Source organism: Triturus cristatus, chromosome 5_1, assembly GCF_964204655.1.
Source record: "Triturus cristatus chromosome 5_1, aTriCri1.1, whole genome shotgun sequence".
In the NCBI taxonomy this organism is placed as follows: Eukaryota; Metazoa; Chordata; class Amphibia; order Caudata; family Salamandridae; genus Triturus; species Triturus cristatus.
In genome coordinates this window covers 105,894,424-106,182,781 of record NC_140587.1, presented here as the reverse complement: position 1 = coordinate 106,182,781, position 288,358 = coordinate 105,894,424, and the positions used below count along the sequence as shown (strand labels likewise).

General features: G+C 46.0%; 1 protein-coding gene across 1 annotated transcript; it reads right to left on the bottom strand.

The window, feature by feature from the left end:
- Nucleotides 1–145,185: 145,185 nt before the first annotated feature.
- On the bottom strand, nt 145,186–279,759 carry LOC146830329 (fucolectin-like). The gene is made up of 4 exons (XM_085603712.1): nt 279,734–279,759; nt 232,154–232,227; nt 202,015–202,297; nt 145,186–145,342 (listed from the first exon to the last, which is right to left on the bottom strand). The coding sequence occupies exons 1-4, from the start codon at nt 279,757–279,759 to the stop codon at nt 145,186–145,188; spliced, it is 540 nt and encodes a 179-aa protein (XP_085459838.1).
- Nucleotides 279,760–288,358: the final 8,599 nt, after the last annotated feature.

Genomic DNA, 288,358 nt, shown 5'->3' with positions numbered 1-288,358 from the left:
TTGCTCCTCCAAAAGGGTCTCTTCCTCCTCCTCCTGCCATTTTCAATTTTCATAGTTGTAATCTCCAAAATTCCAAAACACTTGCAAAATTGGCTTTGGTCCTTATTGAGTATGACAGTTGCCAACCACACCCAAAATTAGAAGAAAGAGGGTGGGATCTAGCAAACTTAAGGATGACAGGATTTTTAATCAAATCTCAATTTTTGTGTCACATGGGGTCTGCGACTCCTACACGGTGCCACCACATACCCAATGCAATTCTGCAACTTCTTTCAACTTTACATTTCAACAATATTTGGTTGTATCTCATAATATTTTATTTACTAATATAACTATACCTCTTAATTTAAAAAAAATGAATAATACTTAGAAAAAAAATCAATTTGCGTCCCGTACGTGTATCCAGAAGATCTACGCGGATGTCCCGCAATTCCTGATATTACTTTTAAAAAGCGTTTTCATAACTTTCTTTTATTAATTTACAAGTTTATTTACTATCTTAAAACTGTAACCTTTTTAAAAAATATTTTTATTTTGCATCTTGCAGAGATAAATACAGTACACAGCAAGAAGAAAAAGAGAACATCGTTAAACAGTAGATGAAGAGCATTGTGAAAGATCACATCCTTGAATCCAGTCAGCATTGATACAGATACAAATATTTGCGGCACTGGTATCAGTAAACTTTGTTTGCCGAGTAGTATTGACTTACGGAATATGTCTAGAGGAGCTTGATGGGTTACTCTGCTTCATCTTATTTCTGGCGCCATTGGCCATGCTCAGGGTTCTACCCCCTCGCCCTCCATTTCCAGTCCATACTATCTCAACCATGGGCCACAGATCATAATGAATTTCTTCAGGAACCATTTTGCCTGGCATGTAACCCTTTCTGCACAGGTCCATTTCCTTCCTCCATTCTGTCAATGTGGGGAGAACCGGGGCTCACCAATGTCTTGCAATGTCTCTCTTGGTTATGATCAGCCCCAGATTACATAGTAGGAGTTTGTGAGGGAGATATCCACCTCAGAGGAATGTATTTGGGATCTATTGGTATCTGTGCCTCCCATATCTTACCCAGTTCTTGTATTATTTGGGACTAGTACAGTTTTATGCGATTGCATTCCCATAATGTATGTATGTATGTCCCTTGCTCCACCTTACAGTGGAGGCATTCTTTTGTTGCAGCTTTCCCAATTTTATGTAAGCGCGCCCTATCAAAGTATGTACCGTGTGGAATCTGAGTTGTATCAGCCTCAATCATGGTTTTATGGCTACTTCCCATGGGGGCTTTAATGCTGCCTCCCTATCTATCCCCTCCAGCTCACCCGTGGTGGCCACCCATTTCATTCAGAGAGATTTTAGGTTATCTAGCATATTGTTGATAAGTGTTTTCTATTTCCCTGAGACTGCTTTGTCTGTAATTTCTCCCTGTAATAATCTGCCCTCTAACTGCCCAAATTCTGGGAGTTCTGATATGCCCAGCTTCTCTGCTCTCCAGGCATGTTGTAGTTTTCCATAATTGTATCTTTGAGTGTCCTTCAGCTTATATTTGTGCTGGAGTGAACTAAAATGGATCAGGGTGCCCTTCTCTTTTATGTCTCCCAATCTGGATATCCCTATTGTATCCCAAGTTTGGATGCCTTTTAAGTTGCCTGTTTCTGGTAGGAGTGTTCCCTTACATAACAGGGTCTCACTTGTGTGTTTCTTATCCCATTTCATTTGGCATTACGCCATTTTCCATGCTTCTATTGACCTTTGGGTTGCTGGGAGTAGCTGCTGCATTCCTTTGCCCCCATATATCTAGTGAAGGTATATGTGACGGTAGAATTGAAGGCTCTCAAGGGTATATGTTGGATGTTCTCTTGGCAGGTGTCCCCATTCTTTTAAGACTATCAGGTGTGCTGCTCAATAGTATGATCTGACGTCTGGGAGCACTATCCCCCATTGTATTGACTACGTTGAAGTGTCTATATGCTTATTCATGGGTACCCCCCATTCCAGAGGAGTATGAGCATCTCTGTGTCTATCGTCTTAAAAATCTCTTCAGGAATTGTGTGATATGTATTTTGGAGGACATAGAGCAGCTTGGGAAGCGTAATCTTCTTACACATAGCCACTGTGCCTAGTAATTTCAAGGGGAGATTTCTCCACCTTTGCACATCTTCATGAGATACCGTCAGCATCTTTTAAATGTTGTTGTTGAGACTCATTGGTATGCTATTAGATATATACGGGCAAAAATATCTGGACCCTTCTTTATTTACCTGTAGTTGACTGGAGAGACCTTGCACATCCAGACTCCCTCCGACTGGATATAAGTTCGGTTTTTTCCATTTTATGTAGTAGCGGGCGTGCCACTCATAATCCTCGAATACCTGCAGTACAATGGGAATTTACACTTTTGGGTTAGTGACATATAGGAGGATATCATCCATGTAGAGTGAAATACACTCATCTTTCAACTGTTCTAGGTTGACGCTGAACCCCCTAATGTCTGGGTGATTCCTGATCAAGCATGCTAGTGACTCTAGCACCATGGCAACTAGTAGGGGGGATAGAGGGCATCCCTGCCTAGTGCCTCGGCTCACTGGGAAATCTGTTGATGTTACTCCTTTTATCCAATCGCATGCCCTCAGGTTTGTGTATAAGAAGTCTATTCAGGCTATAAGGGTTGGGCTGAACCCAAATTTCTGTAGCACTTGGCGCATGAAGATAGGAATATGTGGGGGTCAGCTTTGTTTTGTACTGTGTCTAGCCAGTTGGCTAACCTGCCCCGGATAAATCTCATGTCCCTTTTGGGCATAAATCCAGTCTGGTCACAGTGGATTAGGGATGTAACCACTGGCAGTAGCCTTGTTGCTGGGATCGTGGCCAATATTTTTGTTTCAACATTCAGTAGTGATATCGGCTGATAAGACACACACTCTAGTGCTGGTTTCCCTGGTTTATGGATTGCCACTATTGTGGTGCTATGGAGATCTAATGGAAGGGTATCATCTGTCCTGGCTGCCAGGTACATTTTTGGAAGATGTGGTCCCAACAGGGCCGCATTCATTTTGAAAAATTCTGTAGGTGATCCGTTGGGGCCAAAGCCTTTCTTCCAGAGATATTTCATTTTCGAGGGTTGCTTTGCCTTCTGTGGATAAGGTGGGGGTAGTAACTGCGCTAAGATAATCCCTAATTTGGGGGTCTGCTGACAATGGTCTAACTTTGCAAAATTCTGCATAGTATTGTGCAAAGACCTCTGCTATGTCTTGGGCTATCGTATATGTAACCCCATCTCTCTGTTTGGCTGCTATCCACCTTGGTTCTCTTTCTTTTCTACCTAATCATGCGAGTAGTCTTCCTGCTCTATCACCCGATTCGTAGAGGCATTGGTGCAGTGCTATGAATTGGGACTGGGCTTCTTATTGGGCTACTGCATAGTATTCTTTTTGGGTAATGGCGATCTGGCATGTAATGTGTGGATCGTTGTCCGGGTCTAGATGTCCCTCAAGTTCTAGGAGCTTGCATTCTAGTGCTTCTATCTCTTGGGACTCTCGTTTCCTCTTGTGTGCTAAGGTGTTTTGTGCCTTGTCTCAGAGTACTGTTTTGTATGCCTCCCACAGAACCACCGCTGAGGACACTGTACCTTCATTTTCAAGAAAATTGTGGGCCCGATTCACAGAACTAACTTAAGACAAAATCCTAAACTTACTACCATTTTGGTATTCACAGAAGGCACTTACTCATTTTGGTATTCACAGAAGGCACTTACTCATTTCGGTATTCACAGAAGTTAGGAGTCCTAACTTTAGGACTCCTAAATGCATTCTGAGAATACCGAAAGTCTTAAAATTAGGATTTTTCTCAGTTTAGTAGTAGTATAGTTAGTACTCCTAACTTTAGGACTCCTAAATGCCTTCTGTGAATACCGAAAGTCTTAAAATAAGGATTTTTCGCAATTTAGTAGTCCTAAAGTTAGGACTCTTAACTTTAGGACTCCTAAATGCCTTCTGTGTCTCCCGAAAGCCTTAAAATTAGGATTTTTCTCAGTTTAGGAGTAGTAAAGTTAGGAGTCCTAACTTTAGGACTCCTAAACTGAGAAAAATCCTAATTTTAAGACTTTCGGTATTCACAGAAGGCATTTAGGAGTCCTAAAGTTAGGACTCCTAACTTTACTACTACTAAACTGCGAAAAATCCTAATTTTCTCACGCTCTACCGTCCTATCTCGTAGCTTCCACGTGTTCAGTCTCCATCCAGATCGCTGTATAGGGGCGAGTGATCAGGGAGCCCCCGCCAAGTACTCCACCTTCATAACCATCCCTATCTCTCCTGCTGGGGCAAAAAGGTGGTCCAGTCTAGAGAACACCCTGTGAGCGCCTGAGAAAAGGGAGTGCGTGTTTTTCAGTGGGGTGGTGTTTACGCCACAGGTCGACCAGACCTAGTGTGTTTAAAAACCCTGCTAGATGCATTTTCTTCTGCTGTCCTGTTGTATATGTGTGGTGTATGAGTGGGTCCACCACTTCGTTGAAGTCTCCTCTGATTATATGCTTTGAGGGTGCCGACTCTCATAGAATCCCCGCCACTTTATCTAGCGTGCACTTTTGCAGTCTAGAAGATGCGTACAAACTGACCAGTGCGAGTTCCCTCTGCCCCCACCTCCGCTGTATTGCAGCAAATGTGCCATCTGGGTCTACCCACATTTTAACCGTACGAAGGGGGGAATCTTTTTAATTAGTATGGCCACCCCTCAAGATCCGGATGTGTACCCAGTGTGTACCGCGGTGGTGTAGGCTCCCCTCCCCAAGAATGTACATTGTGTACCCCAGAGGTATGTCTCCTAGAGCAGGATTATGTCAGGTTTTAATCTCTTAATATAATTGGCCACCGATCCCCTTGTGATCTTATTTCCAAGAGAATTGACATTCCATGTCCATGTTATAATCCCAGCCATAATGTTGCATTGTATATATCGGACATCGTTCATGCATCTTCCTGCCCTTACTGCCACATTTCTCTTGTCTGTTTTGTGGTGGTGAATATCCCCTCTCAGTTGAACTTAGCAACTCCAAACCCAACCTTTATCCCCCTCCCTACTCTCTCTCTTTACCCACACTCATGGCCCCAACCGTCAATGTGAGAATTGCAGCGTAGGTTAAGCTTGAGAGGTCTGTGACCCTCCCTCCTATAGCTTCAGTACCCGGAAGTTACCCCCCCACCCGTCCCTAAGCATAGTAGAAAAAGAATAAAAATAAAGAAAGTTATTCCCACTCTAACTTAGGCACCCTACTGGTGCAACGTGTAGATGTTTGAGGGCACTTAGTGCCGTCTTACTGTCCTTCGGCTTCCGACAAGTCCTTCTTCTTTATGCCACCTTGCCTCCTTCCTGTACTTGTTGTTGTGGTGGTTCTTGAACTGCTGCATCTGTTCCTAGTTCCTCCATATTGGAGATCTTTTGGAGAAGTGGATGGTCGCTATTCGTGTCTACGGATTGCTCCTGGTTGGACGGGTCTGAGGTGGTATCTACTTGGATCTTGGATTTCCTCTTTCTGCCCTTCCTTATCTGCTTGTCCTCCTCGATCTCCGTGGAGTGGGTCTCCGTGCCTCGGTGCCACCTGTGTACTGTTTGACCTGTTAGTTCCCAATTTCTCTTCTCTATTTTCCGCCACATTTCGGTGTTTCGTAGCTGGTCCCGATGTTGCATCCCCAGATCGTCCTGGTTATGTCTCAGGGTTGGGCATTCCTCTATCCTCCTCTATGCCTCTTCCAGCGTCTGGAAGAAGAGTGATTTGTCCATATATATGACCTTCAATTTAGCTTGGAAAAGCAGCATGTATTGAATATGTAATAGCATCATTTTTGCCTAGACGGAGTCAAAGGTCCATCTTTGCTTCTGAACTTTCCTTGAGTAGTACGGGAAGACCATTATCTTGGAATTGTTATGTCTGACCTCTCCTCTGATCCTCATCTCCCTCAATATCAAATCTCGGTCTTGGAAGTTCAAGAAGCACGCTATTAGCAGCCTTGGGGGAGCTCTCACTGGTGACGTACAGCCCGGCATCCTATGTGCTCTCTCAATAACAAAGCATGAGGAGACCTGAGCTGCTGGGAGGGAGTCTTTCAGCCACTGGATGAGGAAAAGTCCTGCATCTTTTACCTCTACACCTTCTGGAAATCCTACAATGCGAAGGTTATTCCTGCGTGCCCTGTTTTCAGCATTGTCTACCCTCCATACAACGTCTTTCATGGATGTAGCGAGACACATGACTTCTTTGCAGAGTGTGTGGAATGTGTCCTCTACTTCTGAGATATGCTGTTACGCCTGCGTTACCCTCTCCGACACATTTCGCAGGTCTTGTCGCAGCAGAGTACAAATCTCCACTCCAAAGTTTCTCTGGAGGACTGTATTGCTTATAGGAAGATCGTGTTATCCGGCTGGAGAGACGTTTTGCCTTCTGCCCCCTGAAGTGGGCCGACGATCTACGTGTATTGGCTCATTCTTCCCTGTCTCGATGGTTTAGGCTCCTTTTCCTTTACCTTTGAGTGTAGGCTGTACACTTGGGCAAGTGTAGCAGGTTTTTCCTCCCCCACTCCGGTATATTGCCTTAGGGTCAGTTGTTCGGTGTATGGATGCTTGTTCCTCCCCCCCGCCGGCTGGACTGTGGAGCCTTGCATTTAGGATCACCAGTGTAGGGAGAACGGGGGTCTCCCTTTGAGTAGCCTCTAATGGGGATGATGCAAGCAATGGGTACCTTGACTTTCCCCTACTTCACCCCACCTTCTTCCACTTCCTGGTATTTCAGTCCATTTGTACCTACACTCTGAAGTTATGCAGGGGGTGTGCAGCGGACCAACCACTGTGTGACTTTCTTCCACCTCTGTTTATCAAGGGTCTTTCTATCTAGGCGATTCCTCAAGGGGTTCTTCCAGTCCCAGCCTGGTTGCTGCCTTGGTCCTGGGGTACACAGGGTTCCTGTGGCCTCCCACAACTCTCCCCCCTCACAGCCTTGCTTAACACTTACTGGTTTGTCCCCCTCTTCCTTGTATTGCTGTAAACTGGGTGGGGGCCAGTGTGTGGGCCACTGTGTCCTGTGGCTCCGGGCCAGCGTGGTAGCTGTCTATGGTACACAGGGTTTGGTCTCTAGGGTTGCCACTCTCTCTTATGGCCCAAGTGGTGGTGCCCTAGTCCAGGCCGCCCCCAACCATTCCAGGGGCTGTAGTAGTTCTCCTGTCTCAGTGCTGTGGCAATCGCCTCTGCTGGTTACCTGGTGAGGAGTCTTCTGGGGTCGCACAAGGAGCGGGCGTACGGTTGACTCCAGAGGGCATCATTTGTTCACCTCTCTGCATGTGGGATATTCTCCGTTAGGTCATTGTCCTGTGCCACAGGGGCCCACTGCATCCTTCTTCCCTTACTTCTCAGGGGATGGGTTCTTTGTTCAGGCCACACCACTCAGCTTCACAGCCCAGCCCACACTTTGAACTCCAGTTCAAGCCCTCCTCAGCTGGGCTGTGTCTCGCGATCTCGTTGTTCTTGCCTCTGGTAGTGCAGCGATGCAGATGGGGCCACTCCACAGCAGTCTGGAAGAGAATTCCGCCCAGTGGTCTCTAGGGGCTGCACAGAACTTGGTCACCTCTGATCATGTCATCTAGCACGGAGGTCAGCAGCAATTTCCACCCGCCGCCATTACGGTGATTGTGGCGCTCACTTTGACCGTACTTCGTTCCGTTTCTCTGAGGAGCCCCTGATTACCCATCTCGAGAGCCGGTGTGTTTCCTCCTTTCTAGGGGAGTTGGATTCTCACTTGGATGGCAAAGGAAAGGCAGGATTTCAGGTATGATTTTGTGGCTTCTCGGCCATGTTGATGGCCATGCTCCCCTAAACTGAAACCTTGAAGTTAAGATTATTATTGCCTATATAAATGTATTAATATTAAAAATGAAAAAGAAAGAGTCGCATCTGGATCGGATCCGGATAGTGATTTCGCATTTACATTTTTGAAAGAGCAAATTTAATATAATGTAAGCTAAAATAATAAAGTAATAATCAATTTAACCCCTTCCATGCTCATGACGGAATGGTTCCGTCATGAGCACAAGTGTAAGTGTGCTCATAACGGAACCATTTTGTTATGAGCACATTTGCAAAAAATTCCTCTGCTGTAAACAGCAGAGTGATTTCACTTTTTTTTTTTACCTTGGGAGGTGGGGAAGAGCTTCCCCAAACTCCCAAAGCATGGTTTTGATTTTCCGTGTAATGAAGATCGCGTGCATGGCGCTCTGTCATCATTACAGCAAAAACAAAACTAAAACTTAGCTTCAGTTTCAAAGCTTTAGCGCTTATGGGGCTATCTCAGGCCAGAGCACCGAAACACATGGGAGAGGTATCTTTTGAATGGGTAGAATCTCCCCTTTTTAATGGTACCCTTCCCTAGTGGATCCCTGCTTGGATCCAACAACTAGCACCAGGGAGGGTAGAGTGGCCCCTTGGGCAAGGGCCTATGAACCCCCCATACATTTTTGCCACAGACAGTCTTCCTGCACCCCCCAGGGGCATATGAGGGCAGTACCCCCCCAATCTGCCCCCCGGGGGAAAAAGCATCCTAAACGCAAGGCATTATCTTTTTTATAGGACAGGGGTGGGGGCTGCCCAGAATGGGCATCCCAATGCCCCCACCTACCCCCCCAAAGAAGCCAAAAGACTTTCTGCCCCCAACAGGAGGTAGATGGGGGCAATAGCCCCTGATCTGGGCAGAAAGCCCACTAGGCGCCAGGGATTTTTTTTTATGCAAAGGTGTGGGGACTGGCCAGAATGGGCATGCCAATGCTCCAACCAAAGAAAATGCTAATCTTTCTGCCCAACCTGGGAGGCAGATGGGGCAAAAGCCCCTTGTCTGCCCCCCGGGGGGCCAGAAAGCCCACTAGGCACCAGGATTTCCCCCCCCAAAAAAATGACCGCAGTCTTTCGGCCCCCCCGGGAGGCAGGTGGGGGCAGTAGCCCTATGTCTGCCCCCTCGGGGCACGTAGAGCCCACTAGGCACCTGGGCTAAAAAAAAAATCAAACTTCTGGGAGGGAACTGCCTAGAATGGGTATGCCAATGTCCCCACCCCCCCCAAACAAAGATGCCACAGTCTTTCTGCCCCCCCAGGAGGCAGATGGGAGCAGTAGATGGCTGCCAAGTCCAGGACCAAAAACTAATATGACTCCCCTTGAAAAACCAGATTGTGTTGTGATAGATAGGGGGCATTCCGGGGGAGTTCAGGGAGGTATGGCTTGCGTGGATCCCCAAATGTTTTCCTACCCTAATTCCCCTGCAAACCTTAAATTTAGCTAAAAAAATCAAATTTTCCTCATATTTCTGGCTGGAATCGCTGCGCCGGCACAAATGTCTTACCATTCAGGGGCCGATTCCAATCCTGGAAAAAGCCTGTACGAATCGTTGTACGGAGCGTTTTCCCCGTACGACTCGTACCTGGTAAACTTTCCGTACAAACTAGGAAGTACGATTCGTACAGAAGGCCTATTTCCGTACGTTTCGTACAAAAGCCCGTGCGGGTCCCAAAAACCTATGATTCTGATCCAGAACAGCTTGTACGTGATGTCCGGGCGTATTCAGGCAGCGGTTTCCAGCCCAGCAAGTACGAATCGTCCCCACGTCACTCCGTACGGCTCTTTTTTTACGGGAGCCAAACATAGCCGGAAAAGCAGAGTCCTACGCGAACCGCTACACAACGGAGCCCCGGTACGTGACGTACACACCATGAACCCCGTCGTACGTGTCATCCCGGTCCTCTTGGCCTACGACCTGGTGCACCGCACCCAACGCACACGCCGCAAAAGGTGAGAACAACACCCAGGAGCCAGGGTGGGGGTGAGGGGCAGGAAACATACCCCATACTCAAATCCAAACCTATAATATGGAGGCCATACATTACCACGAGGGTCCCACATGTACCCCTACGGCACATTAGAATAGTGATACGGACCGTACACACGCAATGAATGCGTGGGTACGGTGCGTACCACATGTACCCCTACGGCACAGTAGAACTGTGATTCGGACCGTATACACGTACACTCGCAATGATTGCGTGAGTACGGTGCGTTCCACATGTACCCCTACGGCACAGTAGAACTGTGATACGGACCATACACACGCAATGAATGCGTGGGTACGGTGCGTACCACACGTACCCCTACGGCACAGTAGAACTGTGATACGGACCGCACACACGCAATGAATGCGTGGGTATGGTGCATACCACACGTACCCCTAAGGCACAGTAGAACAGTGATACGGACCGTACACACGCAATGAATGCGTGGGTACGGTGCGTACCACATGTACCCCTACAGCACTGTAGAACTGTGATATGGACCGTACACACGCAATGAAAGCGTGGGTACGGTGCATATCACACGTACCCCTACAGCACATTAGAACAGTGATACGGACCCTACACACGCAATGAATGCGTGGGTACGGTGCGTACCACACGTACCCCATTACGGCAGCAGTACATTTGGGATACGAGGCGTACACACGCCAGGAATGCGGGCTTACGGACTGGCCCTGCATGTTACCTTCATATTGGTGTGTGTGTAGGTCCAGGCCAGCAGTGTACTGCTCCAAGGGGGTGCGTGGGTGGGTGCAGAGGACTCCCAGCAGTGTCCAGACATATGAGGGGTGGGTGCATATGACTAACAGCAGTGGCCTGCAATGTGAGGGCTGGGTGCATATGACTCCCAGCAGTGGACAGAGATATCGGGATGGGTGCAGAGGACTCCCAGCAGTGTCCAGACATATGAGGAGTGGGTGCATATGACTACCAGCAGTGGACAGATATATGAGGGCTGGGTGCATATGACTCCCAGCAGTGGACAGAGATATGGGGGTGGGTGCAGAGGACTCCCAGCAGTGGACAGATATATGAGGGGTGGGTGCAGAGGACTCCCAGCAGTGTCCAGACATATGAGGGGTGGGTGCAGAGGACTCCCAGCAGTGTCCCGATGTTGGACAGGCCACACAGAGGGCTTGCTCCCTCCCCGCACGACAGGGCCCGGACTCCGGCCCACCTGGCATATCCCCGCAACAAGCACCTGTACTCCGTCTCCCGACGGACCCTCTGCCCTCGGACCCCTACTCATCACGGGGTCCAGCCACACCGGCTTTCCCGGCCGGGTCAAGCCGCCATCTTGGGCCCTGCACCACGCGGCCGCATGGCCTCCCCTCGACCCTAACCCCGGGCCTGGCCGGCCCCGACATCCCGGCACCACCATCCACCCAGGAGGTGAGCGGACCACTTGGCAGGTCAATGGGAGAACGAAGTGTCAAGGGCTCTCCCCCGCCAGGTGCCGATCGCCCCCAGCTCCCCCAGGCACTGGCTCCACCCCCTGCTGGGTGTCTGGACACCTTCATCCCGGACCCTCCGACCTCCAAGTGCGAGGGTCCGGACATCAAAGGGCACCAGCCCTATAACTGAGGCTGCTCCGGAGCAGGAAGGCAGTTGTATCCTGGAGTCGAGAGACACCGAGTGAACTCAACCCTGACGGTCTACTGGCGCTGCCGTAGCCCGCTCTTGTGAACCATCGTCCTGCCTGCTGGCGCTGCCGCGGCCTTCTGCAACCTTCATCTTCCTGGGACCTGCTGGCGCTGCCGCGGCCCGTTGTAACGACCATCCTCACCGGGACCTGCTGGCGCTGCCGCGGCCTTCTGCAACCGTCATCTTCCTGGGACCTGCTGGCGCTGCCGCGGCCCGTTGTAACGACCATCCTCGCCGGGACCTGCTGGCGCTGCCGCGGACCGTATATCTTCCGGGGACCTGCTGGCGCTGCCGCGGCCCGTTGTATCGACCATCCACACCGGGACCTGCTGGCGCTGCCGCGGCCCATACCACCTAACCACCAAGCTCGAGGATTGTGAGCTCAACATCATCTCATCCGAACTACCTGATTGGTAAATAGACTGTCCCGCTACCCCCTTCCCTACCTTGCGAGACTCTAATCGAGGGGACCCCTGAGTCCAGACCTCCTTGTACCATTTAACCGTACCTTAAACAAGTGCTTATAAAGAACACTGAACCTTATCCGTGTGTGATATCTGTCTGTGGGGGGGAAGTTACTTGTCTGTACGATCGCTGGAGACGGCTCTCCCCGGAGACCTCTCCTCCTGACCCCGGCCGACCCTCCCGGTCCATCTACCTTTTCTAACATTGGTGGCCAGCGGCGCGATCCGAATCAACGCGTAATCGTACAGAGAGTAGCTCACCCCACGACAAAGCACGATGTCGACCAAAGATAGCAGCTCCACCGAGAAGTTCCAAATGGAGAAATTGGAAGAATACAACCACCGCGAACTGAGACAATTTTGCATAGAACTTGGCATTGCTACCACCGGCCTGAGTACCAAGGATGATCTAAAGCGCGCTCTTGAGTCATGGACAGAAACTGGGGTCGCAGGACCCTCCGACCAAAGCAGCGTCACACCAGACCAAAACAGCATCACACCAGAGGGGAACGCCACGGCTCCCGAGGAGCGGGGAACGGGCCTCTCACAGGAGGAGATACGAGAAAGAGACAGAGTCAGATTACACGAATTAGAGATGGCACGACTCAAGATGGATGGGGAACTTAAGTTAGCTGAACAGAAGATCAACCTCGAGCATATGCGGCTTCGAGAGGAACGAGAAGAAAAGCAGAGACAAAGAGAGCTGGAAGAGAAAAAAATAACGCTCGAGCACGAGCGCCGACTGGCGGAAATAGAACTGCGCAAACAGAATAAGGAACTGGGGGTGCCTGAGCGACCACCCACCCCGGGGCCTATTGAGAAAAAAGTTCACATCCCCAAGGATGTGGTCCGCGAGTATGTCCGAGAAGACGACATACAACAGTGGTTTAAAGCCTATGAGATCGCAATGACCTCCCACCGGATCGACCGGAGTGATTGGGGAGCCGGACTTTGGGGGAGATTCATCAACGAGGGTCGCGATGCCCTGCTGCAGCTCCCCGATCACCAAATGTCGTCCTACGACCACATGAAGGCTGCCCTCCTCACCCGCTACGGCCTCACGCCCGAGATGTACCGCCAGACTTTCAGAGATTGCACCCGGATCCCAGGTACAACTTGGGTGGAATACGTGAACTATTTCAGCCGGGCCTTCGAGGGTTGGATCAAGGGAAATCAGGTCACCACCTACGAACAACTCTTCAACCTTATGGTATGGGAGCACCTGTCAAACAACTGTTTCGTCGAGCTCAGGCAGCACCTACTCGACAGTAAGCTGACTGACCCCCGGCAACTCGCCGCCGAAGCTGACCGGTGGGAAAGCACCCGAGTGGGCCGGAAAGGGCCACACGACCAGAACAGAAGCAACCAAGGCCAGCACCGTCCTCGGGGAGGAGGAGGGGGCCAGGGGCGAGGGAGAGACGCCTTACCAGCAACACCCGTGGCCAGCACCCCACCTCCGGCCGGCCGGGGCAACCCCCCGTTGCGGCCTGGGTACCGAGCCAACGTCACGTGCCACCGGTGCCAGCGACTAGGCCACTACGCCAACGATCCGAACTGCCCGCTAAACCAACCACCCAAGCCCCGCCAGGTAGCTGCCGCTGCCCTGGGGGAAGAGCAATCATCGGAGGGACCCGAGGAGTATGAGCCGGACCAGCAAGGGTGGGAACCGGCCGCCATGGTCCTGGCATGCTTAGGGGGAAGGGACATGGTTCCGCGGGCTCCCCTACCCGCCAACACCAGAAAATACGGTCAGTGGGTGACCATTAATGGACAGAGAGCCGAGGCCTTGCGTGACACCGGCGCCAGCGTGACGGCCGTCCGCTGTCACCTGGTGAAGCCCGAGCAGATCCTGCCGAACATTCTCTGCCCCGTCCGCTCGGCAGATAACTCTGAGAGCATGTGTAAGATGGCCTGCGTCCCGTTTGAATGGGGAGGGGTCTCCGGCCTACTGAAGGTGACGGTCCGGGACGATGCCCCCGTGGACTGCCTCCTGGGGAATGACCTCGAGAGTTCCCCGTGGGCCACCGTCGAGAGAAGAGAGCACTTGGGGATGCTGGGCCTCCCGGACTGGGCCTGCATAACCACCCGATCCATGGCCGCCCGTGCCGCCCCCCGATCAGAAGAAACCGAATGGCCAGCACCTCCGCCCCCGGTTGCCCCCGTAGAGGACAACGGCGAGTCCGACCTCCCGGACCCAACTACCGAAGAAGACGCGCAGCACCAGGACCTTCCGGATCTGGCTCAGTGGCGGCAAGAAGGGGGACCCACCCAAGAACAGTTCCGCCAGGAACAAAAGACCTGTCCCTCCCTCGAGGGACTCCGCCAACAAGCCAGCACCCAAACCGCCGGGGACACCACCGGAACCCACTGGGTCTACTGGGACAACGACCTGCTCTACAGCGAGCAAAGAATCGCCGAGCTGGGGGCCGGTCGAGTTCTGGTGGTACCGCTCCGCTTCCGAGACTTTCTGCTCAACCTAGCCCACGATGTCCCCCTGGCTGGACACCTGGGCCAGGACAAAACGTACAGTCGCCTGGTGACCCACTTTTTTTGGCCGAAAATGAGGAATGACGTCCTGAACCACTGCCGATCGTGCCCCACATGCCAAGCCAGCGGGAAGAGTGGCCGGAAGCTGAAGGCCCCTCTACAACCCTTCCCGGTGGTCACCACCCCGTTCGAGAGGGTGGGGATAGACATTGTGGGACCTCTGGACCCCCGCACGGCACAAGGACACAGGTTCATCTTGGTACTAGTGGACCATGCCACCCGCTACCCCGAGGCGGTGCCTCTACGGACAGTGACCGCTCCAGTGGTTGGCCGGGCCCTGATGGGGATCTTCTCCCGGGTAGGCTTCCCCCGAGAAGTCGTCAGCGACCGAGGCACGAATTTCATATCAAAATACATGAAGTCCCTCTGGCAACAATGCGGGGTCACCTACAGATTCACGACCCCCTATCACCCCCAAGGGAACGGACTAGTGGAGCGTTTTAACCGCACTCTCAAAGGGATGATTGGGGGATTGGAAGAACCTCTCCGTCGCCAGTGGGATGTACTGCTCCCGTGCCTCCTCTTCGCCTACCGGGAAGTTCCCCAGAAGTCCCTGGGTTTTAGCCCCTTTGAACTCCTATACGGACACCCTGTGCGAGGGCCCCTCAGCCTAGTCAAGGAAGGTTGGGAGATGGCCCCCCTAACGACCCCTCCAGACGTCTTCAAATACATCCTGGCCTTACGAAACCAGACCCGGCGCTTCAGGGAGATGGCCAAGACGAACCTCGAGGCCAGCCAGGAGGACATGAAGAGGTGGTATGATCACAATGCCTCCTCCGTTGAATTCGAGCCTGGGCAGCAAGTATGGGTGATGTCCCCCACCGAACCATGTGCCCTGCAAGATAAGTGGACGGGGCCCTTCAAAGTGGTCGAGCGCAAAAGCCCCGTCACTTACCTCATCGACATGGGGTCCTCCCGGAACCCCCTTCGGGTCCTCCACACCAACCGGCTCAAACCGCACTTTGTGCGCTCCGAACTAAGCCTCTTGATGGCTACAGACAGTGGCACAGAAGAAGACTCCGAGCCCCTCCCGGATCTCCTGAAGACTCAGGAGAAGGACGGCTCCGTGGACGGGGTCCGGCTCTCTGACGCCCTCACTTCGGAGCAACGCCAGGACTGCCGGAACCTCCTGCTGCAGTTCGCTGCCCTGTTCTCCCTCACCCCCGGGGTAACCCCCTGGTGTTTGCACGAATTAGACACCGGGGACAGTCCCCCTGTCCGGCACCGGGCCTACCGCGTACCAGATCGGGTACGGGCCTGCATACAGGAGGAAGTGGCCAAGATGCTCACGATCGGGGTCATCGAGCCCTCGGACAGTCCCTGGGCCAGTCCGGTCGTATTAGTTCCCAAGGCCGCTGCCCCCGGCACCGCACCTGAACTGAGATTCTGCGTCGACTACCGGGGCTTGAACGCTGTCACCCGGACCGACGCTCATCCCATCCCCCGAGCAGACGAGCTGATCGACCGGCTGGGGGCCGCCCGCTACCTTAGTATCTTCGACCTAACGGCGGGCTACTGGCAGATCGGCCTCACACCCAGGGCTCAGGAACGGTCAGCCTTCTCTACCCCCGATGGCCACTATCAATTTAAGGTCATGCCCTTTGGCATGAAGAATGCCCCCGCCACGTTCCAACGCCTTGTGAACCAGGTCTTGGCAGGGCTTGAAGAATTCAGCGCTGCCTACCTGGACGATATCGCTGTATACAGCCGCCACTGGTCCGACCACCTCCATCACCTCCAAGAGGTCCTACAAGCCCTCCAGCGGGCCGGCCTCACCATTAAGGCCGGCAAGTGCCAGATTGGCCAAGGGTCGGTGACCTACCTTGGGCACCAAGTGGGGAGCGGGCTGGTGGCCCCACTACAACTTAAGATTGCTGCCATCCAGTCCTGGCAGCCCCCCGTCACCCAGACCGAGGTCCGAGCCTTCTTGGGGCTCACCGGCTACTACCGGCGGTTCGTGAAGGACTACGGCAGCATCGTGGGGCCCCTCACGGGTCTCACATCCAAGAACCAGCCGAAGCGGGTCAACTGGACTCCTGATTGTCAAGCGGCCTTCGAGGAGCTGAAGGCCGCCCTGTGCACCGCCCCGGTGCTCCAGGCCCCCGATTACAGTCGGGAATTCGTGGTGCAGACCGACGCCTCCGACCACGGCATCGGAGCCGTCCTCTCTCAATTGAACCCCGAAGGTCATGACCAGCCGGTGGCCTTCATCAGCCGACGTCTCCTGGCCCGAGAACAGCGGTGGAGCACCATCGAGAGGGAGGCATTTGCAGTAGTGTGGGCCCTCAAAAAGCTCCGACCCTATCTCTTCGGTACCCACTTCCGGGTACAAACCGACCATCGACCCCTGCAATGGCTGATGCAGATGCGGGGGGAGAACCCAAAACTCTTGCGCTGGTCCATTTCCCTGCAGGGAATGGACTTCACCGTGGAGCACCGACCAGGCCAAGACCACGCCAACGCAGATGGCCTGTCCCGCTTTTTCCGCCTCGACGAAGAGAGTCCCCAAGGAGATGGGTGACTCTCCCCGCCTTCAGCTGGGGGGGACGCATGTTGGACAGGCCACACAGAGGGCTTGCTCCCTCCCCGCACGACAGGGCCCGGACTCCGGCCCACCTGGCATATCCCCGCAACAAGCACCTGTACTCCGTCTCCCGACGGACCCTCTGCCCTCGGACCCCTACTCATCACGGGGTCCAGCCACACCGGCTTTCCCGGCCGGGTCAAGCCGCCATCTTGGGCCCTGCACCACGCGGCCGCATGGCCTCCCCTCGACCCTAACCCCGGGCCTGGCCGGCCCCGACATCCCGGCACCACCATCCACCCAGGAGGTGAGCGGACCACTTGGCAGGTCAATGGGAGAACGAAGTGTCAAGGGCTCTCCCCCGCCAGGTGCCGATCGCCCCCAGCTCCCCCAGGCACTGGCTCCACCCCCTGCTGGGTGTCTGGACACCTTCATCCCGGACCCTCCGACCTCCAAGTGCGAGGGTCCGGACATCAAAGGGCACCAGCCCTATAACTGAGGCAGCTCCGGAGCAGGAAGGCAGTTGTATCCTGGAGTCGAGAGACACCGAGTGAACTCAACCCTGACGGTCTACTGGCGCTGCCGTAGCCCGCTCTTGTGAACCATCGTCCTGCCTGCTGGCGCTGCCGCGGCCTTCTGCAACCTTCATCTTCCTGGGACCTGCTGGCGCTGCCGCGGCCCGTTGTAACGACCATCCTCACCGGGACCTGCTGGCGCTGCCGCGGCCTTCTGCAACCGTCATCTTCCTGGGACCTGCTGGCGCTGCCGCGGCCCGTTGTAACGACCATCCTCGCCGGGACCTGCTGGCGCTGCCGCGGACCGTATATCTTCCGGGGACCTGCTGGCGCTGCCGCGGCCCGTTGTATCGACCATCCACACCGGGACCTGCTGGCGCTGCCGCGGCCCATACCACCTAACCACCAAGCTCGAGGATTGTGAGCTCAACATCATCTCATCCGAACTACCTGATTGGTAAATAGACTGTCCCGCTACCCCCTTCCCTACCTTGCGAGACTCTAATCGAGGGGACCCCTGAGTCCAGACCTCCTTGTACCATTTAACCGTACCTTAAACAAGTGCTTATAAAGAACACTGAACCTTATCCGTGTGTGATATCTGTCTGTGGGGGGGAAGTTACTTGTCTGTACGATCGCTGGAGACGGCTCTCCCCGGCGACCTCTCCTCCTGACCCCGGCCGACCCTCCCGGTCCATCTACCTTTTCTAACACCCGACATATGAGGGGTGGGTGCATATGACTACCAGCAGTGTCCAGACATATGAGGGCTGGGTGCATATGACTCCCAGCAGTGGACAGAGATATGGGGGTGGATGCAGAGGACTCCCAGCAGTGGACAGAGATCTGGGGGTGGGTGCAGAGGACTCCCAGCAGTGGACAGATATATGAGGGGTGGGTGCAGAGGACTCCCAGCAGTGTCCAGACATATGAGGGGTGGGTGCATATGACTACCAGCAGTGGCCTGCAATATGAGGGCTGGGTGCATATGACTCTCAGCAGTGGACAGAGATATGGGCGGTGGGTGCAGAGGACTCCCAGCAGTGTCCTGACATATGAGGGGTGGGTGCATATGATTACCAGCAGTGGCCTGCAATATGAGGGCTGGGTGTATATGACTCCCAGCAGTGGACAGAGATATAGGGATGGGTGCAGAGGACTCCCAGCAGTGTCCAGACATATGAGGGGTGGGTGCATATGACTCCCAGCAGTGGACAGAGATATGGGGGTGGGTGCATATGACTCCCAGCAGTGGACAGATATATGAGGGGTGGGTGCAGAGGACTCCCAGCAGTGGACAGACATATGGGGGGTGTACATCTTTATAAGATGACCACACCTACATGTTGGTATGGACGCATCCCTAACTTTGGACTATGATGATAGTGCTATTACAACACATCACTGACAGCAGTGTCCCACTCCCAGGAGGATGGATGTCTTTCACACACTGCATGACACGCCACATGTGGTTGTGAGGACATATAACACATGTATACCCACCCATGGCAGATGCAGCACAATACACATCCTGATTTCATGACAACGGACTGTATAGTCATGTAACTGCATACAAAACTAAGATAGCCAAAGGGAACACACACTGTCACGCACATCCCAGGAATGATAGGAATGTTCAGGTGCTGGTCCAGCCACCAAGATTTTGTCTCTCATGGAAGGAATAGGGTTGAATTCCACTAGATACAATGCCCACAATTGTGAGTCAGGTGCCCAAATACCCTGCATGACAAGTACTATTTATGTGGTAGGCCGTGATTACACACATGCATAGTGCTGAAAAGGGGCAATTTGTCCCTGAAGGCATTCCTATATACCCAAAACACAAGTACAGTGACTAGCAAGGATGGCACAGACGATTCAGCAGGAGACATCGGTGAGCAGGCATGGCCATTGTTGAAGGGATCCGTCACCAACAAAGGAAATGTTGACACAGGTCAGCACAACAATTGTGCAACTGTTTGCAGGGAAGATGTCAGGTGCCACAGAGGAAGCAACACTCCTTGGGACAATGTCTCCAGACAAAATGAACACACACTACCAATGATTCTTTGCAGAGACATTGTGATGGCACACAGATACCATGGTCCACCTCATGACCATCATACAAAAACATTTCTCAGAACCCTAACACATTACCAGAACACCAACTCCAGGAGCCTCATCACCAACATCAAGTACCTGAAATGCAATAGTATTGAAAGTAAAAGAAAAGGCTTTAATCAGCACATAAACAAAAAGCAAAAATAGACTATTTACAAAGGCCAATGGCCAGTCCATTTCTCAAGTCCAAGGGGGGACGTAGGGGACTGCGTCCACCCCTACCTTGCCTGCACAAAGTAACCTCAAGGTTTGTCGACCGGGGGGGCATCATCAGTGGCAGTACCAGGCACCGCAGGGACAGGAGGGGGATGGGTAGGTGTGGTGGTGCAGGGGTGGACGTCTCCACCACAGGGGGTGGGGCAGCGCCAAAGTTGGAGGTGAGCTCGGCACTGCACACTGGTGCTAGGACGTCCATCCTAACCCCTGCACCTGAAGATCCCCCAGGGCCAACGGAGGGTGTGGTGGCCGAGGGATGGGGTGCAGCGCTCTTGGGGGAGGGGGTGGACATGGTGGGAGACTCAACTCCCATGCCCGGGGACTTCCTCGCCCGCTTGTGGGGTGGTGGCTCAGTGGGTGCGAGGTCCAGCTCACCCATAAAGATGTCCTTGGGTGAGAGTTTGGCAGGGGAGCCAAGGGTAGTGGTTTTGGAGGAACAGGGTTGTGAGGACTGCGATTGTATGTCATCTGCCCCCAGACCCTGTGGGTGTGCCTACATCCCCCTGAGTGTGCGTGCCAGGAGGTGTGCGCTTTGCCTTACTTGGGGGTGCTGCCTGTGTCTGGTGGGGTGTGTGCCTGTGACTGTCTGGGTGTGCGTTGGGCAGGCATGGGAGAGGCCAGTGTGGATGGGTCCAGGGTAGGGGGGACAGAGCGCTGCAGGAGAGTAACTGCTGCCATCAGGGAAGAGTCCATGGACTGAAGAATCCTGCGTTGGTCAGACATTGTTGCTGACATGCCCTCCACAAACGACACCATCTATGTGAGCAGTTTAGTGTGTTCATGAAGGACATACAGCACCGATGCCTGCCCAACCTGCAACTGCCGCAGTATGTCCACAGACTCTTCACTGAGGGCAGCAGGGGTGACAGGGGCAGGGGGTGCGATGCCTGGGCCGAAGGAGACATGGTGGGACTCTGCACGGACAGAAGGGACGGGAGCAACTGGGAGGGCGGAGATGGTAACGGAGGAGGCGGGGACAGATGTGGGGATGCTGCCAGTTGGTGTTGCAGCCTCCTCAAGGATGTCAGCCTCGAACCCGTCGGCGTCGTAGCTGCTCTCACCTCCAAACAGGTCCTCCGACTGACTCCCCTCGCCCTCTGTGCCATTGGCTCCTACTGACTCCACAGCACTGGTGGCACTGTCGCTGGGTCCCTCCTCCAGGTCCATGCAGGTGTCTCCCTCGGTTGCGGATGATGATGCTGTGGGCAAGGAGAAGAAACCGAAATGCATCAGTCACCTGTATACATCTGACACTTGAGCACAAAAACAATTGGTCACAGTGCATATCAGGCAATGCATCATGAGTAACAGCTAGATTACTCCGCACATATGTAAGCCCTGTACTGCCCAGTTGGTAGACCCACTATGCCACTTGGACACCATGAAAAAAAGAACACACCAGGCCACAACTTGAATGAGAAATACACTGAGAAGCTAGTGTCTGTGAACCGGTGAGCACAGCAATACAATGAAGTCATGCCACCTCTTGTTTACCCTGAAAGAAACAGTAGTGGTGCACCCAAGGTAAACTAACACACCTCAATACTCAAGGTGTCACCACACTCAGAGACCTGTAAGTACTTTGGAACACTAAACGAAAAAATGTTGTTACCTTGGGACTCACAATACTTTACACAATCGACATGTTTTGAATGTGGCAATTCGCCATTTCATGTGCCTGCATGAAATATGCCGCACAAGGCAGTGCACACAAAAGTACATTTGCACTGTCATTGAAGAAGCTGGCACCTTTTCTAAGAAGCCACTGTTAAAAATAAATGGTGTTGCAGAAAGTACATATACATGGGCCCACGGAGGTCTTGATGTCTTGAGACTCATTAGTTTGTATCCCCAACCACAAGGAGTCTCACAAAATCAAGACCACTGTCGGAACATGTATATGGAGAATCTGCAACACAATTTAATTCTAACAGTGGCTTCTTTGAAAAGGTGCCAGCGTGTTCCATGTAAGTGGAAATGTCGTTTGGTGTGCACTTCCTTGGGAGACTTCTATCATGCAGGCACATCAGTGTTCTTAACAGAAATCATCAAATTACCACATTTAAAACATGAAGAACTGTTGACAAGTGCTGTGAGTGCCAAGGTACTATTTTTTTAGAGTAACAACTTGAATTATGTCAGTTGTCACATGGCCATCCGTCACCTGATTACACAGTTGGCTACACATATGACCTACTGCCTGTCATCTGGAGTGGCACCCATGTCCACACCCAGGACAATGCATAAGCTAATGGGCCTGCAATTGGGTTGTAAAAAAGCCTAGCTGTACTGTGGGGGACACCCTAATGGTAAGCCAGAGTGTACACACAGATGTCAGCACACAAAGTCCAAACTGCGTTGCATCTGAACCCCACACAGGTACCAAAAATGTATGAGCAGGATTCATGTTTTTAAAAAGCTGACACAGGCTGCAAAGCACGAACATTAAGCACTGGCCAGCATCACAGGGGCACTGCATGGTGAATCTATGTACAGCCAATTCTCACACACAGGTCAGACCTGGCAAGGACAAATCAGGGTTGCCCATGTAGGCCTCTCCCGCACCCCCCCCATACCTGAGTGAATGTGATTGATACAGATCAAGAAGTGACACCTCTTATTCAGGGTTACAAAAACTGTGCAGCAAACATTGAAACATTTACACACCATCACCTCGTGGGGCTGGCAACACATATTTGTGATAAACAACCATCAACAGATTGTTGTGAATAGCCACACAGGCACTGTCCAGTGTGAGTATGCACAAGCAAAATGGTGTATCCCTGTCCAGTGGACACATGTAGCACACATTTAAAAAATACAAACTAGGCCAGGGAACAATGCCACAGAGGCAGACCCCTGCTGAACCCACAGAGTATGTGCTCAGTGTTGGATGACACACATGATTAGGAGGCCAGGGTGTCTCAGGGGACTGTAGTGGGCACACTGCTCCGTGTTCCTGGAATGAGCTGACTGTACCATGATCAACCGTCATGGCACTATGCATATCTCCCACTCATGCACATCATGTCTGAGGCCACAACATTGGTCATGCATGGTGCAAGGTTGTTTATTTGAAACCTCACACTCCTATGTTGAGAATCATCATCATTGGCAAAAAATATGGACCCCCAACATAGTGAACAGGTCATGGCACAGGCAAGGTACCAACACAAGTCACATACCACCCTCCCACATGATGCAGAAAGCAATGTGCACTTTGATCTTCTGGCAGCCTAGATGACCATGTGCAAATGTGATTACACACAGACCAGGGGACACATGTCAAGGAGGGGAAGGGATGAAAAAGAGCACCAGGTGACATTGGGGAACAGTAAATGCACTGCACATATAAACTCTGGGAGTGTATCCAGGCTACAGAGCACTTCCAAAAGCGGGTGGCACATAACACAACATACAGCCATGTACCTACCCCCTCCTTGCTGCAGTCTCTCCTGTAACTGCCTATCGAGGTCAGGGAAGACCACCGCCAGGACACGTCTCATGTGGGGGGTCAGGCATCGGTGGCCGCCGTGGGGGCGAGGAGTGTTGAGCCCCAGCTGGACCCAGCACCCGATGTCCTGCCACCTCTTGTGGACCTGTGGCAGCTGCCGACAATGCTCCCCCTCAGATCTCACGGCCCTGACGATGTCGTTCCAGATCACCCCCTTCTCGTAGGCAGTTACCTGTCAGGATGACAAAGTGACAAAACATCAATACACCTGCTCCATGTCCCAGAGACACACATTTGAACATCTTTGAAATGTTGAACAGGGCATAGGATGCTGACAGGAATTGCTTCATTCATAATAAGAAATTGGCCTGTGTGCAAGCCCCAATGAACTACATGGCATTGAAAGTCAACAGGTGCATGAGGGGTGCGACACACTCACTGATCATGCCACACACTGTGCAGCACATGCAACAGCAGGCTGATGGCCAGCACGTGCCAAGCAGTCACATGTCCCACTCCACTGACGCACCCTCAGCAGACTAGACAGACACACCCAAGCACAGATCACTCGCCTGTCATTGACAACAGCGGATACAACCCTCACTCTGCACATGTGCCACTTGCCAGTGAGGTGTCACAGGTGTCATGATAGCTCTGCAAGTCATACACACAGCACGGCTTACTTGTCACATCAGATGGGTTGATCTGTTTCCTCCTCCATGCAGCTGTGGTGCAATACTTCACATAGACACTCACCCACATGTAAAGGAACATTCACACACATCAATGTCCATGAGGTCGTACACATCATTTGGACACTCTCACCACAGGTCCACTCAACTCATACACATCTGTGGGTACAGTCACCTGTCACACCGGGGTGACCACTGAATCACCTCAGGACAATAGGAAAAAAAGCCACCAAGGATTTGCCAGGCTGAATGTGTCATGCACTATGCAGTGAAAGTCACAGTAAGCACAATGCAAGTGAGGAGTGCACACAGGAACTACATCATGCTCTGCATGAGGGACATCAGCATGTCCCCCCCATGGGACCCACTCTAAACAACATTGCATGTCTGTCCCACCTGGACACAATATTGACACTCACACAACAGGTACATAGGCAATGGTAGTGGACTCTGCACTCACCTGCTCCCCTGGTCTCCCACACAGCTTGGTGTACTGTGGGAGGAGGCAGTCCAGCAAGGCCTCATTCTCCTCCTGGCTGAATGGCTGGGCCTCTCCACAGTACGTGACATGATCCAGAGGAAGCAGAGACAGCAGCAGTGTGGTCGACTGGAAAGTTGTGCAGGCAAGTGCCCTCTCATGGGTTCTGGCTGCCTTATATCTGTCTTGCTGAGGGGCATTCATTTTGAGGAGTACATAGTGATTGGTCAGACTCATTAGCATCGCACGTTTACTCCAATCCCTTTAAACATACACCAATGACAGCATTCGCATCGTTCAAATTTTGAGCATCATGTCAAGTCAACAACCATTTTGAAACATTGTATTTTGTGGCCAACTGACTGGTCCAGGACACCTGATCGACACTTTTCAACTGAAAACTCTGTCTCCATGACAACCAGCATGCATTTAGGGCCTAAGACTTGCCCCTTATGTGTCCCCTATGTAATTTTGAAATCCACACACAGGTACGGTGCGTTTCACACGTACCTATACGGCACCAGTACAATGGTGAAACAAAGCATACACACGCAATGATTGCATGTGTACAGTGCGTTTCACACGTACCCCTACAACACCAGTACAATGGTGAAACGAAGGGTACACACGCAATGATTGCGCGTGTACAGTGCGTTTCACACGTACGGGTATGCACTGCTTCACACGTACGGGTATGCACTAGTTGTACAGTGCGTTTCACACGTACGGGTATGCACTACTTCACACGTATGGGTACGCACTAGTTGTACAGTGCGTTTCACACGTACAGGTACGCTCCAGTTGTACAATGCGTTTCGCACGTACGGGAACACACTACTTCACACGTACGGGTACGCATTAGTTGTACAGTGCATTTCACACGTACAGGTACGCTCCAGTTGTACAGTGCATTTCACACATACGGGTACGCCAATAGTTGTACGGTGCTTCTCAAACGTACACCTATGCCAATAGTTGTACGGTGCGTTACAAACGTACATGTACGCACTAGTTGATAGGTGCGTTTCACACGTACGGGTACGCAAATAGTTGTACGGTGCTTCTCAAACGTACATGTACGCACTAGTTGAACGGTGCATTTCACACGTACACCTATGCCAATAGTTGTACGGTGCGTTTCACACGTACGGGTACGCCAATAGTTGTACGGGGCTTCTCAAACGTACATGTACACACTAGTTGAAAGGTGCGTTACAAACGTACATGTACGCACTAGTTGAAAGGTGCATTTCACACGTAAGGGTACGTCAATAGTTGTACGGTGCGTCTCAAATGCACATTTACGCACTAGTTGAACGGTGCGTTTCACAAGTTCACCTACGCCAATAGTTGTACGGTGCATTTCACACGTACACCTATGCCAATAGTTGTACGGTGCTTCTCAAACGTACATGTACGCACAAGTTGAAAGGTGCGTTTCAAACGTACATGTATGCGCTAGTTGAAAGGTGCGTTTCACACGTACACCTATGCCAATAGTTGTACGGTGCTTCTCAAACGTACACCTAGGCCAATAGTTGTACAGTGCGTTTCACACGTACACCTACGCCAATAGTTGTACGGTGCGTTTCACACGTACACCTACGCCAATAGTTGTACAGTGCTTCTCAAACGTACATGTACGCACTAGTTGAACGGTGCGTTTCACACGTACACCTACACCAATAGTTGTACGGTGCGTTTCACACGTACACCTACGCCAATAGTTGTACGGTGCTTCTCAAACATACATGTACGCACTAGTTGAAAGGTGCGTTTCAAACGTACATGTACGCACTAGTTGAAAGGTGCGTTTCACACGTACGGGTATGCCAATTGTTGTACGGTGCTTCTCAAACGTACATGTACGCACTAGTTGAAAGGTGCGTTACAAACGTACATGTACACACTAGTTGAAAGGTGCGTTTCATACGTACGGGTACGCCAATAGTTGTAAGGTGCTTCTCAAACGTACATGTACGCACTATTTGAATGGTGCATTTCCCACGTACATCTACCGCAATAATTGTACGGTGCGTTTCACATGTACACCTACGCCAATAGTTGTACGGTGCGTTTCACACGTACACCTACGCCCATATTTGTACGGTGCTTCTCAAACATACATGTGCGCACTAGTTGAAAGGTGCGTTTCAAACGTACATGTACGCACTAGTTGAAAGGTGCATTTCACACGTACGGGTACGCCAATAGTTGTACGGTGCTTCTCAAACGTACATGTATGCACTAGTTGAAAGGTGCGTTACAAACGTACATGTACGCACTAGTTGAAAGGTGCGTTTCAAACGTACATGTACGCACTTGTTGAAAGGTGCGTTTCACATGTACACCTACACCAATAGTTGTACGGTGCTTCTCAATCGTACACCTACGCCAATAGTTGTACGGTGCGTTTCACACGCTTACAATAGTAATCCAGGCGTACACATGCCAGGAATGGAGGGCTACGAGTCGCACAAGGATGTCCATCAAGTACTTGTCATTGCATACTTACATGTGCAGGCCCTAGGTGTGGCAGACAGTGATATTGCACAGGTCATCTCATCTAGTTGCACAATTGATGTGTGATGACCTGTGGACACATGTCATGTGTGATGGGGCACTATGTGGCACACATCACCTTGACACTTGCCACATGTGTATCTGTAGTCCAACTGTGTCATGCACAGCAGCAGTGGGATGGCACAGTCAACAACACCCGCAACTGTCTCCTGATGCCAGGGACAGGGACACTCTATCAACTGACATGTCACGATCAGCGTGCCACTTTGTGACTATGTCAGGTGTGTGTCATGTGTTCCCATGAGCTTGCTGTCAGTGTTCCGTCAACTGCATCTGCTGTTGGTGCATCCAACATGGGTCTGTGTGGAGATGGGCATGGCACACATCTACACACACCATGCCACATGTGTATTCCCATGGCTGTAGGATCTGTGTGCATCGGGCATCATATTTTCCCAGGCATACATGTCTGCGTTGTCTCAATGGCTGTGTTTTTCTGTTGTCACGTGTACCCCTTCATCGCAATGTGTTTGATATGTACATTTGACATTCCATGTGACCTGTGCGTGTGCCTTGCAGTCATCTGTCTGGATGAGATGACATCCTTCCAATGCAGCTATGTGGTTGTCTGTCACTCCGGTGATATCTCTGGCTGTTCACTCAGACTGGCCCCCAGCTCATTTCAGGGCATGTCATGTAGACTTGACAATAAACAGGTGTATCTGGCTTTTTTTAGTCGTGCCAGCAAGCTGGCATATGTGTCCTGGAAGTATTGCACACACCCGACTCCATGTTACCTGATGTGTATTAGCAGTGTAGCATGTGCTATGTTCATTGATGTTGCCCGACTCTCGATCTTCATTCTTCCAAACAATATTTTGCAGGGCACTGCCTGTCCCAAGACCAATGCCAGACTTGGGTGCCATGAGGGAACGTGCCTGCATTCGCCGTTACAGATTCACTCGCCAGTTGATTGAGGACTTGACAAACAAGCTGGCACCACACCTCCAACCGCGACACAGGTATTCTACTGCGCTGACCCCCAAGTTGAAGGTGATGGCAGCCCTAAATTTTTTTGCCACAGGTACGTTTCAATTTACCATAGCTGATGTTGCTGGGATGTCACAGACAATGTTCAGCCGTGTCCTGCGTGATATTTTGGCAGCCATGTTGGAGCACCTTGATGAATTTATCAAATTTCCTACTCCTGAGGAGTTGACAGATGTGAAGGGTGATTTCTATGCCCTGGAAGGGATGCCCCATGTAATTGGGTCCATTGATGGGACACATGTGGCTTTGGTACCACCACAGGCACAGGAGCAAGCCTATCTCAACAGAAAACATTACCACTCGATAAATGCCCTTGTGGTGTGTCTTGCTAACATGCTGGTTTCCTATGTCTGTGCACGTTTTCCAGGATCAGCACACGATGCCTACATCATGAGGCGTAGCAGGGTGCCACAAATGATGCTGCGGCTGCACAACGAACGAGCATGTCTTGTTGGTGGGGATACTCTGTTTGTCCTGTGTGTTGCGGTATCTTTGTCTCTTACGGCATCTCCTGACCCACTTATTTACATGATGTTTCCATGTAGGGGATTCTGGCTATCCCAACATGCCATGGCTGCTGACACCTCTCCGCAACCCAAGAACAGCTGCAGATCACCGGTACAACAATGCACACGGGCAGACCAGGCGAGTGATTGAGAGGACGTTTGGACTCCTGAAGAGCCGATTCCGGTGCCTTGACAAAACAGGCGGGTCCCTCCCATATGCACCAGAGAAGGTCTGCCAAATCTTCCTTGTGTGCTGCATGCTGCACAACATGGCAGTTGAGAAGGCAGTGCCACTCATCCTGGATCCGGATGAGCAGGAACATCCACCCGTGGAGGATCAAGGGCTTGGTCACGAGGCTAGTGATGAGGAGGAGGAGGATGATATCCGGAGTCACCTCATACGCAACTTCTTCTCATAATTGTTATAATTGGAAATCTCTGGTTGGCACAGGTATGCACTTGCGACAAGCAGGGACTCTTACTTCTAAATCAGAGTAAGGGGATCACCCTTTTAAATAACCCCTGCTCACCCTTTAGGTAGTGTGGCGCAAGCAGTAAAGACTATTCTCAGGGCGTCATGGGTTAAGCATTTGTGAACACATACAGTAATACAATGACACACCACAAATGGACACCAGTCAAGGTTATATCAAAAATAGGTTTCTTTATATAAGGCTTAGCACAAGACCAGAATAACGATTAAAATGACCACAGTATTATTTTAAAGTTCAACGTTCTTGTAAAAAGGCTTAAAATACAAAAATAGGCTTCTTTTACTCAATTCTGTGTCTTTTCAGGTTTTGTACGGTTCGTACCTGGGTGTGCGGCTCGTCCGCATAAAAAACAAGGAAAGTACGAGTCAAACAATCGGTGCAGACTCCGGGGTCCATGACGCGCACGCTGTGGTGCAAACAGAACAAAGTTCCTTAAGTTCGTGGGGTCCGCGACGGACAGTGCGGGACAAGTTGATGGGTCCGGGTCGTAGTTCGGCAGCGTATTCAGATGCTGGTCGGATCGCGGCGTCGGGACTCGGCGTTGGTACGGGACCTTCAGGGATACGTGCGGATGGCCCGGATCAGCTTGCAGAGTCCGTGGCGTTCGGCGTTCGAGCCGTACCTTCGGTGCGGATAGGCGGTGACACTTCTCAGCGCCGTACAGCGTATGGGGAGGATCAGCGTACTGCGGCTTCTCGGCTCTGAGTACGGCACGGTGCAGTACGTTAGCAGCCTACGGACCGTACCTGCGGGACAATGGAGCTTGGGTCCGGCGTACAGGGTTCGGCAGCCAGTGTTGCGCGTCTCGAATCGGCGGGGAAGGTAAGGTGCAATACAGCCGGGAGGGATACGGCACGTACTAACGCTTTTGGATCAGCGTAGACGCACGTTGCCGGGCGGCAAAGACACGGCTTCGCGGCGGATGGGGTACGAGGCGTACTGGGGCCAAATCCAGCGGGAAACAAGCACAAATCGTCCAGGCAACTCAATTTTGGAAGGCAGATGAGTCCAATGGTCCTGGGACTCAGTTCAGGGGGCAAGCTCTTCTTCCAAGCCCTTGGAGATAGTTGAAAAACAAAGTGCAAAGTCTCTTTCAGTCTTTTCCTCTCCTTTCTCAGCAAGGCACCAACTGCAGGCCAATCCCCCAGGTCAGGGAAAGTTACTCCTCCTTCAGCTTCTTCCAGGTCCTTCTGGTCAGGCAGAGTTTCTTCGTGGTTCAATCAGGATCTGATTTCTTAGGAGCAGGGCTCCTACATTTATACCAAGTTTCTTTTGTCTTTACAGGCCAGGGGGGCATTGCATAATCCCAGTCCAGTTTGTTTTCAGTGAGGAGCACTTTGTTGTTGGGACTCTGGCTTCTTCTTTCAGCAGGCAGGGCAGAGACATCAGACGCTCCCCAGGGGGTGGAGCCAGCACAAAAATACGTTGAGGCACAGGCAAAAATGGAAGGGTGACCCACGCCAATGGTGCCAGGTCTAACACGTGTCCCCTCCAGCTGAAATGTGGGGAGAACTACCCTACCCCAGGGAATTCTCATCACTAAGGCGGAAAAATCTGGAAAGACCATCAGCGTTGGCGTGGTCTGTACCGGGGCGATGTTCCACCGTGAAATCCATCCCCTGTAAGGAAATGGACCACCTCAACAACTTAGGATTCTCACCCCTCATCTGCATCAACCATCTGAGGGGCCTGTGGTCTGTTTGAACCCGGAAGTGAGACCCAAACAAGTAGGGTCTTAGCTTCTTCAATGCCCAGACCACAGCAAATGCTTCTCGCTCAATCGCACTTCACTTTTGTTCCCAGGGAAGTAACCTCCTACTTTTGAAGGCTACAGGTTGGTCCCAGCCCTCCTCAGTCATCTGTGAGAGAACAGCCCCTACACCATGCTCTGATGCATCTGTCTGCACAAGGAATTCTTTGGAGAAGTCAGGAGCCAAGAGCACGGGTACCGTGCACATGGCAGTTTTCAGGGTGTCAAAGGCCTTCTGACAGGTGTCAGTGCATATCACTTTTCTGGGCTGCTTCTTCGAAGTCAGCTCTGTCAAGGGGGCAACAATGCTGCCATACCCCTTGACAAACCTCCTGTAGTACCCTGTGAGTCCAAAAAACGCTCTCACCTCGGTCTGGGTCCTTGGGGGCTCCCAAGCCAGGATGGTTTCAATCTTGGGTTGGTGGGGCGCCACCTGGCCGCTCCCCACTTGGTGTCCCAAGTACACCACTGATCCCTGCCCGATCTGACACTTGCTTGCCTTGATCGTGAGGCCTGCCTTGCGCAGTGCCATCAACACTTCCCAGAGATGTCACAGGTGTTCTTTCCATGTGCCACTGAACACTGCGATGTCATCCAGGTAGGCGGCGCTGAACTCAGTCAGCCCAGCCAACACCTGGTTGACCAACCTCTGGAAGGTGGCAGGGGCATTCTTCATCCCAAATGGCATAACCCGGAACTGGAAATGCCCATCTGGTGTAGAGAATGCGGACCTCTCCTTGCCCCCATCAGTCAAGGCGATCTGCCAGTACCCAGATGTTAAATCAAACGTGCTGAGGTACCGTGCAGCCCCTAACCAATCGATGAGCTCGTCAGCTCTGGGGATGGGGTGCGCGTCAGTCTTCGTGACTGAGTTGAGTCCTCTGTAGTCCACACAGAACCGGAGTTCGGGTGTGGCACCCGGCGAGGCAGCCTTTGGGACCAAGACCACTGGGCTGGCCCAAGGACTGCTGGAGGACTCAACCACCCCTAGAGCAAGCATCTTTGAGACCTCCTCTTTGATGCAGGCTCTGACCCTGTCAGTTACCCTGTAAGCTTTGTACTTCACAGGTAAGCTGTCTACTGTATCCACATCATGGACGCACCAATCTGTGATACCAGGAACCAGGGAGAACAGGTCAGGAAACTGCCCCAGCAGCTGGCGGCAGTCATCCTGTTGCTCAGGAGTCAGGGTGGGTGAGAGGTTAACTCCATCCACTGACCCGTCTTGCTCTGAGGCTACCAGGAGGTCAGGAAGAGGCTCAGACTCCTCCTCCGTCCCATCATCTGTGGCCAAGAGCATGCCCACTTCGGACCTCTCCAAGTGGAGCTTCAGTCGATTGACATGTAGGACCCTTAAGGGGTTCCTAGGAGACTGCACGTCCACCAAGTAGGTGACAGAACTCTTGCGCTCCACAATCTCAAAGGGTCCTGTCCACTTGTCCTGGAGTGCACAGGGCTCCACAGGGGCCAGGACCCATACCTTTTGACCAGGTTGAAGCTCAACCAGAGTGGCATTCTGGTCGTACCACCGCTTCATTTCCTCCTGGCTGGCTTCCAGGTTTGCCTCAGCAAGTTGTCTGAAACGCCTAGTCTGGTTCCGAAAGGCCAGCATGTAACTGTATACATTCTGGGGAGGTTTCCTGGGAGATTGCTCCCAGCCTTCCTTGACCAGACTAAGAGGTCCTCCTACTGGGTGGCCATACAGAAGCTCAAAGGGACTGAACCCCAGAGACTTCTGTGGCACCTCACGGTACGCGAAGAGAAGGCATGGTAAGAGGACGTCCCACTTACGCCTCATGGGCTCCTCAAGGCCCATAATCATGCCCTTTAGGGTTCGGTTGAATCTCTCAACCGACCCGTTTCCTTGGGGATGGTAAGGGGTGGTGAACTTGTATGTCACACCACACTCTTGCCAAAGGGATTTCATATATTTCGATATGAAATTGGTCCCCCTGTCAGACACCACCTCTAGAGGGAATCCTACTCGTGAGAAAATTCCCATCAGTGCCCGTCCCACCACGGGGGCCGTCACTGTCCTTAGAGGGATGGCTTCAGGGTACCGGGTGGCATGGTCCACCAAGACCAAGATAAACCTGTGACCCATGGCTGTCTTGGGGTCCAGTGGCCCCACAATGTCAATCGCCACTCGCTGGAATGTGGTACTGACCACAGGGAAAGGTTGGAGTGGAGCTCTCACCTTACTTCCACTCTTACCACTTGCCTGGCAAGTCTGGCATGTCCTGTGGTGAGTGTCAGAACTCCTGCGCATTTGAGGCCAATAAAAGTGGCTGACAAGCCTTTCGAAGGTCTTGTCCTGCCCCAAATGCCCTGCTAACGTAACGTCGTGAGCCAGCCCCAGTAGGAAGGCTCTGAACTTCTGGGGTACCACCAGCGCACGGGCTGACCCAGGTTCAGCAACCTTAGGCTCTGAGTACAGGAGGTCGTTCTCCCAGTAGATCAAGTGAGCACCGGACTGATCACCATTGGCCTGGGCTGCAGCCTGCTGCCGCATACCCACTAGAGAGGGGCACTCCTTCTGCTCCCTGCAGAATTCCTCCCTGGTGGGGCCTCCTTCTTGCTGCCAATGGTCAGCTCAGGCAGGCCCCCCAGTTCGGCTATCTGTTCCCTGGTAGGCTCCAGGGCATCCCCCTCAAGGTCTGCTTCCTCCTGGGCCGTGGGAACTTCAGGAGCCGGTTTCCCGAGCCTCCTGCGCCCTCTCCCTAAGGCCAGTTCCTGGGCCTCACCTTCAGGCTCCAGGGTCCCTTCAACACCCCTACTGGCTGCCATTGACCGGGTGGTCACGCACGCCCAATCAGGTAAACCCACTATCCGCAGGTGAGTTGTCTTCTCCACCTTTTCCCAAGGGGAGCTCTCCAAATCATTTCCTAGGAGACAATCAACAGGCATGGCAGTTCTCACAGCGACTTGCAGAGTACCAGAGACCCCCCCCCACTCAAAGGGAACTTGAGCCATTGGACAATGACTCTCTGTGTTGTCAGCGTTGACAACACGGCAGAATGCGTGTGGGACCACCTGCTCTTGAGATACCAGGTGTTGCTTGACAGCAGTCACACTGGCTCCTGTATCTCTAAGAGCCCCCACCCTCTTGCCATTTATGGTCACCCACTGCCCATACTTTTGAGTATTGGGGGGCAGTTGGGCCTCAGCGACCATCTCACTGTCTCCTAATGAGACTAGGGTCATCTGTACGGGAACCCCCTCCCCTTGGACATCTACCTCCCTCCCAAAGGCTACACTAGCCACCTGCTTGGGGGGTGGAGCACCAGAGGGTGCTGGTTTACCATACATTGGGCACTTGGGATCCATGGAATAGTGCCCCAGGTTGTTACACTTGTAACATCTGCGGGGCCCTCATTGAAGAGGGTTACCTGTCGGGGCCCCGGTCTGCTTCGGGGGTGGGGGTGGCTGAGAACCTTTCCCTTGGAATTACTTTGGGGCCCTCTGTAGAACTCCCTCTGTTTAGCCTTGCCCCCCCACTCTTCTGCTGGGGACCCTGACCACCTTTGGCGGGGCCTCCCACGGGACCCTTGTGGACCCTGGTGCTGATCCAGCGGTCCGCCTCCTCAGCAAGCTTCCTAGGGTTAGTCAGCTTGCTATCCCTCAGGTGCTGGCGTAGCTCAGGAAAACAATTATCAGACAAGTGCTCCCATGCAATTAAATCAAACAGCCCTTGGTAATCATTCACTTTGCTACCCTTCACCCAACCATCTAGCGCTCTGGAAAAAAAAGTCACACATTCTACATAAGTGGTACCAGGTTTCTTGGTGCAATCCCTAAACCTCTGCCTGTACAATTCAGGAGTTAACCCATACCTTGTCATCAGAGCTTCCTTCATGTGTGGATAGGATGTGTTGACATCAGAGGGGAGCTCCAGCAGTGTGTCCCGCACCTCACTCAGGAACTTTGCCCACAACCCCGCTACCCAATCTTTCTCAGGGACCCGGTGGGAGGACATGGCTACTTCATAGGCCCTGAACCACTGCCCAATATCATCCTGTTTATAATACTCTTTCACTACATCTTTAGGAATGTGCACCCTTGACTCTGTTAAATTGCTGCCACCTAGAGGGAGAGCGGTCTAAACTCTTGGCCTTGAGATCCAACTCCCTCATTTTTACCTCATGCTCCATGGCCAGCCTTTGTCTTTCCATTTCCATTGGAAGTTTTGCCATCTCCACTTCATGTGCTCTTGCAGCAATCCTGTCGGCCATCTCCTCTGGCGACAGGCCTCTGCCAGGCTCAGAAGCACCTTCTGGGGGCATCACCTCCAGCGCATTCTCTGGGAACTTTGATTCGTACCAGGCCCTCAGCGCCTTTGTGTACTGCTCCTTGTTTCTCAATCCAGTTTGGTTGATTCTGTACTTGGAGAGGTATCCTTTTAAGACTTCACCTGTGCACATCATCAGTGCCTCCTGCTCCCAATCTATATCATCCATTGACTGAGCTAGGCATGGTTTCTTAAAGTGGAGGTTCTTCAGCAAAACAAAAATCAATACTGTGTGGCTGCGTTATCGGTCTGAACTCACTACGTGGCGTTCACTCAATCACTGTACATGAATCACAAATGCAAATTCAAATCCTCACCGCTGACCACCAATGTTAGAATTGGGAATCTCTGATTGGCACAGGTATGCACTTGCGACAAGCAGGGACTCTTACTTCTAAGTCAGAGTAAGGGGATCACCCTTTTAAATAACCCCTGCTCACCCTTTAGGTAGTGTGGCGCAAGCAGTCAAGACTATTCTCAGGGCGTCATAGGTTCAGCATTTGTGAACACATACAGTAATACAATGACACACCACAAATGGACACCAGTCAAGGTTATATCAAAAATAGGTTTCTTTATATAAGGCTTAGCACAAGACCAGAATTACGATTAAAATGACCACAGTATTATTTTAAAGTTCAATGTTCTTGTAAAAAGGCTTAAAATACAAAAATAGGCTTCTTTTACTCAATTCTGCGTCTTTTCAGGCTTTGTATGGTTCGTACCTGGGTGTGCGGCTCGTCCGCATAAAAAACAAGGAAAGTACGAGTCAAACAATCGGTGCGGACTCTGGGGTCCGTGACGCGCATGCTGCGGTGCGAACAGAACAAAGTACCTTAAGTTCGTGGGGTCCGCGACGGACTGTGCGGGACAAGTTGATGGGTCCGGGTCGTAGTTCGGCAGCGTATTCAGATGCTGGTCGGGTCGCGGCGTCGGGACGCGGCGTTGGTACGGGACCTTCAGGGATACATGCGGATGGGCCGGATCAGCTTGCAGAGTCCGTGGTGTTCGGCGTTTGAGCCGTACCTTCGGTGCGGATAGGCGGCACACTTCTCGGCACCGTACAGCGTACGGGGAGGATCAGCGTACTGCGGCTTCTCGGCTCTGAGTACGGCACGGTGCAGTACGTTAGCAGTGTACGGACCGTACCTGCGGGACGATGGAGCTTGGGTCCGGCGTACAGGGTTCGGCAGCCAGTGTTGTACGTCTCGAATCGGCGGGGAAGGTTAGGTGCAATGCGGCCGGGAGGGATACGGCGCGTACTAACGCTTTTGGATCAGCGTAGACGCACGGTGCCGGGCGGCAAAGACACGGCTTCGCGGCGGATGGGGTACGAGGCGTACTGGGGCCAAATCCAGAGGGAAACAAGCACAGATCGTCCAGGCAACTCAATTTTGGAAGGCAGATGAGTCCAATGGTCCTGGGACTCAGTTCAGGGGGCAAGCTCTTCTTCCAAGCCCTTGGAGATAGTTGAAAAACAAAGTGCAAAGTCTCTTTCAGTCTTTTCCTCTCCTTTCTCAGCAAGGCACCAACTGCAGGCCAATCCCCCAGGTCAGGGAAAGTTACTCCTCCTTCAGCTTCTTCAAGGTCCTTCTGGTCAGGCAGAGTTTCATTGTGGTTCAATCAGGATCTGATTTCTTAGGAGCAGGGCTCCTACATTTATACCAAGTTTCTTTTGTCTTTACAGGCCAGGGGGGCCTTTGCATAATCCCAGTCCAGTTCTTTTCAGTGAGGAGCACTTTGTTGTTGGGACTCTGGCTTCTTCTTTCAGCAGGCAGGGCAGAGACATCAGACGCTCCCCAGGGGGTGGAGCCAGCACAAAAATACATTGAGGCACAGACAAAAATGGAAGGGTGACCCACGCCAATGGTGCCAGGTCTAACAATAATGGTGAGTCACTGGGTATGAGTGTGCAAGCTTGTAGCATTGAGTGGCATGTGTTGCCATGTGTGTGTCCAGCTGACTGAATGCAAGGTGACTTTGATGTGTGTTCAGATGTGTCACTCGAGTGATGATGTCATGCCACACAGTTTAGCGGAGAGACTTTCTTTGAAATTTGCATGTGTGCAACATTGTTCATGTTTCGCAAATGTCCATGTGTGCGGCGAGAATTGTCTCAGGTGACTTCTTGTGTGTCTGTCATTCCCAGGTTTTTGCGCCTGTTGTCTGCTCGTGTCATCGTTGTCCTCCTGCTATTCCTCATGAGGATTGCAACGTGTGCTGATTCAGCGTTCCATGCACGGACATGTGGAAATGTCCGTTTGGGTAAGGATTGCAGCAAGGCTTTTTGGTGTTGGTACGGGTTGGGAATGTGTAGGCCTGCTTCTGTGCATGTTGTGATACCATGCATACATGTCTTCTCACCACGGAGCATATCACATGTAGAATCACTCCCATGACATGTAAGTCACCCTTCTTGACAGTCATCTGTAGTGGAGTGTGGCGTCTGATGAAAGCATCAATGTGTGTATACCTTGCCTCTGAAACATTGCGGATGCTACGGGTGGACATAGTGTGGGACATCACAACAACAGGCTCTATGGGGAATTGCAGCCTCTCCGTGTGCAGCAGGATGTGTTTGGTTCATCCCCTTAACTTGTGGGCCAGTTCATTGGGATTTACATCATCCGTGTTGTGAAAGGGGGGTCCAGCGTATGTCCCACATGTTATGTCAACTGACCTGTGAGTCTGTTCATATGGATGAATTTCCCTTTGTGTGTGTTTTTAGAATAAAGGTGTTCAGCACAATCCAAAGTGCCTCATCTCTGTCAGTGCAGCTCTCTTGCCAGTTTGCATGCGTCATCTATGGCATAATTGTCAAAGATTGAGCATATGAGTGTATGTGTACTTAGGAAACATGCATGCAGTTCTTCATGGCTGATAATATCTATTGTGCATGAAGTACCTGGTTGTTTATGCATTTGTGCAGGTTGCTCCACACAACGGGACGTCAACGCCTGCTGACGGTGTGTCTCCTGTGCGCAGCTCCGCATTTTGTAGCCTGATCCTGTGTCCGTGATTTCTGGGGATTGTTCATACATTTTCTCGGAGTGACCCATGAGTAACCTGACACTCCTTCCTTTACATACACCTGTTGCACTGGGCCTTTCTGACCTCCTTGTCTTTGTGTGCTTCTTTTTGCCTAATTTCTCACCCCTTCCACCTGCTGCTGCCTCACCTGCCGCACCGCCCCACCGAGTGCCCAGATTCTGCAACCCACACGCCTCCAAAATGCTCCTCCCTTCCCCCTACACCCATTCTAAATGCAGCCAGCAGTGTTTCTGTGCCACTGTTGCGCCAATGCCATGCCAAAGGCAGGACCGTCTGCACCTGCAATGTGCACAGTGCACGACCCTCTGGTCTTTGCATGACCCACGTCACACAACAGGCTCATGCTGCAGCCACCCTCCATGCAATGTCCTCCAGACAATCAACCGCCTGCAATCAGGCAACCCCTAAGCACACACACGACACCTTTGCATGCTGAGTGTGCAACACCAACTGCCTACACAGCGCTGCCCAGCCTACCAGACCCTGTCAGAACAACCAGGTCATGTGCCTCCAACTCCACACCCGCTCCGTCCACCAGCACGCCATTGGACTCTGTTACCTCCTCAACACAACAGCCACACACATCACCTTCATGACAGTAACCTGGACAAAAGCCTCCTCAGCACACAACTTCTTCATTGCCATCTCAGACGGATACAAGATCACCCGCAGGGACGGCACCAACAATTCCGGAGGATGAATTGCAATTTATTCCCAAGTACACCCTCAGAGTCACAAATCCGGTTTAGCACCAACCCCCTGGCAACCCTCAGAGTAACACTCATCTACAGATCTCCAGGCCTACATCCACAATTCCGCTAAGCCATGAACACGTACATCTGCACGCACGCCCTCACCTCCACAGGCTACATGTGGGTGGGGGCCAGTAACTTCTTGCTGGAGGAGCACCACGCCATCATCCATCATTGGTCCATCAACATTTGCATCCACGTCTCCGACAAGCAACACACTGCCCCACACCCCACTACCGATCCCCCAAAGATGCTTGATGTAAGTCACCACAGACAAGCTGTGTGGGACACTCAAAACAACAACACCGCCACACCCTGCAACCTCACACACTGGATCAGCAACTGATCCAACAATCTTGCCACATTGACAGACTTTCCTGTGAAGCACAACAACAGTTAAGCCACCTGGGACAAGGCAGACCTACTGGACTCATACAGATCTAGCCAGACTCATGTGCACACCTTGCAACACAAAGAACCATCAGTTACCTTACAGCCCTGGAAAACGCCACACACAGCCATCACCATATCATCAGCAAGGACAAGTGGAGATCCTTAAGATAGGGCCGAGGCACCAAAACAGACGACATCAAGGTGCTCATCAGCATTGTGAGTGAACTGACAGCAGTTCTCCATCCAAAAGACACCCCACCCTTGCAAGGCAGATCACATCCCTTGCAACTTTCTACCACTGCAAGCTCATGGCCATACATGACAGCCTTGGCACACAGAGGCAGACAGCACTATTATGCGCAGGACAAACCCCACTCAGGTTCTGGACTCCCGTCAGCAGCAAATACACCACCTGGCTCATGTGCAACATCCACTCTGGCTCTCCATCAGGCCCCTTCCCACACAACATCTCAACCACATCATTCCCCATCCTTGAAGCCCATGTCCAGCGCGTTATGAATGTCTCCTTTGAGTTAGCCACATTCCATGGGAGCTGGAGGCATGCAGAGACCCAGGCCCTTGTTAAACAATGGACGGCTGTCCCGCAGGATCTCCTGGGACATCACCCTGCTTCCCTACCCAGCAAATGTAATCAGGAAGACACTCAATGAGCAACTGACAAACTTCCTCCATGCAAACAGCTCCAGGCAACCGGCACCAGACCATCTTCCACAGTATTCACACCACTGCAACCATCATCTTTGCCAACACCAATGACAACTTTGCCCTGCTCAACAATGGTGAGCCCATCCCCCTTGACCTCTCAACGGCATTCTACACCATGTGCTACCACACTGTCAGCTCACACATCTCCAACACTGGTATCCAGAGGAGGGCCCAGGATTAAATCTACAAGTAGCTCACCAGCAAGGCCCAGGGAGTCGGCCTCCACCCTGCAGCATGTAGTACACTGGGGTCATCTGGCCCATGCCCCAGGGCTCTTCTCTCAGGGTGATGATCTTCAATGTCTCCATGACCCCCCTCTCCACCATCACATGCGCACACGACCTCATCATCATCTCGTATGCCATTGACACCCAGCTGCTCCTCAAACTCACCAAAGACCCAGCCATTGCCAGGTCCAAAATTCAAGAAGGCATGAGATCCGTTGACGAATGGCTGTACATCAGCCACCTGAGGCTTGACTCGGACAGGACTGAGGTCATCATCTGAGGATTGTCCCCTTATGGCTGGGTCAACTCCTTGTGTCCCACTGGTCTGTGCACGGCACCAGCACCCAGTGGCCACGCACGCAAGCTGGTGTTCATCATGGACCCATCGCTCACAATTACCATGCAACTCACCACCATCTGTACCTCATGCTGCTCATGTGGGGGGTCAGGCGTCGGTGGCCGCCGTGGGGGCGAGGAGTGTCGAGCCCCAGCTGGACCCGGGCGTTCCTCCGGGTCCAGCACCGGATGTCCTGTCACCTCTTGTGGACCTGTGGCAGCTGTCGACGACGCTCCCCCTCAGATCTCACGACCCTGACGATGTCGTTTCAGATCACTCCCTTCTCGTAGGCAGTTACCTGTCAGGATGACAAAGTGACACAACATCAATACACCTGCTCCATGTCCCAGAGACACACATTTGAACATCTTTGAAATGTTGAACAGGGCATAGGATGCTGACGGGAATTGCTTCATTCACAATAAGAAATTGGCCTGTGTGCAAGCCCCAATGCACTACATGGCATTGAAAGTCAACAGGTGCATGAGGGGTACGACACACTCACTGATCATGCCACACACTGTGCAGCACATGCAACAGCAGGCTGATGGCCAGCGCGTGCCAAGCAGTCACATGTCCCACTCCACTGACGCACCCTCAGCAGACTAGACAGACACACCCAAGCACAGATCACTCGCCTGTCATTGACAACAGCGGATACAACCCTCACTCTGCACATGTGCCAATTGCCAGTGGGGTGTCACAGGTGTCATGATAGCTCTGCAAGTCAGACACACAGCACGGCTTACTTGTCACATCAGATGGGTTGATCTGTTGCCTCCTCCATGCAGCTGTGGTGCAACACTTCACATAGACACTCACCCACATGTAAAGGAACATTCACACACATCAATGTCCATGAGGTTGTACACATCATTTGGACACTCTCACCACAGGTCCACTCAACTCATACACATCTGTGGGTACAGTCACCTGTCACACCGGGGAGACCACTGATTAACCTCAGGACAATAGGAAAAAAAGCCACCAAGGATTTGACAGGCTGAATGTGTCATGCATTATGCAGTGAATGTCACAGTAAGCACAATGCAAGTGAGGAGTGCACACAGGAACTACATCATGCTCTGCATGAGAGACATCAGCATGTCCCCCCCATGGGACCCACTCTAAACAACATTGCATGTCTGTCCCACCTGGACACAATATTGACAGTCACACAACAGGTGCATAGGCAAAGGTAGTGGACTCTGCACTCACCTGCTCCCCTGGTCTCCCACACAGCTTGGTGTACTGTGGGAGGAGGAAGTCCAGCAAGGCCTCATTCTCCTCCTGGCTGAATGGCTGGGCCCTCTCCACAGTACGTGACATGGTCCAGAGGAAGCAGAGACAGCAGCAGTGTGGTCGACTGGAAAGTTGTGCAGGCAAGTGCCCTCTCATGGGTTCTGGCTGCCTTATATCTGTCTTGCTGAGGGGCATTCATTTTGAGGAGTACATAGTGATTGGTCAGACTCATTAGCATTGTACGTTTACTCCAATCCCTTTAAACATACACCAATGACAGCATTCACATCGTTCAAATTTTGAGCATCATGTCAAGTCAACAACCACTTTGCAACATTGTATTTTGTGGCCAACTGACTGGTCCAGGACACCTGATCGACACTTTTCAACTGAAAACTCTGTCTCCATGACAACCAGCATGCATTTAGGGCCTAAGACTTGCCCCTTATGTGTCCCCTATGTAATTTTGAAATCCACACACAGATACGGTGCGTTTCACACGTACCTATACGGCACCAGTACAATGGTGAAACGAAGCGTACACACGCAATGATTGCGTGTGTACAGTGCGTTTCACACGTACAGGTACGCACTACTTCACACGTACGGGTATGCACTAGTTGTACAGTGCGTTTCACACGTACGGGTATGCACTACTTCACACGTACGGGTACGCATTATTTGTACAGTGTGTTTCACACGTACAGGTACGCTCCAGTTGTACAGTGCGTTTCACACGTACGGGAACGCACTACTTCACACGTACTGGTACGCACTAGTTGTACAGTGCGTTTCACACATACAGGTACGCTCCAGTTGTACAGTGCATTTCACACATACGGGTACGCCAATAGTTGCACGGTTCTTCTCAAACGTACACCTATGCCAATAGTTGCACGGTGCTTCTCAAATGTACATGTACGCACTAGTTGAACGGTGCTTTTCACACGTACACCTATGCCAATAGTTGTACGGTGTGTTTCACACATACGGGTACGCCAATAGTTGTACGGGGCTTCTCAAACGTACATGTACACACTAGTTGAAAGGTGCGTTACAAACGTACATGTACGCACTAGTTGAAAGGTGCGTTTCACACGTACGGGTACGCCAATAGTTGTACGGTGCGTCTCAAACGTACATTTACGCACTAGTTAAATGGAGCGTTTCAACCGGTTCACCTACGCCAATAGTTGTACGGTGCATTTCACACGTACACCTACGCCAATAGTTGTATGGTGCTTCTCAAACGTACATGTACGCACAAGTTGAAAGGTGAATTTCAAACGTACATGTACGCGCTAGTTGAAAGGTGCGTTTCACACGTACACCTATGCCAATAGTTGTACGGTGCTTCTCAAACGTACACCTAGGCCAATAGTTCTACAGTGCGATTCACACGTACACCTACGCCAATAGTTGTACGGTGCGTTTCACACGTACACCTACGCCAATAGTTGTACGGTGCTTCTCAAACGTACATGTACGCACAAGTTGAAAGGTGAATTTCAAACGTACATGTACGCGCTAGTTGAAAGGTGTGTTTCACACGTACACCTATGCCAATAGTTGAACAGTGCGTTTCACACGTACATCTACGCCAATAGTTGTACGGTGCGTTTCACACGTACACCTACGCCAATAGTTGTACGGTGCTTCTCAAACGTACATGTACGCACTAGTTGAAAGGCGCGTTTCAAACGTACATGTACGCAATAGTTGAAAGGTGCGTTTCACACGTACGGGTACGCCAATTGTTGTACGGTGCTTCTCAAACGTACATGTACGCACTAGTTGAAAGGTGCGTTACAAACGTACATGTACGCACTAGTTGAAAGGTGCATTTCATACGTACGGGTACGCCAATAGTTGTACGGTGCTTCTCAAACGTACATGTACGCACTATTTGAACGGTGCGTTTCACATGTACATCTACGGTAATATTTGTACGGTGCGTTTCACATGTACACCTACGCCAATAGTTGTACGGTGCGTTTCACACGTACACCTACGCCCATATTTGTACGGTGCTTCTCAAACATACATGTACGCACTAGTTGAAAGGTCTGTTTCAAACGTACATGTACGCACTAGTTGATAGGTGCATTTCACACGTACGGGTACGCCAATAGTTGTACGGTGCTTCTCAAACGTACATATATGCACTAGTTGAAAGGTGCGTTACAAACGTACATGTACGCACTAGTTGAAAGGCGCGTTTCAAACGTACATGTACGCACTAGTTGAAAGGTGCGTTTCACACGTACACCTTCACCAATAATTGTACGGTGCTTCTCAAACGTACACCTACGCCTATAGTTGTACGGTGCGTTTCACATGCTTACAATAGTAATACAGGCGTACACATGCCAGGAATGGAGGGCTACGAGTTGCACAAGGATGTCCATCAAGTACTTGTCATTGCATACTTACATGTGCAGGCCCTAGGTGTGGCAGACAGTGATATTGCACAGGTCATCTCATCTAGTTGCACAATTGATGTGTGATGACCTGTGGACACATGTCATGTGTGATGGGGCACAATGTGGCACACATCACCTTGACACTTGCCACATGTGTGTCTGTAGTCCAACTGTGTCATGCACAGCAGCAGTGGGATGGCACAGTCAACAACACCCGCAACTGTCTCCTGATGCCAGGGACAGGGACACTCTATCAACTGACATGTCACGATCAGCGTGCCCCTTTGTGACTATGTCAGGTGTGTGTCATGTGTTCCCATGAGCTTGCTGTCAGTGTTCCGTCAACTGCATCTGCTGTTGGTGCATCCAACATGGGTCTGTGTGGAGATGGGTATGGCACACATCTACACACACCATGCCACATGTGTATTCCCATGGCTGTAGGATCTGTGTGCATCGGGCATCATATTTTCCCAGGCATACATGTCTGCGTTGTCTCAATGGCTCTATTTTTCTGTTGTCACGTGTACCCCTTTATCGCAATGTGTTTGATATGTACATTTGACATTCCATGTGACCTGTGCGTGTGCCTTGCAGTCAGCTGTCTGGATGAGATGACATCCTTCCAATGCAGCTATGTGGTTGTCTGTCACTCCGGTGATATCTCTGGCTGTTCACTCAGACTGGCCCCCAGCTCATTTCAGGGCATGTCATGTAGACTTGACAATAAACAGGTGTATCTGGCTTTTTGTAGGAGTGCCAGCAGGCTGGCATATGTGTCCTGGAAGTATTGCACACACCCGACTCCATAGTTACCTGATGTGTATTAGCAGTGTAGCATGTGCTATGTTCATTGATGTTGCCCGACTCACGATCTTCATTCTTCCAAACAAGGTTTTGCAAGGCACTGCCTGTCCCAAGACCAATGCCAGACTTGGATGCCATGAGGGAACGTGCCTGCATTCGCCGTTACAGATTCACTCGCCAGTTGATTGAGGACTTGACAAACAAGCTGGCACCATACCTCCAACCGCGACACAGGTATCCTACTGCGCTGACCCCCAAGATGAAGGTGATGGCAGCCCTACATTTTTTTGCCACAGGTACATTTCAATTTACCATAGCTGATGTTGCTGGGATGTCACAGACAATGTTCAGCCGTGTCCTGCGTGATGTTTTGGCAGCCATGTTGGAGCACCTTGATGAATTCATCAAATTTCCTACTCCTGAGGAGTTGACAGATGTGAAGGGTGATTTCTATGCCCTGGTAGGGATGCCCCATGTAATTGGGTCCATTGATGGGACACATGTGGCTTTGGTACCACCACAGGCACAGGAGCAAGCCTATCTCAATAGAAAACATTACCACTCAATAAATGCCCTTGTGGTGTGTCTTGCTAACATGCTGGTTTCCCATGTCTGTGCACATTTTCCAGGATTAGCACACGATGCCTACATCATGAGGCGTAGCAGGGGTGCCACAAATGATGCTGCGGCTGCACAATGAATGAGTATGTCTTGTTGGTGTGTATACTCTGTTTGTCCTGTGTGTTGCGGTATCTTTGTCTCTTACGGCATCTCCTGACACACTTATTTACATGATGTTTCCATGTAGGGGATTCTGGCTATCCCAACATGCCATCGCTGCTGACACCTCTCCACAATCCAAGAACAGCTGCAGATCACCGGTACAACAATGCACACGGGCAGACCAGGCGAGTGATTGAGAGGACGTTTGGACTCCTGAAGAGCCGATTCCGGTGCCTTGACAAAACAGGCGGGTCCCTCCCATATGCACCGGAGAAGGTCTGCCAAATCTTCCTTGTGTGCTGCATCCTGCACAACATGGCAGTTGAGAAGGCAGTGCCACTAATCCTGGATCCGGATGAGCAGGAACATCCACCCATGGAGGATCAAGGGCTTGGTCACAAGGCTAGTGATGAGGAGGAGGAGGATGATATCAGGAGTCAGCTCATACGCAACTTCTTCTCATAATGGTGAGTCACTGGGTATGAGTGTGCATGCTTGTAGCATTGAGTGGCATGTGTTGCCATGTGTGTGTCCAGCTGACTGAATGCAAGGTGACTTTGATGTGTGTTCAGATGTGTCACTCGATTGATGATGTAATGCCACACAGTTTAGCGGAGAGACTTTCTTTGAAATTTGCATGTGTGCAACATTGTTCATGTTTCGTAAATGTCCATGTGTGCGGCGAGAATTGTCTCAGGTGACTTTTTGTGTGTCTGTCATTCCCAGGTTTTTGCGCCTGTTGTCTGCTCGTGTCATCGTTGTCCTCCTGCTATTCCTCATGAGGATTGCAACGTGTGCTGATTCAGCGTTCCATGCACGGACATGTGGAAATGTCCGTTTGGGTAAGGATTGCAGCAAGGCTTTTTGGTGTTGGTACGGGTTGGGAATGTGTGGGCCTGCTTCTGTGCATGTTGTGGTACAATGCATACATGTCTTCTCACCATGGAGCATATCACATGTAGAATCACTCCCATGACATGTAAGTCACCCTTCTTGACAGTCATCTGTAGTGGAGTGTGGCGTCTGATGAAGGCATCAATGTGTGTATACCATGCCTCTGAAACATTGCGGATGCTACGGGTAGACATAGTGTGGGACATCACAACAACAGGCTCTATGGGGAATTGCAGCCTCTCCGTGTGCAGCAGGATGTGTTTGGCTCATCCCCTTAACTTGTGTGCCAGTTCATTGGGATTTACATCATCCGTGTTGTGAAAGGGGGGTCCAGCGTATGTCCCACATGTTATGTCAACTGACCTGTGAGTATGTTCATATGGATGAATTTCCCTTTGTGTGTTTTTGTAGAATAAAGGTGTTCAGCACAATCCAAAGTGCCTCATCTCTGTCAGTGCAGCTCTCTTGCCAGTTTGCATGCGTCATCTATGGCATAATTGTCAAGGATTGAGCATATGAGTGTATGTGTACTTAGGAAACATGCATGCAGTTCTTCATGGCTGATAATATATATTGTGCATGAAGTACCTGGTTGTGTATGCATTTGTGCAGGTTGCTCCACACAACGGGACGTCAACGCCTGCTGACGGTGTGTCTCCTGTGCGCAGCTCCGCATTTTGTAGCCTGATCCTGTGTCCGTGATTTCTGGGGATTGTTCATACATTTTCTCGGAGTGACCCATGAGTAACCTGACACTCCTTCCTTTACCTACACCTGTTGCACTGGGCCTTTCCGACCTCCTTGTCTTTGTGTGCTACTTTTTGCCTAATTTCTCACCCCTTCCACCTGCTGCTGCCTCACCTGCGGCACCACCCCACCGAGTGCCCAGATTCTGCAACCCACACGCCTCCAAAACGCTCCTCCCTTCCCCCTCCACCCATTCTAAATGCAGCCAGCAGTTTTTCTGTGCCACTGTTGCGCCAACGCCATGCCAAAGGCAGGACCATCTGCACCTGCAACGTGCACAGTGCACGACCCTCTGGTCTTTGCATGACCCACGTCACACAACAGGCTCATGCTGCAGCCACCCTCCATGCAATGTCCTCCAGACAATCAACCGCCTGCTATCAGGCAACCCCTAAGCACACACACAACACCTTTGCATGCTGAGTGTGCAACACCAACTGCCTACACAGTGCTGCCCAGCCTACCAGACCCTGTTAGAACAACCAGGTCATGTGCCTCCAACTCCACACCCGCTCCATCCACCAGCACGCCATTGGTCTCTGTTACCTCCTCAACACAACAGCCACACACATCACCTTCATGACAGTGACCTGGACAAAAGCCTCCTCAGCACACAACTTCTTCATTGCCATCTCAGACGGATACAAGATCACCCGCAGGGACGGCACCAACAATCCCTGAGGATGAATTGCAATTTATTCCCAAGTACACCCTCAGAGTCACAAATCCGGTTTAGCACCAACCCCCTGGCAACCCTCAGAGTAACACTCATCTACAGATCTACAGGCCTACATCCACAATTCCGCTAAGCCATCAACACGTACATCTGCATGCACGCCCTCACCTCCACAGGCTACATGTGGCTGGTGGGCCAGTAACTTCTTGCTGGAGGAGAACCACGCCACCATCCATCATTGGTCCATCAACATTTGCATCCACGTCTCCGACAAGCAACACACTGCCCCACACCCCGCTACCGATCCCCCAAAGATGCTTGATGTAAGTCACCACAGACAAGCTGTGTGGGACACTCAAAACAACACCACCGCCACACCCTGCAACCTCACACACTGGATCAGCAACTGATCCAACAATCTTGCCACATTGACAGACTTTCCTGTGAAGCACAACAACAGTTAAGCCACCTGGGATAAGGCAGACCTACTGGACTCATACAGATCTAGCCGGACTCTTGTGCACACCTTGCAACACAAAGAACCATCAGTTACCTTACAGCCCTGGAAAACGCCACACACAGCCATCACTATATCATCAGCAAGGACATTGACACCCAGCTGCTCCTCAAACTCACCAAAGACCCAGCCATTGCCAGGTCCAAAATTCAAGAAGGCATGAGATCCGTTGACGAATGGCTGTACATCAGCCACCTGAGGCTTGACTTGGACAGGACTGAGGTCATCATCTGAGGATTGTCCCCTTACGGCTGGGTCAACTCCTTGTGTCCCACTGGTCTCTGCAAGGCACCAGCACCCAGTGGTCACGCACGCAAGCTGGTGTTCATCATGGACCAATCGCTCACAATTACCATGCAAGTCACCACCATCTGTACCTCATGCTGCAACACCCTCCGCATGCTGCAAATGATCCAAAGATAGATCCACTCCAAGGCAAGACAGACCGTCCCCAAGGTCCACGACACCAGCCGGCTCAAATACAGCACCGGCCTCTATGGAGAACAACAGCAAAACTGCAGGAGAACTTGTCCACATCCAGGGTGCATCCGTACACCTCATCTTCAACATCCCCCGCCCCAGCCACATCACCGTCCACCTGAGATAGCTACAATGGCTCACTGTCTGCTGCAGGATCACCTTCAGACTCCTCAACCACACTCAGGAGGCAATCCACAACCCCAGACCCAAAACAAACCGTGGGCGTCTGTCATCCAACACCCCGTTTGCACAACTCCATGCAGCCCACCTTGCCCTGGCCAACATTCATCACATCCACATAAAAACTGCATGCAGGAGATAGTTCTCCCACCTTGCCAAACAGACCTGGGACTCCCTCCCCGGGCACATCAACATGACCCATGACCTCTACACCTTCATGATACTCTTCCAAATTGGTTTGTCTGAGCAGTATTGCAAGCCCCCCCTCAGCAACTTGAGGCCATCACGGGTGAGTATTGGGCTCCATGTCTGTATTTGGTGATACATTGTGACCCATGTGTGTCCTCGACCGGACTCAGATCCAAGTGTATGGATGGCTGGAGTTAGTTCCACACTCAGGCATACTTTGACATATCCCCACACGTATGTTGTGGACTCATGCTAAGGGACTGCAACATAAACTTTCAAGTATTATTTTTTTAATTATAGCTCTGGGGCGTGATTTGTGCACAGAAAAAGGTGCAATGCAGGGACCATAGAATCCAAAGTTCACAGGGGGAGATGGGATCCTTGGAATTTGAAGTCAGCAGAGTCCAGACCACTGTGTTTGGCATCATTGGTCAGACTGTGACCAGCAGGTCCATGTGGCAGATGATGTCAGTCAATGAGGTGATGCTGTCGCACATGAAGGCCAGGTGCCAGGCCAGGTGACCTGGGAGATGTGGTTGGTCTGCTGCCTCTCACGGTCTTTTCCGTGGACGACCCACCTTTCTCGGGGGACCCTCAGATGCAGGCCATGACGATGCTTGGGATGCTCCGCCGGAGGAATCCTCCTCCTCCTCCCTCCCCGTGGCTGGTGGTGGTCTTCGCCTGGTGGCACAGGAAGGGTTGCCCATGTTGTCGTTAATCCAACGGAGTGAATGGCTTATGTCCCTTTGCACCTCAACGAGTCTTGCCTCCATCCGACCTTGGTGTTCTTGTTGACTGGCGTGTTGCTCAGCCTGCTGGTTCTTGATCTCTGTGAGGGTCACCACTACCTGGCTGAACTCCCTGGTGTCATGCCGGTATGCATCCATGATGTTGTGTATGTGTGACATACCGGTCCCTTCAGCAGGCTGGTCAGGTTCTCGCCTCCACTTGCCTCCACTCCCACCACCCCTCCCCAAACGAGCCTGGCCTGCCGTTGTGGGCACATCTGGTCTACGGGACCACTGAGGGATGGCAGTGGCGGTGTTGTCTGACTCCTCCTGGGTGCCCGCCGCACCTTGTACCTCCTGGTCAGACTGGCTCAGTTGTTCACTGCGGGCAGGGCTCCTCAGTGTCTCCTGGGATGTGGCAGGAATGGGGGTGGTGGTTGGCACAGATGTTCCTGAACCAAGTGCTGCAGGGGCTTGGACACCAGATGGTCCAGGTCGGTTGGGGTCATTCGCGGAGTGTTGAGAGGCGTCGCTGCCGGTGGGATCAGGTTCCTCCCGAGCCTGGGACTGTGATTCTTCACCCCCATTGTTGGGGGAGATTCATCACGTTGCCCTGTGTGTGAGAGACAGACAATGTTAATGCTGTTTCATGCAACATCCATGTTTCATACACATTCAAGTTGGCACTGTTCCTCCAGGTAGTTGTATGTGCCTAGCATTCTCCTCAGTGTTCACTTGTGGATGGGTATGTTGCGGGGGACAGATTGATATGTTCTCCTGAGTCTTTGACATGTAGATTTTTGGCTTGGATGCTTCTTCGGCAATGTATTGGTCTTGTTGTGTTACATGTCCATTGTGACAGTGGGTAAATTCATTGCCTGTCCCGGGGGTGTCTGCTTGTGTGAGGGGTGTGTGTGACAGGGCCTGCTTGTGTGTGTAGTGTGATTTTGCCCTGGGGCTCCCAGTTGATGTAGCTGTCCCCCCATGGAGCATGCTGCCATGACAGTGAGTGTGAGTTCCTGTCCTAGATATCTGACCTTGTTGTCTTGGTGTTTGTGTTTGCACTGGTCACAGGAGGGCCTTGTGCTGCCTACACCCGGGCTGAGTGTGAGCTATCTTGTCAGTACTTTCCCAACCCCTGTGCATTGCGCATGGTACATGGGTATGTACCTGGGCTATATGGGATGAGGGCAATTGTGTCTGATTTGGAGTTCAACAATGTGTTTTGTGCCACCCACCCTCCCAGCATACTGGACATCCATTCTTGGGTTGGTGCTTCGTGTAGCATGGGACATAGCATGGCCTTGCTTTCTCAATGGGGCATACACATGTTAGTGGCATTAGCGTTATTTTTGACTGTGGTTCTGGCCGGTGAGGGCTTGGGGGTAGTTGCGTGCATTTGGTGTAGTTGGGGTGTGGATGCCATTACCCCCATGTTACCTAAGTTGTTTGTGTACTCACCAGGCTCTGTAACTCCTTGAAGTCCATGTACTCCCACCGGCGGAAGCAGGGCTATCACCTTCTCCTCCCAGGGATGGAAATGTACTGGTCTGTGGGGCCCACCACCTCCAGTGATGTTGCTCTGGGCGTAGTCATCATTCATTTTGCGCTTTACTGCCCTCCGCAGATCGTACCACCTGGCTTGGCATTCAGTCCTGGTCCTTCTGATGGGTGCAACAGAATTCACCCTATCGACGATCCTCTGCCACAGGCGTGATTTTTTGGCTATGCTGGTCTGTCTGACCAATGTTCCAAACAGCTGTGGCTCGACTCTGATGACTTCATTGACAAGGATCTCCAGCTCCTCCCTTGTGAACTTTGGATTCTTGTCTGTGGGCATGGTGTCGGGTGAGGGTGTGGATGGTTGTGGGTGTATGGGTTTGAATGTGACGGTGTGGGTCTGAATGTAAAGAGGGGGTATGTGTGAAGGAGGTTGTGTGAAGGTGTATATGTTAAGGTGGATGGGTGCAGTTGCTGGTGTGTGCTCTCTAGCTGCAGTGAGTCTGTTGCAAAGGCTCATGGTTTGTGTGTGTGGGCCCTTTTTATTGGTCTATTTGTGGGTGGGCCTCAGTTTGAATTTTTGGTGGGTGTGTTATAAGGGGTGGTTGTGAGTTTGCCCCTCTGTTTGCCTGTTTGGGTGTGACCAGGTGACAGGGCCTGCTTGTGTGTGTAGTGTGATTTTGCCCTGGGGCTCCCAGTTGAATTAGCTGTCCCCCCATGGAGCATGCTGCCATGACAGTGAGTGTGAGTTCCTGTCCTAGATATCTGACCTTGTTGTCTTGGTGTTTGTGTTTGCACTGGTCACAGGAGGGCCTTGTGCTGCCTACACCCGGGCCGAGTGTGAGCTATCTTGTCAGTACTTTCCCAACCCCTGTGCATTGCGCATGGTGCATGGGTATGTACCTGGGCTATATGGGATGAGGGCAATTGTGTCTGATTTGGAGTTCAACAATGTGTTTTGTGCCACCCACCCTCCCAGCAAACTGGACATCCATTCTTGGGTTGGTGCTTCGTGTAGCATGGGACATTGCATGGCCTTGCTTTCTCAATGGGGCATACACATGTTAGTGGCATTAGTGTTATTTTTGACTGTGGTTCTGGCCGGTGACGGCTTGGGGGTAGTTGCGTGCATTTGGTGTAGTTGGGGTGTGGATGCTATTACCCCCATGTTACCTAAGTTGTTTGTGTACTCACCATGCTCTGTAACTCCTTGAAGTCCATGTACTCCCACCGGCTGAAGCAGGGCCATCACCTTCTCCTCCCACGAATGGAAATGTACTGGTCTGCTGGGCCCACCACCTCCAGTGATGTTGCTCTGGGCGTAGTCATCATTCATTTTGCGCTTTAAAGCCCTCTGCAGATCGTACCACCTGGCTTGGCATTCAGTCCTGGTCCTTCTGGTGGGTGCAACAGAATTCACCCTATCGACGATCCTCTGCCACAGGCGTGATTTTTTGGCTATGCTGGTCTGTCTGACCAATGTTCCAAACAGCTGTGGCTCGACTCTGATGACTTCATTGACAAGGATCTCCAGCTCCTCCCTTGTGAACTTTGGATTCTTGTCTGTGGGTATGGTGTGGGGTGAGGGTGTGGATGGTTGTGGGTGTGTGGGTTTGAATGTGACGGTGTGGGTCTGAAATTCTGAATGTGAAGAGGGGGTATGTGTGAAGGAGGTTGTGTGAAGGTGTATATGTTAAGGTGGATGGGTGCAGTTGTTGGTGTGTGCTCTCGAGCTGCAGTGAGTCTGTTGCAAAGGCTCATGGTTTGTGTGTGTGGGCCCTTTTTATTGGTCTATTTGTGGGTGGGCCTCAGTTTGAATTTTTGGTGGGTGTGTTATAAGGGGTGGTTGTGAGTTTGCTCCTCTGTTTGCCTGTTTGGATGTGACCAGGTCAGTCATTTCCATTTCTTGTGCAGTGTAGACGTGTTTTGTGGTGTTGTGCGAGTCGAATAGACCCTCCTTGTGCTGTTTTTCAGTGTCCATAGTTCAGTACGGTACAGGGGTACGAGTCGTACAGACACACACCCCCATGCGTTGTGTATGTACGGTGCGTACACGAACATTGCTATGTATGGTGCGTACACCGCCATTGTGTATGTACCGTGCGTACACCGCCATTGCGTATGTATGGTGCGTACACCGCCATTGCGTATGTACGGTGCGTAGACCGACATTGCTATGTACGATGTGTACACAGACATTGCTATGTACGGTGCGTACACCACCATTGCGTATGGACGGTGCGTACACCGACATTTCTATGTACGGTGCGTACACAGACATTGCATATGTATGGTGCGTACACCGCCATTGCGTATGTACGGTGCGTATGCCGACATTGCTATGTACGGTGCGTACACCGACATTGCGTATGTACGGTGCATACTACAACATTGGTGTGTACAACAACATTGGTGCGTACAACAACATTGCATATGTACAAGTCATTCCCCGTGTATGGGACGTTTTCCGTACAAATCGTATATCGGAAAGCCGGTCCGGATCGTACTTGTACGGTCGGACTGTATTTTTAGGAAAAGTGTTCGGGTCCGTCTCGTACAACTTTTCCCAATACGATTCGTACGGATCAGGCCGATCCGTATGTATTTTTCCCGTACGAATCGTACTTCACGGGTTGGACGTGACTTGTGCAATTCGTACGGAAAAAATTACGGATACGAGTCGTACGGAAAAAAAAAATACAGGATCGGGATCGACCCCTCAGTGTTCCACCTATCTGGGTTTGAAAGGCTTCCCCCGATGGCCACCGAGTGAAGGACCAAAAATGCAGATGCCCCCCTTGCAAAACCAGGACATTTTCTGATAGAAAGTCGGCATCTACGTTTTTGGTCCCGGGGTCAGCAGCAGAATCATGGTGATTCGTCAAGCAGGGGCCGAGAAAAATGGGGCATCCCAAAATGCGCTTTCTCAATGTTTAGTCCATAGGAAACTTTAGACCAAGCTACAGCCTGAATTGCTGAACAGAATTACACCAAATTTAGAACAAAAGGTAGCTCTTCAGAAAGAGTTCTTTCTAAATGGTGTCAATCCGTTCAGTAGTTTCGTAGAAATACTTACATTAAAAAAAATCAATATCCGGTGGCCACGGTGGAAACGCAAACCCTTTTTTTTCAAAAACGTTCAGTGGGATTCGTGTAGGGTCCATGGGCTTTGCTAATAATGCGTGGGGGAACGTGGCCCCCCTGCAGCCCCGGGACCACTACCTCCCCGGAGCTTCTTGAAAAAATGCATAGGGCCTCTTCCCCCCATGCTGCCCCAGGGACCGCCACCTCCCATTGGGCTTGGATTTATTATGGGCAGTAGGTCTCGCAGGCCTCCCAAGACCCGGGGACCGCCTCGTCCCCGGGACTACTTGTAAATAATAAGTGTGGGCGGGCTCCAGCCTCCCCACACTGCCCCGGGGACCACCAACTCCCTGGTACACACTTCATTTAAATATGGAGGTCCGTTGTGGACCCGCAGCCCTGGGGACCACCACCTCCCCAGGGCTACATATTAGTTGGGAGGGGGCCACGCAGTCCCCTCCAGGAGCTCTCCTTGGCTCTATGGAACTGCCACCCCCCAGAGCCGGCTCCAGCAATGTCTTGGGTGCCCAGCCCTGGGACATTGCAGTTTGCAATGGCAGGGCAGGAGCACTGCCCCTGCCCTTCCATTGGCAACTTCTGCTTAGCTTCATAGAAGTGAGAGCAGAAAAACTGCTCTCACTTCCATGAAGCGAAGCACATTTGCTTTTGGACAAAGGGAGCTGCATGTTTGCAGCTCCCTTTGTCAAAAAGCAATGTCGGCTTCTGCAGAAGATGGGGATCTGGCAGGGACCTTGGGGGCATTTGGGCTCTCCCCGCAGTCCCAAATGTAAGGCCATGCCCCGGGGTTGGGGTCCCCAGGTCCAAAAATTATTTGCGATGGGGGCCACTCTGTTCCCCTCCCATTTTTAATTATGTATTTTAAAAAAGACAATGCTGGCCCCAGGGAATGGGGTCCCCGTGGCCATAATTGGCCTGAGGAGGCTGGCCTCTCCCATGCTAACCCTTTAAAAAAAGAAATGGCCAGGCCCCGGGGGATGGGGTCCTGGGATTGATATTGGATAATGGTACTGGGGGCATTAATTATTTCTTTTACTCTTGTCGCGGTTCTCAGCGCGGACCCCCAGTGTAACGTCGTGGTGGATTTGCAGATCCACCTCAAATAAATGATATAATAGTATTTAATTCAGAGAGTAGTGTTGCATTTGTGAACTTTTGTTATAGAGTGAGTCCGATTTAAGTTAATAATTATATTACACTTGATAGAGTAAGTAAAAATATAAAATAATTACATTGAAAAATAAAGTTGAAAAGTGTATTGTGTTGTAGTAAATTGAATTTTTGCCTTTGTTTTGTGGATTCACGACCGGTTCGCGAATCCAGAAAATATTTATTAAAAATATGCATGTTAAAAAAAAGATTCACTATTGAGTTATAGGGGGGCTCCAAAAAGAGCCCTTGTTTTCATTATGAATTTGTTGTAGCTACATGTAAGTGTGGATGCACAGCTTAAGGTTGTTGAGGAAGACTGTTCCCTTGATCTGTGAAGTCTACTAGATCACTTCTGTATGTCATCCATATACAGAAGGTAGATTGTTGTTATATATGGAGCCAATGGTCTCTGAGGTAAGCAGAAACAGCTTTATTGACATTCTTTCTAGTATTCTTAATCTGTGTACAGAATTGATTTGACCACTTCCATTTTTGTCTTTGGCATATATTGGAGTATACAAAGACAGTTTGAGGCAAAAGCAACTTTAATTGTGCAAAGGTATCCTTCATGAGCATTTCCAGTCCTACTCTAGTCAATGTGCCTAGGTCATTGCCACCACAGTGCACAATCATGAGGGGGTTGGAGATGCAAAAAGGTTTTAAGCAAGGGCATCAATTGGTGCCACTTTAATCCTCTCTGTGCAATCCATTTAACATCCACATTTTGCAAAGCTAGGTCTTTGTCAATATCTCGGTGTTCAGCATCATGTTTGCCCCAGAAAACATAGCTGTGCCCTACAATGCATACTGTAAACATCTTGAAGGGATATCTGGAAGTAATGAAAAGATGTATGTAGCTGAGGTAGTCAGTTGGCAGAATGAGAGGTATCTAAAATGGTGGAGAAGCTGCTGTTTTTGATGCATGTCACTTTCCTGAAGAAGCATGTTTATTATTGGTTATTGAAAATATTTTGAAAGGTACAGTAAATAAGATATGGTAATATTGTGCAAAAGTCAACCACACCTGCTATTTGTATTTGTAAGCTATTGTGCTGAACTTGAAAATATGGTGAACTTATGACCTGCCAGTACAGTTGAATGTTGCAGATACTGTTACTATGGAAAATGGGATACGCAGAATAGGTGAAGGGTTGAAAGTAAACTGTGGATTTAAAATGTTAACTTATATATAAGTGATATGCTATTAAATTATGTTTTTTCTAAATCAGTAGTATGTGTAGAAGTACTCTGTTTAAAAAAAAAATACTAGTACTATTAGAAATAGGTTTTTGAACTCCCATATGGATTTGCTTATCCATCGCGATGCTACACTGTGATACCACGGTGGAGTAGCGACTCCAGAAATCTACAGAACTAATTTGGGCACTTTTAGAAGATAGTTAGAAAGGGTTACTATGTCTAACCAATAGAAATGTGTTTCACAATTTGAAATGATAGCAAAAGCAATTTGATGTGTTATTTACATTTATTTGTGTGCAGAAAGAGAGGGAAAGTTTGCCATTACTGGTTTACCTTGTTGAGAGTGGTGCATTACATTTATTGTGGGCAAAATAAAATCTTTTATGAGTTTTCTGATATTCCATATTCTCCAATACTATTTGAAAGGTGAGTTACAAATTGGTGAGGTGTATTCTGTATTATGTAGTAATGCTTTAGTCTTTGTAGTGATATTTTTATGTTTGAAAATCTATATTTTCAAACATTTGAAATTATTTGAGAACTGTAATGTTTGAAATATGTTATGAAATGTAGAGATGTGTATTGTAGTTTGTTTTATTGTACTTAAATGATGATTAAAATAGATTGTGCATAGTAATATGTGCACATTGGTAGATGGATTTGCGATTATGGTAGTTTATATGAGTGTGCAGAAATGTACAATTGAAGTATGCCACATAATTCTAGGTGTTGCTTGCAAATTGTGCAGTCTGTCAAGTTTTAAGGTGTGCATGGACTTGTGACTGAGGTATGTCTCTACTTGCACATGTATTCTTCTATATCTTACACATTTGAAGATGCAAGACGTATAAAAGACAGGTGTTGCTGCTTTGTATTTGGCTAGACCCAACACTGTGAGTAGTACTAGAATGGTGAAGCTGCAGCACAAAAGACATGTTGACATGATGGATTAGTGATTAGGCTACTTTGTATAAGTCTGTAGAGAGATATACTTGAAATATGCCGCATCATTTTTGGTGTGTACTTGAAATGGGAAGTGCGTTCTGTGAAGTTTTCATGTCTGGATAGTATTTTGATTCTTTACATATAAAACAGAGGTATATTCTTTTCTATATGGTGTCACTAGCAAAATGTACAGACACATGCATGCATGCTTTCAGGACTGTGGTGAGACTTACAACAGAGACATGTGAAGGGTTGCTGCTTTGTACTTGGCTAGGCTCAACACCCTGAGTGGTAGTAGAATGGTGAATCAGCAGCACAAAAGTGGGGTTTAAGACATGTTGGTAGAGTAGTGTATGGAAAGGTACACTTGAATTACACTGCATCATTTTCTGTGTCTTCTTTGAAATGGGGAGTGCAGTCTCCGAAGTTTTAAGGTCTGGATGGTCTTGAGACTGTGGTATATGTTTACTTACACATGTATTCTGATACGTGTTATCCATCTAAAGATGGTAGACGTGTAAAACACAGGTATACATCTATTTGCATGTTTCTTTTATATATGATGGCACTAGCAAACGGTACAGAGACATGCATACATGCTTTCAGGAATATAGTGAGAGTTACAAGAGAGAAATGTGAATGGTTGCTGCGTTGTATTTGGTTAGGCCCAACATTCTGAGTTGTAGTAGAATGGTGAAGCTGCAGCATAAAAGTGAGGTTTAAGACGTTGGCTGAGGGATTAGTGATTAGGCTCATTTGTATGAGGCTGTGTAAAGGTTCACTTCAAATGCACCGCATCATTTTTGCGGTCTGCTTGAAATGGTAAGTGCATTCTCTGAAGTTAATAGGTCTGCATGGTCTTGTGACTGAGGTATTTCTTGGCTTGCGCATGTATTCTTACACGCATTATGCATCTGATGATGCTAGATGTATAAAACACATGTATACGTCTATGTGTGTGTTTGTTTTACATATGATGACACTAGGAAAAGGTGCAGACTCATACATGCATGCTATGAGGAATATGGTGCGACTTACTACACAGATATGCAAGGGATTACTGCTTTATATTTGGCTAGGCCCAAAACTCTGAGCAGTATTAGTACAATGGTGAAGATGGAGCAGAAAAGTTAAGTTTAAGACATGTTGGCTGAGGCATCAGTGATTAGGCTACTTTGTATGAGTATGTATAAAGGTACACTTCAAATGCACCGCTTATTTTCGGTGTCTGCTTGAAATGGGAATTGCATTCTGTGTGGTTTTATGGTCTGCATAGTCTTGTGACTGGCGTATGTCTCTACTTAAACATGTATTCTCACACGTATTATGCATCTGAAGATTGTAGATGTATAAAACACGGTAACTGGACACAACATTGAAAATAAAATATAGAATGGACATAATATCAAGAAAAAAATATAGAATGGACAAAATATTGAATAGACATAATAAGTGGTTAATAATACCGAAAGGAAGGTAAGTAATATCGACTGTCAAAATACATATCATAAGCATTAAAATATATTGAATTTTTAATAATATCTATTTTTGTAAAGTGTTTTTGTATGTTGGTATATGTTTTAAAAGTGTATTTTAGTTTTTGTAATGTATTTTTAATTTTTTTAAATTAATGATTTTTATGTTATTTAATTATTGCTTAATTTAATTCCTTAGCGGGTTGTGGGTTTATAGGGGAATAGGGTCGGAAGTAATTTAATTGTAATTAAGTAAATATTTATTTTTATTTATTGGTATTGATAATTAATTTATTATTAATTAATTATTAATTGGTAATTGATTTTTATAAATTGCTAATTAATTTTTATTAATTGATTAATTGATAATTATGTTAATTGTATTAATTTATTATTCATAGCAAGTTGTGGGTTTATAGGGGAATAGGGTGGGAAGTAATTTAATTGTAATTAATTAATTATTAAAAATACGTTTGTGTATTGATAATTAATTTACTGCCAATTAATTAATTGGTATTTTTTATTATTTATTGATTTTTGGTATTGAAAAGTAATTGTTTGGTAATTAATTATTATTAAGTAATTGATTTTTAATAAATAATATTTATTGGTATTTATAATTAATTAATTATTAAATATTTTGTACTTGGTAATTGATTTGAATTAATGTTTTATTGGTATTGATAATTAGTTTATTTTTATTAAAATATGAATTCATTACTTTCCCTACTGTTGCACTCACTGGAGTGGGAATAGTAATTTTTACCCCTACGCTATCCAACGCTTTCCCTACTGTTGCATTCTCTGGAGTGGGAATAGTAATTTTTACCCCTACGCTATCCAACGCTTTCCCTACTGTTGCACTCTCTGGAGTGGGAATAGTAATTTTTACCCCTACGCTATCCAACGCTTTCCCTACTGTTGCACTCTCTGGAGTGGGAATAGTAATTTTTACCCCTACGCTATCCAACGCTTCCTCTACAGTTGCTCTCTCTGGAGTGGGAATAGTAATTTTTAGACTCCCGCTATCCAATGCTTTCCTTACAGTTGCACTCTGTGGAGTGGAAATAGTAATTTTTACCCCTACGCTAGCCAACAATTTCCCTACTGTTGCACTCTCTGGAGTGGGAATAGTAATTTTTACCCTCCCGCTATCCAACGGTTTCCCTACTGTTGCACTCTCTGGAGTGGGAATAGTAATTTTTACCCTCCCGCTATCCAATGTTTTCCCTACTGTTGCACTCACTGGAGTCGGAAAAGTAATTTTTACCCTCCCGCTATCCAACGGTTTCACTACTGTTGCATTCTCTGGAGTGTGAATAGTAATTTTCACCCCTACGCTATCTAACGCTTTCCCTACTGTTGCACTCTCTGGAGTGGGAATAGTAATTTTTACCCCTACGCTATCTAACGCTTTCCCTACTGTTGCATCCACTGGAGTGGAATAGTAATTTTTACCCTCCCGCTATCCAACACTTTCCCTACTGTTGCACTTACTGGAGTGGTAATAGTAAATTTTACCCTCCTACTATCCTACGCTAAAAACATTGAATATGTTTTATTAATATTACGTAAATATATATATGTTTTAAAAAATAAAAAAGTATATATATGTTTTTTACTTACATAAATTATTTATTAATTTTAAAGTTATTTAAGTATTTTTAAGTATGTTTTAGTTAATTATATTTATTATTTCATTAATTTTACATTACTTTAAAGACATTTAAAAATTCGATATTTGACTTATTTACAACAATATTTTGGATTCGATATTTTTGTACTTACCTGTTTGTATATAGGTATTCGATATTTTGGTATTCTACATTTTTTCCTCTATATTTTGGCAGGTCGATATTTTGGCATTCTATATTCTGTAAGTGATCCATAAAACACAGGTATACGTCTATTTGTATGTTTGTTTTATATATGATGACACTAGGAAAAGGTGCAGACATGCTTGCATGCTTTCTGAAATATGGTGAGATTGCTGCTTTATATTTGGCTAGACCCAACAATGCAACTAGTAGTAGAACGGTGAAACTTCAGCAGAAAAGTGAGGTTTAAAACATGTTGGCAGAGGGATTAGTGATTTAGCTACTTTGTATGAGTCTGTGGAAAGGTACAGTTGAAATACACCACATACTTGTCTGTGTCTGTTTGAAAATGGAAGTGCAGTCTCTGATGTTGTAAGGTCTGCATGGTCTTGTGATAGAGGTATGTATCTACTTGCACATGCATTCTGATATGTGTTATCCAGCTGAAGATCCTAGACTTATAAAACACAGGTATACATCTACTTGTATGTTTGTCTTACATATGATGAAACTAGGAAAAGGTGCAGACACATTCATGCATGCTATGAGGAATAAGGTGTAACTTACAACACAGATATGCAAAGGATTGCTGCTTTATATTTGGCTAGGCCCACCACTCTGAGTAGTACCAGAAGTACAATGGTGAAGTTGCAGCAGAAAAGTTAAGGTTAAAACGTTTAAAGGTACACTTCAAATGCACCGCATAATTTTCGGTGTCTGCCTGAAATGGGAAGTGCATTCTGTGAAGTTTTAAAGCCTGCAAAGTCTTGTTACTGATGTATGTCTCTACTTATACATGCATTCTCACATGTATTATGCATCTGACGATTGTAGATGTATAAAACATAGTTATATGTCTATTTGTATGTCTGTTTTACATATTACTAAGTACCATTCGCTATACCAACGCTAACGTAATAATATGGCATGCCAGTCTCTTGAAGCTAGTGAGTACACTGCTCTTAACCAACATGGCTGCCATAGTCCATATTTGTTATTTTTACCATACTCTGTTAATATGGTGGATAAGTTTCGCTGAGCAGGTCCGCTTTTAGTTTCGAATAGCACAGGTGTTACAACTTACATGGCTATAAAAACGGGCGATATTCAAGTGCTTGGCTTACAAACTTCCAGCACATCTTCAATTGTTGCTGGCCTGCCTGCCTGCTAATGGTATGTTTGACTAAATGGAGGCTCTGATAACAATGTATTCCTTTTAAGTTAGTTTATTTAAATATCGCTGAATCTAATTGTGTTTCTTTGTATTGCAGTTATCATCTGCATTATTTTCATTGCACTAAGGTACTACTTTATTTTTGGTCTATATTAAAGTTTTATTGGACATGAGGTCATAATGTGCTCTTAGCTTGTCTGTTACGAGGCATGTCTCGATCAAACAGGGACTTCGCTTATGCGCTTTGGCCATTATAATCAAGCTGGCTTGCTTGTTACAAATGGCGCTCTCACCTATTTGTCAAGTACCTATTTGTTTCTCTTTTTTCTGCTTGTCAATGTCCCGCAGGCTTTACGATTGGTTTAATAACAAAGTGCCGTTTCAAATAATTTATACAGCAAGTCTTGACTAAGTATGTATTCTAATATGTGTTATCCATCTGAAGATGCTATGCCTATAAAACACGGGTATACATCTATTTTTATGTTCTTTTTTATATAGGATGGCACTAGTAAAAGGTACAGTGACATGCATAAATGCTTTCAGGAATATAGTGAGACTTACAAGAGAAAAACATATATGGTTGCTGCTTTGTATTTGGTTTGTATTTGGAAACGTGTGTTTCCTTATTATAGATTTGATAATCTGTAAAGTATAATATTCTAAATATTTATGTGTTATGGAGACATTTGAAATGTAATTAAAAGTATTTGTTTATTTAAACTTTGCTTTTTTTCAGATATTTACATTTAGGTGCCGATTCCGATGCGTCCAAAAAAATTACCGTCCGACTCGCATCCGTATTTTTTTTACGTACGAATTGTAACAGTCCCGTACAAACGGCGAAGTAAGATTCGTATGTGAAAAATCCATACGAATGACTTCGGGAAAAGTCTACGAGACGTCCCCGGACATTTTTACATACAAATTGTAAAAGTGAAGTCCGAGCGCGCAAGTACGATCCGTACCGGCCGTCCAAAGACACAAGCGCATGGGAAAGGCTCCGTACGGATACGAGTCGTACAGCCCTCCCTTCCCCCCACATGTCTGCCTTGTACCCCCCCATGTCCGCACTGTACCCCAGCCCCATACGTGTACGCACCATACCCCACCACCGTACCCCAGCCCCGTACCCCAGCCCCGTACATGTACGCACCGTACCCCACCACCGTACCCCAGCCGCGTACTTGGACGCACCGTACCCCAGCCACGTACTTGGACGCACCGTACCCCACCACCGTACCCCAGCATCCCGTATGTACGAACCGTACAACAACATTGCATATGTGAGCATTGTACAACAACATCACGTTTGTACGCACGTTACATACGCTAAAACGACTCGTACAGAACCAGGACACTTCAAAACAGCACAAGGAGGGTCAATTTGAATCGCACAACACCACAAAACACATCTACAGTGCTAAAAACATCTAAAAGACTGACCTGGCACATCCAAGCAGGCAAACAGAGGCCCAAACTCACAACCACCTTTTATAACACACCCACCAAAATTTCAAACCCAGCTACACCCACAAATGGACCAATAAAAAGGGCCCACACTCACAAACCATGAGCCTTTGCAACAGACTCACTGCTGACAGACACCACACACAAACAACAGCACCCATACACCTTAACTTACACACCATCACACAACCTCCTTCACACATACCCCCTCTACACATTCACACACACACCTACACATTCACACCCACACACCCACAACCATCCACACCCACACCCCACACCATGCCCACAGACAAGAATCCAAAGTTCACAAGGGAGGAGCTGGACATCCTTGTCAACGAAGTCATCAGAGTCGAGCCACAGCTCTTTGGAACATTGGTCAGAGCAAAGCAGAAAAATCACACCTGTGACAGAGGATCGTCGATTGGGTGAATGCTGTTGCGCCCATCAGAAGGACCAGGAATGAATGCCAAGCCAGGTGGTACGATCTGCATAGGGCAGTCAAGCGCAAAATGAACGAGGACTACGCTCAGAGTAACATCACAGGAGGTGGGCTGCCCCGCAGACCGGTACATTACCATCCCTGGGAGGAGAAGGTGATGGCCCTGCTTCCGCCGGTGGGAGTACACGGAGTCGAAGGAGTTGCCAAGCCTGGTGAGTACACAAACAACTTACGTGACATGGGGGTAATGGCATCCACACCCCAACTACAACAAATGCACACACCTACCCCCAAGCCCTCACCGGACACAACCACACTCAAAAACAACGCTCATGCCACTAACATGTGTATGCCCCATTCACAAAGCAAGGCCATGCCATGTCCCAGCCTACACAAACAACAAACCCAAGACTGGATGTCCGGGATGCTGGGAGGGTGGGGATCACTAAACATATTGTACAACTCAGAAACAGACACCATTGCCCTCAGCCCATATGGCCCAGGTACATACCCATGCACCATGTGCAATGCACAGGAACTGGCAAAGTACTGACAAGGTAACTGACACTTGGCCCTGCTGTAGGCAGCACAAGGCCCTCTTGTGACAACTGCAAAATCTAACACAAACACAACCAGCTCAGATATCTAGGACAGGAACTCACACTCACTGACATGGCAGCATGCTCCATGGGGGGACAGATACATCACCTGGGAGACCCACTGCCAAATCACACTACACCCACCAGCAGGCACCGTCAATCAATCAACAATCAATCAGGGTATGTGTAAGGCGTGCTACTTACCTGTGAGGGTCTCAAGGTGCTGAGGGGGGGGTTCCACTACTGCTCGAAGAGCCAGGTCATGAGGAGTCATCTGAAGGCAAGTAGGTCTTGGGTCAGTCGTAGATGGGTTGGGAGGGTGTTCCAGGTCTTGGCGGCGAGGTAGGAGAAGGATCTCCCGCAGGCGTTCGTACGTTGGATGTGGGGGATAGCTGCGAGGGCGAGGCTGCCAGAGCGGAGCTGGCGGGTGGGGGTGTAGAAGCTGAGTCTGATGTTCAGGTAGGCTTGTCCGGCGTTGTGGAGTGCCTTGTGTGAGTGGGTGAGGAGCTTGAAGGTGATCCTCTTGTCGATGGGGAGCCAGTGCAGGTCACTCAGGAGGGGGGTGATGTGGCTGTGGCGGGTGGCGTTGTCGATCAGTTGTGCGGAGGCTTTTTGGAAGCGTTGTATCCGCCGTTGGTGTTTGGATGGTAGTCCTGCATAGAGTGCATTGCCGTAGTCCAGTCAGCTGCTGACGAGGCCCTGTGTCACATACAACTACCTTGAGGAACTGTGGCAAATAGAATATGTGTGAAACATGGATGTCGCATTAAACAGCATTAACATTGTCTCTCTCTCACACACAGGGCAACGTCATGGATCTCCCCCCAATAATGGGGAGAAGAACCACAGTCTCAGGCCCGGGAGGAACCTGATCCCACTGGCAGCGACACCTCACAACACTCCGTGGATGACCCAAACCCACCTGGCCCCTCTGGTGTCCAAGCCCCTGCAGCACCTGCTTCAGGTACATCTGTGCCAACCACCACCACCATTCCTGCCACATCCCAGGAGACACCCAGGAGCCCTGCCCACACTGAACAACTGAGCCAGTCTGACCTGGAGGGACAAGGTTCGCCGGGCACCCAGGAGGAGGCAGCCAACACCGACACTGCCATCCCTCAGGGGTCCCGTAGACCCGATGTGCCCACAACAGCAGGCAAGGCCCGTGTGGGCAGGGGTGGTGGGAGTGGAGGCAGGCGAGGCGAGAACCTGACCAGCCAGCTGAAGGGACCGGTATGTCACACGTCCGCAAACATCATGGAGGCATACCGGCGTGACACCAGGGCCATCAGCCAGGTAGTGGCGACCCTCACAGACATTAAGAATCAGCAGGCCAAGCAACACGCCAGTCAACAACAACACCAAGGATGGATCGAGGCAAGACTGGCTGAGCTTGTGGCGGTGCAAAGGGACATAAGCCATTCACTCTGTCGGATCGCCGACAACATGAGCAACCCTCCCTGTGACACCAGGTGCAGACCAGCACCAGCCACAGGGAGGGAGGAGGATGAGGAGGATTCGTCCGACGGAGCGTCCCAAACATCGTCAAGGCCTGCATCTGAGGGTCCCCGGAGGAAGGTGGGTCGTCCACGGAAAAGACCGTGAGAGGCAGCGGACCATCCACATCTCCCAGGTCACCTGGCCTGGCGCCTGGCCTTCATGCGCAACAGCAGCATTCACTGACATTCTCTGCCACATGGACTTGCTGGTCACAGTCTGACCAATGATGACCAACACTGTGGTCTGGACTCTGATGACTTCAAATGCCAAGGGTAGCATCTCCCCCTGTGAACTTTGGATTCTATGCTCCCGGTAGAGCACCTCATGCTATCTACCAAAACACGCACCCCACCGAGAATAAAACTATCATTTTGTCATGAGATGTTGCCGTCATTTTGCATTTGTCCACAACATACGTGTGTGTTAATGTCAAACTATGCCTGAGTGTTGAACTAACTCCAGCCATCCATACCCTGGGATCTGAGTCCGGTACAGGACACACATGGGTAACAATGTATCATCCAATACAGCCTGGGAGCCCAAGACTCACCCGTGATGGCCTCAAGCTGCTGAGGGGGGGCTTGAAGTACTGTGCGCACACACCAATCAGGAAGACGATGATGAAGGCCTACAGGTCATGGCTCATGTGGAGGTTCCCGGGGAGTGAGTCCCAGGTATGTTTGTCCAGGTGGGAGAACCATCTCCTTCATGCTGGATTGTTGTGGATGTGAAGAATGGTGGCTAGGCCAAGTTTGGATGCATTGAGTTGTGCCACCGGGGTCTTGGATGACAGACGTACAAGGTTGGTATTGGTCTCTGGGGTTGATGACTGCCTCCTGAGTGTGTGTGAGGAGTGTGAAGGTCATCCTGCAGCACACAGTGATCCCTTGCAGCTATCTCAGGTGGACGGTGATGTTGATGGGGTGCGGGATGATGAAGCTGAGTTGTGCAGATGCACCCTGGATGTGGACAAGTTTCCCGTGAGTTAGGATGTACTTGCTCCGTAGAGGGTGGGGCAGTAGTTGACACCGCTGGTGTCGTGGACCTGGGGGATGGTCTGTCTTTCCTTGGAGTGGATCTATCAGAGGATCATGTGCATCATGCAGAGGGTGCTGCAGCATGAGGTACAGATGATGGTGATTTGCATGGCAAATGTGAGTGACAAATCCATGATGCACAACATCTTGTGTGCGTGGCCACTGGGTGCTTGTGTAGGGCCCATGCGGGTGGGAAACACAAGGAGTTGAGCCAGCTGTAAGGGGACAATCCTCCGATGCTTACCTCAGTCATGTACAAGTCCAGCCTCAGGTGGCTGATGTTCAGCCATTCATCCACGGACCTCATGCCTTCTTGAATGTTGGAACTGGCAATTGCTGGGTCTTTGGTGAGGGTGAAGAGCACCTAGGTGTCAATGGCATACGACATGATGATGAGGTTGTGTGCGCATGTGATGTTGGAGAGGGGGGTCCTGGACACATTGAAGATTGACACGCTGAGAGATGAGCCCTGGGCCATGTGCCAGATGACGCCACTATACCACATGCTGAAGGCCTGAGTCTCACTCCCATGGCCTTGCTGGTGTACGGAGCCGGTGTGGAGCAGGAGGGACATGATCTGGTTGGTGTGACAGGGCCTGGAAGGAGAGGCAGCGCTGTGTAGGCAGTTGGAGTTGCACACTCAGCATGCAAAGGTGTCATGTGTGCGCTTAGGGTATGGCTGAGAGCAGGCGGTTGAGTTTCGGATAGACATTGCTTGGAGGGTGGCTACAACCTCAGACTGTAGTGTGATGTGGGTCATGCAAGGACATGAGGGTCGTGCAATGTGCACGTTGCATGTGCTGACGGTCCTGCCTTTGGCACCGCGTGTACCCAACAGTGGCACAGACATGGTGATGACAGCCAAATGGATGGCTGGAGGTAGGCAGGGAGAAGCATCTTTGAGGTGTGTGTGTTGCCACATCCCACCACTTTGTGGGCCCTTGCTGCAGGGGCCGCAGCAGCAGGTGGCATGTCCTTGAAACTATGCCAAACGTAGCACACAAAGACAAGGATGTCAGAAAGGACAAATGCAACAGGCGTAAGTAAAGGAAGGAGTGTCCGGTTACCCATGGAACACCCAGAGAAAATGGATGCACAATCACCAAAGATGACTGACACAGGATCAGGAAACAGAAGGCCGAGCAGCGCACAGGAGACACACCCTCAGCAGGTGTTGACGGCCCGTCGTGGGGACCAACATGCCCAAATACATACACAACCATGGACTTCATGCACAATAGAGATTCTGACCCATGAAGACCTGCATGCATGTAGCCAAACTACACATAGACTCATATGCACAATCTTTGACAACTATGCCAGAGATGCCGCATGCAAAGTGGCAAGAGACCTGCATTGACAGAGATGAGGCACCTTGGAGGGTGAGGAACCCCTTTATTACTCAGGCTCACACTAAGGGAAAAGCATCAATATGAACAGACACACAGGTCATTTGGCTGAACATGTGGGACCTACACTGGACACCCCCTTCACATCACAGATGTAGTAAATCCTAATGGCCTGGCACACAAGTTAAGGGGATGAGCCAAACACCCCCTTCTGCACACGGAGAGGCTGCAATTCCCCATTGAGCCTGTTATGGGGATGTCCCACACCATGTCCACCCATAGCATCCCGTATGTTTCTGAGGGAAGTTATACACACATTGATGCCTTCATCAGAATCCACTAACCATTAGAGATGACTGTCACGAAGGTAGACTATCAATTCATGGGAGTCATGCTACATGTCATGTGCCCCATGGTGAGTCGACATGTATGCATGGTAACCCAACATGCACAGGAGCAGTCCCCACACATTCCAAACACCTAACAACCCCAAAATGCCTTGCTGCAATCCTCACCCAAAATGACTTTTCCACATGTCCGTGCATGGAACGCTGATTCAGCACACGTTGCAATACTCATGAGGAATAGCAGGAGGCCAATGATGAAACGACCAGACAACATGCGCAAGAACCTGTGGATAACAGACACACAAGCAGTCAGCTAAAAGATTGTTATCCGCATACATGGTCATTTACTCTACAGGAATAATGTTGTCACCATGCGATTATAAAAATTAGGGTCACATCTAAAATGATTGGAATGACATCATCACTCGAGTGACACATCAGAACACACATCATACAGCCTCATGCATCAAGCCAAAATCCAGTCGGTAAAATACCGATTCCTTATTAGCTCCCGGTAGCGAGTCCCAAATCCCCAATCCCAATGCATCAACCCAAAACGTGAGCAAATAACGAATCGCTAAATAAATATCCGCTAACATACCGAATCGGTAATACCAAAAATGCTAAGTTACCGAATCGCTAAATACCGAATTAGCAGTTACCGAAATCACTATTAGCACCTGGAAAGTGCCAATAGCAAATAACGAATCGCACCCCAATGCAACAAAACTCGCTAATAACGAAAATGCCTAAAATCGCTATTTTGCCAGAGCTAAATAAGGGGAATCAAAACCTGGAGGTAAAGTTACAAAAAAAAAAAAAAAAATGCAAAATATTTTCCTACATGTGCAAATGATTGAGGCAATCACTAATCCCTTAAAGGTGGCCCAGGAGACCCTGTTGGCTCCCACAAAATGGCTGCCCTCTACGTGCTTGCTAAGAGGATGCGGATCAATGCAGCAGGACAGCGCAGGAGAAGGGTCCAGGAGCGAGTTTTCAGACTGCGCATAACCTTGCTCGGGCAGAATGAGGACGAGGTGTACCAGAAGTATCGCCTCAATCGCGCTATGATCATGCGCCTGATTGCAGACCTGGAACCATTGCTGCAGCACCAGACACACCGGACAAATGCAATCCCTGCGCACGTTCAGGTCCTATGCAGCCTGCACCTACTGGCCTCAGGGAGTTTCCAGGGTGTAATTGCGGTGGCCGGAGGTGTTTCGCAAAGCGCACTGTCACGCTTCTTCAGGAAATTCCTAGATGCCATGCTGACAATGCTCCACACACACATCAGCTTCCCCACAACCCCACAGCAGTTGGACCGCACCAAACAGGCTTTCTACCAGGTGGCACAATTCCCACATGTGATTGGATGCATCGACTGCACGCATATCCCCATTTGCCCTCCAGCTGCAAATGAGTACATATTCCGGAACCGCAAGTCATACCACTCGATCAACGTGCAGGTTGTGTGCGATGCCAAGAACATCATAACGGACCTAGTGGCACATTTCCCGGGGAGCACACACAACTCATACATCTTCCGCAACAGTGGAATGCACAGGCGACTCATCAACGGAGAATTTGGAGAGGGACTCCTGCTAGGTACGTAGAAATACGCTTCCCCACACATGTATGTACATCACCAATGCTAAGTCTATGCTTCTATCCTCTAGGTGACAGTGCCTACTCCCTGCGGGAATACTTACTCACCCCATACTTAAATCCAGCAACCCCGCAGGAACATCGCTACAACGCTGCACACATCAGCACGAGGAATGTGATAGAGAGGACTTTTGGGATTCTCAAGAGCCGCTTCCGTATCCTCCACAAGACTGGCGGCGCCATGTTATACCAACCAGAAACATGCTGTCGGATAATTGCTGTATGTGCAATGCTGCACAACATTGCCACCAGAAGGGGGATACCAATAGAGGTGGACAGGGATGACGACCACCGGGCTGACCAACCACCCGCCCAACGACGACAGGCACACATCCCAAACACAGCAGAGGGCCATAGGAGGCGGACATATATTATGCAACATAATTTTTGAAACATGGGGAAATGAGACATTACAAGTTGGTTTGGGGTGCAACTGTTTAATGCACAGTAGCACTGAGGATTGTGCAACAAAACTAGCAATGTAAATCATGCTCCAATTGCATCATTGTAAATAAAAGGTGCCTTAAAGTCACGCCTGTGCATACACAGTGATTGGATGGCCATGGTTGCCCCACCATGGTCCTGCATGCATGTCCAACTGTCTAGTGGCGCTTCCCACGTACCCCAAGCCTCCGCTCAGGTGTATCCAATGCCTCACCACGGCCTGTCCCCGCGGAGGCACGCGAACTGCGGCGCCTGGTGCTGGCCTCTGCCAGTGACACGCTGCTGACACTGGAGGCAGCCTCACTTGTGTCATCCCCTCCCAATGCAGCAGCACTGCATGTGCTGCTCTGAAGGTGTTCCACAGCAGTGGTGATGTGTCCTAGTGACTTTGCGACATCCCCGCAGAAGTGCCCAAGGTCCACCTGCAGGGCGACTGAGCGGCGTGCCAACACAGCGGTGCTGTTGCTGTGCCGTGTGATGGCCTTGGTAGCGGCGGAGGTACGCAACATTTGCTGCCGGTGACTCCTCTTATGGCACTCATGGCCCTCCCTCGTGGCACGGGTGAGCTCATGTACCTCCTCCCTGAGCTGAGCATTGCCCTCTGCAACCGCTGTGGTCATGTCCCTGACCGCCTTGCTCATGTCCGTGACTGCTGCAGTCATGGCGCGCATCTCCCTAGCAAGGTGCACAATATTGCAGCTAATGTTAGCCACATGTCGCCCCTGCATGCGCTGTGTACGCAGCATCCTCTCCTCAATTGCAGAGGTTGTTGGGACATCCTGTTCGGCTGAGGAGACAGAACTGCGACGAGCCCTGTGCCGCCGTGCGCGTCTAGCACCTCCAGGTGGTGCATCAGGTGGTGTGTATGTGCTCTGCCTGGGTGCCAATTGCGAGGTGGTTGTTCCCATCTCCTGCAAGGGCGCAACTTGGGACCTGCGCCTCTGCGCTATTGAGGCTGTAGTAGCTGCAGCCTGTTTGGCTGGTGCCGTTGCTTGTGGCGCTGGTGGAGGTGCCGTAGCTAGTGGCGCTGGTGGAGGTGGTGCTGTTGGGGTGGCAGGTGTTGGCGATGCATGCGCGTCCTGCGCTGTCTCCTGGTCTGACTCGACGGGTGTTTCCGATATGACCAGCTGGCTGCTGTCGTCCGAATCCCCAGGTGATGCATCTGTGTGTGAAACAGTGCATGGTTAGTGGGATAATTACAACTACAAGTGTTGTACACATTAATCTCCCTCTGTGGTCCACTACATGAACAGTCTCCATCCATGTTCAACTGATGTGGTGTATGGTCATTGGATTTACGCCTGTACATGCACACTGGGCTGACTAGACTACAACTCCCAAGATGCACTGGTGTCATGTGTTAAGCTGTCTGTGCCAGAGCTGCAGGTACACTGAGATCGGGCTGGGGGCATGGAAATGGATTTACGCAATGCTGGGTGTGGGCACATGCATGCATCTTACCTTGGGCACTTGTGGCTGCGCCGGACGTGTCCATCTGGGTCACCCCCACGACGGCTTCCCGCTCTATCGTCCCTTCCACAAGGTCCTCCAGGGCTGTGTCGGCTGGTGCTGTGGATGCTCCGCCTCCAGTCCTGCTCGCCTCCCGGAGCCTCTCCGCAATCCTCTCTTTGGCACGCTTCCGCAGGTCGTACCACCTTTTTTTGAGGTCGTCGATGCTGCGGGTCATGACGCCAACAACATTCACCCTCTCACGGATGTGCAGCCATATGCGCCGCTTCTCCTGCTCAGGCACCTTGAGGGACAGCTTGCCAAAGAGGCGGTCGTGTTTGCTGGAGACTCCCTCGATTAGGTACTCCAGCTCCCTGTCTGAAAATTTACGCTTTCGTTTGCGTGCAGACTCTGCGCTGGATGGCACTTCCTGCGCCATGATGTTTGTGGCTTTGGATTTGCAGAGTCGGTGTGGCCTCACTCTGCACAGGCAGTCCTCCTTCCCAGCTCCTGTCTGCTCCTCTGTCGAGGCAATGTGGGTGGGGCAGCAGTATTTCCTGGTTGGTGATGTCATCTGCACGTTCCCGGAGCGACGCGGCAAATTGCGATTTCGCTAATACCGATTCGGTAATAGCTAACTCGGTATTACCGAACTCGCTATTAGCTAATTCGGTATTACCGAACTCGCTATTTGCTAGGGAGAGTTTGCGTGCCCCGCTATGTAGGAATCGGTAAATTTAGCGATTTTTAAGGAATCGCTAAATTTTACCGAATCTGTTGATGCATGCCATTTACCGATTCCTTAATGGCGATTCCTTAATTTTCGCTATTAAGGAATCGGTATTCGTTTGGTTGATGCATAGGCCCCTAAGTCACTTAGCATACAGTCAGCTGGACACACACATTGCAACAGATGCCACACAAGGCTCCAAGCGTGCACACTCAGACCCAGTGACTCACTATTATGAGAAGAAGTTGCGTATGAGCTGACTCCGGATATCCTCCTCCTCCTCTTCACTTGCCTCGTGACCAAGCCCTTCATCCTCCACGGGTGGATGTTCCTGCTCATGCTGCTCCAGGATGAGTGGCACTGCCTTCTCCACTGCCATGTTGTGCAGCATGCAGCACACGAGGGAGATTTTGCAGACCTTCACCGGTGCATATGGGAGGGACCCGCCTGTCTTGTGAAGGCACCGGAATCGGCTCTTCAGGAGGCCAAACATCCTCTCAATCATTCGCCCGTGTGCATTGTTGTAACGGTGATCTGCAGCTGATCTTGGGTTGCGGAGAGGCGTCGTTAGCCATGGCATGTTGGGATATTCAGAGTCCCCTACATGGAAACATAATGTAAAAAAGTGGGTCAGGAGATGCCGTAAGATACAAAGATACAGCAAAACACAGGACAAACAGAGTATACCCACCAACAAGACATGCTCGTTCGTTGTGCAACCGCAGCATCATTTCTGGCACCCTGCTACGCCTCATGATGTAGGCATCGTGTGCTGACCCTGGAAAACGTGCACAGACATGGGAAATCAGCATGTTAGCAAGACACACTACAAGGGCATTTATAGAGTGGTAATGTTCACGGTTGCGATAGGCGACCTCCTGTGCCTGTGGTGGTACAAAAGCCACATGTGTCCCATCAATGGACCCAATGACATGGGGCATCCCTCCCAGGGCATAGAAATCACCCTTGACACTTGTCAACTCCTCAGGAGTCTGAAAATGGATGAATTCATCCAGGTGCTCCAACATGGCTGCCAAAACATCATGGAGGACACGGCTGAACATCGTCTGGGACATGCCACCAACATCAGCTATGGTGAATTGAAATGTACCTCTGGCAAAAAAATGTAGGCTGCCTCACCTTCATCTTGGGGATCAGCGCAGTAGGATAACTGTGTCGCGGTTGGAGGTGCGGTGCAAGTCTGTTTGTCAGGTCCTCAATCAACTGTTGGGTGAATCTGTAACGGCGTATGCAGTCACGTTCCCTCATGGCACCCAAGTCTGGCATTGGTCTGGGGACAGGCGGTGCCCTGCAGAAATTGGGAATAAATAACGAAGAGTGAGAACATAACAACATCAATGTCAATGAACTGAGCACATGCTCAACTGCTAATACACATCTGCTAAATACAGAGTCTGGTCTGTGCAATACATCCAGGACACGTATGCCAGCCAGGTGATACTCCTATGAAAAGCCAGCTACACCCGTTGATTGGCAAGTGTACATGACAATCCCTGAAACGAGCTGTGGGCCAGTGTCAGTGAATAGCCAGAGAAATCACAAGAGTGACATACATCCACATTTCTGCATTTTAAGGATGTCATCTCATACAGACAGCTGACGGCAAGCTAGACGCACAGATCACATGGAAGGTCAAATGTACAGATCACACACATTGCGATGAAGGGGTACACGTGAAAACAGAAAACACAGACATTGAGACAATGCAGATATGTCCTCATGTCAAAATATCAAGTTCAATGCATACAGACATACGTTATGTGGAAATCCACATGTGGCATGGTGTGCGTAGATGTGTGCCATGCCCATCTAGACACAGACACATGTTGGATGCAGGAACAGCAGATGCAGTGGACGGGACACCAACAGCAAGCTTATGGGAACACATGACACACACATGACATAGTCACATCGGTGCACGCTGGTCGTCAAATGTAAGTTGTCAGTGTCCCTGTCCCTGGCAGGGGACAGTTGCGGGTGGTGGTGACTGTGCCATACCAGTGATGCTGTGCGTGACACGTTTGTACTACATGCACACTTGTGCAAAGTGTGAAGGGGAAGTGTGCCACATAGTGCCCCATCACACATGACATGTGTACACAGGTCATCACACATCAATTGTGCAAATACATGAGGAGACATGTGCAATATCACTGCGTGACACACCTAGGCCCTGCACATGTAGGACAGCAATGACAATGACTTGATGTACATCCTTCTGCGGGTCTGAGACCTCCAGTCCTTTCGTGTGGGCATCCTATCAACAGTGTAAGCGTGTGAAACGCACCGTACACACGCTCTGAGGGCATGTGTACGGTCTGTATCACTAGAGTTGTGTGCCTGTAGGAGCACTCGTGGTACGGACCGTACACACGTACGTGTACTACCAGTGCCTACACGTATGTGTACTACCAGTGCCTACACGTACATGTACTACCATTGCGGACACGTACGTGTACGCACTGGGAGTACACGTACCCGTACTACCATTGCAGACACGTACGTGTAGGCACTGTGAGTACACGTATGTGTAGGCACTGGTAGTACACGTACCAGTACATGTACTACCATTGCGGACACATACGTGTAGGCACTGGGAGTACACGTACCCGTACGTGTACTACCATTATGGACACGTACGTGTAGGCACTGGGAGTACACGTACCCGTACGTGTACTACCATTGCGGATACGTACGTGTAGGCACTGGGAGTACACGTACGTGTAGGCACTGGTAGTACACGTACCCGTACATGTACTACCAGTGCCTACACGTACGTGTACTCAAAGTGCCTACACGTACGTGTAGGCACAGGTAGTACACGTATGGGTACGTGTACTACCATTGCAGACACGTACGTGTAGGCACTGGGAGTACATGTACGTGTAGGCACTGGTAGTACACGTACCCGTACATGTACTACCAGTGCCTACACGTATGTGTACTACCAGTGCCTACACGTACGTGTACTCACAGTGCCTACACATAAGTGTAGGCACTGGTAGTACACGTACGGGTACGTGTACTACCATTGCGGACACATACGTGTAGGCACTGGTAGTACACGTACCCATACATGTACTACCATTGCAGACACGTACGTGTAGGCACTGGTAGTACACCTACGTGTATGCACTGGGAGTACACGTACGTGTATGTGTACTACCATTGTGGACACGTATGTGTAGGCACTGTGAGTACACGTATGTGTAGGCACTGGGAGTACACGTACGGGTACGCGTACTACCATTGCGGACACGTACGTGTAGGCACTGTGAGTACACGTACGTGTAGGCACTGGTAGTACACGTACCCGTACGTGTACTACCATTGCGGACACGTACGTGTAGGCACTGGGAGTACACGTACCCAGGCACGTACGTGTACTCACAGGGCCTACACGTACATGTAGGCACTGGTAGTACACGTATGGGTACGTGTACTACCATTGCAGACACATACGTGTAGGCACTGGTAGTAAACGTACCCGTACGTGTACTACCATTGCGGACACGGACGTGTAGGCACTGTTAGTACACGTATGTGTAGGCACTGGGAGTACACGTACGGGTACGTGTACTACCATTGCGGACACGTACGTGTAGGCACTGTGTGTACACGTACATGTAGGCACTGGGAGTACACGTACGGGTACGTGTACTACCATTGCGGACACGTAAGTGTAGGCACTGTGAGTACACGTATATGTAGGCACTGGGAGTACACGTACGGGTCCGTGTACTACCATTGCGGACACGTACGTGTAGGCACTGTGAGTACACGTATGTGTAGGCACTGGTAGTACATGTACCCGTACGTGTACTACCATTGCGGACACTTACGTGTAGGCACTGGGAGTACACGTACCCGTACGTGTACTACCATTGCGGACACTTACGTGTAGGCACTGTGAGTACACGTACGTGTAGGCACTGGTAGTACACATACCCGTACGTGTACTACCAGTGCCTAAACGTACGTGTACTACCAGTGCGTACACGTACGTGTACTCACAGTGCCTACACGTACGTGTAGGCACTGTGAGTACATGTACGTGTAGGCACTGTGAGTACACGTACGTGTAGGCACAGGTAGTACACATACCCGTACGTGTACTACCATTGCGGACACGTACGTGTAGGCACTGGGAGAACATGTACCCAGGCACGTACGTGTACTCACAGGGCCTACACGTACATGTAGGCACTGGTAGTACACGTATGGGTATGTGTACTACCATTGCAGACACATACGTGTAGGCACTGGTAGTACACGTACCCGTACGTGTACTACCATTGCGGACACGTACGTGTAGGCACTGTGAGTACACGTACATGTAGGCACTGGGAGTACACGTACGGGTATGTGTACTACCATTGCGGACACGTAAGTGTAGGCACTGTGAGTACACGTATGTGTAGGCACTGGGAGTACACGTACGGGTATGTGTACTACCATTGCGGACACGTACGTGTAGGCACTGTGAGTACACGTACGTGTAGGCACTGGGAGTACACGTACGTGTAGGCACTGGGAGTACATGTACCCGTACGTGTACTACCATTGCGGACACGTACGTGTAGGCACTGGGAGTACACGTACCCGTACGTGTACTACCATTGCGGACACTTACGTGTAGGCACTGTGAGTACACGTACATGTAGGCACTGGTAGTACACGTACCCGTACGTGTACTACCAGTGCCTAAACGTACGTGTACTACCAGTGCGTACACGTACGTGTACTCACAGTGCCTACACGTACGTGTAGGCACTGTGAGTACATGTCAGTGTAGGCACTGTGAGTACACGTATGTGTAGGCACTGGTAGTACACGTACCCGTACGTGTACTACCATTGCGGACACGTACGTGTAGGCACTGGGAGTACACGTACCCAGGCACGTACATGTACTCACAGGGCCTACACGTACATGTAGGCACTGGTAGTACACGTATGGGTACGTGTACTACCATTGCAGACACATACGTGTAGGCACTGGTAGTACATGTACCCGTACGTGTACTACCATTGCGGACACGGACGTGTAGGCACTGTTAGTACACGTATGTGTAGGCACTGGGAGTACACGTACGGGTACGTGTACTACCATTGCGGACACGTACGTGTAGGCACTGTGAGTACACATACATGTAGGCACTGGGAGTACACGTACGGGTACGTGTACTACCATTGCGGACACGTAAGTGTAGGCACTGTGAGTACACATATGTGTAGGCACTGGGAGTACACGTACGGGTACGTGTACTACCATTGCGGACACGTACGTGTAGGCACTGTGAGTACACGTACGTGTAGGCACTGGGAGTACATGTACCCGTACGTGTACTACCATTGCGGACACGTACGTGTAGGCACTGGGAGTACACGTACCCGTACGTGTACTACCATTGCGGACACTTACGTGTAGGCACTGTGAGTACATGTACGTGTAGGCACTGGTAGTACACGTACCCGTACGTGTACTACCAGTGCCTAAACGTACGTGTACTACCAGTGCGTACACGTACGTGTACTCACAGTGCCTACGCGTACGTGTAGGCACTGGGAGTACATGTACGAGTACGTGTACTACCATTGCGGACACATACATGTAGGCACTGGTAGTACACGTACCCGTACGTGTACTACCATTGCGGACACGTACGTGTAGGCACTGGTAGTACATGTACGTGTAGGCACTGGGAGTACACGTACGGGTACGTGTACTACCATTGTGGACACGTACGTGTAGGCACTGTGAGTACACGTACGTGTAGGCACTGGGAGTACACGTACGGGTACGTGTACTACCATTGCGGACACGTACGTGTAGGCACTGTGAGTACACGTATGTGTAGGCACTGGGAGTACACGTACGGGTACGTGTACTACCATTGCGGACACGTACATGTAGGCACTGTGAGTACACGTACGTGTAGGCACTGGGAGTACACGTACCCATACGTGTACTACCATTGCGGACACGTACGTGTACTACCAGTGCCTACACGTACGTGTCAAAGGCACTGTGCAACTGGTACCATAGGGGTACGTGTGAAACACACCGTACCTGTGTGTGGATTTGAAAATTACATAGGGGACACATAAGGGACAAGTATTAGGCACTAAATGCATGCTGGTTGTCATGGATACAGAGTTTTCTGTTCAAATTTTCCATCAGGTGGCCTGGAAAAAAGTCAGTTGGCCACAAAATACATTGTTTCCAAGTGGTTGTTGACTTGACATGATTCTGAAATTTTGAACGATGCAAATGCTGTCACTGGTGTATGTGGAAAGGGATTGGAGTAAACATAAGATGCGAATGAATCTGACCAATCACTATGTACTCCTCCATATGAATGCCCCTCAGCAAGACAGATATAAGTCAGGCAGAACCCATAAGAAGGCACTTGCCTGCACAAGTTTGCTGTCGACAACACTGCTGCTGTCTGTGCTTCCTCTGGCACCATGTCAAGGTCTGTGGAGAGGGCCCAGCCATTCACCCAGGAGGAGAATGAGGCATTGCTGGATGTCATCCTCCCACAGTACCCCAGCCTGTATGGGAGACCAGGGGAGCAGGTGAGTGCTGACTCCACTAGCTTCGACTGTGCACCTTTTTTGTGACTGTCACTTCTGGCATTGTGTCCAGGTGTGACAGACATGCAATGTTGTTTAGAGTGGGTCCCAGGGGGGGGGGGTGGCTTATGTCTCTCATGCAGAGCATGATGTAGTTCATGTGTGCACTCCTCACTTGCATTGTGCTTACTATGACATTCACTGCATAGTGCATGACACATTTAGCCTGGCTAATCCTTTGTGGCATTTTTTGTCTATTGTCCTGAGGTGATTCAGTGGTCCCCCTGGTGTGACAGGTGACTGTTCCCACAGATGTGTCTGAGTTGAGTGGAGCTGTGGTGAGAGTGTCCAAGTGATGTGTACGCCCCCTGGACATTGATGTGTGTGAATGTTCCTTGTCATGTTGGTGAGTGTCTATGTGAAGTGTTGCACCACAGCTGCATGGAGGAGGCAACAGCTCTACCCATCTGATGTGAGAAGTAAGCCGTGCTGTATGTCTGACTTGCTGAGCTAGCCCCACATCAGTCACCCCCCACAGGCAAGTGGCACATGTGCAGAGTGAGGTTTGTATCCTCTTTTGCCAATGGCATGTGATTGATCTGTGCCTGTGTGTGTCTGTGTACTCTGCTGAGGTTCCATCAGTGGCCTGGGGCATGTAACTGCTTGGAGGTGCTGTCCATCAGCCTGGTGTCTCTTGTGATGCACAGTGTACGCCATGTTCATGGAGTGTGTCGCACCCCTCATGCCACCTGTGTACTTTACATGCCATGTAGTGCATTGGGGCTTCCACAGAGGCCTATGTCCATATGACTAAGATGCAATTCCTTGGCAGCATCCTATGCCCTGTTCAACATTTCAAAGATGTTCAAATGTGTGTCTCTCTGACATGGAGCAGGTGTAATGATGTTGTCTCACTTTGTCATCCTCACAGGTAACTGCCTACACCAAGGGGGAGATCTGGAAGCAGGCTGTCAGGGCCGTGAGATCGGTGGAGGGTCGCAGTCGGCGCCTAGCACAAGTGAGAAAACGGTGGCAGGACAATTGGTGCTGGACCTGGAGGATCGCCCGATCCTGCTGAAGGACTCACCTCCATGCTCCCACGGCGGGCACCGACGCCTGACCCACCAGATGAAGCGTGTCCTGGCGGTGGTCTTCCCAGACATGGATAGGCGGTTACAGGCAGCAGCAGGAAGGGGGTAGGTACATGTGTGTTTGTTGTGTGTCACAAGCTTTTGGAAGTGCTCAGTCGCCTGGATACACTGCCAGGGTTTATATGTGCAGTGCATATCCTTTTCCCCCAAGTCAACCGGTGCTGTTCTTCCTCTCTTCCCTTCCTTGACATGTGTTCCCTGGTCTGTGTGTAAACACTATTGCACATGGTAATCTAGGCTGCCAGTTAATCCACGTGCACATTGCTTTCTGCATCATGTGTGGGGGTGGTCTGTGACATGTGTTGGTACCTTGCCTGTGCCCTGTCCTGTTCAGTCATTTGTGGGTCCATATTTGTTGGCACTGATGCTGAGTCTCAACATAGGAGTGTGAGGATTCAAATGACCAGACTTGCAGCATGCATGACCGATGTTGTGGCCTCAGACATGATGTGCATGAGTGGGAGATATGCATAGTGCCAGGACGGTTGCTCATGTTACAGTCAGATCATTCCAGGACCATGGAGCAGTATGCCCACTACAGTCCCCTGAGACACCCTTGCCTCTGATTCATGTGTGTCATCCAATACTGTGCCCATTCTCTGTGTGTTCAGCATAGGTTGGCCTCTGTGGCATTGTTCCCTGGCCTCATTTGTATTAATGTAAAGTGTGCTACATGTGTCCACTGGACAGGGTGACCCCATTTGGCTTGTGCATCCTCACACTGGGCAGTGCCTGTGTGTCTATGTACAACTATCTGTTGGTGTCACAAATATGTGTTGGCAGCCTCACGAGGTGATGTGGAGTACATTTGTGATTTCTTGATGCACATTTTAGTAAACCCAGATTAAGAGGTGTAACTTCTTGATCTGACTCAATCACATTGTGTCAGGTATGGGGGGTTTGTGCGGGCAAGGCCTACATGTCCAGACCTTATGTCTCCTTGCCAGGTCTGACCTGTGTGTGATAATTGTCTGGACAGACACTCAACATGCAGTGACCCAGTCATGTTGTGCAGGGTTTAATTTTAGTGCTTTGCTGCATGTGTCAAAAGTTTAAATACATGATTCCTGCTCATCCATTTTTGGCACCAGTGTGTGGTCCAGATGCTATGTAGTTTGTTCTTTGTGTGGTTACATCTGTGTGGACATTCTTGCTTGCCATGAGTGTGTCTCCTCAGTGCAGGTGCTCCTTATTCCGACACAATTGCAGGTCCATTATCTTATGCATTGTCCTGTGTTTGGACATGTGTGCCACTCCACATGACAGACAGTGGGTCAGATGTGTTGCCAACTATGTCATCATGGTACGGATGGCCATGTGACAGGTGGCATGATTCAAGTTGTTAGTCAAGTAGTCTTGTACCCTGGCACTCACTACACTTGTCAACATGTCTTCATGTTTTCAATGCTTGACTTTGATGTTTTGTTGTGTAGGACAATAATGTGCCTGCATGACAGATGTCTCCCACGGAAGTGCACAAGAAATCACCTTTACACTTTCAGGGGACACGCTGGCACATATTAAAGAAAGGCACAGTTCGAATAACACTTTTTTAAAGGTAATACATATCCATGTTCCCACAGTGTGGTGGCATTTGGGTAAGTCCTTGGTTGTTGCTGATACCAACTTACGAGTGTCAAGTCATCCAGACCGCCATGGGGCCATGTATATGTACTTACTGAAACCCCATTTCTTTCTAACAGTGGCTTGTTTGAATAAGGCTGGCAGCTCATACAATGACTGTGTAAATGTAGTTTTGTGTGCACCTACTTGTGTAACTTCTTGTATACAGGCACATGTGTGTTCTGTTCACAAAGTGGCACATTCACACATTCTAAACATGTATATTGTGTAAAGCGTTGTGATACCCAAGGGATCACAATGTATTTCATTTGGGTTTCCAAAGTACTCTCAGGTCTCTGATTGTGGGGACACCTTCAGCATTGCGGTCTGTTATTTAGCCTTGGGTGCACCAATACTGTTTCGTTCACAGTAAACAAGAGGTGGCATGCCTTCATAGTATTGCTGTGCTCAACTGTTCCCAGACACTAGCTTCTCAGTATAATTCAATATCAAGTCATTTGCTGTTGAGTCCTAATTTTCCTTGTTTCCAAGTGGCATGGTGGGTCAACCAACTGGGGAGTACAGGGCTTACATATGTGAGGAGTAATGTAGATGTTACTCATGATGCTTTTCCTGATATGCACTGTGACTTATTTTGTTTGGACTCATGTGTCAGATGTATACAGGTGACTGATTATTTTCTGTATCTTCACCTTGCCCACAGCATCATCGGAGGACACCGAGGGAGACACCTGCACAGACCTTGAGGAGGGATCCAGCACCGGAGCCACCACTGCTGGCGAGTCTGCAGGAGCAAGTGGCATGGAGGGCAAGGGGAGTCAGGCGGAGGACCTGTCTGGTGGTGACACCGACTACGACGCTGACGGGTCTGAGGCTGAACTCCTCGAGGGGGCGGAGGCTGCTACAACACCTGGCAGCAGCACAACATCTGTCACCGCCTCCTCCATTCCCATCACCGCCCTCCCAGTTTCTCCGGTCCCTTCTGTCCGTGCAGGGCACCACCGTGTCTCCTTCGTGCCAGGCACCGCACCCCCTGCCCCTGTCCCCCCTGCTGCCCTCACTGCAGAGTCTGTGGACATTCAGCGGCAGTTGCAGGTTGGCCAGACATCGATGCTGAATGTCCTTCATGGCCACACCAGACTGCTGACACAGATGGTGTCGCTCATGGAGGGCATGTCAGCAGCGATGTCTGACCAACGGATGTTGCTGAGGTCCATGGACTCTTCACTGATGGCAGCAGTGAGTCTCCTGCAGTGCTTCGTCCCCCCCTACCCATGCACCATCCACACTTCCCACTCCCATGCCTGTCCCATGCACACCCAGACATTCCCAAGCACGTACCCCACCAGACACAGGCAACACACAAACACATAAGGGCAGGCACACACCTCCTGGTACGCACACTGAGGGGGATAAAGGCACACCCACTGGGTCTGGGGCACACAGGCATACATGCAGCCACAGTCCGAGTCCGCATGCATCACTACCCAGTCCCTCCAAAGGCACTCCCCTTGGCTCCCCTGCCACACAGTCAGACAAGCAGAGCTACTTGGCTGTGCTGGGCCTCAGCCCCACTGGCTAACCAGCCCGCAAACGGGCAAGGCACTCCCCGGTTAGGGGAGTTGACCCCCCCGTCCACCCCCTCCCCCAGTAGCGCTGCACCCCATCCCTCCGACCCCCCCTCCTTTGTGCCTGTGGTTTATTCCGGTGCAGGGGATACTCTGGACGACCTGGCAGAAGTGTGCAGCGCCGAGCTCACCTCCACCTTTGGCGCTGCCCCACCCCCTGTGGTGGAGGCGTCCAGCCCTGCACCCACCACACCTACCCTTCCACCTCCTGTCCCTGCGGTGCCTTCTCCTTCCTCACATGATGCCCCCCCCAGTCGACGAACCTGAGGGTTCTAATGTGCAGGCAAGCTAGGGGAGACACGTGCCCATGTGTTCCCCCAAGGACTTATATTCTGGACTGGCCATTGGCCTTTGTATATAGTGTTGTTGATACAATTTTTATCTTATGATGATTAAAGCATTTTCTTTTAACTTTGCACACTATTGCATTTCAGGTATTGATGTTGGTGCTGATGCTCCAGGAGTTGGGGTTGTGGTAATGTGTTATGTTTCGGGCTAAGGTTCGAGTCTGATGGTCAGGAGGTGGCCCATGGGATCTGAGTGCCATCACAAGGTCTCTGCAAAGGATCTTTGGTTGTGTGTGTTATTTGTTTTTTGAGACATTGTACCAAGGTGTGTTCCTTCCTCCGTGGCACCTGACATCTTCCCTGCAGAGAGTTGCACAATTGTTGTGCTGACCTGTGTATACATTCCCTTTGTTGGTGACGGATCCCTTCAACTATGGCCATGCCTGCTCAGCAATGTTTCCGGCTGCATCGTCTGTGCCATCCTTGCTAGTCACTGTACTTGTGTATTGAGTATGTTGCGATGCCTTCAGGGAGTAATTCTCCCTTTTCCGCACTATGCATGTGTGTAATCCCAGCCTAGCACACATATAGAACTTGTTCTGCAGGGTATTTGGGCATTGTGGGCATTGTATCTGTGGGAACTCCACCCTATTCCTTCCATGAGAGACAACATCTTGGTGGCTGTCCCAGCACCTGTACATTCCTATCAGTCCTGGGATGTGCGTGACAGTGTGTGTTCCCTTTGGCTCTCTTAGTTTAGTAGGCATTGACATGACTATACAGTCTTGTGGCATGATCTCTGTGTGTGTATTGTGCAGCATCCACCAGGCGTGGGTATGCATGTGTCATTTGTCCTCACACCCAAATGTGGTGTGTCATGCAGTGGGGGAAAGACATCCATCCTCATGGGAGTGGGACACTGCTGTCAGTGATGTGTTGTTATGGCACTTTCGACATAGTCGAAAATTAGGGATACGTACATTCACCCATGGAGTTGTGGTCATCTGATAATAATGTACACACCCCATGTCTCTGTCCACTGCTGGTATTCCTCTGCACCCACCCCTCACATGTCTCTGTCCACTGCTGGGAGTGATAGGCACCCACCTCTCACATGTCTCTGTCCACTGATGGGAGTACTCTGCATCCACCCCCATGTCTCTGTCCACTGCTGGGAGTCCTCTGCACCCACCCCCATGTCTCTGTCCACTGCTGGGAGTCCTCTGCACCCACCCCTCACATGTCTCTGTCCACTGCTGGGAGTGATAGGTACCCACCCCTCACATGTCTCTGTCCACTGCTGGGAGTGATAGGCACCCACCCCTCACATGTCTCTGTCCACTGCTGGTAGTGATAGGCACCCACCCCTCACATGTCTCTGTCCACTGCTGGGAGTGATAGGCACCCACCCCTCACATGTCTCTGTCCACTGCTGGGAGTGATAGGCACCCCCCTCACATGTCTCTGTCCACTGCTGGTATTCCTCTGCACCCACCCCTCACATGTCTCTGTCCACTGCTGGGAGTGATAGGCACCCCTCCCCTCACATGTCTCTGTCCACTGCTGGGAGTACTCTGCACCCACCCCTCACATGTCTCTGTCCACTGCTGGAAGTGATAGGCATCCACCCGTCACATGTCTTTGTCCACTGCTGGTATTCCTCTGCACCCACCCCTCACATGTCTCTGTCCACTGCTGGGAGTGATAGGCACCCACCCCTCACATGTCTCTGTCCACTGCTGGGAGTGATAGGAACCCACACCTCACATGTCTTTGTCCACTGCTGGGAATCCTAGGCAGCCACCCACCCACCCACTCGCACCCTTGATGCAGTACACTGCTGTCCTGGCCATACACCCCCCCAATGTACTGGTTATATGCTGCACCAGGCCCTAAACCAACATTCGTGACGTGTGTATGCCTTGTCTCACAAATATACTGGTGCCCTAGGGGTACGGGTGATGCGGTCCGTACCCCCGCATTCATCGGTTGGGTACGGTCCGTACCACGTGTACACCTACATCACCACTGCAATGGTGGTACGGACCGTACACACGCTTTGAGGGCGTGGGTATGGTCCGTACCACGCGTACCCCTACATCACCACTACAATGGTGGTACAGACCGTACCCATGCTCTGAGGGTGGGTACGGTCCGTACCACCATTGTAGTGGTGAGGTAGGGGTACGCATGGTACGGACCGTATCCACGCTATGAGGGCGTGGGTACGGTCCGTACCACCATTGTAGTGGTGATGTAGGGGTACGTGTGGTACAGACCGTACCCACGCTATGAGGGCGTGAGTACGGTCCATACCACGCGTACCCCTACATCACCACTACAATGGTGGTACGGACTGTACCCACGCTCTGAGGGTGGGTACGATCCGTACCACCATTGTAGTGGTGATGTAGGGGTACGTGTGGTATGGACCGTACCCACGCTCTGAGGGCGTGGGTACGGTCCGTACCACCATTGTAGTGGTGATTTAGGGGTACGCGTGGTATGGACCGTACCCACGCTATGAGGGTGTGGGTACAGTCCATACCACGCGTACCCCTACATCACCACTGCAATGGTGGTACGGACCGTACCCACGCTCTGAGCGTGTGGGTACGGTCCGTACCACGCGTACCCCTACATCACCACTGCAATGGTGGTACAGACCGTACCCATGCTCTGAGGGCGTGGGTACGGTCCGTACCACGTGTACCCCTACATCACCACTGCAATGGTGGTACGGACCGTACCCATGCTCTGAGGGCGTGGGTACAGTCCGTACCACGCGTACCCCTACATCACCACTGCAATGGTGGTACGGACCGTACCCATGCTCTGAGGGCGTGGGTACGGTCCGTACCACGCGTACCCCTACATCACCACTACAATGGTGGTACGAACCGTACCCATGCCCTCAGAGCATGGGTACGGTCCGTCCCACCATTGTAGTGGTGACGGGTACGCGTAGACGTCCACTTCCGTTGTGGCGTTACGCAGGGATTGGTGGACACGCCCCCCGAAGTGACCAGACCCTGGAGGTGATGTATGTACAGGATATATTTTTAGTAAATTGGGTAGGGGTTATGTTTCCTGCCCCTCACCCCCCCCCCCCTTTGCCCCTGGGTGTTCTTCTGACCTTCTGCGGCGTGCGCGGCGGTTTCGGTGCACCAGGTCGTAGGCTAGGAGGGCCGGGATGACACATAGAATGGGGTCCATGGCTGACCGTCGCGTACCGGTACTCCTTCTTCGCGTCGTCCTCAATTTCCAGGGAGTTTTTGGCTGCCGTAAAATATTAGCCGTGCGGAGTGACGTAGGCACGAATCGTACTTGCTGGTCCGTAAAACGCTGCCTGACTCCGTCCGGACATCACATACGCGATGTCCCGGATCGGAATTGTGGGTATTTTTTCGCTGCACGTAGTTTTTTACGATTTGTACGGAAATGGTATTTCTGTACAAATCGTACTTGCTGCTTTGTAAGGAGGATTTCCTGGGTACGAGTCGTATGGAGAATACGCTCCGTACAACCATTATTACCCGGGTTTTACAGGATCGGAATCGGCCCCTTAATAGTAAGAAAGATTGCGTATGTCAAGAAAGATCAAAAGAGAAGACAAGAACAAAATACTATTTAAAGCAAAGGGAAAAGCAGAAATTATATACAGTGCAAAATGTTACATTGAAGAAAAAGACTTCTGGTAAGACAACTAAAGAGTTTGTTAAAAGACTTTTAAAGAATGTAACGAATTTTCAAAATGTGGAAAAGAGAAAGGAAAGTTCAACAACAAATCAGTAGGAAGCGAAAAAAGGACATATTAATATAAAATCATGTTATGGGAAATCAATCCATATTGAAAGAAGGCTGAAAGAATATAAAGACATAAGGAAGAGAATGTATAGAAGTAGAGTACTACAAAATTTATTGAAAGACTGTAAAAAAGAGATCAGTAGTTTATCAGAAAAATCAGCAAATTGAAAGTGTAGTAGGAAAAGCTTTTGGAATAAAAAGACAATTATTTATATTAATATTGAAGAGAATGAAAACATTGGATAAAACAATGTTGTTTATGAAAGGGAAGAGCAAAAGAAAAAAACTAGTTAATAAAAGTAACTTTACTTGTGTAAACTTTTCACTGGTGAATGGAAGCATACTTTTAGTACTGAGACTTTCTTTAATGGAGAAAGTAGTTTTCAACAAAACACATTATATCATGCAGTTGATACTAGTGGTCGATGCTATGAGATGAAAGATGGTTGTCCCATTGTTAAAGAAAAGATGGTTCCTAGGAATGTAGAAGAAGTAATAGCTGAAGAAGTTCAAGAGAGGGGTACACAAGCTCCAGTGTATAATTGGGATTTGAGAAGCAATTGTAATATTCGACAGGAATCTATTGACATATTAAGAATATTTATACAAGGATATGTCCACAAAAGTCCTAAACAGAAAGTTAAGATGTTACAAGGACTAGATCCATGTAAAGTAATAAAATGTACTAACTTGCAGGGTCATTCTCCAGCTAGTCTTCCAAGAAAAGTGTGTCAAAGTACTTTCCATCATTTAAGATTGTTAGCAGTACACCACTCAGAAAAGCAGAAGTTGGTAAGGAGACTCTACTATGTAAAAAGTCCTGCATTATCTTTAAGTGAAATGAACCCAGCTCTTTTGCATGGCTCAATATCAGATGGAAAAAAAGTTTTGTGATGATATACAGTTTTGTTTATTTGGTTCACATGAGGAGTGTAGAGAAAGTGAGAGTTTGTAGGTGTTGAAGAACAGGTCGAAGATATTAGTACTGACAAGTTTGCAGAAGAAATTACAATGTTTAAGATAGTTTCATCTGAAAAACCAAACTATGGGGTCCATTACGATGGCGGGCGGACACCATCACGGATAACGGGACCGACCACCAGAGGTGCGGCAGTCCCGCCATGCCCATTAGGATACAACCGCAACCCTGGTGGTCGTATCTCGCATATTTGACATTGTGGCGGCGGTGCTGTAAGCAGCACCAACCACAGTGTTAAATGTGCATGTTGTGCATTGCATGCACAACATGACAGGCACCGCGCTGTGCAGCCCACCACCCCAGTAACCCCGTAACGGGCCTCCACGGTGAATTGCTACATGCCTTTCCATGGCGCAGTCTCCGCCATGGAGAGGCATTCGTCCGCAGCCATCATAATATGGATAGAGGTGCCTGCAAGGCACCGTCACTATATTGTGTCCCTTTTCCGCCCGGCCGGCAATCCTACCAGCGGAAAAGCGGCGGATGGTTTTTCCGTCCGCCGCAGTGCCCCTTGCCATACTAATATGACGGGAGGTGAAGCAGGGACATTTGGCGGGTGGATCGCCACCGCCAGGACGGAGGTGACGATCCGCCTGTTATACTAATGACCCCCTATGTTTGTATTTCTTGTTGACATACTCACTATAGAAGTTAAACTAGGAATATTGATCTATATTCAAAAAGTGAAAAGGAAAACAGTGATATGTGGAAGAAATTTGGTGCTTATTTGATGGCAGTAGGTCGGTTTCAGTTGGCTACTGATCAATGTATTAGTCAATATTGCTACAACAAATTAGAAGAGAACAAATGCCAGCTAGAGCTATACATAACAACTTTGAGGCCGATCCGGGTCGGAAAGCACTCTGACCGAGCCGGATCCGGAGTATTTTCTGACTGAGCCGGAGTCCTGCAGTCCGACCGAGTGAGTACGATGCGGCCGTATGCTGCTGGACTCGGTTCAGTCGGACTCCCATAGAAGTCAATGGGAGCCGGTCGCACGACGAGTACATGGGCTCCCATTGACTGAATGGGTACGTCGCGGACAAGTGCGCCCCCTAGAGTGGGTACACGTCAGTGCCATCCGCACCGTACATGCCTGTTGTGTTCGAGTCGTAGGGCTGCGGGTGACAAGGGGTCCAACGCGGACCCCCAAAGGCAACCAACCAGACGATTTGCGAGTTGGACACTCCAGCTCGCACAGACTGTCTGACAGGTGCATCGTACTGGCTCAGTCGTGAATCGCATCCATTGCACGCCACGGTTAGCTTACGACCGAGACGTATGGAGCGGTTCCGACCCGGAAACGACTCGGTCGGTAATTTTCATGTAGCTCGCATCGTACTTGCTCACTCGTACAGCTGTACTAGTCAGCCGGAAAACACACGTACGGCTCATAGTTTTCAGTCCGGATCGCGTTCGGTGCCCTTCCGACCCGGATCGGAATCGGCCCCTTAGAGTTGGTAGCTATTCCCCTGGAACTGGCAGATTTAAATGCATATGAGTCAATTCTTATTCAATCTGTTCACCCATTTCAGGCTATAGTTCGCATGGAGTCTAAAACAGGTAAGTTGCCTGTAACAGATTTACAAAGAGGTCTGAAAGGAAGAGTTGTGTACTTACCATTAGATTTAAAAATATTGAAACTGTTGGCATTGACAGGGAGGAAAGCGAGCATGTAGATATTCAACTTAATAGTGTACCAATAAAAAGTCAAAAAATATGGCAAGAGTTTGTAGATGTTAACAAACTTCAAAAGGCTTCATTATATCTGGTACATAATCATTTTTATTATAAGAATATAAATGCTGATGAACAGGAAATATGTTGAAGAGATTTATGAACATTACAGAATACATCCTTTACATTCAAAAGAAGTGATAGGAACCAGTATTGAATTATTTCAAATGAAGAGAGCAAAGAGAACTCCCATGAGTGCATGGTAAAAAAGTTTGGAGGCGCATTGTTTTCCACAGCTGTTTCTTCACTGGAGAAGGTGGACAATATGATGAATGGGCAGTACGGATTCCAGCTTCAGAATACCACTCGACAAGATTGTACTCAGAAGATCCAAGATTCGATAGTGTATTCCGTATATATTTCATCTTTTGTTTGAAAGTGATTTGTCAGCTCTTTCATATGCAGTGAGCCACATAATAAAAACAGGAGTTCATCTTCCACATGTTTCTGCTAAGTAATTCATGGACAAAGTTCAACAAAGAGATGAACAGTTAGAATCTCAGTTAATTAATTTGATGGCGTGTCAACGTGGTACCAATGAGCATTGGTATCATCGTCACAGAGAACCTAAATGTATGTTAAGAAACTTAGGTACCCCTAAAAATGCACAATTTTCCCAACTTATCTACAAAGGTTAAATGATGAGATTGAACAAGAAACTGCTGTTGCAGCTGAAATAGCTAGAGTTAGTTCTCAAGATAGTCAAAGTTCTGCTCCACTAAGTCAAGATCCACTAGGAGAACCAATTATTGAAAATGAATCAGCAATAGCCATGAATGAAGTAGAAACTGCAATACAACAAGTACAACAGGATATTATCCAGTTGGAGAAGTTAGAAGAGCAACTAAATATTGAACAAAAAGAAATATATCAACAAATGACACAACAGATACAACATTGTTTTCTGCACAAAAAAAGAATGTCAATGTTCATCTTTTAAACCTCTTCTAATGTACATCAGTGGTCAAGCTGGAACAGGAAAACGTTTCTTAATTAATGTTTTGACCAGTTAACTACACAAAACTACAGAATCACATGTATCTTGTGTTGTAACAGCTTCAACATTAATGTAGTTACTTTATATGGATTACGTATGCTACCAGTTGAACATGATAATACATTGGAATATCAGAAGCTATCTGGAGAAGCTTGTTATGAAGTGTATGAAGAAAATGAAACTTTTAATCATTGATGAGGTGAGCATGGTCTCAAACTCAATGCTTGCCTTTGTACACTTGAGAATGCAACAGATTCTAAAAACAGATTACGATGTTCTGTTTGGAGGAAAATATGTAATTGTATTTGGAGACCTACTACAACTTACTCCAGTAAAAGGACAACATGTTTTTAAAATATGTGTCTATAAAGACACTAGGAACTCTTTTGGAAGTATTGGAAATGTGAACATTTGGTCACATTTTGAATCTAAAGAACTTATTACGAATATGCGACAAGCAAGTGATGAACATTATGGGAATATTCTTCAAGATATACGAATTGGTATAAAAGGAACTTACAGCACAGCGGCTGAATATAATGTACAGTAAGCTTGAAGAAAAGACGTCTATAGTTTGCCGAATACCTACACTGCAAGACTGCTCTACATTTAATCAAGAAGTTATAAAACTGGAAAAACAACAAATAGTGGAAATAGAAGCTATTGATAAAATTGAGCACCAAGGACTACAGGCTAAATTGGATTCTTTGGAAAAGCATGTATGTAAAACCGCAGGCTTAGGAAAGACTTCACATGTATGTATAAACTGTCAGGTAATTTTACAGCATATTTTGAATGTAGAAGAAGGTTTAGTAAATGGAGCAATGGGAAAAGCTGTTGATTTTGTTAGGTTTCAGAACAGCGATGGAATAGAACTTTTTAAGATACAATTTGTTTAGATTAAAGAGGTAAAATAGATTAGGTGTTGTGTTGTATGTTTTTTGCCTGTAAAAGACGTGTACGTTTGCAAAAAACAGTTACCTCTGGCTTTAGCATCTGCAGTAACTATTCATAAATCTCAAGGTTTAAGTATAGACAGTGTTTTGGTAAATATTGGAAGTACAGTGTTCAAAGAGGGAATGGCATATGATGCATTGTCTTGAGTAAAAACATTATCTGGTTTGTTAATTGATTGATTTTGATAAGAAAAAGGTTAGTGCTGACGCATATTGTGTAAGCAAATACAATTGTTTACGAAGACTTTATACTACTGAGTTAGGTGAATATCCCATATATGAGAAACTTGTAGTGTGTCCAAAATGGAAATATGTCAAACATTCAACTGAGGTTCAAAAAAAGAAAACAATTGAAGAGAAACATGAAGGTGTAAGGAAAAAGAAAATTGAAACTGTCGATAACATTGTAAGATACCAGTTGGAAAATAGTTTCAGTTTTTCACTGAAAAAAACACCAGTTTCAAGGACGTTAGAGTTATAAATTAGCATTGAAAAAAACATAGAAATTCACTGAAAAAAACACAGGTTTCGTGGACGTTATAGTTAGGCTGACATTTCACTTGTACAAAACAAGAGTAATTCTGCCTTTATAGTTAGCTGAACTAACTATAACTCATGCACCTGCAATGCACTGCTGATGACGTCACATATTTCATCACTCATGATCTGGTCAGTGACATCACTGATGACATCACTGATGACATGTCAAATGACATCACTGATGACGTTATCCATTGACTGAGTGTTTCTAAAAAGTTTAAGAATGTTATATATATGCACAAAGGTGTATTTGAACAATGAGTGGGTGTATGAGTGTCTGAATAGATGATTTAGTGGGTGTGTGACTGACTGTATGAGTGAGTGATTAAATGTGTATTAATAAATGCATGGGTACATGACTAATCTCTGTGAATGTCTGTATGTGTAAGTGGCTACATGAGTTAGTGAGTAGCTACATGAGTGTCTATATAGGTTAATGATTGTTTGTCTCAGTACCTGTATGGGTGCCTGAGTGTCTTTGTGGGTGAGTGTCTGTGGGTGTTGTGTGACTCCCTGCATGGATGTGTGATTCACTGGGTGTATGGGTTCATGAGTGCATCTGCGAGGGACTGTATGGGTGGGTGAATATACTTATGGCTGTGTTGGTGAGTGAATGGATGTCTCAGTGGTATATGTGTGAGTAACTACATATGTGAAAGGCAGTATATGTGAGTGTTGGAGTATAAAAGTGACTATATGTGAGAGTGAGTGATTGTGAGAATGGGTGCATGGGTGAGTGTGTGCTTGTGTCACTGGTTGTATAAGAGAGTAAGTATGTGTTAGTATCTGTTTGAATAAGTCAGGTGGTGTGTGTATAACTGTAAAGGTGAGTAAATGGCTGTGTGATTGACTCTTTGGGTGACTCACTAGGTGTGTAAGTAACTCTATGGGTGAGTGGTGGTATGTGAGTGTCTGTATGGGTATATGAGTGCATAGATCAGTTGCTGTATTGATGAGTGACTGCGTGTATGAGTGAATGTATTGGTGAGTGAGTGGATATGTGTGTACACATATGATCGCACCTTTAAGAAAATGCAAAAAAGAAAAAAAGAACCAAGCCTTCAGAGCCTTGGTTCTGAACAGAACTCATGGCACAGAAGCAATATTGTCACTGACAAAGAAGGAAATGGCAACTCCATTATGATTCCAGTGACAGAAAGACCTATTGCCAATCACTCACCACCTATAAAACTCTTATCCTTGCAGAGAAAACCCGATTTTACACCAACGCCATAGAAAACGCTGAAGACTCAACCAATGAACTATTCACAATGGTAAACAATCTTTCACACCCTTCCTTAAACACTAGAACTAATGCCAGCCCACAACATCTCTAGTAACCACTCAGTGAGACAGGCACCACCTTTTAATGCCGGGCCAGATCACCAAGCGACAGCATACACAGCATTTCAAGATAATATCTCAGAGATCTCACCCACCCTTTCTTCCTTCTCGTCTCTAATGTTCCTCAAGTTATGAACCTTCTGCACCAAACTAAATCAGTTTCCCCTCTTGATCCCTGTCTTCCCAGGCTTTTCCACCTGAATACCAATATCACAGCGCCTCACCTTCTGACTATCTTCAACTTAATTTTTAAGTTGAGCAGTTTGCCCTCCCATTGGAAGCTGGCATCGGTGTTCCATTTATTGAAAAAAGCAAACCTAGATAACACTAATCTCACCAACTACAGGCCCATATCAAGACTACGTTTTGCAGCAAAATTGTAGAAAAGGCTATTAATTCGGAAATCAACTCTTTCATAGAGACTCATGGACATCTTGACCCTACTCAGTTCAGCTTCAGAAGCCATCATAGCACCAAACTCACCTTGATCACTGCTTCAGAGCAGGTCAGACAAGTAGTACATGCCAGAGGCAATGCCACCATGGTGCTTTAGATCTATCCGCGGCTTTCAACACATTAATTAATTCCATTCTACTCAATTGACATGCCTTGAACGGAATTCAGGATCGAGCATTACTACTGTTGGAATCTTTTCTCTTTGAAAGAGAACAATTTGTGGCACTGGAGGACTTCAAATCACCTTCCTTTTCTCTTCCTTGTGGAGTCCCCCAGAGCTCCTCACTGAGCCCTACGCTTTCCAATGTATATCAGGCAGCCCTGGATAAACTGTTTACATCGTTTGGTTTCTCTGTGGTGTTATACGCTGACAACACACAAATCATGATATCAATGGCTAGTAACTCTTCCAATACCCTCACACGTTTCCACAAATGCCTGCTTGAATTTGGGAATTGGATGGCCTCAAACTGTGTGTAACTCAATTCTAATAAAACAGAGGTCCTTCTTTTTTGAAGTAATACCTCTTTTTGGGCACCTTTATGGTGGCCTCAAGCACTAGGTGATCTCCCTACACTGATAACCAAGGTAAAGAACTTGGGAGTTACCTTAGACCACCTCCTTTTGGTTGAGGGCCATGTTAACACCATAACCTTGGCTTCCTTTTTCATGCTTAAGCTGCTAAAAAAGATTTTCCCATTCATCCTGCAATGATTAAAAAAATAGTAATGTCTGCATTGGTCCTATATAGGGTCGTTTATTACAATACCCTCTTTATTAGTATCAGAAGACAATGCCTGACCAAATTACAGATTGTGCAAAATGCCATGGCCCGTCTACTCCTAGGCTTTCCCAAACAAAAATCTGCTTCACTCACACTAAAACATCTTCACTGGTTACCAACCAACAAGCGCATAATTTTCAAGTCTTTGTGCATTACCTTCAAAACCCATCAACAGCTTCGGCCTGGAGTTCCTCAGGTGGCGTTTCAAATTGTGTGATTCGACTAGACCACTTTGGTCCGCCTCAGCTAACTATTTGGTAGTACCTATATACAGAAGGGCTGGCTAGGGCAGCAGAAATTTCCTGGTTGGCACAATCAAACTCTGGAATGTCCTTCCTATTGAACTGAAACATGAAACTAACTTATGGATCTTTGAGATGGCACTCAAAACTTGGCTTTTTAATCAATAAATCTTTTTGCAGCATCAGTTTCTTCACTAAGCCAGCGCATCGACAGCCCTGAGTAAAAGCCACGCTTTATAAATTTAATTTACATATCATAGAACATGAGAAAGAAGACGAAAATAAAGTGGCATCTTGTAAGGAGGGCAGCAGTTGCATGAAAAGAAAGGCAGCTGTGCACTGGTGTGGAGGACATAATTTTCCGTATCCCTGGATGTTTGTATCAACAACTGTGAATTTGTTTTTATACCTGCTTGAAGAACTCAAGCGGCAGCATTACTACTTTTTTTACACTGCCATTTTCTTATTGAGTGTTGTACAATGCCCATAATGCCCAACTGTTCAAGTACAAAAAGAACAAGTAAGCATAGTCTATTGTGAAGTTGGCACAACAAAGTGAGAACTGCAGGTTTAGGGAAGTCAACCTTTTCTACCCTAACTTGTTGTACCTCTTATTCAAGGTCTTCCTGCATTCTTCCAACAAAAAGAGACAAGCATGTTAGTGTCCAACTACAGTTTTGTTTTTAACTCCATTACATGGTCCAACTCATCAGAGGGCAAAACTCTGTTCTACTGTAATAGAAATTTGCACTTAAAATACGTTGGATACTTGCTCACAATTTTGCATTAAACATGTATAATACGTGGCCTGAATTGTGATTGAACATAATGTCATGTATTTGTGGGTTTTCTTTTTTTATTTAAAATGACAATAAAAAATGATAACAATTTTTTTAACTTCTATAAGCTTTCCTGAGTTTCTGATTTCTTTCACAATGTTGTAACATATTCGGAGGAGACGTAAGGCCACCCTTCAATAACATAGCAAGTACTGCTGTGGTAAACTCACATGGAACACTGTGCAGATGAGTTAAGAGTACTTAGTGCAGAACTTGGCACATTAACAACTAAGCAGAGGGGCAGATTACATTATAAAGTGATATAACATATCAGCCAGGGAAACTTAATTGTTGAATTTAGCACTTCTAATTTATTTGATATTGGTATTTCTTACAATAAGTATGTATCATTGTACATGTATGTCTAAAAGTGACTTCAAGTAGAGTTTCAAGAAGAGTATGTATGTAATAAACTGCATAGGTAATTTCAAATATAGTGTCTAGAAGTGGGATTTCCTTTTTGAAAATTAAAAACACAATGACCCCTTGCCATGGGACTTTTTCCAATGGCATGAAAATCATTTTACAGTGCAGATGGACAAATGTCCAAACCTCTGATGACTTACTCCGTTGGGCTATCATAGATGTGTGTCGGCGACATTGACAGAGTGGTCTCCCCAGTTGTCACACTGAAATTCTGCCTGATTCAAAATTAGATGTGTTGACTTTCAGTTTGACAGATAGGGCACCGTATTGCTATTGCACCGAAGTACCCTCCCACCAAACTATAAATCGTCCCTAAGACAATATGCCAGCCGGAGGCAGTAAACCCAGGAGACTGTAACCACCCCACAGCCCACTCAGTTTTACTTGAGTGAGGTGAATTTTAGTGAGCAAGCATTTAACTTACTTTTGTTTCCTTGTAACACCTTCAGTGTGGGAGGCGCCTGGCCCCGTGTTTCTGTTGTTTCATACTTTTAACCCCTGGTTTTATTTACTTGCAGTACCTACTTTGCAGGGAGTTGCCTGGCTCCCCTCCTCTTCACCCCTATTTTCTCTGCCATACCGCTCTTGTTAGAGCTCCGACTTCTGGGGACTTGCTCTCCTAAAGTCCGGGAGATGCCTGCTCTATGCTGGCTTGCCCCGTGCTTCCCCTTCCAATAGGCCGGATTCTGAACGCCTCCTCTGGTGAGACTACTTGAACATAGCCGATGCGCAGGCGCGCCGCTGGCGCACCAAAGGAAAGCCCATCTGCGCCAGTCTGTGCCCATCCGCAGCTGTCCAGGGCCAGGGGGCCATGCCCTCTGCCCATTTCAACAGCTAAAGGAAGCAATTTTCATCTAATACACTCAAGTACCTGGCCCCGATGCAAAAGGCCTGACTGGGTTCCACTGCAGCGTCTCAATTGCTTCAAGTAGGATAAACGACATTAGACAAAGTGTGAGCCCAAACTCCCAGACCATATCCTTTAAAAGCATGATGCTAAACTGTCGCTCACTCCCAAAATAAAAAATAGAAATCTGTAGTATACTTAGCAAACAAGCCCCGGATGCACTCTTTCTATCTGAAACTTGGCTAAATGAATACTCTGGACCTGACATTCTCGATGACTTGCCACCTGGATATGGTATTGTGAGATGTGACCACCTAGGGCAAAGAGGGGGAGGCATTGCAATTATTTTCAAACGTATCTGGAAATGCACCCTAAACAAGATTGATCTTCTTGATAGTGAAGCGGCGCAGTTCTCAATAAACCTGTCCAACAATCAATCTCTAGTAGGCCTTTTGGTGTATCGCCCTCCAAGGTCAGTGAATAATTTCATCTCCAGGTTTATGGAATGTTCTACTCAACTGGCTGTGCAGCATAAAAAACTGTTTATACTTGGGGATCTAAATCTTCATCTAGAGTCAGAGGACTGTTTGATAGCCCTATCTCTAATCAGAGATCCAGAAACCCTTTAATTATCTAATTGAGTGGTGGGACCCATGCATGAGAAGGGACACCATTTTTGGTCCCCTTCTCTCTCCCGCTCAATAGACCCATGGCTACTCCCTCTACCCCTCCTGTCCCAATGAGGAATTGGACCAAAGTGACACCGAATAAATTTATGGCTGTTTTGTCTGACACGAAACCTAATATTGAACAAGAAGATCAGTTGTTGGATGCAACACTAAAGTATGAGGCATGGTTGATTAAAACCATTGGTATTATGGTGCCTCTGTCTTCTAGACACAATGTTAGATCTACTCCCTCTGCATCTTGGTATAATGAACATCTTGCCTCTTTAAAAGAAAACAACGTAAATACCTTGAACGCGAAAGGAGGAAGGATTATAGTACCTCCAGCCGTGCCCGGCTAAAAGATGCCTTAAAAGCATATCATAAGCGTATGAGAGCAGAACGCAAGGATGAATTCCCCTTACTTAACTCACTTACAGCCTCAGAACGTATTCCAGCATTACTCCGTCTGGATAATTTTGTAATATCATTGCGGAATTGTTTCCTTGATTCTGTAATAAAGGAAGACAACAAAATGATTAGAGAACAGCCAGGTGACATGACTGAACTCGCTATTACTTCTATATCAGAAGTGAGCTCAATTTTCTTATCCATTAAATCGGGCTCTCCTTTAGACCCAGACCCACCTCGAATTCTGCAGCTAGGAATAACAGCGATCATCCCCCTCTTATGAGATCTTCTTAGGCTATCTATCATGTTGATTTCAGTGCCTAGATCATGGAAGCACACCATGGTAATACTTATTAGGAAAAATCTCTCCTTGGAGCCTTCCATCTTGGAAAACCTTAGACCCATTTCTGTCCTTCCGTTTGGAGCAAAAATAATAGAGAAACATGTAAATAATTGTCTGACTGACCAGTTTCCTGGAATCTAAAGAGTTACTGGACCCTACGCAATCTGGCTTTAGGGCAATGTACTCCACAGAGTCTGCACTCCTCCTATCGGAAGAAACACTTAGACAGAATGGAGACATGAGCCAAACTCCTGTCCTGATACTACTTGACCTTAGTGCAGCCATTGACATGGTGTCTCATGTCATACAAATTCAAAAGCTTCAGGATTTCGGGATCAGTGGCAATGCCCTTAAATGGTTCAGATCCTTACTTCAGGATCGGTCATTTCAAGTAACTCTTAAATCATGTGTCCCTCAGCACTCTGTTTTGAGCCCCTCTTTGTTTAATGTTTACAGGAGTTCTCTGGCGTACATTATTAAAAGACACAATATTCAAGTGGTGTCATATGCCTTTTTATTGGATGTTGCCTCAGAGATGGCTGAAAATTAAATCTCAGCAAAACTGAGATTCTGCTGGTAGGCAGAACCCCCTCAATATAGACATCAGGTTTGTGGCCCGTAAACCTGAGTGAACCGCCAGTCCTTAAACAAAAGTCAAGAATCTGGGAGTGGTATTTGACTCAAAACGTTCTTTTGAAGATCAAATCAGGAAAACAGTGGGAAAGTGTTTTGGCACCCTGAAGACAAATTTTTGACCTAATTTCCACTAAATTGCAGAAAACCTTAGTGTTAGATTTGGAGGTCTCTGGTTGGCACAGGTGGGAACTTGTGACAAACAGGGACCCTCTCCTCTAGTCAGGATAAGGGGATCACCCTTTCCAATAACCCCTGCTCACCCTTTAGGTAGTGTGGCGCAAGCAGACAAGGCTAATCTCTGGGCGTCATAGGCTAAGCATTTGTAATATATATACAGTAATCAGAATGACCCCACCACAAATGGACACCAGGCTGTGTTTTGTAACAAAATACGTAAACTTTATGTAAAAATATAACTTCTTAGGCAGGCTTAAGTAAAAGATCATAAATAACGTGTTATCTTTTGATGCACACAATACCTTTCTTATGCGGGGATGTGTGTCTTCTCTACACAGGGTCTCTAGATCATGGACAATGTTTTTAAATGCCCCTAACTTGTTTTGGGCACAAATAGGCGTCTCCTCTCCTTTAAGGGCAAAAGCGGCTCTTGGTCTTTGAGGGCAGAAAGCGGCTCTTCCTCGTTCAGGGCAAAAAGTGTCTCTTGGTCTTTGAGGGCAGAAAGCGGTTCTTCCTCGTTCAGGGCAAAAAGCGGCTCTTCTGCGCTCGTGCGCGTTGTCCCGACTGTGCGGGACGTGGCGGGATTCAAGGGCAGCCAAAGGAGGGACTCTGCCACAAGCGGACTCTCGGGTCCGGCGCTCACAGGGCAGAGGTCCGATCTCCCCAGAGGCGGCAATGCGGCACGGGGCGGCCTGTACTCAATGTACAGCGTGGCTCCCCTTGTGCGGCGCGGCCTCGGGGACAAGGTGCGAAGTAGTACACTTCAGGCATATGGCGCGTGCCTCGCTGGATGCCCGTCTGAGCGGGGAGATACTTCCTTACTACATAAGTGCGACGTCAGGGAGAGGGTACGCTTCAACGTGCGAGGCGTCTTTGGGGCGATGCGTGGGTCTTTGCAGGTCTCTCCCCCCAGTGGGGATATGGCGGGCAGAACAGTGCGCCCTTCAAAGGAGGGCGAAGCGGGTGTGGGCAGCCCAGCGACACAGTGTGGACACGGCTCGTTGTCAGAGCGGGTCACACGGGGCGGGCAGGCACATTAGATTTAAAAGAATGTGTAAATTCTCTGCAATAGAGCTGATCTTTCAAAAAAGTCATAAACTTAGTGGCAGGAAGATGAGAACCTTCAACCGTAAATTGAGAGGCTTAGACAATAACCAGTGGGCCACCAGTTACTTGCTATTTAATTTTGTGAAAGCATAGGTATGACATTCAGTTTCACATGTCACAGCAATGCAGTTCCATAGCTGAGTGTAACATCATTGACAGGAACAGGGAGCTTTGAGTGTCAAAAGAGAGAGTCAAAGGATGTTTTGATATATTGGGCCGGCGCATTTTGATAAAATGCCTAACTTTGGAGACAAGAAGATTAGAACCTTTAACCATCGCATTGCGTGACTAGGACCTTAATCAGTAGGCCACCAGTGACTCCGCTGAAGTTGGTGAACACATTAACTATAAATTCAATCTCACACGTTATAGCCCTGATGTTCATAGCAGACTATAGCATCATTGACAACACAGGAGGAGATGGGTGTGCAAAGATAGAGGGACAAGCTGTAGTGCTATTTTTCGCATGACCTATGTATTTTAAAAAAAACATTTCAAGTGTAACGTGAAACTTTTTGCATGTAACTGAACACTGAAATTCTTTGCAATGGAGCTGAGCTTCAAGAAAAAGGATGTCAATAGAGAAAGGAAGATTAGAACCTTTCATCTTCCCAGTAGGAGGCTAAAACATTACCCATTAGGCCACCAGAGACTCTTGTGAGGTTGATAAAAACATACTTATGACATTTGATCTCATGTTAAATAGCTATGAGGTTCCATAATGGACTACAACATCATTGATAAGACAGCGGGAGTTTTGCTATCTTTGGCCTGCATATTTATTTTTAAAAAGCTTATAAGCACAACCTTAAAATAAAGATTTAAAAGAACTTTGAATTTTTTTGCAATGCAAATGACATTTAATTAAAAGGCGTAAGCTAAACAAGCGCGCGGCAATCTGAGAGCTATTGGCGTTGTTAAAGTTAATGTCTTTTAGCCATGTTGACTAGAAGCACGGCTGCTGTTCAACATGGCTGAAAGTCATGGAAAAAGCGATATGATGCAGCCAGTGATGGCTGCCTCATAGCGCTACCGTTTCACGGCTCTACTCTTCAATTTGAGAGTAGCTGTGAAGCAAAGAACAACTATCAGTTTGAGTCAATGTGTAATGTGCTTCATAGGCGTCTGTACTGCTTGTAGTGAGCATGTCTGTGGTGGGTGTGTGCTTCCGTTTGTGTCATGTACAGACAGCCATACTGTAATGTGTCCTCGTTGCCAATGTTTAGCGTGCCTGACTGTGTAAGTTGGAGGGAGGGCAGAGGGCTCAGTCTCTATTGCTGAGGTGCCGCTGGGCACATCCACAGAATGAGGGGAGCCTGTACAAACCACCCAGACCAGATGGGTAGAGCTCAAAGTGGGCGTGTGAACAGCTGCACGCACAGGATCAAAGCTGACGATGAAGCAGTAAATACTCTGTTGTATGGTTCTAGTTTAGTGTAAAGTACATAAATGCCCATTGGGGTTACTATGCTAAATAGCGCGCAACGCGGGAAGCTTTAGTAGTGATGCGCTCGCGTAAAAAAGAGAAAAAACCACATGAAAAAGTTAAAGTGATTGGCTGCGCATGTGCACGCTCGTGTGAACGCAAGCGCAAGGCCACCAGGCAGCACTTTGAAAACCCCATACTAAATGTCTCGGAGCAACGCATGCGCTGGCTCAGCGAGACCTAAACAACAAGGTGATGGATGGAATGCTTGAATTAATCTCAGCCACTGGCAATCCCTTGGGCCCCATTACAATCCATTGTTTTTTGTCCACCATGCCCCTTCAGTCTTGACCCTGCTCCTCATGGGAACAGTCCAGCCCAAACTGGCAGGCCTGGTCCTCCCTGAACCGTAACACAAGTAACACGGTCTCGCCCTCGTTGTTGGCTCTTAAGACGGGTGTAGCTTGGTTCCGATGGCACAGTGAGCCTGGAACCCACATCTGGGTATACCCACCGCACTTGAAGCGTCAAATGCAAAAACAACACAGTGATGGATGGTATGCTTGAATTAATCTCAGCCACTAGCAATCACTCGGGCCGCATCGCATTCCATCTTTTTTCGCCCATTATGCTACCTCAGTGGCTGAAATTAATTGAAACCTTCCATCCATCACTTTTTGTATACTTTAGTGTGGCAACAATATCAGCAAGTGGGGCTGCTGTCTCAGTATCATTTCCTGGTGGGCTACGGCTCCAGCACTAAGTAGGACTGCCCGTTTGAGACACCTCACAAGCAAAGCGAAGTCTTTAATACTAGTCGGCTGCAAAGTGTGTCACATTAATATTACTCAATTGTAGGGCTGCAGCTCTAACGCTGCTTGACAGCAGGGCTACCATCTCAATATTACTGCCTTACAGGGTCGTCACTTAGCTATTACTTTCAAAAACATAATAATAATAAATATAGGTACCACTGCATTTGCTAAGTTAATTAGATGTATTTTTGCCACAATGATCCTCTTGCAGTACCGCTGTTTCAGAACTTTTACATTACAACTGTAAAAATACGTAATGGCTGTGATGGTGCGGTAGTGATAGCCGCTGGCAGCGCTGCTGCTTTACTGTACTTTATGGCAATACTGCTATGGTAGTTGCACCAGCTGGAAGTATTAGTGATGTTTCAGTGAGTAGTTGCCAGCACTCCTGCTTGTTACTCTATTACTGCTGCTGTTGTAATTCAATGGTGTGACGAAAGTGCTTCTTTCAGCTTTGTGTGAGTGTCTATCTTTCAATCCCAACTGAGACCTGTCACTTTAATACTTCCTGGTGGAAGTGCTGCAATAGTACTATTCTCCAGTGCTTCTGCTGCTTCACTGTTTTCCTGGCAGTGCTGGCACTTTCATGTTAACTACTACTCTCCAGCAGCAGTGCTCTTTTTACTCAACCGTCGAAAATGTGTGTTTCTTACTGTGTTCTGTGAATGTGTTTTCACGGTGTACTTACTGGGGGCTTAGGGCATGTACATTTCCACCATGGGGGTATTTGTGAAGGAGTGGCCCGAGTTCACAACAACTAGCTGTTGAGCTAAGGACAGGGCCATTCCTGGTAGGAGGTGGGTTACGGAGCTACTTATTCTTGGCTACTTGGGACTGTCACTTCCGGGAAACCTTGGGCATCGGATAGTCATTTCTAGGATCCCCAACCTCTGCCTGTCAGGTGTCCGGAGCCTGAGTCAGGCTGGAAGACCAATGTCCGCCGCACCCACTCACTGACATCCTGATCGAAGGGGTTGGATCCGAAGAGCGGCATGGTGCCGGTCCGCGATCCCACTGGTCCTGGCACCGCTGTCCGCCCTCAGGCCTCTCTAAGCACCTCTTTGGATTTAGGTTAGAGGGGCAACTAGGAAGCACCACGGACGTCGGAACAAGAGACTCACGTGACCGTACATCAACGCACCTGCGCAGTTCCAGCCTCAAACCCCGCCCTCCTGTGACTGAGGCTAAGAGAGGCATTACGAGACCTTAGATTCTGATTGGCTAAGTGTGACGTACGGCAGTGCAGTGAGTGGATAGATGGGGGAAAAAAAGTGTTATGGAAGAAGAGTCCAGATCGTCACCAGATGAGTGTTTATCGTACTGGTGCACTGGCTGGAGAAGCTGTACGTGTTCGCGAAACTGTTACGCATACTGTCCAGGACTGATGGGCCTTATCCCGGGGGTGAATGAACCTTGATATTGCGTTGGAAGCAGAGGTCGAACTGTATTATACTAACAAAGAATTGTGATCCTGTGGTTAATGGGGGCAAGAGCAGTTAGTAGGGGTGTTTATAATTGGGGGCACTGAGCACACATGCTATGAAAATAACGGACACATGCTTACAGGGGCGTACTAGAGTAGGGTTACCAGACGCCCCGGAGGGTCCCGGTTTTGGAGGAGTGTCCCGGTGTCCTGACACTTTCCCGCAAATTAAATAAGCGCTGGCCGCGAGACGTGATATGTGGTGGGGGAGAAGCTGGAGTTGTGTGCGCGCGTGCGTCATCACGATTGCGATCGCTCTGAAAGTGAAAGTGATCGCGATGACGCACGAGTTTTCAAAGTGCTGCTGGATTTAGGTTAGCGGTTCACGCGTGCACGGTCGTGTGAACGCAAGTGCTAGGCCAGCCAGCAGCACTTTGAAAACTCACATACAAAATGTCTCTCCGACCCAGCGCATGTGCTGGGCTCAGCGAGACCTAAAGATCCCCAACCTGACTTTTCTCTGAGCTAACTAAACTAACCATAGCACAAAAAGAGGCCTACTTCAAGCTTCATAGATGGTTGTCACCCGCATACCTTTATGTGCAACAGAACCATGTTCAGCAAAGTAACAGAAACAGCTGTTCTCATTCACATCTGCAAGCTAACAGATAAACCACATTAATGCTAGATGTGCCTTCCCCACAGTGTTCAGTAAGGATAGATGATTACAGCTCTTCTTGCAGGGATTCTGCACAAACACAGAACTATGCACAGGATTATGGGACCTTGGTGTATAGGGACTGGGTCTTCCTTCCACCTTAGTACCCACGAGCCCTGGACCGACTAGCTGTAGTGTCTCACTTGCTCTCCTACTCACTCGCTTGTACTCGTGCTTTTGTCCACAATAAGATCTGACAGAGTTTAAAATATTTATTTTAACTAATATGCCACAACATATACGTATACATGCCACAACAAGCAGGAACATACATAATACAAATACAGTCAGCATAGCAGCTAGTCCATAAATCATGAAGGGAGATGCCATCATACATGGAGTCTAACCTCCCTCTTCCTGCTAAGAAGAAGTATTATTATATATTAGAAGATCTTTGGGCTTTGTCAGCAGACCTCATAAGTCAGCCTATAGATGGTAGATCTACATTTTAGGTGATGTCCAGCTCTCCTCACTGGAAAGATCCCTCTCCAAGTGTGTCTCACCTAATTTGTGTACCCCACTAAAAAACCGAAGTATGTTGTTCAAACAACAGCTGCATCAGTATGTTTTGTCTAAGGGCTAACAAGGTGCATTGTTGTTCGACCTTGCACATAATGTTCATTCAAAATCCCAGGAACATGCAGAGAGCAAACACAGCGATGAGTTCTCATGTGAAAGCAGCCATAGAAAATATTGCAAAAAATAAAGACATGTAGTAATGTGCGCAAAGCAGCACTCAGGCTGCAACGTGCTCATGCTAACTTAGTAAAAACCACAATGTCCCTATGGGCCATTTGACACTCTGAATGACCCTCAGCATTGAGTCACTGGTATAAAGCTCATTTCTATCACATAACACTCCTTTTTAGTTTATACATTCTCTTTGAACATTGTTAAATATTTACAAAATAAATGAGAAGTAGAAATCCATTATAACCTTTCACTTACTTGCAGTCTTTGAAGCCTTGATTATTTTTTAAAACAATAAATGAGAAGTCATAGTAAAAACTTCCAGGAAGCCTTGTTCCTTATTTAAAAATAGCCACTGAAAAGGCAGTTCAAAACCATACGGAAAAAACATGAATGTATACTCAAATAGACAGAATTATCATGCTGTAATGAATAACACTATTATACATGTTCATTTATATTTGAACCTTATACTTAAAAAGTAACAAACATAATTCAAAGGGGGCCTATTTAGAAGAGAAAACATATTGTGATTATAATATCCTTGGAAAGATAATGAAATGTGTGCTATAAATCTAGCTGTTTAAATGTATGAATATATGTTCAACAACAAATGAAAAGAATAAGAGATTATTAATAATTATCTATTTTCCTGATTATTGTGGCTGGGAGCAAAAGGAATACAAAGACTGATCAAAAGGGGTATAGAAAAGTACAAAGATAATTAAAAATGTTTTATCTGAAAAAAATGAATAGTCTCCAACTAACTCCTTCAAATTCATCTTACTCAGAAACAAGGATGAGTACCCTGTAACACCGATAGAAGAAAATAAGCGTTGTCATTTTTTGACTTTCGTACAATTTGTTCTAGTTGTAAATGATGATGAAGTTGTCACAAGTCTCTCAAAAAATTATAGAATTGAGACGATAGGTTACAATGGTGTCATTGTTGATGGTGTAGATTAAGTTGTATCATTCTGCAAAACAACACGTTTCTGCTGATATTAAAGATGAAGTTGTTGCATTTGGAATAACAACATTCATTGATGCTGTTGGTGGTCGGAAGCTTACAAGAATCAGCATAGGTGAGGATGACCTTGGAGGATTGTCACCTATAGCCTCTCGAATGATAGGTAAATATATTGCTATATTGTAGTGCAATACACTTGATGGTCCCTCCTTGGCACAATATTTGTCAAAGATCAAGGGCCATTATTGGCGGTTGTCCCATTGGAATGTCCAAATAAACTGTCTCCAACAGGATTATGCACTAGGAAGCAGTTCTCACTTGGGTAGCCTGAGAAATGACAAAGTGCTTCACAGCTTCACAGCATTATTCTTTAGTCAGATAGAATACATTTGTCTCCATGTTTGGAAACACATTCAAAAACAACGAAGTGAAGAAGGAATAAACTCATCCAAAAATATTCCCAAAAACAGCGAGTAGGTGAGATCAGCTGGTTCTAAAGGTATGGTCTATGCCTGCTGTATTTGCGGGATGGAAGATGGCGTGCACCAAATCCGCAAAATATGCTGGGAACTGAGCCTGCAGAAGCTGTTGAATTTCATATGCAACCAGGCTGTGTCCAACTGAAATGTTTCTGCTACAGAGATTGAAGGCAACTGTTTCTATATCAGAACTGCAACTAGTTTTATTTATCAAAACGCACATTTATTATGTGTTAAAGTATTAAAGGAACACTTTAAAACAGTTTATTTTGGGAAAAATAGAATGTACCGCAACAAAAGTGTACTTTTGCTGAACTGCTAATACATAGATGAAATCCAAGGTCAACCCATAGCAACTTTAATGTGTTCTGATGAAATTTAAACCATTTCCTAGGAGTGTATGTTAACAAATAATGAATGAAGTAGGTGCTGCAAGTAATTTGCAAGAAAGGCCAGATGTCAAAAAGTTACAAGCACTGTGCAAAGTAATAGAATATCGAAGGATCGTATATCCTAGGAGGTTGGTGCATGCATATATAATAATGAATTCCAGGATTGTTATTTGTCCAGCAACATACCTCGTAGGGGAATTTCTATAGGTGTTTGAAGCACGGTATTGTGTATGTTTCCATACCAACCAAGGATGTGTGTTTTTAACATTCATAGAGATGAAAAGCAGTAATCGGCAGGAGCCACATAAGATGCAGATCTTCTGCTACAGACAACAAAGTGCTCTCTATTTCTTCTTTTGATGAATGATTTTCGAATGTCTCTATCTTAGAGATTGTTATCTGTGGTGAGTTCAAATTGTAAGGGCTAAACACATCTGATTCATGTATAAGCGACAATGGCAAACTATACATTTTCAAAGTTTGTAATGCATAATTTAATTGGATTATTACCTACATCAAAGGCTGAACATGTTGTAAAAAATTATAATCTTCATTCAAAAGATTGAGAGCAGAAATCTATATTTCTTTCTGCAGCTTATCTTTTATAGTACGCCTAAGGCTGTATTATCCATTGTGTCTTGAAGTCTCAATGGGCATTTGTACCAACTTTGTGTGCAAAGGTATTGCAGAAGGGACCAGAGATGCTTCCGCTGCTGTAATACTGATAGCGCTGGCATACATATAGAACCAGTGCTATCATGATAGGGCGTTCCCTAATTTGCACTGGGGCCTGGCCCCGTGCACATGAGGGAATCACTTTGCATTTGCGTACTTGCCATATTATGGATGCAGACACAGAAGCTTTTAGGAGGTGCATTGAAAGTGTGCCACAAAGAGGTGGTGCACTGTCAGTGACCCCTTAAGGGCAGCCCTCTGGTGAAAGGGTGTCCCATAGTCCTGAAGACGGGCACAGTACCTACTGCACCTGCCTGCATGGGGTTCTCTCTCCCGTCATGCTGCCTGCACTGTGAATCATGGAGCAGCTTTAAAGCAGCCACTCAATATTTCACTTGAATGTACTGCCCCATGACAGCGCAAGTTTGCGACTGCCCTGGGGGCAGCGGACTCTTTGTAATACTGTTTGCGTCAGGCACACCTTTTGAAAGGGGAAAGTGTGCCCTCTTCATATTATGGGCTCTGATCTTTTTTTTTATTGCTGCATATATTTAAAGGATAATTAAATCCTTTATTTTTTTACAATATGTGGCTCCAGGAACAAATTTGGGGTGGGCATAACTTGCAGTGTTATTACTTTTAATTACCCCAAAAAGTTTCACAATTATGCATAATTTGCATAATTGTGTGAAAAGCGTAATCCAGCATTTAGTGCTATTTTCTTAGTGCAAAATGCAACCTTACATCGAAATTGGGCAAAGGATACATTTTGTACCACTAAATGCTACAAGACACAAACAGCAGTAACCAGCAGCCTTTCGCTTTCTCTTAGTTCGTTGTTCCAGTGCTCCTGCCATGGATATTTATGCCACAAATTACTCTTAATTACCCAAGCTGGAGTAAGAGAGTAAATATGGTAATTCTGATTTGAAAAATAATGTCTAATCACTGATATTTCTCAAATTACTCTGGACTAGTTAAAATGATGTCCAGGCCTAGAGAAATCACAAAACTCCATCTCCTTGCTGATCTTTGAAAGGACATCTATTACTGCGTTCATACTGGAATAAAAAACACATCTTTGGCATAACTTGCCACAGTTGTCTGCTATAACTGGATCTGGTCTCTTTCCTAATGGATCTGCATCTTTCAATAGAAAGCTGTGAACATACATATCGGTATCTATCGGTCACATGGCTATTCCAATGAAATTAAACATAGTTAAATTTTAAGTTCCTTTGTGTACTATTTTTCTGTAATTTCACATGACTATGTGGAAGCAATTTAGGTGAATTGTCCACATCTCCCACATCTCAGAAAGATGATCTTATTGTTCTGTGGGAGAAGGAGAATGCAATGCACTTCTAGAACCACAAGAAATGGCACTTTTATGTCAGGGATGTAGTTACCATGTGCGAAGAGTAAAATAATAATTAACAGTATAATCCACATTTGTATGAGCAGAACTCCGGTAACAGCCCATCTATATGACTATTGTGGAAACATGAATCTGCCATGGAACATACAGCAAGCCAGAAGCATTTACTGACTGAAGGGATGATTATTTCTCTCACTTCTGAGTGAGTGTGTGAGTCCCTCCTGAGGCGGAAGCCGTGAGGTTGTTGTGCGCTGTGACTCTGTGACCATTTTATATACTTTATTGCCTCTATTTTTGCCGCATTTTAAATAAAGGGCTTGATTTCTTTGCACATTGCACATCGTTTTAATCTGCTCATAATTTCAAAATCCACGTGGTATCCTACCTAAGTTGTTTTTCCCCGCACTGCCTTGCTCCCTGAGCCTACCTCGGTCCGTTTTGGGGCTGGGAGGCTCTCCCTCGAATCGGCAGAAGCGCGGCGGCCATTTTGGGTAGGGGAAGCGTCCAGTCACCAGCATAAAAGGCACTCCCCTCGCAAGGTTTCGCCCTTTCTGAGTGAGTGTGTGAGTCCCTCCTGAGGCGGAAGCCGGGAGGTTGTTGTGCGCTGTGACTCTGTGACCATTTTATATACTTTATGGCTTCTATTTTCACCGCATTTTAAATAAAGCGCTTGATTTCTTTGCACATTGCACATCATTTTAATCTGCTCATAATTTCAAACTCGACGTGGTATCCTACCTAAGTTGTTTTTCCCCGCACTGCCTTGCTCCCTGAGCCTACCTCGGTCGATTTTGGGGCTGGGAGCCTCTCCCTCTAATCGGCAGAAGCGCGGCGGCCATTTTGGGTAGGGGAAGCGTCCAGTCACCAGCATAAAAGGCACTCCCCTCGCAAGGTTTCCCCCTTTCTGAGTGAGTGTGTGAGTCCCTCTTGAGGCAGAAGCCGGGAGGTTGTTGTGCGCTGTGACTCTGTGACCATTTTATATACTTTATTGCCTCTATTTTTGCCGCATTTTAAATAAAGCGCTTGATTTCTTTGCACATTGCACATCATTTTAATCTGCACATAATTTCAAACTCGACGTGGTATCCTACCTAAGTTGTTTTTCCCCGCACTGCCTTGCTCCCTGAGCCTACCTCGGTCGATTTTGGGGCTGGGAGGCTCTCCCTCGAATCGGCAGAAGCGCGGCGGCCATTTTGGGTAGGGGAAGCGTCCAGTCACCAGCATAAAAGGCAACGGTCATGTCTCCGCGCAGCGTACACGGTCAGCGGACGCGCCAGATCTGCGCCGGAGTCGTGCCAGAGTCCTGCCCGTCTGCGCCCGTCTGCGCCCATCCGCGATCAGGACGCGGCCGAGGCCAGGTACTCTGTGGAAACCCCACCATCTTGCTTCAAAACATATAGTAAGGAGTCTCTTTTTTCGATACAACACAAATGCTGTGTGCTCTCACTGTTTCTCTTCAAAGGGGCTTAGCCCTATATCCAGAGTTGGGCTTACCTTGCAATATGCTGAATGACACATTGGTCCTGTGCCCCTTTGATCAGCCGCCGTCTCAGGCCCCCAAAGACACCAGCAATTTCTCTATTAAGGCTGGCCTAATTAATTATCGCTCCCTGCCTAAACATTCTCTCGATATCGCCCAGTCTCTGATGGACAATAACTGGGATTTACTTTTTCTTACGGAAACATGGCTGGAGGATGAATCTAATCCGTCTTTATGCCTGGCCATTCCCCCGGAATATAATATCCTATGCGCCAATAGAGCGGGTCGCAATCGGGGAGGTGGGGTAGCTATTATTTATAGATCCCAATGGACGATCTCTTCCTTCCCTTACACACAAATTGAACTGATTAAAGCCCTTCCCTTCTGTATTAAATTAGCTGAACACACCACACTGACAGGGCTACTGGTCTATCGCCCTCCTAAATCTAAGGCTTCCTACTTGGCTACATTTTTGGACTATGTCCTTCAGGCTAGCCTACGCTATGCCAATTTTACCTTACTAGGAGACCTACATTTACACGCAGAGGACTCTTCTGACAAGCTTTGCCTTAACTTTCTTTCTACTTTAAAAGATGCTGGATTAAGCCAATTGGTTTCTCAACCTACGCACAAAGCTGGTCATACTCTTGATCTTGTTTGCTCGAATTTCTCAAACATCCTGATTGAGGGTCCCTATCCGGTGATTTGGTCGGACCACTTTTTTATCCCTTTTGCTATTCATTTTTGCCAGCATGTGAGACCTAGAATTCCCCCTAAGGCGGTAGGACGTAATTGGAGTAAGATCTCCCCTGACAGTGTTGCCCTACATCTTGTAAATACCACTCCCAAAGACGCCCCTGATTTAGATTCACGCCTGACTAACCTCAACTGCTGGGTCACCTCTGCTATTGACTCGCTCGCTCCTATGCGACCAATTAAAACCTTTCGAGCAGCTCCCTCCGCCCCATGGTACTCCGACGAGCTTCGGAAATATAAATCTTCTTGTAAGCTGTTGGAGCGCCGGTGGAGGTCATCCTATTCTATTGACACAAAACTTAAATATAAACTGGCCCTCAAAAAATACCGTAGGAAAATAATTGAGCATAAAAAACGTTACCTGGAGGAGAAAATTAATAGAGCGCATGGCTCGGCCAGGGAAATTTTTAACACAGTGAAGACTTTCACAGATCCCTTGGCTCTTAAACAGTGTCTTCCAGTCTCTCAGGCCCTTAGCTCCCGCCTCTCTGACTTCTTTGAAGACAAGATCGCGAAGATCTATGACACCTTCCCCAAGAATAATGATCTAGGGAGTGATACGCCTTTACCTGACCGCATCGAGTCTTCTTCCACCTTTTCAGACTTTGAGGCAATCTCACTGGAACACTCACTGATGGAACTGTCTAGATGCCGCTCCGGCTCACCACTTGACCCTTGGCCATCCAAGCAATATAAATTATTGGCCTCTTTTCTTAATCCCTTCCTCAACTACATCTGGAATGACTCGCTCAAAACCGGAATTTTCCCGGAGTCTTGGAAACATGCCCAACTGGTCCCGATTTTAAAGAAAGCTAATACAGATCCTAATGAGCCGGTGAACTATCGACCCATTTCTCTGCTCCCAGCCCCTGCCAAGGTCCTTGTTAACCCCCCCAGGAATATCACTCTGCTTTCACTCAGAAGCGCCGGGACACCCCGTTGGGGTAGCTGCGCGCTATATAAAATACACAAAATAAAATAAACAAAAACTTCAAAACCTAAATCAGAGTTATTTTTGTATAGCACAATTTCTTGTAGTAGTATAATTTCACTTGATGTTGGATCTGTTGGTGGGATATAAGAAGCTGCAGTTACAGAGGTTGCAATTGTTGATGTTGCAGCATCATGTTTAGTTGTTGAAATTAGCAATTGTATTGTATCATTTAAGTCATCCTTTGAGGTTGTTGACAATTCATGCAAAGCTGGAGACACAACAGCCTTGTCACTTCCCAGAACGGGATTTAAGATGTCAATCAATCAGCGATCGTTCCTGATAGAATAGGGAGAGGATGCATTGATCTACTCTAGAGGGACCTTGCTGTCGATGGAGGTCTGCTGAACAGAATAGGCTACATTATGCCTTTTGATGCAATCAATCAACACTTTCCTGTTTTTCTTTGCATTAGAAAGAGGAAGAGATCCCAAGATCTGGAACAGGCTATTTGTGCTATGGTCCAAAGACTTGTTTGCCAGGGCTTTTTCCTGAGCTACCTCTCCCACCTCGGCGATCCATCCACCAGTAACTTTACCAACATTTTAAAAAGTCACAATTTTTTTAAGATAGTCTATTTCATGTTAGTATTTTGAACAGTCTGTCAGATGCCACCTTTCTACTCTGCCATTTTTAAAGGGAAATCAGAATCAGGCACACACACTGATACCACAAAGAATACTGTGTATGGGGTGTGACCACCTAATACTCCACTAGGCAAATTATGTTGTGCTTTCTCAACTCCATACAACTATGCAACCATGTAAATTCTATATCCAATAAACTTGTGGGCACTGATTGTTAGAGTGTAGTTTTAGTTACCTCAAACAAAGCGTTCCATTTTGCCGGAGGAGGTGCAAATATTTAGTCGTACTCCTAGGTCAGACATAGCATGCATCATAGCTTTAGTGGTAAATGCTGGACCATTGTCTGAAAGATAGGTATTGTAAGAAAATACTTTATTAGATGCACAGAAAATGAGTGTTTCACAAGTAATACGTCCACAACTTTGGGCCTTAATAAGATCTTGGCAAATGTGATAGATATCCTCTCCGCCAAATTACCAGTGTCATAGGATATAATGCACTTGTAAAACGGCTGATGGGAAATTCGGCACGTTTGTGATGGAGTTGCCTATCTGACGAGTTCTACATCAGGCCCTTTCCCTTTACTGTGAACCAAGTACCTCATTGTAGCGCTTGACTGTCTTAGGATAGTGCTGAAGAGCAGTCCAAGGACTACTCAGTGGCAGCGGTGTGGGCGACCTCCCCAAGCTCACTTTTGCACAACAATAACACCAATCAAATCATTGGCCAGTCATTTCTTTTTTTTTTTTAAAGGCAAACATATTTTTATTACACATACACTACTAAATACTGCAAATTATTTACAAATGTATACAATTGGGTGGATGGGAATAACAATGGTGATGCCCTCACAACATGTAACTACCATAGTGGGTCCTGAACCCTATTGCCACAGTACCCCTACTTATACTAAATGCAAAATCAAAATAAAAGAGGGTGTCATTATCAATAATGGAGGCCTACCACATTAGAAAAAGCAGAAAACATGTTGAAGTCCATCATTGCAACACCCCTGTAATCAACAGGGGAACTATTCGATAATGTAAATTATAATGTAAAACATTGCATTACCAACCATCAACATTGTCAATAAAGCAATGTTATCAAAAACCTGCCCGAGAGTCTTCTTTCTATTTACATATGCTGCCAATGCAGCCAACCGACTGACACTCCAGACCCTCTCTTTATTAGAAAAGGCTCAAGAAGAGCTTTTAAGCCATGCACACACCACCTGGGTGCATAAATATAAACCCCTGGGAGTCTTAGGGCAACGTTTGGGGGAAGGTTCTGGGACCTGCTGTACTTCCTGCAGGTCACCACAACACCTTAAAGCCACTGGTCATATAAGAAATATACAATTTTGAGCCTTACATAGCAGCTTATTGTCACAAATGCTCCGCTCCTGGCCACATCTGCTGAGAGGGCAGAAAAAGATCCTGAATAAAGGTTGCTGGCATGGTTGGAAGAGCGCTTCAAGTTCTAGTTGACATGTGCATCTTCCGTGTTATCATTTCACTTACCTGTTTCAGAGTCGCTGTACGTCACATCCTAAGGTTCCTCCACCAGATGATGAACGCTGGCTTCTCAATCTATGTTTTCGCCGTATTACGTTTGTACATATCCTATGGGAAGAAGTTTCTCCACTACAGGAATCCTGCATGAAAGAAGGAAACACAAACATGTCATGTAAAGAACCCAAGTCTAATACAAAAGGCGGTAATGCTAAGCTGCACAATATTTATGTAATTGGTGTTTTTACTTATCTGATTGATTTGTCCATGACGTACTGGAGATCTCATTTTCTTCTATACCTCTGCTGAAAAGTTATTAAGAAAAATCATCAAGGATTAGTTATCTCTTGAAGTTAAGGAACTAATACTTATTTACTAGCCTTGCACATTTTTGTGTCTATGCCTGATTTTGTTTTCTAGGATTCACTTCCTATTAAAAATGCATTTTATTTTTTGTTTTTTTCAGATATTTGAATATCTGATTTGGGGCTTTTTTACTTCCTATTTTTCATAATTATAGGTCAGTTTATATAAAAATTTCCTTTTCTATATATGTACATTGATATGATTGCATAACATCTAATTGTCCTCTTTTACTTGCTTAGTTTGCAACCTTATCTGCATCTAACAGCATTATATCCTGAGTGGAAGTTGGGAAATTAACAGGTAGTTAAACCTGCTATGTAAGAACAACATTATAACATAATTACAATCAATTATATCTAAACCATATAAATAAACTAATACAGATACTCTTTTTTATATGCAGAAAACACATAGAAAGTTTATGAAGCCCACCCGTCCTCCCTGAGTTTGCCTTGAACTGGAATTTTCTCTTCCCTTGTTTTCCCCTCTACCCACATTTCACCCTTTTTCGCTTTGACATTGTTGTACATTGTGGTGGGCGAGGGAGGTTAGGACCTTACGTCAGGACTTGCATCTCATCCCTGCGGAAAATTCAAGTGAGAGTTACCGAACGTGAGGACCAGGTTTACTTTCCGCCCGGGTGAAATGGAAGTGCACCAAACAACATTATCAGACTTAGCATACATGACAGGAATCATTCAAAAGGAAATGCGGGACCTTACTCTTAGGGCAGATACATTACAGCAAGGCTCTATTCCTACTACAGCAGCAGGGGTCCCCACAGGGGCAACTGGTCTTATGTTCTCTCCTGCTCCTTCATCCTCCAGTGCCAATCAACCTGTGTTTCATGTAACCACTCCTTCTGCTACACCATTAGCCCCTTCTGAACGGTGTTTGGGAGATCCGTATAAATCTGCTACATTCATAAAACATTGCCAATTGCATTTCATGTGCAAAGCTTCATGCTCCACTACCAACAAGCAAATGTGACTTTGTTTTGTCATATCTGGGTGGAACTGCCGCATCTTGGTCCATTCCATTTGTTGCATGTAATGAACCTTTGTTGTATAATTACGCGAGCTTCAAGGATAAACTACATAGATTGGTTAATGGACATTCATCAATGCAAACTGTAGATACTGAACTTCTGAATTTGAAGCTGGGCACTAAGGACTTAATGACCTACATTTCTAGTTTCAATAGATTAGTGGCCAGGTTCAGGGTGGCCTAAAGCAAAACAGCGCTCTTTTTTTTATAAAGGACTTTTTATAAAGCATTTCCTTTACTATTATGTACATTGATATGATTTCATAACACCTGATTGTCCTCTCTTTCTTGCTGAGATGCATTACCAGCATTATATACTCTGTGGAAGACGGGAATTTAACAGGTAGTCAATCTTGAAATTTAAGAACAATGTTATAACAGAATTACAATCTATCGGTTCTAAATCATATACATATACTAACACATAAACCCTTTTCTTAATATGCAGAAAACATATAGGAAGTATCTGAAGCTTACCCGTCTTCCCTGAGTTCACCTTCGACAGGAATTTTCTCCTCCCTTGTTTTCCCCTCTTTCCCCTCTTCCCCTTTTCCCTCACTTCCCTTCACATGAGCTTTGGAGGCCCATTTCTTCAATCCTATAGCACCACTTTCAGCGATCTTGATCTTTTTTGTTCTTGGGATGAGCTCTAGCCCAAATGGCCTCAAAAGGGTATTTTAGGTGGGAAACTTGTTTTTGTTGATCACTTGCCATACCTGTCCTCTGCCTGGTCTCCTGGTGCTCTCTCCTGTGTGGGGAACAACTTTCAGACTCCCTCCACAGCCAGCTAACTGAACAATCTGCCTTCCACAATCCCCAGGTTCCACCGCCTCCTGGCTACTTGAAGGATATGTGTCTGTCAGTGAATTTGAAGAGCCAGTCCACAGAAGCCCTTAGACTAACCATACTGGGTCACTGAGCACGCACATTCCCCTAACTGTTTCTCAGGAGGCATCAGGAGGCCAGGACCACTGGCCATGGAGAGACCTTACCTAGTCTTCGGTGCCAATTGGAGTCAAATTCCTTTAGTTCATCTTCTAAGTGGTGTTAGGTGGCTTCTTCCTGCAGTGAGCATTTATTTATTTAGAGTGGTTTATAAAGCGCGTTCATGACCCAAGGGTATCGGAGCACTGCACATACGGTTGAATGAACAAAGTGATAGGTATAGAAAGGTATATAAAAAGTACAGAGCCACAGATATCACATAAATGGCCCGTCAGCTCATCAATATTGCCTTAGTCTGCATTGCTCTATTATGTTCATGGGGGTTATTTTGCTGCTGCTCTGAAACTATCCAGATCCAGGTACCCAGGGGACCAACGTTTTAAAGGATTCTACTGTAAACGATGTGCTTCTAACCAGTCTAGAAACGGACAATCCTTGCACCCTGGGGAAGGGCTCTTCGAGAGTCTATTCAAAGAATCAATTCATGATGATCATTTTTACCTCTTTTTTGAAAAAAAGTCGGATGATGGGTTTGAGCGCACCTTGGGTGGTAAGGAGTTCCAGATCCTTGTCGCCGTTCCGGAGAAGGAGCGTGTGTAAGTATTTTTTAAAGAATCTAGGAGGTTCAAGCCTGAGAGAATTAGCACTTCTTAGGTGTCGGCTGCCACTGGAGATTCAAATCTTTTCTGCCAGGGAACTTGGTTTGTTAAAATGTAGTGCTTTGTGTGTGAGGCAGGCAATTTTCAATTGAGTTTTTCCTTCAAGGGACAGCCAGTCTAGATACCTAAGTGAAGGAGTGATGTGGTCAAAGTGTCTAATACCTGTTACCAGACTTGCTGCAGCATTAAGAGTCGATTTGAGAGGAGCTGTTTGCTGTACTGCTTGTTTGAACTCTGAAGGTGACAGAATAGGTGTCAATGTCTTCAGTAATCTGAGTTGGAATGTCACACTGTGCGTAGTAGCACTGATGGGCATTGGCATTGGCCTGGCATTGCAGCTCCAGGTCCAGTGTCTTCTCAAGTGTGTCTCTTTTAATATTGATGTTGAAGTATGCTAAGATACATGTGTGCAAAAAAAAGAAATTGAATCACTGTTATCAAAGTCACCTGATACGACCTCTCCATCAACCTGAGTCAAATTACGTGGCCAGGCAGACCCTGCAACCTAGGACTGAGGCAACTGATTAACAGATCACAGGTGGGGTGATACATACCCAGCAGAAGAAATGTGCAAACAGGAAAAACCCAGATTAATTCCACAGATAGACAGCGACACAACAAGTATCCAGGAGATCAGCCCCAATAAAGTGCAATGGTTGGAGGGGTGTGCATTCCCAAAATACCATAAATATACCACATGAAGTTAGAAACACTGTTCATAAGCTCCCCATGCTTGATAACTGGACACGTTACCAAATGGCACTCATTGTGTCCATGCAAGGTCGAGACCCACCTGCATTTGTTATCAGGTGGGAGTAATTTATCACTCTAGGACTAGGTCCGCATTTCGCTTCCTAAAAAGAATCTATGAATTGTTTTATGATGCTCCAAGAAATGCGTATAATGGCGCTCAAATCGATTATACTTTGAGACAGTCCTCCGACCCGCTTCTGTAACTCTGTTCCCTGGCAACCACAGCTCCACCCCCAACTGACACAGCTAGCCTGATATCTGGCTACCAAACTTTCAAAGGGAAGCCCCTCCTGTGTATGGCTCTGGAAGTCTGGCTTCCCCCCGTGGATCTGTGAACTTAAGCTTACCCAGGCCAGGTGCACTGTGGAGACTTAATTAGTAGATGCAGATTTCCTCTCCACCCCTTCCTTTCCCAGGAACCAGGTCAAGCACCGTTAATATTTCTATTGTGTAGGGGAGTATTTGATCCTCCTGCTGGCCATGGGGTAATTAGTTTGGCACAGTAGGTGGGGTATAAAGGCCTGGAATCTGATTACGTCTGAGCCAGGGAAATTTGACAATTCGTAAAGTGCCATAAGGAGTGTAGTTATGATGAACGTGACAGTGGATCTACATTTAGCATATATGTGTAACCTACGATTGATATCAACCTCACTAGACCTTATAGTCATACATGAGGCTCAACTGTACATTGGTGCAGACTTTGCACCATTGAATTCACTAAGTGCTGCATACCTACACTGTGTAAATGCCCTCTCACAATGTAAGGCCTATCCCAAATTACTATAAATCGGTGACAGGCTACCTACGTGGAAATATCAGGCTGATCTAGATTGTAGTCTTACACACTCAAGCCGCACATGATTGCACAATAACACACACATGTGTGTGCTGATGAGTTTAAGTGTAACCAGTCCGGAGACTCTTACCCTAGCTGTGCAGCAGTGGCCTTCTCTTAAAAGGTGGACACGGCAGTAAGCACTTTCAATCATTTCAACAAAATTTACCATAAATGAGACTCCGTTGGTGAAACCCACAACAGTAAGAGTCCAACAACTGGACAGTCCAAAAGTGACAAATCTAGGGGGATTAAATGGACAGAAGCCATTTTCTACAGATATGAACTGCTGACATTATTACCACCCACTGCAAGTCTTTAAGACCACATGAGCAATGGGAGTTTTTTTTGTGGCCTAACTCAAATTAATCTAGAGCATGAATCAACAACAGCCAATATATATTTATTACTACTCTGTAATGGTCCTATATGATTGTGGAAAATTATTCGGAACATTTTATAGGAAGGGGATTAGTTGCCAGTGTTAAAACAACTGAATGTTTTATGGGTTGACAAATGTTGCATTGCAGCTCATATTTTTATGTAAGCTTTGGTAAATATTGTCACCAGTATAGTTGCTGAAGTATTCATACAGCAGTGCTGATACCTGCATGAGCAGACAGTATCCCTTCATGAGCTTCCCTGACTAAATCTATTCTGGCTTGTTCATCAGGGACATGCATATTCCTAGCCCCAGGTATAAAACTAATGGGGACATTATCTTCAGTGAGAGTATATGCATATCTAGAGGGGAAATCATTATGATATTTTTCTCTTTGCAAGGTCACCTGCATATACACTAAAATTCTTGTATCCATTTTAGTTTGAGATTGAGTTACAGCTGCTTTTTTTAAAGGTTTGCATCTCTGGTCTTACAACCAGGTTTCTGGCACAATTCCCTACAACATGAATTCCTTCTCTGTTATGGGCCATGTTGTGCTGTACATGGACCACAGGAAGATTACCCAGTAGAATAGCCACCGTTCCCTGAAGCAGTTTTCTTTCTTTTGACTTCACATTTCAATCTCTGAATCTGTTGAAGCACCAGTGCTACAATTCTGCACCGTAGACTTGTAGACAGATAGCAAAATGTTATGTTATTTTTTATGTTATGTGTATTTGTAATGAACACTACTATCAATGAGGGTGTCGTGGTGTTAGCGGGTGTGTGTGCCTGGGGCTACTTTAGGTAGGTTGGTTACTTGCAAAGCCAGGTCATCAGCTTCCTGTGGATTTCATGCTTTAAGAGTCATACACGCGAATGTCTGTCCTCCCTGTCTGTGTATGCATGGAAAGGGTGTGAGTAGGAGTCCTGCTGAGCAGAGGTGTTTGGGTGGTTGGTGGAAAGAGATGTAATTGTTAAGGTAGGTGAGGCATAACCTGTGTGGTGCCTTGAATGCATGTGTGTGCATACAGAGTTTGAAATGAGTGTGTTTGTGTATAGGGAGCCAGTGGAGCTTCCTGAGGTGTGGTGTGATGTGAATTCTGTGTAGAAGCTTGAGGGTGGATACCAAGTTCTGGATGTCTTCTGGTGAGTTGCTTGATGATTCTGGTGTAGATGGTGTTCCCGTAGTTCAAATTACTGGTGATTTATGTATGAGCAACGTTTTTCCTAATGTTTGCTTGGGAGCAATTTGAAGATCTTCCTCAGCATCTTTAGCTGTTCATGATCTTGAACAGGAACTGCTGCCAACAACGTGTGGACGGCCAGAACCATATCTTCTGCCCAATGTTACTCAGAATCATCAAGAAAATTACCTAAAATTACCTATTAATTGTATTCTTAAGTCCAGAACTGGTGAGCTTATGTTCTCGTTCTGTATCTGTTTTAACACCTCTGGTAATACCACTAATGAGGGTGTGCCATGTACAGATGTTTAAATCCTCAAAAAGATGTTTCACCATTTAATACACTCTTCTAGAGGTGGTGCCATGCTAAGTGGAACACACATAGTTAACATCGCTACACAACAGGATGCCCTTGTTGCGCAGGGCCATCTGGATCAAATGCTCCTGTATCGACTGATTGTAGAACTTACTGTTAAATTCACCTGTAAATGGCCATTATCTCATTTAGCAAGCGTCTTGCTTCTGAAGCTGTCAGATTTGGTGTATACTCAGATAACACACGCAGGTAACCTTTTCATTACTCAAAGGACCCAGTTTAACATTCTGCATTACACACAATAGTTGTCGACCAAATAATGCTTCATGTTCCCGGTATCTTAAAGGGAAGAATAAGTGATGATAGGTTCATAATTAGCAGATTCTACAGCAGCTCTGTATGTATTGACATTTCCTGTACTGGGATCTACAGCATCAAACTCTACCCATGAGTAAACTGCCTCAAAAGGGTATGCATCATGTCCATTTCCAACAAAAGTTACCCCACCCCTAAATTAAGAAAATCCCTAGAAAGACAGGTGCTGTGCAACTGGTCCTCTAGATTTTACTTCTATCGGAATAGGTTGTAGGGCCAATAAAAAACATATTCAAAATGTAAGATTCAGAACTGAAATCAAAATGGTGCATAACTTTTCATACATCAAGCACCTGAGAAACCTGTAGTGGAGAGGGTGCACCTTTCTGAACTGAAGGAGGAGACCAATATTACAACAGGCATCTCTGCTATTCGCAATAACTGGTAAACTTTTAAGTGTGTCCTACAAATTCCTGAAACAAGAAAATCCATCCCACGTTTGAGCATCACTGACACGTTTCCTGGATTTTGCTCCAGAACACAACCCATACATGAGTTTTCTAGACCCTCTGGGACTAAGAACGTAGTCAATATGCCATCCTGAAACAGACAACCCGGTGGACTGCAACCACCTTGCAACCCACTGAGCATAACTTGAGTGAAGTGTGTTTCACCTGACAATCAGGTAACATAATTAATAGACTCCAAGTTCTCTTTCATCAAGAATGGGCACACTTAAGTGTGCTAGGAGACCAAGAGTTTGTTTGCAAGGTTTATTACATTCAAAGTCAGTATGAACAGTAATTTTTATAAAGATGAACACAGTAGCAAAAATTATTCTAATCAAGGAGCAGAATAGTGAAATGTATTATAACATAATGGTTTTATAAATCTTCTTTTGATCAATATCCCTAAAACCATCTTTCTTTCACCTAACTAAGCTAATCCTGACCCAAAATAAGGTCTACTGTCGGCCTCATAGAAGGTTAACACCCACATACATTTAAGAACAATAGAAGCAAGGTTCAGCAAAGAAACAGACACTGCTGTCTGTGTCTTCAAGCTGGCAGATTAGCTGCATTAAGCATTCAGCAAGGAAAGATTATTACTGCACTGAATGACCCTCAGTCTCTAGTTCTTGGTATTAAGTCCTCTCTATCTCATAACACTCTGTTCTAGTTTATATATTGTGTTTGAACATAGTTTTTTTCTCCCAAATTGTTTTATTACAGATGTACAAAATAACACAGTTCGACAAATAAAATGGTATGTAGCACAGAAACAGCATCAAATTGACACACAATACCTGAGACTCATGCCCTTGTAGACAAACCTTTCTACTAAAATACACCGGTCCAAGTCCTGTTTCCAGGCTTCAACTTGTGGGGCTTGGCTTGCCCGCCATAAACATGCTATATTGTGTTTGGCAATCATAAGACCCAAAGTCATCCATAGTTAATCCATGCGGGTGAGTTCATTGGCCTCCCAAATATTCAAAAGGCACCACTTTGCAGAGGCTCCTTCCTCACTCTTACAGATGGCCGCTTCCCAATAATGTTGAAGGGCCGGGCACTCTCAGATCATATGGAAAAATGTACCTATATGCCCACAGTTCCTGAGGCATAATGCGGATACCGCCCTTCCCATATTTATTATAGTGGTACATGCATAGTAGGATCTGTGCAGGATTTTTAGTTGCACCAGATGAAATCTAGAGCAGATGGCCACCTCTCTTGGGGATGCCTGTACTTCAGGACATTCATTCTCTTCTATACTTTCAAGATTTCTCTCCCAATGTTCATAGAGATGACCCAGGGCATCTGGGGAGTGATTAGCCAACTGCCGATAGATGAGGAAGATCATTTTATTAAGCATATAGTCAGTCAATAATCTATCTTCCAGTGGTGAGGATTCGGGGAGTTCCTCTCCCCTCAGCAGAGCCTTTTGAGGGCATGCCTAATTTGTAGAAAGAAATAGGATTCATTGAGTGCTAAGTAGTATTGGTCCTGGAGCTCAGCAAATTGGACAACCCTTCTATGTGTCCAGAGGTCCCCAACAATAGATAAGATAATGTGGTCCAGTGTATCGAAATGCCGGTGTCCCCTCAGTCTATCCAGTTGTGCAGTGTCCCAAAGGGGCGTGACCTGTGCAATCTTACAGCGTCAACCCAGAGCATTAAGTGCTGCCTGCCATAGAGTAAGTGTGACAGCTTTCGGATAGGGGAGGGGTTTGCAATGTTGTACACCATATATGGCTCTGAGATATCCTCCCTGTTGCACAGCATGTCTGTCTTATTGCTAGGCTGGTTCTGACAATGGAAGAAAAAGCAAATGCTTGGCAACAGCGAGTTGCGCCGCCGGATAATACTGTTACATATGGAAGGGTTATTCACCCCTGTACACACCCCTAGCTAGCTTTTTAATGGCAATACGTGCAGGACAACCATCCCACAATAGAGTGTGGACTTCTCTTTCTATTGTTATAAAGTAGGAGGGTTGGGCAGCGTAGGCCGTTTTTGGAGTGCACAGAGAAAGCGGGGTAGTGTCTCCATTTTATATAGAGCTGCCCTGCCAAGAAGGGACAGGGGCATGGTTTGCCAATGATGAACATCTCATTTTAGCCACGTCAGTGGTGGCTCAAGATGGTCAGCATGAAATCTGTCTGGGTCAGAAGTGATCATTATACCCAGATAATGAAACCCCTCTCTGACAACTCGGGCTGCACAATCTCGGAGGAAGCATGGCACACCTCTCCTGGGAAGGGAAATCAAGGATTTATCCCAGTTAACGGTGTAGCCCGAATATTGACGATATAATGTTAGTACATGGATAAGTCTGTCAAGAGTAAAAGCGAAGTCAGATGCATAGAGTAAAACATCATCCCATGTGTATGTCCACTGCAGTGCATGCACTGGGGGGTCCCGTCTGACCCAGGCAGCCAGCTGCTCCAGGACCAGTGCAAAGATCAGGGGGGATAATGGGCAACCCTGACTATTGCAACATATCATAAATTGGAACACACCCAATATGTTTCTGTTAACTGTCACCTGGGCCAGAGAGCCAGTATAGACGATCCATACCCACTCCACAAAATGTGGGTCACAGCCCATTATTGCAAGCACTTCGAATAGGAAGGGCCATTCATCTGAATCGAAGTCAATATGTGCATCTAGTGACAGCAAAAGGGCGTGCTCACACAGCTCAGCAGCATGGCCAAGAATACTGTGTAAACATCTCAAATTCAGAGCTGTACTCTAATCTGGCATAAAACTTGGTAAATCCAAGTGTACTAGTGAGGTGATCACTCCCACCAGCCACGTTGCGAGCAGCTTTACCAGAAATGTGACTTCTGCATTTAATAATGAAGTGGGTCAGCAGAAGGCACATTGTCCACATGCTTACCAGGTTTATGAATAACAACTATATTGGCCATCACTGGTCTTTGGGTAGTGAACCCGAATCACAGCGTTCCTGAAACATGCGAAGCAGCTGGGGGGCAATTGCAGGAGCGTGATTTTATATAGTTCAATAAACAAACCATTGGGGCCCATGCCTTACCAGAGTTTACTGCAAGGAATGACTGTACTACCTCATCTTTAGTCAGGTATTTTTATAGAAGATGTTTTGTCTGACTCTGAGAGCACAGGGAGTCTAATATCTGCTGAATATTCACATGGCTCCTCCTGTGCCAAGGCCATGGATGCTGGCAAATACATTTGTTCTTAGTAGGCCGCGAAGGCATTTGCTATCGCTTGTCTATTGCTTCCCCTTTAACCTTGCTCTGTCAGCATCTCCTAGAGCCAACAGTTGGCAATGCATCTGCTGTCGAGCCAGAAAAGGAGTTTCCCAGCTCTGTCACCAACTTCATACAGGTGATGCTGAATCACCCAGTGATAGGTTTTAGCAGCTTCAGAAGAAATATCTCTGTACTCCCTCTGCTTTAAGGATATGGCATAATGAGTGTCCGCACACCCTGAATCTACCATGTTGGACTCTAACTCCTGGATATCTCCCTCCAGTTTTTTCTTGTTTGGTCTTTTTTGTGACCTGCAACCAATGAAAGGTTGTGGTACTTGATGACTTCTTTTTATGCCTCCCAGATAGTTCTCCGTAGATTGGATACCCATGTGGATATGGGGCACTTTAAGATAACAAGGTCTGATTGTAATATGACGGTGATCTAGTCAGTCTGGGAGGCCATAGATCACCCAAAGTGGGGAGTGGTCATAAATACCCCTGGGCAGATGATGAAAGAGGAAGTTGGCTAGTCAAGGGAAAGAAATAGTCAATCCATGAAAGGCTGCCATGGGCTCCAGAGTGAAATGTATTTTGCTGTGCAGTGGGCTTGTGAATATGCCATGTATCGACGAGTCCAAAGACCACCAGGAAATCAATAAGGGGACAGGGGAGAGTCAGCCTTTGAGGGGGTTAGTGGTCTACAGCATCACTAAAAATATTATTGAATTACTTCCCATTAGCAATTCCCTATTGGGTGGACAAAAAGGAGGACGTCCAATTCAGTAAATGTGGCATTATGTGGTCATGGGAAATATATACTGAGATGATGTGAAGCGTTCTGCCCTCCCACAAGCCAGGGATCATGACATACCTCCCATATGTTTCAAGCCACGATTTTGTATGATGAACAGCAAGGATTTGATAGAAGAATGGCCATCCCCTGAGAGCCAGTGGTAAGACCGGCATGGGCTATCATTTTATACCCCACGGTAGGTGTTGCCCTGAAGATGTGTCTCTTGTAGGGGAACTATATCACAACCTTCACACCTTTTTCGCGACTAGGCAAGAAATAGATCCCTCCCTCCTAGCCGCCGCAATCTTCTTGAATGCCACCAAGGCCTTTGACACAGTTGAGTGGCCATATCCTTTCGCACTTGTATCTCGATTGGGCGTTAGCCCACCTTTCTTTTTTTTTAAGTCGCTCTGCTTTACTCTGCACAGACAGCGATGCTTCGGATAAATGATAATTATAATGATAATGAATGTTTATTGTTTGGTTAATTAAAACCTTAACAATTTATCGAAAAATTAAAGTCATAAGTAAAATTTCATCAATTTAAAACCTAAAAGCTTCACATACTCAGGTAATATTTTAGTGGGATTTATAACATACAATTAATATTTACTAAGTCCCACAACAACACCATTCTGCCAATCAATGAAGAGTTGCTTTTCTAACCTATAAATACGTTTACTGGCGTTCTCTACTTAAATAACATGAATAATCAAATCTCTTAACATATAATAGAGTTCTCGGACTGCTTTATAGCTAGGGTTTCTGTTTCTAGTGCGAGAGAATGGCAGGCAAGAAATGTTATCAGTTGGCAGTTCATCTGGGGGTCAGAGGGGTCCAGCCCTGCTATAATAGCCTCTCTCTACATGTCCTTATTTTTCTGACGTTAAACGCTTTTCGTAATAAAGTGACGCGTACTGTGCAAAGTTTGGGACATGTGCGAATTAGATGAATGAAGTCCTCTTTGTTACTGCCGCAGAGTCAGCATAATGTCGGCCCTTTATTGACCCAAGCTGGCTGGTCTGCGATGGATTGTAGTTTTTCAAGGCAAAGAGCCATCAGTGGTCTTTTCCGGTATGCTGAAAATGTTATTATTAGATAAGGTGCTGGTGCGAGGATCTTACAGTTTTTAATCACCATCCAAGCATGCGATCTCTTGCTGAAGATGTTTTTGTCGATTAGCAAGGAATTAAGTTTTGCAGTTTTACTTATAACTTGTTTGAAGGTCAGGTAAATCAAATTCTTGTTCCAAAGTTCACCCGTGCAAGTGGCTGTTAGTGCTTTTTGGAGGTAATTGTGGTATGGTTATTTTTTATCGTTGTCTAATACCGCCCAGAGAGCTTTGTTCGGTGTAGAATTAGTAATATTCTGTTTAAGGCGATACCAAAGCTTAATAGTTGCGTACATCCTCCCTATTGTCTCATTTATTAAGCCAAATTCAAGTCGCACTTGTGCTGGGGACACTGACTGGGGAATCTGAAAAACCTTTTTGTATGTTGAGGCTTGTACTTTGTTCAGTAGATCGGAGTCTTTGCCATGTAGTACTATACTGCCATAAGTTAATGTTGAAAGCATTTTGGCTGTTATCACCGCAAGCAGAGGTTTGAAAGATGGACCCTTCAGTTTACTTGCCAAGGTCCTGAAAGCGAACGTTAGTGCACTAACTCTCCGTAGTATATAGGTTTTCTGATATCCACGATTTAGTCCGTTGTCCATGCAGAACCCCAAGTAATTGTACTTTGTTACTCCCTCTAGAAAATAGCCCCCCAGCTTCGGATAAAGGGCATAATCTCCTCCCCCACCTCGGTGGCCCACGGCATGAGGGAAGGGTGATCCCCCTCCCCTCTTTCCCATTGCCATGGAGCCGTTGGCTGCCCGGCTCGGACAGCATCATGTGAACCGTGGCCTCGCATTTGTCCCAAGAGTGATTCTGGTATCCTTGTATGCAGATCATGTGACTCTGTATGTCAAGCGCCCGGCTGCGAATATGGACCCCCTGGTCAGAGAAATCATAAGGTTTGGTGGCCTATCGGGCATCATCATCAACTGGGGAAAGTCGGTCATCTTCCCGCTGACCCAGGTCCCTGACCGGGTCCAGTTGGAATTCCCACTTAGCTGGGCAGAGACCCCAGTGAAATATCTGGGACTCTGGCTAAGCCGTGACAGTGAGGAGCTTTGGCGGTATAACTATGGGAAACTCATGGACTGGGTTAAGAGTCGTTTAGGCCGCTGGACGGCATTACCGCAATCCCTAGTGGGACACTAGCCATAGCAAAGATGTTGGTGCTCCCTAAGTTCTTGTATGTATTTGTTAACCTCCCACTACCTCTCAACACTGACTTTAGGTGGTCGAACGTGGTCACTCTCGCCTGGACAGGCAAACAACCCAGGGTTTCCTGGGAAACCCTGACACTGCCGTTTGAACAGGCGGCCCAGACATGGAATTGTATTACAATTGCGCCCAGGCCCAGTTTGGTTATTTTCATGCCGCACAACTTGCCTGTGTGATGTTTTAATTGTATTCTGTATGGTTATTCTGGATATAATGAGCAACAGGGTACACTTGTTGAAATAAACGTGCTTTTTAGTTCAAGTGGCTTTTTCTTAGTGCATCTTCTGTGTGTGTGATTGGAGTGAACAAAAACGTTTTGTTTCTGATCATTACGGTCTCCCTAGATCAGTGTTTAGGGTCTGATAATAATATAAAATATAAAAGCATTGACTTCACTTAAAACATGCATTGGGTGGAGTTCTGATGGCCACGAAAACTTGTCTCTCACATTCAAGTGTGGTGCGCTGAAAAATGATTTCTCATATAACCAGTTGGTATGAAAGGAAGCCTTGTAGAGCGCAGCTATAGAACGGTTACATAACAAGAAATCACTACATGTCTGATTTAAAAAAAAACCTTCTTTACTGACAATATATTACACTTGTAATAATTACTACTGACAAAACTATTTCATCACATACTTATTAGTAAAGTCTCTCTACGATCTCTCTCCTCTTCAAACAATTGTTGCTCAAAATGAAGGGCAAATAACAAATATATTAATTAACAAGGTAAAACAATGGGTAATTATCTGTGTCTTGCTTCCTATGTGGGCAGGCTTTGGGTGATAGAGTGATTTTCCAATGAGTTTGACCTATTGATTAGTGTGGTGGAGGGCTGACAGTTCAATCATGCGCACTGCGCCCACCCTAGCAGTCACAGGTGTGTTGTACATGCGAGAAGTCGTGTTGGCACCTGTGGTTGATATCGAATGTAGTTAAAAGTATAGTGGTTTCCATGTTTTATATGTAAAAAAATAAACGTGTATGTCCATTTTCCAATGTCTTTTTCTTTTGTTCCTAATGTGGTGACAATCTTCTCATGTGCCTCCATGAACGTCTATGAGAGTGTGTTTTTCATTTGTGATGCTTGCTTTTTTATGCGGCTTGGCTGGAGTAGGTATGAGCCTATTTTCTCAGTGGTACTACTGTTTTAGATGTGAATCACAACTGTCTTATCCTTTCATGGGTGTGTTTAAGAATTCCGTGTCCACCCCTTAAACCTGTTTCTTAAAGTTATCTGTACCCCACCAATTTAGTAGTATATATGTCATATTTTCCAACCACTCCTGTTGACGTACCAAGACTCGTGGCAGAGATCCCATAATAATAGATTGGAGAGGAGGATGCAGAGACCTCCAGCCGGAGATTAGTGGATATCTTTTCTGAATATGGTTCGCAATACTATTGGGGTATTACTCCTACAAAATGCCTTTGTGAATAGGCCCTTTACTATAAAGTACAGGTCTCCCATTTGTAAAGGGGAATCAACATGCTGACTTATTTATTTAGTTAAAATCTGGAACAGAAACATACCTGTGCTGCACGGCAAGACGTGGCATGACTCAAAGAACAGTAGAGCAAAAATGATGGTACAAAACATAGTGCCAATATCGGCAACTGTAGTCACATAACACACATAATACATTAATAAACCACACAACACTTTTGTAAGTGGAGAAATATTGCAGCGGGTTTATTAGCATAACCAATATGCAAACATGGTGGGTTACCTTATGGGCGATCCCAGGGCAGGCCAACCCCTATGCCGCCTGCCCGTCTGATAAGCCTAAATTACACCATGGCAGTCGCCAATTGGTGCATACCAAATCTTGGGAGGGGCCACCCCTCCCATCCGTGGACCACCAGTCCACTTGCTTACTCACGCACCCCCCGAAAGAGGTGGGCGGAGCTTCTTCTGGCAGCCCCCGGTTGCTCAGACAGCCTAAATACCCCTGTCCCCTCCCCCCTCCCCGGAAATGGGTTGGCCGGAGGTATTCCCTGGCCGTGGCCCAGGGACTAGACCGGCGACCCCAGTGCCTTCCTGTGGCACTAAGGCGGCCGCCCTTTTAGGGTGGCTGCTGCGCAACCCCCCCCGGTCAGCCTTGCACATAACCAGAAGCATCCTGGGGCAGACAATGATCAGGAAGTACCTCAGTGACATGATGGAGCTGAGGCAGGAGGGCAATGTGGTGTGGTTAAGACCCTGAATATTTTTTCTCTTATTCATTTTTAGGTCGAGCCTATAGCGGCAGCGTGCATGCGCTGCTTGCTTTGCGAGGCATGACATATTCAGTATGGCGTGTAAGCTGTGTGTAAGCTCCGCCCACTCTCCGCCCATCTTTTTCATTGGCTTAGGTCCTAAAGGCTGCCTTCCGATTGGTTTTAGGCTCAATAGTATTTTCTTCCTGTGTCTCCCCTCTCCCCTCCCGCAGTCTGTCACTTCTCTGCCCTCGTCCTCCCCGCACTCACGTTTGTGCCTTTTTGCCTGCCCGCACTCCCGTTTCCAATGCAATAGGTCTTGCGTAAATGCAAGTCCTATTGCATTGCAAAGGCTTGTTTTTAAAGTAGTTCATGCTGAGGAGAAGTAGAGAGCTGTCACAGGATGGTAGAGTGTCTGTACAGAAGCATGCGCAGTCATTTACATTTTATATGCACGCAATGCCCGTTTGCTAGTTACATTGTACTCATGCATGCCAGAAGGTCACATTCCTTGGACTTCTTCGGCTGCAAACATCTGATTAGAAGCGGCGAAGCGGCAGCACAGTCCGCCTGGCTCTGAATGGCTGCTCCGGGATATCGGGGAGGAGACTGCGGACAGGGAGCTCGGGAGGTGGTACGAGAGCTGCGCAGACTGCTTGTTTTTTTTTCTTCTTCAGACTTTAACTTTTATTGCTCTTTGCTAGTAATAAAATAGCTCAGCGAGTTAATACATGTCATCGAAATGAGAAACCCTGCAGGTTTCCAGCATAGACAGGGAGTGCTTCCGGTCGGTGTGGAGTGCACTCAGCTCTGACCCTTCTTGTGCATGTGACAATCCACTGCCTGCTTCTAGGCTGTGTGAATGGACAGTCACCCCGGCACTCGGTACTTGCCTTTTGGAGGTCCAGACCATCTATGCTTCCTGTGTAGTGCACCCATGCACCTCCTGCCTGTCATACACTCCCTTCCTCTGCAACTCCAGGCTGCCTGCGACGAGCACTGCCCGCTCCATCCCATCGGTCTCTGCCCTGTGCCAGCACCCATGTGCCCCGGCGCCCCGTGGGACACATACTCTCACTTTCCTGTCTCTTGGCCCATCAATTGTGAATATTCTGTTTTGTTTTCATCTTAGGAGCGCCACGAAGACTACTGTTCTAAGCGCGCAAAACAAGAATTGTACATACTGCGACTCCGAATTTCATCTGAGACATGCATTGCATCTTTGATTCACCCCCTCCCCCTGACGCTTCAGTGATCTACGGACTCCTTAATAACGCAGAAAGGTCAAACTAATACCTCCTGTTTTGCCGCTGACCGCGGCCCCCGCAGGGGGCCACTCGGCGGTCGGCGCCTTAGTGGCCCCGGGGCCCCGGTCACCCCTCCCCACTCCCTCCTTCGGGGGGGGGGGGGGCAGGGACACAGACTGGTGCCCCTCTCCGTGTCAGGGCCGGAAGTGACGCGCAATGCGCGTCACTTCCGGGCCCAGGTGTGAGGGGGAGGCTATTTAGCCTTCCCCCACCCTCAAAGTCGGGAGTGGGCGGGGTCCGGCGGCTTCACTGCCACCTCTGGTGCAGGAAACCTTGGGTTCGAGCACGCGTCCGCATCCTGTGATTCTGGGCAACTGTCTCAACCGCACCGTGCCTGAATGTGTAATGTGAATACGGCTATGTTAAAACGCCCCAATAACTTCGGGTCGGGTTTGCGCTATATAAGTCTGCGTCCGGTGATTCGGGCAACTCTCTCAACCGCACCGCGCACCGTGCCTGAATGTGTAATGTGAATATGGGCTATGTTAAAGCGCTACAATAACTGTGGGTCGGGGTCGCGCTATATAAATATAACAGGCGGCATGCTATGCTACACACGGCTGACCCGGGCTGAAAGCCCGAAACCGGTCCTAGGATGCTTGTTTCCAGTCCAGGGAGGACCTGGCTTGGCAGTTCGGGCTGGACTGTTCCCATGGGGCACAGGGTCAAGACTGATTTGCATATGGCCGGGTTCAAACTGGAATGGCATGGTGAGCAAAAAAACGATGGATTTAGGCCCAGATCTCTGTACTGGGGTGAATGTATGACATTGTTCTGCATTCTGTCCATCAATTGTTGTTTTTGCATTTGTCACCCCGAGTGGGAAGGGTATGCTCAGACGTGAGTCCCTTGCTCTCCATGCCACTGGAATCAAGCTATCCTGGCTGACGAGGGCTGAAAGCCCGAAACCGGTCCTAGGATGCTTGTTTCCAGTCCAGGGAGGAACTGGCTTGGCAGTTCGGGCTGGACTGTTCCCATGGGGCACAGGGTCAAGACTGATTTGCATATGGCCGGGTTCAAACTGGAATGGCATGGTGAGCAAAAAAACGATGGATTTAGGCCCAGATCTCTGTACTGGGGTGAATGTATGACATTGTTCTGCATTCTGTCCATCAATTGTTGTTTTTGCATTTGTCACCCCGAGTGGGAAGGGTATGCTCAGACGTGAGTCCCTTGCTCTCCATGCCACTGGAATCAAGCTATCCTGGCTGACGAGGGCTGAAAGCCCGAAACCGGTCCTAGGATGCTTGTTTCCAGTCCAGGGAGGACCTGGCTTGGCAGTTCGGGCTGGACTGTTCCCATGGGGCACAGGGTCAAGACTGATTTGCATATGGCCGGGTTCAAACTGGAATGGCATGGTGAGCAAAAAAACGATGGATTTAGGCCCAGATCTCTGTACTGGGGTGAATGTATGACATTGTTCTGCATTCTGTCCATCAATTGTTGTTTTTGCATGCTACACACGGGGGCGGGGCCCGCGAGATCGGGGACTATTCACGTGCCCCGATGTGTCATTTAAATGGTAATTAGGATCGGGGACATTCGAGCGGGAGATAGCGGACTAAGCCCCCAGTGTCGGAATGCGTGTTTTGAATACGGCGCTCATTTAAAGCGCTCCAACACCTCCAGGTCGGTCTCGCGCTGTATAATCAGGTAGCCTGTAGTGGCTGGCTGCCGTCGGGCACGAGAATTTGGCGCATCACCTTCCTGTGTTCGTGGGCAAATCATTTAATTATCCCTGGGAGTCGAGTTGGCACCGGGTGTAGGGACTGTAGCTCCAATGGCAGAACATCTGCTTAGCAGGCGGCAGGTAGCGGGATCGGTGCCCGCATGCTCCCAATATTAAAAGTGGATCCCCTTCGTTGCAGTCACTAACTAACCACAACGTGGATTGCGGACTGGTGGCAGCGCGGCCGCCCAGGGGGCGCGAACGCAGGTGGGAGCTTCGTGGCTGCGTCCACATCCTGTGATCAGGGGCAAATCACTTATTTTCCCCTGGTAAGGTGTCCCATACACTCGGGCGACCTCGCGTGATGATTACCAAAGCAAATAATTACTAGTTGAGCATAGTGGCGCGTCTAGCACCTGTTACCCCGTCCCTGAATGATTAATGTACAGACGGTGACAATGCAGGCAATTGTGTGACACGGTGGGGAGCTCCAGCTCCATCTGCATTCGTGGTGCGCCCCATCCTCGGTGATTTCGGCCAGTATGACACCCCCTGCTCCGGAATGGGCGGTGCTAGTGCCCAGCGCTTTAGGGTTTTCGCGCACAGTACAGGTTTGAAGGAATTTCGGTATTCCACGCGGATGGGGCGAGCGGGGGCAAGGGGTAGGCGTTGTAACCTGTGAGTTGGCTGTTGGTTTAGGGTAACCAGTTCCGGCCCGCGGGGTTGTGTCCGCATTCGGCCATTACTATACCCCCCGCACCTCACTGGATAATCGGGTGCGGTGCTCGTGTTATCTGGTACACTCGATCACGTAATATTGTATTTTGAATTAAGCGCCCAGTGCCTGGATGTGTAACGTAAATAGGGCACTCATGTAAAGCGCTCCAATACCTTCAGGTCGATCTCGCGCTATATAAATATGCAACATGTAATTGCCGGCTGCCTATATAGGCAGATCCATGATACCAGTGCATGCATTGCTCGCAAGATTTTGCTCCCATATACTCGAGCACGTAGGAGACTAGCGTGGGTTCACGGCCCCAAAACACCAGCACTGCACGGCTGGGAGCTGCCTGGGTCCCCGCTGATCGCGGGAGGTGCAACACATGTGGCGCTCCCTGGTTAAGGTTATCGCCCCCCCTCCCGTCGGCTACGCTGCCGTTGAGGGTGGGGGGGCATGCAGTGGGCTGCGTGCGGCAGGCGCAATGGACCTGGCACGGGGATCGTTTAGTATGATACGAATCTTGTAAGCTCCCCGTGCTTGAATGTGTAATGTAAATAAGGTGCTCAGGTAAGGCGCTCCAACACCTTCAGCTTGCGCTATATAATTATGCAACATGTATTGCTGGCTTCCTATAAGGCAGATAAATAATACAAGTGCATGCAATTTTCACATACGCGATTACGGGCATTAATAAACCCCCCCGCACCTCAATGGAGAATCTGGTGCGGTACTCGCGCGGTTCGGTCAGGGAGCGGGTAATATGGTATGAATGTCGTAAACACCCCCTGCCTGAAGAGGTAATATAAATACGGTGCTCATGTTAAAGTGCTCCAATGCCTTCCGGTCAAGTTCGCGCGATATAACTATTCATCATGTAATTGCAGGCTTCCTATAAGGCGGACACATGATACCAAGACATGCACTGTCCACATCACGCGATTACGGGTATTACTAATCCCCCCCGCTCCTCAAGGGTTAATCTGGTGCGGTGCTCGTGTGGCCGGGCACGGCGATCGTGTTATATGGTACGAATCCCCTATTCTCCCCGTGCCGGCTTGTGTAAGTACGGTGCTCATATACAGCGCTTCAATACCTTTGGCGTCGAGTTTGCGCGACACAAATATGCAACATGTATGTGCTGGCTTCCTATAAGGCAGATACTTGATACAAGTGCAGGCATTGTTCACAAAATTTGCACCAATACCTTCCGGTCGAGCGCGCGCTAGATAAATAGGCAACATGTGGTGGCTGGCTTCCTATGATGCAGACACATGATACAGGTACATGTATTACTCACAAGAAGTTGCTCGTGCCCACATTCGCGCGCATTAGGCGATCCCGGGCATTACGACTCCTCCTGCACCTGAACGGGTTATTTGGTCGGTGCTTGTGTCCGGCGCTCTAATTATTTGGTGCGCAGTACGGTTTGAGCTAATCACTAATCGACCGTGCCCGAATAAGGTATGTAAATACGGGGCTCATGTTCTGCACTCCCAACACCTTCGGGCGGGTCACGCGGTGACTCTGGCCAGATAATTATTATCCACGTGCCTGATGATGTATGTATATACGGTGCTCATGAACGGCGCGCCATTACCTTCGGGTCGAGTTCGCGCGACATATAAGTGCTAATTACAGTAAGGGTCGCGCAGTCCGATCCTGACCACACGTGACCACGTGTCGCTCGTCTCCAACCTTTTGCTGAAAGGGGGCTTGGGTCGCTGGTCATTGTTGTTGTCTCGTTACCCACCCCCATTGCTTACGGCCTCGCCCTCCCAGGTGCATCAGTCCTTGGGCAGGGCGGACCAGTGTGGGGATAGTCCTAACGTAGAACTGTCATTGCCATGTTAGTAACAGTTAAACACGGGTCGCTGCCGACAGTCTAAAAGAGGTATGCTTAAGCCCGCAACTTGGCCCCGCCAACATGCTTATGTGGGCCGCCTTCAACGGTCACTGATATGGGGAACTCACACATATCTAACTGTAACCTAGACACCCGGGTGGGTGCCTAGTCGGGCAGGGCAACGCAACCGAGATAGAATGGTAGTTATTATCTAATGCTAAAGGAAGTCTGGATTGAGCCACTAGTTGGGTTAGATATGGGTGCAGCTCAGCGCCCCAATCGCATTGAATTCGGGGACGCACTGACATAGCGGCAAAAGAATAAGTGGTCACCACATAGCGCATCACTAGGGCCTAAATCACGGCACAAGGTTACCGGCGTGATTGTCCAAGTGGTTGCTGGTGTGCCGCTCGCGAGCGGATTGCAACCCGTGGTTTACCTCTGTCTCAAATCGACTGATAGTTCATGGTTAAGCCGATTGGCCTGCAGAACACTGAGCTGGGCACCATAACCAAGAGTTAGGCCTGCAGGAGGAGTAGCTGAAGGAACCATATAGGAATAGGTCCAGATGTACTTTGGGGGGCATTCCCCTGCAACCAAAGACAGATTTCGGGTTGCTTCAATGAAGACCTTCCACCCGGCTGGTGGGTGGTATGGTTGTTATATAGCAAGTGTGCGGTCGTTCAAAGTTTGGTAAAGACCACGTAGAGCCCCAGGGCATCAGGGCATTATTGACCGTGCAGCATTCGCTACGTTCAGAATAGGGCCGGTATTTGCACCAAAGTTTCCGGTTGGTTCCCACAGACTTGTCTGCTCCCAAGGTTATCCTCTAGGGGTAGAACTTGAGACTAAGGGGGCAGTGCCTGCTTCGGCCGCACAAATAAGCGATAGCTACGCCGGGATGGAGTTACCATGCAGGTCCTGCCACCACTGGGTTCCCCCCAGGTGATGGGATCAAGTTAGGTGGGACCGCGAAGTCTACGGTTCTTGGGAAACTTCCTGCAGTAGGGCATTTAGCAACAGATAAGGTACCAGCGTGTGAGTATCAGATATCTGCTTTCCAGCAGCACCGTGCCCTGGGAGTACACGCGTTGCCCTAACTCTGTGGCCCTCCCACAAGGGAGCCGGGTAGCAAAACAAGTGAATAGGCTCCTTAGGCGGGCCTCTGGCCTTCAGTTGGGTGTAATCACCATCAATTGGAGAGAGGCCCAGGTAAAAATGGGCTTTCCGTAATGCTTGGAGGACCATTGCGGTTGGTGGCACTCCCCACCGGAATCACTGGTCGCGTACGGCAGCTGCAGGAGACTGGGATCCTGGTTTACGGACACTTTTACCGCGCTATGGGTGCTGCTGTACTAATATCTGGGGTGTCAGCGGGGCAAACACAAGGGGACATTATGACAGCGCGCAACGCTTAAGCCAAACAGATTCCCGAAGCTGGTATGCCTAAGGGATCATCACTGAGGGATCCGTAGGGGCATAATTCCTATAAGGTATAAGGGATGGTGGGCAGGGGCAAGAGTCGCCCCTTGCCCATGGTCACGCGCTGGCAGTTAGGTGCACTCCCGTGCCCCAGGTTAACTATCTGACGGGACTGTACAAATGTTAAGTAACCCTTCCCGTCATAATAGTCAAAGCGGGCAGGCCCAGGATTGTGAATAGGTGTAACCTTCCCGCTGGGGGGCGAATAGTTATCGCACATCTTCACAGGCCCCTCTATTTCAACAGACCCTATCCGATTAGGATAGCGTCTAGGGATTGGGGACATAGATGGGGCCATCTACAACTCCAGGAGCTATAGCTCACTGGTAAGTCTTGGGCCTGTGGTTATAAGGGATCTCACAGGGTTTGAGTCCCGCGAGCACTGTCAAACTGTCATGAGGTGGCAGAATGTCAAACTCTTCTGTCTGCAGGGATGGTTCCCTTCCAGCTAGTTGCAGGAAGCCCTAGATAGGAGAGGTGCAGGTAAGACTATAGCGGGTTGGTGGGGGGCCCTGGCTGCGACGGTTAGCCGCCTCCAGGGCTGTGGCGGAGTTACAGGGCGATCTGGAAGCAGGCCGGTACAAAGGGTACCTCTGCGCGGCACCACGTGGTGCCTGAGCCAAAACGAGGAGCCTCCAGAGAGGTCCCGGAAGCCGGTCGGCGCCCCGCTAGGCCTGCGGGCGGTTGTGGGCCTGAACAACCGGGGGCTTGCTATGCGACGCTCCGCCCTGAGAGGGGGGTGTGAGTAGAATTTCAACGGCACGTGATCGTGAAAAAGAATCACTTGGGGGGCAGCACTTGCGGGTCGTTCCCGTGCTGCCCGGCTCATCAGGCGGGCAGGTGAAGTAGATGGCCACCTGCCCTTGGATCGCCCGTAAGATAACCCACCTATTACATATACTGGAATTATGTAATAAACCTGCAGCATTTGTTACCCACTTACAACTGTTTCTTGTGTTTTCATTGGGTAACCTAATTTGGGGGAGGGGGGAAAGCGGGGTGCCCCTGGGGGTACTAAGGAAGGAGGCCGTTCATGTGACCCACTGTTTAAAGAGTGTCGGTGGTTGATGGTGGGAGGCACCACCACCCCTGTTTGAGGTTCTTCGTCTTCAAGCTACCCCACGTGAGAGAGAAGACAAAGAGAGCAAGAGGGAGGAAAACAGTGACAAACGCGCAAAGTAGGAATAGGAAAGAACCAACAGGAGTGAGAATGGGAGGCGAGAAGTGTAGGCTGGTAGAAGAAAGAGGGAGAAGGCGGAGTTAAAATTAGCAAGAGCAGCAGTAGGGACAATTAATTAAAATTAGGTAATCAGTGACCCCAGCATTTGGTTGCATAATTGACCGTAGCTGAATTTAAAAGGTTGACGTATTTAACGCATCCGATATATAATGCTCGGTTACGTTTTGAATACCGTCCAACTCGTAATTCTTTCTTACAAATGACATCTGGCGTGATCTACAAATCACACCCTCCAATTATGAGGAATGCCAATCCCGCCTTCCTTCTTTCTTAGGTTTTGTAACTATAATCAGGGCCACTGGAATTATGCGGCAGGGGAGGGCCACATTATGCAGCAGGGTTGAGTAAATTATGCAGCAAGAAAAGGCAAATTAGGCCGCGTAATGTGGCACATTTTAAGACAGTATTTTTCAATTTTTGCGATTTTCACACTTTTTAACACTCTGTGGGCATTGTTTGCACCTCATTAGTACCAAATTAACACCCACATATAGCAGTAAGCAACAGAAGGGTTGCCAGTCAAAGTTTACAAAGAGCTTTCCACTGAGCGGCCACACATGTTGCTGCATTTTTTGTAACTTTTTAACCCTTAGAACTGGAATAGGTCTCACATTTGCGAGAGTTTCAGCTATTGGCATTGTAAATGAATATGTTTTTTATTTATGTTTTAAAAACAGAAACATAAATAAAAGGCATTGCCATTTACAATACCAATCACTCAAACTGGCGTAAAAGCAAGACCTATTGCATTGCAAATGCTTGTTTAACAGACTATCTATATAGCATGGATAGAGCCTTGGGGGGGGGGGGGGAGTGTTTTCAAGGTCAGAGTACGGCAATGGATTCATGTGAACAAAAAAACAATGTGCCATTTATAAAAGCCCTTTGGAAATGTTGCCAGAAAGTAGAGGAATGCAATGTTATGGCTGCCGGCCTGATGTAAAGGGGATCCTCATAGAACAAGCATAGGTTGTTGCAGAGGGTACATGTGCAGGCCTGATGTAAAGGGGATCCTCATAGAACAAGCATAGGTTGTTGCAGAGGGTACATGTGCAGGCCTGATGTAAAGGGGATCCTCATAGAACAAGCATAGGTTGTTGCAGAGGGTACATGTGCAGGCCTGATGTAAAGGGGATCCTCGTAGAACACGCATAGGTTGTTGCAGAGGGTACATGTGCAGGCCTGATGTAAAGGGGATCCTCGTAGAACAAGCATAGGTTGTTGCAGAGGGTACATGTGCAGGCCTGATGTAAAGGGGATCCTCGTAGAACAAGCATAGGTTGTTGCAGAGGGTACATGTGCAGGCCTGATGTAAAGGGGATCCTCGTAGAACAAGCATAGGTTGTTGCAGAGGGTACATGTGCAGGCCTGATGTAAAGGGGATCCTCGTAGAACAAGCATAGGTTGTTGCAGAGGGTACATGTGCAGGCCTGATGTAAAGGGGATCCTCGTAGAACAAGCATAGGTTGTTGCAGAGGGTACATGTGCAGGCCTGATGTAAAGGGGATCCTCGTAGAACAAGCATAGGTTGTTGCAGAGGGTACATGTGCAGGCCTGATGTAAAGGGGATCCTCGTAGAACAAGCATAGGTTGTTGCAGAGGGTACATGTGCAGGCCTGATGTAAAGGGGATCCTCGTAGAACAAGCATAGGTTGTTGCAGAGGGTACATGTGCAGGCCTGATGTAAAGGGGATCCTCGTAGAACAAGCATAGGTTGTTGCAGAGGGTACATGTGCAGGCCTGATGTAAAGGGGATCCTCGTAGAACAAGCATAGGTTGTTGCAGAGGGTACATGTGCAGGCCTGATGTAAAGGGGATCCTCGTAGAACAAGCATAGGTTGTTGCAGAGGGTACATGTGCAGGCCTGATGTAAAGGGGATCCTCGTAGAACAAGCATAGGTTGTTGCAGAGGGTACATGTGCAGGCCTGATGTAAAGGGGATCCTCGTAGAACAAGCATAGGTTGTTGCAGAGGGTACATGTGCAGGCCTGATGTAAAGGGGATCCTCGTAGAACAAGCATAGGTTGTTGCAGAGGGTACATGTGCAGGCCTGATGTAAAGGGGATCCTCGTAGAACAAGCATAGGTTGTTGCAGAGGGTACATGTGCAGGCCTGATGTAAAGGGGATCCTCGTAGAACAAGCATAGGTTGTTGCAGAGGGTACATGTGCAGGCCTGATGTAAAGGGGATCCTCGTAGAACAAGCATAGGTTGTTGCAGAGGGTACATGTGCAGGCCTGATGTAAAGGGGATCCTCGTAGAACAAGCATAGGTTGTTGCAGAGGGTACATGTGCAGGCCTGATGTAAAGGGGATCCTCGTAGAACAAGCATAGGTTGTTGCAGAGGGTACATGTGCAGGCCTGATGTAAAGGGGATCCTCGTAGAACAAGCATAGGTTGTTGCAGAGGGTACATGTGCAGGCCTGATGTAAAGGGGATCCTCGTAGAACAAGCATAGGTTGTTGCAGAGGGTACATGTGCAGGCCTGATGTAAAGGGGATCCTCGTAGAACAAGCATAGGTTGTTGCAGAGGGTACATGTGCAGGCCTGATGTAAAGGGGATCCTCGTAGAACAAGCATAGGTTGTTGCAGAGGGTACATGTGCAGGCCTGATGTAAAGGGGATCCTCGTAGAACAAGCATAGGTTGTTGCAGAGGGTACATGTGCAGGCCTGATGTAAAGGGGATCCTCGTAGAACAAGCATAGGTTGTTGCAGAGGGTACATGTGCAGGCCTGATGTAAAGGGGATCCTCGTAGAACAAGCATAGGTTGTTGCAGAGGGTACATGTGCATGCCTGATGTAAAGGGGATCCTCGTAGAACAAGCATAGGTTGTTGCAGAGGGTACATGTGCAGGCCTGATGTAAAGGGGATCCTTGTAGAACAAGCATAGGTTGTTGCAGAGGGTACATGTGCAGGCCTGATGTAAAGGGGATCCTCGTAGAACAAGCATAGGTTGTTGCAGAGGGTACATGTGCAGGCCTGATGTAAAGGGGATCCTCGTAGAACAAGCATAGGTTGTTGCAGAGGGTACATGTTGAGAAGACGCATTAGCTGATAAAGTGGCATCTTGAACTTGCTCATTTAGGGGGCAGATTATTCTTCAGGTGACACTTGGTTCCAAGATATCATGGAGAGATGACAACATTGTAGGGGGAGATGGCATAGGCAATGTATCATGGGTAAGGTAGTGGCAGCTCCCTATGTGAGCAACAGGGTGTTTACCTATAGGGAGGGCTCACTGAACATCAAGCTCCAAAAGAGTTGTGCTTCTATTGGCTGAGAATAAAAGAATGATGTTGCCTTCATAGGTGGCGGCCTGAAGGAACTGCAGATGACACTCAGTGGAGAAAGTGTTATTGGTGGTCAATTCGGCTAGATTGTGAGGTGGGGTGGTTGTGGTGGTGCTGGATGGTTGCATGCCATCTCTCTGGTTCCTGATTCGAATGCACCTGTTGGAGGATAATTCCCTCATAGCAATGTATTTCTCTTTGGAGTGGATGGGTGGGGAACCTCTAGTGGAATTTACACAATGTTTGAAGTTTTAAAGAGGGTGTTGATCCTGTTAGAGGCCGTTGTGATGAAGGTGATGTACTGTGCGGTCTTGGCTGACCCGTTGCATGCTGCTGGTGCAGAAGCATTTCAGTGTCAGCAGATATCCCTGTGGCATGGTTCAGCGCTGTTTGGGTTTTTATGACAGCATGGCCCACTTATTCTTGGGGAGCTCTGGGTTGTTTCACAAGGCAGGTGGCTTTGCTTTCTGGTAATACCTTTTGAGTGGGACGCCGGTGTCAGCGGTGGATTGAAGGCTTAGCTTGAAATCGTTGAAGAGTCCAAAGGCTATGCTTATTAGTATTGACATAAATTTGTGGAGTGCAGTAGCAAGTTCCTGGGAGAGCTGAGGTGCGGTCCTGCTGGATTCCGCTTTCCTCATTATGCAGAAGTGGATCGGAGAAGTTCAAAAGCAATTTTCGATTGGTCCGTCTGGTCCACCAGGCTTCAAAGATGGCAGCTCTGGCTTAACAGGCGGGAGTAGGTGAAGTTTGCGGAGATTGACGTGCTGGGTGATCACGTTGTTACGTAGCAGGAAGTTAAAAGGAGTCGTTTACAGACTTAGGGCTGATTAAGATATTGGAAGATGGGCTGCTCTGTCACAATGGTGACCGATATCCTGTCCTACAAAATATAAATCTCATAGGATATAATAGGATTCATATTTCGGCGGATGGGATGTCCGTCACCGCCGTGAAGACTTAACTCGTCTGCCAAGATGTAAATTAGGCCCTTAGCTGGGCTGTCCCATCGCCAAGTGGTGCATGACAGGTGCTTCGTTGAACATCTCGGGGATGCAGTTGTGGTTTAACCTGTGGTTGAAGCGGAAGAGAAATGCCACCGTGTTTCTGATAGGTGAAAGATGTCAAACTGCATGTGTTCAAAAACTGTTTCTTTAGAAAAATAACTGCATGCTACTGTGAATTTTGCATTAAAAGAAAGTGACACATTGGTCAAATGTCATCTCCTTGTCCATGGCATAGCATCGTCTGGAGAGTGTGTCACAGCCCACATCTTCCCCCATCAGACTTCAGCGGCGTTGTCCCCTCAGACCATAGACCTCCACCTCGCACAGTGTGAGGACTTCCTTCCGATCTGGGATGATGATGCTGACATAGCGACCCACCTTCCCACGGCAGCAGAACTCGGCAGGCTCGTACACAGAGCTCCTTCCCAGGGTGCCGCAGCTGTGGAAGAAGAGGGGAGACGTCTCAATGAACTGGGTGACTTTCATCCAGAAAACGTGTTATCTTTCTACTAGATTTACAATGTCTCGACAATAGAAAAACGTAGGCTGCCTAAAAAAACATTGGTTAAATAGATTGGCTCCAATCAAATATTCTTTTCTACACCACAGACCTTCTTTTTGTAAATGGAAATCCTTTCCCCGAGCCATCTTTGTCACTCTAGACCAGTGGTTCCCAAACTTTTGACTCCTGAGGACCCCCATTGAGTCACCACTGGAAGCCGGGGACCCCCAAGCAATTTGTAGGATTTAAATTTCAAACATTAAAACAGTAATTTGAAAAAAAAAAACACACGTGTGCACACAAAACAAATACTCAAATTACTAAGGATTTTAGGGGCATATTTACAAGCCCCTATCGCCATGGGAACGTCACTTTTTGTGATGTTCCTGTGGCAGTAGGGGCTTTGCCTTATTTACAAGGCAGCGTTAAGCCACTTATTGTGGTTTAACGTGGCCTTGTATATAAGGCCCCCTTTCACGCAATGCTTAGCGTGAAAAAGGTGGGCAGTGGGAGTTGCAGTGGGCGTTTCACTCCAACACCCATTGATTTTGACGCTGACCTCTATTTACAAGGTCAGCTGAAATAGGAGACCGCACCGAAATTAAGACCATGAAAAACCTGGTCTTAACTTGGCCAAATGAGGAGGAATGCCTTATTTCTCCTCGTTTTTGCTTTTTCCAACAGAAAAAGCAAAACGCCTTTGATTGTTTATGTTCAGGAAGGTGACCCTTTCTGCACATAAACAATCTTTAATAAAAATGACGTTTTGTAACTTCCATGTGTGCTGCATTAGGCAGCACACATAGAAGTGACAAAACGGCATTACAAAATTGTTCATGTGCAGGAAGTGGGAGCATAGCAGCATCAGGATAATGATAGACTGGGAATAAACATATGTTGCTAACTTTTAACATGCAGTTTGCAAGCAGCTCTTTGATGACAGTTTATAGGACACTGTGCTAGATTACGATTGTCCCTTATATGAATTGCACAGTGACAAAAGAATCTCTGTGACAAAATCAGTAACCCACTGACCTATGCACATAAAATACTGTTTTTTCAAATGCATTGTACACGTTCTTTGCAGTAGGCATATTAACCCTCTGTGTCACATTAGATAAGTCAAAGCTGCTACTGGACAAAACTCTCATCTCTCTCCAGCAGGTACATTAATCACTGGCATTTTCTTGACACTTTTATAGTTGCTCGAAAACTGCTAATTTTACAAGGAACTTTGCAGTGCTTTTAAAACTACTGCCTGCGGACCCCCTGGGAATGTGCCACGGACCCCTGGGGGTCCTCGGACCCCAGTTTGGGAAACACTGCTCTAGACTGTTTTGATTAAAAGTGGTGCTGTAATCATGCAGCGGGTAACTCCCGGCATTTCTCTCATGACGAGAGTTGGAGGTGAACTCCAGGCCCACCAGCTGCCATCTCCAGTATCCCTGCAGAATTCAAGATCTCCCATGGAATGTAAGTGACACAGTAAGAAGCATATGTCAAATCTGTCCCTTCTAAGAATGACAAAACACACAACACCGTGCAATTTAGACATGAAATGAAATTAAAAAACATGGCTCCGCAATACCTGAATGATTTTCATATTCAGAGAAGGGTGGTAATGGGTTAGTTATAAAACTTTGGTACACTTTTGTCTGCTCACCCTTCTTTTCTGTTATCTTATTTTCAGGCCAGGAAAAATACACTTTTCCCTGGATCAGAGGAGCCGCTGGCGCTGTCAGTGTCATATGGACCCTTACCTGGAGGAAAGGACATCAGAGGTTCTGTCCAACACCAGCACCTGTTCCATAAGGAACTACCGTTTAAATCATGGTGGACCACGGCGAAAAGAGTCCACAAATGTCTCCTCTACAGTAAGAGACATGTTCCAACACATGGAGACATGCAGTATGTTAAAGCTATGCTTTTGGAAACTGTCTTTGAAAAAAATACGTCTCCAATTAAAGTCTATCCCATCAAGGAAGTAAGTGCTCCTTGAGGGGATAAAAGGGCTGCCAACCACTGAGGCAGCAAACTATAAACGAGGCAGGTGGTTATGACAGGGGTGGTGGAGACATCTCCTGTATACCTAAGCCATACTTTGTCCAGCCTCCAAACATCCACTGAAGCCCTAAGACTTTAAATAGAGTAGTATGCTGTGCTTTCAAACTCTGAATGGCAATACTCATGTGCCCTCTGTATCATGCTGATGGTCTGCATAAGGCCCTGCTCCCAAATTCTGCTCCTCCCTCAATACCTGCCCCACTGCTTCCCCCAGCCTTCTCGTATTCCACAAATGACCATAAATGCCACAATATTACAGTTAAACTGCTTCACAGCACCAGAGAAACAAAAATCAGGATGCGGTAAAAACATGACCTGTACCTACTTAAAGTAATACTTAGCAAACACCACAGCATTTTATTTATAATGGGCAAAACCTGGCATCCATCAAACTTTTTCCCATAGTCTATTTGGTAAGGGCGCAGACTATAGTGGACATGACCTAGTCTGAGATTGTTGGGCATTTGTGCAGTAAATAATACATCTCTTAACTCTTTCTTCCAATCTATGGTTGCCACAAGTAGCCTCACAACCATTGTATTTGCAAGGATCACACCAAATACTTTTCATGGAATGAAGCCAGAATCCAAATAAACACATCTTCACATTTGTCACACATCTACCAGAGGATCTACAAATCCTTCGTCAGGAAAGCCAAAAAGTTACACTACTCAAATTGATTCTTCAGTGCCAAATGCCCTTCCATGAAAGTACATGATTAAGCAGGTGGTGGCCCCAGACCCTTGGAACTAACCTATGAACGGTTCTCCAACCGGTCGAGGCTGTTTGAGGCCTGGCTTTAGGGCCTTGAGGCGCTCACATTGCTTATCTAACACTTTTCCTCACTCTTCACTATGTTCACCCTTTCCTGGCCTTTGTGCCATCTCTCGTGCCAAGTGTCTTTTTACTGCATTTTACCCATCTTTCCTTTTCACCACTTTCTCTGTACCTGTTTTGTCTCTCTCGCATCTCTTGTCAAGAGTCTTTTCACTGTATTTCATCCATCTGGGGTTTTCACCACTTTGTTTGTGCCAGTTTTGTCTTTCTCTAATCTCCTGTCAAGTGTCTTTTGACTGCATGTTCACGCTTCTTTTTTTCTACCTTTCGCCTATTAGCGTGTCCTTGTTTTTGGCCTTACTCTCATTTCCGTACCTTTTCACCTGTTTTCTTTACCTGTTGTGCACTTGTCTTTTGCCTTACATCACGCCTTACATCACGCCTCAGTTCTCGCTGCTCATGCCCTTTCTGCAATCCCCCTCCCTCCCAATTGCTCCTTACCTGCTCCTCGTGCCATTTCCCAGCTCTTCCCCGTACTACTCCCAGACACTAACACCTTTGCTCCTCCTCCCTCCCAGGACCTACTTATTTGCAGCTGCAGTGCTGACCTATAGCCTACTTACCACTGGCATGCCAAAGGTGCAGCAAAGGCTAGCCCATGTTTGCCTGTCCATGCCCAGACTGCTCATCACCAGAAACCCTCATCCCCCCAACCCACCACTAACCATCTGTGCTCCTCCACTCACTGAACACTGACCACACTCACATCGCTGCTGTTGCACCACACCTCAGAACATGGAAGGAGCTCGCACCTGCACCTCCTGCCACTTCACCGGCACTGCAACACGCATGACTCTGACAACCACCACAACCACACGACTACTCTCAAAACCCCACCTGCACACAAAGGGCCACCTACACCACACCCCAGATGCCATGCTGAACACCCCACCCCTCAACATAATGCTACAGAGATCTGGGACTTACTGGTCGACTTCTCCCCGAATCTACTTTTCTTCACCAAACCATGGATGACCACAGCATCAACATTAGACATTGCTTCAGCCATCCCCACCTGCTCCAAGATCATCAGGTAGGAACACCATCACAAACCCGTAGAAGGAAACCCTATCATTATAAAGGACAACATCAGCTGCAGCACCAACTCAGAAGCTGAAACCAGCTACATAGAACACCTCAACTCCAAACTACAATTTACAGCCAAATTCACCATAAGCAGAACTCTGATCTACCGTCCCCCAATCTAGTCATCAACTCCAGCACCTTCATCCTTATAGGAAACATCAACATCCACCCACAAGACTTGAACAACCCCAACTCAGCTGATCTCACCAAAAGCTTTGGAAACCCAGAATGTGTCAACCCCTCCCATGTCGAACGGCACATCTTGGACCCGGTCTGCACCTCAATCAATAATTATCTTGGTCAGTGCACCCACTCCCATCACCGTGACGGATCACATTAATGTCAGCTTCTCAATGAAACCTTCCCTGGCACAGAAGAACCTCCAATATCCACCTGACCCCTCTACACTACAACAACTATTGGAGGTGAGCTGAATCTTTGCCATTTACAAACACCAACCAAAACACACAGACCACCTATCAAGTGACATCAGCAACTTCAATAACTGGATCACCTCCTGCTCTGATACCTGGCACCCTGGAGAAGAACTCTCAAAATCAGTGGGGGAGAGCAACATGTTTTTAGGAGGTCCTAAATCCAAGCTCCTCCCTATGGGTAGTTGAATGGGTACATATGTTACCAGCGATAACAACCAACTAGAACCTTCATCGTTGTTACACAAATGGGATGCATCACTCGGCCCACTGAATGGGGTGAATTTGTGACATGGGTGATGCCCCGCCTACACTGCACTTCATTAGACCTTTTTGCGAGAGTCAATCACTTACCACCCCGCTACATGTGTTGCACTTACAGCAAGAACTACAGAACTGGAACTGGAACTGATCTAATAGGAGATTATTTCTATAGATGTACATTGTCTATAATACCATAGACTTTACCACTTCATACGGTTGCAAAAACTATTAGAGTACGTGCTTACCTGAGCACATGATATTTGGCCTTGAATACCTCTCTCCTTTTACAAGGAAGGTGTCCCTCCAACTGACCGGGACCCTCCGTTATCCTAAGGGGCATTTTTCGGCCTCTTAGAAGGCAGGTTACTTACACTACTAAGGGTGCACATTATCACCACGCGTGTGCTAGCTCGTTCCCTCCCTCATTTGTGTGATGGTATAGGGTAATATAATATGTTTTATATTGTAATCGTGTGCATGATCAGTTGACTGGGGGTGAGTGCTTGCAATGTTCAACACTCGGTCCATCATCCCCTTTGGTTTTGCTTTGTTCGCCCTAAGTTGGCAGGGTATGCCCAGATGTGGGTCCCTTGCTCACTTTAAGTAAATGATGCACTAATCAGATTGAATAGTGTCCCCCTTGTAGCACAGCCGAAAAGGCAACGAAGTTGCAAAAGATAATCGTGGTTTTGAAAAAGTGTTCTTAATGCATTTCGGGTATCAATCTATCCTTCATCAGGAGAAGTCCTATAAAGATACAAAAAGGAGAGATGTGTCGACCTGTCTTGAATAGAAATGAAAGTAATGATTCTAAAGCCGCCTAAGACCAGAGAGGCCGTGAGTTTATGCCCGTGACCGAGCGGAAACGAAAAACCAAAGTAATAAAGTATACCAGTGAAAGACATGAAGTGACGGATGTGAGGAACGGAATCATAGAAAAACTAAAGGTTGCCGAGAAATGGATGTTTAAATAAAGTGCCAGAGCTGAAAAGATTGTAACCGAATGTGACCCGCGCTGTCCCCAAACTCGAGGTGAGTGAACAAACAAAACCTCAGTGCGTAAATGATTGTTCACAACCTTTCCAAATTAAAAAAATATCATCGATGTAGCGTAAAAATAATAAAGTGTGTGATTTCCATTGATCGTTGTTGATGATATGATCAAGCTCAAATTTGTGCATGAACAATTGTGCGTAGCTGGGAGCTGCACAATTGCCCATAGATGTGCCGTTCAATTGCAAATAAAACCTATTGTTGTGAAAAAAATAGCTGTGGTAGAGTGTGAAATGAAGTAATTCTAGTAAAAATATTTTGTGATCCTCAGGTGTAGATGATTGTAACAGAAAAAATTCAATGGCTTCCATGCCAAGATCATGTGGAATGGAGGTATATAATGATGTTACATCGATAGTGCAAAAAAAGGTGTCTGTGTCCTATTTAATGTCACTTTCTTGAATGATGTTCAAAAAATGGGTTGTGTCCCTTACATAGGTGGACATTTTTTGTACCAAAGGTTGAAGGTATCTGTCGAGATATTTGCCTACCGGCTCATGTGGAGACGATCGGTCTCATGGGTGGATCGGTGAGACTTTTATGAATTTTTGGCAACATTCTTAAGGTGGGACATGTCGGAAAGCTTTGAGTGAAGAATTTCTGTTCTTTCTCTCCGATGGTGCCACAGCGGACTGCTTTTTCCACGAGATCTTGTAGGGTCGATTGTATTTCGATTGTCGGGTCTGCTTCAAGTTCAGAATATGTTGTGAGGTCTTGCACATGTTCTTCCAGTTTGAGTTTGTAATGAGTGGAATCCATTATGACTAGTGCGCCACCTTTGTCAGCGTTGAGGAATGTTAAATCTGGATTGTCGGCCAATTTCTGAAGGAGTGCTCTATCTTTGACTGTCAAATTCCAGTGAGTTGATTTATGTGATGTTTTCTGTGATTTGAAGATCCTCACGAGATCACGTTTAACTAGTGTTTCAAAGGTGTCAAGCACTTTATGGCTGACAGGTGCCATATAAGTGCTTTTACTTTTCAAACCAACCAAGGTATTATCAGGTTGTGGTTGAGGGTCAATCAAAACGTTGTCAAAAAAATGTCTGAGTCTCAATGAGCGCATAAAGCGATGAAAACTAACTTCAGCCTCCAATTGATTGGAGGAATGGGTGGGGACGAAAGAGGAACCTTTTTGGAGAAGTTTAACCTGCAACTGGTCTAAAGGAACCGAAGAGATGTTAATGACCAAGTTATCAGAGTCAGTTATCGATGACTTCTTGTGACTCTCTTGTCCAGGGATAATGCAGTTGGTCTTCCGTTTTTGGCCCCTCCTGGGTCTGAGTTGTCTGACTGACCTGTCCCTAAAAAAGGAACCGCAGTTGAAGAAATTGAGGTAGACGTCGATGGGGATTCAGGTACTAGTGGCAATCCTGCCGAAGATTTCTCCATTTGAGTGCTGGGTTTCAGTCTGTTCCTGATGTTGTCTGAATTGCTGGATGCTGGTGAGGTATCGGTATCTGAGGTTTTGCCAAAAGGTCTGTTCTGGCTTCTGCGCGCATAGACTTCAGCCCAGTTATAGACCTCGCCCAGTTTATAGTCTATGGTGTCCCTACGAAACTTTCGTAGTTTTCTTTTATTGATCTCTTGTGTGTGCTTTTTAAGTTGTTCATTAATGTCTGCTAATGTTTGTGTAAGTTCTTCAGACGACATTTTAGTTGATAATTCTTGTTTGAGTTGCCCAATTTCCTTGTGAAGTTCCTCCAAAATGCTAGACAGTTCCTCAATTATTGAAAGGATAAGGTCCAATGAGCACTTATTCAAGATGCCGTACCATCTTTCAATGAATTTTGGATCATTTTTGCACAATGAGGGCTTCAAAGAAATTCTTAAGCCCCTTGGAATACGTTGCGCGTGATGATATTGTATGAGGGTGCTAGCGTGTAATCTTTGATTGATTTCTCGTTTGGTTAAGTAAAGAAGTTGTCTGATGTTACTCTGTGCTGTGCCAGTCCCAGAGGTAGTCGATTCGATCTCTCCTATGAGTGAATAGATTCTTTGTGCTTCATCCTCGCCAAATGCGAACGTGTCAGCGCATTTATCAGTTAAGTTCGTAATATCTTGATAAGCCATGGTGGGGTGGGTGCTGTGGTAGTGGTTTAGCGAAAGGAATGAAACTGTATGGAAACCACGCACACCAAATGTTGAATGGAAAGTTTTTTCAAGTTGAGGCGTGCTGTAGAGGAGTACGTCACCTAAACCAGGACGTATGGATGAGTAAATGATGCACTAATCAGATTGAATAGTGTCCCCCTTGTAGCACAGCCGAAAAGGCAACGAAGTTGCAAAAGATAATCGTGGTTTTGAAAACCTTTTTAACTCAAATATTTATTGAGAAATAACTCATCAATGCTTCAATCTTCGTTGTATTCACGAGATTTGCGATTTGCCAAAATGGATGATTACAATAGAACCAAGTACTTGTAAGTGTTCTCAATGCATTTCGGGTATCAATCTACCCTTCATCAGGAGAAGTCCTATAAAGATACAAAAAGGAGAGATGTGTCGACCTGTCTTGAATAGAAATGAAAGTAATGATTCTAAAGCCGCCTAAGACCAGAGAGGCCGTGAGTTTATGCCTGTGACCGAAACGAAAAACCAAAGTAATAAAGTATACCAGTGAAAGACATGAAGTGACGGATGTGAGGAACGGAATCATAGAAAAACGAAAGGTTGCCGAGAAATGGAGGTTTAAATAAAGTGCCAGAGCTAAAAAGATTGTAACCGAATGTGACCCGCGCTGTCCCCAAACTCGAAGTGAGTGAACAAACAAAACCTCAGTGCGTAAATGAAGTTCAGTCTGGCTCGTGGAGCCATTACTTGGAAAGCGTGCAGCGCCTCGGCGCGTGATGGTAAAAAAAGCGTGATGAAACATACCTCAGAGGTAGAAGTGACCAGGAAGGTCAGAGTATCCGCGTGCAGGAGCAGTCAACGTGTGTGCATGCAGCTAACTTCAAATAGGTATGTTGGTTAGTGGAAAGTAAAAAGAGGCTGCTAGTATCGAGAACCGATATCGCGGCCATGTTGGAATGGTGTATCACAGGAGTGGAAATAAAGTTGTGTATGCAAAAACAATATACACTGACTATTGACAGTAATTAAAGCTGGGAAAAATGAGATAGAATTAAACGATGTTGTAAAAAACAATGTGAGTCAGAAGGAAAATACTGAATGTGAGATAAAGATATTAAAAGGTAAAAGCTAGATATGGCGGCCATGTTGGAAAGGTGTATGCCGGAATAAAGGCAATGCTGTCAAAACGATGACAAATAGAGGCTGAATCAATGACTTTAAGTGAAATTGAAAAAAATAGTGTAGATCGAAGTAAGTGAGCAAGATATGAGGTAAAAAAATAATAAAAATAAAAGGTAATGAAAAGTAATAAAAATAAAAGGTAAAGACAAGAAAAGTAGAAGTGGAAATTAAATGAAGTTCAAACTGGAGAGACTAACAGCAAAGTTATAAAGTGAAAAAACTATGAATAACGACCAAGGTGGAAAAGGTAAAAAGTGGAAACTGGTGTAAATAGTGTGAGGAAGAAAAAATTAATTAAGAAAAAAATAATTAAGAAAAAATAGGATGAGTCTAAAGGGTCTGAAATGAAGATTCAAAGGGACAGGACACAAAGAACAATGGTTACAAAAAACAACTAAGTTCAACGCGGTCATTGAGTCCGTGTGGTGCCAAAGCATTCATTTTATAGATCCATGCAGTTTCTCTCTGGAGAAGGAATTTCCGATTGTCTCTGCCTACTTTGATAGGTACAATTTCACAAACCAAAAATCTCAATTGGCTGATGTTGTGGCTTTTAGCAAGAAAGTGCATTGCTACAGTCGATTTCGTGTTCTTGTTGCGAATGTTACTTTTGTGTTCAGTCAGGCGAACTTTGATTTTCCTCTCGGTTTTACCTATGTAAACAAGGCCACATGGGCATTTGAGCATGTATATCAGATTTTTGGAATCACAAGTTGCCGTGACATACAGATTGATTTTGGTTCCTTGTGTGGGATGTTGGATCACATTTCCCTTGATGATACAGTTGCAATGTCCGCAATTGAGGCAGGGTATAGTGCCTTTGTGGGGTGAAACTGAATCTCGGGACGGGTGAAAACACAAAAGTTCCATCAAGTTCTTGCTTCTTTCATATGCAAAAAGAGGTCTTTCTACAAAAATGTCTTTGAAATCGGGTTCGATCTGTAGCATTGGCCATTGTCTCAAAATTGCTTTCTTAATATTAAAGCTCTCAGTGGAAAATTTAGTTACCATGACAGATCTAGATGTCGACTTCTTGCTGTCACTGATCTTCAAAAGTTGTGATCTGGATTTGAGTTTGACTCTTTCAAAAGCGGTGAGTAAAGTTTCTTTAGGATATCCTCTCCATGTCTGAAGTTTGTTGTGTCAATTGAGAAGGTTCAGAGATAATCCTTTTAACTCTTAAGAATTGGGAATAGGGTAGATGTTGTTTCAGAAATGGCTGATGGAAGCTAGAAAAATGTAGCAAGTTGTTCCTGTCTGTGTTCTTTCTGTATAGAGTGGTTTCAATCCGATCATCCTTGATGTACAATAGTACGTCCAAGTAGTTGATGGTGTCTTTGTGGATGTTGAAAGTGAACTTCAGACGTTCATTAATCCCATTGAGAACATCGATCGATTCAATTAATGATTGTTCACAACCTTTCCAAATTAAAAAAATATCATCGATGTAGCGTAAAAATAATAAAGTGTGTGATTTCCATTGATCGTTGTTGATGATATGATCAAGCTCAAATTTGTGCATGAACAATTGTGCGTAGCTGGGAGCTGCACAATTGCCCATAGATGTGCCGTTCAATTGCAAATAAAACCTATTGTTGTGAAAAAAATAGCTGTGGTAGAGTGTGAAATGAAGTAATTCTAGTAAAAATATTTTGTGATCCTCAGGTGTAGATGATTGTAACAGAAAAAATTCAATGGCTTCCATGCCAAGATCATGTGGAATGGAGGTATATAATGATGTTACATCGATAGTGCAAAAAAAGGTGTCTGTGTCCTATTTAATGTCACTTTCTTGAATGATGTTCAAAAAATGGGTTGTGTCCCTTACATAGGTGGACATTTTTTGTACCAAAGGTTGAAGGTGTCTGTCGAGATATTTGCCTACCGGCTCATGTGGAGACGATCGGTCTCATGGGTGGATCGGTGAGACTTTTATGAATTTTTGGCAACATTCTTAAGGTGGAACATGTCGGAAAGCTTTGAGTGAAGAATTTCTGTTCTTTCTCTCCGATGGTGCCACAGCGGACTGCTTTTTCCACGAGATCTTGTAGGGTCGATTGTATTTCGATTGTCGGGACTGCTTCAAGTTCAGAATATGTTGTGAGGTCTTGCACATGTTCTTCCAGTTTGAGTTTGTAATGAGTGGAATCCATTATGACTAGTGCGCCACCTTTGTCAGCGTTGAGGAATGTTAAATCTGGATTGTCGGCCAATTTCTGAAGGAGTGCTCTATCTTTGACTGTCAAATTCCAGTGAGTTGATTTATGTGATGTTTTCTGTGATTTGAAGATCCTCACGAGATCACGTTTAACTAGTGTTTCAAAGGTGTCAAGCACTTTATGGATGACAGGTGCCATATAAGTGCTTTTACTTTTCAAACCAACCAAGGTATTATCAGGTTGTGGGTCAATCAAAACGTTGTCAAAAAAATGTCTGAGTCTCAATGAGCGCATAAAGCGATGAAAACTAACTTCATCCTCCAATTGATTGGAGGAATGGGTGGGGACGAAAGAGGAACCTTTTTGGAGAAGTTTAACCTGCAACTGGTCTAAAGGAACCTAAGAGATGTTAATGACCAAGTTATCAGAGTCAGTTATCGATGACTTCTTGTGACTCTCTTGTCCAGGGATAATGCAGTTGGTCTTCCGTTTTTGGCCCCTCCTGGGTCTGAGTTGTCTGACTGACCTGTCCCTAAAAAAGGAACCGCAGTTGAAGAAATTGAGGTAGACGTCGATGGTGATTCAAGTACTAGTGGCAATCCTGCCGAAGATTTCTCCATTTGAGTGCTGGGTTTCAGTCTGCTCCTGATGTTGTCTGAATTGCTGGATGCTGGTGAGGTATCGGTATCTGAGGTTTTGCCAAAAGGTCTGTTCTGGCTTCTGCGCGCATAGACTTCAGCCCAGTTATAGACCTCGCCCAGTTTATAGTCTATGGTGTCCCTACGAAACTTTCGTAGTTTTCTTTTATTGATCTCTTGTGTGTGCTTTTTAAGTTGTTCATTAATGTCTGCTAATGTTTGTGTAAGTTCTTCAGACGACATTTTAGTTGATAATTCTTGTTTGAGTTGCCCAATTTCCTTGTTAAGTTCCTCCAAAATGCTAGACAGTTCCTCAATTATTAAAAGGATAAGGTCCAATGAGCACTTATTCAAGATGCCGTACCATCTTTCAATGAATTTTGGATCATTTTTGCACAATGAGGGCTTCAAAGAAATTCTTAAGCCCCTTGGAATACGTTGCGCGCGATGATATTGTATGAGGGTGCTAGCGTGTAATCTTTGATTGATTTCTCGTTTGGTTAAGTAAAGAAGTTGTCTGATGTTACTCTGTGCTGTGCCAGTCCCAGAGGTAGTCGATTCGATCTCTCCTATGAGTGAATAGATTCTTTGTGCTTCATCCTCGCCAAATGCGAACGTGTCAGCGCGTTTATCAGTTAAGTTCGTAACATCTTGATAAGCCATGGTGGGGTGGGTGCTGTGGTAGTGGTTTAGTGAAAGGAATGAAACTGTATGGAAACCACGCACACCAAATGTTGAATGGAAAATTTTTTCAAGTTGAGGCGTGCTGTAGAGGAGTACGTCACCTAAACCAGGACGTATGGATGAGTAAATGATGCACTAATCAGATTGAATAGTGTCCCCCTTGTAGCACAGCCGAAAAGGCAACGAAGTTGCAAAAGATAATCGTGGTTTTGAAAACCTTTTTAACTCAAATATTTATTGAGAAATAACTCATCAATGCTTCAATCTTCGTTGTATTCACGAGATTTGCGATTTGCCAAAATGGATGATTACAATAGAACCAAGTACTTGTAAGTGTTCTCAATGCATTTCGGGTATCAATCTACCCTTCATCAGGAGAAGTCCTATAAAGATACAAAAAGGAGAGATGTGTCGACCTGTCTTGAATAGAAATGAAAGTAATGATTCTAAAGCCGCCTAAGACCAGAGAGGCCGTGAGTTTATGCCTGTGACCGAAACGAAAAAACAAAGTAATAAAGTATACCAGTGAAAGACATGAAGTGACGGATGTGAGGAACGGAATCATAGAAAAACGAAAGGTTGCCGAGAAATGGAGGTTTAAATAAAGTGCCAGAGCTGAAAAGATTGTAACCGAATGTGACCCGCGCTGTCCCCAAACTCGAAGTGAGTGAACAAACAAAACCTCAGTGCGAAAATGAAGTTCAGTCTGGCTCGTGGAGCCATTACTTGGAAAGCGTGCAGCGCCTCGGCGCGTGATGGTAAAAAAAGCGTGATGAAACATACCTCAGAGGTAGAAGTGACCAGGAAGGTCAGAGTATCCGCGTGCAGGAGCAGTCAACGTGTGTGCATGCAGCTAACTTCAAATAGGTATGTTGGTTAGTGGAAAGTAAAAAGAGGCTGCTAGTATCGAGAACCGATATCGCGGCCATGTTGGAATGGTGTATCACAGGAGTGGAAATAAAGTTGTGTATGCAAAAACAATATACACTGACTATTGACAGTAATTAAAGCTGGGAAAAATGAGATAGAATTAAACGATGTTGTAAAAAACAATGTGAGTCAGAAGGAAAATACTGAATGTGAGATAAAGATATTAAAAGGTAAAAGCTAGATATGGCGGCCATGTTGGAAAGGTGTATGCCGGAATAAAGGCAATGCTGTCAAAACGATGACAAATAGAGGCTGAATCAATGACTTTAAGTGAAATTGAAAAAAATAGTGTAGATCGAAGTAAGTGAGCAAGATATGAGGTAAAAAAATAATAAAAATAAAAGGTAATGAAAAGTAATAAAAATAAAAGGTAAAGACAAGAAAAGTAGAAGTGGAAATTAAATGAAGTTCAAACTGGAGAGACTAACAGCAAAGTTATAAAGTGAAAAAACTATGAATAACGACCAAGGTGGAAAAGGTAAAAAGTGGAAACTGGTGTAAATAGTGTGAGGAAGAAAAAATTAATTAAGAAAAAATTAATTAAGAAAAAATAGGATGAGTCTAAAGGGTCTGAAATGAAGATTCAAAGGGACAGGACACAAAGAACAATGGTTACAAAAAACAACTAAGTTCAACGCGGTCATTGAGTCCGTGTGGTGCCAAAGCATTCATTTTATAGATCCATGCAGTTTCTCTCTGGAGAAGGAATTTCCGATTGTCTCTGCCTACTTTGATAGGTACGATTTCACAAACCAAAAATCTCAATTGGCTGATGTTGTGGCTTTTAGCAAGAAAGTGCATTGCTACAGTCGATTTCCTGTTCTTGTTGCGAATGTTACTTTTGTGTTCAGTCAGGCGAACTTTGATTTTCCTCTCGGTTTTACCTATGTAAACAAGGCCACACGGGCATTTGAGCATGTATATCAGATTTTTGGAATCACAAGTTGCCGTGACATACAGATTGATTTTGCTTCCTTGTGTGGGATGTTGGATCACATTTCCCTTGATGATACAGTTGCAATGTCCGCAATTGAGGCAGGGTATAGTGCCTTTGTGGGGTGAAACTGAATCTCGGGACGGGTGAAAACACAAAAGTTCCATCAAGTTCTTGCTTCTTTCATATGCAAAAAGAGGTCTTTCTACAAAAATGTCTTTGAAATCGGGTTCGATCTGTAGCATTGGCCAGTGTCTCAAAATCGCTTTCTTAATATTAAAGCTCTCAGTGGAAAATTTAGTTACCATGACAGATCTAGATGTCGACTTCTTGCTGTCACTCATCTTCAAAAGTTGTGATCTGGATTTGAGTTTGACTCTTTCAAAAGCGGTGAGTAACGTTTCTTTAGGATATCCTCTCCATGTCTGAAGTTTGTTGTGTCAATTGAGAAGGTTCAGAGATAATCCTTTTAACTCTTAAGAATTGGGAATAGGGTAGATGTTGTTTCAGAAATGGCTGATGGAAGCTAGAAAAATGTAGCAAGTTGTTCCTGTCTGTGTTCTTTCTGTATAGAGTGGTTTCAATCCGATCATCCTTGATGTACAATAGTACGTCCAAGTAGTTGATGGTGTCTTTGTGGATGTTGAAAGTGAACTTCAGACGTTCATTAATCCCATTGAGAACATCGATCGATTCAATTAATGATTGTTCACAACCTTTCCAAATTAAAAAAATATCATCGATGTAGCGTAAAAATAATAAAGTGTGTGATTTCCATTGATCGTTGTTGATGATATGATCAAGCTCAAATTTGTGCATGAACAATTGTGCGTAGCTGGGAGCTGCACAATTGCCCATAGATGTGCCGTTCAATTGCAAATAAAACCTATTGTTGTGAAAAAAATAGCGGTGGTAGAGTGTGAAATGAAGTAATTCTAGTAAAAATATTTTGTGATCCTCAGGTGTAGATGATTGTAACAGAAAAAATTCAATGGCTTCCATGCCAAGATCATGTGGAATGGAGGTATATAATGATGTTACATCGATAGTGCAAAAAAAGGTGTCTGTGTCCTATTTAATGTCACTTTCTTGAATGATGTTCAAAAAATGGGTTGTGTCCCTTACATAGGTGGACATTTTTTGTACCAAAGGTTGAAGGTGTCTGTCGAGATATTTGCCTACCGGCTCATGTGGAGACGATCGGTCTCATGGGTGGATCGGTGAGACTTTTATGAATTTTTGGCAACATTCTTAAGGTGGGACATGTCGGAAAGCTTTGAGTGAAGAATTTCTGTTCTTTCTCTCCGATGGTGCCACAGCGGACTGCTTTTTCCACGAGATCTTGTAGGGTCGATTGTATTTCGATTGTCGGGTCTGCTTCAAGTTCAGAATATGTTGTGAGGTCTTGCACATGTTCTTCCAGTTTGAGTTTGTAATGAGTGGAATCCATTATGACTAGTGCGCCACCTTTGTCAGCGTTGAGGAATGTTAAATCTGGATTGTCGGCCAATTTCTGAAGGAGTGCTCTATCTTTGACTGTCAAATTCCAGTGAGTTGATTTATGTGATGTTTTCTGTGATTTGAAGATCCTCACGAGATCACGTTTAACTAGTGTTTCAAAGGTGTCAAGCACTTTATGGCTGACAGGTGCCATATAAGTGCTTTTACTTTTCAAACCAACCAAGGTATTATCAGGTTGTGGTTGAGGGTCAATCAAAACGTTGTCAAAAAAATGTCTGAGTCTCAATGAGCGCATAAAGCGATGAAAACTAACTTCAGCCTCCAATTGATTGGAGGAATGGGTGGGGACGAAAGAGGAACCTTTTTGGAGAAGTTTAACCTGCAACTGGTCTAAAGGAACCGAAGAGATGTTAATGACCAAGTTATCAGAGTCAGTTATCGATGACTTCTTGTGACTCTCTTGTCCAGGGATAATGCAGTTGGTCTTCCGTTTTTGGCCCCTCCTGGGTCTGAGTTGTCTGACTGACCTGTCCGTAAAAAAGGAACCGCAGTTGAAGAAATTGAGGTAGACGTCGATGGTGATTCAGGTACTAGTGGCAATCCTGCCGAAGATTTCTCCATTTGAGTGCTGGGTTTCAGTCTGTTCCTGATGTTGTCTGAATTGCTGGATGCTGGTGAGGTATCGGTATCTGAGGTTTTGCCAAAAGGTCTGTTCTGGCTTCTGCGCGCATAGACTTCAGCCCAGTTATAGACCTCGCCCAGTTTATAGTCTATGGTGTCCCTACGAAACTTTCGTAGTTTTCTTTTATTGATCTCTTGTGTGTGCTTTTTAAGTTGTTCATTAATGTCTGCTAATGTTTGTGTAAGTTCTTCAGACGACATTTTAGTTGATAATTCTTGTTTGAGTTGCCCAATTTCCTTGTTAAGTTCCTCCAAATGCTAGACAGTTCCTCAATTATTAAAAGGATAAGGTCCAATGAGCACTTATTCAAGATGCCGTACCATCTTTCAATGAATTTTGGATCATTTTTGCACAATGAGGGCTTCAAAGAAATTCTTAAGCCCCTTGGAATACGTTGCGCGCGATGATATTGTATGAGGGTGCTAGCGTGTAATCTTTGATTGATTTCTCGTTTGGTTAAGTAAAGAAGTTGTCTGATGTTACTCTGTGCTGTGCCAGTCCCAGAGGTAGTCGATTCGATCTCTCCTATGAGTGAATAGATTCTTTGTGCTTCATCCTCGCCAAATGCGAACGTGTCAGCGCGGTTATCAGTTAAGTTCGTAATATCTTGATAAGCCATGATGGGGTGGGTGCTGTGGTAGTGGTTTAGCGAAAGGAATGAAACTGTATGGAAACCACGCACACCAAATGTTGAATGGAAAGTTTTTTCAAGTTGAGGCGTGCTGTAGAGGAGTACGTCACCTAAACCAGGACGTATGGATGAGTAAATGATGCACTAATCAGATTGAATAGTGTCCCCCTTGTAGCACAGCCGAAAAGGCAACGAAGTTGCAAAAGATAATCGTGGTTTTGAAAACCTTTTTAACTCAAATATTTATTGAGAAATAACTCATCAATGCTTCAATCTTCGTTGTATTCACGAGATTTGCGATTTGCCAAAATGGATGATTACAATAGAACCAAGTACTTGTAAGTGTTCTCAATGCATTTCGGGTATCAATCTACCCTTCATCAGGAGAAGTCCTATAAAGATACAAAAAGGAGAGATGTGTCGACCTGTCTTGAATAGAAATGAAAGTAATGATTCTAAAGCCGCCTAAGACCAGAGAGGCCGTGAGTTTATGCCTGTGACCGAAACGAAAAACCAAAGTAATAAAGTATACCAGTGAAAGACATGAAGTGACGGATGTGAGGAACGGAATCATAGAAAAACGAAAGGTTGCCGAGAAATGGAGGTTTAAATAAAGTGCCAGAGCTGAAAAGATTGTAACCGAATGTGACCCGCGCTGTCCCCAAACTCGAAGTGAGTGAACAAACAAAACCTCAGTGCGTAAATGAAGTTCAGTCTGGCTCGTGGAGCCATTACTTGGAAAGCGTGCAGCGCCTCGGCGCGTGATGGTAAAAAAAGCGTGATGAAACATACCTCAGAGGTAGAAGTGACCAGGAAGGTCAGAGTATCCGCGTGCAGGAGCAGTCAACGTGTGTGCATGCAGCTAACTTCAAATAGGTATGTTGGTTAGTGGAAAGTAAAAAGAGGCTGCTAGTATCGAGAACCGATATCGCGGCCATGTTGGAATGGTGTATCACAGGAGTGGAAATAAAGTTGTGTATGCAAAAACAATATACACTGACTATTGACAGTAATTAAAGCTGGGAAAAATGAGATAGAATTAAACGATGTTGTAAAAAACAATGTGAGTCAGAAGGAAAATACTGAATGTGAGATAAAGATATTAAAAGGTAAAAGCTAGATATGGCGGCCATGTTGGAAAGGTGTATGCCGGAATAAAGGCAATGCTGTCAAAACGATGACAAATAGAGGCTGAATCAATGACTTTAAGTGAAATTGAAATTGAAAAAAATAGTGTAGATCGAAGTAAGTGAGCAAGATATGAGGTAAAAAAATAATAAAAATAAAAGGTAATGAAAAGTAATAAAAATAAAAGTTAAAGACAAGAAAAGTAGAAGTGGAAATTAAATGAAGTTCAAACTGGAGAGACTAACAGCAAAGTTATAAAGTGAAAAAACTATGAATAACGACCAAGGTGGAAAAGGTAAAAAGTGGAAACTGGTGTAAATAGTGTGAGGAAGAAAAAATTAATTAAGAAAAAATTAATTAAGAAAAAATAGGATGAGTCTAAAGGGTCTGAAATGAAGATTCAAAGGGACAGGACACTAAGAACAATGGTTAAAAAAAACAACTAAGTTCAACGCGGTCATTGAGTCCGTGTGGTGCCAAAGCATTCATTTTATAGATCCATGCAGTTTCTCTCTGGAGAAGGAATTTCCGATTGTCTCTGCCTACTTTGATAGGTACGATTTCACAAACCAAAAATCTCAATTGGCTGATGTTGTGGCTTTTAGCAAGAAAGTGCATTGCTACAGTCGATTTCGTGTTCTTGTTGCGAATGTTACTTTTGTGTTCAGTCAGGCGAACTTTGATTTTCCTCTCGGTTTTACCTATGTAAACAAGGCTACACGGGCATTTGAGCATGTATATCAGATTTTTGGAATCACAAGTTGCCGTGACATACAGATTGATTTTGGTTCCTTGTGTGGGATGTTGGATCACATTTCCCTTGATGATACAGTTGCAATGTCCGCAATTGAGGCAGGGTATAGTGCCTTTGTGGGGTGAAACTGAATCTTGGGACGGGTGAAAACACAAAAGTTCCATCAAGTTCTTGCTTCTTTCATATGCAAAAAGAGGTCTTTCTACAAAAATGTCTTTGAAATCGGGTTCGATCTGTAGCATTGGCCAGTGTCTCAAAATTGCTTTCTTAATATTAAAGCTCTCAGTGGAAAATTTAGTTACCATGACAGATCTAGATGTCGACTTCTTGCTGTCACTGATCTTCAAAAGTTGTTATCTGGATTTGAGTTTGACTCTTTCAAAAGCGGTGAGTAAAGTTTCTTTAGGATATCCTCGATCAATAAAGCGTTTCTCCATGTCTGAAGTTTGTTGTGTCAATTGAGAAGGTTCAGAGATAATCCTTTTAACTCTTAAGAATTGGGAATAGGGTAGATGTTGTTTCAGAGATGGCTGATGGAAGCTAGAAAAATGTAGCAAGTTGTTCCTGTCTGTGTTCTTTCTGTATAGAGTGGTTTCAATCCGATCATCCTTGATGTACAATAGTACGTCCAAGTAGTTGATGGTGTCTTTGTGGATGTTGAAAGTGAACTTCAGACGTTCATTAATCCCATTGAGAACATCGATCGATTCAATTAATGATTGTTCACAACCTTTCCAAATTAAAAAAATATCATCGATGTAGCGTAAAAATAATAAAGTGTGTGATTTCCATTGATCGTTGTTGATGATATGATCAAGCTCAAATTTGTGCGTGAACAATTGTGCGTAGCTGGGAGCTGCACAATTGCCCATAGATGTGCCGTTCAATTGCAAGGGGCATTTTTCGGCCTCTTAGAAGGCAGGTTACTTACACTACTAAGGGTGCACATTATCACCACGCGTGTGCTAGCTCGTTCCCTCCCTCATTTGTGTGATGGTATAGGGTAATATAATATGTTTTATATTGTAACCGTGTGCATGATCAGTTGACTGGGGGTGAGTGCTTGCAATGTTCAACACTCCGTCCATCATCCCCTTTGGTTTTGCTTTGTTCGCCCTAAGTTGGCAGGGTATGCCCAGATGTGGGTCCCTTGCTCACTTTGCCACTGGATTCAAGCTAGTCTGGCTGATGATGGCTAATTAGCCAGCAACCGGTCCCAGGATGCTTGATTCCGTTCCAGGGAAGAAATGGCTCGGCAGTTCAGGCTGGACTGTTCCAATGAGGCACAGGGTCAGACTGATTTGCATATGGCTATGTCTGAACTGGGGTGGCGGAGTGAGCTAAAGAATGATGATGGATTAAACCCAGATCAGTTGACTGGGGGTGAGTGCTTGTAATGTTCAACACTCCGTCTATCATCCCCTTTGGTTTTGCTTTGTTCGCTCTAAGTTAGCAAGGTATGCCCAGACGTGGGTCCCTTGCTCACTTTGCCACTGGATTCAAGCTAGCCTGGCTGATGATGGCTGATTAGCCAGCAACCGGTCCCAGGATGCTTGATTCCGGTCCAGGGAAGACATGGCTTGGCAGTTCAGGCTGGACTGTTCCCATGAGGCACAGGGTCAGACTGATTTGCATATGGCTATGTCTGAACTGGGGTGGCGGAGTGAGCTAAAGAATGATGATGGATTAAACCCAGATCAGTTGACTGGGGGTGAGTGCTTGCAATGTACAACACTCCGTCCATCATTCCCTTTGGTTTAACTACATAACAGAGGGTTGGGGTACCTAAATCTTGTTCTACCAACCATTCAGGCACCTCTGGTCAGCCAGACTATCGCTAGCACACATACGAAGCATACAAAAAAGCAGAGCAGGAGGTTGCACCTTCTCCTACATAGCTCCTAAAGCATGGAAAGCTCCCCTACCCACCACATCGGGTCCATCTCTGTGTGTTGCAGGGATTATGCTCAGGAGCAGAACTCTGCTTAGGACCATAGAAAACTCTCCTCTATAGTACAGTTGATCAGAAGAGTCCTGAAAGGAATGAAGAGAACAGGGATCAGCAACCTAAAATCAATCAGGAGTTTTAATCTTAGAGCGGTCACGAAAAACGTAACGCCGTTCAGAGTATTCAGGGGGATTTTGTTGTGGAGGTTTAGATTCATGTTTTCTTTAGAAAAGTATCTTTGTCAGAAGCTGGTTTTACAAGGGCCGAAACAGAAGGTCTGGTCCCCAATCTGTTACGTCTAAGGACGTGTACACATGAAAATGATAATAGGCAGCTCACCTTCATGGTCGGCAATAGCCACTGCAGCAAGTGGTTGGCATATAGCCAAAGAAGCAATTTCGCCTTTAGCATTAGAAAGAATCATTTCAGAGACAACCGGAAAATTTCCAACATGTTTCATCCCTATTCATTCTGTATTTGCTTGAGGATGTTCGGCAGATTGCCCATCCGGGAAGTGACATAACAGAGAGTGTACACTGTGGCAAACACTGTGCCCCAGGTGTTGCAGTCGGCTAAAGGGGGAACAAGACCATTAGGCAAACACTTCATTAAAATTGAATGTTTATCTTGTGGTCCAATAAGAAGGAACAGAGCAACACGTTGATACATTTTCGGAGCAATCCAAAAGGGAATCTCCTCATGATTAAGTGTTTTACAGAGAACAACGGTTTCTGCGGACAATCAACAAATGAAACTCAGTATATATTAGCACAATCACAATAATCAAAGAAAAAGAGATGTCTGAGAGAGAAGAGGCATATTACACGAATTTTGTATGAAACTCCGTTGTTTTATATAATGTAACCACATTATTTTAAATGCTGTGCATAGTGTCCCAAGTGATTGTGAAACCTATATTTCAAAGTTGCGACTTTTTGTAACATAAAAACAAGGTTTCATTAAAGATGTACAAGAACAACCATTAAATCATTACATAACATGTGCTCCCAGCCCACTAATACAGTAATAGTGGCTGACAATGGTTTGCTTCACTTAGTCAACGACGTTTCGACCCACTTGACAATTTGGGGTCTAATAAGGACCTAGCAATGAAGGGGCACCTAAAAAAATGATAACCATAGTGTCAGTAATGGTTTGGTGGTGAAAAATAAGAGAAAAGCTTCAAAAAGGTAGATTTGTAAAAAAAAACATTTCTGTGATGGAAATATCTGGAATCAGTGTGGATCCACAAAATTCACCCACCCCACATTTCCAGAAGTCTTCAGATAAAAATGCAACCTCACCTGTGTGGGTAGGCCTAGTGCCCCCGACAGGAAAAGGGACACAACTCAAAGTGTACACACCACATTCTCACAGTGTAGACTGACCCTCTACTAGGCACCTAGGGAAACCTAGCAAACCTATACATTTTTTAAAACTATCTGGGCGGGGGTGACTTGTGTCACTCTCATCAGGTTATGTTACACAGAATTCCTTGCAAACCTGAAACTTTGTCAAACAAAATACATTTTCTTCACATTTCTGTGATGGAAAGTTCTGGAATCTGCGTGGATCCACAAACTTCCACCCACTCTGCATTCCCCAAAGTTTTCTGATAAAAATGGTACCTCACTTGTGTGGGTAGGCCTCGTGCCCGCGACAGGACATGGGCCAAAACGCAATGTGGACACATCATATTTTTACAGTCAAAACTGGCCCTTTTTTTGCAAAGAACCAAGCTGTGGATGTAGTTCTGCCACCACCTAGGGAAACCTAGAAAACCTATACATTTTTGAAACTTAGACACCTGGGGAAATCCAGGATGGGGTGACTTGTGTGGCAATCACCAGGTTCTGTTACCCAGAATCGCTTGCAAGTCTCAAACTTTGTAAAAAAAAAAAACACACAGATTTTCCCCACATTTCTGTGATGGAAATCTGCATGGGTCCACAAACTTCTACCTACCCCACATTCTCCAAAGTCTTCCAATAAAAATGGTGCTTCTCTTATGTGGGTGGGCCAATTGCACGTGGCAACGAGGGACCCAAAACGTATTGAGGGGACCTAGTTTTGTTAAGGGGCTCTCCTGGGTTTTTGACTTCTGGCACGGCAGCTATCAAGTGAAACCTACCATACCCACACATTTCTGAAAACTATACACCCAGGGAGTCAAGGCAGGTATGGCTTGCATGGACCCTCAACATGTTCCTACCCCGAATCCTCTGCAAACTTCAAATTTAGCTGAAAGAAATCACATATTTCTCACATTACTGTGTGGGAAAGTTGTGCGATCACCGGGCTGATACAATTTTCTACCACAAGCGTTCCCCAGGTCTCCTACTAAAAATAGTACCTGGTTTTGCAAGGGTCTCACCTGGGTTTTTGGCCCCTGGCTCGGCGGCTATCTAGGGAAACCCATAAAATCCACACATTTCTGAAAACTATATACCGGGGAAACATTTTGGGAGATCCACGCAAGCCACACCTCCCTAGACTCCCCTGGGCGTCTATGTGTAGATTTGGTAGGTCTCACTAGATGGCTGCTGAGTCTGGTACCAAAAACGCAGGTGACCCCCTTGAAAAACCAGGTCGTTTTTGTGATAGATAGCTGTGCACCTGTGTTTTGGTCCCGGGCTTGCAGACATCTAGGGGAACTTAAAAAACCCACACATTTCTGAAAACTAGACACCCATGGGAGTCCAGGGAGGTAAGGCTTGCATTGATCCCCCAACATTTTCTTTCCAAGAATCTGCTGCAAACTTCAAATTTAGCTAAAAAGTCAAATTTTCCTCTAATAGCTGCTGTGAGATCACGGCACGGCACAAATTACCTACCACTCAGTGTTCCCGACGGTCTCCCAATATTCCTTTCTTGTGTGGATGGGCCAAGTGCCTATGATATGGAAGGTTAATAAACGTGTATAGATTGAGGTGACCCAAAGCAGGTCCAAAAGAGCAGTTTGTTTATAAGTTTTTAAGCTGATGCTACTTTGAGAACCCACACAAGTGAGGTATCATTTTTCTCAGGAGACCAAAGGGAATGCTGGGTAGTAGGAAATATATGCATGCGTAGTGATCCTACAACTTACCCACACAGCAATGTTAGGAAAATGGGACTTTGTAAGTAAATTTGAGGTTTACGGGGGATTTTGAGTAAGAAAATGCTGGGGATCCATGCAATCCACACAGCCAGCCAAGAGTCAGTACACGCTTACCACCATCCATGCACACCACCAGCCAAGCACCATCCATGCACACCGTCAGCCAAGCGCCATCCATGCACACCACCAGCAAAGTGCCATCCACGTACACCGCTAGCCAAATGTTATCAATGCACACTGTCAGACAAGCAATATCCATGTAAACCACCAGCCAAGCGCTACCCACTCTCTCCACCAGTCAAGCACCATCCCGCACACTACCAACCAAGCAGGGCTGGACTGTGAACAGCAACCAGCCCTGGCAGATTGCTGCTCAACCAGCCCTGGGAGGGGGGACGTGCTAGTAAAAAGCACCTCTCCCGCTTTTGTTACTGGGGCCCAATATTGCAGCACTGCTGCAAAACTGGCCCCAAGTGATAAAACCACCCCCCACAGCCAGTAAACCGGCCACTGGCCCAATTGGGGAAATGCCCAGTGCCTGCTAAGGGCAGTCCAGCCCTGCAGACAAGCACCATCCATGCACACAGCCATCCAAACACCAGTCCACTTACACCACCAGCCAAGAGCCACTCCATTCACACCACCAGGCAAACGCCACTCTACACACACCATCATCAAGCATGAGTCCATCCACACCATTGGCCAAGTGCATGTCCACACAGAGTACCAGCAAAATGCTAGCCAAAAGTCAATAAACACAGAACGTCAGCCAAACTCCAGTTTACACACACACAAACTCTCCCTGGTTTCTAGCAGTTTTATGCCCATACTTGGGTGAAGATGAGAATAAAAATATCACTGAAACAGCCAAAATGTGTGCCAAATAAGGGAGCGACTGTTGCCCATGGGGCTTCTCACGGTCATGCCCATAAACATATCCCTGATGCATAGTGGGCTTTCTGCTCCCCTGTGGGGATGTAGATAAGGGGCTATAGCCCATATATGCCTTCCGGAGGGCAGAAAGACCTTTTTGGCAGTGGGTGCATAAGCTGCAGACCCCACCCCTACATATCAAAAAAAAAATCCCTGGTGCCTTGTAGGCTTTCTGCCCCTACCCCCTGGGGTCAGATCAGGGGCTATGACCCTATCTGGCTCCTGGGGGGGGCAGAAAGACTGTGGAATTGTTGGGGGTGTTGGGGGCATTGGCATGCCCATTTTGGGCAGCCCCATCCCATATATATAAAAAGTAAAATTCCTGGTGCTTTCTGCCCTCCAGGGGCAAATTGGGGGCTATTGCCCCATTTCACTCACGGGGGGGGGCAGAAAGACTGAGGAATATTGCGGAGGTGGTAGCATTGACATGCTCATTTCGGGCAGCCGCCGCCCCTAAATGCAATATTAAAAATGATCCCTGACATCTAGTGGGCTTTCTGCCCCCCCAGCCCTTGTCCGAGCTCCCCCCTCCCTGGTGTCCAGTGTATGGATCCCTGCTTTTGGATTGCCCTCCTGGGACGATCCCCAAGAAGGGATCCACTAGGAAGGGGTACCATTGGAAAGGGGAGAGTCTACCCTTTCCAATGATATCTCGCCTGTCTTTCTAAATGATTGAGGGGTGAGATAGACCCCTGAACACGTAGAAAGTAAAACTGAAATAAGCCTATTGGCTTATTTCAGTTTTGTTTTCTATGAAATTACATCAGCTAGACGTTCGCGCTGATTGTCTCTTCAGAGAAACCAAAGATACAGGCTTGGGAGCTGGGGAAGACCTTCCCAGCTCCCGAGTCTGTTGAGGGAAAAGGAAATCCCTCTGGTGCCTGCACCAGAGGGATTTCCAGTGCCATGTGCGTGGATGGCCTGAAGCACTGGTGTGTCCACTGGTGCGTCGGAGGGCTCCCGGACATCCGATGCACCAAAAGGGTTAAGGGGCGCCATAAAAACAAGTCTGGTGTTCCCAAACCATTACAGGAATTTCAAGAAGTGCATACGGGGGAAAAACATTCAGTGCTTCAGCAGTGGTGTAAGAATAAAACGTACTATCATCAGCGTCGACAGCCAGGAAGGTGACCCAGGAATAAAAAACCTCAAAGTGGTATGCAGCGGCTGCTTTAATCACAAAAACTGCACGAACCCCTGCATTAGGAACTCCATGCTGCAGTAACTGGTGAGTAACAGCTGGGCAGCAATTAGCCACAATTGCAATGGCCATAACCAATAAGTAAAGGATCCAAAAATATAGCACAAAGGTAGGTATACAGTTTCTAATATTAAAGCTTGAAAAACCAACCAAACTAGGTGTTCCCTAGAAAACTGTGAAGGACAAGTCCCAAGCACCACAGATGCTTGAGACAATAGAACATTTCATCCGCTACTATCTGAGTCTTCTGCCAGAAAGGTAGTGCAGGCCCTGATTACGTCTAGATTAGACGAAGGGAATGCTCTGTACCTAGGCCTCTCTGACTATATCCTTCATAGACTAGGTGGTTCCGAACTCCTCAGCAAGACTGCTGCTCAGACTTCCTCCCAGGTCTCACATGGCCCCTCACCCAAGGGCCCTGCACTGGCTCCCTGTGAAAAAGAGGGTGGCTTTTAAAGCGATGGTCCTCATGCATAAAGCCCTGCACGGGACGGGGCATCATATCTCAGGAAGAGAATCAGTACTTACACCCCCGCTCTCACCCTCTGCTCTTCCTCGGCGTGCCTGGCAAAGGTGCCCCACATTGACGGCCGTAGAATGGGTGGGAAATCCTTTTCCTATGTAGGACCTCTCTTCTGGAGTAGACTCCCACTAGATCTTCGGCTTACACACAGCCTTGATACGTTCAAGAGGAAGCTCAAAACCTGCCTTTTAACAGTTGAACCCACAGCCAGTCCGATTCCTCCTATGCCAGTGCCGGGACACTCTGCCAAGTAGCTGTGCTCTTTAAAAATGAATATAACATAACATAACATTTGGTTAATAACTGTTGATGGTTGCCTACAAGATTCACCTGTGAGCAAGGCATTTGAGACACTGAAAGGCACAATGTGTTTTTAGTGATATGCATGGTGTTTTTGGTTGAGATTTTAAATAAACTGTATTATCATCTGCTGCCACAGCACCTCTCTTCGTTGGTATTGGGAGAAGTGTTGTTGTTGTCAGCCGAATGCGCCCCACTTCCGAATGGCCTGGGGGAGTCGGGGATTGATGGGAAGTCATATGTATGTAAGCCTTTGTTTTTCTCAGTATATATACTATATATATGTATATATATTATCTACTGGCGGTCGCTAGTAGATAGTTATAGTTAGGATGTATATATGTATATATATTTTATTAGTGTATAGTTCGTTGAATGTGAACATTTTTAACTAATCAGTTCTCCTTCTCTGTTTGTCTTTTTATAGATTGGACCTGATGGAGTGAATGTGTCACCGACTACCGATAAAGCTACGTGCATGGAGATTTGGTGTTTGTATTTATAAACACACTCTCCTCTAATAGACAACTAAATTAGACATTAGTTGATAAAACTCTTTAGCTATTAAGTGTTTGATTTAATATCAGATATGTTTATATTTTTTGATATTTTTCCAGATGGAGGTTTATCTAGTTTATTTTTTATCTTTACACTGTATAGCTGTGATCTAACAATGGTACTAGACCAGAGATAATATCTTTTGAGCTATACACATTTTCAGGTACATAGAATGTTTTTGACCTGTGGCAGACATAAGAGGTACATCTTTGTTTCTATTAAATAGTTGTTTATTAATATAATACATCACGTTTAAGATTAGGTACTGTTGTAAGTCAAAAGAAATCCAGACTCCAACGCAGGTAAGTCCAAGTACCTTTATTCTGATCATCCACTCTCCATCTCACAGACTTGTACTCCAACATTCTAACATGAACTCCCATGGAGGGAACCAAGTGCTAGGAAAGGGGGGGGGGGCGGAACAAACCATTAACGGAAACCACATTACAGTAAGATTACAACACATCTCCCTATGTAGGGGAAATTTACCAGATTCATTAATTTCAAGATATGTTCACAATTCTATCCTTCCTCCATGTCTGTCCGTTTTCCAGACGGACTAAATTCCTGCCCATCTTATCGACCCGAAGGGGAGCACCATACTTACTCGACCCTGGTTGCACATGAGTAGGTTTCTTGACAACCACAGGAGTGTCTATTTTAAAGTCTACATTTTTGACACCATGTTTCACATCATACCAAGACTTGTATTTCTGTTGATGTAAATCTACTTTCTCTTTGCTCTGTTTTAGATCAGGCAATACACTCTTCCCACCTCCCAACCATCTAGGATTCATTTTGGTACTAGGCTCCCTCCCTCTCAGGAACACGAAAGGAGATACTCCAGTAACAACATTGGGAGTGGTGTGGTATGCCCATATGGATTCTCTTAGGGAGTCTTCGACATTGAATCCATTTGTGATGGCTAGTTGAATGTGTTCTTTCACCATGCGATTCACCCTTTCAACTAACCCATTAGCTTTTGGACAATAGAGTGCAGTCTTTTCATGCATTATGTTAAGTTCTTCCAAGAATTCTCTCATTGTCTCAGAAACAAACTGCACCCCATTGTCTGTTACAAGTGTAGAAGGAATACCTTCATAGACAAAAATGTTCTTCAAAAAGGAGATGAGATTTTTCGTTGTCGTAGATGATGTAAATTTGAAAATAACCCAATGGGAGGTGTAATCAACAAGAACGAACATGAACCTCTTCTGCGGACCCAGAACTTCCTTGGGACCAATGATATCCATAGCCAGTTTGGTCCATGGAATCATCAGAACATTGACCGGAGCCAAAGGAGCTTTGTGGGGAACTTTACTTTTGTCACTTTTAGCACAACTGACGCATTCTTTAACTTTTAACTCGATCATGGAATCCATTTTGGGAAACCAAAAGCAGCTTCTAACCTTGTTTTTAGTGAGGCTCCTGCCCAAATGCCCTTCATGGGCTAGATCAATTATTTTATTCCTCAAACACATGGGTGGAATGACTTTATCACCACGATGTATACGACCAGACATGAGGAACAATTCTAGTCTCACCTCCCAAAAGTCTTTAATTATGTCGGGGACTTCCGAAATCTTTTCTGGCCATCCTTTGATGATTATTTCTTTTAGTGTCTCCATGATTTTATCTTCTTTCATGCCCTTGTTCCATTCATCATTTGTTAGTGAGGGTAGACGCATGGAAAAAATGTGGACTTCTAACGATTCCTCGCTATGGTTGCCCTTGAGGGATGATCTGGATAAATAGTCAGCGATCACATTTTCTGGACCTGGTAAATACTCTACTTTAAAGCAGAATTTTTCCAGACCCAGAACCCATTTACTTATCCGGGGAGACATATTTTGAGCATGTTTAGATGAAAACATGAAAGTTAATGGTTTGGGGTCTGTGTGTATAACAAATTTTGACCCCACAAGAACATTTTAAAATGGTGCTCAGCCCAAAAGCATGCCAACGCCTCCCTTTCAATAACTGAGTAGTTGTGTTCTGATGAACTAAGGGTCCGGAATGCAAATGCTATGACAATTTCTTCCCCATCCCCTTTCTGAGAAAGCATTGCTCCTAACCCTTTACTTGATGCCTCCGTAGTTAATACAGTTTTTGTCTTTGGATCAAACGTACCAAGGGCTGGAGAATCCAAAATGCGATGTTTTATCGTTTCAACCATTTCACTGTGGGGTTTTTTTCCATTCAAACACAGTGTTCTTCTTGAGAAGCTCACGTAAGCCATCACATAGATCCGCAACATTTTTTACAAACTTGTACATATATTCCACTAATCCAAGAAAAGATTTTAGTTCCTCTTTGTTCGATGGGTGCGGAGCATCCTTGACTGCTTGGATTAAGCTGTACTTGGGTCTAAAACCCTCCTTGGATATGGTATGCCCCAAATAGTCAACTGACGTGACTTTAATCTTGCATTTATCAAGTTGAACTGTTAACCCTGCATCTGAGAGTTTGTGACACACCGTGTTGAGGGTAACATCATGTTCTTCCTTCGTCACCCCATACATAAGAATGTCGTCCTCGAAACAGAGGGTATTTTTGACACCCTTAAGGACATGTTGCATTATTTTCTGAAAAATGGAAGCGAGACCAAACGGTATCCTTACAAACATATAGGCCCCAAAAGGTGAAGTAAATGGCGTCAAAGGTCTTGACTCAGGGTGCAATTCAACCTGATGATAGGCCATGGATAAATCAATGACAGAAAAAAAACATGCCTTTCTCATGGTACTCAACATCTCATTTATATTGGGGAGAGGAAACCTCTCTACCCAAATGTTTTCATTTAATGAGCGGAGGTCCACACAGAGACGAATACCTTGTCCATTCCCCTTAGATACAAGAATTAATGGCGCAAGCCATTCTGTAGCTTCAATGGGTTGGATGACCCCTATTCCACACAACTTATCCAACTCCACTTTGAGCATTTCTCTAAGGCGAAGAGGTACAGGGCGTGTTTTGTGCACCACGGGCTTGGCACCTTGCCTGACTTTGATTGTGTGTTGAAAATCTCATAACTTACCCAGTTTATCAGTGAAAAGATTTAGGAATGCATCCTGCAGGTGCTTGTTACTGTTTGGAATATCAACTAGAATGACCTGGTTCTTATCATTGGGATCCAAAATGATCCCCAGTTCTTTCTGGTGTTGCCATCCTAGAAGATTAGTCCCACATTCTACTATGTACACCTTACCCACCGTGGATCTTCCTTTAAAGTCTATATAACTGCTTATCATGCCAACAGGAGCAATGGGATCTCTCGTGTAACCCTCTGGTGAAATATCAGGAGTACTTAACATAATTTTGCAACACCCTAGAGACTCCTCAAAGTCTTTGATATTTATCAACGTGAATGGTGAACATGAACCAGCATAAACTTCTAATGGTTTACTATCAAATAAGACAACACACTTGGGATAGTTAGGTTTAGAACATGCATCACTATCTTTCACTTGAAACACAAATTTAGCCTGTGGTTCTTCAAGAGTATTGACCACATTAACAGAATTACTCACGCCATCTCTACACACTCTTGCTAGGTGCCCTCTCCTATTACATTTTTTACATAAAACGCTTCGCGCTGTACACAAAGGGCTGTTTGCGAGGTGGTTGCTGCTACCGCATCTAAAACATTTTAAACCATGCCCCTCCTTGGTAGGTTTTGAGGTTGGTACATCTTTATTGCCCCATTTGTCAGCTATTTTTAGTACCTCACTGTTATTGGCTTCTACTTGTACTGAGGCCACTACTTCTTCTTTAACCTTCATTTCTTTTACACACTTAGCAGTATGTTCAATTGACTGCGCAATCGAAATGGCATCTCTAAGAGAAGGGTTTTTAGCAAGTAGTTTTTCTTGAACCCTGCTGTTGTTTGTGCATCTGACAAGTTGATCTTGTATGAGACAGTCATTTAGATCCCCGAATTCATATAACTGATCTAGTCCTCTTAAGGCTGCAATATAGTTATTAATAGATTCATTTTTCCCTTGTACTCTGCTAAAGAATTTATGGCGTTCCAGAACCACATTTACTTTGTCTACAAAGTGTGTCTCTAATTTTATAAGAGTAATATCTTATACATCATAATCATCTTCATTATCTACTTCAGGTTCAGGTAGAGTTTCGTACACCTTGCGTCCCTGCACACTTAAGTTATGCAGCAATATATGTTGTTTCTGCAATGCTGAGAATTTCTCACCCCCATAGCGATCAGGTATGATTCAAATAATTTAGTCCAATCTTTCCAGTGAATCTCTGGATCACCACACTCATTCAGAAAGGACGGGGGTTGGCTAATACCTGGAGTGCCCATGATGAGAAGTGAAATTACTCAAAGTACAATATGTTTGAAATTGCTGCGGAAGTAGGAAGCACGAAAGAGAGAATTACAGGATTGTCACTTGCACAGAAAGGTGAGGGACAAGGAAATTAGGTGACCCAAAACATTAATAAGGTTGACTGGACCCCAAGCAGATTTATGGAAGAATTTAAGTTGGCTGGAAGCACGTAAACATGCCCCAATTTATGTACTAGAAGAGAAACACATGCAGTACGGAACCCACAAAAGAAGATGTTAAAACCTACTCGAAGGTAGACGTCCACATACAATAAACCCCTGTAACAATGAGGCGCCGGGAAGGAGAGTTCACCCTGGGAGGGTCTCCTGCCCCAGGAGCACTGAAAAGCAACAATGCCCGGCTGCAAACGAACTAGTGCAAGGATTTATTGAGGAGAGCCTGTGAAGAGCGGCCCTCTAGCGGATGGAGCGCCGGGATGCCGACGCAGGAAGGTCACTTATGAGGAGAAAATTGGGAAAAGACAGCCCACAGCGGTTGGAGCGCCGGGCCTCTGACGGCAGGAAGGAAGTGACCACTGAGGAGAAGCTTGGGGAAGCACGGCCCTCTAGCGGTTGGAGCGCCGGGCCTCCGACGACAGGAAGGAAGACACAGGCGTCAGGTAGAGAAGGCAGCGGTTAAGCCCGAGACCCGGGCTGAAGACATCTCCGCTTGAATGCTCGAGTGGTGGGCCCGTCACTGGTGCAAGGATTAGGCTGACCCCAGGAAGTCACCAACGTTGAGCCCATGAGCCCGGGCTGAGGAAGGTCTCCGATTAAAAGATGGCGAGACAGGCACCTGCAGATGTAGGGACACTTGAATCTGCAAGGCTGCACCGCAGCAGGGACTCCACACTTGCCGCAATAGTCTGTCACAGGGATAATACGAAATACCAGACAGCGCTCGGGACTCCAATGTCCAGCACCACACGCAGAGAAGAGAGGACTATTCTCAAAGGCGGACCACACTAGCGGCGAAAAAGCACAGTCAGAGGACGACACGGGTTCTCAACCAGAGGAAACCGTGAACGATTCTGACTGCACCAATAAGGTAATGACAGCGACAATCCTCAAAACTCAGTGGCACAGCTGAGATACGAAGAAGTAGAGGACATTGGATATCTTGGTATGCCTTGAAATAGATAGAGTAATCCGTGGCTTGACAGCACACAACAACACACGTAATACTTCAGCGAGACTTCCAGAGAGTTATGGAATACATATGAAGACAAGGGTACGATGGGTACTGTCTTACTTCCGCTGAGCTGCCATAAGTGCCAAGAGAAGGATCACAAGTTTGAGCAGGCACTCCACAAACCCTACATTAAAACAGCAAGACTCCGGATGTCCCAGCGTAGGGTTTCTCACAGAATGTTCAGTACCAGGAGAGAGTAAACAAAGGGGAGATGATCAGCTGCCCCCTTCGAGGCTCGTCGCCAATGTTGTAAGTCAAAAGAAATCCAGACTCCAACGCAGGTAAGTTCAAGTACCTTTATTCTGATCATCCACTCTCCATCTCACAGACTTGTACTCCAACATTCTAACATGAACTCCCATGGTGGGAACCAAGTGCTAGGAAAGGAGGGGGGGGGCGGAACAAACTATTAACGGAAACCACATTACAATAAGATTACAACAGGTACTATACCTAGATTTTGTTGGAAATAGAAGTAGCTATGTAAAATAATTTGAGCAAGTCCTTTCTCACTTAGTGTAACCCTTTAAATCTAATAGCAGTATGTTTTAATACTTACCTTGAATCTGGATGGTGGTGAAATCCAGAGTCTTTTCTTTATTTCTGTTACTCCTAAAAAAGCACTTAAATCGTGTGTGACGGAACAGTGGTCATGTGACCAAGAGCTGGATAGCTCGAAACGCGTCTGTTTTTGTGCCTGTGAATAAATCTTTACAATCAAGAACTGGATTGGTGTGGCTCTCATTCTTTCATTTGTATTTGAAAGATTTCCTGCTCGATATATATATATATATATATATATATATATATATATATATATACACATATATATATATATATATATATTTATTTTTTTTGGTTTTTTTTGTTTTTTTCACAATCCAGTTAAAAATACTTGAAACCGGCACTGACTCCGTGGGTATGATCATCAAAGAAAATCTTTTATTCCTCCAAAGATGGCTAGACGCGTTTCGGCGGTCTTGCCGCCTTGGTCACTACAACAGGTACGCTACCATGTTTGTTAATTTAAATACACCTAAATCAATTGTTGACATTGTTGTCATAACAAATAATTGCTCCTCATAGACATAAACAAAATCCTGTTACACGAAGTACATATGACTGTCTCAATAATCGTATCGCAATGTCATGTACTGAAATTTGTAACAGAAAAAATAATATGATAAATACATCTTAGTATATATACCACAAACATGAAGAGCATATTTACTTCATCACTGATTGCTCTAATTTTTTTCTCAGGTGACCGACTGAATGTACTTGCAGAACTATTTCAGTTAATACCCCAGTGGGTGTTGATAAGGAGTAGTTTCTTACCTGTAACTCCAGTTCTGTAGTAGGGGTATCTCTGTTATAGTCATAATCTATGAATAATCCCCGCCCATGTGCGGGGACCCCGGAGGAATCAAAAATATCTCTTAAGCTGTCCCGCATTTGCAAACCTGCAAAGACACTTAAGAGACAGACAAAATAATACAGCCTAATCACAACAAGGCTGCCCTGGACAGCACTTCTTCTGAAGTGAACACAAAAGCCACAATAAAGTTGAAATGTCATTTTTATTCACGTTTGACATGTTCCTTTATTATCACACATTCCCTTCACCAAAATCCCTTTAAACAATAGAGAGGAAGGGGTGGACAGACAAGCCCTATAGGCTGTCATTATGTGTCTGCTAAAGGGATACCGTGCCTTTAAGAAACTCTCCAGAGACCCCCGGTATCCCAGGATGCACAGCCAACACAAGTTACTTTCAGTTCTTTTTGAAGGTGTCTAACAACAGGCCTGATACTGTCAGGTTACTCCACCGGGGAGGAGGGAGGGTCGCTTATGACTATAACAGAGATACCCCTACTACAGAACTGGAGTTACAGGTAAGAAACTACTCCTTCTGTAGTAGGGGATCTCTGTGTATAGTCATAATCTATGAATAGAATGGCAAGCCCATCCCAACCAACAAGAAGCGGTGGAGTAAGACCAACCACCAACAAATCACTGTGCAAACAAATTCCTCAGCGAAGCCTGTCCAACCTGCGCATCTGCCCTAGCATCAGAATCCAGGCAGTAATGCTTTGTAAACGTATGGACTGACTTCCAGGTGGCAGCCTTACAAATGTCAGCAATGGGAACATTCCTAAGCAAAGCGGTAGTAGCCGCCTTGCCTCTAGTCGAATGTGCTGTAGGCTTACCCCCTAATGTTTTATTAGCTTTTTGGTAACAAAGCTGAATACAGGAAACAATCCATCTGGAAATGGACTGCTTTGAGGTAGCTAAACCAGTTCTTACCGAACCATAATTAACAAACAGTTGATCCGACCTGCGGATATCTTTTGTCTTATCCAGGTAGAATTTCAACACCCTACGCACATCAAGTGAATGCAGAGACCTCTCCGCCGGAGAGGAAGGATGCTGAAAAAACGTAGGCAAAGTTATCATCTGATTCACATGGAAATCTGATATTACCTTAGGCAAAAATTTAGGATGGGTACGCATCACTACTTTAGAAGCATGGAAAACAGTATACGGCTCTTGGCAACACAGAGCCTGAATCTCACTCACCCTCCTGGCCGATGTAATGGCCACAAGGAAGGCAGCCTTCCAAGACAAATGCTGCAACGAAGCCTTATGGATAGGTTCAAAAGGCTCCCTCATCAATCTAGATAACATCACATTCAATTCCCAAGGTGGAGAAGGTCTTCTAACAGGGGGAAACACCTTACGCAAACCCTCCAAAAAATCCTTAATCACAGGGATTTGAAAAAATGAGGTTTGAGAAGGGCCCTTCCTATACGCAGTCAGAGCTGCGAGATGAACCTTAATAGACTGAAAATTAAGCCCAGACTGAGCTAACTGCAGCAGATAAGGCAAAATAACATCTTCTTTACAGGATGTAGGGTCAAAGTCCTTTGCCTTGCACCATAAGCAGAATCTCTTCCACTTATAGGCGTAGGAAGTCCTCGTAGACGGTCTCTTAGCCTCTTTCAAGATCTCCATACAGTCCTGAGGCAGGTTCAAGTGTCCATACTGTACTAGCTCAGGAGCCATGCTGCCAAACTCAAGGACGAGAGATTGGGGTGAACCATCTGCCCTCCGAACTTCGTGAGAAGGTCCGGCCGACACGGCAGGCGTCGGTGTGGCAGAACAGACCGGTGAAGAAGGTCGGTGAACCACCATTGCCTCGGCCACTCCGGAGCAATCAGGATCATTCTGGCTCTGGATTGCGACAGCTTGATCAGCACCGCCGGAATCAGGGGAATGGGTGGAAAGGCGTAGAGAAAGCTGTTGGACCAGCTGATCCATAGGGCATTCCCCAGCGTCCCTGGTTGGTAGTACCTGGACGCGAAGTCGCGGCATTTGCTGTTTTCTGCCGTAGCGAACAGATCTATATCCGGAGTGCCCCATTCTGCGAAGACGTCTCTTAGCACGTCGTCGTTTAGCACCCACTCGTGGTTCTCTTGAACGAGCCTGCTGAGCGCGTCTGCTTGGGCATTCTGCACTCCCGGCAGGTGGGTCGCCGTGATCGTCAGATTCCTGGCCACCAGCCAGTTCCAGATCGCCTGTGCCTCCCGAGACAGGGTGCATGAACGGGAGCCCCCCTGCTTGTTGAGGTAATACATGGTCGTAGTATTGTCCGTCTGAACCAGCAGGGAGGACGTCCTGAAGGAGGGATGGAACGCCTTCAAGGCCAAGTGTACCGCTCTGAGTTCCAAAAAGTTGATATGGTAAGTCGTCTCCATCTGCGACCATATCCCCTGAATCTGAAGAGGGCCCGAATGCGCTCCCCAGCCCTGGAGAGACGCATCGGTCACTATGGTCTGGACCGGAATATCCTTGTGAAAAGGAGTCCCCTTGCAGACTTTCTCTGGGGTACACCACCATTTCAGAGACTGCCGAGCGTGTTGAGACAACTGGATCTTGTCCTCCCAACGCCCCTGCCTCTGGTCCCATTGATCCTCCAGACATTCCTGTAGGGGCCTCATATGCAGACGTGCATTGGGGGTGAGAAAATTGCAAGAGGCCATCGACCGCAGTAAGGAAGACACCGTCCTCACCGTAGGAGAGCGGGCTGAGATGAGATGCAGAGCCTTCCCACGGATCGATAAGCGTCTCTCCTCCGAAGGACACACGCTTGCGGTCAAAGTATTGACTGAAGCCCCCAAGTACTGGAGACACTGCACAGGGACCGGCACTGACTTCGTCATGTTGATGTGCAGCCCCAGACGATGAAGCAAAGCCGCCGTCCTGTTGAAATGGGACTGGGCTTCCTGGTAAGTGGACGCTTTGATCAACCAATCGTCCAGGTATGGGTACACAAACACCTTGGTCTTCCGCAGGTGTGCCGCGACCACTGCCATGCACTTGGAGAACGTCCGTGGTGCAGACTTCAGGCCAAACGGGAGTACTGAATACTGGTAATGGTTGTTGCCTACCAGAAACCTCAGGAACTTGCGATGCTTCGGTGCGATCGGCACATGAAAGTAAGCGTCCTGCAGATCTATGGCGCACAGCCAGTCTCCTCGATGCAACTGAGGGTAAATCTGATGCAGGGACAGCATACGGAACTTTTCTCGGCGGATCCACTTGTTTGCTTGACGCAGATCCAGAATAGGCCTGAACTCGTTCTTGTCTTTCTTTCTTACGAGAAAGAACCGTGAGTACAGACCTTTTCCTTTTTGCTTCAAAGGAACCGCTTCTATCGCCCTCTTTTTTAACAGAACGTCCGCCTCCCGCTGGAGCTCCAGCACCATGTAGAGGGAGCGCACTGGTGGAATCTGTGGAGGCGGACTGGTGAAACGAAGAGAGTAACCATTGCAAACAATATTCAGCACCCACTTGTCCTGCGTTATTGTCCTCCACTCTGCCAGGTAGTGTTGAATACTTCCCCCCACCGGAGCGGGTAACGGATGACGGGGAAGTAACTTTTCAGGGCCTTTGTTCCCCGCCGAGGACTGATGCTGGCCTCTGCCCCTCTGGCACTTCTGAAAGGACTGCCTCTGGTACATCTGCTGTTGCTGGGGCTGTTGCTGGGGGCCCGACTGACGCCCTTGGCCCCTCTGCTTGGTGTAGCACCTGCCCGAGGAACGGAAGGACCTCCTCTGCTCCTTGGGCCGCTCCAGCCCCACCGCCTTCAGAGTTTCCGCCTCAGCCTTCATGCGGGCCATCTCGTCATCCGCATGTGACCCGAATAGCGTCGTGCCAGAGAATGGTAAATTGGCGATCTTCTGCTGTGCTTCCGGCTTGAGCGGAGTCAGCCGCAGCCAGGAATGCCTCCTCATGTGTATGCCGTGGCAGTACCCATGGGCCGCCAGCAGCGACACGTCCCCCGCCGCACTGATGATCTGATTAGAGACCATCATGCCCTCGTTCAGCACCTCTTGAAAGTCCTCCCTCTTGTCTCTAGGTAGGGAGGCAGCGAACTGTTGCAGGGAGTCCCAAAGAGACCTGTCATAGCGCCCCAACAGAGCGGAGGCGCTAGTGGCCTTCATCGTAGTGGCCGACGTGGAGCACATCCTCCTCCCCAAGGAGTCCATTTTGCGACTCTCCTTATCCGGAGGAGGCGTGGATGAAGGCGTCGTAGAGTGTTGCTTACGAGCCGCCGCCACGATAACAGAATCCGGTGGGGGATCCACTCTGAGGAACGCCGGATCCGAGTCAGGAGCCCTGTACTTTTTTAACAGTCTCGAGGGCGCCGGTTTCACCACGGCCGGCGTCAAGAACACCTCCATAGCAGGTTCCTCCAACCCCGGAACCAGCGGGAGGAGGGGGCGCGACAGATGTGCCTTATGCAAAGTCTCAAAGATCACAGAAGTAGTGGGAATAGGGGTAGTCACTGATATCCCCAACTTCGCAGCCCCTCTCATCAACACCTCCTGGAACGTGGCAATGTCATCTACTGGAGAGACGCGGGTAGGAGGCGTCTCCGACAGCGAGGGCGAGAACCGGCCAGCCCCAGAAGAGTACGTGCCCCTCGACCCTCTGGAACGAGACCGATACCTCCGTCGTCCATGTCCAGAGCGAGTGGACGATCTGCGCCTACTCCGTGATCGCCTGCGAGGGCGAGAGCGAGATCTCTGCCGGTGAGGAACCCTCGGGGGAGGAGGCGATGGCTGCGGTGGCGATGCAGGCAGCTGAGGCACGGGCAGAGGCAGCGGAGGAGGAGGCGGAGGGAGAGGGGGAGGAGGAAGGGCAGGCCCCGGTGGAGGCGCCGGTGGAAGGCCGGGCACAGGAGGCAAAGGCGGCCGCTGGGTACGCAGCGGGGACAGATGTTCCGAAGCCCCATCACTCCTAGCTGGAGAGCCCCCACCAGCATTGTCCGGGCTCGCGGCCACTCTCCTCTTCTTGGCGGGCCTGTCCCGCGTGGAAGCCACCGACGGGGAACGTCCGCGTCTCCCCGATCCCCGACTGGAGATCGTAATCACAGAGGACGTATTCCCCGATGTCTGGGACGTCGAACTGTACGTCGACCTCGTCCGGCGCCTCTTCGCCCTCGAAGACGAGCGCCGTCTCGCAGTCGATCGTCCTCTCGACGTCGAACCATGCCTCCTCGACGTCGACCCATGCCTCCTCGGCGTCGAACCACGCCTCGATCTCCGTCGCCGCGGTGTCAACTTCTGCCTCGACGTCGACTTCCGCCTCGACGTCGACTTCTGGTGCCTCGACGTCGACTTCTGGTGCCTCGACGTCGAACGCTGGTGCCTCGACGTCGACCCGTGCCTCGACGTCGACCTGTGCCTCGACGTCGACCTGTGCCTCAACGGCGACCTGTGCCTCGACGGCGACCTGTGCCTCGACGGCGACCTGTGCCTCGACGGCGACCTGTGCCTCGACGTTGACCGTCTCCGCCTGGACGGCGGGCGCCGGGATCTCGGCGTCGACTCCGTCAGCGTCGAGCCGTGGGTAGACGGCGACGGCGGCGAGTGAAGTCCATGGGGCTCGGTACGACGTCGATGTGTTGTGGACGTCGACCGTGACACCTGCGATGGCGACCCGGTCCCGGGTCTCGCCGGCCCCTCCCTCGACGTCGAACGCCGAGGCTGCCGCGACCCAGAGCCCTGGATCGACGGCGAACATACCGGTGCCTTCTCTCTCGCCGTCGACGTCGTCGCCTTCGACGTCGAACGCGACCTACCAGCCGGTAGGTGCCATTTCTGCTCCCTGCTCTGCCCGGAGGTCCCTCCAGGGGCTGAAGCATGGGCGGAGGAGAGGGAATGGGACCCTCCATGCCCCGAAGTCCCACCGGTCCTCTGCTGCTCCTGTCCCTGAAGGCGAGTCTTCTCCCTGTCCCTCAGGGTCCTCTTAGAAAAGGTGCTGCAGATGGCACATGCAGCTGGGACGTGTGAGGGCGACAAGCAGAGGATACACACATCATGTGGGTCCGTCTTAGCCTTCTTCCTCCCACACTCAGGGCAGTTATCGAACAAAGCCATGCTGAGAGTGGGCCAAAACTGCTCCAGATTGCAGGCAGTAGTAGACAAAGGCTTTAGACGTCGAATGAAAACACTATTAATCCAAAAAATCCAATTTTAATCAATGAAACCACCCAAAAGGGTAGAGCTCAAGCTCCAGGGTCCTGCTAGCAGGAGCCGGAAAAAAGAACTGAAAGTAACTTGTGTTGGCTGTGCATCCTGGGATACCGGGGGTCTCTGGAGAGTTTCTTAAAGGCACGGTATCCCTTTAGCAGACACATAATGACAGCCTATAGGGCTTGTCTGTCCACCCCTTCCTCTCTATTGTTTAAAGGGATTTTGGTGAAGGGAATGTGTGATAATAAAGGAACATGTCAAACGTGAATAAAAATGACATTTCAACTTTATTGTGGCTTTTGTGTTCACTTCAGAGGAAGTGCTGGACAGTGCAGCCTTGTTGTGATTAGGCTGTATTATTTTGTCTGTCTCTTAAGTGTCTTTGCAGGTTTGCAAATGCGGGACAGCTTAAGAGATATTTTTGATTGCTCCGGGGTCCCCGCACATGGGCGGGGATTATTCATAGATTATGACTATACACAGAGATCCCCTACTACAGAAATGTCTGCTCATTTTCTGAATAAATTAACCTGAACTGCTGGCCATATGATTATTTCGGTGAAAAATAAAATAAAAGTAAAAACTAAAAGGTAAAAGATAAAAAATTATTAAACAAAAGTATATAACGTAACCTCTTCTATCCGGAAAGGATTAAAAAAAAACGTTAGAGAAAATTCGCTAGTCATTGCAAATGTACGCTTAAGGCTTCATCCGCATTCATTCCGTTGGGAATTTTGCTGTCCAGTAAATTGATGTATCTTGATTCTAGTTTTCTCAAAGACAGTTGCCTATTTCCCCCCCTGTTGTTTTTGGGGACACTGTCTATGACAAAAAAAGAAAGATCTTCACTTTTACCACTGTGGAATGTGTTTATGTGTCTCGCAACAGGGTATGTAAGATCATCATTATTGATGGCACGTAGGCGTTGCAGGATCCGTACATGTACAGGGTGTATAGTACTACCTACATATGTAAATCCATACATGACTAAGATTCTTATTTTTCCAACCTCACAAGCATCTTCTTATTAATAATTGTACGACATTATCCAGATGACGACGTTCCAGACTCCCTAACATGATTGTCACATTTGTTTGTGGGAGGGGTGGCGGACAAGGAGCTGCTGCTGGGGTCTGTCAGAGCAGTGTTGGGTGTCCAACCTGCATGATCGTTGGCTCCATTGCATCTGTTCTCAGAGACTTGCTAGCCGGTGGGCTGGCTCGTACATGAAGAGCTGCAAGTCGACTGGCTGGCTTGTAGACGGAGTGCCGCGGCCCGTCAGTTCGCAGAGGGAGAGCTGCAGGCCAGCTCGCAGAGGAACTGCGTCAGGATGACAGGTATAGGGAAAGGTGCGGGCTGTCTGCTTCCAAAGGGATAGCTAAGGAACAGTGATGTGTGGAGAGGGAGCGTGAAGGGGGTATCTCACAGAGAGAGGCCTGCTGTATTTTCCAGTCTTAGCTTCACAGATACAACTGTGGGCCCGAGAAGTCGCACCCGAAGAGCTGCGAGCCGACCGGTGGTTCGCAGAGGGATACTTGCGGGCCCAAGAAGGTTGTTGGGGGTATGCTGGTGATGTGGGAAGAGGGTGCGTTACCTGCTGATGTGGTTAGAGGCAGCGTGAAAGGGGTATCCCGCACAGACAGAGCTCTGGTATGTTTTCAGAGTTGCCTCAGACAGATGCGGGCTGACAGACTGAATCACAAAATGGCTTTTCAATGCTCATATAGTGTGACTTATCAAGAGTTCGCACCCAGGCTCGCAGAGGGACAGCTGCGGCCCTTGGGCTCGACTCACAGAGGGAGAACTACGGGCCGTCCGCTCCCAAAGGAACAGCAGTTTACTAGCTCGCAGTGGTAAAGGCACAGCAGCGTACTAGCCCGCCAAGGTAGAGAGCTGTGAGCCGACGAACTAGCTTCAAAAGGCATAGCTGCGAAGTGGTGATATGGGGAGAGGGAGCGTGAAACGGGAATCTCGCACAGACATAGCTGCGGTATATTTTCAGTATTGTCTTGCAGAGGTAGAACTATGGAGAGATACGAGCTGACGGACGGAATCACAAAAGGGCTGCAAACACTTCCTAGTCTCAACAGTTCACAGCCATTGAGCCACAAGCTCGTGCTCGTAACGCCTCAACCAATGAGATGTCAGAATTGTCAAATATCGATATCTGTCCAATAGGATATTTCTCAAAAACTACTGAACAGATTTACCCCATTTAAACAAAATCGTGCTTTCTGGACCACGCCCCTTCTCCCTGCCAAATGTGGCATGTCCGCTCGCAAAGAGGCACAGCAGGGACTAACTCGCAAAGAGAGTTGCGAGCCGACGGACTGCCTTCTAAAGGCATAGCTGCGACACGCTTACACCCCGAACTGCTGAACGGAATTACACCAAATTTGGCAAAATGTAGCCCTTGTTCAGAAAGAGACCTTTTTGTTAAATGGTGTAACTCCGTTCAGTAGTTCCTGAGAAAGGCAAAAAATAAAAGTTTTGATATCTATGGCCATGGTGGATCCGCGCACTCTGCCGATCACGAGCTACATTCTAATTGACTGTGAACACTTTAAACCAGGAAGTGTTGGCAGCCATCTTGTGCCTCAGTAGAACCGAGGCACAAGAAAACAATAAAACAAACATGCAAAACAAGAAAAGGGGGCAGGGTAGAAACACCCTGACCGCCTAGGCCTGCTCAGGGGGTCCCACAAAGACCACCTGAGCCCAAAAAAAGCATTAAAAAAAAACGTCCGAATTCGCGCTGGGTGCGCGAATCCGGCCGAAAAAATAAAAGCAAACGAAGCACGGGCTCTCGTGCTACGTTTAATTGAAGCCCCCGGGTGGGCAGCTCCTGGGGGCAGTAAAAAAATGTGTGGGGGTGCCCCAATCCCCCCCCACATGCCCCGGGGACCGACACCTCCCCGGGGAACTAATATTTAAATTTGGGGGTCCGTAATGGACCCCCGAGCCCTGGGGACCACCACCTCCCCGGGGCTGTTCAGATGTTGGGATGGGGGCCACGAGGCCAACCCTCCTGGAGCCAGTGATGGCCCTGGGGACCGCAACCCCCCCAGGGCCGGCTCCTGCAGTGTCCTGTGGTGCCCACCCCTGGGACACTGATGTTTGCAATGACAGGGCGGGAGCCTCACGGCACCCGCCCTGTCATTGTAATCTCTGGTTTGGTTTTTGGAAGAGAGAGCAGGAAACCTGCTCTCTCTTCCAAAAACCAAACCAGATTGCTTTTCCACAGCTCCCCATGTGGAAAAGCAATGCCGGCTCCCGCAGGAGGCGGGGAGCCGGCGGGACCGTAGGGGAATTAGAGACCCTCCCACGGTCCCCAATGAGAGGCCAGGCCCTAGGGGATGGGGTCCAGGGGCCAGGAGTGGCCACCTCCCCCATAATAAAAAAAAAACACGCAAAGGCCGGCCCCGGGGGATGGGGTCCCTCACGGCTCCCGCTCTGGTTTGGTTTTTGGAAGAGAGAGCAGGGAACTTGCATCAGTGATGTCATCAGTGATGTCATTTGAGATGTCATCAGTGATGTCATCAGTGATGTTACTGACCATGTCATGAGTGATGTCATATGTGACATCATTAGCAGTGCATTGCGGGGGCACGAGTTATAGTTAGCTAAACTAACTATAACGGGGGAATTTGCCCACAAACGGAAGTGCCCACTCAGGGATGATTTGCTAATCGTTTTTAATGGAAGCTTTCTGCATGTGAGAAACAGGATACATTCAACCATAAAATGTCCAGCCTAATGCGTTTCGTGCTGTTGCACTTTTTCAAAGGCTTGAGCTGCTGGCTTGCAATGATGATTTATGTGGCACCTTTTGAACTCCATCAAGACACTCCCGACCTGTGGGCGTGGCCGCTCGCACAGCACCCTGGTATCGGTAGTGCCATAGTCTTACTACAGTGAGTTATCGTGCATTCCAACAAAAATTAAAGTCATTGAAAACCCCAGTGGGTAGCTGTGTAACCTCGTTGAACTCAGCTACGCTTGTTTAGGCTTCCATTCAAAGCTCCTGTCCCGTTCTTTGGTTTCGCCAGCTAGCGTTCCCTCAGGTCTGACTCAGCGGGGTCCTTCCACGGCTTAGGTTAACCATTACAAAATCCACAAAAGAGGTTGCCCACAAACGGAAGTGCCCACACAGGGATGATTTGCTAATCATTTTTAATGGAAGCTTGCCGCATGAGAGAAACAGGATACATTCAGCCATAAAATGTCCAGCCTAACGCGTGCCCATTGTCGGATGCCACCCAGCAGGGTCGGGGGTTCCTGGACTCGGAGGCTTGTGTGTGATTTAAATTGGGAACATGACCCACTCGCTGCCACACGACAATGAAAGGAGCAACGCTAATGCAGCAAAATTGTGACGGCTGAGGAAGGGGTTCAGAAGGGGTCACTTTCCTTCATGATCGTTCCAGAGGATGAGAATTTTTTGCAAGGTCATCATAGTATTTGAGCACTATGAACGAAAATACCAAGCACATGACTTTGTGAGTATAAGAACCCACAGTGACTTTTTGCGCAGGCACAGAGAAAGAACTTTAAAGCGCTGAGAAAATGAGAAATCTATTTGAGAATTCCATTCATTATATTCTAATTGCCTGCGCAATGCATCATAGGGAATGTATTTTTAAAGACCAGTCATGTGACTTTTTAGATAACAGCATGCACAAAGGCACTTTGCGTCTTGAATGTCTCCACCTGTGATCAAGGCATGACGCCGAAACGCATAAGGAAAAGGAGAAAAACGCGCTGCTGTGCCTGCAATTATATGCTTGACTCCGGAATTGGGCCTCTTTGTGTTTCTTATCTGATGGTAATAAATGGGCTGCTCCGTGCCCATTGTCAGAGGCCACCCTGCAGGGTCGGGGGTTTCTGGACTCGGAGGCTTGTGTGTGATATATATATCTATATATATCTATATCTATATATATCTATATCTATATATATCTATATCTATATATATATTCACTTAAAAAACCATAGGTTTCACACATGTTATAGTTAGCTGTACATTTCACTCGTAAAACACCAAAGAAATTCCCCCGTTATAGTTAGTGCAGGCAACTATAACTCACGCGACCGCAATCCTCTGCTGATGAGGTCAGATATTACATCACTGTATTTAGACACTTATTTACCCATGTCTTCTTCCATTAATCTTTAGCTATACATATATTACAAATATTTATTTTTCATAAAGACACATATGTCATCAGTGATGTAATATCTGACGTCATCAGCAGAGGATTGCGGTCGCGTGAGTTATAGTTGCCTGCACTAACTATAACGGGGGAATTTCATTGTTTTTTTACGAGTGAAATGTCCAGCTAACTATAACATGTTTGAAACCTATGGTTTTTTAAGTGAATTTGCAAGTTTTTTTAAATGCTAATTCGTAACTATAACGTGTGTGAAACCTATGGTTTTTTCAGTGAATTTGTACGGTTTTTTAAATGCTAAGTTATGTATTTAATAATTTTTTTTTTTCAGGTTTTTCACCGTGCGCGCACCGTGAAATATATATATTCTTTTTAAATTGCGAGGTGCGCGCACCGTGCGCCGTGCGCTTTGCAGTGCGTGCCGTGCGCACGCAGTGCGCGCACCTCGTGATTTTAAAAAAATAAAAAGTTTTTTTCTCCCTTGGGGATCCTTCTGTGACCCCCTGACCAAGGCTAGGGGGTCAGGAACTGTCTACTCTGCCCCTTTTTCACGTTCTCCACCTTTTTTTTCACCCCCTCAGACTGCGAGAGACAAAATGGCGGCCGACACTTCCTGGTTTCGACCGATTCGAATGTTTACCGACATCTAACAACCAATCAGAATTGCGCTCGTGCACGGCAGGGTGCGCGCACAGTGCGCGCACGGTGCGCGCGTATAGATATTGATATGCTTTTAAATGCTATTTTCTCAGGAAATACTGATCAGATTTACACCAGACCTGCAAAAGGCACTTCCTTGACCTTATGGCTAACTCTCTGCCAAACTTCACGTACTTCTGTTCAGCAGTTCGGGCTGTAGCTGCGACTAAAGGTCCTATGGAAAAATGCATGGGGAAAACGCGTTTTGGGACCCCCCCTTTTTCTCGGCCCCTGCTTGATGAATCACCCCGAGACTTTCAGGGTAGGAGCTGAGCGGAGCGCCCCTTTAGTTTGGAAAATTTCGCGAGGATTCGTCAACCGGCGCCAAAGTTATTCAAAATAGAATTTTGAGATTTCCTATGGAAACTAGGTTGTAATTATAACTATCTATTGGCGACCGCTAGTAGATAGTCGCCAGTAGGTAGTTATAGTTAGGACCTATTTTCCATAGGAAATCTGCAACATTCTATTTGGAATAAATTTGGCGTCGATTGATGAATCTTCGCAAAATTTTCCAAACTTTTGGCCAGCTCCGGTCCGCTCCTATCCTGAAGATTTCACGGTCATTCGTCAAGTGGGGGCCGAGAAAAAAGGAGGGTCCCAAAACGCGTTTTCCCCATGCATTTTCCTATTGGACCTGTTGACGCAGCTACAGCCCAAAGTGCTGAACGGAATTACACCAAATTTGGCAATGAGGTAGTCCGCAGTTCAGACTCGTGCATTTTTCTTAAATGGTGTAAATCCGTTCAGTAGTTCCTGAGAAAATCAAAAGTAAAATCACATATATATCTGGGCGGAGCCTAACCACACATCTCATCGTGAGATCTGATTGGCTGTCAGCACTTCATCCAAGAAGTGTTGGCAGCCATCTTGGGACCAATATACATGATAGCACCTCATTAAAAAGCATTGCAGTTAGTAGAAGGTTTTAAGACTTTAGTTACATTATAAATCATTTGTTGATGGTACCATAATCATTTTAGGAATTGTGGTGTGTTCTAAGGTGATTTTACCATGTGAAAAAGCCTTAAATGCTAAGTTATGTATTTAATAATTTTTTTTTTTCAGGTTTTTCACCGTGCGCGCACCGTGAAATATATATTTTTTTTTTAAATTGCGAGGTGCGCGCACCGTGCGCCGTGCGCTTTGCAGTGCGTGCCGTGCGCACGCGGTGCGCGCACCTCGTGATTTAAAAAAAAAAAAAAAGTTTTTTTCTCCCTTGGGGGTCCTTCTGTGACCCCCTGACCAAGGCTAGGGGGTCAGGAACTGTCCACTCTGCCCCTTTTTCACGTTCTCCACCTTTTTTTTCACCCCCTCAGACTGCGAGAGACAAAATGGCGGCCGACACTTCCTGGTTTCGACCGATTCGAATGTTTACCGACATCTAACAACCAATCAGAATTGCGCTCGTGCACGGCAGGGTGCGCGCACAGTGCGCGCACGGTGCGCGCGTATAGATATTGATATGCTTTTAAATGCTATTTTCTCAAGAAATACTGAACAGATTTACACCAGACCTGCAAAAGGCACTCCCTTGACCTTATGGCTAACTCTCTGCCAAACTTCACGTAATTCTGTTCAGCAGTTCGGGCTGTAGCTGCGACTAAAGGTCCTATGGAAAAATGCATGGGGAAAACGCGTTTTGGGACCCCCCCTTTTTCTCGGCCCCTGCTTGACGAATCACCCCGAGACTTTCAGGGTAGGAGCTGAGCGGAGCGCCCCTTTAGTTTGGAAAATTGCGCGAGGATTCGTCAACCGGCGCCAAAGTTATTCAAAATAGAATTTTGAGATTTCCTATGGAAACTAGGTTGTAATTATAACTATCTATTGGCGACCGCTAGTAGATAGTCGCCAGTAGGTAGTTATAGTTAGGACCTATTTTCCATAGGAAATCTGCAACATTCTATTTGGAATAAATTTGGCGTCGATTGATGAATCTTCGCGAAATTTTCCAAAAGTTTGGCCAGCTCCGGTCCGCTCCTATCCTGAAGATTTCACGGTCATTCGTCAAGTGGGGGCCGAGAAAAAAGGAGGGTCCCAAAACGCGTTTTCCCCATGCATTTTCCTATAGGACCCGTTGACGCAGCTACAGCCCAAAGTGCTGAACGGAATTACACCAAATTTGGCAATGAGGTAGTCCTCAGTTCAGACTCGTGCATTTTTCTTAAATGGTGTAAATCCGTTCAGTAGTTCCTGAGAAAATCAAAAGTAAAATCACATATATATCTGGGCGGAGCCTAACCACACATCTCATCGTGAGATCTGATTGGCTGTCAGCACTTCATCCAAGAAGTGTTGGCAGCCATCTTGGGACCAATATACATGATAGCACCTCATTAAAAAGCATTGCAGTTAGTAGAAGGTTTTAAGACTTTAGTTACATTATAAATCATTTGTTGATGGTACCATAATCATTTTAGGAATTGTGGTGTGTTCTAAGGTGATTTTACCATGTGAAAAAGCCTTCTGCTGTGATATCATGAATCATGTTTGAGAGAAAACTATTTTCTCATGCTTTTCCCACAGAGGTTTGGAAGGTGATCTATAAGCTAAACTGAGAGCATATTTTCTGCAAATTCACATTATCTTTCTCAGTCATGTGAGAACGAAGTCTGACATTCTCAGTAAAACATGTACATCCAACAAGGGCAGAGACTGTCAGTTGATTCCTTTGTGTTCTACTGCAGCTTCCCAGAGTGTTCTAAAGAACAACTAGAGCGCTAACAGTCCTACTTATGACGAACGTATGGCACACCTGAAGCCATCTTGGTTGGAATAAAGTGGTAACTCTTAAAACATTTAATTTAAAAAGGAACAAAATGAGGGGGTTCATCATTTTGCCATAGAAAGTATGATTAGTGCTGCAGAAAGAAAAATTAGGGCACATTTTGAGTGACTTCTCAAATCCTCTTCTATTTCATTAAAAGATTCTGACATGCAGACTGAAACATGCACTTTCAATACCAGCAGCAGACTTCTCTGGTGAGCAGTAGCTTTACTACAGTGATCTAATAAGCAACTAGAGTGCTAACATTCTGAATTTATGGCAAATGTGTGACACATCTGAATGCCTTCTTGATGGAATCAAAGTAAAAAACTGAAAGTATTTCCTACTGAGGAGACTGCAGTAAATGAGGAAATTAAGAAACTTCATAACAAATAAATCTCCCAAGATGGCCACCAGAGACAAAGGAGCCCAAATGTAGCCCAAATATCACCCAGATGTAACCCAAGTATAGCCCAATAACAGAATGTCCCAGAGTGTTCTAACGAACAACTAGAGCGCTAACAGTCTTACTTATGACAAAAGTATGGCACACCTGAAGCCATCTTGATTGGAATAAAGTGGTAACACTTAAAACATTTAATTCACAAAGGAACAAAATGAGGGGGTTCATTTTGCCATAGAAAGTATGATTAGTTCTGCAGAAAGAAAAATTAGGGCACATTTTGACTTCTCAAATCCTCTTCTATTTCATAAAAAAATTCTGACAGGCAGACTGAAACATGCACTTTAAATACCAGCAGCAGACTTCCCTGGTGAGCAGTAGTTTTACTACAGTGATCTAATGAGCAACTAGAGTGCTAACATTCAGAATTTATGGCAAATATGTAACACATCTGAATGCCTTCTTGATGGAACCAAAATTAAAAACTGAAAGTATTCCCACTGAGGAGACTGCAGTAAATGAGGAAATTAGGAAACTTCATAACAAATAAATCTCCCAAGATGGCCACCAGAGACAAAAGAGCCCAAATGTAGCCCAAATATCACCCAGATGTAGCCCACATGTAGCCCAATGACAGAATTGTGCAAAACACTTATTTTGTTGTGTATTTGCAGTTTTATATAGTGCAGACTTGTCAGGTATTGGAGTGATTTACATGAGCATTGGTTACATCACACAAGATCAAATTCATTTTGGTTGTAAACATGGGGAGATTAAGTGATTTGACCAGAATCACAGAATGTTGAGCTGAAGCAGACACTCCACCCTGGTTCCCCAGTTGCAAAGTCTGCAGCTCTGGAAGTAACACCACATCCTCTCCCCTGGGTGCAACATATAACCAAGTGGTCAACTGGATACAAAAACATAAAGATTACAAATAATTTAAAAGTTCTTTGTCGCTATTTGAAAACTCAGAAAATATGTCCTCATTTTAGTTTTTTAGAGCACTAACCATAATTTTGATGCAAATAAGACCCTCTCATATATGTAATTTCTAAAGGAAATACTCTAAGTATTACAGTTTTGATTACATCAAGATGACGTCAGGCATTCCACACGTTTGTAATAAATATAGAATGTTAGCAATCTAGTTGTTCATTGGGATACTGTTGAGAGGCAGAGGCCAGGGGCATGGACTCTGAAAATTGAAGGCAGTTAGGAGAAAGCAGATGCAACAATTTGACCACACTGGGCAGGCAGGAAGGGCAGTGGCAGCACAAGAGACTATGGAGGGCAGTGGAAAGGGGGGCAGGGACACCAAACCAACAATACAGGACTGGCAAGAGAGGCTGTGGCAATATAATAGACCATTGTGGGCAGAAGGAAGAGGCAGTGGTAGTACAACCATACATGCCAACAGACCCATTTCAGCCAGGAAACGTCCAATGTTTTTAAGCTCAAATGGGCTTTATTTGATCTGTCTCCTATCTACAATCTCCTCTTTTTCAATGTAACTCAAAGGGGAAAATCAATACCCCAGTTTTTTTTCAAAATCTCACTCTTACCAAGTTCAAAATGTTCGCAAGTATGGTACATTGGATCATGGTAGGCAGGAGGAATTGGGGTAGGGACAACAGAGGACAGGAGGGACATGGAGAGGTGCACCAAACTGACCCTACAGGGCAGGCATCAGGGTTTTCAGCAGCACAATACACCACACAGCGCATGCGGGATGGGAGTGCAGCGCAACAATCCATAGAAAGCAATAGGGAAGGGACAGGACCATGCACATGGACAACAGAGAACAGAGGGGAAAGAGGCAATGGTAGCTAGCTGAACATAATGGACAGACAGGAGAGAAAGCTGCAGCATAACACCCCATAAAGGGCAGGAGGGACGGATCAGGGGCATTACAATGGAACAGACAAGCCAGGAGGGAGGGAATAGGGGTCTGCACATGGAAACAGAGGGCTGGGGGCAAGGGGGCAGGGCAGGAGTAGCAAGATGACCATGGAGGTCAGGCAGGATGGGCACTAGAAACAAGACACACCATGGAGAGCAACAATGAGAGTATGATGACATACACACAGACCATGGAGGGAAGGTGGGAGGGGGTCAGGGGCAGCTAGCTGACCACACAGGGAAGGTGGGAGGGGCCATGGCAGCACAGAAGACCAGACCATGCATGGCAAGCAGGAGGGTTAGTGGCAGCACGATGGCTATGATGGGCAAGAAGAAGGGTGCAGGGGCATGCACAAAGGACCATGGAGGATAGAAGGGAGGGTCAGGACCTGGGCACAGACAAGAGAGTTCAGGGGAAGGGGCCTTACAACAGACCGCGCGGGGCAGGCAGGAGGAGCAGTTGCAGCAAAACAGACCAGGGAGGGCAGAAGGGTGTGGCAGTAAAATGGAACATGGTGGACAGGAGGAAGGGGATAGGGGCATGGCATGTGGACAGGCAGGGCGGAGGTGGCAGGGACAGGTTACAGTCATATGACAATGCTAGGCAGGTGGGAGGGGAGTGGCAGCTCAACAGAACTCTCAGAGTAGATAGGAGTGGCAGGTCCATGGAACATGGTGGGCAAAAAGGATGGAGCAGGGGCATGCACAAAGACATTGGAGGACAGGGGGAGGAGAATAGGGGCAGCAAGCTAAGCACAGAGGCTAAGCAGGAGGTCAATGATGGGCCATAGAATTGGGCAATTGAGGGCAGGAGGAGTGGACTGGTACATCATGTTAAATGGAGGGCAGTGGCAGCACATCAGACCATGCATGGCAGGAGGGAGGAGGCTAGTCCATGAATTCAGACAACAGAGGATAGGGAGGAGGTGGATGGGGCAGCAAGCTAACTGTTCAGAGAAGGTGGGTATTAGGAACTTTATTGTTTTTAAAATGTGTGTCTGTGCAAACTACTTAAAATATGAACAAGTATGCAGCATAATCTCACTTTTATTCAGGACGTTTGTGACTGTGACTCCGGGCTCACTTGGCAGAAACACCCCCTGACCCTCCACCCCCCATCGCAAAATGTAATGCCCGTGAAAAGGGTAGGTGGACGCAGTGTTATATAGAACATAGTCCTGAGAGCACGATTGAAAATGAAAACTAGATATAGTATATGGTATAAACTATGCACCAGAAAGTGTGATATAAGATGAACCAGGGCGTGAAATATAATATGCAATACATTGTGCACAATGACAGATTCATTGGAGAGCGCGAGATAGCACAGGCACTAGCGTGTGCTATGCGATATGCGCCTTGGAGTGTAATATGCACAGGGCAGTGTTGTGTAACCTAACTAGTCTCTAAAGTTGTCATATAAAATATGTGCTGGAGAGTGTAACGTTGCATATGCACTGTGACAAAGATATGGATCCCAGATTGTAATATGTATGGCATAGCGCTGTGCGTTATAACATAGGCATCGAGGAAGGCACGTTAGATGGGGCAATATAACCCGTGCGAAGGCAATGTGGCATGACATATTCACGGGGTGGTGTTACAGTGCACATGGGCTAGAGAGTGTCATAGCATACGCACTAGCTGGTGGAATACAACACGGAGGTGTGAGGCACTCGGCGGGCACTGGTGGGTGTAACACAGCATTGGGCTCAGCCAGGAGCACGCTGTGACTCTCAAGTGAGGTGCGTCTCCTTTCCAGAGAGTAAAATAAAATGTATTACACATCCAGCGGTGGATTTGTGTTTTATGAACCGTGAGGGGGGTTTCTTGCATAGTTTGGTCGAATTTTTGGCGAATCCCCTTTGAATGGCTTGGTGTGCGTGTATATTAAATGTGCCCGTCAATAGCTACCTATGTTTGTATAAATAAACAACAAGGGTGTCTACTTAGAGAGTACCCACTGGCGGGGGCGCCGGGATTAGGCATGGTAGGGCGTCAGACACGTCAGAGCTTCACTAGCGGTGTAAATACATTTCATGTGGATTCATTCTATGCATAGTCGCCTTTTAATGAATATCACGCAAATCGTCATGGTGATAGGTACATACATTTTGTCCAGCATGTCCTAGGTTTTTCTATAAATATATATTTTTTTTAAATAATAAAAAACAAAGGCCGGCCCCGGGGGATGGGGTCCCCGGGGCCATAAGTGGCCTGAGGAGGGGGGCAACGCAGCCCCCTCCTAAAGAATTACATTTTTTAAAAAAGACCATGACCAGGGGGTTGGGGTCCCCGGGGCCGATTAAGGCCTTGGGAGGGCCAAATGTATTTTTTTCAACAAAAAAAATTAGGGTGCAGGCCCTGGGGGTTGGGGTCCCCAGGGCCAGTAAATTTGAAAAAGAAGGGGGGCCACACAGCCCTCCTTCTTAAAAAAATAAAATAAATAAAAGACCGGTATCGCGCCGGAGGCCACGCCCCGTCCTTGCAGCACTCTGCAAACGCGCCCCCTGGCCAGTTGTAAGTTGGGGAATTAATTCCCCTTCAATACTGAGGGTCCCTGAGGGACAACTAGCCCAACAGGTATCTCCAGTATGCGCCAGGGAGCTGCGTTGCAGACAGGTGTTCTGAGACCACGCCCCTTTTTACACCTCTATGCAACGCAGCTCTGTGGCACTTACTGGAGGTACCTAGTGGGTCTAGTTTGACCCTAGGGACCCTTAGGATTCAAGGGGACTTAATCTCTCAACTTAGAACGGCCACAGGTCGCGTTTACACAGTGGTGAAGGGAGGGGACGGGGCCTGAGGTGACGTGTGCAAACACGCCCTCTGGCGCGTTTTAAGTTGGGGAAATAATTCCCTTTCAATCCTGAGGGCCCCTGGGGGCCATCTAGCCCACCAGGTGCTTCCAGTAAGCGCCACTGAGCTGCGTTGCAGAGAGGTGGTCCAGGCCGTGCCACTTTTTACACCTCTCTGCAACGCAGCTCTGTGGCGCTTACTGGAGGTACCTAGTGGGCTAGTTGGACTAGTTGCATTGCGGGCGCGCGAGTCATAGTTAGCTGAACTAACTATAACGGGGGAATTTCAATGGTTTTGTACGAGTGAAAAGTCCAGCTAACTATAACGCCCTTGAAACCTATAGTTTTTTTCAGTGAATTTATATATATATATTTATAATTATTTATATATGTATCTAATGCATTGTGTTGATGTGGCTGTTTTTTTTCAAATTTTTTATCAATAAATTGGTAGGCAATATTATTGTTTAAGATACATTTTACTTTTTATATTGTATTGTATTGAATACATTCTCCAAAGGGTTCTGCACAATATAGGTTTTAAAGGTGTTTTGTTAGACAGTATTTTCGGTGTATGACATAGCGCTATTATTTAGACACCAATAAAATTGTACCATACTATTGTTATCATCAATATTGTGTCACACCAGTGTGTATAATGCCCAGTCTGTGGCCTTATGCCTCTACTAGATGAACTCCTTGGAGCACCTACCAGAGCCAGCTGCACATTGGTTTTGTACAAAGAACTCTTTATTGGAGATTTTAACATTCAAGTTCAGTAATGCACACTCCCAGCGGTTGGTCTTGTACAGCCCCCAGTGCGGCTGGAGAGCACATGCTGTGGTTCTTCATCTCTATGCACCTCGGACGCCCTGACACTATTTGACTTAAACTTCTTAATACAGACCAATCCAAATGGCAAATATTTGCGCGTGTGCATGGAGGTGTCTTTTGCACAATGTTCTCCTATACACATGCATAGGCGCAGCTACATTACCACTGTGCCATACACACAAACCAGACCACTTCCCACATACGGTACACTGCATGCACACTCTTTCAGGACATCCTTACACTATAATCTAATGTTATCCCTTCCTCCCTTTCACTTGTGCATTGCCACAGTGACAAAGCACAGGGAGAGTACAGCTCTGGCCTCACTCACGACATGGAAACATTCCAAACACAGGCTACATGGGAAGCCCTCACCCTTCACCCACTGCACTCCCTAACTAGGACCCTGCAACACATCGGACAATAGGCATTGGCACCTCACCCGAGGGATGAAGCTCTATTTAAATAAAACTGCAATAATATGCAATGAGTCAGAGCAGCTTACAGCAGCTCAGCTCTGCAGGGCACTCCCATGCTTGGAGCTGAGACTGGGTGTGAAGGCCTGCCCATCTCTTGTTAATAAGATGCGTGCAGGCTTAGTCTGACTCTAGAGTTGGTAGCGTGTCCCTTGCCTGTGCTCTCCCCAGTTTTTAACCTTTATCTGAAAGTTTCATGCTGAATATCACATCTGTGTGGTGGAATTTCAAGCTGCTTCTTGACGTCCAAGGGATTATGTTCTTTTCTGCCTTCTGCCTGGGGATAGTTCCTTCCAAGGTAGGTCAGATTCTGCCATGCATTGGTTGGCAGTGAAGTCAGATAGATCAGGTGTGAGATGGCCGACCACAGGGTGCAGAGTGGTTTGTGATAGCCTGTCCACTTCTGCAAGTATGTCCTTTGCTCCTGAAAGTCTGATGCAGGTTAAAGATATTTTAAATAGGATTTTTGACAGCTCCAGGAGCTGGTATAGAGAAGTGAAGTTTGATTTCACATGATAGAGATTTCCTAGGACCTTGTTCTGCAGATCTTTCACATATTTCTGGGTGCGAGCCAGGTGAAAGTTACTTTGCAGTTGCACAGGTGCTCTATCAACATGGCTCTTTTAACTGTAAATGAAAGTTTTTGAGGGTGCACAATATAATTTTAACAATGTGCAGTGGTTAGGAGATTAGTTTAGTGCTGTGCTTAGATGGGCAGTCGCCAACAGGTGTTAACTGGTGGTAGCTGTCCATGCACACCTGTGACCGGAGTTAATAGCACATGAAAAACAGGTGAAATTGCCACTTGGACATGTCATGCTAGATTCATTTAAACAAAGGTGTAAATCAAATGCAAATCTCTATTGCAACATTGTGGACAAGAATAAAAATACTAAAAACTGTTGTGATGACTTACACAGGATTGCGGTGTCCAGGGGCGTTTCCAACACGGACCTCCGCCCCAATAAGGCGGGTTTGGCAGCAGTCCTTCCGGTTGAAGATTACAACGGATCCTATCCTTCGGGCCTGCTTCAGATCCACCATCCACCAGGGAGACATCTGTAACTGGGTGCGGCTGCAGGAGGATTTATGAAAGTCCCCGTCATAGACTCCATCGATGGCACGCGAAGCATAAGCCCATGCATAGATGGCATGCGTTGAGCTCTGGCTTGCTCTTCCTTCCTCTGCTAGGTTTTTTCCTGAAAGAGTGATGAGAATCAAGGTCTGAGAATCAGACACATCCCTCCATACAAACCACATCTAGAGGCTCTAGGAAAACTTCAGGAAATATTCCATGAAAAGTATGAGGAATACTATACACCTATGCAATCATGACACTAGGGTCACATGCGAAGGAAGATAAAGAGATTGCAGTTGACCTGAGAAAACATGCATATTCAAAAGCCCATGAATTTGCATGAACATGCAGGTCAACTCTTCTTCAGATAACAAATTCAACTAATGTTCAACCTTATCTTAAATTGACACCAGCACTGGGGCCTGTATTGGGCTCATATCTTGTACAGCGAAAACATATTTTAAGCTAGGGGAACAGGAAGGGGTGGAAAGAAACTTCTCACAGTGTCCTCAGGGTGTTGTAAGAAGCACTGTATAGAGGGGCCAAAGGGCAGTTATGACCCCACATTGATGGCTGCTACTGTTGACTGAGAAATCAGTGCTGCTAGAGCACACGAGAAAGTGGGTTGTAATTTGCTGACCTGATAACCCAATAATTTTAGCTTTCACAGCACTGCCTTTATTGTGATCAATTAACTTTGCAGCTGATTTACAAAAGTATTTATGAGAAAGAAAATTAGTGTTACAATAGCACTCTATTTCATACTCTATCATGCCCTTGTGAACCAACTCCCTATTCCTAAAAGTGCAAAGAGGGTACAGTCTGTCCTATTTGTACTAAAAAGCAAATTTATGACATTTTAACACCATGCAGCAAAGTGCAGCAAGTACCCTTGCTATGCTGCACTGCGTGACGTAAAGGGAAAGAATATGCAGTATTTAAGGCAATATGGCTTATTCCTGTCCTTTCTCTTGCACTGGCACCCTGTTGGCAGCCTACTGCCATAGGAGAGACCTTTGCTCCATAGTGCAGGATTGCTTTTGCGCAAGAAGGAACTGCATTCCTGCCTAAAAACAATAAGGGCAGGCATATATCTCTTTCTATGTGTGCTACAGACTGCAGCACACATAGGGGCATATTCTCAAGGATCTATCGCCGAGTTATCAGCACTTTATCACAGCCAAATTCGCGATACAAATATTGCCCCATTCACAAGCTGGTGCTAACAGCTGATACCACCAGTTTACCTGCTATAGCATCCGCAAAAAACATCGTCACAGATGACCCCGGCGACTATCGCTAAGGAGATGCAGAGTAGGCATTCCTGAGCAAAAAGCTGCAACAACACCACACCTCAACATTCTCAACGACCAGCCAGATCGGCGATAAGATCCCAAAACAGGCGATAAGGCGTGTTAGCAGCAGGAAATTAACACCTGCTCTTACCTGGTGTAAAGTCAGACGACAACCCGCACCATCAAAGGGAGCCCAGACCGACACATGAAGAACAACAGATGCCATGGAGCCACTGACCACGCATCCCAGAGCCCCGAGAGGGCAACAACACCCACAGCCACCACCCCCAGGACCGCCCCCCTCCAACCCCACCCACCACCCTCCCGGACCACCACAGAGGCAGCGCAGACAAAGACAGCGGACCTGCAGGAAACGCACCAGCCTCACAGACCTAACAGCAGACAATGTCAATGGCCACTACAGGCTCAAAAGGACAACCATTCTCCGCATCCTGACCATCATTGCCCACAGGCTGACAGTACAAACAGAGCGGACAACCAACATCCCTCCTCAGACAAAGCTGCTGGCTGTGCTGCACCTGTTGGCCTCTGGTACCACCCAACCAACAACCGCCAGAGTTAGTGGAGACTCACAGCCAGCCCCATCCAAGTTCCTCACACCTGCCCTGGACGCCATCATCATCTTGGTGCCCCAGTACCTATACGTCCACCACAAAGCACAGGAACAGCTGGAGACCAAGCAAGGACTATACACCATAGCTGGATTCCTGCACATGTTGTGGGCAAATGACTGAACACATGTCCTACTTGTTCCCCCTGCCGACACTGTACACAATTACAGCAACCGAAAGCACACGCATCCCATCAACAGGCAGGCAATAGTGGACTACCGGTGAGCCTTCACCAATGTCTTAGCCAACTACTCAGGCAGTGTGCATGATTCCCTCATCTTCCAACAGTCCAACATCAACCAGCGCTTCCAGGATGGCACCTATGGAAAAGCACTGCTCGTTGGCAAGGTGCAAATGAACACACCACACACCTCAACTCCACAATCATGCAACTCACAACTCTGGAAATGCACACGTCACAAAATCACATACAACATGCCAAACAACATGCACACCCGCCAGACACGACAGCACAACTTACTGTGGTAACATTGGTTAGCCATGTACATGAGCCATCCACGGCACCTCAGCCACACAAAAGCGAATTGTGGAGAGAGGTGGGAACCAGGCATGTGTGAAGGAGGCAAGTGGCCCATGAATCAAAATGTACACAATGCCAAGTGTGGCGAAGATGTGCTGGACAGACTGCAGTATGCAGACCACAGACATATCCATGTCTACATGCACTGCTGGTGTGTGGGTTGTAGTGGACAGTGGACGCAGCCATGTCACCCCAGCCAGTGGGGAAGATAACATAAATGTAGCCTGTGACGTCCCCCTGTAAGCGTGTGCGGAGTGGGCTGGCCCGGCGTACGCCAGGCCAGCTTAGGGGTGTGAATAAAAAGCACGTAGCTCTCGTCGTGGTTCTCTTCTGGAATGCCCAACATGTCTGCCAGGGCGGCGCCTCCCAACCCGCCACAAGGCAGACGCCGTAAGCAGTGTGGCCTGTGATCCTGTGCGCCTGCTGCACCCCGGGCTGCTGGTCCCCGAACCCATCTTGCCTGCCCCTGCGCAGCCAGGCCTCACTGCTCACCTGTCAACACCAGCGTGTGTCAAAGAGGGCCCACCACGTGCCAGCATAAGTTCCAAGCCCGAGGCCCGTGACCCTGGCAGCCTCCTCAGACCATCACGGCCTCCTTTACACAGGCCCGCTTTACTCCTTTCTCATTGACGTACATTACCGCTGCCTCCAGCCTACACTACGGTCAAGTAGGTCACACATTTGGAACTGAGTCTTGATTATACATTGGCAGAGTACACATATCAATGTAGAGTTTAAATCCCTATTCTCCCTTCGATGTGGTGACATCAAGTCTGTGCATGGCATCCCAACCACACGTGTCTGTGGGCCCTTGATGACTACGCTTTCGGCCTACACTGCGGTCCAGCAGGCCTCACACCAATCCAATGCAGTCTGTACCAGGCAGGACACGGCATCATTGCTGGCTAAACACCCGCTCAGCTCGGGTGCTTCTACCTACGTCAACCACAAGTCATCCCCACATGCCATTTCAATGTTGTGTGTTAGAGTTCCAGGAGAAGAGTGCTGTACAGCGGTTGGCCCGCGCTGACTGCTGCCTTCGGACTACACAGCGGTCAAGTAGGTCACACATGTGGAACTGAGTCTTGATTATGCAATGGCAGAGTATACACTTCATCGTAGATTTTATGTCACTATACTCCGTTCGATGTGATGCCACCAACTCTGTGCATAGCAATCAAATGACACCTGTCTGTGGTCCCTTGCTGTCTGCTGGCTCGAGCCGACACTGTAGTCAAATAGGTCACACATTTGGAACTGAGTCTTGATTTCTGCATGGCGGAGTTCACATCATTGGACGCAAGGAGACGAGTAAGAGGAAGACGAGGTTCAGTCCGGTGGAGAAAATGATCATCGTGACGGAGGTGATCGAACACTGCCAACAACTGCTCTGGTGTCACTAACTCTGGATCGGGGGTCAACAACACATGGCTGTGTGCCCCTGCTGACTGCTGCTTCGGGCCTACACTGCGGTCGAGTAGGTCACACATTTGGAACTTAGTCTTGATTTCTGCATGGCGGAGTTCACATCATCGGACGCAAGGAGACGAGTAAGAGGAAGACACGGTTCAGTCCGGAGGAAAAAAGGATCATCGTTACGGAGGTGATCGAACACGGCCAAAAATTGCTCTGGTGTCACTAACTCTGCATCGCGGCCCAACGACACGTGACTGTGTGCCCCTGTTGACCTCTGCCTCGGGCCTACACTGCAGTCGAGTAGGTCACACATTTGGAACTGAGTCTTGATTTCTGCATGGCAGAGTTCACATCATTGGACGCAAGAGGGGTCCACTAACTCTGTGCAGCTCAAGTCATGGGCCATGTCTGATGGCATATTGCATGGCCTCTGGGTCGATGGACTAGGGGTCATCAAGGCCATGTGTCTGTGGCCCTGCACTGTCCGCTGTCTCCGGCTTCAACTGCGGTCCACCTGGGCTCACAAATAAAATCGAGTCCGGACCTGCCCGGACGTCACATCACCGCATGGTGCACACGTCACCACCGCCAGGACCATTTCCAAACAACAGGTGCCAGAATCAGAAGTGTCTTACTGCCAGACTATCAGAGTTACTCACACCTGTCGTGGGTGCCATCATCACCTTGATACCCTGCTCAACTCTTCAGGTGTTCACTAACTCACTGCACCACAACTCATGGACCATTCTGGTTGCATATTGGGTGAACACTGTACTTTCTCCGGCTACCACCATGATGCTTCACAGTTGTTTCTGTTATGCTGGTGTTTTCTGTTTCTGCTTTAATTGTGATCACTGTTCAAGTTGTTGCCAGCACCAACGACTCCTTGAGGGCTGGCTTACACTCATCACCCCACACACATCCAGCACATGCATCACTGTACATGTGACCCTGGCAATAAAGGTGTTGAGCGCACGTGCCCGTAGCCAGTTCAATGAAATATCTGAGTGTGTCCGTGTGCTCATTATGTATGTATTAGTGCCCCGGATCCTACACCATTACATTTTGCCGTGTGCAGCGGACACAGCCATGTCAACACAGGCAGTGGGTGTGACCTTGCACATGTGGTTTTGTCATCTCCCACTCAATACGTAAGAGGAGTGAACTGTGCCAGTGTACGCCAGTCCAGCGTGGGGGTGTGGATGATGATCCCGTGGCTCTGAGTGTGGGTCAGTACTGGAAATGTGCAAAGGCATGTGTCTCTGTCCCGTTTGGATTATTCCAATAGTTTATATCTGGGCCTACCGGCGGGGCAGCTCAAGAGACTCCAACTGGTTCAGAACCAAGCGGCCAGGTTGATCTGTAAAATTCCTAAGTGGCAGTCTATTAGACCTGGACTGGCCAGTCTCCACTGGCTGCCTGTAGCGCAGAGAGCAGCATTTAAAGCGGGATGCATTATCTTCAGGGCTCTACAAGGTAAGGGCCCTGGATTCATTAGCTGCCTGCTGGTCAGTTACACTCCCTCCCGTGCTCTCCGTTCTGGCCAAAAGAATTTGTTAGTCGTGCCCCGGATCAGGAAACAACGCCAGGGAGGAGGATCTTTCCACTTCCTGGCTTCCTCCCTGTGGAACTCCTTGCCACTGCCACTAAGACTCCACGAAGATCTGTTAGCCTTTAGACAGGCTTTTAAGACTTGGCTCTTTAAGCAAGCTTATCCTTAGTTAAATTTTCTTTCTTTCTGTCACATGTTATGTTTTGCTAGTCTTCCACAGCGCCATGAAGCCTACGGGCGTACGTGCGCTTAATAAATTTAATTTAACATAACATAACATAACAGTGTGGGTCTCCGTTGGGGAGTGTAGGTGGGCCCTGATGGGACTTAGACACCCACGTATGTGATCTAGTTTGGCTTCCATGAGGTAGTACCCCACCCGCACATGTTCGACCAACCCCTTCTGGCAGTCTGACACCTGGCCTTTGCAATACAATGTGTGCTTCGGTGGGCTGCTGGGAGCCAGTCGGGGTGGTGGGTGCTTCCAGCTGTGTTGTCTGTGCAGGATGTGGGGTGTCCTCGGTGTAGCTGGGCTGCCATGCTCCTGGAGGTCGATTGCCTAGATGTCCATGAACTGTTGTAGGGCGTTGGTGTCAAAAGTGTGGAGGTCCTCCAGCATCACTGTAGAGTTGTCTGGTCTGCTCTGCTGGAGGTGTTATTTGTCCATCTGCAATGTGAAGGGGAGAGGCTTGTTGACATTGTGTTGGCAAGTATGTTGACGCATTGTCAATAGTCGGGCCAAAGAGTCAAGGTATTGTTGAAGAGATCTACTGCCATCGTGTCAAAACAGGGTGCCTTGCCATTGGGTCATTTATTGACAGCTTCCACCACTTCACATATCTCAAAATAAAAACAAGCAGCCATCTACACAACCGATTCCCCCCTCCACTACTTGGCTCACGGTTAGAAGGTAAGCAGGCAAACACTTCAGTAATGTGGGTCACCTATGTATCAAGGGGAATTAGAGTGTCAGTCAAAACCCTGAAAAAAGGGAGATTGACAACCTGCCAAAATATACTGCTGTCCCTCATTGTGGTACCCACTAGCAAAGAACCTTAATCATCCTCTCTGATTTCTCTATTCTATTATCAAGGGACTCTTTATAGACTGCTCTGAAGTGGTGGAGAGCATCAACATCCCTGGGTTCAGACTTTAATGCAAGCATAATTCTGTGTGCATGTGGACATTCAGAATCAAACCATCTCATAACGTATTCCTTTTGGGGCACAGTGGGGCAGTCAAAAGACTTGATTGCCCCACATAACAGCATAGGCTCTAACAACAGTGCTACGGTCAAAGCAAGTTATAATGGTGGCATTATTGTTTCATTGGAGTTCCTTAAAAATTGTCACCTTATTGACAAGGTCCTATTTCATCACACCTTTATTTTTGATGGCCTCCAGTGAGACTGAAGAGTCAACCACTGGATAAACATACCCAACCTAGCGAAATCAAGAGAAGCCTATACTGAATAAAGGCAGTTTCAAGCACAATATAGTTAGAAATACAACCAATGAGGTTTGTGAAAAGCAGGATGAAGTGAGTAATACATTGACAGCCTTTCCAAGTAAAGTTACGTTTCTTAGCGAAAGATTTAGAACTCGTGTCTGAAGCATATTGCACGTTAGATTTGGCCTCTAATATTTCTAAAGCATTGCCTTGATAGTGCGGGAGATATTTGTCAGCAGAGGGGTTGAGGAAACCATATGTGTGGAAAAGAAGGGACTTAAAAAGCCTTATATTAAAATTGCTCACCCAAACTATAAGGACATCTCAAGTTTGGGTATAAACAATATCACTATTTAAAAGATCAAAGTTATTATCATAGAAATTAAGCAACAAAAACGTTTGTATTTTGCTCTCAAACCAAAGCAATTGAAAATGTGGTGCATAGAAATATTTCCAAGTAATTTTACCATCACAAACAACTGGCACCAAGGTAAGGAGCCCCCCTTTTGCTCTGGCCATGTTTGAAGAGATGGCTTGGTAATGATATGAAGTATAGCCATTGATGTTGGAAGGACACAAAGCCCAGGCCTCTTGGAAACAAATCAGGTCATGACCTCTGATAGGTTGTACCCAGTCCAGTCAACCCGGCAATGTTCCAAGAGGCCGAGCTACAACTCGTCTGCAATACAGGTGAAGGAAATACCAGTAAAGCCTCCCTATTATTGTTCACTTAATTGACTATTGGCTGGGGTAGATTGGTAGTTATAAATCCCTCAGTGGTCCCCAAGCAAAATAAACGCCCAACAGATGAAATACCAAGAAATCAACCAACAAAATGAAGTTCAGCCAGAGGAGCAAATCAATTACAACCGGCACATTAAAGAGAGAAGGAGTGGCACAATTACCTAGGCGGGGGTGGGGAGGGGGGAGGTTGAATAGTAATAGGATTGATTGATCTGCAAGAGAGAAACGAAGAGGTAAGATGCCTCATATCATTTGCGACTTGTTTCATTGGCATCTAAATTGGTACATTTATTTTGTAAAGAGAATATCCTTAAGGTTTCTTGTAAAGATATTGCTGATATTACTCGTGTTGCAAAGAGTGCCTGGTAGTTCCTTACCTATGGGACTGGTAGGCTTCTACAAACCACACTCTGAAGCTTGGCACTCTACTGGGGTACTCTCCGCTGATTCTGGGCCCTGTCCTGTGAAGCTTGGCACTCTCCTGCGGTACTCTCCGCTGATTCTGGGCCCTGTCCTGTGAAGCTTGGCACTCTACTGGGGTACTCTCCGCTGATTCTGGGCCCTGTCCTGTGAAGCTTGGCACTCTCCTGGGGTACTCTCCGCTGATTCTGGGCCCTGTCCTGTGAAGCTTGGCATTCTACTGGGGTACTCTCCGCTGATTCTGGGCCCTGTCCTGTGAAGCTTGGCACTCTCCTGGGATACTCTCCGCTGATTCTGGGCCCTGTCCTGTGAAGCTTGGCACTCTCCTGGGGTACTCTCCGCTGATTCGGGCCCTGTCCTGTGAAGCTTGGCACTCTCCTGGGGTACTCTCTGCTGATTCTGGGCCCTATCCTGTGAAGCTTGGCACTCTCCTGGGGTACTCACCGCTGATTCTGGGCCCTGTCCTGTGAAGCTTGGCACTCTCCTGGGGTACTCTCCGCTGATTCTGGGCCCTATCCTTTGAAGCTTGGCACTCTCCTGGGGTACTCACCGCTGATTCTGGGCCCTGTCCTGTGACTGGCTTGGGGTTCTGTTGAGCACTATTTGCTTTTGCTTGTGTGCTTGTGTTGATGCTCCCTGGCATACTGTTTCCTTTCTGTTGATATGGTGGGTAAAGGCTCTCTTGCTTCTGCTTTCTTTCCCTTGCTTGGGGAGGAGATGGATGTTGAGTATCACACATTGCATTTAGGTGAGTGTTTGAGGTACCAACATTGTGGCGTCTATGTGGCGCTAGTTGTACTGACAGTCTTTGTCCAAAAGAGCGCTTTTCAGGATTCCAAAAAATGTTGTCATCTCTTTTTTCTTTTCAATTCATTATTGGGCTTAAGGAAACCCAAACATTCATCATATGGAAACGTGTATGTGAACAACAACATCTGACATTGATAAAGCTCCTGCCGTCAGAGAGGTTCAGAGTAAAAACATGAGTGAGTAGAAAGGGAGAAAGGGGGATGAGAAAAGAAGGATGATTGGGAGGAACTGTGAGGGTGGGGCATTATCTCCCCTTTCTCAGTATGAAGCCACTCTCATCCATTCCACAGCCTTGAAATCCTCTTGCTAAGGCCATGGGCGATGAGTATCATGTGATTTTGAAAAAGAAATAAAAAGACAGACGTGTGGCAGACTTCACTGCAGCGCGTGAGTGCACGTGCTCCAGACTAGGGGTGGGCGGAATTTGCGAAAGTGACTTTCGCAAATTATCGCGAAAATGTTAAAAATCTCCGCAAACATGCGGAAATATCGCGAAGATGCGGGAGTTTTTTTCCCGCCCGTTCGCGGTATTTTTTGCGACGTCGCGGCTCGCCAACTTACCCATGCGGTTGCTCGCGGGCGCGGCCATCTTGTTTTCACTCTTCTCGCGGTGCATGATCGCGAGAAGAAAGACGTGATCGCGCGACCAATGACATTACTGCGGGCGCGAACTGTCGCGAGACAGCGCTAATGGCTACCGACAATCCAACATCTCGTGGAGAACGCGACCGGATCAGGAAAACTTGTCGGCGAACGCGGGGATTCAGGTAAGGCGATCGCGCGTGTATTATTTTACAGCGCGAGCAAGAAACAAATTATCGCTAAGCTGCGGAATGCGGAAATTTTGACATTTTCGCGCTCTCCGCGGAACGCGAAAATGTCAAATTATCGCAATTTCCGCGAGCGGAATGGAAATTTAGCCCAGGCCTACTCCAGATGGGACATGTGACCCGGTGGCCTCAGTTACGCTCGGTCAGGTCTGTTCCATCTCCTCATGGATATCTGCTGTGGTGAGGTTGTAAACCAGACCCTTTATGCACGTATGCCTGTGTCCAAAGCCTAGAACAGATCTAGGAAAGAGCCCCAGACCTTGCAAATCTTTGCAGTTGGTCATTCAGTTCGAATATTTTTTTGTCATAGGAGGCAATGTCATGCCTATCAGATAGCCATGTGTTGTAAGATGCCGGTTCGGTGGATTTTCACCTTTGCCACTGACAGTGCCGTGGGCATTTCTCAGGACGGGGCATGTCTGGGAGGGCGACGACATATCATGCAGCAAAGCCAGCGGACTCACAACTGAGCCGCGACTCCGAGCTCGCCCTTCAGCAAGTCCCGCACTGATCTCCCGTAATGTGCAGGCGCTGTACAGTCTTCCTCAGTGAGTGAGATTCCCACCAGCAGTGGGGGGTGTGCGTTTGGGTGAGACGAAAGGGCCCCTGTTAGGATGGCATACATCCCTGCCATGGTCCCCATAAGGCTTGTCCAGGAGAGGATGTGGTCCCTCGGCTTAAACTGCCGACTTTGGTGTTGGAAACCAGGGCTCGAGCCTCGGGGTAGCGTCCACATCCTGTGATTCTGGGCAAAACACTGTGATTTCCCCATGCAAAGTCCCGGATAAGTGGGTCAGGTACTCACAATAAAACCTGAGGAATTCTCACGGGGAGCATGCCAAAAATATCACTCATTCTCAGCATCAAATTAATTTTAAAAATCGGTGCTCTACCCTAGAGAAACACCTGGAGTTTTCACCAGTTTGCGAACTCTGTTCCCTTATCTAGACAGGGAAGATGTTGCCTCGCATTACGGTGCTCAGGTCGCTGTTCAGATACGCTCTAGGGTATTTAAGACGGGTGGGTCACCAATTGAACGGTGCAGCCCCTAAAGATGCTGGGGGACTGTCAGTGTCATAAGCATAGCCATGCATTTAGAGAATTGATTCTGCACCCCAATAAGTTAGAACACATCTTGATCATGTGCATCAAGGCTGGAACTGTATCCCAGGGATGGGAGAGTGTCACCGGAATGTCACCTGCAGGATAGAACACTTCCCGTTCCCCGGCCGTCGTGGGTATCCCGTAGAGATGCAGCGTGTTACGGATAGAGGCTACTAGTAGTTCCAATTCCATAAGAAATAGCAAGGGAGAAAGCGGACATCCCTGTCTCATCCCGCGTCTGATAAAAAATAAAGTGTGAGCAGAATCCCCCCTCCCTCCCCAAGGCCATGGGAGATGTATGAAGGCAGCAGGCCTTATCAATACAAGTCTTCCCTAGGCGCATTGCCTCCATCACTCTGATCAGCTAAGGCCATTCCACACGATCAAACACCTTCTCTGTGTCAAGAGACGTAAGTACATTTCATCCTCATCTCCGCGCACCTGCTGGAGGAGATGGAAAAACATTCTCAGGTGTTTCACGGAGGAGCGGCCGGCACAAACCCCACTTGAGATGGATACATTCGTAGTGAGATGTACCCCTGACTCTGGTGGCAGAATCTTTGTCAGCATCTGTATATCTGCGTTTAAAAGTGAGAGCGTTGAAAGGGATCCTGCCTCAGTTTGGGTATTAACAACATTCGCACCCTGTGTGGTGGTGCTCGAGAATTCACGTAACAATGTGCCCAGTAAGGGTACCAACAGGGAGGGGTTTGGCTATTTTATAAAATTATATTGGGAGACCATTGTCCCCTGGTGCCTTCATTGTCTCCATGGCATCTATTGCCTGAGCCATTTCGTCATTTCCCTCCAGTGCTTAATTTGTAAAATATGAAGTGCAGGTGCTCACATTTTGTTAAGAGGCCACACCCACTTCCCCGGCTTTGCCCACTTCCTCGAGTGGCAAGCAGAGATTGAGAGTGCAAGAGTGGAGTGTAACATGATTAGAATGAAAAGTGGAAATGGGAGAAAGGCAAGGGAAGAAGAGCAGACAGCGTGGAGCGTGTGAAAGTAGAGTGGAAGGTAAAGGTGAACAATGAGAAGCATTTAATGAGGGGCGGCGGCGATTAAATGAAAACGCGGAAGTAGGGCAGAAAGTTAAAGAAGAATGGAGAGAAGGGAAGGAGTGAGAAGTGAAAGGGAGGAAAAAAAGCAGATACTGAGGAGCAGCAAGAAAAGAGTACACCTCTGCTTTATTAAATATACAGGTATTAATTATATAAAGTTGAGGGGTGACAGGGTAGTATCATTCATGGCCTGTCTCACCAATGCATAGCTGTGCTGTCCAAGACACAGAATAGGGATTCTTTAACTGTGTTAAGGTTTTATGCCATCAAAAGATGTTTTGTGGCATCACAATACGTATTCCTAATAAAAGATAATAAAGTGTCAGTTCTACCATCGGGATTAAGCTTTGATGGAAAATCAGGCTCTCATGCTTCAAACAAATAGTTCTATTAAATGGTCAGGCTACAAGTCACAAAATCCCATTCCACCTATTTTCAAATGATGTCAGACATTCAACTCCATTCAGATAGACTTCCACAAGCACGTTTGAACTAATTCAACTGAGTCTGCTGTCTGAGCTATATTAGGATTGTATTGTATGAAGAGCAAGTACCAAAAGGATCTCTATGACAAAAACAGAAACCCACTGAGCTATCCGCATAAATACAGTTCTGTCATCTGCATGGTACGTGTTCTTTGCAGAAGGCACATTGACTCTCTGTGCTAGGAACACTCCCTCTGGTGTGTTGCAGCAGTTTCATATTTTCTCTTGCTCTTTACCTAGTCTCTCTGTCCATTGTTTTTCTTCTTGAGGTCACCTGCATGGATTTTATATGTCACAGGCAAGCTAAAGCTCACTTTTTAATTCTCTGAGCTGATCTTGTAGGCATCCTAGGGCAACATTTACTAACTTTAAAGTTAATGAACTGCAGTTTGTCAAAGGAAGAGGAGGAAACAGTGCCATATATATTCAGTTATGTCTCTGTTGCTCTTTCCTCAAGAACATGCTCCACTTTTACATCTGCCTGAAGATGTGTAATATTTTTGTGAAAAGATCCTGTCTGCTAATTTTAGTATATGAGGACTTGCGTTCAAACTCATGGGTGGTGGCATGGGAATGCCCATGTCTCAATAATATGTTGCCTTGAAGCATAGTAGCACACAGAGCTGATCTGCCTTACTCTAGGCAACTTTTCAACTGAAGTCATGAAGTTGACATTCTTTAATGAACAATTATCATTAAACACACTATTTTTATAGTTCATTATATCAAATGTATTCACATTATTTCTTATGAAATTGTAGCACTTATGTTTGTCAAGTATGTTTATTTTTCCTATAAACGTTTATATAAAAATGTATTTAAGCTTAAAAGGGATGAGTAGTTTTCCTTGTCCTATTTTACTATTATTATTTAGAAAGGTTAGGTAGGTAGCAGGGCATCCATACTACTACTATAGAAAAGAGAGTAGGAATCAACAGAACACCAATGGTAATGAAATGGTAGGAGAGAGACAGAGAACATGATAAAGTTATGAACTGTAGATAATGCTTTGCCCTCAATAGTTTCTAAAATATTTTAATTAAGACTTGGGCGAGCATTGTATTTGGGGGTTATAGTCAATAATCCATCGTTTGTTTTCTGTGATTTTCTCCAAACGTTGGCTTTTTAAATGTCGTTCTTGAATAAATGTTGTGACGTGTTGGTATATAAATGTTTAGCCAAAGTAAATTGTATTTAAAAGTTACTCAACAATGTTATGTTTTGTGACATACTTTCAAGTACATGTTGTAATTAACTGAAGATGAAACCTGTTTTTATTTTGATAAAGTTTCTTATAGATTGATATTGAAACATTGCAGGTGTGGTAATGACTTTTGCTAATTAATAGGAAATTTGATGTACATTTAATGTTTTGTCAAAACAATAGCCAAGCACAGCAATTCAGGTCTATGGACACATAAAATTATGCTCTTTATATTGGGGGTGTGCGGTAAACTATGCTCTGCCAGTGGAGTTCATAGAGTTTTCCCACTCTGCGCTCTGCTTGGAGTGTAAAGTTCGACAAAAACTCTGCCAACTACCTGTGTATGCATCAGTCACACAAACATGCACGCTAGTCCCCTCAAAGAACAAGCATTTGCAATACAATAGGTCTCGCATTTACGCAAGTTTGAGCTATTGGCATTGTAAATCACAATGCCTTTTATTTATGTTTTAGATTTTAAAACATAAATAAAAGACATTGTCATTTACAATGCCAATAGCTTCAACTCGCGTAAATGAGAGACCTATTGCATTGCAAATGCTTTTTTCATCCCAGCTACGTGGTGCTGCCTTGCATGGGAATTCCTACCTGGAGAATGACAATGCTGTCCAGAACTGCCCATTTCTTTCTGACTTCAGTGACCTTGCATGACCTCCACTTTTACCCTTACTTTATCAGTACCACAGAATCAGTACTTCAAGGTTATTTTTTGCCCAAATATATTTCTGGGGGACAGTTCCATGGATTTACAAAATAGTCAGTAAATCAAGGCCATTGCACTACAAGTCTTTGCTCATAGGCAGGACCACTGGAATAACGCAATTTTGTGGCAGCCGCTTTCTCTAAGTATCTACATATTTTCCACACTTGCCGCATGATTCCGATCTTTTGTATCAGTTGCAAACATTGATTCTAGCTCAGATGGATCAAAAGAGGCTTTAAAATGCTTCAGCCGTGGTTCTGACCTGGTTCTCTGGGTCTACAGCAGATCTGCTGACCTGGTTCTCAGTCTCTAGAGCAGCTCTGCTGACCTGGTTCTCTGTCTCTAGAGCAGCTCTGCTGACCTGGTTCTCTGGCTCTAGAGCAGCTCTGCTGACCTGGTACTCTGGTCTAGAGCAGCTGTGCTAACCTGGTTCTCTGGCTCTAGAGCAGCTCTGCTGACCTGGTTCTCCAGCTCTAGACCAGCTTTTCTGTCTTCACAGTAGCTCTGCTGACCTGGTTCTCTGGCTCTACAGCAGGTCTGCTGACCTGGTTCTCTGGCTCTACAGAAAGTCTGCTGGCCTGGTTCTCTGGCTCTAGAGCAGCTCTGCTGACCTGGTTCTGTGGCTCTAGAGCAGCTCTATTGACCTGGTTCTCTGGCTCTAGAGCAGCTCTGCTGACCTGGTTCTCCAGCTCTAGAGCAGACTTTGTTGACCTGGTTCTCCGGATCTAGACCAGCTTTGCAAACCTGGTTCTCTGGCTCTAGAGCAGCTTTGCTGACCTGGTTCTCTGGCTCTGGAGGGGCTCTGCTGACCTGGTTCTCAGGTTTTACAACAGCTCTGCAGTCCCGGTTCTATGGCTCTAGGGCAGCTCTGCTGGCCTGGTTCTCTGGCTCTACGACAATTCTGCTGACCTGGTTCTCTGGCTCTACAACTGCACTGCTGACCTGGTTCTCAGGCTCTACAGCAGCATGCTGACCTGGTTCTCTGGTTCTAGAGCGGCTCTGCTGCCCTGGTTCTTTGGTTTCAGAGCGGTTCTGCTTACCTGGTTCTCTGGCTCTACAGCGGCTCTGCTGAACTGGTTCTCTGGCTCTATAGTGTGTCTGCTGACCTGGTTCTATGACTCTACAGCAGCTCTGCTGATCTAGTTCTATGGATCTACAACGGCTTTGCTGACCTGGTTCAATGGCTATACAGCAGCTCTGCTGACCTGGTTCTCTGGCTCTAGATCAGCTCTGCTGACCTGGTTCTCTGGCTCTACAGCATCTCTGTTGACCTGGGTCTCAGGCTCGACAACGGCTCTGCTGACCTGGTTCTCTGGCTCTACAATGGCTTTGCTCACCTGGCTCTTTGACTCTACAGCAGCTCTGCGGACCTGGTTGTATGGCTCTATAGCAGATTGCTGACCTGGTTCTCTGGCTCTACCACAGCTCTGCTGAACTGGTTCTCTGGCTCTACAGCAGCTCTGCTGACCTGGTTCCAAGGCTCTACAGCAGTTCTGCTGATCTGTGTCTCTGGCCATAGAGCAGGTCTGCTGACCTCCTTCTCTGGCTCTACAGCAGCTCTGCTAACCTGGTTCTCAGGCTCTAGAGGGACTCTGCTAACCTTGTTCTCTGGCTCTACAGTGGCTATGCTAACCTAGATCTCTGGCTCTACAGCAGCTCTGCAAACCTGGTTCACTGGCTCTACAGCAGCTCTGCTGACTTGGTTCTCTGGCTCTATTGCAGCTCTGCTGACCTGGGACCTGGTTCTCTGGCTCTCCAGCAGCTTTGCTGACCTGGTTCCCTAGTTCCACAGCAGCTTGCTGACCTGGTTCTCTGGGTCTAGAATGCCTCTGCTGACCTTGTTCTCTGGCTCTAGAGCAGCTCTGCTGACCTGGTTCCCTGGCTCTAGAGCAGCTCTGCTGACCTGGTTCTCTGGCTCTACAATGCCTCTGCTGACCCAGTTCTCTGGCTCTAGAGTGGCTCTGCTGACCTGGTTCTCTGGCTTTACAGCAGCTCTGCTGACCTGATTCTCTGTCTCTACAGTAGCTCTGCTGACCTGGTTCTCTGGCTCTACAGCAACATTGCTGACTTGGTTCTCTGGCTCTACAGCAGCTCTGCTGACCTGGTTCTCTGGCTCTACAATAGCTCTGCTGACCTGGTTCTCTAGCTCTAGAGCAGCTCTGCTGACCTGGTTCTCTGGCTGTAGAGCGGCACTGATGACCTGGTTCTATGGCTCTACAACAGCTCTGCTGACCTGGTTCGCAGGCTCTACAGCCACTCTGTTGACCTGGTTCGCAGGCTCTACAGCTGATCTGCTGACCTGGTTCTCTGGACCTAGAGCAGCTCTACTGACCTGGTTCTCTGGTTCTAGAGCAGCTCTGCTGACCTGTTCTCTGGGTCTAGAGCGCCTGAACTGACTTGGTTCTCTGGTTCTAGAGCAGCGCTGCTGACCTGGTCCTCTGGCTCTAGAGCGGCTCTGCTGACCTGGTTCTCTGGCTTTACAGCAGCTTTGCAGACCTGGTTCTCAGGCTCTACAGTAGCTCTGTTGATCTGGTTTTCTGGCTCTACCGCAGCTTAGCTGACCTGGTTCTCTGGCTCTAGGGCTGCTCTGCTGACCTGGTTCTCTGGCTCTACAATGGCTATGCTGGCCTGGTTCTCAGGCTCTACAGCCGCTCTGCTGACCTGGGTCTCTGGCTCTAGAGCAGCTCTGCTAACCTGGTTCTCTGGATCTAGAGCGGCTCTGCTGACCTGGTTCTCTGGCTCTACCGCAGCTCTGCTGACCTGGTTCTCAGGTTCTAGAACAGCTCTGCTGACCTGGTTCTCTGACTCTACAACAGCTCTACTATTCTGGTTCTCTGGCTCTAGGGAGGCTCTGATGACCTGGTTCTCTGGCTCCATAGCAGCTCTACTGAGCCAGTTCTCTGGCTCTAGAGCGTGTCTGCTGACCTGGTTCTCTAGCTCTGTAGCAGCTCTGCTGACCTGGTTCTATGGCTCTGCAGCAGCTCTGCTGACCTGGTTCCAAGGCTCTACAGCAGTTCTGCTGATCTGTGTCTCTGGCCATAGAGCAGGTCTGCTGACCTCCTTCTCTGGCTCTACAGCAGCTCTGCTAACCTGGTTCTCAGGCTCTAGAGGGACTCTGCTAACCTTGTTCTCTGGCTCTACAGTGGCTATGCTAACCGAGATCTCTGGCTCTACAGCAGCTCTGCAAACCTGGTTCACTGGCTCTACAGCAGCTCTGCTGACTTGGTTCTCTGGCTCTATTGCAGCTCTGCTGACCTGGGACCTGGTTCTCTGGCTCTCCAGCAGCTTTTCTGACCTGGTTCCCTAGTTCCACAGCAGCTTGCTGACCTGGTTCTCTGGGTCTAGAATGCCTCTGCTGACCTTGTTCTCTGGCTCTAGAGCAGCTCTGCTGACCTGGTTCCCTGGCTCTAGAGCAGCTCTGCTGACCTGGTTCTCTGGCTCTACAATGCCTCTGCTGGCCCAGTTCTCTGGCTCTAGAGTGGCTCTGCTGACCTGGTTCTCTGGCTTTACAGCAGCTCTGCTGACCTGATTCTCTGTCTCTACAGTAGCTCTGCTGACCTGGTTCTCTGGCTCTACAGCAACATTGCTGACTTGGTTCTCTGGCTCTACAGCAGCTCTGCTGACCTGGTTCTCTGGCTCTACAATAGCTCTGCTGACCTGGTTCTCTAGCTCTAGAGCAGCTCTGCTGACCTGGTTCTCTGGCTGTAGAGCGGCACTGATGACCTGGTTCTATGGCTCTACAACAGCTCTGCTGACCTGGTTCGCAGGCTCTACAGCCACTCTGTTGACCTGGTTCGCAGGCTCTACAGCTGATCTGCTGACCTGGTTCTCTGGACCTAGAGCAGCTCTACTGACCTGGTTCTCTGGTTCTAGAGCAGCTCTGCTGACCTGTTCTCTGGGTCTAGAGCGCCTGAACTGACTTGGTTCTCTGGTTCTAGAGCAGCGCTGCTGACCTGGTCCTCTGGCTCTAGAGCGGCTCTGCTGACCTGGTTCTCTGGCTTTACAGCAGCTTTGCAGACCTGGTTCTCAGGCTCTACAGTAGCTCTGTTGATCTGGTTTTCTGGCTCTACAGCAGCTTAGCTGACCTGGTTCTCTGGCTCTAGGGCTGCTCTGCTGACCTGGTTCTCTGGCTCTACAATGGCTATGCTGGCCTGGTTCTCAGGCTCTACAGCCGCTCTGCTGACCTGGGTCTCTGGCTCTAGAGCAGCTCTGCTAACCTGGTTCTCTGGATCTAGAGCGGCTCTGCTGACCTGGTTCTCTGGCTCTACCGCAGCTCTGCTGACCTGGTTCTCAGGTTCTAGAACAGCTCTGCTGACCTGGTTCTCTGACTCTACAACAGCTCTACTATTCTGGTTCTCTGGCTCTAGGGAGGCTCTGATGACCTGGTTCTCTGGCTCCATAGCAGCTCTACTGAGCCAGTTCTCTGGCTCTAGAGCGTGTCTGCTGACCTGGTTCTCTGGCTCTGTAGCAGCTCTGCTGACCTGGTTCTATGGCTCTGCAGCAGCTCTGCTGACCTGGTTCTCTGGCTCTAGAGTGGCTCTGCTTACCTGGTTCTCTGTCTCTACAGCAGCGCAGCTGACCTGGGTCTCAGGCTCTACAACGGCTCTGCTGACCTGGTTCTCTGGCTCTACAGCAGTTCTGCTGACCTGGTTCTCTGGCTTTAGAGCAGCTTTGCTGACCTGGTTCTCTGGCTCTAGAGCAGCTCTGCTGACCTGGTTCTCTGGGTCTAGAGCGCCTCTGCTGACCTGGTTCTCTGGCTCTAGAGCAGATCTGCTGACCTGGTTCTCTGGCTTTACAACAGCTCTGGTGACCTGGTTCTCTGGCTCTTGAGGAACTTCGATTTTCGATCGTGATCGAATCGACCCGCCATTTTGTGGTCCGCCGCCATTTTGTGTTGCCCTCACTCAGGCAGCACGGCGGACAAAGTCTATTCTGCTTTTTCTGCAGCATCGTGTCGAAATACGCTTTCTGCCTCTGTTTGCAAAGCTGATGTTAGCACTGGCGGAGTACATTAATCCCCGTCTGGTTTTTCTAATCCCCGTCTCAACTATCTGTTGGTTCACACTATTCTCTTCTGCTAGCATTCTCTTGTTTCACAACTGTCCTCCAACATACACAAACGTATCTCGCCACCTGCAAGTTAGTTGTGAATCTGTTAATGAATTAGTTTGAGGGAGGGGTGGCAAACACGGTTGTTTCGAGTTATCTGACACTTTGTTTTCAAACCTTTTCTATTGGTTCTGTCCTGTTTTCCAACTTTTCTTATTGGCTCTTTCTTATATGTTCTGGGTGTGTATTTGGTTAACCCCTTCGCTGCTAGGCCTTTTCCCCTCCTGTGCTAAGCCTTTTTTGGGCTATTTGGGGTAGTGCGCGCTTAGGCCCCTGTAACTTTTTGACCACATTAGGTATCCACGCCAAATTTGCGTCCTTTTCTTCCAACATCATGCGGATTCTAAAGGTACCCAGGGTTTGTGGATTCTCCTAGAGGGTTCCCAGAAATTAGTCAAAATACAGCAAAATTTAGTTTTTTGTGAAAAATGGGGAAAAGTGGCTGCAAATGAAAGCGTCTGGGTTTTTCTCTGCAAATAATATCAAAAAAGGGTTTGTGGGGCTGAAATCACCATTTCTCCAGCTTTTAGGGAATGACAGATTTTTGTCAGAAATCCAACTTTTTTTACACAGTTTTGACATTTTTCTGGGACATACCCTATTTTTGCAATTTGTTGTGCTTTCAACCTCCTTCCAGATAATGGTAGAAATGGGTAGAAAAGCAAAAATGGATCTTGGAAAGCTATACATTTTGGAAAAGTAGACAAAATTTTGAATTCAGCAAGGGGTCATTTGTGTAGATCCATCAAGGTTTCTTTATAGAAACTAACAGTTAAATATAGGAAAAATTAAAAATTAGTTGAAAAAAGCAGCCTTTTGTGTCAACGTTTTCATCTGTAACTTCTTCTAATTCTGACATCTCTTAGAAAGCAATGTACCGTTACATCCGCTGGACCTGCCTGGTTGTGGGGATATATAGGACTTGTAGGCTCACTGTTGGACAGGCCACACGAAGGGCTTGCTCCCTCCCCGCACGACAGGGCCCAAGCTCCGGCCCGCCAGGCGTGACCCACGAAAAGCACCTGCACCCCGTCTCCCGACAGAACTTCTGCCCTCGGACCTCCATGCATCACGGGCCCCAGCCCCACCGGCTTCCCCGGCCGGGTCAAGCCGCCATCTTGGGCCCTGCACCACGAGGCCGCGTGGCCTCCCCCCGACCCTAACCCTGGGCCTGGCTGGCCCCGACATCCCGGCACCACCATCCACCCAGGAGGTGAGCGGACCACTTGGCAGGTCGATGGGAGAACGAAGCGTCAAGAGCTCTTCCCCCGCCAGGTGCCGATCGCCTCCAGCTCCCCCAGGCGCTGGCTCCACCCCCTGCTGGGTGTCTGGACACCTTCATCCCGGACCCTCCGACCTCCAAGTGCGAGGGCCCGGACATCAAAGGGCGCTTGCCCTATAACTGGAGCAGCTCCGGAGCAGGATGGCAGTTGTATCCTGGAGTCGAGAGACACCGAGAGAACTCAGCCTTGACGGACTACTGGCGCTGCCGTAGCCCTATCTTGCGAACTATCGTCCTGCCGGCTGGCGCTGCCGCGGCCTTCTGCAACATCCATCCTCGTCGGGACCTGCTGGCACTGCCGCGGCCCGTTGTAACGACCATCTTCCCCGGGACCTGCTGGCGCTGCCGCGGACCGTACATCGACCATCCTCACTGGGACCTGCTGGCGCTGCCGCGGACCGTGTATCGACCATCTCTACCGGGACCTGCTGGCGCTGCCGCGGCCCGTACCAGCTCCACCACCAAGCTCGAGGATTGTGAGCTAACCATCATCTCATCCGAACTACCTGACTGGTAAACAGACTGTCCCGCTACCCCTTCCCTATCCTAAGAGACCTAAATCGAGGGGACCCCTGAGTCCAGACCTCCTTGTACTATCTCATCGTACCTTAAGAAGTGCATATAAAGAACGCTAAATCTTATCCTTGTGTGGTGTCTGTCTGTGGGGGGGAAGTTATTTGTCTGTACGATCGCTGGAGACGGCTCTCCCCGGAGACCTCTCCCCCTGACCTCGGCCGACCCTCCCGGTCCGTCTAACACTCACCAACAGCCCAACGAACCCAGAGTAAAAAACTGAGCAGCATTTTGTAACGTTTTTTTTTTTACTTCCGGGTATATAGCAATTATAGTGTGAAAATGTATACATGGAAAAATTGGTATGAAAGACACCTATGTATTTCTGAAATGGGAACAAATTACAGATTTTAGATACAGTGCATATTTGCACATTTTCGAAATTGGGAATACTCATACTTGCATGACAATTATTGGTCATTTTTCAAAATGACTTTTTTTTTACACAATGTCTTTCATTTGGAAGGGAGAAATGCATCAAAAATCAATAGGCAATAACAGTTGCTTTACAAATCTGAACTACCCTAAGTCTCCCGATAAAAATGGTACCTCACTTGTGTGGGTAGGCATAGTGCCCACGACAGGAAGTGGCTCAAAACCTAAGGTGAGCACACCACATTTTCACACTGAAAATTTACACATTTTTTGCAAAGAGTCTAGCTGTAGTTTTTGAACCCTAGCTCTGCCGGCACCTAGGGAAACCTAGCAAACCTATAAATTTTTAAAAACTAGACACCCAGGGGAATCCAGGATGGGGTGACTAGAGTGCCTCCCACCATGGTCTGTTACCCAGAATCCCTTGCAAACGTAAAAAACTGACAAAAAAACACATTTTCCCCACATTTCTGTGATGGAAAGTTCTGTAATCTGTGTGGAATCACAAATTTCCACCCACCCCGCGTTCCCCAAAGTCCTACGAGAAAAATGGTACCTCACTTGTGTGGGTCGGCCTAGTGCCTGCGACAGGAAATGGCGCAAAATGCAACGTGGTCACACCTCAATTTTGCAGTGAAAAATGACCCTTTTTTGGCAAAGTGACTGGCTGTAGTTTTTGAACCCTAGCCCTGCCGGCACCTAGGGAAACCTAGCAAACCTATACATTTTGAAAACTAGACACCCAGGGGAATCCAGGATGGGATGACTTGAGTGCCTCCCACAATGGTCTGTTACCCAGAATCCCTTGCAAACGTAAAAAAGTGACAAAAACAACACATTTTCCCCACATTTCTGTGATGGAAAGTTCTGGAATCTGCGTGCATCCACAAATTTCCACCCACCCCGCATTCCCCAAAGTCCTATGAGAAACATGGTACCTCACTTGAGCGGGTCGGCCTAGTGCCCGCGACAGGAAACGGCGCAAAACACAACGTGGTCACACCTCAATTTTGCAGTGAAAAATGACCCTTTTTTGGCAAAGTGACTAGCTGTAGTTTTTGAGCCCTAGCCCTGCCGGCACCTAGGGAAACCTAGCAAACCTATACATTTTTGAAAACTAGACACCCAGGGGAATCCAGGATGGGGTGACTTGAGTGCCTCCCACCAGGGTCTGTTACCCAGAATCCCTTGCAAACATAAAAAAGTGACAAAAAAAACAAATTTTCCCCATATTTCTGTGATGGAAAGTTCTGGAATCTGCATGGATCCATAAATTTCCACCCACCCCGCGTTCCCCAAATTCCTACGAGAAAAATGGTACCTCACTTGTGTGGGTTGGCCTAGTGCCCGCGACAGGAAACGGCGCAAAACGCAACGTGGTCACACCTCAATTTTGCAGTGAAAAATGACCCTTTTTTGGCAAAGTGACTAGCTGTAGTTTTTGAACCCTAGCCCTGCCGGCAGCTAGGGAAACCTAGTAAACCTATACATTTTTGAAAACTAGACACCCAGGGGAATCCAGGATGGGGTGACTTGAGTGCCTCCCACCATGGTCTGTTACCCAGAATCCCTTGCAAACATGAAAAATGGACAAAAAAAACACATTTTCCCCACATTTCTGTGATGGAAAGTTCTGGAATCTGTGTGGATCCACAAATTTCCACCCACCCCGCGTTCCCCAAAGTCCTACGAGAAAAATGGTACCTCACTTATTCGGGTCAGCCTAGTGCCCGCAACAGGAAACGGCGCAAAACGCAACGTGGTCACACCTCAATTTTGCAGTGAAAAATGACCCTTTTTTGGCAAAGTGCCTAGCTGTAGTTTTTGAACCCTAGCCCTGCCGGCACCTAGGGAAACCTAGCAAACCTATATATTTTTGAAAACTAGACACCCAGGGGAATCCAGGATGGGGTGACTTGAGTGCCTCCCACCATGGTCTGTTACCCAGAATCCCTTGCAAACATAAAAAATTGACAAAAAAAACACATTTTCCCCACATTTCTGTGATGGAAAGTTCTGGAATCTGCGTGGATCCACAAATTTCCACCCACCCGGCGTCCCCCAATGTCCTACTAGAAAAATGGTAACTCACTTGTGCGGGTCGGCCTAGTGTCCGCGACAGGAAACGGCGCAAAACGCAACGTGGTCACACCTCAATTTTGCAGTGAAAAATGACCCTTTTTTGGCTGGGTGTTGTTCCCTATATTGATAGCATCGCTGGTGATTGCTAATTATACTAAAATATTTTGTGGAATCTTGTTTGGAGCGCCATTTCACCTCTCACACCCACTTAATATTTACAACAATCTTCAGTGGATTCAGTGCTCGAGGTGTGGGCTACCAGACAGCCCAAGCACGACTTTAAGAGACGTCGAGAAGTCAATGCACTTGCACAAATGCATGGTGACCAGGAGTTCCGGTACCACGCTACTCATGAGGGCTGCAGGTCTCAGCTTTGCGGGGGACTCGGGTCAGCCTCTGAGATGTCTGGAAATCCTCTTCCTGGGCTGCAAATACTTCGGAGTCCGGCAGGAACTTCGGAAATGCAGACCAGCAAATTGCTTCGTTGGTGCCTGCCAAGCAGGGAAGTCACTCCTTGACCCCAAGGGAGATTTCTTCAGTCCTCTGGTCTTGAGCAGAGCGTTGAAGGTCCAGGATTTGGCTTCAGAGTTTCGTCCAGGGTAATCTAGAGTTCTAGTTACAGAGGTTCCTTACTTATACCTAAGGAAGGGGTTGGACTAGCTCTGGGGACCCACCTATGGGAGGGTTTGGAAAGAGGGGTGACTACACCCATTTCCTTTGTCCAGTTTCGCGCCAGAGCAGGGGCTGGAAGCACCAAAACCGGTCTGAGCTGGAATATGCACAGGGACACCAAATGTGCCCCAGTGCAGGACTTCAAAGCACTTAGAGAGTGCTCCCACCCAGCCCCATTACACATAATCCCGTCTGGGAGGTAGTTACACCTCCCTGTGATAGAAAACCTATTGTCCATGCCTCCCCTGCCGGAGTTTCGGTCAGCAGTAGGAGGCCAGACTTGTGTCTGTGGCTGCAGCATCCATTTTGTGATGCCAAGCCTCTATTAAGTTTCTACCGGGTATACCAGTGCTGCCATGTCTCTCCCTCTAGAAGGCTGGGATCATACTCCCACTCCAGTTACAGGTATGGGTGTATGATTCTAAGGTGTTTGACACCAAACACAACATGTTTCCGTGCAGCCAGTCCAAAGTTAGCATTTAACATTTGGTTATAATGCACTTAAGAGTAATGGTCAGACTGCACTATTGACAACCCCGGAGAAGAGATTTCGAAGGCTGCAGAGGGGCTCAGCTCATGCCTGGGCACCCCCACACATATAACCAAGCACCCAGCCTTCAGGATTGATAAGGCCTGCCATAGGGGTGACTGATAGGTTTGTATGTGCAGTATATGGTGAGATATAGTGAACCTAGATCTCAGTAAGGGGTGCAGGCACCACCTTACTCAGGCTGCAGTAGCAGACCTGTGGTGTCATTATGGGTGGCTTTCCAGGGGTGGCATAATACCTGATTCAGCCCCTGGTAGGCCTCTGGGGTACCTATGCCCTGGGTACATAGTATACCATATACTAGGGACTTATAAGGGCACCTCAGATCCACTCTGTAATGTACCTAAAGTACATGGAATCATTTTAGAGAGGAAGCAGCTAGACTGGGGCCCTGAATAGCAGGGTCCCCGCCAGACTAAAGTCGAAAAACAGTGACACACCAGCAAAAAGTGGGGGTAAACATGTGAAGCAGATCCTACTCTCCCTCATACTCAGTACATAATAAACAACCATTGCAAGACACTGCTCAGTTATTGGCTCTTGGTTCATCTGGTTTCTTGGTGAACCTACAAGTCCTATATATCCCCACAACCAGAAAGGGCCAGTGGATGTAACGGTATATTGCTGTCAAACAGCTGTCATAATTAGAAGTTACAGGTGAAAACGTTGACACAAATGGATTTTTTCAACTAATTTTCAATTTGTCCTATAATCAACAGTTAGTTTCTATAAAGAAACCTTGAAGGATCTACACAAATGACCCCTTGCTGAATTCAGAATTGTGTCTACTTTTCTAAAATGTATAGCTTTCCAGGATCCATTATTGCTTTCTTTCCCATTTTTGCAGGGAAAAAACCATGCGCTTTCATCTGAAGCCCATTTTTCCAAAATGTTTGGGCCCCCTCCAGGAGAATCCACAAACCCTGGATACCTTTAGAATCCCCATGATGTTGGGAAAAAAGGATGCAAATTTGCTGTAGATACGTTGTGTGGTTAAAACGTTACAGGGGCCTAAGCGCGAACTTCTCCAAATAGCCAAAAACGGCTTCGCACAATGGGGATATAGGCCTAGCAGCGAAGGGGCTAACCTGTGCTCAACCCTGGGAATCTTGGCACAACAATCAGTCACACTTAACTTAGATTCAATGTGTAAAGTATTTATGCAGCACACAAGCAGTAATACAGTAAACACGCAACACAAGAAACATCCTACACCAATTCCAAAAAATAGAGTCAATATTAATAAATTATTCTACACCAAAATTACAAAATTGCAATCAGTAAATCCAGATTCATAATTTTTTTTTAAAATTATATTGTAAATTAGCTCCTATAAGAAAAAAGTGGCAACCGCTGACATCTTGTTGTGTTAGACCGGGTCAAGGTTGAGAAATATGGCAGGCTGTTGTGGAGCACGGTTCGGATACAAGAAGTGGATTGCGCCTGGTCAGAGCTTACCTTCAGACTTAGAAATAATTTTGAGAAAAATGTTCTGAGAAGGTAGAGTTCAGCGAGGCAAGGCTGCAGGTGGTGTCCGAGGTGGGAGTGTTGTCATCGGGGAGCCTTGAGTTGAAGCTGCGGTGAAGATTTCCACGTTCAGACTTAGTATTTGTTTTGGGAAGTTGAAAATCTCTAGTGAGACGAGGCAGAGGGCTGTAGCCAAAGTCAGTTCCAGAAGGTCGGATACATCTTTAGCGAAGGACTGCTGAAAATATTTGCTGCTGCGGAGTAGAACATATCAGGAGAAGCCCCAAAGTCAATCCGACTGGCGATGTACCTCAGGCAGATAGGCAAGCAGGTTTGTCCCGGTCTTCTCATGTTTCTCAGAGCAGTTTTTGCCCCAAAATTCCTCAGTGTTTGTTTTTTGCCATCTGGGTAGCTTTAGCATCACAACTAAGGGTCCAGTACTGATGGGACACCACTTGGGGTTCAGGATTCACTCAGGCTGGGTGCATGTATGAGTTCAAGATCGTAGGAGTGTTTTGTGTCCTTGTGGATTTGAACAGGAGGCCAGTAATCTAGCCTTTGGAGTCACTGTGATAGTCCTGGGTGCAGTCGAGAATTCAGGGCTGGTCTCTCAGGGTTCAAGGCAGACTCCAGAAGTGAACTGAAGAGTTGGTGTCCAAGGTCCTATTTTTATTCAATGGTGCCCTTCTGCTGGAAGGTGGGAGATGTTTTTAGACAGTGGGTGTGAAGTCCATGGAATTTCCTGACTCCCCTGCCGTGGCTCCAAGCTGGCTACAGTTACATTGTGGAGGTGATAGGTCCTTTGTGTGAAGGCAGAGCACAGTATTCAGTTGCAAGTGGGGTCGTGCTCAGCTCTGTACCCTCACCCTGCCAATAGATAGCCCTAATCCCTTTTTTGTGCGACTGTCTGGGAGGAATTCACAAAGTCTAACTGTCAGTTACACCCAGTGATGTGAATCAGCTCAGGCTGCAGTCACATCAGAGATAATGACAGAAAAAGATAATCTTTCTAAAAGTGACATTTCCAAATGTGTTATGAAAAACCCAACTTTGCCAATAAATCAGGTTTTTCATTACAATTCTACAGATACAGAGGGTGTTCGTCAGGCTGGGGATGTAATTGAAAAGCAAGGGATTCGTCAATTTAAAGAGAAGTGTAGAGAAGTGTAGCTCACTGGTTAGAGCAGGCATACCCTGAAGCAGAGGTCAGACCCGGGACCAGGGTTCGATTCCCGACGCGGCAGGGTCTGGAGCCCAATTGTCCACGGACTTGATAATTCTCGCTTCGGTGCCTACTCTAAGCATGAGTTCACACTAGGCAGCTCTGGGCAACTAGCTTGCTTAATCTCCACAACGGCCCCCCCGCGGCGGGATGCCTGGCTTTCACCTTGGGGATGCCCAGTATGGATTATCTCACAGGGAAAAACCAGGACGGGTTCCCAATGCAAGCGCTGGGATGCCCAAGGGTAACCGTGCGCGATATAAAACTCCTAATAATAATAATAATAAAGATATACAGAAGGATTGTGGGCAAGAAAGAGGCAATTGTTTTAAATATCTACAGCTTCGTAGCTGCTTCTGTAAAAACAAGTGGTGGGGCTTGTGGGTTTGCTAGTAATATAATAATCAACATCATGCAAGGCAGGACCAAGGGGGCGATTAAGCTGATCTATGCAGAACTGATTAATTTATAACAAGATGATTTAATTAAACACAAGGCTAAATGGGCTGAGCGTGTGGGGGCTGCCCCCGGAGTTCTTTTGAAATCTTTAGAGATAGGTCAGTCGGTTCTATCTTTGGCTGGGCATCAGGCACAGCAGTTTTAAAACTGTTTTTTCTTTATATTACATGCCAGCCAGAATAGCACAGTGGGGTGGTTTAACAGGCACTACATGCCCTCGGTGTGGGGGACTGGAAGCAGATCTGGTGCATATGTTTCTTCCTGCCCTCGTCTGCAGGAACTGCTGGATCTAATTATGGAATATTTAGATTATGTACTTGGGGTTAAAATAACATTAACCCCGGAATTAATTCTGCTAGGAATAAGAAGCATAAACCAAAACGAGATTGCCTACCAATTTCTTTTTAGCGCCATGGCTGTCCTAAGGATTAATATCGCTTGTGTCTGGTTAGACCCCCTCCCCCCCACTTTTCAGCAATGGCTGGCTTGCCTACTTTCCATATACACAATGGAGAGAGAAATCTATGAAAGAAAGGGAAAGAAAGCGAAACTGCTGGGTAGACATATCTGGGCACCCTTAATAAAATGGAAGGAATCTGTATAATTTAAGTTTATCGGTATGGAAATCTATTTGATGTTGGTATGAATTGGTAAACATGGTTTCGACAAATGGCTCACTGGAGCTTCACTGTATCTGCTGCCAATCTTATTTAATTTTTTCTTTTTTCTCGTGTTGACTATACATCTGTTTGTTTTCGGGTCTCTGTTCTCTGCCTCAAGCATTACAATTTTGTGGTTATTGTTTGTTCTTTGTTGATACTATTTATCTGTGTTGATACCCCTGTTTTAAAAAATAAGGAAAAATTTCAATAAAGATATTTAAAAAAAAAACAATTCTACAGATACCAATCATGAAATAGCTATATTCTCCCAGTATTAAATGTGATAAGGAATTCCCAATGTTATCTATGGGAGGGGTAGGGCTCACAGTAGTGAAAAGCTAATGCAGGAGTTAGTCGCTACTAGGACATGTAAAACTAATAAGTACAAGTCCCATCTTTTAGTTAGAAGGCAACCTGCCCTATGGGTTACCAAGGACCTACCTTAGGGATGACATATGTAATAATGCAGGAGTTTAGGACCTGACAAGAGGGCTGTATTGCCAAGTCGACATGGCAGTTTAAAACTACATTCACGCTGCTGTGGCAGGCCTGTTATGTATTTTAAGGTGCAACTTAAAAGGGTGGCACAATACCTGCAGCAGGTTCCCTGGCAGCATTTAATTTACATGTCCCTGGATATATGGTATGCCACTTTAGACGGGATTTATAAGAAAAATAAATATGCCAATTGGGTATAAGCCAATTTAACCATGTTTTAGGGGAGCAACACAGGCACTTTAGCACTGGTTAGCAGTAGTAAAGTGCACATAGTGATAAGGCCAACAAATATAAGTCCAGCAAAGTGGAAGAAGAGAGGCAAGAAGTTTGAGGGAAGACCGCGCTAAGCCCAACACAGTCTAACAATAATCATGAATCAGGCAGTGCTGGACAATTAGAATATTTGCAGTCATGGGCCTGAGAATTCATATGAGCAATAAGTAGAGATTGAGTATTCTACTTATGAGATGGGATTTAATGATTATATTTTTTAAATGTGGAAATATGAAATAAAAGAAAAATGTTTTTGACCTTAAATAGCCCTTGTTTGAAAGTGTATTGTGGAGAAGTGTCAGGACCTTTGTAGTATTTTTAGTACTCCAATCCCCTGGCTCTCTGAGCCAAATGTGCTATTAGTCCTCCCAAATGCATCAGCTGTGTAGATACTCAAATTACATTGTACACTGATTTATTCCATAAATGTTAATGCTCAAGTCCTACAAACAAGTTAATCAATTGCTTTGGACCTTTGCTTACCAGACGATATTGGGAAACAGCTTTCAGTTTCTTCAATCTTTACTCCAAGCAGAATAATCATGGCAGTCAGCATTCTATGAGGGAAAAAGAATCTTATAGGTGATCATGTAATAATACCAACCAACTGACTCCCATCCTCTCCCACACTATCCCTTTTTTAGTTCTTCTTATGAAACAAACTTAAAATACAACACAACTCCGAAGCGTCTTCATGAACACATAATGACATTTCAACATGTGTATTACATTGTAAAGTTGTCGAGGCACAATTCCTGAACAGCTCAGGGACTTTCTAGCAATACTCCGTTCAGTGTGGGGTTTGAGCCACCCATTTTTTACACCATCACAGTATACGGTAATCAGTACAGCACACAGGTGAGTCATGACCCCACTAATGTAACCCTATAATCCTGCCAAGAGGTCCATATCTTCTCTCACATTCTAGGGCACCCTCTGCGTTTGTAGATCACTTCCTCTGCCATCTGGCACCAGTCTAAACCAGCTTCCTATTCTTCCACCGACGAGAAAAGAGAGGCCCCCTACTGCTGCGCTATATTCTGTTTTGCGACTTCCACTACCGACGCCAGCCAGAACTCAATATGTTGAGGCCAGTCCTCCTTGCCCTGAATCATCAAAAGCAACTATTTAGTGTCCATAGGCACCCTCTCTGCCTAGGAGCCTCGATATCGCAGTCGTCACCTCCTGCTAATATTTGAAGATCGTGAGACATTCCCACAGGGTGTGGTAAAAGGATCCCTCCTGCGCACAACCTCTCGCACATTGTGATGTCTCTACTGCTTACCGGTAGTAAGAACGATGCAAGACTTAAAGCTGTATTAGCCGTAATCCGGCTTGGATCACTCTTTCTTGGGGACGCTGTAGGGCCTCTACCCATTCCTCATCGTCAATGTTGCCTATATCGTCAGTTCAGGCATGCCTGAGGGAACCAAGTGGGTCAGGGGAGCTGTTCATCAGTTTTCGATAAATTACCAATATTGCTTTTTTCCAGAACAGGGTCTGCAAGTAACTGGTCTTATAAGGGTGAGCAGTCGGAAAGATCAGTGCCCTCTTGACTATGACTCACTATCTATCTTTTCCACGCAAGAAGCCCCGTAAGTTGGACACCTCGCCCAGTTGATCTCTATGCCACAGGGGGTCATGTTTGTCAATCTAGAGTGCCAACCCAGATATCTATTTGCCCTCACCCGGCGGGATTACAGAATGGATTCATAGGGCCCGATTCACAGAACTAACTTAAGACAAAATCCTAAACTTACTACTTTTGGAATTCACAGAAGTTAGGATTTTGTCTTAAGTTTGCCATTTAGGCATCTAGAGCCATCAACGTAGTCTGTTGGGGTTGGGTCGGGGACACACCCGTCATGTGCAGAATGCAGTACAACCAACGTGACATAAGGCTGGACTGATTCACATGGACGATGGAGGGGAGGACGGACATGTCCACTGTTGTCAGACCTTCGCCACCTCCCCGGCCACCAACACCGCTGACGCCAACACCTGCGACACCCTAAGATGCATCCTCCTCAATGTGCGCTCCATGCACAAACATGTCATGGAGATCTCTCTCTCACCCGACATCGCCTTCTGTGTGGAAACCTGGACCAATGCCTCTTCCGCACCTGACATCAACACCTCCATCCCAGATGGATATAAGATCCAGAGAAAGGACCGCCCCAACCACCCGGGAGGGGGCATCGCCATCGCCCACAAGAACACCCTCCGCCTCACCACCTCCAGCGAAACCTTTCCCTCTGCCAAACACCTGCACTTCCAGATCCAGACCAGCCCCAACTCCACACTCCGTGGCACCCTCGCCTACAGACCCCACGGCCCCCGAGCCCCCTTCGCTGCCACCATCACCGACCTCCTCGCATCCCACGCCATCACCTCAATAAACTACATACTCATCGGAGACCTGAACTTCCACCTCGACAACCCCAGCGACCCCAACTCCACTACTCTTCGTGACAACCTTGCCAACATCGGACTCAAACAACTCGTCACCACACCGACCCACAGGGCAGGACACACCCTTGACCCCATTTTCGCAGCAGGAAAAAGCGTTTACTTCAGCCACACAATGCAACCCCCATGGACCGACCACCACTGCATACACTTCCTCGTCGACAAACCCAAGCCACCCAAACCAGCCCCACGCCCACCACGAAGGAACTGGAGCAAAGTCACCTACGAACAACTCAACTCCACCCTCATCCAAGACAACCACACACCGACATCCAACGCCAACCTAGCAGCCAGAGAATTCTACATATGGATGTCCAACACCGCAGACAAGCTTGCCCCGCTATGCATCCCAACAAACAGCGCTCGTGGAAAGCCGCCAGGTTCACCACAGATCTCCAAGATGCCAGATGCAGCTGCAGATGCCTCGAGAAAAAATGGAGAAATAACAAGGCACCCGGAAACTACACCACCTAGAAGGAAGCCATGGCGAACTACCACAATCAAGTCAGAACCACCAAAAGGACTTTCATCCACAACAAAATCCTCGACAACTACAGCAATTCCAAGGAAATCTTCAGTGTCATCCAGGAATTCACCAATCCAGCGAAGCCACAGACATCACCCCAGCCCAAGACCTCTGCGATGAGCTTGGAACTTACTTCCACCTCAAGATCAAAAACCTCTACAACAACTTTGTCGACCATCCACTGGACGTCTCAGCCGGCCCACCCACCAGGCACAACAGCCAACCCACCATCTCCACCTGGACGCCGATCACGACCGAAGACGTCACCTCAACCATGAAAGGCATCCACTCCGGGGCCCTCACCGACCCCTGCCCTCCACATATCTACCACAGAGCTGCCACCGGCATTGCACCCAAACTACAACACATCATCAACACCACCTTCAAAACAGGCACCATCCCAGACGACTGGAAACATGCAGAGGTCAGGCCCCTGCTCAAGAAACCCTCAGCTGACCCCACGGACCTCTAGAACTACCAGCCCATCTCGCTCCTCCCCTTCATGGCCAAAGTGGCAGCGAAAACAGTCAACAGGGAACTGACAAGATTCATCGAAGACAATGCCATCCTCGACCCGTCTCAATCTGGATTCCGAAACAACCACAGCAGCAAGACCACTCTACTTGCCGCCACAGACGACATTCGCACCCTCCTGGACTACGGCCACTCCACAGCTCTGATCCTTCTTGACCTATCAGCAGCCTTCGACACAGTCTCCCAACGCACACTCATCGCCAGATTACATGACGCCGGCATACAAGGAACCGCCTTAGACTGAATCCGATCATTCCTCACCGGAAGAAGTCAAAGGATTTGACTGCCACCCTTCATCTCCGATCCCACAGAAACCACCTGTGGACCCACAGGGATCATCACTAAGCCAAACCCTTTTCAACATCTACATGGCCCCCCTCGCCGCCATCATCTGACAACACGCCCTCAACATCGTATCCTACACTGACGACACCCAGCTCATCCTCTCCCTCACCAAAGGCCCCACCACCGCCAGACTCAACTTCCATGCAGGACGTCGCAGTCTGGATGACCACCAGCTGCCTAAAGCTCAACGCCGAAAAGACAGAAGTCCTCGTCCTCTGAACCACCCCTTCAGCATGGGACAACACCTGGAGGCCAACCGCCTTCGGCAGCCCACCGACCCCCTCGGACTATGCCAGAAACCTTGGAATTGTACTCGACTCATCCCTTACCATGAACCGACTGGTCAACACCGTCGCCTCCAGCTGTTTCAACACCCTCCGCATCCTCCGAAAGACTTTCAAATGGATCCCTCCCCCAAGTCAAGAAAGACAGTCACCCACGCACTCATCACCAGCAGACTGGACTATGGAAAACCACTCTACACCGGCATAAACAAGCCCCTACTCTGCAAACTCCGGACGATACAGAACACCGCCGCCAGACTCGTTCTCGGCATCCCTTTGCACAAGTACATCAGCCAACACCTACGAAAGCTCCACTGGCTCCCTGTGGAGAAAAGAGACGCTTTCAAAATCCTCAGCCACGTCTACAAATACCCACACAACACCAGACCCAAATACCTCAACGACAGAATCACCTTCCACGTAACCCAAAAAACCTCCAATCAGCCAACCTCACACTGGCCGAAACCCCACGCATCCACAGAGCAGGCAGAAGATCCTTCTCTTACATCGTGGCCAAAACCTGGAATGAGCTCCTGGCAGACATCAGACGCGCCCCCTCCCTGAACACCTTCAGGAAGACCCTCAAGACCTGGCTCTTCAGCTAAACAGATCTGCTGACTCCCCCCTCCCCCAGAGCCTCGAGACCCTCACGGGTGAGGAGTGCGCTTAAAATTACCTTATTGATTGATTTATCTATTGCAGTATTTGTCATCTGTAGGACTCCCGCCCTATTCTTGACCCCTAGTACCCACAATCTGTCCCTATCTCTCTTGTCTAGCCAGGCAAGTAGTCTGGAGGCCTTGTATCCCACATCGTACAGCCGACGCTGTGTGGCAAATGCATACGATTTAGCTGCGTTGTGAGCAAGGGCCTGCAAATCGTGTTGGCGCAATGTTAGCCTTTGGTGAAGGCCTACTCTCCCCTCCTCTACTACCCTCCTCTCCAGGATCTCTTGTTCAATGGTCCTACTTTCTTCTTCCCTCCTATCAGCGACTCGGCTGAACGGATTAACGGATTAACAAAAGCACTTCTGAGTAGGTGGAGCGGTACTCCTGTCATACTCTTTTACAAACCCTTACATGCCTTTGTGAGTTGTCACCAAAACATCTAAAATGGGAATCAAATTTGAATATTTAAAAAATATTCATACACAAATACTACAAATAGAACTTGTACTAATAGAGCCGATGTAGGTGTTCACAAAAGAGTACTCCTGTACTACTACTACCCTGTACTCATTAATTTTGTTATGACTTTGCCCCAGGTGTTACTACCAGAAAGAAAACTACATCAATAGTTTAAAGATTTGCCCAGAATCACAGGATGATGAGCTGACACCGAGACTTGAACCTGGTTCCCCAATTCCAAAGTCATCAGTTCTGGCCATAGTGAGGTAGCTAGTACACAAAGACGTGTTTTAACATCTCCATCAGTTCCTGGGTCATAAATTTCTCCTGATGCCCCAGAAATTGATTTTCAGTGACTTGTGGTTGTTTTTATTTATCGGATATGTGGGCTTTATCTACCTATCATGAGTTGTTCCTAATTTCTTTGTAATATGCTAGTTTTTATATCTTGTTTCAGTGTAATTGGGCTTCTATAGTTAATTTCTTAAACCTGCCCGCTAAACTTCTCTAAATAAAAATACCTTAAAACATACATAAATTGTGATCACTCAGTATCCCGCCCCCAAGTATAATGTACATTGAGGAAGTACGGATCTGGGATGACAGGTCCAAAATGTGCCTTCAAACTAAATAAGTTTGTTCTGTTGCATAATGTAAATGAAGTGCAAGTTTGGCATCTGCTGAAAACTCCTGAGCTGTATGGGCACACGCCCTCTGCCGTTTGAAGTGAGCTTTATGTCCACAATGTCCTCAGGACTTTTATTGAAATATTTTGAGATTTCTCAAGAATACTATTATTCCTGTTAGGTGAAGCCTGGTTAAAGTAAGGACATTCTTGGGTTGGCAAGTACCAAGACAGCCATAGGAATGGGCCCAAAATATTGAACCATGTGTCCATCAATAGTTCTGAACAGGACCATGTTAGAGGCACTATGCAGCACATGATGTTTTTAATATCATTCACAAATTGTATCAAATAAGTATTTGGAAGTTCCTTTCCTTATTCAAATTCTGCAATGTTGTGCCCAACTCTGTCCTTCACAGTACAATTCTAGAATATTTTGGGCTGGTGTTCATCCTGTCAATTAAGTATGACCATTGATTTTACAGACAATTCAGATAATCTGAGGGTATTCTACCAGATTATTGAATATAAAATATTGAGGCCTAAATTCCAAGGACCGAAATATCGTGAAGGCAAAAACAAATAGGTAAGTATTGAATTATTGCATTTAACATCACATAGATGTACCTTAACTGTACATATACGTCGTGAGCAAGGCTGGTTTGCAGCCAAAACACATGGATGCTGCTGGAGTTGCGGTCCTCCTTTAATATTAGGAGCTCTGTTGTTGATATAGATATAGATATATATATATATATATATATATATATATATATATATATATATATATGAATTAGCAAAGTGTCCTTGCGGGGGGAGCGCTTGAAGCTGGTGCCGGCTGTGAGGTAGGACGGCCTCACAATTATTCACTTCACAAGTCCACACCATCACATAGGTTTAGACACATTAACGCCATAAGGAATTTGTATGGTTAGTAATGAGCAAACTAATTTGCATTCATGAATTCCTTGAGAAACCTATTTCATACAGGGCACTTAGCCCAATTGAAACATGAAACAGGATTTGTTCGACAAATAGCTTTGTGATCCTAATTACCACACTTGGCACTTAGCCGCACACACGCATAATTGGCAGCGTGGATCAATAGACATAATTTGTAGTCACGGAACACGGACTGTCTGTGTCCAGCTTACAATACATTCAAAGTTACAGACATAAAAGTATGACAAGTGGAATCAGTATGATACACATGATTAAGTGTTTCTTCGATTTAAACCACAACTCCCAGAATGCTTCATTGTGGGCAGGACGGATCAGTTGGTATAAAAATGTAAAAACAAATGATGGACTCTTGTAAATACCGTGATCAGGAACCAGTGGAGTTCGAAACGCGTTGGTAACAGAGAAGGTCATTAAAATTTACTAATTTCATATCCAGGAAGAGTGCGGCTTCGTTCCTTTGCTTCGTGATATATATATATAATATATATATATATATATATATATTACCTACTGGCGGTCGCCAGTAGGTAGTTATAGTTAGGACCACGTTTCCATAGGAAAACCTCAACATTCTATTTTGAATAACTTTGGCGCCGGTCGACGAATCCTCGTGAATTTCTCAAAATAGGTGGGGCGCTACGCTCCGCTCCTACCCTGAAAGTCTCGGGGGGATTCGTCAAGCGGGGGCTGAGATAAAAGGGGGGTCCCAAAACGCGTTTTTCCCATGCATTTTTCCATAGGACCTTTAGAACGAGCTACAGCCCGAACGGCTGAACAGAATTACTAGAAATTTGGCAGAGAGGTAGTCCCTAGGTCAAGGAAGTGCCTTTTGTAGGTTTGGTGTAAATCTGTTCAGTAGATTCTGAGAAAATAGCCTTTAAATCAATATATATATCTGAGCCCGCTTACGGTACGCTTACCGTACGCTTACCGTACGCTTACCGTAAGCTTACGGTGGCGTGCGCGAGCGCGATTCTGATTGGCTCTTAGATCTTAGTAAACATTCGAATCGGCCGAAACCAGGAAGCGGCGTCCGCCATTTTGTCTCTCGCACTGAGTGTTGTTTATCAAACATGATGGCCAAAAACATGTTACGGGGCTGTTTTGACAACTCCCTCCCACATAGTCATGTTGAGGGAGTCCCCAAACATCCCCCAAGAGCAAAAACGGTTTTATTTTTTTTTCGGCAATTTCGCGGGGTACGCTTACCGTACGCTTACCGTACGCTTACCGTAAGCTTACCGTACGCTTACGGTAAAAAAATAAAAATAAAAAAAACACTATCCACACTTACCCCACCCCCTGTGCTTTTGGTGGCCGCAGGCCACCAAATGTGCAGGGCTTATTAATAGAGAAAAAAAACGTAATTTTGGCAACATGAAATTATAAAATCGAAATAAAAAAAACACTATCCACATTGACCTCACCCCCTGTGCTTTTGGTGGCCGAAGGCCACCAAATGTACAGGGCTTATTAAAGTTGATAAAAACCGTGCACGGAACGAACTGCGTTAAGTGGGCGCGCACGCCACAAATGGCGTAAAGTAACTTAGCATTTAAAAAACCGTACAAATTCACTGAAAAAACCATAGGTTTCACACACGTTATAGTTAGGAAATAGCATTTAAAAAACCTTGCTAATTCACTGAAAAAACCATAGGTTTCACACATGTTATAGTTAGCTGGACATTTTACTGATAAAAAACCAATGAAATTCCCCCGTTATAGTTACTGTAGGCAACTATAACTCACGCGACCGTAATCCTCTGCTGATGACATATGTGTCTTTATGAAAAAAAAATATTTGTAATATATGTATAGCTAAAATTTAATGGAAGAAGATATGGGCAAATAAGTATCTAAATACAGTATTAGCATCAGCAGAGGATTGCGGTCGCGTGAGTTATAGTTGCCTACAGTAACTATAACGGGGGAATTTCATTGGTTTTTTATCAGTAAAATGTCCAGCTAACTATAACATGTGTGAAACCTATGGTTTTTTCAGTGAATATACATATACATATATATATTCACTGAAAAAACCATAGGTTTCACACATGTTATAGTTAGCGGAAATTTTACTGATAAAAAACCAATGAAATTCCCCCGTTATAGTTAGTGCAGGCAACTATAACTCACGCGACCGCAATCCTCTGCTGATGCTAATACTGTATTTAGACACTTATTTGCCCATGTCTTCTTCCATACATTTTTAGCTATACATATATTACAAATATTTTTTTTTCATAAAGACACATATGTCATCAGCAGAAGATTGCGGTCGCGTGAGTTATAGTTGCCTGCACTAACTATAACGGGGGAATTTCATTGGTTTTTTATCAGTAAAATTTCCGCTAACTATAACATGTGTGAAACCTATGGTTTTTTCAGTGAATTTGCAAGGTTTTTTAAATGCTAATTCCTAACTATAACGTGTGTGAAACCTATGGTTTTTTCAGTGAATTTGTACGGTTTTTTAAATGCTAAGTTACTTTACGCCATTCGTGGCGTGCGCGCCCACTTAACGCAGTTCGTTCCGTGCGCGCACGGTGCGCTTCGCGCACCGTGCGCGCACAGTGAGCACGCGGTGCGCTTCGCGCACCGCGTGCCCACTTTACGCAGTTAGTGCCGTGCACGCACGGTGGGCACGAGGTGCGATGACAAAGCAAGAAAGCACGTCAACAAATCTGTACTTACTTGTAGGTACCACTAAAAAATCATTTCATAAACACAACGGCTCTTTTTAGAGCCCCCTAATATCTAAACACTTAAATCTGATTTTCTTTTTTTTTTTTTTTTCTACCGTACGCTTACCGTAAGCTTACCGTACGCGTACCCCGTGATTTTTTTTAAAATCAATAAATGTTTTCTTTGTACTTTACAGTCCTTCTTTGACCCCCTCACAAATGTAAGGGGGTCTGTAACTCTCCTCATTGCCCCCTTTCCTTGTTTTCACTCTTTTTTTTCAGAGTGAAATACACAAAATGGCGGCCGCCGCTTCCTGGTTTCGGCCGATTCGAATGTTTACTAAGATCTAAGAGCCAATCAGAATCGCGCTCGCGCACGCCACCGTACGCTTACCGTAAGCGTACGGTAAGCGTACCGTAAGCGGGCTCAGATATATATATTGATTTAAAGGCTATTTTCTCAGAATCTACTGAACAGATTTACACCAAACCTACAAAAGGCACTTCCTTGACCTAGGGACTACCTCTCTGCCAAATTTTGAGTAATTCTGTTCAGCCGTTCGGGCTGTAGCTCGTTCTAAAGGTCCTATGGAAAAATGCATGGGAAAAACGCGTTTTGGGACCCCCCTTTTATCTCAGCCCCCGCTTGACGGATCCCCCCGAGACTTTCAGGGTAGGAGCGGAGCATAGCGCCCCACCTATTTTGAGAAATTCGCGAGGATTCGTCGACCGGCGCCAAAGTTATTCAAAATAGAATGTTGAGGTTTTCCTATGGAAACGTGGTCCTAACTATAACTACCTACTGGCGACCGCCAGTAGGTAATATATATATATATATATACACACATATACACACACACACACACACACGCGTACTACTCAGAGGCGGTCGCCGCTGGCTAGTTATAGTTAGGATTTTGTGCCATAGGAAATGCGTTTTGTGGGTTGCTGATAACTTTGGAGCCGTTTGACGAATCTCTACAAAACTTGTAACAACAAGTGCTACTGTTTTGATGAGTTTACACATGGAAAGTTTTGGGGTGATTTCTCAAGAGAGGGGTGAGAAAAAAGGGGATCTGAAAACTCATTCTCCCAATACATTTTTCCATAGGCACTTTAGACACAGCTACAGCCCAAAGCACTGAAGAGATTTACACCAAATTTGTCAGAAAGCTAGAGAGTGCTTTTTGTGATTTGGTGTGAATCTGTTCAGTAGTTTTTGAGCAGTTGAGGATCAGCAGGGCTGACAGATGTCCTCCTGAGATCTGATTGGCTGCTACCACATAAAGCAGAAAATAGTGGCAGCATCTTAGGACTCAAGACTCAGTCCTGAGTCCTTTGAATAAAAGCAAAAAAGGCATAGGAGCAGAATACCGTGAACCCTAGGTATGGTGGTTGGGCCCTCCACCCTGAGCCTCTGAGAGGGCCCGGGAAATGCATTCCCTAGGTCGAGGCTAAAAAAGAAGGATTTTTTTCAGTGAACATATATATATATTGCCTACTTGCAGTCGCAATATATATTATCTACTGGCGGTCGCCAGTAGATAGTTATAGTTAGGACCGTGTTTCCATAGGAAATCCGCAACATTCTATTTGGAATAACTTTGGCGCCGGTTGACGAATCCTCGCAAAATTTTCAAAATAGGTGGGGCGCTCCGCTCCGCTCCTACCCTGAAAGTCTCGGGGGGATTCGTCAAGCGGGGGCTGAGAAAAAAGGGGGGTCCCAAAACGCATTTTCCCCATGCAATTTTCCATAGGGACCTTTAGTCCAAGGTACAGCCCGATCGGCTGAACAGAATTACTTGAAATTTGGCAGAGAGGTAGTCCTCAGCTCAGGGATGTGCCTTTTGCATATATGGAGTCAATCTGTTCAGTAGTTCCTGAGAAAATCAAAAGTAAAATCATATATATATGTGGGCGGAGCCTAACCACACATCTCATCCTGAGATCTGATTGGCTGTCAGCACTTCATCCAAGAAGTGTTGGCAGCCATCTTGGGACCAATATACATGATAGCACCTCATTAAAAAGCATTGCAGTTAATAGAATGTTTTAAGACTTTAGTTACATTATAAATCATTTATTGATGGTACCATACTCATTTTAGGAATTGTGGTATGTTCTAAGGTGATTTCACCATGTGAAAAAGCCTTCTGCTGGGATATCATGATTGAGAGAAAAATATTTTCTCATGCTTTTCCCACAGAGGTTTGGAAGGTGATCTATAAGCTAAACTGAGAGCTTATTTTCTGTAAATTCACATTATCTTTCTCAGTCATGTGAGAATGAAGTCTGCCATTCTCAGTAAAACATGTACATCCAACAAGGGCAGAGACTGTCAGTTGATTCCTTTGTGTTCTACTGCAGCTTCCCAGATTGTTCCAAAGAACAACTAGAGCGCTAACAGTCCTACTTATTATAAACGTATGGCACACCTGAAGGCATCTTGCTTGGATTAAAGTGGTAACTCTTAAAACATTTAATTTAAAAAGGAACAAAATGAGGGGGTTCATTTTTCCATAAAAATTATGATTAGTGCTGCAGAAAGAAAAATTAGGGCACATTTTGAGTGACTTCTCAAATCCTCTTCTATTTCATTAAAAAATTCTGACATGCAGACTGAAACATGCACTTTCAATACCAGCAGCAGTTTTCCCTGGTGAGCAGTAGCTTTACTACAGTGATCTAATGAGCAAAAAGAGTGCTAACATTCTGAATTTATGGCAAATGTGTGACACATCTGAATGCCTTCTTGATGGAATCAAAGTAAAAAACTGAAAGTATTTCCTACTGAGGAGACTGCAGTAAATGAGGAAATTAGGAAACTTCATAACAAATAAGTCTCCCAAGATGGCCACCAGAGACAAAAGAGCCCAAATGTAGCCCAAATATCACCCAGATGTAGCCCAAGTATAGCCCAATGACAGAATGTCCGAGAGTGTTCTTAAAAACAGCTAGAGCGCTTACTGTCTTCATTATGACAAAAGTATGGCACTCCTGAAGCCATCTTGATTGGAATAAACTGGTAACACTTAAAACATTTAATTTAAAAAGGAACACAATGAGGGGGTTCATTTTGCCATAGAAATTATGATTAATGCTGAAGAAAGAAAATGAGGGCACATTTTGAGGGACTTCTCAAATCCTCTTCTATTTCATTAAAAAATTCTGACATGCAGACTGAAACATGCACTTTTAATACCAGGAGCAGACTTCCATGGTGAACAGTAGTTTTACTACAGTGATCTAATGAGCAACTAGAGTGCTAACATTCAGAATTTATGGCAAATGTGTGACATATCTGAATACCTTCATGATGGAATCAAAGTAAAAAACTGAAAGCATTTCCTACTGAGGAGACTGCAGTACATAAGGAAATTAGGAAACTTCATAACAAATAAATCTCCCAAGATGGCCACCGGAGACAAAAGAGCCCAAATGTAGCCCAAAATCACCCAGATGTAGCCCAAATATAGCCCAATGACAGAAGTGTGCAAAACACTTATTATTTTGTGTTTTTGCAGTGTTATATAGTGCAGACTTGTCAGGTATTGGAGTGCTTTACATGAGCATTGGTTACATCACACAAGAACAAATTCATTTTGGTTGTAAACATGGGGAGACTAAGTGATTTGACCAGAATCACAGAATGTCAAGCTGAAGCAGAAACTCCAACCTGGTTCCCCAGTTGCAAAGTCTGCAGTTCTGGAAGTAACACCACATCCTCTCCCCCTAAGTGCAACATTTAATCAAGTGGTCAACTGGATAAAAAAACATAAAGATAACAAATAATTTAAAAGTGCTTTGTCGCTATTTGAAAACTCAGAAAATATGTCCTTATTTTAGTCTTTTAGAGCACTAACCATAATTTTGATGCCAATAAGACCCTCTCATATATGTAATTTCTAAAGGAAATGCTCTAGGTATTACAGTTTTGATTACATCAAGATGACGTCAGGCGTTCCCCACTTTTTAAATAAATATAGAATGTTAGCAATCTAGTTGTTCATTAGGATACTGTTGAAAGGCAGAGGCCAGGGGCACGGACTCTGAAAATTGAAGGCAGGTAGGAGGGTGCAAAGGCAACAATTTAACCACACTGAGCAGGCAGGAAGGGCCGTGGCAGCACAACAGACTATGGAGGGCAGTGGAAAGGGGGGCAGGGGCAACAAACCAACAATACAGGACTTGCAAGAGAGGCTGTGGCAATGTAATATACCATTGTGGGCAGAAGGAAGAGGCAATGGTAGTACAACCATTCATGCCAACAGACCCGATTCAGCCAGGAAACGTCCAATGTTTTTAAGCTCAAATGGGCTTTATTTGATCTGTCTCCTGTCTACAATCTCCTCTTTTTCAATGTAACTCAAAGGGGAAAATCAATACCCCAGTTTTTTTTCAAAATCTCCCTCTTACCAAGTTCAAAATGTTCGCAACTATGGTACATTGGATCATGGAAGGAAATGGGGTAGGGACATGGACTTGGATAACAGAGGACAGGAGGGACATGGAGAGGTGCACCAAACTGACCCTGCAGGGCAGGCATCAGGGTTTGCAGCAGCACAATACACCACACAGGGCATGCAGGACGGGACTGCAGCACAACAATCCATAGAAAGCAAGAGGGAGGGGACAGGACCATGCACATGGACAACAGAGAACAGAGGGGCAAGAGGCAATGGTAGCTAGCTGACCATAATGGACAGACAGGAGAGAAAGCTGCAGCATAACAGACCATAAAGGGCAGGAGGGACGGATCAGGGACATTACAATGGAACAGACAAGCCAGGAGGGAGGGAGTAGGGGTCTGCACATGTAAACAGAGGGCTGGGGGCAAGGGGGCAGGGCAGGAGCAGCAAGATAGCCATGGAGGTCAGGCAGGATGGGCACTAGAAGCAAGACAGACCATGAAGAGCAACAGTGAGACTGTGATGGTACACACAGACCATGGAGGGAAGGTGGGAGGGGGTCAGGGGCAGCTAACTGACCACACAGGGAAGGTCCGAGGGGCCATGGCAGCACAGAAGACCATGCATGGCAAGTGGGAGGGTTAGTGGCAGCACAATGACTATGATGGGCAAGAAGGAGGGTGCAGGGGCATGCACAAAGGACGATGGAGGATAGAAGGGAGGGTCAGGACCTGTGCACAGACAAGAAAGTTCAGGGGAAGGGGCCTCACAACAGACCGCACGGGGCAGGCAGGAGGAGCAGTTGCAGCACAACAGACCAGGGAGGACAGAAGGGTGTGGCAATACAATGGACCATGTAGGACAGGAGGAAGAGCATAGGGGCATGGCATGTGGACAGGCAGGGTGGAGGTGGCAGGGACAGGTTACAGTCATCTGACAATGCTAGGCATGTGGGAGGGGAGTGGCAGCTCAACAGAACACTCAGAGTAGATAGGAGTGGCAGGTCCATGGAACATGGTGGGCAAAAAGGATGGAGAAGGGGCATGCACAAAGACATCGGAGGGCAGGGGGAAGGAGAATAGGGGCAGCAAGCTAAGCACAGAGTTTAAGCAGGAGGTCAATGATGGGGCATAGAATTGGCAATGGAGGGCAGGAGGAGTGGACTGGTACATCATACTAAATTGAGGGCAGTGGCAGCACATCAGACCATGCATGGCAGGAGGGAGGAGGCTAGTCCATGGATTCACACAACAGAGGATAGGGAGGAGGGGGATGGGGCAGCAAGCTAACTGTTTAGAGAAGGCGGGTATTAGGAACTTTATTGTTTTTAAAACGTGTGTCTGTGCGAACTACTTAAAATATGAACAAGTATGCAGCATAATCTCACTTTTATTCAGGAAGAAGAGGACGTTTGTGACTGTGACTCCAGGCTCACTTGGCAGAAACACCCCCTGACCCTCCACCCCCTATCGCAAAATGTAATGCCCGTGAAAAGGGTAGGTGAACACAGTGTTATATAGAACATAGTCCTGAGAGCACGATTGAAAATGAAAACTAGATATAGTACATGGTATAAACTATGCACCAGAAAGTGTGATATAAGATGAACCGGGCGTGAAATATAATATGCAATACATTGTGCGCAATGACAGATTCATTGGAGAGCGCGAGATAGCACAGGCACTAGCGCGTGCTATGCGATATGCGCCTTGGAGTGTAATATGCACAGGGCAGTGTTGTGTAACCTAACTAGTCTCTAAAGTTGTCATATAAAATATGTGCTGTGGAGTGTAACGTTGCATATGCACTGTGACAAAGATATGGATCCCAGATTGTAATATGTATGGCATAGCACTGTGCGTTATAACATAGGCATCGAGGAAGGCACGTTAGATGGGGCAATATAACCCGTGCGAAGACAAGTGTAGCATGACATATTCACGGGGTGGTGTTACAGTGCACATGGGCTAGAGAGTGTCATAGCATATGCACTAGCTAGTGGAATACAACACAGAGGTGTGTGGCACTCAGCAGGCAATGGTGGGTGTAACACAGCATTGGGCTCTGCCAGGAGCGCGCTGTGACTCTCAAGTAATGTTCGTCCCCTTTCCAGAGAGTAAAATAAAAAGTATTACACATCCGGCAGTGGCTGTGTGTTTTATTAACCGTGAGGGGGGTTTCTTGCATAGTTTTGGTCGAATTTTTGTCGAATCCCCTTTGAATGGCTTGGTGTGCATGTGTATTAAATGTGCCCGTCAATAGCTACCCATGTTTGTATAAATAAACGACAAGGGTGTCTACCGGGATTAAGCACGGTAGGGCATCAGACATGTCAGAGCTTCACTAGTGGTGTAAATACATTCCACGTGGATTCATTGTATGCATAGTCGCCTTTTAATGAATATCACGCAAATCGTCATGGTGATAGGTACGTACGGTTTGTCCAGCATGTCCTAGGTGTGTCTATAAATATATATTTTTTAAAAATAATAAAACACAGTGGCCGGCCCTGGGGATTGGGGTCAAAAAAATATAATTAGGAGACAGGCCCTGTGGGATGGGGCCAATAAATTAGAATAAGAAGGGGAACCACACAGCCCCCCTTCTTAAAAAATTAAAATAAATAAAAGACTGGCATCGTGCCGGAGGCCACGCCCCCTCCTTGCAGCATTCTGCAAACGCGCCCCCTGGCGAGTTGTAAGTTGGGGAATTAATTCCTCTTCAATACTGAGGGTCCCTGAGGGCCAACTAGCCCAACAGGCATCTCCAGTATGCGCCAGGGAGCTGCGCTGCAGACAGGTGTTCTGAGGCCAAGCCCCTTTTTACACCTCTCTGCAACGCAGCTCTGTGGCGCTTACTGGAGGTACCTAGTGGTCTAGTTTGACCCTAGGGACCCTTAGGATTCAAGGGGACTTAATCTCTCAACTTAGAACAGCCACAGGGCGCGTTTACACAGTGGTGAAGGGAGGGGACGGGGCCTGAGGTGACGTGTGCAAACACGCACTATGGCACGTTTTAAATTGGGGATATAATTTCCCTTCAATACTGAGGGCCCCTGGGGGCTAACTAGCCCACCAAGTGCTTCCAGTAAGCGCCACTGAGCTGCATTGCAGAGAGGTGGTCCAGGCCGTGCCACTTTTTACACCTCTCTACAACGCAGCTCTGTGGCACTTACTGGAGGTACCTAGTGGGCTAGTTGGACCCTAGGGACCCTCAGGATTCAAATGAACTTAATCTCCCAACTAAAAACGGACACAGGGCGTGTTTACACAGTGGTGAAGGGAGGGGACAGGGCCTGAGTTAACGTGTGCAAAAACGCCCTGTGGCCTGTTTTAAGAGGTAGTTTTAATCCCCCTGCCCTATTATATACTAGGGGCTTACAGAGGAGGTCATGCTAATCACAGGGGGACCCCAACGCATAATGTTCCCTAGTGTATGTAGGTGTTTTCACTGTATTCTAAGTGTCTTTTAACATAGCATTGGCTCTAGGACTGGTTAGTCAGACTCAGTTACCACCAGTATCCGTCTGAAAAAGTTGAGGGTACAGGATGATTTTGCAACAAGGCTTCTTTCTGCTCTTCTTTTTGTTCTTTCTGCACGTTATCCTTCTTCCTGCACTTTTCTTCGTCTTTGAGGACTTCTGTTGCTTCTTTCTGCACTTCTTTTTTTTCTTTCTGTGCATTTTTTCTTCTTTCTTCACATGTCCTATCTCTGTAGGCATAGTTAGAAATTAGCATTTAAAAAACCTTTGAAATTCACAGAAAAAACCATAGGTTTCAGGCACGTTACAGTTAGGAATTAGCATTTAAAAAACCTATATATATTCACTGAAAAAACCATAGGTTTCAGGGGTGCTATAGTTAGCTGGACTTTTCACTTGTACAAAACCATTGAAATTCCCCCGTTATAGTTAGTTCAGCTAACTATAACTCGCGCGCCCGCAATGCACTGCTGATGACGTCACATATTACATCACTCATGACATGGTCAGTGACATCACTCATGACATCACTCATGACATCTCAAATGACATCACTGATGACATCATCCAGTGAATGTGTGTTTTTCTGAAAATTAAATATGTTTTATATATATATATATATATCTCAAGGTCGATGGAAGAATAAATGGGTATATAAGTGTCTAAATGGATGATTTGTTTTTGAAAAATTGATTGTGTAACTGACTGATTAAGTGTATCATAGTGAATACATGGCTTAGTGAGTAATGTTTAAATATGTAAATATCTGTATCAGTCTCTCACTTTGTGTATAAGTGGCTGCATGGGTTGGTGAGTAGCTACATGGGTGTCTATATAGGTTATTAGTTGGTTTTTTGAGTATCAGTCTGAGTGTCTGCATGGTTCGGTGGGGGGTATTACGTAGTGCATAGGTGCATGAATGAGTGACTCACTCTTTGTATGTGTTGAAGACAGCATGTGTGCAGGACTGTATGGGTGGATGAGTGTGTGTATGGGTGTGTTAGTGAGTGAATGACTGTCTCAATAGTGTCTTTATGAGTAACTACATATGTTTTAAACTATTATATGTGACTATTGGTGTATATAAGTGAGTATATGTGAGAGTGAGAGATTGAAAGAGTTCCTGTATGAATAAGTATGTGTTTCTATACGTGATTGTTTAAAAGACTAAGTATGTGTAAGTTTCCGTAGAAGTAAGTGTGGTGGTGTGTGCATAACTGTATATGCAAGTAAATGTATGTTTGATTCTTTATTAGCATGAGTGACTATGTGTGTGAGTAACTCTATGGATGAGTGGCATTGTGTAACAGGATGTATAGGTGTATGAGTACATATGATGAGTGAGTACATGTATGAGTGACTGTATAGGACTGTTGGTGAATGAGTGGATGTGTATGTGGATCTTAGAATTACTGAAGAGGTTGTTGTAACTGGTATTGGTATGTCCATTGTTTTGAATGTGTGTATCAAAGGTTATATTAGGGTGAGAGGAGGTCTCCAATCTATCACAAGGATGATGTCATCAGTGATGTCATTTGAGATGTCATCAGTGATGTCATGAGTGATGTCACTGACCATGTCATGAGTGATGTAATATGTGACATCATCAGCAGTGCATTGCGGGCGCGCGAGTTATAGTTAGCTGAACTAACTATAACGGGGGAATTTCAATGGTTTTGTACAAGTGAAAAGTCCAGCTAACTATAGCACCCCTGAAACCTATGGTTTTTTCAGTGAATATATATATATATATATATATATATTCACTGGAAAAACCATAGGTTTCAGGGGCGTTATAGTTAGGAATTGGCATTTAAAAAACCTTAGAATTCACTGAAAAAACCATAGGTTTCAGGGGCGTTATAGTTAGCTGCACATTTCTCTCGTACAAAACCCTAGAAATTCCCCTGTTATAGTTAGTTCAGCTAACTATAACTCGCACCCCTGCAATGCACTGCTGATGACGTCACATATTACATCACTCATGACATGGTGAGGGACATCACTGATGATATCACTGATGACATCTCAAATGACATCACTGATGACATCACTGATGACACCATTCATGTGATTAATTAGTGCATCTTCTCACACCCTAATATAACCTTTGATACACCGACTCAAAATTTCAGATGGCCATTTTGACAACCATAGATACTCCAATAACAATAACTACTCACCCACTCATTGACTTTTAGGTCTACATACATCTCCACTCACTCACCTGTACAGTCACTCATACTTACAGTCACTCTGTGCATTTATACACCTATATAGACACTCACACACCGCCAATCATCCGTTGAGGTACTGATACATCTAGTCAGTCATGCAAATAATTAATCACAGTAAAATTTACTCACTTATACAGTTAAAAACACTCAAGTTCACTTACTCATAAAAATACTAACAAATTCTGTCATATATAGATAGATATATACTCTTACACACATATACACTGCGTTTCACATATGTAGTTACTGACACATGTACAACTGAGATATACATTCAATCACTAACTCACCTATACATACACTCACCCAACCATACAGTCCATCACAGATGCACTCTTCATTCAAAGGTATCGTAGTTGTACGTTAGCAACATACATCATAAAAATATCCTTTCTTCTTTTTCTTCTTTCCTTTTTCCTCTTTCTTCTCTTCCTCTTTTACTTTTCTTTTTTCTTTTTCCGTTCTATTTTTCTTCTTTTTAGTTCGTTCCTCTCATCCATCCATAAATAGTTTTTTTGCTTTTATCTCTTTTTCCTTTTTCTTTTTCTTTTTTCTTTTTTCATTTTTGTTTTTTCTTCCCTCCTTTTCTTCCTTTCCATTTTCTTCTTGTCTTATTCCTCAGTATGTCATCTCAGAATTAACCAACATTGACCCTGTCCATCGTAGGATTGGCTCATTGATAGTTCCCATGAGCATGTATTCTTGAATTCCCACACCTTGTAATTATGTAATCTATAGCATTATGTAAAGCTGTATTTAATGAGTGTATAATAGCATTAAGGAGCTAATGTATTTTTTTGTGTTTACACATGTACATATTCACACAGTTTTTTCATTCATAATTTTTTTGTTTTTATTAATCACAGTGATGGAATCCTGATGAAGGCATTGCTGAAACGCGTTGGTTTTTCCACCATGTGTTTTTTCATCACACGTTATTGATAGTTTATTTCTCTTTGAATCTTATGTGTATATCATGTTTGCTTTTGAAAGTACAAGAGAATAATTCAAGCACAGCATCACCACGCTGGTAACTGAATTGAGTATACTGTATTCCCCAATCTTGTATTCTTGTCATATTGAGAAATTGTGTACATGTGAGTCTTTTTGAATAATGATAGAAGTACAAAATGTCTGTTCTTTTCTCACTAATTTTGTAAATAGGCACAATTACATGTCTTTTTACTTTTTGATATAAGAAAAAACTTCTGAAATCTATTCAGAAATCATAAATAACCAACAAAAAGAAATAAAATTGAAAAATATATAATTTTGTTATCTTTTTTATTCTTGAACAATTAAGTTTCTATAGTTTGGTTATATAAAAAACCCTCTTTGCTCCTTTCTGCATAAGATATAACCATACAGCTTATAAATTCCCCCCTTGTTTCCCCCCCTTTTTTCCAAAGCAGTTTTTTCCTTGGTAGGTTTCATCCTGTGTCCAGGGGCCCCGTTGTTTTTCAAACTTTAGATGACGTTACATATTACATCACTCATGACATGGTCAGGGACATCACTGATGACATCACTGATGACATCTCAAATGACATCACTGATGACATCACTGATGACATCATCCATGTGATAAATTAGTGCATCTTCTCACACCCTAATATAACCTTTGATACACCGACTCAAAATTTCAGACGGCCATTTTGATAACCATAGATACTCCAACACCAATAACTACTCACCCACTCATTGACTTTTAGGTCTACATACATCTCCACTCACTCACCTGTACAGTCACTCATACTTACAGTCACTCTGTGCATGTATACACCTATATAGACACTCACACACCGCCAATCATCCGTTGAGCTACTGATACATCTAGTCAGTCATGCAAATAATTAATCACAGTAAAATGTACTCACTTATACAGTTAAAAACACTCAAGTTCACTTACTCATAAAAATACTAACAAATTCTGTCATATATAGATAGTTATATACTCTTACACACATATACACTGCGTTTCACATATGTAGTTACTGACACATGTACAACTGAGATATACATTCAATCACTAACACACCTATACATACACTCACCCAACCATACAGTCCATCACAGATGCACTCTTAAAAACATGCACCCACTGAATCACCCACTCACACATCTAGTCACAGAGTCACACACACCCTACCCATACAAACACTCAGGCACCCATACAGATACTCGGACACCCAATCAATAACCCATATAGACACTCATATAGCTATTCACAAAACCATGCAGCCACTTATACACCAACACACAGACACATACAGACATTCACACAGTTTAGTCACTAGTTTGCAGTAAGATACATTTAATAACTCACTTATGAGTCAGTTACGCACCTAGAAAATCACCCATTCACACACTTATACACCCACTCATTCTTCCATAGGCCTTTCACTATAAATATATAAAACATATTTAAACGTTTAAGAAAAACACACATTCACTGGATGGTGTCATCAGTGATGTCATCAGTGATGTCCCTGACCATGTCATGAGTGATGTAATATGTGACGTCATCAGCAGTGCATTGCGGGAGCGCGAGTTATAGTTAGCTGAACTAACTATAACAGGGGAATTTCTTGGGTTTTGTACGAGAGAAATGTGCAGCTAACTATAACGACCCTGAAACCTATGGTTTTTTTAGTGAATTTCTAAGGTTTTTTAAATGCCAATTCCTAACTATAACGCCCCTGAAACCTTTGGTTTTATCAGTGAATTTCAAAGGTTTTTTAAATGCCAATTCCTAACTACAACATGCATGAAACCTACGGTTTTTTCAGTGAATTTCAAAGGTTTTTTAAATGCTAATTCCTATCTATAACTTATCTCTAAAGATATCATGTTTAATGATTTTGATTGCATTTCTATATTTTTCAAATTCAGTGTGTCATTTTCTTTATTTTTTTTAATAATTTTATATCATCACTTTTTAAACATATTTCTTCAATTAATTCTTTTAAAAATTAAAAAATATTATTTGAACTTAATGTGTTTTTCCAACATATTTTTTTATATTTTTCAAAATATTTTTTCAACTATAAGTGCAAAACTTTATTTTCGATATATATTTTTTCAAATGTTTTTGGATCCGCGCACCCTATGCGCAGCGTTCACGATCCGTACGCGACAGCATCCGCGCATGGTATGCGTTGGGTACGTGTTTAGTGCGCGATCGCTATGCGACCGGTACGTGACACCCAGCCTATACGCGACACGTTCGATGTAAGTAACGCGACATTTACGCGCTTCCGCAATGCGTCATATGCGTTCGTGACGCGATGGGTGAGCGGATCCCGTGAAGTATTTAACATTTAAAAACACATATTTATGTATTGCATGTGAATATTAATTGAAGACAAACTCTAAACTAGTCTTAAAAGTAATATATTTTGACATCTAATGCTATATTTGTTCTTCAATTCAATTTCGCGGATGCGCGCTGGGTGCGTGTTGCGTAAGCACACGGTGCGCGGATCCCATGTGACCTGCAAAAAAAAGAGATTTGATTGGTTCATTACACTTCCTGTTCTAGCTACTGAAAGACCCCACCCATTTTAATCATTCTTCTTTGAGCTTCTTTGGAGAACCATCTCTTTGGACAGAAGAAGATTTTTTTAGACTAAGTATACACTTAGTTCTAACTTTTTGCAACCAAAAATGGCTTCAGGGTAGCAGGCATCACCTGCATCAACTCAAACCTCTGAGGATGAATTTTTGCCGGAGGAACCACAGAAAAAACGTTTTGCTTCAGTGGTGTGGAAATTTTTTACTTTTCCCGAAGGACAGAATAAAACCAATGCCACCTTGGTCACATGTAAGATTTGCAAAAGAGTCTTATCGAGAGGGGATCCCACCAAGAAATACTCTTGCGGCACGGCAAGTATGATGAAGCACATGAGGAGCCTTCATCCAAACAATCTTGCACGTGAAGAGTGCCGACGCATGAGAGACACTCCTGCTCCTGCGCCATCCACCTCATTGCAGCCGAGCACGTCAAGAGTGCATCCCTCAGACTCAACCTTGGACATCCATCCTCAATTTCAATTTTTAAAAGTGCTCTGCACTAAGTGCAATAAGACTTTGTGCTATGGCGAGCAGTCAATCGACCTCATCTGCCGTCGGCAGGAAAGTCATATTTGCTAGGTTTTTTTTGTTGTTTTTTTTACTGTTCCCTGAAGTTCATTGTTTGGTTTCTCCTGGGTTTTTGTTTTTGGTTTTTTTCAGACAAACCAAAAAAAACACGAAATTGTTCAAAAACCCCCCCAAAAAACATAAAAGAAGAAAGAAAAAAAAAAGTTCTTTTAAGAACTAACTTTCCTGGTTTAAAAAAAGAGCTAAATTTCTTTGTTAGTGTGTGAAAGTTTAGATGAATGTATGTGTAGTACGTAATTGACTGAATGAATGCATTAGTAGCATATGGTGAATGTATAAGTGCAGAACTATAAGGAAGTGCTGCAGCATCAGACAGTAACCTCTTTAACTGCTATGTGCTGTAGTACTTCCGAAGCACAGGGATGCAACATATGTACATAAATATGTTGCAAATCTATGCTTCTCTCTGCATGGCTGCTTAAACTGCAGCCATGTGGTGACAGAGGCACCCTTGCACAATAGTGCAAGGATATCTGTGTCATGTGCTGTTTGTTTTTCTACAGGAAGACACACCTTCCTGTACAAAAACAATGAGAAAATGCATTTTTCTCCTTCAATGTATGCTGATCATTTCAGCATGCATTGATGAAATAAAAATGTGGAGAAATTAAAACAATTCTCTTTGTTGTGCTTTCCTACACCAATTGTAGAATGGTGCACCATTCACACACATATCGAGATTTACGATTTCTAATAAATCTAGACAAGTGTCTTGTTCTATGAGTATTAAGTGCAATCATGCACAACAACAATTATAGATCACCCTTTCATCCGAAAGTGGTCTGCATGATGAAGTTTTATTTTCATGGAGTATAAAAAGTGCACAGAGTGCCTTTTCCTCTCTGTGAAAATATGAAAGAATATCTTACACAATAACTATGTTACAAAAAGTGACATATTTCCGTTTTTAAATTTCCTTGCGATTGATAGAAGGTAAGCACAGAATTTTGACTGCAAAGATGTTCAAAGAAGAATGATTGAAATAATTGCGGTCCTTGAACAGCTAAAAAGATGAAATATTATGAACCCCTCAAATCTCTTTTTTTGCAGGTGACTTGATATCTGATTATGGTCAAATTTCAAAACTACAAAAACAAAGTGTTTTAGGAAACGTGTTTCAACTTTGTAGATTCTTGCAGGCCTCTTCATTCTCCATATTGAGACTTAGTTAAACTTACCTTCACAGTAATAGGAATAAAACATGTTATTCATTTTTGCCTATTTTTCTTTCAAATATAAATTCTTAAAAATTGTTCATTTTAAAATTTGGATCTGTGAAAGAAAATAAAATAAAAATTATAACATATAATAATATATTTTTTACAACACAACATAATTTCCACAAAGTTATTTGTTTGCCTTTTTTGCTGTTCTCAGAATATATTGAATTTCACTTGAAATAGTGATTTCAATGGTACTCATCACTTAATAGCAGGCAAAAAAAAAAGCAATCAGAAAGATTGTTGAAAAAAAACTAACATACTATTCTCAGTAAAATACCAAAAAATACAAATCATACACATATGAAATTCTTACAGATTACAAAATGTTATAACTTTAACTTATAAAAACTGTAAATGTTGCTACATTAAAATAATCACCGCATAAATGGCCACCAAAAAGTCCAAAATTCAAAAATATACCTTTCCTTGAGGCCAAATGGTATTTTTGCACTTCTTCTTTATGTAAACTGTCCAATGGTAGTTCTATTAAATTATAATAATAAATTCCTCAGAGAGTAAATTAGCTGCCTAAAACTTTGGCTTCAAAAATATTAGGTAGGAATGTTGTAATTCCCTAGGCAAACGTTGTTTGAAAACCAACTGGGCATCATTACAAAGTGTCCAGCCTTTGTCACATTTTAGATAGGCAGTGTAATGTCCAGATGTGGTGGAAGGACCATCATGGAAAATTATTGCAATTGCTACAAAAGTCCTTCCTGATATTGATATTTGTGCTGCTACAAATTGTTTTATTAAAGTATCCAATTTTCTTCCATCAGCTGTACAACGTTGTATCATTAAAATTATGTATTTTCCATATTTTGTTAACAATAATGTGGATAACATTTCTGATTTACATTGGCTACACTCCATGTTTTGATTTGCACCTTTCACTAATTTATTGAAAGCCACTGATTTACAGTCTGTTAATGTTAAATACAGAAATCTCTCAGTGTCTACATTGGTGCTACATGTATACGTGCAATTTTCACAATGATGTTCCCATTTGTAAGAAAGGCCCAAAAAAATTTCTATTTCTACACCTTCATTTTCAAAAATGGTAAGCATATACATTAACAATTCCTGAGCATCTTGTTGGATATTTTGTGTAAATTGTGTAGAACCAGAACACACATCCAAAAGACTACGAACATCTGAAACAGATTGTATTTTACTTCTATCTGTTGTCAATTTTTCATAAACAGAGTGCAACAGAGAACAAAATCTTTTTTGCCGATTCTCCATAATTTGCTCTTGCAAATCCTTAAGATAAAAAACAACATTGACCACTACATTAGCATAGCAGTTGACACCAGAACTATTTTCAAACTGATAACCAACAATCTCTTCAACAGTGTCCAATTTCTTTTTACCTGCAATCACAACATTATCTTGTTCTTTTCTTTTCTTGATACCTTCAGAACAGATATTCTCTAACCTTCTTTTTCGACCAACCACACGCTTTTCAAATACAGGATATTGACCTAAATTTGTAGCATACACCCTTCTTAACCTATTATACTCTTTTACACAGTTTGTATCTACAGTAACCTTTGTCTCATCAAAATCAATCAAAAACAAACTAGATAATGTTCTGACTCGCGGCAAAGCAACATATGCCATACCCTCTTTAAATACAGTAGATCCAATGTTCACCAATGCACTGTCTACACTTAATCCTTGAGATTTATGAATAGTCACTGCATATGCCAGAGAAAATGGAAATTGTTTCCAACGGACATATAAATCTTTAACAAGCAAAAACTAACTGAACAACGACCAATATCTTTAACTTCATCAATCTGATCAAATTTTATTTAAAAAAATTAAATTCCTTCTTTTTTCTGATAATTCACAAAATCCACTACTTTGCCCATTGCACCATTAACTAAACCTTTCTCTACATCCATATTACGCCTCAAAATTACCCGACAGTTTACACACACATACAGTGTCTTTTCCAAACCACGAGTTTTAGATATTTTTTTTCTAAACAATCTAGCTTTGATCTCAACTTACCCGTTAAAATAATAGTGATTCCTTCATGTAGTATTTTATCGATGGCTTCCATTTTGACAATTTCTTCATTTTCCAATTTTAATAATTCTTCGTTGAATATTGAACACTCACGCAGTGTTGGCATTAAGCAAATCACTGACTTATTTTTAGCAATTTCCACGTACACTTTTGCAGCAACTGCATTTTCATTTGGAAAGACATTGCAAAGTAATCGACTCTCCAAAGCTTCTTTCCCTTTTTTGGAAAGAATTCCAATTCTTATATCTTGAAGAATACTTCCATATTCAGCATCATTTGCCTGTCGCATATTTGTTGTCAGTTCTTTGTATTCAAAATTACTCCAAATGTTCACATTACCAACACTACCAAGAGACTTTCTGGTATCTTCATGGGCAAGTGTTTTAACCCCTTCAGCGCTGGGCGAATTCCGCCGCGGTGCTGAAGGGTTCGTGCGCGGGCGGGCCGATGACGGAACGGTTCCGTCATGAGCACAGCTCAACCGTGGCTCATGACGGAACCGTTCCGTCATGAGCATGGAAGGGGTTAAAGACCGATTGTCCTTTTACCGGTGTCAGTTGCAGTAGATCTCCAAAAACTATGACGTGTTTTCCTCCAAATAACACGTCATAGTCTGTTTTAAGAATCTGCTGCATTCTTAAATGCACAAAGGCAAGCATCAAGTTTGAGACCATGCTCACCTCATCAATAATGAGAAGTTTCATTTTCTTCAGGACTCTTGAAACTTCACAACAAGCTTCTCCAGATAGCTTGTGGTATTCCAATTTGTTCTCATGCTCTACTGGCAGCATTAGTAAACAATGTAAAGTAATTCCTTTAATGTTATGTGCTGCCAACCCAGTTGGAGCAGTGACAACACAAGACAAATGCGACTCCGTTTTTTTTTGCAGATAACTTGTAATTACTTTAATTAAGAAACTCTTTCCTGTTCCAGCTTGACCACTCACATACATTCGGATAGGTTGAAATAATGTACATGAGCAGTCTTTCTTTTCATGAAGTAATCCATGGTCAATCTGCTCTTTCACTTGTTGATATATTTGTTTCTGTTCAACATTTAGTTGCTCTTCCAAGTTTCCTAACTGTATTGCATCTTCTTGTGCTTGATACATTGCTGTTTCCACCTCATTCATGGCAATCGCTGCTTCATTTTCAACAATTGGTTGTCCAAGTGGATCTTGACTCAGTGCATTAGAACTTTGACTATCTTGAGAACTGTCTCTAGCAATCTCAGCTGCAATTGTAGCTTCTTGATCAATTTCATCATTCAACATTTTCACATAATTTGCGAAAGCACTGCATTGTATGCTATCTTTACAAGCATTAAATGAATCTTCATAGCTGGGAAAATCTCCAAGTAATTCCAGTTCAGAACGCCATGGTTTGAACATTTCCAAAAGGGCTAAATAGTAAAATTCCCTTTTGTCAACAGTGTCGCAACTCAGTTTTCTGTGATTAATTAAATTTCCTTTCCTTTGTTTCACCAGACATCCTTCAGAACCAATCACTCCATATTTTCCATCGTTGATGTTCTCTGTAATATTCAGTATAAAAGTGTAGTTTTGCAACACTTCATAGAGACACATGTTCTCAAGATGATGACTTCTCTTTGGATAGTATGTGTCCAACATATTGGTTTTCAAAATATCTGTACTTTCAGGGTAATTTTCTGCTAAATATTCAATTTCTTGAACAGATTTCAGTACCCGATTTTGCATTCCTACAAGACCTAGACTCACCCAAAGGATTCTTCTACTTTTGGAATATAGACTTGCAGATAATAACCGATCTGAACATTCATATGCTCCAATTTCACGACGCGATAACATTTTCAAACTGAAACTGTATAATTTCTTAATTAGACTCTTCTCGTGAGAAATCTCTTCTCACATTTCTTTCAATTCAGTCTTTTCTGATTTAGTAATGTAAGACGTTACATATCGAGCAACAGCAATAGAATTGTCCGCAACATACTGAATATCCATGTTAGCGTTCCACATGGATAAAATAACTGGGTTGTAGTCATTTATGTATTTCGATTCTTCGCTTCTTCTTAAGTTGTAGGTGTTTTTCGGAGACTTTCTTGTGATGGTATGTCATACAGCTGACATGAAACTGTTCACTCTTCCTTTGGCTACTACAGGACATGGAAATCCAAAACGACATTTGGTACAGAACTTATCCTTTGACTTGTACTTTCGTCGACAGTATTTTCCACACCTATGGCTTTGAAATCATAAGACTTGTTCTTTTAAGTTTTTGTCTTCTCTGCTATTTGGTACAGCACATGTAGCATAATCTTCAATGAAAGACAAAACACTTTCATCTGAATCTGTTCCAAATTTGGGGGCATCCTTGACCCATAGCAACATATGTATGTGAGGAGCACCTCTTGCTTGATACTCCTTTCTCCAAAAGAAATCCACAACTTCTCCAAGAGGAGGATTCTTTTTATTGCAGATGAAAGACATCATAGCTTCAAATCTATGATTGAAATATCTGCATACATTGACAGGATCCAAAGAGCACAATTCTCCAGGTGTCTTGTATTCAATATTATTTATATTGGAATTTGCCTCTCGAAGAAATTCAAGTAAATCATCCCAAGCATACTCAGCACAGCTTAGTGTAACAAACCATGTAGGAGTTCCCAAGTTCCGTAGCATGCATTTCAGTTCTCCATGTCGACGGTACCAATATTCATTAGTCCCACACTGACATGCCATCAGATTAATCAACTGAGATTCTAAATGATCATCTCTCTGATGCACTTTATCCATAAAATCCTTTGCAGTTACATTTTGCAGATGCATTCCAGTTTTTAAAATGTGATTTACTGCATATGAAAGTCCAGACAAGTCACTTTCAAACAGAAGATGAAACATATAAGGGATACATTGTCGAAATCTTGGATCTTCTGCATATAATCTTGTTGTCCGATACTCAGATGCAGGAATCTGCACAGGACGTTCATCATATCGTCCACCTTTTCCTTTTGGAAACAACTGCGGGAAACAACGAGCTTCCAAACTCTCTTCCCATACACTCATGGGACTTCCTGTTGCTTTTTTCATTTGAAACAACTCAATTGTATTCCCCATCACCTCTTTGGAATGAAGTGGATGTACACTGTAATGTTCATAGATCTCTTCACATCTGGACATGTCCACTTTTTCAATTTGTCCACTTAATGTTTAACTATCTTCTGCTAAATATATTTCTTCTTCTCCAACAAACACATTTCTATAGTACTCATTATTTTTTATCAGATACAATGATGCCTTTTGCACTTTTCTAACATCCACTAACTCTTGCCAGATTTTCGTATTCTTAGTAGGAACACCATTAACTAGAATGACTAGTGGCTCATTTTCTGCATGATCTACACCAATAGTTTCAACATTTTTCCTTAAATCTAATGGTAAATAAACAACTCTCCCTTTTCAATCCTCTTTGCAACTCTGATGGAGGTAATTTATTGTTTTGGGCTCCATACAAACAATAGCCTGAAAAGGGTGAACACATTGTATCAGAATAGACTCGTACGTATTTAAATCTATCAGCTCTGGAGGAATAGCAACCAACTCTAGCAGGCATTTTATTCTCATCTAATTTATTATAACAATATTTGCAAATACGCTGCTCACATCCCAAATCAAAACAATCCTCTACCACCAAATAAGTTGCAAATTCCATCCACTTATCATTATCTTCTATTTCACTTTTTAAATACAGATTGACACCCCTAGTCTGATTTTTATAGTGACTTCTCCGACAACAAAAACAAGAAACATTTGGTCTTTCACCTGAAATTACCTGTCATTTCATCCTCAAATTTTTCTGTAATTACAGGTTCTACATTGTCTTCAACATTTTGTTCTACTAATGTGTCAGTTTCTTCACTCTCTTGCTGAGGCCCAAAGTAACAAAACTCAATATCCTCACAGACCTGCTTCACATCTGAAACTGACCCACGCAAAAGAGCACTGTTCAACTCACTTAACTTTAGTGCTGGACTTTAGTGCTGGACTTTTTGCATAATACAACCTTCTCACTAACTTCTGCATTTGAGTATGATGTACTGCCAGCATTCTGAAATGGTGAAAAACACTTTCACAAACTTTCCTAGAAAGACAAGCCAGAGAATGAACTTGCAAACCAGTATGTTTTCTCACTCTGCAAGGGTCTAGTCCTTGCAACAGCTTAATCTTTTGTTTTACACTTTTTTTAGTATAGACTCGTAAAAAACTATGTAATTTTTAAATAGATTCCTGTCGTACACTACAAACACTATTGCAATCCCAAGTGTACACAGGGTTTTTAGCACGTCTCCCTAAAACTTCATCAGCTATCACTTCTTCTGCATTTCTTTCAACCATTTTCTCTTTCTCCATTGGACAACCATCACTAACCTCATAACCTCTACCACTGGTGTCAACTGCGTACAATAATTTTTCACTTAGTGAAAAACTCTCTTCATTAAAAAAAGGCTCTGAACTAGAACTGTGTTTCCATTCTCCCCAAAAAACATCACAACAATTTTTTTTATTAATAACTCTTTTCCTCCTACTTTTGGCCTTCATTACATATATTGATTTATCTAGTGATCGAATTCTGTTCAACACTAAAATAAACAGTTTCCTTTTTACTTCAAAAGCCTTTTCCACAATGCTTTCAATATGCTTCTTCTTTTTATAAAATAAAGCTCTCTTTTTATATTTCTTTACATCTTTCAGCAAATTATGCACTACTCTCTTGTAAAATATTTTTTTGCGTAATTCCTTATACTGATTTTGTCTTCTTTTACCATACTTTATCTCCTTTGACTGAACATTTGCTTTTTTACTTTTCCTTTTATTTTGATTTTTTTTTCTTACTCAAAAAATTATTTGAAGTTGCAGCATTCTCTACATTCTGTTTGCTCCTACAAACATTTTTAATAAATTGCTTTGTGATCTTACCAGAAGATTTTTTCCTTGTAGCCACATTATCTTTTTCATTCAATACTTGTGGTTGATGTTTCTTCAAATAATCCTCCTGTCTCTGTTCTTTTCTTTTTCTTTTTTTTTCTGGCATACTTCTCGATTTTAACGTTGAAAAACAGTATCTGCAAAAAAGAGTCACAAATAAATGTATATTAATAACGTTCAAATTTACAATATTCCATTACTGTATAAACACATTTTTTATAAAAACAGACTAAAAAACTATAGCCCTGAACCACAAGTGTGACGATGAGTAAAACACTACATACATAATGCATACTACTTTGAAGCAGTTCATGCCCTAAAGCCTACCTCACAAAAAGACTACAAGCTAACTAACTGAATGATTACAGTACTAAAAAGAGACACACTGGGTGAGTAACAGGGTGTTTGCTTAAAGTGTATGAATACTAACTGGGGAATTGAAGCTGCTAAAGACAACTGTGTAGCTCACTAGAGAACTGAATGCATACTGGATAGGCATTTAAAGCAGTCCATGTGCTAAGGCCCGGCTCACTGCATGAGTACTTGGGTACTGACTGAATGGTTAGACTACAGCAAGGAGACTGCCTGGATGAATTTATAACTGGTAGACTTTTCGCACAGGCAATGAATTAGTACTTGGTACTAAAAAGGTCACTAAAAGACTGCAAAGGGAGTGACAAGATTTTTGCTGGACTATATGGATATTGACTAGGGAATTGAAAGAATAAAAGAGAAATCTCTAGGTGGTTAAAAGACTGCATGCATAGTGCATAGGGGTTTGAAGCAGTCCATGTGCTAAGTCCTGGCTAAGTGCATGAATACTTAGACAGTAACTGAATCATTAGAGTACTGGAAAGAGAGTGTCTTGGTGAATTTAAAAATGTTTGGGTTTTGGCACAGTGAATGAATTACTACATGGTGCTGAATGGGTCACTAGAAGACTACAAAGACAGTGATAGGGTGTTTCCTGGAAGTGTATGGAAACTGTCTAGAGAATTGAAAGTGTGAAACACAACTGTGTAGGTGGTTAGAGAACTACATGCATACTGCATGGACATTTGAAGCAGTCTATTTGGTAATGAATGGTTCACAACATAAGTACTTAGACACTGACTAAATCATCAGACTACTTCTAGGACAGTGCCTGGGTAAAAATATTAAATTTTCAGTTCTGGGGCAGTAAAGAAAAATACTACATGGTACTGTACTTTAGTGTCGAAGCATGACTCATTTTATCAACGCATAAGCAAAGACTGGCTTCTAATGCTACTAAAACTTGACAACATGACAGGTTTCAAAACAGTTTTCTGTCAGCAAATGCACAATGTTACCAAACGCTTCTCTGACAGTGGTTCCCAAATGCACACAGACTCACAGTGTGATTCTAGACAAGCACCACTATCCCTAGGAGTTTACCAAAACTCATTCACTACAGTGGAAGTGATAGGGGAACTGCACACAATCTACATGTTTCACGACTACACTTTAGTGTCAATGCCTGACTCATTTAATCAACACATAATCAAAGACTGGCTTCTAATGCTACTAAAACTTGACAACATGACAGGTTTCAAAACAGTTTTCTATCAGCAAATGCACGATGTTACCAAACACTTCTCTGACAGTGGTTCCCAAATGCACACAGACTCACAGTGTGATTCTAGACAAGCACCACTATCCCTAGGAGTTTACCAAAACTCATTCACTACAGTGGAAGAGGTAAGGGAACTGCACACAATCTACATATTTCACGACTACCCTTTAGTGTCAATGCCTGACTCATTGAATCACCACATAAGCTAAGACTAACTTCTAATGCTACTAAAACTTGACAACATGACAGGTTTCAAAACAGTTTTCTGTCAGCAAATGCACGATGTTACCAAACGCTTCTCTGACAGTGGTTCCCAAATTCACACAGACTCACAGTGTGATTCTAGACAAGCACCACTATCCCTAGGAGTTTACCAAAACTCATTCACTACAGTGGAAGAGATAAGTGAACTGCACACAATCTACATATTTCACGACTGCACTTTAGTGTCAATGCCTGACTCATTTAATCAACACATAAGCAAAGACTAGCTTCTAATGCTACTAAAACTTGACAACATGACAAGTTTTAAAACAGTTATCTGTCAGTAAATAAACGATGTTACCAAATGCTTCTCTTACAATCCTTACCCAAATGCAAACAGACTCACAGTGTGATTTTAGACAATCAACACTATCCTAGGACTTTACCAAAACTCATTCACTACTGTGGAAGGGGTAAGGGGACTGCACACAATCTACATATTTAAGTACAGCACATCAATGTCAAGGCATGACTCATTTAATCAACATATAAGCAAAGACTGGCTTCTAATGCTACTAAAACTTCACAACAGGACAGATTTCAAAACAGTTTTCTTTCAGCAAATACACGATGTTACCAAACGCTTCACTGACAGTGGTTCCCAAATGTACACAGACTCACAGTGTGATTCTAGACAAGCACCACTATCCCTAGGAGTTTACCAAAACTCATTCACTACACTGGAACTGGTAAAGGAACTGCACACAATCTACATATTTCACAACTGCACTTTAGTGTCAATGCCTGACTCATTTAATCAACACATAATCAACGCATAAGCAATGACTGGCTTCTAATGCTACTAAAACTTGACAACATGACAGGTTTTAAAACAGTTATCTGTCAGTAAATAAACAATGTTACTAAATGCTTCTCTCACAATCCTTACCCAAATGCACACAGACTCACAGTGTGATTTTAGACAAGCAACATTATCCTAGGAGTTTACCAAAACTCATTCACTACTCTGGAAGAGTTAATGGTACTGCACACAATCTACATATTTAAGTTCACCACATCAGTGTCAAAGCATGAATCATTTAATCAAAGCATAAGCAAAGACTGGATTCTAATGCTACTAAAACTTGACAACATGACAGGTTTTAAAACAGTTATCTGTCAGCAAATACATGATGTTACCAAACGCTTCTCTGACAGTGGTTCCCAAATGCGCACAGACTTACAGTGTGATTCTAGACAAGCACCACTATCCCTAGGAGTTTACCAAAACTCATTCACTACAGTGAAAGAGGTAAGGGAACTGCACACAATCTACATATTTCACGACTGCACTTTAGTGTCAATGCCTCACTCATTTAATCAACACATAAGCAAAGACTGGCTTCTAATGCTACTAAAACTTGACAACATGACAAGTTTTAGAACAGTTTTCTAACAGCAAATACATGATGTTACCAAACGCTTCTTTCACAGTGGTTCCCAAATGCACAAAGACTCACAGTGTGATTCTAGACAAGCACCAGTATTCCTAGGAGTTTACCAAAACTCATTCACTACACTGGAAGTGATAAGGGAACTGCACACAATCTACATATTTCACGACTGCTCTTTAGTGTCAATGCCTAACTCATTTAATCAACACATAAGCAGAGACTGGCTTCTGATGCTACTAAAACTTGACAACATGACAGGTTTCAAAACAGTTTTCTGTCAGCAAATACACGTTGTTACCAAACGCTTCTCTGACAGTGGTTCCCAAATGTACACAGACTCACAGTGTGATTCTAGACAAGCACCAGTATTCCTAGGAGTTTACCAAAACTCATTCACTACACTGGAAGTGATAAGGGAACTGCACACAATCTACATATTTCAAGACTGCACTTTAGTGTCAATGCCTGACTCATTTAAGCAACACATAAGCAAAGACTGGCTTCTAATGCTACTAAAACTTGACAACATGACAAGTTTTAAGACAGTTTTCTGTAAGCAAATACACGATATTACCAAATGCTTCTCTCACAGTGGTTCCCAAATGCACACAGACTCACTGTGTGATTCTAGACAAACAACACTTATCCCTTTCACTATATCAAAACACATGTCTTCATCTAGAAGTAGTACTACATTTTAGTATAGAAACATACCATAACTCATTTCACAAATTCATAAACAATGACTGGTTTCTAATTCTACCAAAATATACAAACTGCACAGTTATCTCTCTACAAACACATGAAAAACACAAATGCTTATCACAAAATGGTTTCTACATGCACACACACTGTCAATAAGATTGTAGAGAAAAAAAATACTCCCTACACTTTAGCAGAAAAAATACATTAGTCTGATTAAAATAAAAATACTCTACATACATCCCCTCACAATTAAATAGCTCACCTTTCAAGATGTTTTGTAGATTAAGAAGTATATCAGTCACACACCAGATATCAGTCACACACCAGATTTTCTTATACAGAATCTCTGCACTGTGCACCTGTCAGCAAAACCAAAGAATGGCAAAGTTTCCCTCTCATTTTCCACACATATACATGTAAACATCAAATCACATTCCTTCCCACATAAATTCAAAACCAAACACACATTTCTATTGGTTAAACATATCCACCCTTTCCAAATGACATAAACTTCAACCCTTCCCCCAATCTGCCTTCTGCCCGTTACCATAGAAACAGGTCATGGAACAATGTACTGAGCACACAGGTCACAAGTTCAGCACACACAATGTTGCTAATCAAAACAGCAAGTGTGCTTGACTTCTCAACATATCAGCTTATCATATATAATGTTCCTTACAATCTGTTTTTGTTAATCAATAAGAATCAAGCGTTAAAAAACCAGAAATATGCACCCTACCTTTCAGTGTAGAAGGTTGTCAAACAACCAATGATTTCTTGTCTTTTTTCAAAATTGCATCCTAGCCACCATTTTAGAAACATCTTACTTTCCAAACTGCCATTTCATTTACAGAGACCATCTGAGTGCATCCAGACCTCCTTACAAGATGCTTACAGTGTGGATTGTGGGATACAGCTACATTTTCTGGAGCCAAAGGTATGCATAAAACAAAGGCATTCACAAAGACCTAGGTTTGCCAAATATAGACATTAAATGAATTGGACAGAGAGGGTTAAAGTGGCACCAATTGATGTCATTGGTGAAATCCTTCATGCAAATCCAACACCCTGACCTCATAATAGTGCACTGTGGTTGCAATGACCTAGGCACTTTGACTGGGGTAGGTCTGGAAATGCTTATGAAGGACACCTTTGCACAACTGATTTCACTTTTCCCTAAAACTGCCTTTGTGTATTCTAACATATGCCAAAGGCAGAAATGGGACTGGTCCGATCATTTTTGTCCACAGGTTGAGAAAGCTAGGAAACATGTGAATAAATCTGTTTCTGCTTTTCTCCGAGACTACAGAATGGGATCCATTTACAATAACAATCTGCGCTTTCATATGCAAGAGATGTATAGGAGAGATGGAGTACACTTTACTGATGAAGGAAACAGAGTCTTCCTCAACAACTTTAGACTCTGTATAGGTACTTACTTATAAGTACCAAAAACTCTCAATGAACACAATGGCTCTTTTTAGAGCCACTCAAGAACAAAACACATAAGCTTAATCTTTATCTCTCAACAATTTCATTTTTTTTTTCCTTGGATCCGCGTATCCACTGCGAGAGAATCCGTGCTTTCAAGGCGATAAGAGGCGCGCACCGTGAGTGCATTTCGCCGCTTTTTTTTTTTTTAAAAAGGGGGGCCCCAAGGGGTCCTTCTGGGACCCCCTAAGCACCTCTAGAGGGTCAGAGTATTTCCACTCTGCCCCCTTTATATGTTTTACGCACTTATTCCCCTTGCTTCTTCAGCCTTGCTTCTACCGAGGCAGAAAATGGCCGCCAACAGTTCCTGGTTTCGAATGTAGAGAGACGCTCGACAGCCAATTAGCATTCAGCGCGCGATCGGAAGGTTGCGCGCTCCGTTCAGGGAGGGTTCACTTACGGTGCGAGTAGGGTCCGCGGATCCTCCGCTGCCATAGATATCACTAACTTTTTTACCCTAATTTTCTCAGGAACTACTGAACAGATTCACACCAAATATGCAAAAGGCACGAGTCCGAACTGAGGACTACCTCTTTGCCAAATTTGGTGTCATTCCGTTCAGCGGTTCAGGCTGAAGCTGCGACAACAGATCCTATGGGAAATTACATGGGGAAAACGCGTTTTGGGACCCCCTTTTTTCTTGGCCCCCACTTGACGAATCACCACAAAACTTTTAGGGTAGGAGCGGAGTGGAGCTGGCCAAAAGTTTGGAGAATTTCACGAAGATTCGTCAATCGACGCCAAAGAAATTCCCAATAGAATGTTGCGGATTTCCTACGGAAAATAGGTCCTAACTATAACTATCTACTGGCGACCGCCAGTAGATCAGTAGATTACTCCTGCTTGATTACTGATGCGAGGTGCACTCGAACACTGACAGCGGGCCTCAAGCGTGTCCCACATCACAGGTTTGCAGGCTTTCCCCTCCCGATATGCTTTCACAGTTCTTCACCATTACGCCGACGCGTTTCGAATTTCACATTCTTCTTCACAGGCTGATGGTTGAGAGAAAACACGCAAGACTCTTCACTGTTGTCCCGCATTTCTTTTTATTGCGCGCCCTCTATGGGCTACTTTGAATAAGATGCGCATTGGATGCTGGTACATGCAGTGTAGGACCTCTTTGTTAAAACTGCGTGAATGTTCTGCTGCTTGTATAAAGCTCACGATTGAGCCTCGGTCGGTTCAAGCCTCCTTAATCCTCTGCCAACATTCCACATACGAGGACTGCTGGATGCATGCCCCCCGTGGCCCCCAGGTTGTCAGGGTGGTGCGACCTCGGCGGTCAGAACACCGCCTGTAAATCCTGGCTCCTGCTTGATTACTGATGCGAGGTGCACTCGAACACTGACAGCGGGCCTCAAGCGTGTCCCACATCACAGGTATGCAGGCTTTCCCCTCCCGATATGCTTTCACAGTTCTTCACCATTACGCCGACGCGTTTCGAATTTCACATTCTTCTTCACAGGCTGATGGTTGAGAGAAAACACGCGAGACTCTTCACTGTTGTCCCGCATTTCTTTTTATTGCGCGCCCTCTATGGGCTACTTTGAATAAGATGCGCATTGGATGCTGGTACATGCAGTGTAGGACCTCTTTGTTAAAACTGCGTGAATGTTCTGCTGCTTGTATAAAGCTCACGATTGAGCCTCGGTCGGTTCAAACCTCCTTAATCCTCTGCCAACATTCCACATTCGAGGACTGCTGGATGCATGCCCCCCGTGGCCCCCAGGTTGTCTGGGTGGTGCAACCTCGGCGGTCAGAACACCGCCTGTAAATCCTGGCACCTGCTTGATTACTGATGCGAGGTGCACTCGCACACTGACAGCGGGCCTCAAGCATGTCCCACATCACAGGTATGCAGGCTTTCCCCTCCCGATATGCTTTCACAGTTCTTCACCATTACGCCGACGCGTTTCGAATTTCACATTCTTCTTCACAGGCTGATGGTTGAGAGAAAACACGCGAGACTCTTCACTGTTGTCCCGCATTTCTTTTTATTGCGCGCCCTCTATGGGCTACTTTGAATAAGATGTGCATTGGATGCTGGTACATGCAGTGTAGGACCTCTTTGTTAAAACTGCGTGAATGTTCTGCTGCTTGTATAAAGCTCACGATTGAGCCTTGGTCGGTTCAAGCCTCCTTAATACTCTGCCAACATTCCACATACGAGTACTGCTGGATGCATGCACCCCGTGGCCCCCAGGTTGTCGGGGTGGTGCAACCTCGGCGGTCAGAACACCGCCTGTAAATCCTGGCTCCTACTTGATTACTGATGCGAGGTGCACTCGAACACTGACAGCGGGCCTCAAGCGTGTCCCACATCACAGGTATGCAGGCTTTCCCCACCCGATATGCTTTCACAGTTCTTCACCATTACGCCGACGCGTTTCGAATTTCACATTCTTCTTCACAGGCTGATGGTTGAGAGAAAACACGTGAGACTCTTCACTGTTGTCCCGCATTTCTTTTTATTGCGCGCCCTCTATGGGCTACTTTGAATAAGATGCGCATTGGATGCTAGTACATGCAGTGTAGGACCTCTTTGTTAAAACTGCGTGAATGTTCTGCTGCTTGTATAAAGCTCACGATTGAGCCTCGGTCGGTTCAAGCCTCCTTAATCCTCTGCCAACATTCCACATACGAGGACTGCTGGATGCATGCCCCCCGTGGCCCCCAGGTTGTCGGGGTGGTGCAACCTCGGCGGTCAGAACACCGCCTGTAAATCCTGGCTCCTGCTTGATTACTGATGCGAGGTGCACTCGAACACTGACAGTGGGCCTCAAGCGTGTCCCACATCACAGGTATGCAGGCTTTCCCCTCCCGATATGCTTTCACAGTTCTTCACCATTACGCCGACGCATTTCGAATTTCACATTCTTCTTCACAGGCTGATGGTTGAGAGAAAACACGCGAGACTCTTCACTGTTGTCCCGCATTTCTTTTTATTGCGCGCCCTCTATGGGCTACTTTGAATAAGATGCGCATTGGATGCTGGTACATGCAGTGTAGGACCTCTTTGTTAAAACTGCGTGAATGTTCTGCTGCTTGTATAAAGCTCACGATTGACCCTCGGTCGGTTCAAGCCTCCTTAATCCTCTGCCAACATTCCACATACGAGGACTGCTGGATGCATGCCCCCCGTGGCCCCCAGGTTGTTGGGGTGGTGCAACCTCGGCGGTCAGAACACTGCCTGTAAATCCTGGCTCCTGCTTTATTACTGATGCGAGGTGCACTCGAACACTGACAGCGGGCCTCAAGCGTGTCCCACATCACAGGTATGCAGGCTTTCCCCTCCCGATATGCTTTCACAGTTCTTCACCATTACGCCGACGCGTTTCGAATTTCACATTCTTCTTCACAGGCTGATGGTTGAGAGAAAACACGCGAGACTCTTCACTGTTGTCCCGCATTTCTTTTTATTGCGCGCCCTCTATGGGCTACTTTGAATAAGATGTGCATTGGATGCTGGTACATGCAGTGTAGGACCTCTTTGTTAAAACTGCGTGAATGTTCTGCTGCTTGTATAAAGCTCACGATTGAGCCTCGGTCGGTTCAAGCCTCCTTAATCCTCTGCCAACATTCCACATACGAGGACTGCTGGATGCATGCCCCCCGTGGCCCCCAGGTTGTCAGGGTGGTGCGACCTCGGCGGTCAGAACACCGCCTGTAAATCCTGGCTCCTGCTTGATTACTGATGCGAGGTGCACTCGAACACTGACAGCGGGCCTCAAGCGTGTCCCACATCACAGGTATGCAGGCTTTCCCCTCCCGATATGCTTTCACAGTTTTTCACCATTACGCCGACGCGTTTTGAATTTCACATTCTTCTTCACAGGCTGATGGTTGAGAGAAAACACGCGAGACTCTTCACTGTTGTCCCGCATTTCTTTTTATTGCGCGCCCTCTATGGGCTACTTTGAATAAGATGCGCATTGGATGCTGGTACATGCAGTGTAGGACCTCTTTGTTAAAACTGCGTGAATGTTCTGCTGCTTGTATAAAGCTCACGATTGACCCTCGGTCGGTTCAAGCCTCCTTAATCCTCTGCCAACATTCCACATACGAGGACTGCTGGATGCATGCCCCCCGTGGCCCCCAGGTTGTCGGGGTGGTGCAACCTCGGCGGTCAGAACACCGCCTGTAAATCCTGGCTCCTGCTTGATTACTGATGCGAGGTGCACTCGAACACTGACAGCGGGCCTCAAGCGTGTCCCACATCACAGGTATGCAGGCTTTCCCCTCCCGATATGCTTTCACAGTTCTTCACCATTACGCCGACGCGTTTCGAATTTCACATTCTTCTTCACAGGCTGATGGTTGAGAGAAAACACACGAGCCTCTTCACTGTTGTCCCGCATTTCTTTTTATTGCGCGCCCTCTATGGGCTACTTTGAATGAGATGCGCATTGGATGCTGGTACATGCAGTGTAGGACCTCTTTGTTAAAACTGCGTGATTGTTCTGCTGCTTGTATAAAGCTCACGATTGAGCCTCGGTCGGTTCAAGCCTCCTTAATCCTCTGCCAACATTCCACATTCAAGGACTGCTGGATGCATGCCCCCCGTGGCCCCCAGGTTGTCAGGGTGGTGCGACCTCGGCGGTCAGAACACCGCCTGTAAATCCTGGCTCCTGCTTGATTACTGATGGGAGGTGCACTCGAACACTGACAGCGGGCCTCAAGCGTATCCCACATCACAGGTATGCAGGCTTTCCCCTCCCGATATGCTTTCACAGTTCTTCACCATTACGCCGACGCGTTTCGAATTTCACATTCTTCTTCACAGGCTGATGGTTGAGAGAAAACACGCGAGACTCTTCACTGTTGTCCCGCATTTCTTTTTATTGCGCGCCCTCTATGGGCTACTTTGAATAAGATGCGCATTGGATGCTGGTACATGCAGTGTAGGACCTCTTTGTTAAAACTGCGTGAATGTTCTGCTGCTTGTATAAAGCTCACGATTGAGCCTCGGTCGGTTCAAGCCTCCTTAATCCTCTGCCAACATTCCACATACGAGGACTGCTGGATGCATGCCCCCCGTGGCCCCCAGGTTGTCGGGGTGGTGCAACCTCGGCGGTCAGAACAATGCCTATAAACCCTGGCTCCTGCTTGATTACTGATGCGAGGTGCACTCGAACATTGACAGCGGGCCTCAAGCGTGTCCCACATCACAGGTATGCAGGCTTTCCCCTCCCGATATGCTTTCACAGTTCTTCACCATTACGCCGACGCGTTTCGAATTTCACATCCTTCTTCACAGGCTGATGGTTGAGAGAAAACACGCGAGACTCTTCACTGTTGTCCCGCATTTCTTTTTATTGCGCGCCCTCTATGGGCTACTTTGAATAAGATGCGCATTGGATGTTGGTACATGCAGTGTAGGACCTCTTTGTTAAAACTGCGTGAATATGGGACACGCTTGAGGCCCGCTGTCAGTGTTCGAGTGCACCTCGCATCAGTAATCAAGCAGGAGCCAGGATTTACAGGCGGTGTTCTGACCGCCGAGGTTGCACCACCCCGACAACCTGGGGGCCACAGGGGGCATGCATCCAGCAGTCCTCGTATGTGGAATGTTGGCAGAGGATTAAGGAGGCTTGAACCAACCGAGGCTCAATTGTGAGCTTTATACAAGCAGCAGATTATTCACGCAGTTTTAACAAAGAGGTCCTACACTGCATGTACCAGCATCCAATGCGCATCTTATTCAAAGTAGCCCATAGAGGGCGCGCAATAAAAAGAAATGCGGGACAACAGTGAAGAGTCTCGCATGTTTTCTCTCAACCATCAGCCTGTGAAGAAGGATGTGAAATTCGAAACGCGTCGGCGTAATGGTGAAGAACTGTGAAAGCATATCGGGAGGGGAAAGCCTGCATACCTGCGATGTGGGACACGCTTGAGGCCCGCTGTCAGTGTTCGAGTGCACCTCGCATCAGTAATCAAGCAGGAGCCAGGATATATATATATATATATATATATATATATATATATATTGCCTACTGGCAGTCGCGAGATGGTAGTTAGAGTTAGGAACATGTCTCCATAATGAAGGGTTTTTGTTTTGACAATAACTTTGGTGCGCTTTACAAATCATCACATATTTTTAAAAACTTTTGCTACAGTTGGTTCAGCTGCTGTGTTGAAAGTTTCATGGTGATCCGTCAAGTGGTGTCCCAAAACATATTTTCCTCATGCATTTTTTAACACAACTACAGCCCAAACTGCTAAACGGAGTTACACCAGATGTGGCAGAGAGCTAGATGTTGTTCCAGAAAGCATGTTTTGGTGTAAATCCGTTAAGTAGTTTTAGAGATATTTAAATTAAAAAATATAGATATCTGGGGACACGGATACTTGCAATGGACTTGCAGATCCACAGTCCCCGTGCTGAAATTTGATTGGCTACCAACACTTCAGCCAGGATGTGTTGGCAGCCATCTTGGGACTCGGCTTGAAGCCAAGCCCCACAAAAAATGTGCAGGGAAGGAATACCCTGACCCCCCGTCGGGGGTTAAAAGCATTTTATTGGAATTGAATTTTGCCATGAATTCACGGGTGGACCACGGCTCCATGGCAAAGTTGTAAAAAAATAACGCATCTTTTTCAGGAAGCCCCCCTGTTTCTCAAATCCTGGGGAATGCGGGGTTATTTTAATAAAGGCGGGGACTCATAGGGCCCCCCTCCTTGGCTTTTGATAAGCCCCTAGGACCACCACCTCTCTGGGGCAAACAATGCTAAGAATGCGGGGGCCTCTCCAACCCCCCTGCTGCCCCGGGGAAACACCATCTCCCTGGGTCAAACAATAGTAGTAATATGGGGGCCCGCCAGACCATCCTGCAGCCCTGGAGACCAACCACCTCCCCGGGGAAAATAGTAGTAACAATACCAGTGGTCCCGCCTGCTCCCACCGCAGCCCTAGGGACCACCACTTCCCTGGGACAAAACCAAACAAAGGAGAAGGGCCACGTGGCCACCCTTCTAGTACCATAAATGATCCTGGGACAGTCACCCCCCAGGGCTGACTCCTGCTATGTCCGGGGGTGCCCACCCTGTTTGCATTTCCAATTTAATGATTACCAAAATGTGATTTCTACTCAATAGAAATTGCATTTTGCACCACTGAAAATGCTTTTGTACATATCGATTTGGCATTTAGAATTTCCTAATGGCATGAATTGCGATTTGCACCGTTAGAAAATGCAAACTGCCTTCGTACATTTTTCCCTTAATGTTTGCTCACACTTTGCCAGAGCTTTACAACTGCTCCCGCCAAAATGATAGAGAGCAAACACAGGTTTCCCTGCCTGCACCACTGCTGGTAGAGGAACCGCTATGTACCGGGGGTGGGAACCCCGGGACATAGCTGTAGCTGGCCCTGGGGAATGGGATCCCCAGGGCCATTATTGGCTTTGGGAGAGGGGCCATGAGGTCCTGTTAGACCTGGCTTTTTCACCAGGTTTACCTCCAGAATTGTTGCTTTTTGGCCTCCTGTTTCTGACCTGCTTTTGTTGGTTTTATGACTCTGGGCACTTTACCACTGCTGATCAGTGCTAAAGTGCATATGCTCTCCCTGTAAATTGTGTTTATGGATTGGCATTTCCATGACTGGCTTATTTGATTTACTACTAAGGGGCATATGTATCAAGCTAATTTTTACTCGCAAACGCTGCGAATCGCAAAATACAGCGTTTGCGAGTAAAAATTCGCAAAACGGGATGTATTAGGCAAAATCCCATCGCAAAATTAAGGAATTGCTAATTTAGCGATTTCTTAATTTTGCGTAATCATTTAAGAAATCGCACATTGCGATTTCTTAAATGATATGTAAAAAGCACCCAAGTTGTGCGAATTATCCTTAAGAAATCGCAAATTACCACCAACTTCCAGTTGGTGGTAATTTGCGATTTCCTTTCAAAATGCACTATTTTTAATTTTGCAAAGTGCCACGTGACGCTCATACATGCCCTTAGGGCATGTATGTGCGCCATATGCACACACATGCTCATTTCAGGGGTGCATCAGGGTGTCATCATGACACCCTTGCACCTTTGAAATTATTCTCAAATTGCGATTAGCAAATTGCGAATTCGCTATTTGAGAATTACTTCCCATTCATTCCTATGGGTCTCCTGGCCCATAGAAATGAATGGCCAGGTATTCCTTAATTGCGATTTCGCAATTTGCTAATCGCAATTAAGGAATTTTAAGAAATCGCAAAAAGTTTGCGAATTTTTAAATACATCCCGTTTTGCAATTCTCAAATAGCGATTCCTTAACAATCGCTATTTGAGAATCGCAAATGGTGATGTTGATACATATGCCCCTAAGTCCCTAGTACAGTGCACTGTGTGAACCCAGGGCCTGTAAATCAGATGGTGTTAGTGGTCCTGCAGCACTGTTAGGGCCACCCACACAAGCAGCCTATCAAAGGATTCTCAGACCTGCCACTGCAGTGTCTGCACACAGTCTCTACTGCTATGTCGACCTGTCAAGTGTTTCCCTTTTCTTACTTGTGAGTCACCCCTAAGGTAGGTCCAAGGTATCCCCGTGGGCAGGGTGTACTGTATATAAAAGGTAGGACATGTATTGAAGTATGTGACATGTCCTGATAGGGAAATACAGTGTATTTCATTTTTCACTATTGAAAGACTATCTCTCCCATTGGAAAGAATAGAAGTTTACTTATAACATCTCATAAGTATAACTTCCCATAAGTATAACTTCCCATTGGGACAAGATAGAAAGTTGGAGTTTAGTATGCCTGAACGCAGAATATAAAAATGCATCTTTTAGTAAAGATGATTTTTATATTGTGTGTTTGAAAATGGAATAGGTGATGTTACAACGCATGCTATTACATTGCATGCTGTTGCAACGCAAACCTTTACTCCGACTTTATGTCAGGGGGGCACTGGAAGTTAGAATAGATTAATTTTTTATCCCAACTCCAGTGTGTGCAACAGTAGGGAAGATGTTGGAGTTAAATCCAACACCTTCTACCCACTGCTGCACACCTTTTGCGTTGCAACAACATGCGATGTAAAGGCATGCATTGTAACAGTTTTGTTGTAAAGGCTGTCCCCTTGAAAATGCTATCTCCACCTCCTTTCGGGAAGCTGGACCGGAGAGGACAGAACTGGTTTTGAGTGAGCACAGAGCCTCTCTGCCACAAGAGAACAAAGAGGAATGAAATATAAATATTGGGGCCCAGACCCCAGAACTTTACAATACTTCTGGACTCAAGGGGAAGCTCTGCCAAGGAGTAAAGCTGTGTGCTGTTTGGGGTTGACCTGCAGTGACTGTTTCTGCCAAGGAGAGGAGAAATACTTTGCTGTGTGCTGTGTATCCTGCTTGAAGAAGATCTCCAAGGCTTGAAGTAGAGCTTGCTTCCTGTTTTGAAGTCTCGTGGACACAAAGACGTCAACACCAGCCCCCCTGAACTTCCTTACTGGGAGTTCTGACCTACCAAGAGATGCCTGCTGCTGAGTTGGGCCTCTGGAGGTTGTTCCTGCTATTGGAAGCTGGAAAAGAGGCACAACTTCGAGATGCGTGACGTATCCACACCCCTTTCTGATGCATCGCTGCTGTGCTGCTGGAGAAACCAATGTAGCACCAGCCCACCGCTGGAGAAATCGCAGCACGTGATATCCCGTGCACCGATCTCCGAAGTCCAAGATCACTGCACTGATTCCGATGCAGGCCCTGGTGTGTGGTTGCAAGAACCAACCCATCCTGGGACCCCGACTGGAGAGAACAACGCAGCGCCATTGCCACCAAATCTAAAACCGACGCATCCCCGATCCCCCTGCATCGCACTGTGGCGCAAGTCTACCGGGGCTGCAGTAAAAAAACAACATATCACCTCCTTGCACAGCAAAAAACAAATGCATCACCTCCCTTTCAGTAAGGAACTGACACATCACTTACCCTGCGTGGCAGTTAGGAACGAGCGTACCACCTCCCCTGGAGTAAGGAACCGATGCATCACCTTTCCTGCACATAAAGAACCGACGAATCACCTCCCCTGAGGCTGTTTTTTTAGGGATTGTGGTGCATCCAAGGTACTTTGTGTTGAAAGTGTTGCATCAACAGTTTGCTATGGACAGAACTATTTTTAACTTCCAAAAATTACATTTTGATTACTGTATTTTGGATTTTTGTCGTTTTGCTCTTGTTTAGTTTCGATAAAGATTACTTATTTTTCTAAACTGGTGTGGTGTCTATCTGTAGTGTATTACTGTATGTGTGCACAAATGCTTTACACACTGCCTCCGAGATAAGCATATCTGCTTGTGCCAAGCTACCAAGAGTATGAGAAGGGGTTATTTTAGAAGTGTATCCCCCTTACCCTGACTAGGAAGAAGAGTCCCTACTTGGACAACGGTGCAAACCATTGCCAACCAGAGACCCCCATTTCTAACAGGCCCCCACTCAAATTTGTTTGCACAACCAGGCCCCGGTGGTTGGGGTCCTCGGAGCTGAAATTGTTGGAGTCCCTATGGGACCCCAAAACCAGGCCTAGAGGGTCAGGGTAGTCTTACCCTGCCACCTTGTCTTTCTTTTTCATGTTTTATGAACTCTCGGATCTCGGATGAGACCCAGTCCCAAGTTGGCCACCACCACTTCCTGCTTAAAATAATAGCAGTCAATCGGCTCTCATAACATATTTCTTTAATAACTCCAAAACTACTGAATGGATTCACACCACATTACAAGAAGGGCTTTTTCTAGACCAACATCTAGCACTCTTCCAAATTTGGTGTAATTCTGTTCAGCGGTTTGAGATATAGTCATGTTCTAAATTCCTATGGGAAACTGCATTTTGGGAACCCCACTTTTCTCAGTTGCTGCTTGACAAATCACCCACAGCTTTACAAACAGCAGCTGAATTGACTGGCACACTGCTTTTGAAAATTTTGTGAACACAGCATCAAAATTATTAGCAAAGAAATTGCGCTTTCCTTATGGAAAGTAGGTACTAACTATAACTACATACTGATGACTGCCAGTAGATAATATATATATATAGATAGATATAAGTTCAAGGTAAGTATGTGGAGTTTAGAATAGTAAATCTTTACTTAGCTTCCCAATATTTTTCTTCCTGTTATTCTGGGAATACAGTCCGACATTATGTTGTCTTATATTTCAAAGTCGGTATAAGATCTTTACTAATTTTAAAGTTCTGCCTCTGATGGAGGGTAGATATTATCTGACGTCTACCTTTCATCAATTCTCACCTGTAAAAGATCATTATGACAAATATTTCGTGATGAACACCTGTTAACCTGCTAAGTCGAAAAACATGAGAATACATGCTGCATCGTAAAAGCATGCAGAGTGTTCTAAAATGGTGATATGAAAATGTAAACAAAATAAAGAGAGTAAATGAGAAATATACATGACCATATTTATGCATGGTGCGAAAATAAAATATTGTTAAAATAGAGAGTTTTGTGATAGTAACATTCAAAATGTGCATCGTACTTGAAATATATACACACATGAGGAATTACTTGAAATGCAAAATTACTTAAATTAGAGAGATTTGATGTATTGCAAATCTGAGCTTCTGTAACGTTTATACAATAACTCATGTATTGAGAGTGACACATTAATAATTTGCTTTGAAAGTTATAAAATACAAATAATGCTCGATTAAAGGTTTTTAGTAGTACCTTATACTGATATGTAGTACCTGAAAGAAACTATAACTGCTGTAATTGAGAGAATCGAAATACATCTATGAAATGTGTGATTTATAATTAAATTAAATTGCAGCGATTCCGCTAATTTTCATGGAGGCCTCAAATGCTTCTCCTACTCTGCCTTAAAGTAAAATCGTGTGAGAAAGACACCTAAGCCCTTTGAGAACGTTCTGTGACGTTCCATTTCTGTATTAGCTAACAATGGACTCACTTCTTGCTAAAAAGCATATTCGATAGAAATGTAACAGTATTGTTGGATACCCAGGGGAAAGCAGTTGGAAATATATAGACTGTTAGCGAAGTAAAGTTCCACCCACCTCCGTGGAAGTGACGAAATGGGAATACAATTGAATTTAATGAATCTTAATGAAATTTGCAAAAAGGATTACTTAATTCTTCTGGATTTGTGTGATTCAATGATCACCCCACAACAGCCGACTATGAGTGACCAATGAGAACCCCATGGACTGATGGAGTTGATATGTTAAGAGGTGTAAACCTGGAATATTTTAAGGTATAATTGCCCTATCGGAGGAGGAGTCGGGCTGGCTGTCATTTTCCTTTCCTGCCTGGCATGCTGTCGGACAGACTTTGGATCCCTATTGTCTTTCTATGCCCCCTTCATTCCACACTGGGTGGAAAAGACTTTAACGAACTGAACTATATTTAACTGCAACCTCGAATCCTGTACTTTGGTAAAGTGTGCAGGAAAATAACCTTTTGACTGAGAGGTTGTCTGACTCCAACTGTGGCACACGGTGCAGCAGATCAGACTTGACCAGATCTAACTGAGAACGAATTTGAAACGATCAGCTTTGCTTTAGGTATGTATGATTAATCACCGAGCCTCAAATTTATCCTGTTTTCTCTCCACAGAGGAATGTACAGCTGTCTAATAATGCTCTGTATTGTGTTCAGAGGCTACTGGTAATTTTACTTTGTCATTAAATTTCTGATTTGAAGTGTATTTTCTTTACTTGTCTATGCAATACGAGGCATTAGATAAATGGTTTCCATGAATTATCTTTATTGATTCTGTCTCTTTCTTTTGGTTGTATCTGCGGCTGAAAAAGGTTTTGGTTTATGTTTGAGGTTACAATTATTTTATTCCAGAACCTCATAGAATAATTGTTCACGTTTCCTAGTATTCTAGTCCCTGTCAGCTCAAAGATCCATCAGAGGACCATGGTTTGAAGAAATCTATGAATTTATCGAGACCATTGTGAGACTGCAGGTTGATAATGAAATGGGCCTAGTAAGATAAGACTGTTATAAGGGTGAAGACACATTTGGTAATCTTCATGCTGTATCACCTCGTTTTATATTCACATCAATTTCCTCTCAAGTACATTTCAGTCTCTGCTTTGGAGGACACAAAAAGGGGACTGTTTTTAACATCAAACAGAAGACAGAGTCACCATACAGAATATTAGATATATCTTAGAATGGTATGCATTAATGTTGGCAGGACCTATTTCTAATGTTTTCTTATTCAGTAATGTGTGAGCATATTTTCACATTCTTTGGTTGACTAGATCGTATCAAGCTGATGCATTTAAAAGAGTGTCTGTTTATTCGTGTGTTCATTCTGTTTAGGAAAATCGTTTTAATTCAGCTACAAACTGTGGTCTCTACTTGCAAATAAAAGACATAGGGCCTCATGTAGGTAGCCCAATACCGGTCGGTAACGGCCGATTTTCGGTAAATATACCGTTACCGACCGGTATTTAGGCTTTTGCTATGTAGGGGGATAATTTCTGTATTCGGTAATTTACCGATTCGGTAAATACCGAATACAGAAATGAGATGTAGGGGGACTGTGTGGTGGGTGTGGGGATTCGTTATTTACCACCAACTAATAGTTGGTGGTAAATGACGAATAGGTGTGAAAAAGCATTTTTGTGCACTGTGCAGTGTGCAATGTGGCAGACATACATGCCCCTAGGGCATGTATGTGCGCCACATGTGCACACATGGACGAATCAGGGGTGCAACAGGGTGTCAATGTGACACCCTGCCACCCTTGAATGTGCTCCCCCCATTACCGAATCGGTATTTACCGATTCGGTAATGAGGCATACCTTCCCATTGATTCAATCAATGGGAAGGTATGCCTCATTACCGAATCGGTAAATACCGATTCGGTAATTACCGAATTTCTCCGATTCGGTAACATTTACCGAATTATTACCTACATACACTTTACCGATTCTTAAATACCGAATCGGTAAAATTCGGTATTTAAGAATCGGTAAAGTGTATGCCACCTACATATGGCCCATAATGTTTAACAGGCTTCCCCCAGAAAGGCTGTTTTCATGTTGCAGGAGTTGCAAGGCCATTCAACCGAGCCTTTGTTATCATGCCAATTTAGTTATGTGCAAAACCATTCATTGATTATCTCGTCTGAAGCAAATTATGTGCACTGTTAGGCAACGCAAGTACATGTTATTTGTAAATATTAAAGTGCTGTGCTGGTAACATTTCAGTTCTGCATATTTACATAATGTCATGCTGTGAAAATTGTATAAAACATTATAAAAGTTGTGCTACTTGGGGATAGCCAGCTTTCTCATTCATTTTATTTTTAGCTTCAGAGATGATACAGACCTTATGTCAGACATTTAGAGAGGGCTAGCTTAAACTTTTCTTATGATTTGACGATGTGCATTCTCATTCCCTTGATGAATAAGTAAGTTTTGCCTTCTGTAATTATTATTTTTATATTATAATACATTTTCAGAATTGAGATTGCTGTCTTGAGCCTTTTACGTAATGTTGTACTATGTTAAAGTTTACAATACCACTATTTTTCATTTTTCCTGTGACTTCATCTCCATGATATTAGTAATGCTTGAGTAACAATTAACAGGCGTAAGGCCCGTTAACCCAGGTGAGACCGGGCGTAATATGCAACAAAAACAATGTCTCAACTGGAGAATATTAAAAATAGGACAATTCAAAAAGGTGAAATAAATCACAAAGGGGGAGGGGAACAAAGACGAGACCACAACCAAGGGTAGGGTGGAGTAAATCAAACTATAATATCCATAAGTAGTTAAGAAGCACTACAGTACATGATTATACAATGACCATAACACACATGGTGGGCACTGGGCGGGCTGGTGAAGGTGAACGGCGCAGTGACATAAGGGTGCGAAAAACAGCGTGAACGGCGAAATTGGATAGGATTAAGAAGGTCAAAATATGCAGTTTATATACAGTGTTTATATACAAGTTAGTGAGATAATTAGATTGACCACAGTAGCGCCTGAGTTCTAAGCTAAGATATGCTTGGGCATCAACCGTAGTACAATGTGTTAATATCTTTTGATATGATTGTGTGGTTAAGGTAGCAAGTCCTGGCCATCTATATGGATTTGTTGCTTTGTTCATTCATTTACTGCCCTTCATCAGGTCTCCAGGGCAGCAGCGCTGAAAGTGAGGTGAGTGGTAGGTTAGGAGAGACTCCTTATAAACATCACACATTCCATGTGGGGCTCTTGAATGGCACACCCTAGAGCATGTCCACACTTGCACCATCGCTCATTCCTCTTCACTCGTTGCAAAGGCTTGCTGTCAGAAATCCTCAGCGCCAGGGCAGATTTGCACCATCATCCACTAATCCTAACACAGGTTGAGATTTCCACAAACACTCAGTAATCCACTGGCGCTTTTTGAGATTTCCACCAGCTGCTCCTTCTCCACTCCCATATTTGTATTATCACTCGGTAATACTGTCTCCGTGCATTTGAACATTTATCAACAAAACCAACATTCTTGCTAAGTATTTGAAAGATGTGAGTAAACAGGGTACAAGACCCTCCGCCATCACCCAGGCACTCGGTGTTCCGCTTTCAAACACAGCCTCATACATTTGATCTATGATACTGTTGAGTTTTGTCTTTACCTCCACTGGCAGCTTGCATCGTTTGGGTTTGTTGATCAATTTGGTAACTCAGGGGCTTCTGTCTCTTTTGATGGTGTTTTGTGGTAGCCACATCTGAACAGTCTGCTCGTGTCTTATCGTCCTCAGTGAGTGATTTCTGATAATGGTTCCAGTTGACAACATTCTTTTTGTAGTTTACTCAATTCAATTCAATTCAGCTTTATTTTGACTTGTTTTGTCATAAAAGCAGCATACATAGGTTAAAAAAAGAACACGATACATAATCCAAAGTTCCAGGCAATATGATGGGGGTCAATCACATTCAATTCTATCACAGCTATGCTAAAAACATATAAATTAGTTAAAAAGCCAGATAATATATAAAAAGTTGTTAAAATACATTTTGCAAAGGGTGAAAGAGTAAAATTCATAATATCAAACCAACCAAGTACATTAGCTAACCAGTCTTTAAGTATTATAATTTGTATCCTTTCTTATTCCTTATAAGATATACATTGAATAGGAATCTACTTAGACCAAAGACTATTAGTTGTGAAGTATTTGCTTTAAATGTACGTTCTGCCTCTTTGAAAAGCCTAAACCCCAGATTTATACACAGGGGTTTAATCCATCGAATTCTTGGTTTTTTGTAAGCTGGGCAGAAAAACAGTACATGAGCGTCATTTTCTATTGCTTTTTGTACGCAAAGGGTGCACAAACCACTTTCGTCTTCATTACCCCTCCAACTACTAGTGTTTGCAGCTATCTGTAAAACACCATATCGATATTGAAGATACAGTGTTTTAGCTAGTGGTGGTCTTATCTCATCCATGAATTGTTCGAATATAGGGGTATCCTTAACAGATAAAAATTTCTGTGACAATGTACCCAGTGTAGTATTAGTGGATACTTCGTTCTTTACATATATCCAAAAAGCAGATTTCAAAAGGTTTTTTGAAGTTGATGACATATTCTGAGGGTTTTCCCAAAGATGAGTGAACCCAAGCTTTTTGAACCACTGGGAGATGTGTTTTAACCAGGGGACACTTTTATATTCGTCAATCCTAATTATTTCTAGCAATCCGTTCTTGTAATCGCTCAACTCAGGGGTTGTCCATAATCTAATCCAATAGAGTAGAGGCCTTAGTGTAGCTTGATGGTCAATTCTCTTAAGATTAATATCCAGAAAGACTGGAATTATCGGTGTTCTTACTGGTATTTTGAGTAACCTGCGTATAAAGTTGTTCTCTTCCTTCCTAAAGAAGTTGTTGCAGGAATAACCCCAAACCTCGGCACCATAAAGTGCTGCTGATTGGGCCTTTGCTTTGAATAATTCAAGTGCCGGCGTGATTGATTTAGATTGGCTACTGCCGTGCACCTTTAGGATGGGCATTGAATTTTGTTTTAAAATTAAATTAATTTTTTCCAATTGCCCTTTCCAATTGGGTATACTATCCAGCATAATGCCCAGGTAATTAAAACTCTCAACATATTCCAGCTTCTGGTTGTTTAGGGCCAAATTCTTTCTAAAGGATTTCTGTGGATTTATGGACATATACTTTGTTTTAGATGAATTAATTTCTAGTCCCTTTTCCACACAGTAATTATTAAAGGTGTTTACTAGGTTTTGTAAACCTTGCGGGGTTTGCGAGATGAGGATTGTGTCATCAGCAAAAAGCAATGCGGTGACTACCTCATCTGCTAATTTCGGGGAATCATGTTTGCAATCTTTAAGATAGTTGGGTATATTGTTAACATATAAGGAGAAGAGGGTGGGCGCCAGCACACACCCTTGACGGTCACCCCGATCCACAGGGATCTCTTTTGAGATTTCTCCTCCCTTACCCCATCTAACCCTAGCATAGTTTCCTGTGTGGAGTCTAATTATTTCCCTGAGTAGCTCACTAGGGACTGCAATGTCTTTGAGAGTGGACCAAAGTAATTTACGGGGTACAAGGTCGAAGGCAGCCCTTAAATCGATGAATGCTACGTACAAACTTCCCTTTCTTATATTAATATATTTCCAGCAAATACACATAAATCTAAATACTTGATCTACTGTGCTGGTTTTTAGCCTGAATCCTGCTTGGTATTTAGATAAGATCTGTTCCCCTTTTATCCACAATAAAAGTCTATTTAAGATATGTCTGGCGAAAGTTTTTTGTAAAAGATCGATTAAACTAATGGGACGGTAATTTGCTGGGTCATAGCGATCCCCTTTCTTAAAAATTGTTACAATTTCAGCCCCTTTCCATGAATCAGGGATTGGTGTCCCAGCCACTATAGAGTTGCATAAAAAATTTATGTAGGGTCCCCAAATTCCTACATCGTGCTTTAGCAAGTCACCGGGGATTTTGTCAGGACCTGGTGCTTTACCCAATTTAATAGCCAGGAGTGCCTCAACAGTTTCTTCATGGCTAAAGTGTAGACGGGTATTATTATCAAGTAATCTATTTATCTCGATATCATCCATGGCCATCTCCTCATTTGTGTTGCAGTATAATTTAGAGAAGTGCTTGCACCAGGTTTCTTCATCAAGATATATATCCCTAGATGATCTGCCTTTTTTATTTCCTTTGGAAATTAAGTTCCAAAATGTGGCCTGTTCTTTCTGGTGAGCTGCAGTCAAAAGGTCATCCCAAAGAACATCATCCCAGGTTTTTTTAGCTTGGGACAATGTCTTTTTATATGCTAGTCTACTGTCTTTAATTCCCTGTGCGTCCTTTACTTTTACAGCCTGGATCAGATCATTTTTAGCCTTGCGACAATCTTTATTATACCAAAGATTTGTCGTCGCTGGATTGTTATCTTTCTGACTCAGATCCTTTTTGTAGCTTTTACTTAGATGGGGAGTCAGTGCATCTACAAGTTTATAGTGTAAGTTAAGGACATCCTGGGTACCTAGAACAAGCATATGACTTCCCTCCAAAACGTCAGCAAATGAATTATATATATTTAACATCGTTTCGTCTTTATCCAGAATGTGGGGCCACTTAATAGCACGTCTATTATTGGAGACCTGGTGATCTCCTACTGGGACATTTGATATATCTGTCATATTTATTTTTTGTACGAAAGGTTCTGGATGTAACCATAAATGGAGGGGGAAGTGGTCGCTCTCCGTTCTATGGTCTATTTTAAAATCTTTTATTAAGTACCATAGATTCATGGAAGCCATTAAGAAATCTATATGAGACCTGTAGTTCCCCCTACCAAAAGTTGGAGCCGCTGGTCTATCTGACTTAAAACGGCCATTACACGCCCTCAATTCATGATTTACGGTAATTTGTAAAATCTGCATAGCTGCTCTTGAATTTTTTACCATATTATTGGACTCTACAGAAAGGACATTATTAGCTGTATCCTGTTCCTCAAATAAGGTATCCAAGCCCAATATCGGCTCATATTGGCAGTTGAAATCTCCACCAACAATTACCTGCTTACTTGGACTTAAAGTATTTAAAAAGGAGTCAAGGTGGATTATCACCTGTGAATCTTTGCTATGGGGATGCGGTCTATTATAAACATTTATTAAATATATTATTTCTTTCCCCTTAGTCACCATTCTT

Excerpts from the sequence above, each read along its gene's own strand:
- LOC146830329 (XM_085603712.1), bottom strand. The coding sequence starts at position 279,759 with ATGAAAAAGAAAGACAAGGTGGCAGG. Across the intron at positions 202,298-232,153 it reads CTGTTTCCCAATATCGTCTG|GAAAAAACCTAGCAGAGGAA; the intron begins GTAAGCAAAGGT and ends TCACTCTTTCAG. Across the intron at positions 145,343-202,014 it reads CCTGGACACCGCAATCCTGT|CTGCGGCACCCTGGGAAGGA; the intron begins GTAAGTCATCAC and ends CTTCTTCCACAG.